Source organism: Centropristis striata, chromosome 8, assembly GCF_030273125.1.
Source record: "Centropristis striata isolate RG_2023a ecotype Rhode Island chromosome 8, C.striata_1.0, whole genome shotgun sequence".
In the NCBI taxonomy this organism is placed as follows: Eukaryota; Metazoa; Chordata; class Actinopteri; order Perciformes; family Serranidae; genus Centropristis; species Centropristis striata.
In genome coordinates this window covers 4,500,407-4,763,426 of record NC_081524.1, presented here as the reverse complement: position 1 = coordinate 4,763,426, position 263,020 = coordinate 4,500,407, and the positions used below count along the sequence as shown (strand labels likewise).

Sequence of the window (263,020 nt, the reverse complement as noted above, 5' to 3'; positions counted from 1 at the left end):
GGCTAAGTATTCAGCTAAGTAGCTTGCTAAGCTAACTGCTTAGCTAACTTCTTGGCTAAGTATTTAGCTAAGTAGCTTGCTAGGCTAATTATTTAGCAAACTTCTTGGCTAAGTAGTTAGCTTAGCAAGCTACTTAGCCAAGTAGTTAGCTATGTAATAATACAAAAACGTTTATCTTCATAAAGTATGAGAGGCAAAATGGAAATAACGATCTGTTGTTATCAAAAACAAGATTGGAATATTCAATCATAAAATAAGTTTATATCAAAAGATAAAGCACAGAAACACACAGCCAGCATTAAATAACATGGGGAATGAATGAGGGTCATTTTAGACCCATGTTGTGCATTAGAAGGATTAATTAAAATAAAATGAAAAATCTGACTGATAGCCAAGTTTGTGTGGAGAAAAAGGAGCCATGCATGTGATGTAAGGACAGACTGGAAGATGCTAAACAGAGACAGAAATGAATGCAGAGGAAGTTGACAAATTTGAACGAAAATCTCCTGGACTTCAGAGGTTTAATCAACAATCAAGAGTTAAACATCATATCTCCAAATCCACTGCTGTGAATGGAGCCATAAACTGAAATACTAAGTTATTCCATGTCACTGAAAGAGGTAATACACTGTCCCATTTACGCTCGGCTACAGGTGCTGTCTCTTTATCTTTTATATCTGAGACACTCGCTTGCATTAACAAAGCCTCATTGAGCAATAATGCTCTGTAATTAAATATGACTTTACATTTGGCCTTATCCATAAACACAGGCAACACGGAGCCACAAAAATAAAACACAACGGGGGACATAAATTGTTATTTTCAGTGGCGAGGCATTAACATTTTTGTAGCTTTGTGTGGATATTAAAACCAGTCTTGCACAACGGACGTCATCTGCCATAAATACTGAAAGCAAGACACACGTTTTAATCATGCACTTTATGGCTACAGTGTGCGCCTTTGTTTGCTGCTGCATATTTAGTGTGTAGCATTAGGTGATGTTAGTTTACTGGATGAAACAAAGGGAAACCCTGCCAAGATCTAGTGCACATACCAGAGCCAAAAGCAACTCTGAACAGACATGTATATAATACAATATCATCTAAAAGACAAAACATGAATAAATTAATAATTACTTAATGGCTGTTTCATCACCATTCATATCTATACAACAAACTATACAACGGTCTTTTTGTGTGTCTTTGTTTGTGTGTCTGTTTGGGTCTGGGTCTGTTCGTGTGTCTGTGTTTGTGTGTCTGTTTTTGTGTCTGTGTTCGTGTGTCTGTGTGTCTGTGTTCGTGTGTCTGTTTGTGTGTCTGTTTGTCTGTCTGTGTTTGTGTGTCTGTGTTTTTGTGTCTGTGTTCGTGTGTCTGTGTTTGTGTGTCTGTCTGTGTGTCTGTGTTCGTGTGTCTGTTTGTGTGTCTGTTTTTGTGTCTGTGTTTGTGTGTCTGTCTGTGTGTCTGTGTCTGTGTGTCTGTCTGTGTGTCTGTTTGTATGTCTGTTTGTGTGTCTGTGTTTGTGTGTCTGTGTTTGTTTGTTTGTGTGTCTGTTTGTGTGTCAGTGTTTGTGTGTCTGTAATTTTGTGTCTTTTTTAATTAGTTTGTATCTTTTTTAAGTAATTTTGTGTCTTTTTTTGTGGTAATTTTGTGTCTTTTTTGGTAATTCTGTGTCTTTTTTTGGTCATTTTGATACTGCCTCTAGCGGCCCCCAGGTAATTTGAGACCCCTGATCTAAACAGTGAAAGTTGTAATTCAATTATGGATATAAAATGAAGATAAAGGTGGTGTTACATTTCCGTTTTTTTTTTTTTGCAGTTGGCCCACATGATCCTGCCACTGCCAAGCAGCACCTTGGTCTTAGAGATCCAAAGCAGCTGTTGGTTCACTTAACCACCACATATTAGGTCAAACAAAGCACCCAGCCATCACTTGCAATCCCGCTTGAGGTGCCAGCAGCGAATGCCAAGTCTCTCCAACTGTCACTTCCTTATTTAATATTAATGAGCAGTTTACCGTACAAAAATCCATGCCACTATACGACTCAAAGTGTCAAATAGTTTTGAGCAGGAGATTTGTTTCCTTGGTGATGGTAGCCTCCGTTATATATTTTTTTCTCTCTTTTCTTTGACGTCCTGTTGGAGAGCGATGGAGGCAGGAACGTGACATGGCGGTTTTGGACTCCATCTGCAGGCTGCTCAAATTGGCCTTCACACTCCATAAACTTTCCCCCAGCCAGCCAGCCAGCCAGCCAGCCAGCCAGCCAGCAGACACCCTCTAGCACCTTCCCTGTGGACAGGCCATATAACCTCCTCTTATAGAAGAGAGCAGAGAGACTCTCCATCACTAAGGATTTTTCATGTTTTAAGGTGGCAAGAAGAGCAAAATAGATGCTTACATTTACTTCCTGGTATACTTCCTGTCAGCCATAGTATTGCAAAATTGCCCTCAGCCTCTTGTAGGAAAGAAAAGCCTCCATTAAACTTATCATCATGATCAAGTCATTATTTTTTTTTATTGTTTTATTTGGATCCTCATTAGCTGCAGCACAACTGCAGCTATTCTTCCTGGGGTCCAACATATAATATATACAACATTACATACTTGAACTTAAATTAAAACAAACTTAACCCTCTGGGGTCTGAGCCTATTTTTGACGTTTTTAAATACTTTGATTTTGCCCTTCATGTACCACATAAAAATATTGGGTATCCATTTTTTTATCTCCTATATCATGGGTCTCAAACTCGCGGCCAGTTGGTATCATTGTTTTCGGCACAACCTCACCTATATGACCTGATTATTATTTTTTTTTATTTTGACTTACTGGATCAACATTTTGAACACACAAAAAAAAAAAAAAAAATTACAAAAACACATAAAAACACACAAAAACGCTCCAAAACATATTTCGTTTTATTTTTTACAAAAAACACAAATAAAAACCCACAAAAAACTATAAAATTACAAAAACACATAAAAAAACACATAAAAACACACACAAAAACACATAAATTAATAGTAATAATTTCCATATGTATCCATTTAGGAGATGTTATTTCATCTTTACATTAATATCCATTACTTAAAGCTAGATGTTATATATGATTTAATACTATATAGCTGTGTTTATTATCATTACGTAGTAGTTAATATACATTTTATTTGAACAACGATGAACTTTCAGGTCACTTGTGTTTCAACTACTTTACTTTTAAGTAAATTGTACACACCTGGACTTCCTTACAGCAAAGGCATCTATTGTGTCATTAAATGTCTTCACACAAAACAGCATGTAAAAAAAGATTGCATAACGTTACCTTTATATTCGGACTTCTTCTCCTCCTCCTCCTTTCTTCTCTTTCGATACTGCGCACCGGAGAGCTTTGATGGACGTTTCATCTTGCAAGATTTATCAAAACATAACGTGTATGTAACTTGACGTGACCTGACCTCTGTGACAGCGGTCTGACCATCTAAAGGGGGACAAGGCAATGATCTATGACAGCGATCTGACCGTCTAAAGGGGGGCAAGGCAATGACCACATGTCACGTGACTTTTTTAACTTTCAAAACACTATCATGCTCAATAAAGAATATTTAAATGTTGCAAATGTGAACAAAGGTGTCAAATCTAACATATAAGAGGGTTCCATCCAGTTCTATCATTTTATACTAAATCTATTTGAGCTTGTCTCCAGTTTTACTTGGTATATCATCATCAAACTGAAACTGGCCTCATGGAGTTTACAGCCAGAACTTTAGAGGTAAATTTACAGTAGGGCTCCACGCTGCTTTGTTTTCTAGTCTGGATGTCATGAAGAAGTCATGATTTGGAGCTTTTGGAGACTCCAGAGGGTTAAGGAGGCAAGAAGAGCAAAAGACATGCTCACATTTACTTCCTGCTATACTTCCTGTCAGCCATAGAATTGCAAAACTGCCCTCACCCTCTAGTAGGAAAGGAAAGCCTCCATCACACTTATCATCACGATCAAGTCATTATTGTGAATAAGCCGAGCCGGGTAGCTGCTGTTAGCCAGTTCTGAAAATGTTCTCTGTGTAGAGGAGGCAAAAACAAACCCATCCACCCATAATGGTCAGGGTTAAGTCAAAGCGGACATGGTAAACATTGCTTTTTAAACGGTCTTGATGTTTTTTGTCAGAACCACTCTGTGTTTTTTAGCAAATTTTCAGGAGGTTTACATGCTGGATGCACTGGCAGCTTCCCAAGCGGAGGGATGGAAATGTAGGGATGGAGTTTGATAGAGAATAGCAAATCATGTGCTGGTGAACTTTCTGCCCCTCTGGAGCTGAATGAAGTCTGGTCCTGAGCCAACATCAAACAGCCTTGCTGTAGGCTGCGAGCAACCTTGGGATAAAACACTGACAGTATCTCCTCAGGTAGAAGCGAGCAAAGAGGTTTGGAGTTCCTGTTTGATGATGAGAGAGCTCTGCCTTACACAACAAATCCAAACCTTAAAAAAAACATACTCAGTGGCCGTAATATTAGATAAACCAGCCTGGATCACTTAGGTAAGTCCAAATGTTTTGTTCTAGATGCAATGCAACTCAAGATACTGACCCACATGCAGCAATGTGCTGATTCACCACAAGAGGGCGCTGTCCAGAGAAAGTTTATTATAGTTAGCGAAAAACTAACGAAATAACTAAAACTAGAATTGAAAAAAAATCTTCAAAAAGTTGCAAATTTACTAGATTAAAGTGGCAAATCTACAAGAAAAAAAGTTGCAGATTTAAAGTGGCAGATCTGCGCGAAAAAAAGTCGCAGATTTACGAGAAAAAAGTGGAAAAAAAGCAACTTTCTTCTCCCAGATTCACCACTTTAAATTTCGTAAATCTGCACATTTTTTTGTTGTAGATTTGCCGCTTTAATCTCGTAAACTTTTTTCTTAAAATATTATTTTCGTATGTTTTTTTTTACACATTCTGGCAGTATGTAATATCCTCCAATATTCTCTAGGGTTGAAATTTGGAATTTGCAAGTATTTCAATGAGTGCCCTATTAAGGGTCAACTGAAATAAAAATAAAAACTAGAGTAATTTGAAAAACGATAACTAACTGAAACTGTATTTTATAGTTAACGAAAAACTAACGAGAAACAGAAACTAGAATTGAAAAAACATCTTCCTTAACCCTTTATCGGGCAAAGAACTATATTTGGTAACTTCAGGTAATATTTTGAGAAAAGTTTCAAATTTACTAGATTAAAGTGGCAAATCTACAAGAAAATTTTTTGCAGATTTAGATATTTAAAGTGACAAATCTGTGCGTAAAAAGTTGCAGATTTACGAGAAAAAAGTGGGAAAAAAGCAACTTTTTTCTCCCAGATTCACCACTTTTCTTGTAGATTTGCCACTTTAATCTCGTAAACTTTTTTCTCAAAATATTATTTTCGTATGTTTTTTTTACACATTCTGGCAGTCTGTAATATTCTTTATCTTCTATTTTCTTCTAAATGGGGCCATTATTTACACAATTAACATCAAATTGTCTTGAAGATTTTTTTTACTAGTGATTGAGACCATAGTGTTGTCCTAAAAAAATGTTCTGAGGTAATAAATCGAGTGAGAAGTTTTCAAATTTTGCATTGAAATGAATGGACAGATTTTTTTTGCAGCCAAACTTAGCGCCCCCTGCTGGAATTTTCGGTAGAATGCAGCTTAAAGGCACTTCCTGGTTTGCCTCCCTGCTCAGACCCGGAGGTTGCCGCCTATAGAAAATGACTGAGACGTCTCGTTTCTGAACTGTCTCTTTCCAGTTTATCTCTATAGAAGCAGATATGGTTATAACACCTTCCATAAGCAAGAAAAGCAACAGCTGCTGCAGTTTTACCTCTTGTGCCCCCTGCTGGCTATTAGAAATATATAGCTCTGCAACTGGACGAAGCCGGCTTCTGAGAGCTCTGCATCTGTGACAATGATACAAAACTGTCCCCGTTTCATCTCAAACAGAATTCTTTCATGCATGGACTCAACAAGATGCTAGACGCTTTCAAAGGGAACTGGGCCTTTGAAGACTGGATAACATCGAGCGTTTTCTGAAGTAACTTCAGTGGCTCATTGGTGGCGTTAACATTTCATCCAGCTCGTCACAAAGGCGCTTTGCTGGCGTTTGAATCACTGTTTTGGAGCTGATATGTTTAGTCTTCTTGCAGCAGAAAACGCAACAATTTCTGGATGTGTTGGGACACACAATCTGGGTGGAAATCACTTCAAATCAGCAGCCTCGAACAAATCTGGTTATTTTCGGTGACAGTTGAGCAAAAATGAAAACAGAGTGTTATGATTTGTGAAGGCTTTGGAGTTTCTACTTCCATCTCGGGACAGACAATATCTACTCTCGTTTTTAGTGTAATTGTTAAATGTCATACCTTCCACCTCCATAGTTTGGTTTTTAATCTGGCAGCATTTCCCCCAATGCCTTTAAATATCAAAACAATACAATACAATACTTTTTATTTCATGTCTTATGCATGTGATTTTGCACAACATCTGAAACATCAATTTGTAAAGGAAATTAATACAAGTACATCTAAAAAAACGGGAAAAGTTCAATATTTTTTGTCAATTATTTCAGAAAGTCAAACTTTTATATTATATAGATTCATTACACAGAGTGAAATATTTCAAGCTTGCATTTCTTGTAATTTTGATGATTCTGGCTTACAGATAATAAAAACACAAAACTCAGTGTCTCAGAAAATTAGAATATTGTGAAAAAGTTGAATATTTTCAACGATATTCTATTTTGATGAGATGTACCTGTGTAAAAAAAGACACAAAATGACCAACAATAGATGTAAAAATGACCAAACAGATGCAAAAATGACCAAAAAAGAAACAAAAATGACCAAAAAGAGACATAAATTTACCAAAAGAGACACAAAATACCAACTGTGGACTCACACATTCAACTTTTTCACAATATTCTAATTTTCTGAGACACTGAGTTTTGTGTTTTCATTATCTCTAAGCCACAATCATCAAAATTAGAAGAAAAACAGGCTTGAAATATCTCTATGTAATGAATCTATATAATATCTGAGTTTCACTTTCTGAAATGACTCACAAAAAGTATTGACGATTTTGCATTTATCAATACACCACAGCTACAGCTGCCATCACATTGCTAAAATCACATTCTTGCATCCCTCCATCATCTCCACTGTTCCACTGAAGCTTAAGCTGCTTCTCTGGTTTAACCTAGCAACACTGAGGTTCAATGAGCTGTGTATTAATGAGCTGCCCTTTACACATTACTGTTGTAGCGTGATATTCTCCGTGTTCTTGTGGCCCCGCCTGTCAGCTTGAATGAGTCTTATCTTCCCTGACACCTCTGAGTGAACAAGGTGTTTTTGCCCTCCGTACTGCAGCGACTGCATGTGTTTTGTCTGCTGCAGAATTCTTGATAAGCTCTCCGGTGCCGGCACAAACCATCAGGTTACTTTAAACACGTAATCACTGCATGATAACGTGTTTGGTTTAACCCATTTAGGCCTAAAACGGCTGTAAAAATGCCTGTAAAACCTCTGGGCGATTTTGTGTCTTTTTTTAGTCATTTTGTGTCTTTTTCTAGTCATTTTGTGTCTTTTTGTGTCTTTTTTTGGTTATTTTGTGTATTTTTTTGGTCATGTTGTGTCTTTTTTTGGTCATTTTGTGTCTTCTTTTAGTCATGTTGTGTCTTTTTTTAGTCATGTTGTGTCTTTTTTTGGTCATTTTGTGTCTTTTTTTAGTCATGTGTCATTTTGTGTCTTTTTTTAGTCATTTTGTGTCTTTTTTGGTCATTTTGTGTCTTTTTTTGGTTATTTTGTGTCTTTTTGTGTCTTTTTTGGTCATTTTGTGTCTTTTTAGGTCATTTTGTGTCTTTTTTTAGTCATTTTGTATCTTTTTTGTGTCTTTTTTTTGTTCATTATGTGTCTTTTTCGGTCATTTTGTGTAATTTTTTGGTCTTTTTGTGTCTTTTTCGGTCATTTTGTCTCTCTTTTTTTAGTCATTTTGTGTCTTTTTTTGGTGATGATTTCAAAGTTCTGGAAAAGTCCCATGTTGCATTGCGACACTCCCACGTGTATTCTGATGCATTTCATTGGCCAAGAGACCGAAAATAGGAAAAAAACTACAAAAACTACAAAAACTACAAAACGACGTATCCACTTTCCCGGCATTAATGGTGGAATAACGCAACCTCACCCCTGGATTTAATGGTAGAAATGTGGTAATGCTTTCCCGCCTTAAATGGGTTAATAGCAACCTTTGTGGTACACACAAATGAAGAGGTAAATGAAGAGGTGTACCTAATAGAGTGGCCCAGAGCGCAGAATCTTCTTGACACAACACTCCACATTACATGTTCAAGGGTGTTATTTTATGTACACTGGAGAAAATAGTCTTTTATCCAGTTCTATATTTATATTCATGAAAAGCCTCCATTCCAGTCATTATCAGGGTCAAAGACAGAGAACAGAAAGAGCAAGTCACTAAGGCTTTGCATGGGCGATGTCTCTATCAGGCTATTTCACCTAAAGTCAAATGGATAATTCAACATGATGGTGCGAGGATAAAGCTGTGATACTGTCGTGTCAGTGATTTGCAATAAAAGAGTCGGGATGTGGAATAAACAATGGTTTCCTCTCATTTCGACACTCTGCCATATGGCGTCTCCCTGTACAAATATGATACATGTAATGCCAAGCTCATTATGGACGGTAGAATATGCATGAGTATTCCCTCTGTGCTACCACTTCATTAGAGAATTATGGCGCGCTGTAATTATACACTCATTAATTGTTTATCATTTTTAACGTTATTGGGATGGACAGTGCTGTCGGCCTTGTAATAGTCTTGTAATCCGGCTTCTTTGGAGCGCTGCCCACACATGAAAGTGAAAATATAAATAAAATATAATAAAGATCATGACGTTTGACTTGCATCACTTAAACCGTTTGATGCACAACACCTTCTAATGCACAACATGGGCCTAAAGCAGGGGTCTCAAACTCAAATTACCTGGGGGCCGCTGGAGGTAGTATCAAAATGACCAAAAAAAGTCACAAAATTATGAAAAAAAATACTCAAAATGACCAAAAAAGACAGAAATTCACTAAAAAAGATACAAAATGACCAAAAAAGACACAAAATGACCCAAAACAGACATAAAATGACTAAAAAAAGACACAAAATGACTAAAAAAGACGCTCAATTTAAAAAAAAGACACAAAATGACCAAAAAAAATACAGAGGATTACCAAAAAAGACCCAAAATGACTAAAAAGGACACAAAATGACTGAAAAAAAAAGACCCAAAATGACCAAGAAAGACACTAAATAAAAAAAAAAAGACCCAAAATTACCACAAAAAAAGACACAGAATTATTTAAAAAAGACACAAAATTGCCAAAAAAGTAATTAAAGGGACCTTCCACACACACCACGATAAAGTGCCATTCATATAAAACTCACATTAAACTTTCATATCAAGGTGGGGGCCACAAAATATTGTCACGAGGGCCGAGATTGGCCCGCGGGCCGCGAGTTTGAGACCCATGCTCTAAAGTGACCCGACTAAGTTTTTATATTCTATATATTTGCAATAAATTAATTTCATCATTCAGTATTGCAGGTTTTTCTTCAAATAACTTGTTTTTGATCATCATACATCCTAATTTTTTTTATTTATTTCTTACATTTTGAATAAAAACCCTGTTTTATTATTATTCTTCTAATGCACAAGGTCATTTTTGACCCATGTTGTGCATTAGAAGGTGTTTATATGTTGTCACCAATTTAAAACCTGACAAAGAAGACACAAATATTAACTTTCCTATTTTGTTAAATTGGTGTTTTTTTCCAATGCAAATTTTTATTTGGTGGCTCTAATAAGTCTCAAATGTTAAAATATGTGATTTTCCAATGTAATCTGGTGGTTCTAACAACTCTTTTACAGTTAAACCTTCAAAATAAGACAAACATAGTTACACATTTACTCAAACTCTTAATTTAGTGAATCACTTTTTGTATCACTACGCTTCTAATGCACAAGGTCCTTTTTGACCCATGTGTGTGTGTAAACTTGATGTATTAATACAAAAACTGTTTTTCTCCATAAAATATGAAAGGAAAAATGAATATAATGATCTGTTGTCATAAAAAACACATTTGATGAGACTCCCTCTTTGGCCTGTGGGCTAAATGAGGATTTAGATTTTATTTTTGGCAAGTGAAATGGCACAAAATGTTCGATAATTGTGATTGATTTTTGTACAATACACTGTACCTGGCTGAGGAGCTGGAGATATGCAGCTTTCATCTCTCAGCTCACTGTGGAACCTTTTCTGTTTCATTGCTACCTTGCAGAAATCAACTGCTGGCAGGAAATGCAGAAAATAACTGTTGTCGAGATGTTTTTTTTTTTTAGATATTGCTTTTTTTGTAAGCAGGGTTCTTGTGGAGTCTTAAAAGGCGTTCATTTCATTCATGTGAACATACAAGGTGTGCAAGGCTTGATATAAGGCTGCAAAAAGTGTTTTAATCCTGCCAAGATGGGAATCAAAGCAGTGGAATCCTACATGCAGAGAAAGAAAGGCAAAAAACGCCAGGAAACTTAAATAAACGCTGGATATTTCCTCGTTCTGTTCCACTCTTGTCTCTGCCAAAAGACAAAAAAAAGTCATTTTTACCAAAACCAACCAAAATTCTCCCTTGTTATTATAGTTGTTTGTGTCACAGTTCAGCTCTTTCTCCCAGTAATTCTCCTCCACCTGTCAGCCACTCCCTCCTCATCAGCCAGACTCTCTTCACCTGTTCACTCAGCTGCCTCTGATCACTAATCAAGCCACTATAAAGACTCCTTCCTCACACACTCACTGCCAGATAGTTCTCTGCTCTTCAGTGACAGACTTTCCACCGATTTTCCTCGGACTGGTTTCCTGTTGCCGACCCTGCCTGCCTCTGATCTACCCGTCTTGCCTGCCCTGCCAGTCGAACCAGCTTTGCTGCCGGAGACTTTGTTAAGAGACTTTGTTGTGACATTCAAGCTGTTCAACGTGCATATTGCTTGCATTGGTCTGGACCTGCCAAAGTTTACATTAAAAGCAATAACCTGGTTCCTGGTGTCCTGTGTGCTGCAATTGGGTCCATACACAACCCGTTAGTTTGTCCCTTCAACTTTGGTCACTACAACATTGGTCTTAAACTTAATTCCACAGCTGTAAGAAGAGATGATCAGTAAACATCACAGCTGATTTCACTGAGATGAAATTAGTGTAAAGCATAAAGGATCATGTGCTGCATCTTTATGCATGTAAAAGCAATCTTAATCCAATGCAGGAATGGCGGACTCCGCTACTAACAATGAAATCTACTAGATAGAAAAGTCATTATTAGTCAAGGAAATATTTGATTTCTGCAACGTTATTAGGGCTGTTTCTACTACCGGGCAATACCCGGCAAGTTCCTCCTGCAGCAGTCTCTCCCAGCTGCAGTCACAGAGCTGGCTAACAGTTAGCTCTGTAGCAGTACAGTGTGTATGTGCTAACAGGCTAACAGTTAGCTCTGTAGCAGTACAGTGTGTATGTGCTAACAGTTAGCTCTGTAGCAGTACAGTGTGTATGTGCTGCTGCAGGAGGTGTTCACTTAGCGATCTCTGTTTGTTTACAACAAGCACTGGACACTCTGTGCACAGTTAGTGATGCCGGTTAATTCACGATCACTATGTTTATGATCAGAGGAGAAACTGTGCATAATTAGCTATGCTGCTAAATTACCCAAAAAATACACAAAATTATTTTTTAAAAAGACACAAAATTACCAAAAAAGACACTTTCCATGCCCTCGTTTGTTATTCTCTGTGTCCTTCTGTTTGAAGGTGATAGTATATACCTTCATTCCTCTAGAAGAGTTTTTATTCAGCTGCATCCTTTCCAGCTACATATCCTCGCTTCCTGCAGGGAATTCAGTTTCCTGCTATGATGACATTGCCTATAATAAGGTTCAGTGCACACTGGTCCTCCTATCAAGCCAATCCTCTGCTGCAGCTTGGGCTCAGACCCGTCTCTCTCTCTCTCTGACCCAGTGAGTCCACGGCGTTGGGCATGGCGTGGCTCGGACATTCATTCACCCCCCAAATGGGTCGATGATGCACAGCCACCGGGGCTCCAGCACATCGCCCTGGGGTGTCAAGCAGAACATCACCCAACACAAGATGGCTATTTCTGGTAAGTGCAGACCATACACAGTGTTTGATTTCATAAAAATCTTAAAGATTATAACTTTAAAGTTGATTCCACAGAAGACACAAAATTACAAAAAAAGACACAAAATGACTGAAAAAACACAAAATTATAATTTTTTAAAAAGACACAAAATGACCCAAAAATACACAAAATATTTTTTTAAAAGACACAAAATGACCCAAAAATACACAAAATGACCAAAAAATACAGTTTTTTTAAAACAAAATGACCCAAAAAAGACACAAAATTATTTTTTTTAAAAGACACAAAATGACACAAAAAAGACACAAAATGACAGAAAAAAACCCTACATTACTTTTAAAAACACCCCCAAAACGACAAAAAAAAGACACAAAATGACCAAAAAATACACACAATTATTTGAAAAAGACTCAAAATTATTAAATTTAGACACAAAATTACCCAAAAAAGACACAATGACAGACAATCCTCTGCTGCAGCTCGGCTCAGACCCGTCTCTCTCTCTCTCTCTGACCCAGTGAGTCCACGGCGATGGGCATGGCGTGGCTCGGACATTCATTCACCCCCCAAATGGGTCGATGATGCACAGCCATGGGGTCTCCAGCACATCGCCCTGGGGTGTCAAGCAGAACATCACCCACTGACGGCCCCGTCAAGGGCGTCAGACAGAGCCCTGGTCTGGACACGAGCCATCAGAGGGAGGAAACCAGAACGAGTGTGTGTGCATGAGCGACAGAGCGAGGCGGTCTCCGTAATGGCAGAGACGCTGGAGGTCAGCTTTAGGTTGTCCTTTTCTCCCTCATACATGGTACCGCACAGTGAAATATGTGAAAATAAATCTGCAGGACATGATATCGAGGACTGTAAAGGTACTGCAAAGTTTAATGTCATTCATTTGCTCTGCTATTCACAACATGAGGAATGCTATGTAAAACCACTCTGGATAGATAAATAGTTGATGCTTCTACATTAGGCCGAGGCCCATTAACATTAAATCAAACATAGACATCATAAAAAAAAAAAAGAAAAGTCCCGTTTCTTAAAAGCCACTCTAACATAATTGGGCACCACCACATACAACTGCCTTTCAATGGAGTAATTATTTTCATTAAGATGTGTAGTTTATTTTCATAAAGGCTTAAAATAATCTATATTGGTTGACCTACTTCCAGATATTATCTCCATTATTGCAGCAGCATTCCAGGCCAAAATTTTGCATTGAAGTGAATGGCACGTCTAAAAAAAATCAGCGAAAAATAACAATAATTGGAGATTTTTAAACGTCTACTTCTCCGGCATAATTTCATCTAGAGACTCCATATAAACTTTAAACAGTAGACACAAGTCTTGTGTATCGGTGTATTAATCCACGTTTCGATAGGTCATATAGTTTTTTATCAATCCCTGTTCAATGACCATGATCATTTTTGGAGAAATTCTGAGATTATAATGGGTGTGTATTGCACGGAATGTTCGTGTCACAGTGTGTGACATCATCACCAGAGTGTAGAGGGAGAGAAGAAATTGTCAAAAAATAAATTAGAAAACTGCGCTCCAGGCCTCAAATTCCACTCTACAGAAATAATTTATACATAGAAACGTAGGAAAATTTGTCTTCTCCCTCACAATCCTCTGGTAAAGCTGTCAGAGTTATAGTTTGGGCGTAAGACGCACAGATGATCCACCAACACGCACCAACAGCCTCATTGGCTCCCATATTAAAAACGGGAAGATTCTGAAAAAGGGAGATGTCACAGTTTTTTTTAGATCGCTCTAACTTAGATTTTTCTTTAAAAAAAAATGTAGACGTTCAGAAAGAACTCAGGACGCTCAAAGTGAAGTCTGATCAATGATAGGTATTATGGTTTTGCCTGACACCAGTTTTGGTGTCAGTTAATTCTGTTGATTGCTCTGATTGCCTTTGATCTTTGATGTGATTACAGTTACAGATACATACACATGCACGTATGCGTGCACACTCCTCCAGATACACATGCTTCAAATACACACACACTTGTTCCACACACTTAAAATAGTCTATATTGGTTGACCTACTTCCAGAGATTATCTACATTATTGCAGCAGCAGCCCAGCTCAGTGTTTTTACACTGAACATATATAGCTAATCTTTAAAAGCATATGCTTAAAGTAGCTCAGAGTATTGTATCAGTCTTCCTAATTCCGTTTTATGTTCCATAAACCTCCTGGATTCTCTTTGTCTGTGTTACTTCACTCATTATTTGTTCTCTCCCTGTGTAATTCCTGCTTTGTCTCTCCTCGCTCATATCTTATTCCCAACTATACCTGTTTCATCACTTTGTTATTAACCCTTTGTTCTTCCTATAGCTCTCACATCTCTCTGGTTATTATCTTCAAATCACTCCCTCGTTCTCCTTCCCTTTTTCCCATTCTCACCCCATCTTTTTTATCATTTCGCCCCACTGCTCCTGCTCCTACCACCTCTCATGTCCTTTCACATCTCTCTCTCTCTTCATCTGGCTGCCTCCCATCCTCCCTCTCTCTCTTTTACATACTCCTGATGCGCTCCTGCTGGCCCCGGTCTGTCCGAAGGGATTAATTGATAGTGAGAGATAATAAATCTTCCCATTAGGCGCGAGGCCCCTGCCCATCGTTCATTATGCGCCCGCTGCTCCTTAACGCCACGGCCTGGGGTTTCCCTTTGCTTTTTTAACACGCACGTCTGCCATCCCAACGCCAGCAAGGTTAATCTCTGCCTATTGCTGTCGATTGGCTACCTCTGTCACGACGAACGCATTCATTCATTCATGCATAAACACACACGTGTGTATTCCTCTCACAGCAGCACAAAATGACTAAAATAAAGACACAAAATGACTGAAAAAACACTAAATTACTTTAAAAAAGACTCAAAATGACCCCAAAAAAGACCCAAAATGACCAAAAAATACACAGAATTACCAAAAAAGACCCAAAATGACAGAAAAAAACCCTAAATTACTTTAAAAAGACACAAAATGACCAAAAAATACGCAAAATTATTAAAAAAGACTCAAAATTACTTCTAAAAAGACACAGAATTACCAAAAAAGACCCAAAATAATTGTTTTTAAAAGATGCAAAATGACCAAAAAAAGACGTAGTGACTGTAGACAAGTCATTAATTTCAATGCAAAATTTTGGGCAGTTTTTCGTAAATTCGTAATCCGTAGAGAAAAGTAATAGCACACCAATCCCGATCAAACCGCACATTTTGATATATAATTTATAATTTGTAGCGGGACGAAATTCCATCCGGAAGAGGAAGAAGAAAAAATCCACAGTATAACAGTAGTGCTTGGTGCGATTGCCCCGTGGCCCTAATGAGTAGAATGTGCAAAAGGACAAGAATATTGTATAAATATTCAGGTGCACAGTGCAAAAATGAGGAAATACATGAGGAAATAGCTGCCTAGACTGGTAGCATGATGCAGGTCGGTACCTTACAAACAGGCTAATGCATGTGGCAGCTTTGTGTGCCGAAAACAAGAAATGGAGGAAGCTTTGAAGGCTGAACATCTGAGGATCTCTCAAAAAATGTGTCATGGTACAAAGACTGATATAGCAGTATTAAGCCTTTTTCCCATGTAATATCATTCAATAGTAAACAGGAAGAAAGCATGCCAGGAATTCAAAAGAGTATATGTTACATTTGTGTTCAACAGCTGCTGCAGAAGCTCAGGTTTATTATGTAAAACACAGAGTAATGCAACACTACAGTCTACTTAGCCAAGAATTTAGCTAAGTAGTTAGCTTAGCAAGCTACTAAGCTAAAAAATGGATACGAGTAATTTTTGATCCATGTTGTGCATTAGAAGAGTAGTGATACAAAAAGGGATTTTATTAAAAAATGAATAAAGGGAAACATAAAATTAGGATGTATGATGATCAAAAACAAACTAATTGTGGAAAACCTGCAATACTGAATGATGAAAATAATTTATTGCAAAAATATAGAACATAAAAACTGTTGGGTCACTTTAGACCATGTTGTGCATCAAAGGGTTAAAGTTATTTGCTACGCTGATACTGTCAACAACATGGTAACACAATCAATCAATCAATCAATCAATAAATAGCTCAACACGAGATATGAATAGTTTGTATTTTTTATTTAAAACTTCATATAACCCATACAGCAAACTGTACAATTGAATTATTCACAATGTGTTAAAAAGAAAATAATTCAATAGCTTTTCTATAATATTTTGTTGAATCTCCCCATGTTTTACTCAGATGTCGGTTATTCTAATGTTCTCTTAACACATACAGTTACTAGGAAAACAAAATTGTTTTTTTTCCCTTTGTTTTTTACAAAACCTTACAAAAACTATATTCATAGAAATTCTGCATGTCCACAAAGAAAACCCTGGTTGGCACCAACATATTCATCGTATTGTTTGAGAGGTTTTCTGCCAAATGATAGAAGCTGTGCAACTGAAAAGAAAGGTATACATAAAAAGGCATACCGTTGTGACTGCTGGAAAATCAAAAATCATATCACACACTGCTAATGGAACACAGGTTATGTAGCTTACATTTTGCATTACTTTTCTCTCACGTTTCATACAATTTTTGTGTAAAATGACATTATTATTCACATTAATTTATAAAAAAAGATGTATATATTCAGTAACCAAACTGACTGAATCAGCCAAATCAGAAACCCTGTTGTGATTCCAACTAATTTTGATTATGATGAAGTTTTCAATTATTTTTCACATATTACAGAGGTGAAATACAAGCAAACTTGAGTCTCTGAATCACCTGCATGGAAAGCTACAGTACACATGAGGGTTACAGTAATATCGTATAACCACGTATCTGCTTTAGACCAGGTCCTAATTGGGATTTCAAGAGCAAGTAAAGGTCCAGTTACACAAGATTTTCTCCCAAAAGAGTGTCCCCGAAACTCTTAAGGAAGCATAACATCTCCGTTTCATGTCCACTTTATAGAAATATATCAGCCACCATAAAAGAAGATTTACATACATTTTTTTCCCATCTGGATAGTAATCCGATATACCATAATATAATGCATTTCCATTAAATAAATAAACAAGGTTTGGGGCTGTGGAACTGGGGTAAAGTGAGGAAGTAGGTTAAAGTGACCTCTCTAATGAAATAAATAGCATCTATAACATATTTGACTGTGAACAGAATTCATTTATAACAGTATAAATTTAGCAAAATACATTTTCTCCTGCTGATCTTATCTACATACTCTACTTTGCAGAAGGGAATCAATAGACAATTATACAGTGAATCTCTACCAAACCAATGCTAAGTTTTACAGATTGGAGTTTCCTTGAATCATAGATAGTTACGTGTTATTTTTTTTTGTGTTTCATCGTTATCGACAACGTTAACCTCACAGAGGTTTGCTGTTCGTTTGGGTTCCCAGGTGACAGCAGCTCACAGACTCCTCGAATCTTCCTACGGCATGACGTTTTGCTGAAGATATACACTTATTCAATAGGCATTAAAAGTCAACATGACCACACAAAATCATAATCTCTTATAGCCTTTTTTTTTTTTCTTCTATTCACCACATTATCTTTCAGCATGTTCACACACACGACACGTATGGATTTACTCTGCCCGCACCAGGTAATTAAACAGAAAAAAAGCCTGTGACTTTCAAGTCTGAGATAACCTTCGAAACCCTCGCTCTGTTTTCATAACGCTCATAATGCAAAACAACCAGTTTTCAAACAAAAAGTATGGGCTGAAATAGCCTATGTGCCACCAGAAACTGAATTTTAATTATTTATATTTGAATTTGAATTGCCTGACTTGAATAATTGCATTAGAAAACTGAATTTGAATCACATAATTTGAATTTATTAGTTTGGAACTGTCACACAATTCAGATTCAGTTCGCAAAATTCAATTTCAGTTTTCTGCAACGAACATCCGGGTAGTTGAGGCAGAGCAATCGAGCTCAGATACACAGAGCGCCTCTTCGGCCAATCAGCACCTCAGTTTTCTTTTGTAACATTTGTTGCCACCCCGGTTGTCATGGCGACTCTTCGGCCAATCAGCACCATCGTTTTTTTTTTGTTGTAACATTTGTTGCCACCCGGTTGTCATGGCGCCTATTCGGCCAATCAGCACCATCGTTTTTTTTTTTTTTAACATTTGTTTCTACCCGGTTGTCATGGCGCCTCTTTGGCCAATCAGCACCTCAGTTTTCTTTTGTAACGTTTGTTGCCAACCCGGTTGCCATAGCGACTCTTCGGCCAATCAGCACACTGCACATCAATTTCTCTGCCTCAACTACCCGGATGTTCGTCGCAGAGAATTGAAATTTAATTTTGCAAACTGAAATTTAATTGTGAGAACTGAACTAAACCAAACTAATAAATTAAATTTCAAATTACAATTCAGATTCAGTTTTCCAATGCAATGATTAAAAGTGAACAATACAAATTCAAATTATGTGATTCAAAATTCAGTTTTTTAATGCAATTATTCAAGTTAAGCAATTCAAATTCAAATATAAATAATTCAAATTCAGTTTCTGGTAGCCCATATTTCAGCCCATAAAAAGCCTCTCGGTCACACCTGAAAAAAATGAAGTAACTGTTCAGAAATGTGTTCGTTGGACATTCAAAGGTCCTGTAGCCACACGAGTCCAGCACGTAGTTCGATTGATACGTAACAATTAAATGCAATCAAAAAAATGCACTTCAGTTCAAAGGTCACAGTCTCTTACCTTTTGTCTCTGTGACTTACAATTCTTTATTAAACGGAGATATAAACAGAAATTCCTGATCCAGTTCCTTTTTAAAACCCAGTCTGTACAGATATGTCTTTGTAAATACATATAAGTACAGACATGCTACTTTTTTTGTTTTTTTATCAAAGGTGAGCACAAACATTTGATTCATATAACTGCTCAATATTTCCATTATTATCTTTTTGGAAATTACACAGGACCAATGTACAGTCATGGAAAAATGATTAGACCACCCTTGCTTTCTTCAATTTCTTGTTCATTTTAATGCCTGGTACAACTAAAGGTACATTTGTTTGGACAAATATAACAATAACAACAAAAAATGCTCATACAAGTTTAATTTAAGAGCTGATATCTAGACATTTTCCATATTTTTTTTAATGATGATTTTGGTTATTATCAAGAAAACCATGGAAAATGTCTAGAGTATCAGAATATCAGCTCTTAAATTAAACTCTTTTGAGCTATTTTTGTTGTTATAATTATATTTGTCCAAACAAATGTACCTAAAATTAAAAATTAACAAGAAATTGAAGAGAACAATGGTCTAATATGCTTTTCCATGACTGTATATTTTGTTATATTATCAGGAAATCCATCAGTTTTTTTCTTATGATTCTAATGCAATGATTGTTTTACATTACAATGTTGATAACAGAACTTGAGGTTATTAATACAGTGCTACGACTTTGCCAATTACAATATACTTTGAATACATATATAACCCGGCATGGTTGGAAAAAACTGTTAGATCCTTTAATAATCCCATTTAATCCACTCCAATTGACTTTGCATTGAAGCTAAGTGAGCAGGACCTGGCCCACACTGTACTGTATCCACTTCTTTGGCAATCAATATTTTAACTGACTCAAATTTAATCATGTAACAAAAAAAAAATGCTGCTCTGCTTTAATGATTGATTGCTTGTGTGTTACACTATTTCACATGACAACAAACGTGTATTTTCTGCTGAACAGTTGGGTCTCTATGGGTTTCCAACAACAACAACACTGCAGATAAACCATGCTTTCAAAAGATCCCGTCTCCTATCCTGCAGCCTATGACTTAAAGATAACCATTGGAGCCTAGACAACATTGAGGTAACATTATTTTCTGCCATTAAAAAAGGCCATTCGGGAGCAAATTAGCAGGATAAAAGTGAGATAAGATCATAATTTGAACATGTGGAAAAACTGATCTCCCATGAAAACTGCTCTTCCTTGTCCTCCATGTATATCTTTCATTTATTGCCATTCTTAACAAAGCCTTTTTTTCTTGCTTCGGTCTATATTTTCCGATAAATTTCTCACCGATTCCTCGAACGACGTGTATTTTCTTGTGTTTTTTGTGTTGCGCACGTAAACATCAGACTTGAAACTGATTATTTGGGTACACTGTTTTCCCCCAGAACCTCTCCTTCAAATATTACTTCTTTTTTTTTTTACCTCTTGCGGTTTGAAATACAGTGGTGAACGTTGTCATACCTGTGTGGCTGATGCTGCCATTTTGAGTTGCCCGTGTTTTGTTAGTGTCCCCATGTCACTGTGGTTAATGGTGAATCTGGTGATGCCGTCGATGCCATTGTCTCTAGTCTCTGGCATCCCCCCCGACACGTTACTCAGGAGGTTCTTGCCCTGGGGGGAGCACATTGTCATGGGAACACGGGGGTCATCCCAGTGCTGCAGCTCATGTTGTCCTTTCCCGGGAGTCGTCGGTCGTTGTAGGCGTGCATGTTGATCACCGCATCCGTCTTCACCATGACCGGAGGCTGAGGCTTGTGTTTCACCCGCCTCTCGCAGGTGAACGACAGTCTGATCTCGTCCACCATGGCACTGCACAAAGACCTCTGGGCGAAAAGGGGAGGATGCGGGGAGGGGAGCGAGAAGGAGAAGAAGAAGAGGGGGAAAAGGGACGGGGGGGTAAATGCCTTAGCTTTAAATTGTTCTGACAGCAGAGAGTGTCGACAGTCTAAAGAGCACAACACGCATTACAACACAACATTCATGCTCGGGTGTGTGTGTGTGTGTGTGTGTGCGTCCGTGGCTGTCAGCAATGTCAAACCGCACCACCACCACAAACTGGGTGTGCATTGTAGAACCTGATAATGTTATAAATTCCAGATAATGTAATAACCACAATAATGTAATAAAAATCTGCATTTCAGTCCATTGAAAATGTAATAAAACCTGATAATGTAATAACTTCCTGATAATGGAATAAATTCCAGATAATGTAATAACCCCAATAATGTAATAAAAATCTGCACTTGAGTCCATTGAAAATGTAATAAAACCTGATAATGTAATAAATTCCTGATAATGTAAAAAATTCACGATAATGTAATAAAAATCTGCACTTAAGTGCATTGAAAATGTAATAAAACCTGATAATGTAATAAATTCCCGATAATGTAATAAAAATCTGCACTTGAGTCCATTGAAAATGTAATAAAACCTGATAATGTAATAACTTCCCGATAATGTAATAAAGTGCATTTCCCAATAATGTAATACAGTTTTTACCAATAATGTAATAAAGTATAACATTAGTGGAAGGTTATTACATTATCAGCTTAGCCTTCATTTCACAAGTCCTGATAATGTAATAATTTCCCAATATTGTAATAATTTAACAGCAGACCACCCTGTAGAACCTGATAATGTAATAAATTCCTGATAATGTAATAACCCCAATAATGTAATAAAAAAATCTGCACTTGAGTCCATTGAAAATGTAATAAAACCTGATAATGTAATAACTTCCCGATAATGTAATAAAGTGCATTTCCCAATAATGTAATACAGTTTTTACCAATAATGTAATAAAGTATAACATTAAGCACCTTTAGATTTCAAGAAGCTGTTGAATGCATTCGTGTTGTCATGGATACCTCGTTTGTGAAAAACGGATGAACGGGTCAAAAGTTAATAAACATTCAACTTTGACCTGTTGGTGGCGCTAGAGCTCTGGAGCTAGAGTTTATACACAGTATCACCACTTGAACCCAAGTAATGGGTGGTCTGCTGTTAAATTATTACAATATTGGGGAATTATTACATTATCAGGACTTGTGAAATGAAGGCTAACCTAACCTAAGTGTAATAACCTCCGTTAATGTTTTACTTTATTACATTATTGGTAAAAAGTGTATAACATTATTGGGAAATGCACTTTATTACATTATTGGGAAGTTATTACATTATCAGGTTTTATTACATTTTCAATGGACTCAAGTGCAGATTTTTATTACATTATCGGGAATTTATTACATTATCAGGTTCTACATGCACCACCACCACAAACCGGATGTCTGTTACCTTATCCTTAGTCTAACATGTAGCTTCTACTAAATAAAATGATGTTTTCTGGTTGAACATAGGGTCGGGCGATATGGCCCTAAAAGAATATCACGATATTTCAGGCTATTTATGCGATGAACAAATACTTAAAAATATATAGAAAATATGATTTCTTTAGTCTGTATAAATAAATAAAAATCTAAAATGTAGTGTGAAGTGCAAATCTCAACAGTTGCCAAATACAAAAAAATTAACTCTTGACTCTTGAGTATGGGCAAATAATAAAAATAACCATTTAGGGGTTTCGGGGGCATATTTTAATTCTTCTTGTAAGTTCTGTGGTGGATTCTGTTAACACACTGTGCTCTTATTTTGAAAGCTGTATCTGTTTAGTGACAGAGAGTAAGTAGCTTTTTGTGATTAAAACAACTTTAACCACTACATCAAGAAGTAGGAATGTTGCCAATATCATGATATGCATTTTTTTAACCATAAAAAAAATATACAGATATTATCGTGAACGATACGATGGGAACACCCCAAGTTGAACAGTTTTAAAACATGTAGTTTTAGCACAAAATGCAACACTTTAAAATTTACTAGAATACTTTATCATGTTAAAACAACCTAATTAAATTGCTGAATATAATACTCTGTTTAAAAATGATTTATTTCCTGAATAATTATTATTATGTTCATTTTCATATGATAAAGGTAATCTTTTAGGCAAAACCACTTCAACCTAACTTTGTTTTTTTATTGGTTCAGCACAATTAATTCATGTACTGCACTATTTTAAGAAGTAGTAACTCTTAATAATTCCATACAAGTTTAAATGGCCCAAGAAAGTTACGTTAGTATGTTACAATTACCCTTACAAATCTAGTTGGACTGAGCCCTGGTAATTAATTAACAGTAACGCAAATACATCATGTTGACCCAACAGATTTACATTTTGTTCACTCAACAAAACTGTTTCTCGCTGAATTAAAGCCTTTTATTTAGGTGGAAATGATTTCCATCATTGTATTTCCTTCTGGGAACAAGTTATTTTTCAGAGTGTAGCCTGCTCACTGTTCATTACTGCTGCTGTGTCAGAAAGAGTGAGCGAGTATACGGTGCATGAGCATGCGTGCAACTACTCACTTAGCATGACTCAAATTAGTGATTTACAACAGTAAAAGGGTTCGTGCTATTCTGACATCTCCAATGACTAATAATGGATTAATTCTCTCTGCTCCAATTTGCAATTATGCCTGTTAAAATAAGTAAATGTTGTGGTGTTATGGCCCAAGTACTCCTAGGGATTAGCCAAAGGCATGCAAATCCTTTTATAACGTGTTTGAACTAAATGCCATGAATAGAGCACGGCTTTGGTTTAGAGGCTATGTGGAATAAGTATCATAGCAAAATAGGCACGGTGAGCAAGTCTTTTTGCTAAAAAATTGAGAGTGAATTAAACAGAAATCCTTGCGGAGCATAATTAAATTAATGTTAGATTAATTTTCCATCCATCCAAAGCACAGAATCGTATTAAATTAAGGGGGAATAACACAGAATGCATGTGATTTATGGGGACATATACCTGCTCACGTTCTGCAGTCTTCCTCAGCTTGTAGATGAATTCAGCAATGGCCACGAAAACAGACAGCACCAGGCCAGATGCCAGCACAATGAATATACCACCCAAGTTCTGGATCCCCATGGGGCCCGTCTCGTGACGCTCTTCATCCAAGCAGCTGCTCCCACTCCACCACTTCTCCTTCAGCATGTGTAGGCGCCCATCCTCCAAGATGCTGAGGATCGCTATGGTGATTTTGTCCCTGTACGGGGAGCCTGGAAGCAACATAAGGCCTGTTTTTACTTTGGAAGAAACGCCAGCTGGATTCTGTGATAATAAGGTTCATAAACACGTTGTGGCATACTGTCTGACTGGTAGCTAAAAAAAAACACATCTTGTGCTGCTGCGTTGTCTAAAAAGCAATCCTTCATCCTTCAAAAAGGAAACACATAAAGCAGGGATGGGCTACTTAAATGCTGCAGGGGGCCACAATTTTTCATGGAAACTACCACAGGGCCACATATAGGAGCGTGCACTTAACCAGATATGATGAAACTGTAATTTTGAATATGTTTACAGTGCAGTAACTTAACATATTTCATGCTCAAATGCATGTACACTGCAAAAAAGGTGTGTCTAAAAACAAGATAAAAACTTTTTGTTTGGTATTTTTTTTGGTCCTTTTGTGTCTTTTTTTGGTCATTTTGTGTCATTTTGTGTCTATAGCGATAGTGAGAGCTGGAATTACACTTACAAAGCCTTTTCATTTTGAAAAGATGCAAAAAATGACCATTGCACTGGAAAAAAGGTGTGTCTAAAAACCAGATAAGATCTCGCTGCATGGACAGATAATTTACCTTGACAAGCTTTCTTAAATTAAGATTATAAAATCTAGAAATAAGCATGTTGAACACTTAAAATAAGAAATTAACTCTTAAAACAAGATACATTTTCTCACACTTCTAAATCTAAAGTATTTTTTTATCTTTGTAAGATACAAATTATTTGCAGTGCGCTCTGCATGGGTCAGACCAAAAAAAGTCACAAAAGACAATGAAATCACTAAAAAGACAAAAAAAGACGAAAGACGTAAAATCACAAGAAAGACATAAAAAGACAAAAAAATTACCAAACAAAAAAGACACAAAAAGACAAAAAAAGACACAAAAAGCTGTGCATCGCTGCTTGCAGCTATAATTTATCTTGTTTTAAGAGTTACTTTCTTATTTTAAGTGTTCAACATACTTATTTCTAGATTTAATAATCTTAATTTAAGAAATCTTGTCAAGTGAAATTATCTGTCCATGCAGCAAGATCATTTCCCTCAGATTTACTGTTTTTATCTGGTTTTTAGACACACCTTTTTTTGCAGTGCGAGGCTTTTATCCCTTAACATTCATAAATTATCTAACACTTCTAAATCTAAGTTTGTTTTATCTTAAGAACCAAATAATTTGCAGTGTATAACAGTATAAATAGGAACACAAAAGGTTTGAAGCAAATAAAAAATAACCACTTACTGTGGTTTCTTTTTATTTCAGTGCAAGAACAGCAGACCAACATTAATTGCAAGAAGTAATTTTGTGCATTTTTACACTGCACTTTGAAGATTTCATGCTCAATTGCATGTAGTTGCACAAAGTGAGGGCCACTTCAAGTGAGGGTGCGGGCCGTATGTGGCCCCCGGGCCTCCAGTTGCCCATCCCTGACATAAGGAATAAAAAACAGAGCTTGCTTCTTCCTCTACGTGCTGAATGTATTCATATCTTACCGAGGGGAGTGCCGATGCCGTAGCCTTTGCTGTCGATGAGCCCTCCCACCTGCGTCAGGTTACAGTTCCTCTTGGTGATGTAATCGATAGTTGTGGACTCCATAATGAGAGCATAGTCCGACTTCAGCACCCTCTGGATCCCATTCTCAATAGACTTCACCAGCGATGTGCTCGGCCTGCTGCTCATAAAGGCCCACATCTTCTCAAAAGTAGAAACCTTAGATTTCTGTAAGGGATGGAAATGAAAAGAGTGTGTTTTTTTTTTTTTTAGAAAAGTACCTTTGATCCTCATTTTAACAATCTCTTACCTACAGCAAGGGGAAACTATACAGTGCTATTACCACTAAAATAAAAAGGTTAAGCTTGAAAAAACACTTTTAAACACTGTAGCTGAAGGTGTTGAAGCTGAAAATACTGCTAACTGTGAAATCTTGCCGCTCCCTCTGTAGCCCTGATAATGTAGTGTAAATCCTTTGAAAATATACATGTAATATAAGAAATGAATGCATGATTGCATGACCTGGCACAAGGTAGGATTTCAGTTTTTATGGGAAAGGAAAAACTCATTAGACAAATCAGCCTAGCATTTCTGAAGCGGGTGCCCTGGTTGATACGATAACATGAGAATAGGAATCTGACCTCCCAAGTGTGCTCTGATATCAAAAGTGGAAACCTTAGATTTCTGTCAGGGATGGAAATGGAAAGAGTGTGTTTTTTTAAATAAAAAGTACCTTTGATCCTCATTTGAACAATCTCCCTTGCTGTAGGTAAGGGAAAAATATACTATAGTGCTATAACCACTAAAATAAAAAGGTTAAGCTTGAAAAAACACTTTCAAACACTGTAGCTGAAGGTATTGAAGCTGAAAATACTGCTAACTGTGAAATCTTACCAGTCCCTCTGTAGCCCTGATAACATTTTCCAATGAAGACAAGTAAAGGGTATAATAATACCCAATGCAGCAAGTGTGATGTCCGCCTCTGTTTTTTTTCAGAGGACAAGAACTGCTTCTGGGACTATCACTGCAGATAAATGTGAATGTGCACACAGACTTCATGTAAATAATGTAAATAAATGCCAAAGTTCAAAACTCTTCATAACAACATGACTGAGATTATTATTATTCATGTTATATACTGGTTTGGGAAAAGCAAAACCCTGCAAATGAATCCAATTAGTTCTGTATTGTTGTTCAGACAATGAGTGGAAATACAGGAGATTCTGCTCCCCAGGCAAAGAACTATATTTGTTAACTTCAGGTAATATTTTGAGAAAAAAGTTGCAAATTTATTAGATTAAAGTGGCAAATCTACAACAAAAATAGTTGCAGGTTTCAGAGATTTAAAGTGTCAAATCTGCGTGAAAAAAGTCACAGATTTACGAGAAAAAAGTGGGAAAAAGTTGCGGATTTATGAGAAAAAAGTGGGGGAAAAGCAACTTTTTTCTCCCAGGTTCAGCACTTTAAATCTCATAAATCTGCTAATTTTTTTCTCGTAGATTTGCCACTTTAATCTCATAAACTTTTTTTTTTTTTTACACATTCTGGCTGTATGTAATATCCTCTAATATTCTCTAGGGTTGAAATTTGGAATTTGCAAGTATTTCAATGAGTGTCCTATTAAGGGTTAAGTGGTGAATATGGGAGAAAAAAAGTAGATTTTTCCCACTTTTTTCTCGTAAATCTGCGACTTTATTCGCACAGATTTGCCACTTTAAATCTCTTAAATCTGCGACTTTTTTTCTTGTAGATTTGCCACTTTAAGCCAACTTTTTTCTTGAAATATTACCTGAAGTTACCAAATATAGTTCTTTGCCTGATAAAGGGTAAAGACCAATGTTGCAATATTACAACATTTCCATAAAAACGTACTAAAACATAACGTTTTTGAAAACACTTCATTTTCACCACCAAAGGCCTCCTACAACAACATCTGAATGGTTGAAATGTATTTATTTTTTAGCGTTTTTTTCTGTATTTGGGTTTTACAGGGTTAACACCTGTGGGGATTTTGCATAGAAAAGATGACACGTATAGTATTTGCTCACTTACAGCTTTTAAAAATACATATTCCAGCCGGTGACCAAATAGATTTATATGATTACTCCTACAGATCTCCATGGTCACAGGATTAAAGGACACTAAATTGAAGCTTTGCACACATCTCCTCTCATAAGTGCTACTGAAGCAGCAATAATAGAATGCCTCTCCATTAGTCTTGCATCAGGCTGTGTGGTATTTCATGCAATTTTATACGAGGTCACATTTATGCCATGTCTAATCCTAGATAATTACTGTCTAAAGACTATAAGCCATTTCAAATTGTGAAAGATGCTATTATAAGAAGCCCTCCATTATGTGTTACTACAGTAGAAGCACGGCTTCTTGAAACCGAGATATGATATTAAAACTTAAAAGTAAAAAAATTAGTATGTGGTGCCAGTGCTGCCAGCTTTGTTAGTAGATTTAGTGATTTTTTATTTTTATTTTATGTTCTTAGACTGGGTCGGGAAGGAGAATAGGGACCATATGGCAGCTTTTCACAGCTGAGGCTGGTTAGCGTTACAGCAGTGTGTAATTCAAAAAGATAAAGAAAGGTTCCCCGCGGATCCCTTATCTCTGCTAAGAGTGCAAAACAGCATGCTGTACAACCACCAATTTCCTCCAACCTTTTAACGGTAGGTGAAGGCTACTTTTCTTGGACGGAGTTGACTTGCTTATGTGCTGATGTGCCCTTCAATGTTCTTTACACAATGTGTAATTTACCAAACAGCAGCTCCTTGACGTGAGAACCTCCTGGCCAAAAGTGGCTGAAAACCTCTGATTGTGTTCCTGACGCAATGTAAATGGTAAATGGTAAATGGACTGCAATTATAGAGCGTTTATCCAAATGGCTTTACACTACAGACTGCACTCCTTCACCAATTCACCCATAAATTCATACTGGTGGCAACTGGGCGATTTCGAGCGTTCAAGCCATTGACGTATTGAGTTGTACAGTTGTTATGTTGGAGCACCTGGCCAGCCACTCAGTTTCCACACTGATTACAGATTACATGTTGACATTTAACTCTTGGTCTTGGACTATTCTTGGACTATTTTGTCCATTTTTGAAAACCTTTTCATGTCTTTTTTGTGTAATTTTTGTCTTTTTTTGGTCATTTTGAGTCTGTTGTTGTGTCTTTTTTTGTCATTTTGTTTCTTCTTTTAGTAATTTTGTGTTTTTTTTTGGTCATTTTGTGTCTGTTGTGTCTTTTTTTAGTTATTTTGTGTCTTTTTTGTCATTTTGTGTCTGTTGTGTCTTTTGTGGTCATTTTGTGTCTTTTTTTGTTGTAATTTTGTCTCTTTTTTGGTCATTTTTGTGTCATGAAGAAGTCATGCTCTGGCGCTTTCGTGGACTCCAGAGGGTTAATACATATCTGCATACAGTGTTTCCCCTAGCTTTACAGCTTTGGGGCGGGGGACAACATATTTTCCAACAGGCATGCCCCCCCGGGAGAAAATTGTGTATATTTTAAGTTCCCTCTGAAATTTTTTTTTCCATAAAAAGCCCAAATTTAGTGACCTCTCGCAGATTCTAATGCCACTATTCCATCATATACACTGATGTTATCATTGCATATTTTAATTAATTATTGTAAAGGAGAATAAAGGTTCTTGTGTGTTTTATTTAAGGCATCTTATTTTGACAGTCTTCTTGTCAATTCTGTGGTGGATTCTGTTAACATGCTGTGCTCTTATTTTGAAAGCAGCATGGCACAGTTTAGCCTTTTGTGATTAAAACAGCATCTCTAAATCATATGTTGTCTTGTGAATTTGTTCAGTAGAAGGTAGAATTATTTCAAGTTCAGTGCTCAACAAGGTGTCCATTATCAGGAATTAGTGGACAACGGGGAGGCCAGGAATGAACGCCTCCCCACAGTCCATTAGCTGCTGACTGGAGACACCTCAAAGGGCAGTAACCTGTTTATACCATGGTCACTTGTCAAAGGAAAAAAAAATAAAACCATTAAATTATATTTTCATGCTTTTTGTCACAAGCCACAACTCCTAGGTAACAAGAGAGGGTTTGACTAATGCCTGGAACAGTCATTACCATCCCATAAGGTTCTTGTGCAATGGAAACATTGTTTCCTACCCCAGTGAAAAGGACAAAACAGGAGATATTTCTAGTCCACTCAGCTATTAGTACCCTTTGGCTCAGCTATGAGCCAGAAAGCTAACATTATGCTAGCAAGATTTAAAGTCAAATAACATTGCATATGGTGGACAAACTGTAAATATAGTTTGACAGCATGTTAAACAAGCTGTAGCCAATCAGAACTAAGTATTCACCCAAAACGTGGTATAAACTGCATTATATTATCAATGTACATTCATGTAAAAATGTATTAGACCACCCTTTTTCTTAAATTTCTTGTTCATTGTAATGCCTGGTACAACTAAAGGTACATTTGTTTGGACAAATATAATGATAACAGCAAAAATAGCTGATAAGAGTTTAATTTAAGAGCTGATATCTAGACATTTTCCATCGTTTTCTGGATAACAACCAAAATCATTATTAAAAAAAAACATGGAAAATGTCTAAATATCAGCTCTTAAATTAAACTCTCATGAGCTATTGTTGTTGTTGTCATTATATTTGTCCAAACAAATACACCTTTAGTTGTACCAGGCATTAAAATGAACAAGAAATTGAAGAAAACAAAGGTGGTCTAATCATTTTTTCCATGACTCATATTATGTAAACAGTATAGAACAGTATAGTTGCAAGAAATGGCAAACCTATGAGAAATTGTAAAACCCTTCCGATGTCTTGTGAAAGTAGTGATCAAGTGAAAATAAAAATCTCCAGGCTAAATATTCATCACTAGTGTAGTTTTGCTGCAATAACAACAAAAATATGAACTAGTCTATCTACATCTGGCTTGTAGCTTAGCATCTGCTATCTGGTGACTAGTTATTTGAGCTGAAACTCATATTAGATTTGAGTAGAATCGAGAGGAAAAAACTGAAACATGAGTTTAGGACCAATTCCATCCGGGAACATACATCTGCAAAGCCTTTATCTGCTCGGCGGTCTCCTCAGCATTTATCATGCTTCTCTGCCTCATTGAATCGACATCATTAGGCCTTTCTGCAAGTGCATGGGGGAGCAGAGGGCACTTGAGCTATGCAACTCTGATGAGGTAATTAAACACCTGTTTCTCCTTCTATTTATGACGCTACAATCACAACCACCATTTATCAAAGCACACAAAATGGATCTAAAATAACTTTCTTTTGCGTGGCGATTCAGACGAGCGGAAGGTTGATTTCTTTTTCAAAGGGTCAACGAGTTGAGGTGGATCCAGGCATGCTAATTAGCATAACAGGACAATTTGTATTCATGTTATGCAATGGAAAAAGTAGGCAATTTTACCACCACTATTGTTCTAAACCTACAAGATATCAGCAAAATCCCTGAACCCAGTTACATAACCAAAGCTGGGGGATCCAGTACACACACCATTCAGCAGATTCAACAACCAGGCATACACTGTTTATGAGCTCCAATACAAATTTTTTTTTTTTTTTTTTTTTTGGGGGGAGGCATAAAACTAGGGCAGACAGATGCCCTGGAAGAATCAATTTTTTTTGCTTTCTTACTACTGAATGTCATAAACTTATGGACTGCCTTCAGTAGAAATGTGCAGTGTTTTCATTTTCTTACTCGGAGAAACAGTAACTCTGTTACATGTGTTATTCAGCACCACAGCACCAGCAGCAGCATCTAAAGCGAAGCTGAAAATAATAAAATAAAGTCAAAGACCCTGCAGGCACGCTGAAACTTCGGAATAAAAAAATCATTATGGAGGAACACATCAAACAGTGTAGAGAAGTGGAGAAGCTGAAGAATTTGCCTTTGCTGTGGGAATTAAGATCTAACTGGAAATATAAATATATATTTATATATAGATAGATTTTCTTTCCTTTGGAAACATAGGACGACTATATATCTTAAAAAGTTTTTTGACAAAGTCAACTTAAACTCAAGATTTAACATCTGAACTCATTTCTTAACACATACATTATTATTATTTTTCTATGTTTGTATTTTGCTGTTTCCACACAGAGTTTACATGTTGACATTTTAATAAATATCTGCATACAGTGTTTCCCCTACGTTTACAACATATACAACATATTTTCCCTCCCTCTGAGAATTTTTTTTTCCTATAAAAAGCCAAAATTTAGTGGCCTCTTGCAGATTCTAATGCCACTATTCCATTATATACACTGATCTTAATCATTGCATATTTTAATAAATTATTGTAGAGGAGAATAAAGGTTCTTGTATGTTTTATTTAAGGCATCTTATTTCGACAGTCTTCTTGTAAATTCTGTGGTGGATTCTGTTAACACATCCATGTGCTCTTATTTTGAAAGCCGCATGTGTTTAGTGACCATTAGGCACAGTTTAGCCTTTTGTGATTAAAACAGCTTTAATTGTCAGCTAATGCTAACCGAACAGCGTATGCAACAGTGTGTTTGGATCGGTTTGGATCACCTGGGATCGGCCCGGACAGGTTGGATGGTATTTAATTCTGTGCTCTATCTTTTGATATCAACTTATTTTATGATTTAATATTCCAAGTTTTCTTTAGATATCTTGTTTTTGATAACAACAGATCGTTATTTCCATTTTGCCTCTCATACTTTATGAAGAAAAAAAGTTTTTTACTACTACTACTACTTCTACTTAGCCAAGAAGTTAGCTAAGTAGTTAGCTTAGCAAGCTACTTAGCCAAGAAGTTAGCTAAGTAGTTAGCTTAGCAAGCTACTCAGCCAAGAAGTTAGCGAAGAAGTTAGCTTAGCAAGCTACTCAGCTAAAAAAGGATATGGGTCATTTTTCATAGAAGGGGAGTGAAACAAAAGGGATTTTATTGAAAATGAATAAAGGAAAACATAAAATTAGGATGTATGATGATCAAAAACAAACTAATTGAGGAAAACCTGGAATACTGAATTATGAAAATAATTTATTGTAAAGATATAGAACATAAAAACTGGGTCACTTTAGACCCATGTTGTGCATCAAAGGGTTAAATAAAAGGACAAGATGTATATAGGAAAGGTTACCTTAAATGATCTATGTTTTGATTTGGCGCTATATAGAAAATAAAATTAACTTAATCATCAAGGGGGGCGCCCCCCTAATATAACGGTAGGGGAAACACTGGCATAGCACCCTCAGTGATGTATCTACCTTGTATTCTTTTTATTTATTAAAAACCTATAATGATAAAAATAACAAGATGGCCGACTTCCTGTACGTTTGAGGGTATGGGTTCTTGAGACTTTTTGGTGCGTCTTGCCATGATACATGTATGTACCTAATTTCATGCTGATACGACATTACTGTGCGAGGGGCTGAATTTTCTTGACTTTCAAGGGGGCGCTAGTGAGTCATTTTGCAACGTCAATTCCCGCAAATACCAGAATACGAAATTTTCACGGGAGATTGACGTATATTCCAAATATGGGGCGTTTTTGAATATGATAAAGCCCCCAAAAAGGCAATTCATTACCCGGAAAAAAAATAAGAAGAAGAATAGACGGACCAATTACAATAGGGTCCTCGCACCGTTAGTGCTCGATCCCTAATTATAACTACTCTTAATTGTGCATGCTCTACCTTGAAGAAGGTCATGGTGGCTCCATCTTTGACCACTCCGTACTCGATCTTGGTCTGCTTAGCGATGTCGTCGGCTGAGACCACGGGCGAGTCCATCCTCTCCACGGTGAGGAAAGCTGCCAGGTTGGCCGTATAGGAGGATATGATGATGAGTGTGAAGAACCACCAGATCCCTCCGATGATCCTGGTCGACAGGGCTTTGGGCATCAGTTCTGAGCCTGCACGGAGCACAAAGTGAGAGACTATTAAGCAATTATCTCGGTGAAATTGTACCTGCCTACACTGTAACTGAATTAAACAAATGCAGAAACATGATCGCTTGCGTTTTTGTTAATTAGCCTGAAAATGTTTTTGGCAGCGGCGCTGGTGTTGATCAAGGCACTGTCAGCGAGGAAATGGAAACTGAAGCCAGGTTGGCAGTTTAGCCAAACTCTAAGCTAAGAATCCAGAATGGACAGATCAGATCAGTAAATAGTGCACTCCTAAAAAAAAAGTGTGTCTAAAAACAAGATAAAAACACTTAATCTGAGGGAAATTATCTTGCTGTATGGACAAGTAATTTCAATTGACAATATTTCTTAATTTAAGATTATTAGATCTAGTAATAAGCATGGCTTAACCATCCATTCATCCATTTTCCTCCGCTTATCTGGGGCCGGGTCGCGGGGGCAGCAGGATAAGCAGGGCATTCCAGACGTCCCTCAACCAGATATGATAAAACTGCAATTTTAAATATGTTTACAGCGCAGTAACTTAACATATTTCATGCTCAAATGCATGTACACTGCAAAAAAGGTGTGTCTAAAAACAAGATAAAAACACTAAATCTGAGGGAAATGATCTTGCTGCATGGACAGATAATTTCAATTGACAATATTTCTTCATTTAAGATTATTAGATCTAGAAATAAGCATGGCTGGCTCTACGTAGGGGCAAGGGGCCCCCTTAAATAAATGTCTTTCCCCCCTCAAATAAAAAATGTAGGAGTTGAGAAAGCATATTTTTAATTTTTTAATATACTCACAAAATATTATAATATACAATATAATAATAAATATAATAATAATATATAATATACATTACAATTTGACAAAATTATCTGCAGTAGCGGAAAATTCGCCTAAAAAGGGACACACGATACACAATTGTTGGTTGAAATCTGGAAGAAGGATGTTTTATTTTATTTTATTTTATTCATGTATTTTATTTTTATTTTTCAGTTTTTTTATCTTGGTAAGAAACAAATAATCATCAGGTCACTCTGCTCGGGCCAGTTCATCGCTGCTGGCAGCTTTAATTTATCTTGTTTTAAGAGTTAATTTCTTATTTCAAGTGTTCAACATGCTTATTTCTAGATTTAATAATCTTAATTTAAGAAATCTTGTCAAGGTAAATTATCTGTCCATGCAGCAAGATCATTTCCCTCAGATTTAGTGTTTTTATCTGGTTTTTAGACACACCTTTTTTGCAGTGTACTCAATGATAAAATAAATGTGTGAATTATAGTCAGTGAATAACACACAATGTGTCAAAGAGCTACTGCAATACATTGTATTGATTTTGCTAGTTTATATCTGATCTGACATCCCACATGCTTCGTTAATGCTGTTTTCATAGATCAACTTGTTTGCCAACTGGTTCATTAAAACTAATTTCAGACAAAGTCAATGAGTCAGTTATGAGAAAAGTCAACAGCAGAAGCTATTAATTATCAAATCCAATTTAGTAACTTTATGCTGGCAGTGTTGAAGCAGCATGTGGTGTTAAGTGTGTTACAGTGGTGGACAGTTGCCTAGCTGCAAATGTTTAATTTATACACAACAAGTCTTCCAAAACATAAATCCACAGGTCATTTGTTCAAACCATTAAATATAACCTACAATATTGTTTACTAAATTAACGTCCTTCCTGGTGACAGGACAAAAACACAAACAACCCCCATTCCAAAAACGCTGGGATGCCGTGCAAAATGTAAATAAAAAAGAATGCATCAAACTAAGAATTAGTGGATGTATTTACCAAAATTAAATGTTTTCTGTTTGAACACTGATTTCTTGTCTTTGAATTGTATTGTATTGCACTGGGTGTTGTTGTATATGAGCCATGTTTAAAACAAGATCAATTATCTAACACTTCTAAATCAAAAGTTTTTTTTTATCTTGGTAAGAAACAAATAATTTGCAGTGCACTCTGCTCGGGCCAGTTCATCAGAATCAGAAAAAAAATGTCTGTCACGACAGATAATCATCTTAAGAGTTAATTTCTTATTTTAGGTGTCCAACGTGCTTATTTCTAGATTAAATAATCTTAATTTAAGAAATCTTAAATCAAGTGAAATTATCTGTCCATGCAGCAATATCATTTGCCTCAGATTTAGTGTTTTTATCTTGTTTTTAGATGTCCCTTTTTTAGCAGTGGCAAATTAATCGCATTTTTGAGGCCTTTATCGTATTCAAAAACTCACCAAACTCAGAACAAAATTCAATCGTGACAAAAATTTACAACAATTTATGTTGGTCTGCTGTTCTTGCACTGAAATAAAAAGAAACCACAGTAAGTGGTTGTTTTTTATTTGCTTCAAACCTTTTGTATTCCTATTTATACTGTTTTACACTGCAAATTATTTGGTTCTTAAGATAAAACAAACTTAGATTTAGAAGTGTTGGATAATTTATCTTGTTTTAAGAGTTAATTTCTTATTTTAAGTGTTCAACATGCTTATTTCTAGATTTAATAATCTTAATTTAAGAAAATCTTGTCAAGTGAAATTATCTGTCCATGCAGCAAGATCATTTCCCTCAGATTTACTGTTTTTATCTTGTTTTTAGACTAAATACCTTTTTTGCAGTGTACATGCATTTGAGCATCCATCCATCCATCCATTTTCCTCCGCTTATCCGGGGCCGGGTCGCGGGGGCAGCTGGCTAAGTCACTATGTTAAGTTACTGCATTACATTATCGGGAAGTTATAAGAGATTTCAGATGCAAATTTAACTGAAAGCATCACTGTAATTTTTGCATTTATCTTTTGTAAAAAAATACTTTTTCTAACTGTTTAATGTACTAAACACCATATCTCTAACAAAAATATACTGTGATTTTTAATGGTAAAATCTTTGAGTTATGCAGCATTTATAAACTATTTTCTTGTCAATTATATGGCAAAACAGCGTTTCTTTTGATGGAAATTAAGCATTTAGTGTATTAATAAAAGAAAATTTTAAGAAAATCTTGTCAAGTGAAATTATCTGTCCATGCAGCAAGATCATTTCCCTCAGATTTAGTGTTTTATCTTGTTTTTAGACGTCCCTTTTTTAGCAGTGTAGCTCAGGGAGTTTGCCAGAAGTACACACTAATACATTTTGTAAACAAAGCATCCCAGTCTGTATGAAAAACAGCAAAAGAAAGATGAAGATACAGCACACAGGCAGAGTGACAGCAGCACACTTCAGCATCAGCCTTGACTTTGAGTGCTCCTCTGCTGAGTAATACTATGTTTACAATGGCTCACTGACTGGTGTTAAAGTTACTTTATATCTCATCTCTGACAACCTTTAAAATACCCTTGTGCCTTGTGCACTCTGTTCCTTTACTGAGAAGATTTATGAGGGCAATTCTAAAGAGTAACAAGCCCACAGAAAGGGGGGGCAGAGTGGTCAGCTCTTTAACCTCCTCTACCAAATTTGATTGGATTTGTCCTTTGTGGTTTGACAAAGACTACATGGTTAGAAACAAGGGAAGACAGCAGCATCCCTTAATTCACTACGACGACCACGACACAGAGCCAGATGCATTCTCTGGTTGCACTAAAAATGAAGTGAAGCAACGGGTAACTCAATTGAATTCCACACTATAAAGTGCTGTTGTCAGCAGGGAACGGTATATGGCACTGCATCAGAGCGCTAATAAATACAAAAAGCAGATCAGTCATATGGTGCCAGGGAAATAAAACGGTGTCAATATGCCGTACATTTCCTTGAGGAAGGACTCGTATCTTGTAAACCAAGGAAATATAAATGTTCTTTCAGGGAAGACGACACCGCTACTATTTCAGTAACCAAAACATCACATCTGTCTCACTGACTGCTGCACCGCTGCTTCACATGCACGCTGGATATAGTTGCACATTTACATATGATTACAAAACACCATGACTATAGGAAAAAGACATTTTTTAATTTTGTTGGACAAGGTTCAGGATTTTAGTTGTACACAAAAGTAAAAATCCGGTAACGCTTTATATTAAGGTCCTTGTAATAACCATTAATTAACTAGTAATTAGGCCCTTGTAAGTCCTTACACGATGCTCATTAACATTATTGTGTGTTTATAAGCTTATATAAGTGTTAATAATGGCATTACAAACACCCATGACCCACCCATTATGTCTCTGCCATGCCTTTATTAATCTTATTTTGTTTGCTTATTGATATTAAAATATACTTTATTGCTCATCTATTATAAGTTAACTATAAGTTAACTATGCTTTTTGCAACTACCGGATCTAAAGCGAGAACAATGCCTTATTACTGGTTAATTAATGGTTATTAAGGACCTTATTATAAAGCGTTACCAAAAATCCTTATTATGCAATGTTATCTGATAAAGAAGTCCTTCACTAAAGAACGCCAACAGGGAGTAATTGATATGCAAATAGCCATTCTGTATAAAGCCAAATATTAATTTTCGTATTTACAGAACTGCAACTATGCAGCCATGCACTCAATCACACTTGCAGACGACTGTCATATAATGCTGCTTTGAGACCTAACATCAATAAAAAAAATGTGTTTTGGAATGTATGAAAAGCTTTAAATGGATTTTAACCTTCAACTCCATCTACACATAAATTGTATTAAGATTTATCTAGTAAGGTGCAGACTAAGTCCAGTATTTGCTGCATTTAGTTAACACTATAACATTAAAAAGACAGCTTTCCTGTACAATAAGACTGTCCACCTCACAAATATAGCCCCGTGTGTAATTTGTACAGCAGCTTATTACGATCCATATTGATGTTAGTGGTTAACTTAGCGGCACCTTCTAGTGACCACAGTAGTAATTATTGTTAGTTTAAAAGCGAGAGTATACCATTAAGAATAAGAATGACGAGGTCCACTTAGGGCAGGAGGTGGTAAATGGCTCCAATACATAACTCTGTAACACGTGAAGCACTTTCAGTAGTAACGTCCATTTATTTTAATTGTTTAACAATCTTTTTCTAGGCTTAACCATGCCAAAGGCTTTATGCCTTTTCTTATTGTCAATTTGTCCATTTAAATATGTTTACAGTGCAATAACTAAATAACATTAGCATGCTGCCCCCGCGACCTGGCCCCAGATAAGCGGCGGAAAATGGATGGATGGATGGATGCTCAAATGCATGTACACTGCAAAAAAGGTGTTTAGTCTAAAAACAAGATAAAAACACTAAATCTGAGGGAAATGATCTTGCTGCATGGACAGATAATTTACCTTGACAAGATTTCTTAAGTAAGATTATTAAATCTAGAAATCATAACATGCATAACTCTGTAACACATGAAGCACTTTCAGTTGTAACGTCCATTTATTTTAATTGTTTAACAATCTTTTTCTAGGCTTAACCATGTACTTAGTGGCAGTGTATTTTACAGTGGAGTAATGTATTTAAAATAAAAATAAAAAACTGTAAAAAACTGTTTTGGCTGATATATGCATTTACTGTGTTTCATTGTTACTGAAACTGAATTAACTCATTTATAATTTTACGGTCTTTTACTGCCATGATTTAGCAGTTTTTCACCGTAAAATCTCCAGACATTTTTTTACAGTGCACCAACCTTTATGCCTTTTCTTATTGTCCATTTGTCACTTCACACAGCAGCAAAAGTACGTGTGAATTTAAATATGAAGGAGGCTAATTTAAGCTTTTACACATAGTAGGGGTCGTGCAAAACCTCCCCTCAGTCTCATTTGTTGTGATTAATAGAATCTTAATTTCTCAGGAGATGGTTCAAACGTGCTTTGACAAAAAAAAAAAAAACCTTCACTCAACGTCCACTTACTGGCTTCAAAAGGCTTCAGAGAGCTTATTTGTTAATTGCTATACTTGCAATTTAAAGATTCTCTTAGTTAAGTAGAAAAACTGCGCTGTTGCATTTTTAACTCGTCTTAGATTTGTCCTATAATTTATATATCAAGGTGACTTTCTGTTGCCAGTCTGTCTGTTTTAACAGTTTCTCTGCAATGCATAAATATTCTTAATTAACCAGCACTCTGGGAAACTATCGGTGTTTTCAAAATTAATGTTGACTGAGGTCAAATTTCAGCAGTGCGTTCATAGTCACTATGAACACGACAACAGTTATTTCTTAAGAGGAAACCATGAGGCAGTCTCTTTGACACGGCTTTGAATAAATAAACAGATCGTTTTTATCTAATGATGCTTTTTGAATTGTCAGTATGGGGCTGTTCTCTATGGATTCACTGGTGCATGGGGCTAAACGCGACGTCCTGGTTTTCTGGAGTGTTTCTCCCCACCAGCAGTGCCTCACCTTAACATGAGTGAATTACTCTTTCCCATGAGAATGATTACCTGCACTTAGCTCTCTCTCTGTGGATTCATCGCACAATAACAGCCATTTCAAAGCTTGAGGCTTTTACTTCTTGTTAATTGCTGTTAAATAATGACACTTGTGAATGGAAATGTTTACTCTATTGCAAGTAAATCTTGATTTGAATCTAAAGGAGGGGCGATGTCACAACTGCAGCTTCTTCACCGCAGACAAAGCGCCAGCACGGATTCATTTTTGCATAACGAATCACATAAGGAATACAGTATTTAAAGCTTTAAAGCAGGGATGGGCAACTTAAATATCCTTTATTTAACCAGGTAAAAAGTCTCGTTGAGATTAAAAAATCTCTTTTACAAGAGAGACCTGTAGATGATTCAGAAGCCATATGTTTTATTTAAACTGATTAGTGTTGTGATTGGATGTTACCATTAAAGAATTATACACAGATTAATAAATGCTGGAAGGGGCCACAATTTTTCATCGACACTACCACAGGGCCACATATAGGACCGTGCACTTCACCAGATATGATGAAACTGCAATTTTAAATATGTTTACAGTGCAGTAACTTAACATTAGCCTGCTGCCCCCGCGACCCGGCCCCGGATAAGCGGCGGAAAATGGATGGATGGATGCTCAAATGCATGTACACTGCAAAAAAGGTGTGTCTAAAAACACTAAATCTGAGGGAAATGATCTTGCTGCATGGACAGATAATTTCCCTTGACAAGATTTCTTAAATTAAGGTTATTAAATCTAGAAATCAGCATGTTGAACGCTAAAAAAATAAGAAATTAAAACAAGATCAATTATCTAACACTTCTAAATCTTAGTTTGTTTTATCTTAAGAACCAAATCATTTGCAGTGTATAACAGTATAAATAGGAATACAAAAGGTTTGAAGCAAATAAAAAATAACCACCTACTGTGGTTTCTTTTTATTTTAGTGCAAGAACAGCAGACCAACATTAATTGCAAGAAGTAATTTTGTGCATTTCTGCACTGCACTTTTAAAGATTTCATGCTCAAATGCATGTAGTTGCACTGAGGGCCACTTCAAGTGAGGCTGCAGGCCGTATGTGGCCCCCCGGGCCTCATGTTGCCCATCCCTGCTTTAAACCATGCATCTGGGTAGTATTTAAGAGTAGAAATATATTCATGAAATCAAGGAATGATGTCAGTGAGAATGAGCGAATTGGGAATAAGTCAAGGCATAAATCAAACAAACTTTCTAAAATTATTTTATGTGGGGAAACCAATTTACGGGAAATGATCAGACATATGTTTGTTGTGAGCAAGAGCCTACTGAGACCCCCAGGAAAGCATTTGAAGTACACAAAGTGTTTGCTTTTGCACCTCCTCATATTTTGCGTTCTTTGTCTTGTCTATGACACCTCCCTCCCACAGACAAGCTGCTAGATTTTTTTCTTCTCTCTCTCTCTCTCTCTCTCTTTTTTTTTTTTTGATCTCCTCAAACACGTCCATTTGCATTTTAAACATGTCAAGGAAATGGCTTCCGTCTCAGCTGCTGTCACTGTGTTTGGCAGACAAGCAGAGGATGTCTGTTTATGTGACACAGACAAAATATACCTCGCTGCAGATGCCACCGTGCAGCATGTGTTACGAGGTGCTGCAGCACAAATGGGTGTCACGGAAAGCCAGAATCAATCTGTCAGTTCTAAACTCAGACAAATTATGCGTTCGAGATCATTGCCAAGATGTTTTTGACGACACTTAATTTAAAAATCATGTAGAAATATGGAAAATATATGGAAATATGCATCATAAAGATAGATGGAGAACACATGAGGGTTGGTGTTAACTGCAGCTATCCCTATATGTGAGGATTTTTACTCAGGGAGCTATAAAAAAAAACTGATTAGCAGCAGCAGCTTCAGTTAACCCTTTGATGCACAACATGAGCCTAAAGTGATCCGACAGAGTTTTTATGTTCTATATCTTTGCAATAAATTAATTTCATCGTTCGGTATTCCAGGTTTTCCTTAATTAGTTTGTTTTTGATCATCATTCATCCTAATTTTAAGTTTTCCTTTATTCATTTTTTAATAAAATCCCTTTTTGTGTCACTACTCTTCTAATGCACAACAAGGGTAAAAAATGACCCATATCCATTTTTTGGCTAAGTAGCTTGCTAAGCTAACTGCTTAGCTAACTTTTTGGCTAAGTATGTAGCTAAGTAGCTTGCTAGCTACTTAGCTAACTTCTTGGCTAAGTAGCTTGCGAAGCTAACTACTTACCTAAATTCTTGGCTAAGTAGCTTACTAACTACTTCGCTAACTTCTTGGCTAAGTATTTAGCTAAGTAGCTTGCTAAGCTAACTACTTAGCTAACTTCTTGGCTAAGTATGTAGCTAAGTAGCTTGCTAACTACTTAGCTAACTTCTTGGCTAAGTAGCTTGCGAAGCTAACTACTTACCTAAATTCTTGGCTAAGTAGCTTACTAACTACTTCGCTAACTTCTTGGCTAAGTATTTAGCTAAGTAGCTTGCTAAGCTAACTACTTAGCTAACTTCTTGGCTAAGTATGTAGCTAAGTAGCTTGCTAACTACTTAGCTAACTTCTTGGCTAAGTAGCTTGCGAAGCTAACTACTTACCTAAATTCTTGGCTAAGTAGCTTACTAACTACTTCGCTAACTTCTTGGCTAAGTATTTAGCTAAGTAGCTTGCTAAGCTAACTACTTAGCTAACTTCTTGGCTAAGTATCTAGCTAAGTAGCTTGCTAAGCTGACTACTTATCTAACTTCTTGACTAAGTAGCTTACTAACTACTTCGCTAACTTCTTGGCTAAGTATTTAGCTAAGTAGCTTGCTAAGCTAACTACTTAGCTAACTTCTTGGCTAAGTATGTAGCTAAGTAGCTTGCTAGCTACTTAGCTAACTTCTTGGCTAAGTAGCTTGCGAAGCTAACTACTTACCTAAATTCTTGGCTAAGTAGCTTACTAACTACTTCGCTAACTTCTTGGCTAAGTATTTAGCTAAGTAGCTTGCTAAGCTAACTACTTAGCTAACTTCTTGGCTAAGTATGTAGCTAAGTAGCTTGCTAACTACTTAGCTAACTTCTTGGCTAAGTAGCTTGCGAAGCTAACTACTTACCTAAATTCTTGGCTAAGTAGCTTACTAACTACTTCGCTAACTTCTTGGCTAAGTATTTAGCTAAGTAGCTTGCTAAGCTAACTACTTAGCTAACTTCTTGGCTAAGTATGTAGCTAAGTAGCTTGCTAACTACTTAGCTAACTTCTTGGCTAAGTAGCTTGCGAAGCTAACTACTTACCTAAATTCTTGGCTAAGTAGCTTACTAACTACTTCGCTAACTTCTTGGCTAAGTATTTAGCTAAGTAGCTTGCTAAGCTAACTACTTAGCTAACTTCTTGGCTAAGTATCTAGCTAAGTAGCTTGCTAAGCTGACTACTTATCTAACTTCTTGACTAAGTATTTAGCTAAGTAGCTTGCTAAGCTAACAACTTAGCTAACTTCTTGGCTAAGTATTTAGCTAAGTAGCTTACTAAGCTAACTTCTTGGCTAAGTAGTTAGCTTAGCAAGCTACTAAGCCAAGTAGTTAGCTATGCAATAATACAAAACCTTTTTTTCTTCATAAAGTATGAGAGGCAAAATGGAAACAATAATCTGTTGTTATCAAAAATAAGATATTTAAAGAATACTTGCGATATTCATTCATAAAATAAGTTGATATCAAAAGATAGAGCACAGAAACACACAGCCAGCATTAAATAACATGAATGAGGCTCATTTTAGACCCGTGTTGTGCATTAGAAGGTGTTTAATATGTTGTGCAAAGGGTTAACTACTGTAAATATGAGAAACACTGGAGCTCAGGCATTGACAGACACTGTGAGTCATGATAGGAATTATAATAGGGAATTCTCCCCAGTTTAGTTTAATAATAAAGGCTACTAACTAGCTCATTTTGTTTCCATTCTCCCTCTCCTCTCCTCTCGTCTCCCTCCCGGCAGGCTGCTGCTCTGCCTGCACCGGCAAATTGGCAGAGCTGCTATGCAGTTTCACAAGAGTGCTGCCGAGCTTCTGTGCTTAATGAATTGCTGAATGTGTTTGCTATCCTTATGGGCAAAGATCCACTGCCGAGTCTCACTAAGCCTCCTTGATTTGTCTTGTTACATTGAGGTTAAGCATTTTATTACTCAAGTCTTTTTTTTTTTCTTCTTCCACAGTTCACTTCATTATGTTTTTTCGGCGCCTTCATTTACTTACCTTCCACTTTAAGAGACACCTAGCAAGTAAAAAAGCTATTTGTATCCCTTTGGTTTTTCCAGTCAAAAGGTAGAATTAAATCTGCAGTCCGGGAGGTTTAATGAAAAGATGAAATAGCTTCTTTTGTTCTGACTGGTTTCAGAATTAAATTGTAAAATCGGCATCAGAAAAGATCACAGTGATATTTAATTGGTAGGCTACTTGTTGGGTGGTTCTGACTGAGACATACATTTTTTTTAGTAAATATTAATACACTAAATACTTAATTTCCATCAAAAGAAATGCTGTTTTGCCATATAATTGACAAGAAAATAGTTTATAAATGCTGCATAACTCAAAGATTTTACCATTAAAATCACAGTATATTTTTGTTAGAGATATGGTGTTTAGTACATTTAACAGATAGAAAAAGTATTTTTTTTTAACAAAAGATAAATGCAAAAATTACAGTGATGCTTTCATTAAATTTGCATCTGAAATCTCTCATAACTTCCTGATAATCTAATGCAGTAACTTAACATAGTAACTTAGCCAGCTGCCCCCGCGACCCGGCCCCGGATAAGCGGCGGAAAATGGATAGATGGATGCTCAAATGCATGTACACTGCAAAAAAGGAGTGTCTAAAAACAAGATAAAAACACTAAATCTGAAGGAAATGATCTTGCTGCATGGACAGATAATTTAACTTGACAAGATTTCTTAAATTAAGATTGTTAAATATAGAAATAAGCATATAACAGTATAAATAGGAATACAAAAGGTTTGAAGCAAATAAAAAACAACCACGATTGAATCTGGTCTGCGATTGAATTTTGTTCTGAGTTTGGTGAGTTTTTGCATATGATAAAGGCCTCAAAAATGTGATTCATTTTCCATTATAATAATAATAGACGAACCAATTATGGTCCCTAAAAATACTGTTTTGGCTGATATCTACATTTACGGTGTTTCGTTGCTACTGAAACTGAATGAACTCATTTATAATTTTACGGTCTTTTACTGTCATGCTTTAGCAGTTTCTCATATGGATTCTTTAGAGTGGTTCAGGCTCTTACAGCGCTGAAACATGACAGCAGCCAGCTCTGACAGCTGGCATTTGTCAGACATGTTCCTCAACTTAGCCTTTCCGTCCCAACACTCAGAGAGCTCCTGAGCGGGGCCAGCGACTGCGTTATGGGGAAATAAATGCAGCAATGTTTTCCATCCTTACCTGACAATCTCTGACAAGTGCCTGGCACCTACTCTTCCCTTTTTAAACAGCAGGTAGGTGACAACAGCCTTCCTTTGTCATGTAAGGCTGAGCTCTGCAGTTGTTCTTGACAGGTAAATGTCTTATGAAACAGTCAGGGAATGGAAATCATGGAGCTTGTCAGTTAAAGAGGCAGAAAGTGGGAGCTGGCGGTGCACAGGAAGCAGCGGCTGGTGTGATCGTATTGTTTCTGACAGGGAAGAGGATGTGTGCGCCGCCATACCTTGTTGCATTAAGGAGCCGACTCCGAACCAGAAGCTGTTGAGGAGAGTGAAGTTGTTCTCCACCACGTCTGATCCGGGGTTACAGGGATGGGCGTCGTACCACTCGTACGGGCTGAACCTGGGAACGAGACAGGAAGTCATGGGGAAGCAGTTTTTAAAAAGTCTTTATCGGTTGTGAGATGAAAAAATGACAGAAGGATGAATTCCACAGTTTCTTCCTCGAGAGGAATCTCAAAAGTTGACTCGTATTAGCGTCAAGGTTATTATAGTTAACGAAAACTAACGGAATAACGAAAACTAGAATTGAAAAAACATTTTCGTTAACTGAAATAAAAATAAAAACGAGAGTTTTTAAAAAAACGATAACTAACTGAAACTGTATGGTTGTGTGGTTACAAAACTAACTAAAACTAACTATAATTATAGTGAAAATGTCCTCAGTTTTCTTTTTTGTCAACGTTTTTTTTGGGGGGAAGTAATTAGTAATTAGTAATTAGTAATGGGGAAGCAGTTTTTTTTTTAATCTTTATCGGTTGTGAGATGAAAAAATGACAGAAGGATGAATTCCACAGTTTCTTCCTCGAGAGGAATCTCAAACGTTGACTCGTATTAGCGTCAAGGTTATTATAGTTAACGAAAAAAAAACTCACGAAATAACGGAAACTAGAATTGAAAAAACATTTTCGTTAACTGAAATAAAAATAAAAACGAGTTTTTAAAAAAATGATAACTAACTGAAACTGTATTGTGTGGTTACAAAACTAACTAAAACTAACTATAATTATAGTGAAAATGTCCTCAGTTTTCATTTTTGTCAACGTTTTTTTTTGGGGGAAGTAATTAGTAATTAGTAATTAGTAATGGGGAAGCAGTTTTTTTTTTTAAATCTTTATCGGTTGTGAGATGAAAAAATGACAGAAGGATGAATTCCACAGTTTCTTCCTCGAGAGGAATCTCAAAAGTTGACTCGTATTGGCGTCAAGGTTATTATAGTTAACGAAAACTAACGAAATAACGAAAACTAGAATTGAAAACCATTTTCGTTAACTGAAATGAAAATAAAAACGAGAGTTTTTAAAAAAACGATAACTAACTGAAACTGTATTGTGTGGTTACAAAACTCACTAAAACTAACTATAATTATAGTGAAAATGTCCTCAGTTTTCGTTTTTGTCAGCGTTTTTTTTTTGGGGGAAGTAATTAGTAATTAGTAATTAGTAATGGGGAAGCAGTTTTTTTTAAATCTTTATCGGTTGTGAGATGAAAAAAGGACAGAAGGATGAATTCCACAGTTTCTTCCTCGAGAGGAATCTCAAACGTTGACTCGTATTAGCGTCAAGGTTATTATAGTTAACGAAAACTCACGAAATAACGAAAACTAGAATTGAAAAAACATTTTCGTTAACTGAAATAAAAATAAAAACGAGTTTTTAAAAAAACGATAACTAACTGAAACTGTATTGTGTGGTTACAAAACTAACTAAAGCAACTATAATTATAGTGAAAATGTCCTCAGTTTTCGTTTTTGTCAACGTTTTTTTTTTCATTCATAATTCAGTGTTTCTATTTGAACATGGAACATATGGTAAATATGTTTACTGAGACTGGGATGTCTACACTCCAACCAAAATTCAAAGAGTTAATAACCTTATTGGGGCTTAGATGGATAAACCAAAGGAAATAAAGGAAACATTTATTGTGACCTTATTGAATCTGGCACCCAACAAATACCCCATTACAAAAAAACTAAAACTAACACTAAAACTAATAAAAACTAAACTAAAACTAAGCATTTTCAAAAAATAAAAACTAAACTAAAACTAGAAAATTCAGTCTAAAAACTAATTAAAACTAACTGAATTTGAAGACAAAAATATAAAACAATATTAAAACTAAAACTACTGAAAAATCCAAAACTATTATAACCTTGATTAGCGTGAGAGGTATTCTGAGAGTTATTTTATAGTTCTGCCGGCAGTTTGCAATAGCAAAACTATAGTATTGATGACTGCAGAAGGGAAGCATCTCCTCAAAGCAGTAATTTTTTTGTGCCTAACAAACATGTACATCCAATGCAATGACAGTTGCTTTTATATCTCGCTACATTGCTACACTGAAAAAAACTGGAGTGACATTTCCTTAAAAAAAGCTCTGCATGTTTTTGCACACAGAAAGTGTTTGTAATCTTTACTCAGGCTGTTTCTAAGTAATATTTATTTAAAAGAACCACTTATTTTTTCTGAAAATACACAAGTAAATTACAGATTCACTGATGCCCCTCAATTACATTTAATGAAGCCAATGAACTGGTTTAGTGAATATTTCTTGGAACGTATTCAATTTACATACAAAACTCTGGACACATAATAACAAACAATCACTAAGTAATGCACCACATGATAAACTGCTATTTCAAAGTAAAAGCACTGAATTCGGATTTCTTTGTAGAATTTATATGGATGATTGAATAAATAATTACAGGGCCAAAAAATCTATTTTTTTCAGTGCAATTACAGTCAGAGCTTTTTGTGGTATGTTGGTAAAACCATAATTTAAACCACTGAGAGGAAAAATACACTCAAATGTTTTTGCAAAGCCTAGAAAAACATTTCTTTGCACCTATGAGACTGAAGCTAGGTTCCTGTGTTACTATGAGAGATCATAAGTACACATTTAGTGTTATCATGGCAGTTATTCCTGGACACTTGCAGGTTGCTGAACATTACAAACATAGTCAACGTGTCACACAGATGAAACATGTATGTCTCAGGTGTAGTCAAACTGGTCAAACTGGCCACAGCTTATATGGTCAGGTTGGATGGCCAGTGCCTGGTCAGCATACACTACTGGTCAAAAGTTTTAGAACACACCAACTTTTCCAGAATGTAATTGAAAATGATGCAGTTTAATGTCTCAGTGTACTCTGAAATGAATGCACATTTGAAACATTTAAATTCTTTATTGAGCATGATAGTGTTTTGAAAGTAAAAAAAAGATTCAAAATCACATTTTATGTTCGACTAAAGGACTAAAAAAAGACACAAAATGACCAAAAAAAGACACAAAAAGACACAAAATGACTTACAAAGACATGAAAAGAATTCAAAAATGGACAAAATAGCCCAAGACTCCATACAGTTAAGTTGTTAATCCATTTCTTGTTCCCTGAAAAAGGCCTACTTGTATAATTCTGAAATGTACATTATTTTTCAGTTTTGGTTAAGCTTACCTTTTTTTATTTACCTCTGGCAGTTCACCACTTACCTTTGTACCATTTCAAGCTGTTCATTTGACTTGAACTGCTTGAATTTCAATAAAAAACTGGAAAATTTGGTAAAACTTTTGACCGGTAGTGTATGTATCCAAGTGTGTCGAGTGTACGGATACCTGCTGTGGAGAATTACTAAGAAAAACTAAAATCGCTACACTGCGTTGGTCGCTATTTTATTGGTTTCCCATTGGGTGCTTGGAAAGCAGACAGCGTTCAGTAAGTTTATGAGAGGTTTTGAACTGAAAAACAGCTCTATGCTGCTGCAGGAAACAGCAATTGAGCAGTAAGTGTCAACCTGAACATTAAAGCCATGGGCCATAATCACAAAAACAATGTAGTGAAAGACATTAAAAAGCTCTGTAAAGCTAAAGGGGAAGTGCAGGAAGAAGAGTTGGGTGATAGTTTTCTGTGGGTTCATCACATAGACTGTATATAAAGAATGTCATGTCTTTAAAATATCCCCGAGGCGAGAGTTGGAGTCAGAGTAAAGAGTTTGCGCCCAAAACAGCCACGCTAGCCAATCAGATCACAGTGTGAGCTGTCAATCATGATGTTACACCCCCTTTTAATTGCATCAAATAACTAATTAAAACCAAAGTTAAACATTTTAGCATGATGGAAAACTACCTAACATGACAGAAACCATATTTGTGAAAAAATTCTTTAGATGTACTTTGAGTTTTAGGCCTATTTCCCATCCACTAACATGGAGGGGGCGGGGCTTCTGGCCTATACTGCAGCCAACCACTAGGGGGTGGTTAAGATGTTTTGGCTTCACTATTGGGGAGCTTTCAGGCTGCCATCTTTATATTTAGCCTTTGGTTCATCACTATGAGCAACAACTTTCAAGTTAAATAGTATTTTCATTTGTTGATCAATTAAAACATTGACTAGTCTAGTCTAACTGCAGTAACTATGCAAAGGAAAAAAACGTTTTTACGTTTTTTTTAATGTTTTTCAATTGGCCAGCCTAATGGGTTATAGTTAGGTAATTGATATGACACTTTTTCCTATTATGTAATATTTACGCTCAAAAATAATGATGGTTTAACTATAGTAACAGTAACTATAAGCTTGTTGTTTTCTTTCTGCTTTTGTATTTAGTTTTCAGAGTATTTAAGACTTAATATTATAAAGTAATGTTATATTTTAGTATTAATATAATTTTATCTCACTTTTTTTTTTACTTAATTGTGGCTATTATATAGGTAATAATTTCCCAATCAAATTTGGAGTTGGATTTTGTAGTTACTGCAATTTTTATATAAGAAGAAAGAAAGAAAGAAAGAAAGAAAGAAAGAAAGAAAGAAAGAAAGAAAGAAAGAAAGAAAGAAAGAAAGAAAGGTATGAGTATATTGTATGGAACAATTGTATGGTTTTGCCGTAATCCTGCAAAGCCTGCTGCCCCCGCGACCCGGCCCCGGATAAGCGGACGAGAATGGATGGATGGACTATCTAGATCATAATTTCCCTATAAAATTTGGAGTTGGATTTTGTAGTTACTGCAATTTTTATATTATTATTTCTCTGAATTAAAGCAAAAATTTTAAATCAAAAATTTTGTCACAAGATAAAACAGACACCGAGGAGTTCTAACCCATTTTTAGTTATCACTCAATTTCAACCAAATGTAGGCTTTGTAGGGCAGCCATGTAGGGAACAATGTAGTCAGCCAACCACCAGCTTCATATGTAAGTTTAACTGGTTTTATAAACCTAATCTACCATCAAATGTCACGTTAAAACATTTAAAAATCTCCTGGTTTAGCTTTACTTCAAAATCCCCCTCAACTATTTCTTATAAGCCTTGAAAGAAAGAAAGAAAGAAAGGTATGAGTATATTGTATGGAACAATTGTATGGTTTTGCCGTAATCCTGCAAAGCCTGCTGCCCCCGCGACCCGGCCCCGGATAAGCGGACGAGAATGGATGGATGGACTATCTAGATAATAATTTCCCTATCAAATTTGGAGTTGGATTTTGTAGTTACTGCAATTTTTACATCATTATTTCTCTGAATTAAAGCAAATGTAGGCTTTGTAGGGCAGCCATGTAGGGAACAATGTAGTCAGCCAACCACCAGCTTCATATGTAAGTTTAACTGGTTTTATAAACCTAATCTACCATCAAATGTCACGTTAAAACATTTAAAAATCTCCTGGTTTAGCTTTACTTCAAAATCCCCCTCAACTATTTCTTATAAGCCTTGTCCTAAAGGGGACCAACGAGGCACAGAAATCACATTTTTCAGAGGGTATAAAATGTCATGTTTGAGATTGTGAAGCATGAAGAGTCCTCTTAAAGTCACATGAAACTATAAAGCATGCATCCTTCCATACCTCTGCCATTTAGTTTGACATCTGCTGAAAATGCTGCACACCTTTTTATTGCACAAGCCATTTTCGGTGGCAGATTCTGAGATTAGATATGCTAAATGTCACTACTGTCCCCCTTTTTAAAATGTATTTATATAATGTGAAAAATCTTTTATTCTGGCTCTTTATTCTGCTTGCTCTACTGAGTTAAACTCTAGATAGTATCTCCCCGAAAATGTGGCATATCTGTTACTTTGATGAGATATAGCGGAGAGTACTAATGACAGGAAAAAAAGGCCCTTTTCTTCAAAAAACCAGATAAGTCGATGAAATGGTCCACAACACTGGAACCCACGATTCATTGAGTGCATATTTTCAGTTATGAGGGGCCTGATTTAGATTTCTCAAAAGAAATGTAATCAATATTGTTCAAAAGATAGCTACACTTCAATTTAATTACATGCTGCAAAAATATTTTCCGATTTGTCAGCAGTCTATTTTAATCAGACTCTGAAAAGGACTTAAGCACTTAACCATGAAATGGCCCGAAAATTGAGTTTTTCCTGCCATCATTCAAGTATTTGTCATTTTAATTCAGACATATGACTGATGGACAATAAGAGCCTCTGCCTATTTTTAGTGTGCATTAAAACAAAATATACTCACTAGTATTTCATATGATTTTCTTTTTATCCTGGAATCTGTGTATATTACCAGTCTCTTTATATTTCTGTTTGGGCTAAATTCATGTTTCTTTTTTGTTGTTGTTGTTGTTTGTTTGTTTGTTTGTCTGTTTTCGCCGTGTGGCTTTGTGCTGGTGTATTGTCGTTTTAATTGTTGTTGTTTTGGTTGTCCTTTATATTATTCTATGTATGTTATTTATGTTTATCCTGCTGCTCCCGCGACCCGGCCACAGATAAGCGGGTGAGAATGGAGAATGGATTACGTCTAATTTGTAAATATGTAAGTCTTTGTTGTCTAGAATTGTGTTTTAGTGTCTTGTTTTCATATTGTGGCTCCTAATAAGTAATCCACTGTTGTTTTTTGTTTATTCATTGTTTTTTGTTGTTGTTTGTTTGTTTGTCTGTTTTTGCCGTGTGGCTTTGTACTGGTGTATCGTAGTTTTCATTGTTGTTGTTGTTGTCCTTTATATTATTCTATGTATGTTATTTGTGTTTGCATTACATCTAATTTGTAAATATGTTTCTTAGTCTTTGTTGTCTAGAATTGTGTTTTATTGTCTTGTTTTCATATTGTGGCTCCTAATAAGTAATCCACTGTTCTTTTTTGATTATTCCTTATATATCTATATCTATATATCTATATCTATATCTCTATATATATATATATCTATATCTATATCTATATCTATATATATATATATATATATATTTATATATATATATATATATTTATATGGGTCAGTGACAAATAAGGGTTGGCAAGATGTAAAATGGTGTATCCACAAAAAAGGATAAATATTAAATACTTCATCCACCTACATTGTATTTAAGTGGACTTATACATATAATTACTTAATTTTAAAAAACATCAAATTAATTTTTTTTTTTTTTAGTATTTCTACATTTACACATTTTGTCAATATTGACCAGAACATATTCTAAATACAACCATTTTTTTCAAAAGTTTTGACAAATTCTGTAAAAATGTGTTATATACCATAATGTTATAATGCAATGTAAACATGGATTGTATTTTTTCTCATTTTAGTTCACGTTCATTTCCCTGTATATAATCAGATTTTTATGAGAAAAAATGACTGGTTACACCAACTGAACAGCAATATATATATATATATATATATATATATATATATATATACTCAGTAGTGTTTTCATCTCTGAGTGTTTCTCATCACATTCATGTGCTCTAATAACATTTGCAGTCATCAGAGAGGCCTTGGGCAGCTGCTGTGTGATAAATGTGTCTCTCCCTACCATTTCAATTAATTTCTTCAGTCTCATTTTGTTTTACTTTAATGTTAAATTGAAAGCCAGGGTCAAATAATGTGATAGTGAAGAAGCATGGGGGAGAAATACTATAGGAGAGGCTCTCTACGACACATGAACTGGACTTAAACAGGCTACAAATGAGGAAAAGAGCAACATCTTTTCTCTCTTTTTCTCTTTCTGAGTGCAATTTCTACAGACAGTAATTTCACAGACAATGTAGCAAGGGCTGATTCAATAGCAGCTGGTTCTCTGCTAATTCCTAAAAAGGCTGTGTCGGTAAGCAGAGCCATAAGCTTGCTTCAGACTGCGTGCTGAACAACCCTAGACAAAACTGTCTGCTAAACAACACTATTAGCTGTCGGCCAAGAGAACAGCCTACACAATCAGTAGAGGAGGTGATTTAAAAAACAGCCTGCTCTCCAAACACACAACAACAAAAAGCAAGAAATGATACTGCATTTGCATTTACTTCAGCCATGTGGAGCAATATATATACTGTGCTGTAATGTTTAAGTACTGCCAATCATGTACAGTTTACACCATTTACCATAATAACGCTGGAATATTTCCCTTATAGTGCCCTTTTATGTTATTTCATATGCAACATTTATGTTCAGTGGCAAGATTTGAATTCAAAAAGACACTCAGACTGCACATATTTGGCTATAAAAATATTGCTCACAGGCACATTTAAGTTGTTAGAAATGTATTGAAAAGGCTGTGTAGCTATTTATAGACATATAAGCAATATTCTTGGATTCACAAACTGTTTTAATGTCCGTTGCCTTTGTGCTTTTCTAAAAAGTTTTATTCCTCCAACAATGCAATTATAATTGCTTTTATATCTCGCTACATAATTAGAGTCAGAGCTTTTTGTGGTATGTTGGTAAAACCATAATTTAAACCACTGAGAGGAAAAATACACTAAAATGTTTGTGCAAAGAAACATATTTTGCACTTTTGAGATTGTAGCTAGGTTCCTGTGCTCCTATGAGAGATCATAAGTACACATTTAGTGTTAAAGTGTATCCACAAAAACCCTGTAAAGAATCATCGGTAACACTTTATATTAAGGTACATGTATTCAACATTAATTAGTTGCTTATTAGCAAGCAAATTAGTAACATATTGGCTCTTGATTAGTCATTATTAAGTAGTTATTAATGCCTTATTCTGCATGGCCTTATTATACAACTAATTAATGTTGAATACGTGTACCTTAATATTAAGTGTTACCAAAGTTTAGACTTTGTTTATACCTGTGTCTTTTGTTTGTATTTTGGGTACCTGCACTGTAAAACCCAACTTGTTGTTTCAACTTAAATATCTGAGTGTTGATGCTGCCAAAGAATTTTACATCGAGACAACAAAAACAATGGAATTAACTCAAATGAATCTTGAGATTTGACTCAATATTTTTAGTTAAAATGACTTTTCGCACAGATCTTTGTTGTATTGAAAAGGGAAAATTAGTTATGATAACAAACACGCAGCCTTGGGTTTTACAGTGTGGCAGCTTTATACTTTGTTAATTGAAATAAAATGAAAAATCTGACATAGCCAATAGATAGCCAAGCTTGTGTGGAGAAAAAGGAGCCATGCATGTGATGTAAGGACAGACTGAAAGATGCTAAACAGAGACAGAAATTAATGCAGAGGAAGTTGACAAATTTGAACCAAAATCTCCTGGACTTCAGAGGTTTAATGTAATATAAAGTGTTACCAAATCTTCTCATAATCTACACTCAGCATCTTCTATTTATCTATATTGCTTCAGATGTACTTCTCCAGGTTTTGAGTTATGGGTTGAATGACAGAGGTTAAATATATTCTGTCCTTATGTCCTCTTAAATCCTCCTGAGTCTCAAGATAATATAGGCTGATATACTAAAATAAAGGGCAGCATTTTTTCACAGCCACATAAGCATTACAGTATATTTTACATGTTATTTATGTCAGGCGATGGACTGAAACGTGCCTTTGGAAGCGAACCTTGCAGCATAATTACTGTGGTGCAGCAGAGCTTTTGAAATCCAAAGTGTTTTCTGCTTAATATTGTTGGTAATGCCTCGACACCTCTGTCCAGCATTTAAAATCACCTACTTGTGCTGAAGTAGCCCTCTTATTGTTCATCGCTGTCGGTTTTTATGCTCACACGATGCACTTTTAGCCGTGCAGCTTTTCAGCCATCTAGGCTGGCCTCCAAAAAAAAAAAAAAAAAAAATGCAACAATCTAAGATGATTTTGTACTTATGTGAAGCCACTCCAGAATTTGTTTGCTATTTCTGTGGAAAAATCACCTAAAGACCAGATATCTTTTTAGACAGGCATCTGGATGGCCACCATGCATTGTACATTTTATTTTACAATTTTTTATGTTTCATTGTGTTTTAATCGTGTTTTAATTGTCTCATGTTCCCCTGTCTTATTTTGTTCTTTTTATCTTTTGTAAAGCACTTTGTGAATGTATCTGTGAAAAGTGCTACATAAAAAAACCTTCCTTACTTCCTTCCTTATTTACTTCCTTCCTTCTTTACTTACATACTTACTTCCTTATTTCCTTCCTTCCTTCTTTACTTACTTACTTCATTCCTTATTTCCTTCCTTCCTTCCTCCCTTCCTTGCTTACTTACTTATTTCCTTCCTTCCTTCCTTATTTCCTTCCTTATGTCCTTCCTTCCTTCCTTCCTTCCTTACTTATTTACTTCCTTTCTTCCTTCCTTATTTACTTCTTTCCTTCCTTACTCACTTACTTACTCACTTATTTACTTCCTTGCTTCCTTCCATACTTATTTCCTTCCTTCTTTCCTTCCTTTTTTACTTCCTTCCTTCCTTGCTTACTTATTTCCTTCATTCCTTCCTTATTTACTTCCTTCCTTATTTACTTACTTTTTTACTTCCTTCCTTCCTTCCTTCCTTCGTTACTTATTTACTTCCTTCCTTCCTTACTTACTTATTTACATCCTCCCTCCCTCCCTTCCTTCCTTACTTACTTACTTATGCTGGTATTATATAGGATGCACTTTTAGCCGTGCAGCTTTTCAGCTATCTAGGCTGGCCTCCAAAGAAAAAAAAAAAAAAAAGAAAGCAACAATTTAAGATGATTTTGTGCTTGTGTGAAGCCACTCCAGAATGTGTTTGGTCTCACATCCAGCGAATGAGGATGGAGGAGTGCAGCTGTTTGCTCTCGAGCCCCAGAACTCCTTTCACTGGCCGCTTTTCTAGAACTTCCTCAAGCACCACTTTGCATGAGAAGCAGCAGGAAATACTCACAATGATGCTAACAGGATATTCATCATATTCATGACCAAAAAAAAAAAAACACACAAGTGAGATACTTCTCAGCCAATCAAACAGATAATCTCCATCCATAATAATTTCATGACTGCCAGGATTTTTTTTTCCTTTTTTTTTTAAATAAATGCAACCATCAACTATAAATAGCCTCTTCTGATGAAACCCCACATCAGGTGTGTGTATCTTTTCTCTTTCTAGTGCCGAATATGATCGTTAAGTTATCATTTTTTTTGCCTCGGCAAGTATTTCTTCTTTTTAAACGATCGTTCTAAAGTGGGTCGTTTAAAGCGGTGTTGCCAATTCCAAAGACATCACACAGGAAACAAGAAATTGCACACTGAATGGGACTTTGCAATTCAACTGAAGACATATATTTTTTCTATTCCTCCTCCCACTGCTGGGCTGCAGAGAGCCCATGCAGACATAACTGCCTTGATCACTACCCAGCAGCTAACGCAGTTTGAGAAACTGGCTGCTGTACTCGAATCTCAGCCGATTTCGATGATAACAGAGTAAATTACTATGTCTGACTGAAAGACCTTTAAAAGAAACATATGAAGGGCTGATAGGACAAACAGTGTGCAACCTGTGGACTTACTGGCAATAACAAAAAGGACACAGCTAACACAGAGGTAACTGTTGTGTTCATACAACAGTTCACCGTGCAGCATTTCCACCCAATGAAAGGAGATCTTGTGTCATGTTTCGGATCTTTTATGCAAAACCGTCAGACCTAACCCAACAGGAATCTGCTGGTTCTGGGAACCTACATGAGCTGAAAAGGCTCACTGTAGATCTGGATAATGATGCAGCCATGTTCTGCACACACTGCAAAAAAGGGCATCAAAAAACAAGATAAAACACTAAATCTGAGGGAAATGATCTTGCTGCATGGACAGATAATTTACCTTGACAAGATTTCTTGAATTGAGATTGTTAAATCTAGAAATAAGCATGTTGAATGCTTAAAATAAGAAATTAATAATCTTAATTTAAGAAATCTTCAAGTCAAGGTAAATTATCTGTCCATGCAGCAAGATCATTTCCCTCAGATTTAGTGTTTTATCTTGTTTTTAGACTAAACACCTTTTCTTGCAGTGTAGATCTGAATAATGATGCAGCCTTGTTCTGCATACTTCTTGTGGACTGTTATATTCTATGGCATCTTATCTGTTTTTTTAAAAATGTAAAAAAACATTTTCTTCCCTCTATAAATACTCCGTTTCTAGACCCTGAGGCTGAGTTTACCTCTTCCTGTGGCTGAAACACCTCTTCCCTCAGGATGCCTTCCTTCCTTCCTTCCTTACTTACTTACTTATTTACTTCCTTCCGTCCTTCCTTATTTATTTACTTCCTGCCTTCCTCCCTTCCTTACTTATTTACTTCCTTCCTTCCTTACTTCCTTCCTTCCTTCCTTCCTTACTTATTTACTTCCTTCCTTCCTTCTTTACTTCCTTCCTTCCTTACTTATTTACTTCCTTCCTTCCTTCCTTCCTTCCTTCTTTACTTCCTTCATTCCTTCCTTACTTATTTCCTTCCTTCCTTCCTTACTTATTTCCTTCCTTCCTTACTTACTTATTTCCTTCCTTCCTTCCTTCTTTACTTCCCTCCTTCCTTCCTTCATTCCTTACTTAGTTACTTCCTTCCTTCCTCCCTTCCTTCTTTACTTCCTTCCTTCCTTCCTTATTTCCTTCCTTCCTTCCTTCCTTCCTTCCTACCTTATTTACTTCCTTTCTTCCTCCCTTCCTTACTTATTTACTTCCTTCCTTCTTTACTTCCTTCCTTCCTTCCTTCATTCCTTACTTACTTACTTATTTACTTCCTTTCTTCCTCCCTTACTTATTTACTTCCTTCCTTCCTTCCTTCATTCCTTACTTACTTACTTATTCTTGTGAGAACTACTACACCTCTTAAACAAAGGTGAGAACTTACCTGGCGATAACAAAGAGGACACAGCTGACCCCGAGGTAGGCCAGCAGGATGTAGACCCAGATGTCGGGGGTCATGGGGTTGAGGAAGGAGAAGAAGCCGTTGTTGGTGGCGTTGGGCTTGCGGTACAGGATGCTGATGCCCATGCTCATGAAAGGCTTGGAGAAGTCGATGACCTTTTCACGCATGAACGTGATGGTGAGAGGAGCCACGGCCAGGTCTGCTCTCTGTAGCAGGGAAACAAAAACCAGAGAGAATTGTTGCTCAGATTCCTGTTTTCATATTGGCACAACACTTTGTTTGTTTCTGGCCCGTGTTGCTGTTGTTGAGGTCGTAATGTCTGTCTGCTGGTCCACTTCTGTAGTCTGGAGAGAAATGCTGTAAATACTTGGATATTTTGATCAGTCTACATCAGGGGTCTCAAACTTAAAAAAATTACCTGGGGGTCGCTGGGGGCAGTATCAAAATGACCAAAAAAGGACACAAAATTACTTAAAAAGACACAAAATGACAGAAAAAAACTAAATTACGTAAAAAAGACACAAAATGATTTTAAAAAAGACACAAAATTACAAAAAAAGACACAAAATGACAGAGAAAACGGTAAATTACTTTAAAAAGACACAAAATGATTTTAAAAAAGACACAAAATGACACAAAAAAGACACTGAATTACCAAAGACACAAAATTACTAAAAGACACAAAATGACCCTACTTCCTTCCTTCCTCCCTTATTTCCTTACTTATTTCCTTACTTACTTATTTACTTATTTCCTTCCTTCCTTCCTTCCTTCCTTCCTTATTTCCTTACTAACTTACTTACTTATTTCCTTACTTACTTACTTCCTTCCTTACTTATGTCCTTCCTTCCTTACTTCCTTACTTACTTACTAATTTCCTTACTTCCTTCCTTCCTTACTAATTTCCTTACTAACCTACTTACTTACTTATTTCCTTACTAACTTACATCCTTCCTTCCTTCCTTATTTACTTCCTTCCTTACTTCTTTCCTTACTTACTAATTTCCTTACTTACTTATGTCCTTACTTCCTTACTTACTAATTTCCTTCATTACTTATTTCCTTACTTCCTTACTTACTGATTTCCTTACTAACTTACTTAGGTATTCAGTTCCCAGAATATGAATCCTAATAACTTTGGTGATGTTTGCGGTACAGAGAAGTTGATATCCGTAACTCTGATTAAAATGTTTCAACAACTACTGAATAAATTACTGTGAAGTTTGGTAGAATCAGTCGTGCTTTCCTCAGGATTCATTTTATTAACTTGCTTAACTTTTCATTTAGCACTACCATCAGATTAAAATTCTAATTTGTCAAATGCTTGTTTGGACCAAATACCTGCAAAATGAATGGTATTCCCATCAGCCTCAGCTGTTCTATTAGTGCTAATTAGCAAATCCTAACAAGCAAAAATGAGATGGTGAAGATGGTAAAAATTCAAATTTGACCTTGTCTCACCACCCACCACCCACCATCTGCCTCTCCTGAATGGATTTTAAATTGTCTTTATTCCTGCCTCCTCTTCCTCACTTCCTCATTTCCTGCTGTCATAAATACTACGGCCACTAGGGGGCACCGTCTCACAATAAAGATCAATACGGGTTTTTAAAAGCTGCGAGTTATCTACCAATTACCGTGCATTATTTCAATATGTCGAAAAATATTCCTGAATTAATAATCAGTAAATGCTAGAGCCATCATCTTGACATAATGATATATAGGCATTATATTTCTAGAAACCAGCAAAGACTAAAAACTAGTGAAATTTTCTTGATACAGCTACAAAGATTTCCATCTGGCTGCTTGTTTTAAGGATGTGAAGAGGTCAAATTATGTCAAAGTTATGATTTCTTAGTTATGCTTGAAATAAGAAATTATTACTTTGAAATAGCAGTTTTAGACTTGTAAGTGTTGATGAAACAGCTTTGTAACTGTTGAAATTCTAGTTTCAAGCATGTATTTACTCAGTCTAGGTCATAAAATCTCAATAGAAAGCTGTAATATTATTATTATTTAGATAATTAATAAGCAAAACACTAAAAACAAGTGAAACAGTCAAACATTTTGTGTCTTTTTGGTCATTTTGTGTCTTTTTTTAAATATTTTTGTGTCTTTTTTTGGCATTTTGTGTCTTTTTTTATTAATTTTGTGTGTTTTTTTATCATTTTGTGTCTTTTTTAAAATATTTTTGTGTCTTTTTTTGTGATTTTGTGTCTTTTTTAGTCATTTTGTGTCTTGTAAGTGTTGATGAAACAGCTTTGTAACTGTTGATATTCTAGTTTCCAGCATGTATTTACTCAGTTTACGTCATACAATCTCAGTAAACAAGCTGTAATATCATTATTATTATTTAGATAATTAAGGACCAAAACACTTAAAACAAGTGAAACAGTCAAACATAAAAGATGCTGACTAAGAAGAACTATCTTATCAGACAAAAAATAAGCACATATCCTCTTAATCTAAGATATTTAATCTTACTTAGATTAGAATTTCCATTGTGAAATAAGTTTCTGTCTCTTTCATGATGCCTTTCAGAAAAACTAGAGACATCATTCTAATGTATAAGATGCAGTGTAATCTGTGGAGCCATTATCTGGTCCCAACAGAATGACATATTACACCGTATAGCGTTATGTAATGGACACGGCTGAGCATGACAGATAAGTTGCAATCACTATTATATGCGTATGACTGCATATTCAGAAGGTTACCATTTAAATTGGCGGCCCCCACAACTCCCCCTGCACCCCGGCTGGACAGGAGGTTAATGAAACCAGCTGCTCGGTTCACGCTCGGATACCTCTTTCCTCCAAGAAACGACACAACTCACAAAGGGAGGCTTTCTTTTCTGCCTCCACACTGAGCGGGGAGAGAGGAGCGGAGCGTGTTCATACAACAGTTCACCGTGCAGCATTTCCACTCAATAAAAGGAGATCTCGTGTCATGTTTCGGATCTTTTATGCAAAACCGTTAGACCTAACCCAACAGGAATCTGCTGGTTCCAGAAACCTTCACAAGCTGAAAAGGCTCACTGTAGATCTGGGTAATGATGCAGCCATGTTCTGCACACACTGCAAAAAAAAAAGGTGTCAAAAACAAGATAAAAACACTAAATCTGAGGGAAATGATCTTGCTGCTTGGACAGATAATTTCACTTGATTTAAGATTTCTTAAATTAAGATTGTTAAATCTAGAAATAAGCATGTTGAACGCTTAAAATAAGAAATTAACTCTTAAAACAAGATAAATTAAAGCTGCAAGCAGCGATGAACTGGCCCGAGCAGAGTGACCTGATGATTATTTGTTTCTTACCAGGATAAGAAAGACTTTTTGTGTCTTTTTTTTTGGTGTTTTTGTGTCTTTTTTGTTTGGTAATTCTTTTGTCTTTTTATGTCTTTTTTTGTGATTTAACGTCTTTTGTGTCTTTTTTGGTCTTTTTGTGTCTTCTTTTGGTCTTTTGTGTCTTTTTTTGGTCCTTTTGCATCTTTTTACATCTTCTTTTTGGTCACAAAATGACCAAAAAAGACAAAAAATGTACAAAAGACCTAAATTAAAGCTGCCAGCAGCAATGAACTGCCCCGAGCAGAGTGATGTGACAATTATTTGTTTCTTACCGAGACAAAAAAACCCTTTAGATTTAGAAGTGTTAGATAACTTATCTTGTTTTAAGAGTTAATTTCTTATTTTAAGTGTTCAACATGCTTATTTCTAGATTTAATAATCTTAATTTAAGAAATCTTGTCAAGGTAAATTACCTGTCCATGCAGCAAGATCATTTCCCTCAGATTTACTGTTTTATCTTGTTTTAAGACACACCTTTTTTGCAGTGCATGCTTCCTGTGCACTGTTATATTCTATGGCATCTTATCTGTCGTTTTTTTTAAAAAGTAAAAAAAAACATTTCCTTCCCTCTATAAATACTCCGTTTCTAGACCCTGAGGCTGAGTTTACCTCTTCCTGTGGCTTAAACACCTCTTCCCTCAGATTCTTGTGATAACTACTACACAGAAGTAAACAAAGGTCAGAAAGAAAACATTTCCACTTTGAAAGTGGCGCTGCGGATTATGTCCTCCTGTGGTCAGCACCGTGGTAGCTAAATACACGGTGGCCTCTGAAGAGACGGAGAGAAGGGGGAAAGCGATGCGTCCTGCAGCGCGTCTGCTGTCTCTCTTAAACTATTCAAATTTGTACATCACATACTGCTCCCTCTGTTCCCCGGCTGCCAACTGCAGCTTTAAACCAACCTGCCACTCAGCCGGAAGATCAAGCAGCATGTGATTGCAGACTTCCCTACGGTGGGCTAATATACATGCCACATGTCCTTGTTCTGCTTACTGCTTAGGCACACAGACTGGGCACAGGCGAGATAACCTGATAGTGGCCTGCTGCGTGCCACATGGCTCGCTGTTATCTGGGTCTGCAGATGGTGGGCTTAGTGGTGTTCTCCCTCCGGACCTCCTCCTCACCTGGCGATAGACTGGAGGATTCAGGAAGTTATGACGAACATGATCCACTGACTGTGCCTTAAACATACCTGAGTATTAGCACGGAGCGCTAATTCTTTGTTTTTGTGTAGCATAGGATATTAGTAGATGCTGCAGTGCCAAACATGCAGTAATTACATACTGCTAACAACCACACTGCAGAAAAGCTGTGTGTAAAAACAAGATAAAAACACTAAATCTGAGGGAAATGATCTATGTAATTTCATTTGACCAGATTTCTTAAATTAAGATTGTTAAATCTAGACATAAGCATGTTGCACGCTTGTAATGAGAAATTAACTCTTAAAACAAGACAATTCTCTAACACTACTACATTTTAATTTAGTGCTTTTGTCTTTTTTAGTCATTTTGTGACCAAAAGAAGATGCAAAAAAGACAGAAAATGACCAAAAAAAGACACAAAAAGACAAAAAAAAAAAAAGACACACAAGGACCAAAATCACTAAAAAGACATAAAATTACCAAACAAAAAAAGACACAAAAAGACAAAAAAAAGACACAAAAAGTTTTTCTTATCCTGGTAAGAAACTAATAATCATCAGGTCACTCTGCTCGGGCCAGTTCATCGCTGCTGGCAGCTTTAATTTATCTTGTTTCAAGAGTTAATTTTTTATTTTAAGTCTTCAACATGCTTATTTCTAGATTTAATAATCTTAATTTAAGAAATCTTGTCAAGGTAAATTATCTGTCCATGCAGCAAGATCATTTCCCTCAGATTTAGTGTTTTTATCTTGATTTTAGACACCTTTTTTGCAGTGCATCATGTCTGTAGCAGGAGCTAACAGCTGGTTAGCTTAGCTTAGCAGTTGCCAGGCAACTCCAAGAAGTTCCTGCTCTCAGCCAAGTAATTATCCAGGATATAACCCACTTAAAATGTCGATTTTGTTTTTTGCTGTGATTAAACAAACAGGGTTTTTTTGTTCATTAATGAGCTTCAGAGGTGCTGCTGGTTTTGTTACCTTTACACAGAGACATTTAGCCTGTTTTTGGATCTTTATGCTAAGTTAAGCTAATCAGCTGCTGAATCCAGCTTCAAATAAATTATATGGACATGAGAGATCAATCTTATTTATCAGAAAGAAAGCTTATGAGTGTATTTCCCAAAAATGTCAAGCTACACTGCAAAAAGACACCCCTCAAAAACAAGGAAAAAAAGTACAAAAATTAGGTGTATTTTGCCTGAAAATAGCTAAATTATCTGCCAATGGAACAAAAAAAAATTTGTCTTGTCGAGGCTTTCCAAAACAAGTAAAAATATCTAATCTTAATGAACCCAAAAATACCTTATAATTAGTGTATTCTAAGTAATACCAAGTGCATTTTTCTTGATTCTAATGAAATACACGTGACCTATTTTCTCAATATGTTGAAAAATATTCCTGAATTAATAATCAGTAAATGCTAGAGCCATCATCTTGACATAATGATATATAGGCATTATATTTCTAGAAACCAGCAAAGTCAGACTAAAAACTAGTGAACTTTTCTTGATACAGCTACAAAGATTTCCATCTGGCTGCTTGTTTTAAGGATGTGAAGAGGTCAAATTATGTCAAAGTCATGATTTCTTAGTTATGCTTGAAATAAGAAATGATTACTTTGAAATAGTAGTTTTAGACTTGTAAGTGTTGATGAAACAGCTTTGTAACTGTTGATATTCTAGTTTCCAGCATGTATTTACTCAGTCTAGGTCATATCTCAGTAACAAGCTGTAATATTATTATTATTTAGATAATTAAGGAGCAAAACACTTAAAACAAGTGAAACAGTCAGACATTTTGTGTCTCTTTTTAGTCATTTTGTGTATTTTTTTGGTCACTTTCTGTCATTTTGTGTCTGTTGTTTTGTCTTTTTTAGCTATTTTGTGTCTTTATTTTGGTCATTTTGTGTCTTGTAAGTCTTGTAGGTGTCTTGTAGGGCAGCTTTGTAACTTTTGATATTCTAGTTTCAAGCATGTATTTACTCAGTATAGGTCATAAAATCTCAGTAAATAAGCTGTAATATTATTATTATTATTTAGATAATTAAGGAGCAAAACACTTAAAACAAGTGAAACAGTCAAACATAAAAGATGCTGACTAAGAAGAACTATCTTATCAGACAAAAAATAAGCATATATCCCCTTAATCTAAGATATTTAACCTTACTTAGAGTTCAGTTTTTGCAGTGTATTCCTTCATTATCTGTTAAATCTCTAGGACTATGTAGCTTTGCATGCTGTGAAAATGTTTTACATCATGATGCAAACTTAGCAAAGCATGCCATTGAGCTGAATTGCAGGTTATGTCCTCTGTGTGGGCGGTGATATAGTTATGATTGAGCACAAGCCAGGAAGAGCCTGCAAAGCTGTCACTTACATTTATGGCACAATTATGTCAAGGTTGCCTAAAAGTTACAAGTGTATCGATGACATTCAGTGAGACGAACCGTCTTCCTTCAGCTGGATAAAGCCAGGAAGAGATCTAGGATCGGCATGTTTGTTTTTTTGTTTGTTTTTTAACGTCAGAACATAGAACAAAAAGTCTGGCTTCACAAATGAGAAAATAAATAGATATGAGACAAAGGGAAGTTAATTTTCTTTCTTTTTTTTTTGCTATTCGTATTTTAGTTCACATCAATATCTAAGTATAGTCTGGACCTGTAAGAACTTTACATTTTTAATTTAATTTAATTTATGTTTTATTTAATTTGCCATTTCTAAACTCCCACTGTCTTAAATTGAATGGTGTGTGATATGTGCCTCTTTTCTGTGTGTGTATGAGGACTCTATATTGCAAACAAAATCTACCTCTGCGTACAAATAAAGTAACTTGAACTTGAACTTTAATATGACCAATATAGGTGATCATGCTAATTTATGCTAATTAGCTCAATTACACAAATTGCCCAACATATGCAAATTACCATCTGGCAGTTTCTGCATGCTGGGAACCCATACTATATATTTCCATCGTAAAACTTTGGTGTACTCAACATTTCCGGGTCCACATTGGGGCAACCCATTGGAATGTGAGGTGATGTAAACTTCACTTTTTTTCCCAAAAAATCTGGGAAAAATGACATTCAACAAAAAGGTGCCCTAAAATTAGAAATCAATAAAACCGCAGTGCTTTTATTTTGAAGGCGATTTACGTATATCTGAGTTACCTAGGTAACCTTGTCAAAAACACGAATTGCTTTTTGCATATTAAATTACTGGTTTACTGCATAACATACGTCCTCTATATTGTTTTTGTGGTTTGAATGTATGTTAAGTAGCATTTATTAATTTATTTAAAATCGTAGCTCCATGAAATAAAATAAGACATTCCTTGGTCACCTTGTGAATCCACCATAAGAGCAATAACAAACATTAGCATTAGCACTTGAGCTAACAAGCACTTTTACTATAGTTAAGACAACAAATATAGCCACTATAGAAGCCTTTTACATACTTTACGTCAACTTTATATTAATTACCACGCACTCATTATTTACCGTTCGTTTTTCATTTAACCATTCCACCTGTTATTTCCGGTCACTACCTTTCAAAATAAAAGCACCCGTTTCACACTGGACGGCACGTTTTCAAAATAAAACCATCACCATATTATAAAACACCTAGAAAATGTACAAACATGAAAAACAAGCTATATAATACAAAAACACCTATAGGAACCTTGCTAAAGGTCATTTACAGTTGTGTTTAAAATAAATGTTAAAGTGCTATAATGATTGGAGTATTTACTACTTTTTACTGCTATATTTGATTTACTCCACACTAACAGTCTTATCACAACATGTATTCTTATCAGTAGCTGCTCAAAACCAGATAATTTACTGTATTTTATAAAGAGATTAAATTAATATTGAGCAGAATTAAGATCAGAATTTTGGTCATATGGCCCCTTGGGAACATTAATAGCCCACCCCTGCCTAAAATGAGCATGTGATGCTGCATAATACTGTAAAGATGCAAGCGAACACATCAGCAATCACCTTGCCGAGGCACCGTGGACAATCGCAGCTGTCTGTGACAAACTCAAAGCCTCAGCGGCCATGAAACAGCCTCACATCCAAGTGATGGTGGCAATTCTCTGCTGGCATTTCATAAGTGTCCCTGTCAGTGCTCTCGCTTTGTCCTCAGCCCCATCGGGTCAGCGCTGTACTCAGCTGAAAACTTGTAATAGCTTAAGTGGCATTTAGTGCAGGGAGTCGTATGGCAGGAGTCAATGGCTCGGTGCTGAAAGGGTTGGGAGAGGTGGGCTCCCACTGCAGCACTTTATTTCTCCATCCCAGCTTTTCTGCTGGATCCATGTTAATAACAATAACCTTGAGGGGAACAAATGGATTACTAAAGGCAGAGAATGCTGGCACCAAATACTGATTCATGACTCCATCGTTAAACAGCACATGGGCTCTTTGTGTTCGCCCGCTCTTTGGTTTAAAGCATGGGACTCAGACTCGCGGTTTGTGTCTTTTTTTAAATAATTTTGTGTCTTTTTTTTGTAATTTTTTTGTCTTTTTGGCCAGTTTGTGTCTTTTTGGCCAGTTCGTGTCTTTTTTTTTAGTAATTTTATGTTTTTTTGGCCAGTTTTGTGTCTTTTTTTGTTTATTATTTTGTGTCTTTTTGGTAATTGTGTGTCTTTTTTTTGGTAATTTTGTGTCTTTTTTGGTAATTTTGTGTCTTTTTTAGTAATTGTGTGTCTTTTTTGGTTATTTTGTGTCTTTTTGGCCAGTTTGTGTCTTTTTTCTGTCATTTTGTGTCTTTTTGTCATTTTGTGTCTTTTTTAAGTAACTCAGTGTCTTTTATTGGTCAGTTTGTGTCTTTTTTAGTAATTTAGATTTTTTCTGTTATTTTCTGTCCTTTTCATAGTAATTTTGCGTCTTTTTTTACAATGTATGTACTATCAGCACAGATCCACAGTATTGAGTCATATAGATGACATACTTTTCAGATGCCAACATTTACATATTAAACATGTTTTTTAAAACAGGTCTTTTGTAATGTTCAAAATTTGAGATAAAAGTCATAATTATGAGATTTAAGTTGAAATTATGCAATAAAAGTTGAAATGATGAGATAAAAAGTTGAATTTGTACAATTAAAAGTCATAATATTGAGGAAAAAAAGTCGTTATAAGATGGACATACTTTTCAGAGGCCAACATTTCCATATTGAACATCCTTTTTAAAATTGGTCTTTTGTAACATTAATTTTTTTTGAGACACTGAATTTTAGGTCTTCATTAAAATGTCAGCCATAATCATTATAATTAGAAGAAATGAAATAAATAAAGACATGAAATGTTTCATTCTGTGTGTAATGGATCTATATAATGTGTTATTTCCACTTTGTGAATTGAAGAACTGACATGAATAAACTTTTCTTTGATATTCTAATTCATTGAGATGCATATATATATATATATATATATATATATACCAGTCGGTAGTTCCATTTTCTAGAGAAATTAGCAGATATATACAGTTAAGAAGTTGCATTTAAACGTTTAAAAATGTACGTATATACTTTAGCCTTTTTTAGGTCTATTGCCTTTATAAATAGCAACAGAAGTGAAGATTATAATCTATATTGCTAGTTATTGCTTTTACTGCTCCTTATCGCATGGCCGAGGGTGCATGACGTCTTCTGTGTGGATTTTTAGCGGCTTCTATTTTGTGGTCGAGTGCTTTCCTTACCCCTGTCAGTATGGATAAGCTGATGGTGATTCAGCAGACCTGAAATATAAACTTTAACTCAAGCTCAAGAGATCTGACCCTGGAATGATATGAGAGGGCAGTTATACGGCTGCACAATCCCTGGAGTCAACCTCCAGCTACTGCATCTCCTTCACCCAGATAATAAAGTTTGGGCTGCATTTATTCCCACGAAAACTGCTACATGCACTGTGAAATGCCATTTTCTCCTATATCTATCTCATAGAAAACACTGTTTATGAAAAATATTGCATGCACTGTAACAAATTGCTGTAAGAAAACAGCCAAATTGTGACAGTAACATACTGTTTTTCATTAAAAAAAGGTATTATACTGAAGATTACAATGCATTCTGGGCAAAAGTTGTCGGTAGCTTGCCATTTCCCATAAAATATATGATATTGTTGTGTCATTTTGTGTCTTTTTTTGGTCATTTTGTGTCTTTTTTAGTCATTTTGTGTCTTCTTCTGTGTTTTTTTGGTCATTTTGTCTACTCATTTTGGTTCATTTTGTGTTTTTTTTATCGTCATTTGTGTCTTTTTTAGTCATTTTGTGTTTATTTTGGTAATTTTGTGTCTTTTGTTGAGTTTTTTTTTGTTATTTTGTGTCTTTTTTGTCATTTTGTGTCTTCTGTGTTTATACGGCTGCAGAATCCCTGGAGTCAACCTCCAGCTACTGCATCTCCTTCACCCAGATAATAAAGTTTGGGCTGCATTTATTCCCACGAAAACTGCTACATGCACTGTGAAATGCCATTTTCTTCTCTATCTATCTCATAGAAAACACTTTATGAAAAATATTGCATGCACTGTAACTAATTGCTGTAAGAAAACAGCCAAATTGTGACAGTAACATACTGTTTTTACATTAAAAAAGCTATTATACTGTAGATTACAATGCATTCTGGGCAAAATTTGTCGGTAGCTTGCCATTTCCCATGAAATATATGATATTTTTGTGTCATTTTGTGTCTTTTTTTTAGTTATTTTGTGTCTTTTTTAGTCATTTTGTGTCTTCTTCTGTGTTTTTTTGGTCATTTTGTCTACTCATTTTGTGTCTTTTTTGGTCATTTTGGTTCATTTTGTGTTTTTTTTATCGTCATTTGTGTCTTTTTTAGTCATTTTGTGTTTATTTTGGTAATTTTGTGTCTTTTGTTGAGTCTTTTTTTGTTATTTTGTGTCTTTTTTGTCATTTTGTGTCTTCTTCTGTGTTTATACGGCTGCAGAATCCCTGGAGTCAACCTCCAACTACTGCATCTCCTTCACCCAGATAATAAAGTTTGGGCTGCATTTATTCCCACGAAAACTGCTACATGCACTGTGAAATGCCATTTTCTCCTATATCTATCTCATAGAAAACACTGTTTATGAAAAATATTGCATGCACTGTAACAAATTGCTGTAAGAAAACAGACAAATTGTGACAGTAACATACTGTGTTTACATTAAAAAAAGGTATTATACTGTAGATTACAATGCATTCTGGGCAAAATTTGACGGTAGCTTGCCATTTCCCATAAAATATATGATATTTTTGTGTAATTTTGTGTCTTTTTTGGTCATTTTGTGTCTTTTTTTGGTCATTTTGTGTCTTTTTTTGGTCATCTTGTGTCTTTTTTAGTCATTTTGTGTCTTCTTCTGTGTTTTTTTAGTCATTTTGTGTTCTTCTTCTGTGTTTTTTTGGTCATTTTGTCTACTCATTTTGTGTCTTTTTTGGTCATGTTGTGTCAAACAGTGTTGAGCAAACTCAAATTAAACAAAAATCAACTTAAATTATTTAGTTTAATTGTCCAACTTAAAATTGTATTGAAGTTTGTTGCCTTGAAATTTTGAGTTCACCCAACTTTTCTTTTTTTTTACAGTGTAGTAGAACGCTGCCAGTATTTTACTGTTGATTTACAGGACAATAGTTTACAGTGTGCATGGATTGCATGCATGGTGTGCAGCGTATATAAAGAGATAGAGAAGGGAAAGTATATGGCCGCTGTCATAGTTGTTATCTGTTCAATTTGTATTCATAACTACTTTCTATTAACCTCTTAAAAACTCATTGCCCCCTCATTGTAATACAGACAGATAAGATGTATAACAGTTTACTGCAGCGGATCAGTGCCTTTACTTAAAAAAGGGTCACAGAGTTAGATAAGGTCTGAGGTAGAAAACAGGGGAAACAGTTGGTTTTAGCTGATAAAACACATGCAGTCACACTATCGGTTTATATACTGTAGCCTCATAAATCATAGTTGCATTACAGAATTACATAAAACTGCTTGATGGACATCTTTTTAACCCTCTGGAGTCTCCAAAAGCTCCAAAGCATGACTTCTTCATCACATCCAGACTAGAAGATTAGTTTGATGATGATATACCAAGTAAAACTGGAGACAAGCTCAAATATATTTAGTATCAAATGATAGAACTGGATGGAACCCTCTTATATGTTAGATTTGACACCTTTGTTCACATTGGCAACATTTAAAAAATTTTATTGAGCATGATAGTGTTTTGAAAGTAAAAAAAAGGTTCAAAATCAAATTTTATGTTGGACAAAAGGACTAAAAAAGATACAAAATGGAAAAAATGGAAAAAAAAGACACTAAATGACTAAAAAAAGACACAAAATGACAAAAAAAGATACAAAATGACCAAAAAAGATACAAAATGACTAAAAAAGACACAAAATGACAAAAAAAAAGAAACAAAATGACTAAAAAAAGACAAAATGACTAAAAAAAGAAACAAAATGACTAAAAAATGACTAAAAAAAGATACAAAATTACTAAAAAAAGACACAAAATGACAAAAAAGGAAACAAAATGACTAAAAAAGACACAAAATTACCAAAAAAAGACACAAAATGACTAAAAAAAGAAACAAAATGACTAAAAAATGACTAAAAAAAGATACACAATTACTAAAAAAAGACACAAAATGACAAAAAAGGAAACAAAATGACTAAAAAAGACACAAAATTACCAAAAAAAGACACAAAATGACTAAAAAAAGAAACAAAATGACTAAAAAAGACACAAAGTCACTAAACAAGACACAAAATGACTAAAAAAGACACAAAGTGACTAAAAAAAGATACAAAATGACCAAAAAAGACACAAAAAAGACACAAAAAAACATGAAAAGGACTCAAAAATGGACAAATTGCCCTATAAGACTCCAGAGAGTCAAGAGAAGAGGACTTGAGTTTATTAAAACGAGCAGTAAGCTTTCATTCATCTCTGTAGTTGATCAGTTTTTGTCACATGGGGAAGAGGAAGTGACAGGAATAGAGTGAAGGTGTGTCTCTATCTCTGGATGAATATGATCCACCAGGATGTGATTGACTCTGCATGTAACTGACGCTTCCCAGTGACAGACTGCTCTGTGCACCATGCAGCCTGTTTCCTCTCCGTGCAGCACAGAGCTGTGCAGAGCCAAAGGGCATTGTTTGGAAGGTGCTAAATGATGCAACAGGCCTTGTTAAACTTGATTTAGTCACAATAGATGATCACTTTAATCACGTTGTGATGCAAATGTTAATAGCGTGCTTAGCACACCATTTGTTTCTGTCATGGCAATTAATATTTGCTTCGACAGATTCACTGTTAGCTTGTAGCCAGCCCACATCCTCTCAGTCTGCTGATAGATGAGCAGAAAACACACAGAAACTACCACAGACTTTCCTTTAGCAGAGAGGAATATAATCACAGACAGTTTAACTCTGTGGAGTCTTTATGGGCTGTTTTGTCCATTTTTGAATCCTTTTACACTACTTAAAATGTGTTTAAATGCCATATTGGTATATATTTTTTTCTCCTATATGACCTGATAATAATTTACTTTTTATTCTGAGTTACTGGATTAAAACATTTTGAACCAAAAGAAACAAATAAAACCAACATAAATGTGATCTTGTGATTGTGTGTGATCCTGTCATCAACTCTGGTTTTTATTCTAGTGGGATTCTATTTTATTTGGGTCTTGTGTGTTTGGCGTAACAATTTTGGTCTTTGTGTGTCTTTTTTGGTAATTTTGTGTCTTTTTTGTGTCTTTTTTTTGGTCATTTTGTGTCTTTTTTAGTCATTTTGTGTCTTTTTTTGGTCATTTTGTGTCTTTTTTAGTAATTTTGTGTCTTTTTTTGTCATTTTGTGTCTTTTTTGGTCATTTTACGTCTTTTTTCGTTATTTTGTGTATTTTTTTGGTCATTTTGTGTCTTTTTTAGTCATTTTGTGTCTTTTTTTGTCATTTTGTGTCTTTTTTGGTAATTTTGTGTCTTTTTTGTGTCCTTTTTTTGGTCATTTTGTGTCTTTTTTGGTCATGTTGTGTCTTTTTTCGTTATTTTGTGTAATTTTTTAAGTCATTTTGTGTCTTTTTTTGGACATTTTGTGTCTTTTTTGGGTCATTTTGTGTCTTTTTTGGACATTTTGTGTCTTTTTTAGTCATTTTGTGTCTTCTTCTGTGTTTTTTTGGTTATTTTGTGTCTTTATTGGTCATGTTGTGTCTTTTTTTGGTCATTTTGTGTGTTTTTAGTCATTTTGTGTTTTTTATAGTCATTTTGTGTCTTCTGTGTTTTTTTGTTGTTGCTCATTTTGTCTACTCATTTTGTGTCTTTTTTAGTCCTTTAGTCCAACTTTAGATGAGCTTAAAATACACACATAAACTACCATAACCTTTCCAAATCTAATCGAAATCTAATCCACGACAGTTTTAAAGACGTTTTGGGGTAATTGAAGAAAGCGTGTGACCACGAGTGCCTGGAGACGTTGTGACTGTGCTGTGAGACAGCTGGTGACCTGCTGCTGTGACCCGCTGCTGCAGGAGCTAAAGTTCAAGTGCCTCAACAGCAAACATGTCTGTCCCGCCTGTCAAAGCCCCTGAAGAAAAGAAACAACAGTTCCAGGCCGAACCCACTCTGGATGTGCTGCTTATGCAAAGCAACCGCTTCTTGATTACATTGCATATGCTTCATCATCAGCCCTCGCTGTAATCTGATGTTAAACTTTATTACACTGCAAAAAAAGCTGTCTAAAAACCAGATAAAAACAGTAAATCTGAGGGAAATGATCTTGCTGCATGGACAGATAATTTACCTTGACTAGATTTCTTAAATTAAGATGTAAGCATGTTGAACACTTAAAATAAGAAATTATGTGCAGTTCATCGCTGCTTGCAGCTTTAATTTATCTTGTTTTAAGAGTTAATTTCTTATAAAAAGCATGTTTTTGTTTGGTAATTTTTGGTCTTTTGTGTCTTTTTTTTTTAATTTTACGTCTTTTGTGTCTTTTTTGTGTCTTTTTGGTCTTTTTGTGCCTTTTTTTGGTCATTTTGTGTCTTTTTGTGTCTTTTTTTGGCCATTTTGTGTCTTTTTCCATCTTCTTTTGGTCACAAAATGACCAAAAAAGACAAAAATGTAGAAAAGAGATAAATTAAAGCTGCAAGCAGCGATGAACTGGTCCGAGCAGAGTGACCTGATGATTATTTGGTTCTTATCAGGATAAAACAACTTTAGATTTAGAAGTGTTAGATGATTTATCTTGTTTTAAGAGTTAATGTCTTATTTTAAGCGTTCAACATGCTTATTTCTAGATTTAATAATCTAAATTTAATAAATCTTGTCAAAGTAAATTATCTGTCCATGCAGCAAGATCATTTCCCTCAGATTTAATGTTTTTATCTGGTTTTTAGACTAAACACCTTTTTTGCAGTGTAGTGGCTTCAATGTTGACAAGAAGGCAAATAAGCATATTTCCCAAAATGCCGCACTGTTCCTTTAAGGAACAATTCGAAGCAGTCGATATGGAACTTACATTTAATGTTTTATCTTGTTTTTAGACACAACTTTTTGCAGTGCAATGGTCATTTTTTTGCATCTTTTTCAAAATGAAAAGGCTTCGAAAGTGTAATATATTCCAGCTCTCACTATTTTTCAAGCTCATGCAAAATAAGTCACTTTTAAATCAACAACATCATTTTAAAATCAATAGTTAGTGTCAAATTATTGATGATGCACAGCGAGCGGGTGATTATTGTGAAAAGAGCCCCGACAGGCTGATGCATTTGTGAATCACGCCAACATATTCCATAAGAAGCGTATCTGCCCTGTTGTGCACAGAAGTGTCACATTCATTCCTCACCAGGGCTTTTATAAATGCATGTTGGACTGGAGAATCACAGCGTTTTATATTCCCTCTGCGTCTCCATAGCTAAAATTGCTCTCTCTCTTATCTCTGGTGACCGTTGCATCGTTCAGCAAAGTGTCTGAAATTTCTGCACTGAAACAAAATCTGCTCTATTTGCTCTTAGTGTTCATATATAAATGAAAGTGGTAAAAAAAAAATCATTATATTAGCATTATGATGATTGTAAAATGCATATACAGTCTGTATAGTGTGTGAATGTTAAGGGATAAAAGCCTCGCACTGCAAAAAAGGTGTTTAGTCTAAAAACCAGATAAAAACAGTAAATCTGAGGGAAATGATCTTGCTGCATGGACAGATAATTTACCTTGACAAGATTTCTTAAATTAAGATTATTAAATCTAGAAATAAGCATGTTGAACCTTTAAAATAAGAAATTAACTCTTAAAACAAGATAATTATCTAACACTTCTAAAGCTAAAGTTTTTTTTATCTTGGTAAGAAACAAATAATCATCAGGTCACTCTGCTCGGGCCAGTTCATCGCTGCTGGCAGCTTTAATTTACGTCTTTTGTACATTTTTTGTCTTTTCTGGTCATTTTTTGACCAAAAGAAGATGTAAAAAGACACAGAATGACCAAAAAAGACACAAAAAGACCAAAAAAAACCCCACAAAATGACACAAAAAAGGCATAAAGGACGTAAAATCACTAAACATAAAAAGACAAAAAATGACAAAACAAAAAAGACACAAAAAGACAAAAAAAACCACCAAAAAAGACACAAAAAGACAATAAAAAACACCAAAAAAGACACAAAACGTTTTTCTTATCCTGATAAGAAACAAATAATCATCAGGTCACTCTGCTAGGGTCAGTTCATCGCTACTGGCAGCTTTAATTTATCTGGTTTTAAGAGTTAATTTCTTATTTTAAGCATTCAACGTGCTTATTTCTAGATTTAACAATCTTAATTTAATAAATCTTGTCAACAGTTAAACATCAACAGGAAAATGACAAAAAAAGACACAAAATGACCAAAAAAAAAAGACACAAAATGACCAAAAAAAAAGACACAAAATGACCAAAAAAAAGACACAGAATTAAAAAAAAAAAAAGACACAAAATTACTAAAAAAATACAAAATGATTGGAAAATGTTTTTCTTATTTTAGCGTACAACATGCTTATTTCTAGATTTAATAAACTGAATTTAATAAATCTTGTCAAGGTAAAGTATCTGTCCATGCAGCAAGATCATTTCCCTCAGATTTAGAGTTTTTATCTCATTTTAAGACCACCTTTTCTGCAGTGTAGCGGCTTCAATCTTGCCAAGAAGGTAAATAAAAATAAGCACATTTCCCCAAAATGCTGCACTGTCCCTTTAAGAACCAATCACTCAGCAGGCGGTATGTAACTCACGTGCTCGATGAGCTCCCTGATCATGCCGTTCCACTGGCCCTTGTCGTCCTGGGAGCCGTATTTCCCATCAGGCACCAGGCGGATCTCGTAGGTGAAGCCCAGCACGTTGGCCAGCTCTTTGAGCAGGTCGATGCAGAATCCTTCGAAGCGGTCGTTCCCCACCAGCGCCTTGTCAGACTTCTTAAGCATGACGTATGGCTCCTCCTGCACGCCACCCAAAACATCAAATGAAAAGCAATGGTGAGGTCAGCGTTTTCAATTTGTCTCAGCACGTGCACTTAATTGAAGCAAAGTGATCTGAGCTGATGAGTCGCTGTTGCATTTAACAGGCAGTGACAGCAGATCCAAGTTCAGTTAGAGTTAGGATATGAGAGACGGAGAGAAGCTTTCTGCTACATGATGAAGGAGCTGATTTAACCCTTTGATGATAAACACCTTCTGATGCACAACATGGGTTAAAAATTACCCTCATTCATTTCACATGTTATTGCATGCTGGCTGTTTTTTTTAATTACAACAGATTTTTGTGTCTTTCTTTAAATGATTTTGTTTCTTTTTTTGGTAATTCTGTGTCTTTTTTAATAATTTTGTGTCTTTTCTTAAAAATAATTTTGTTTCTTTTTTTTGTTGGTAATTTTGTGTTTTTTTGTGTCATTTTGTGTCTTTTTTGTGTCTTTTCAATAATTTTGTGTCTTTTTAAAGTAATTTAGTGTTTTTTCAGTCATTTTGTGTTTTTTGTTGGCCATGTTGTGTCTTTTTTTTGTAATTTTGTTTCTTTTTGGTAATTCTGTGTCTTTTTTTGGTAATTTTGTGTATTTTTTTTGTCATTTTGTGTCTTTTATTAAATAATTGTGTGTCTTTTGTGTCATTTTTGGTAATTTTGTGTCTTTTTTGGTAATTTTGTGTCTTTTTAAAATAATTTTGTGTCTTTTTTGGTCATTTTGTAAGTAATTTAGTTTTTTCTGTCATTTTGTGTCTTTTTAAAAATAATAAGTTTGTGTCTTTTTTGGTCATTCTGTGTATTCTTTGGTCATTTAGAGTCTTTTTTGTCATTTAGTGTATTTTTTGTTATTTTGTGTCTTTTTGTGGTCATTTTGTGTCTTTTTTTTATAATTTTGTGTCTTTTTGGTCATTTTGTGTCTTTTTTTTGTAATTGTGTGTCTTTTTGGTCATTTTATGTCTTTTTTTTCGTAATTTTGTGTCTTTTTTTTTTGTAATTTTGTGTCTTTTTTTGACACTGCCTCCAGCGGCCCCCCCCCAGGTAATTTGAGTGTGAGACCCCTGCTATAGACCCATGTTGTGCATCAAAGTGTTACTTACTATAGCGGTATTAATGCACACAAAGGGCTTGTTTCTCTCCTCAGTGTGTCTGCTGTGTGTTGACCTATATATCTGGAGCTCAGGTCGCCTGGTTTTATGGTCAGGTAGCTGACACTCTTTACTGGCCTGTAATATCCTGCCTGGCTGCTCATAATTCGGCCTGTATAAAAGCTTGATTAGGAACAGAATGCCGCAGTGAAATGGAACATGGCCGCCTCGTCGCCTTCATCAATTGACACCAATCTCCAAGGGAGAGCAGCGGGCTGATGCCTGCAGAGACAACGGCTAACACACAATGGCTCATAAATGATTTCCTTTATTTAGTGCCGCTTACCATTTCCCCGCCAGATAAGCTTGCGTGTCCCGCTGTGCATTTCAAAAAAATATGTTGCTGCATTTATGCAAAGGCTGTAATACGATTTATCGCCTCCAATATCCAGATGTATCATTTACAAACTGAAGCCAGAAGCAGCGTAATTGATTCTCTAGTGAAGGTGACCCTTGCTTTGTGTTTTTTTTTTTTTTTTTTTTTTGTTGTTGTTGTTGTTCAGCTGGAGCTTGTGTGGCACTAAGTAAAAAGATATATTCAAAGTGGAGAAAATAGGCAGAGCACAGTGATCTTTATTCCCTCAGGGATTCGTTTTCACAGGAGGAAGTGGAGGTGATGAGGGGGGAAACAGGGCAGCAAGACAAATAAAGAGAATGTGAACATTGTGTAGTTAAATAAAAGCAATAAAAGTTTGTGTATGTTAAAAAAAAGATCATTATGACTGTACTGCACTTTCAAAATAAAATAAAAAGTAATTGGTAAAAAATGTAAATTAAAACAAACAAAAACACCTCAAAGTGTATTAACATGACTTTAATTTTTTTGCAGAGATTTTTCTAATTTAGCTTTGTGCATTTAGCATTTGTAATGCAGTCTTTTGTGTTTACTATATATATATATATATATATATATATATATATGTAATTTCTTGGTGTTTTTATCTGTGTTTTTTGTCATTTCTTTGTGTTTTTTTTGTGTTTTTTATGTGTGTTTTTTGTATTTTTATTATGTATTATGTATGTATATTATGTATTATGTACTGCACTTTCAAAATAAAGTAATTGGTAAAAAAAGGTTTTAAAAAAACACCTCGAAGTGTATTTACGTAAGTTTACTTTTTTTGCAGAGATTTTTCTAATTTAGCTTTAGCTTTATATATATATATATATGTGTGTGTGTGTGTGGGTTTTTTTGTAATTTTTGTGATTTTGTATTTTTATTATGTTTTTGGTGTGTTTCGAGTCTGTTTATATGTGTTTTTTGTAATTTTGTGTGTATTTTTGGTGTGCTTTTCATGTTTTATGTGTGATTTTGGAATTTTCGTGGGTTTTTTGTATTTTTATTATGTTTTGGTGTCTTTTGAGTGTGTTTGTAATTTTGTGTGTGTTTTTCTCTGTGTTTTTTGGAATTTTTTTGTGTGTTTTTTGTAATTTGTGTGTGTTTTTTGTATTTTTATGTTTCAAAATAAAAATAAAAGGTAATTGTGCACAAAGATGAGAAATATCATTGTCGTACAAAAATAACTGTTCTTGTTGGTGAGTCTCATTGTTTCACTCAATGTATTTGTATCTTCCAAATATACTTAAATGAGATTTTTAAATCAGGTAAAATAAAGATTTTGAATGCATAAATATAATCTTTGCAGTTTAATAATTTTAATAATAATAATTTAATAATTGCAGTAAATACGCCCCTCTGATTAAACACAGGCCCCCCACAGTAAAACTGGTCTAGAACCGCCACTGTTGTTGAGGTTAGTTGCCTGCAAAGAAATGTGTAAAACTAACACTATGCATGCTATAATTTATCCCCTTAATAACAAACTAACAAAACAAAAACGCAGGGAAAAACATACAGCAGATAATAAACATCTTTAATTGTTTGCTGTGAAACGATGAAGCCTCTCGGACATCACAATTAGGACGGCCTCTTTAATAAATAATACGTTATGAATAGTTGATGACAATGCGTTTAGAGAGCGAGAGCGCTTATAGCCACAAACTTTGCTCAAGTTGTCCAATTAACTTGATCAAAAAGTTTGCATGTTAAGAGGGGAAAAAAAGTCATTACCATCTGTTTCTAGCCTTCCAATCCTTGCTATTCCCCAAGGTTTGGACTCAAATCACAGTGTTTCTACCAGTGCTCGTCTCACAGGCGCAGCATGGGCGTGCATAAGCCGACGAGGAGGGAGGTGGGCGCTGCACGGAGACATTACGGGCAATGGAGTGCAAACAATTAATGTAAGGGGGAAAACACATTAAGAGCCTTAATCTCTTCAGCAAAGTTATCACTATAAAGCTGTCAGACGTCTTGTTCACGCATCGCTGGGATCAGTTTGATGCAATGTCATTACGCTAAGAGGGGAGATTGATATTAAAGTTGAAACTCTCTGCAGAGATTTCAACGTTTTCGGCAATTTTATCTTCTTTAACCCTCCGGAGGCCACGAGAGCAACGGAGCCACACTTCTTCATGACGTCACCACGTAGAAACGTTCAGCAGCATGAAGCCCTGTGTTTGTATGTGGTTTTTTTTTGTGATTTTGTGTGTGTTTTTGGTTTGTTTTTCATGTTTTATGTGTGTTTTTTGTAATTTCTTTGTGTTTTTTGTAATTTTTGTGTGTTTTTATTTTGTTTTTGGTGTGTTTTGAGTGTGTTTGTATGTGTTTTTTGTAATTGTGTGTGTTTTTGGTTTGTTTTTCATGTTTAATGTGTTTTATGTGTGTTTTTTGTAATTTCTTTGTGTTTTTTGTAATTTTTGTGTGTTTTTATTTTGTTTTTGGTGTGTTTTGAGTGTGTTTGTATGTGTTTTTTGTATTTGTGTGTGTGTATTTTTGGTTTGTTTTTCTTGTTTGATGTGTGTTTTTTGTAATTTTTGTGTTTTTATCTGTTTTTTTTGTAATTTCTGTTTTTCATGTTTTATGTATTTTATGTGTGTTTTTTGTAATTTTTTGGTGTTTTTTTGTCTTCAAAAATGTTAATGTAAGGGGGAAAACACATTAAGTGCCTTAATCTCTTCAGCAAAGTTATCACTATAAAGCTGTCAGACGTCTTGTTCACGCATCGCTGGGATCAGTTTGATGCAATGTCATTACGCTAAGAGGGGAGATTGATATTAAAGTTGAAACTCTCTGCAGAGATTTCAACGTTTTCGGCAATTTTATCTTCTTTAACCCTCCGGAGGCCACGAGAGCAACGGAGCAACACTTCTTCATGACGTCACCACGTAGAAACGTTCAGCAGCATGAAGCCCTGTGTTTGTATGTGTTTTTTTTGTAATTTTGTGTGTGTTTTTGGTTTGTTTTTCATGTTTTATGTGTGTTTTTGGTAATTTCTTTGTGTTTTTTGTAATTTTTGTGTGTTTTTATTTTGTTTTTGGTGTGTTTTGAGTGTGTTTGTATGTGTTTTTTTGTAATTTTGTGTGTTTTTGGTTTGTTTTTCATGTTTTATGTGTGTTTTTGGTAATTTCTTTGTGTTTTTTGTAATTTTTGTGTGTTTTTATTTTGTTTTTGGTGTGTTTTGAGTGTGTTTGTATGCGTTTTTTTTTGTAATTTTGTGTGTGTTTTTGGTTTGTTTTTCATGTTTAATGTGTATTATGTGTGTTTTTGGTAATTTCTTTGTGTTTTTTGTAATTTTTGTGTGTTTTTATTTTGTTTTTGGTGTGTTTTGAGTGTGTTTGTATGTGTTTTTTGTAATTGTGTGTGTGTGTTTTTGGTTTGTTTTTCTTGTTTTATGTGTGTTTTTTGTAATTTTTGTGTTTTTATCTGTTTTTTTTTGTAATTTCTGTTTTTCATGTTTTATGTATTTTATGTGTGTTTTTAGTAATTTTTTGGTGTTTTCGTGTGTTTTTTTGTCTTCAAAAATGTTAATGTAAGGGGGAAAACCCATTAAGTGCCTTAATCTCTTCAGCAAAGTTATCACTATAAAGCTGTCAGACGTCTTGTTCACGCATCGCTGGGATCAGTTTGATGCAATGTCATTACGCTAAGAGGGGAGATTGATATTAAAGTTGAAACTCTCTGCAGAGATTTCAACGTTTTCGGCAATTTTATCTTCTTTAACCCTCCGGAGGCCACGAGAGCAACGGAGCAACACTTCTTCATGACGTCACCAGAGAAACGTTCAGCAGCATGAAGCCCTGCTGGCAGCTGGACTCTACAGTTTGGGATTTTACACAAGTTTCCATATATATATATATAGATATATATATATAGATATATATATAATTTCTTTGTGTTTTTGTCTGTGTTTTTTGTCATTTCGTTGTGTTTTTTGTATTTTTATTATGTTTTGGTGTGTTTTGAGTGTGTTTGTATGTGTTTTTTTGTAATTGTGTGTGTGTTTTTGGTTTGTTTTTCATGTTTTATGTGTGTTTTTTGTGTTTTTATCTGTTTTTTTTTTGTAATTTCTTTGTGTGTTTTTTGTATTCTTATTATGTTTTACAAGTTTTGCTGGCAGCTGGAAAGATTTGGCTTTTACAGAAGTTTCCATGTGTAATTTAATGCATCGACCCTTTTTCAGCAAAGGTAAAAAGTGTACTAACATGATTTTACTTTTTTTGCAGAGATTTTTCTAGCTTTGCTTTGTGCATTTAGCATTTGTAATGCTATCTTTTGTGTTTACTGTTTATATATATATATAATTTCTTTGTGTTTCTATCTTTGTTTTTTGTAATTTTTGTGTGTTTTTTGTATTCTTATTATGTTTTTGGTGTGTTTTGAGTGTGTTTCTATGTGTTTTTTTGTAATTTTGTGTGTGTTTTTGTTTTGTTTTTCATGTTTAATGTGTTTTATGTGTGTTTTTTGTCATTTCTTTGTGTTTTTTGTAATTTTTGTGTGTTTTTATTTTGTTTTTGGTGTGTTTTGAGTGTGTTTGTATGTGTTTTTTGTAATTGTGTGTGTGTTTTTGGTTTGTTTTTCATGTTTTATGTGTGTTTTTTTGTAATTTTTTTGTTTGTGTTTTTATCTGTTTTTTTTGTAATTTCTTTGTGTGTTTTTTGTATTCTTATTATGTTTTACAAGTTTTACAACATTATCAGTTTAATTTCTTTGTGTTTTCATCAGTTTTTGGTGTGTTTTGAGTGTGTTTGTATGTGTTTTTTGTAATACTGTGTGTGTTTTTTGGTTTGTTTTTCATGTTTTATGTATTTTATGTGTGTTTTTTGTATTTTTTTGGTGTTTTCGTGTGTTTTTTTTGTCTTCAAAATGTTGATCCAGCAAGTCAAAATGAAAAAAATAACCAGGTCATATCAGTGAGGTTGTCTTGAAAACAATGATACCAACACGTCATGGTAAAAAACTTAAAGTGGTTTATATACAGGCAGAATGAAAATGAGTCAAAAACCGACAAAATAGCCTCAAACTCCAAAGGGTTAATAATGTGAATGCTTAGCCTTCTAAGGATTATTAAAAGAATCCAAAACATTTTCGGAAATTTACATCTCACATTTGAACTTGTTGGATAGAAACACATGTGCATTAACACCACTAACTCTAACTCCAACATAAAATCAGCCATTACTGCCACGTCCTAGTGCAGCAGTTCAACACTACTCCACTTAAATCCTTGTTCAGTTTCTCCTCTTTGAGACAGAATTAACATAGATGGCACCTGATAGGCATTAATTATGTCCCGCCTTGACCTCACTTGTCATAATTACAGCCTGGTGGTCCAATACAGGCGTAATGATAGTGTTTATCCTTGTAGCTTGTATATCTGTCCTGAAAAAAGTGCAGCAGGGGGGCGAGCACCTCCCTGATGGCTCCACAAAGAGCCCGACACCCATTGACAGTGTTAAGTATATATAACAGGGGATTTACAAATGAATGTGATGTGGAGCTGGGGGAGGGATCTGCTACTTCTCTCTATCTGCACATGTAATTATTGCATTCTCAGGAATAGTTCATTCTGTCTCCTTTCTTGTCTTTTTCCCCTGCAGGCCTTTCTCATTAAACATGCTCATGATGTGACTTTAAAATCTCATCTGAATCGCTAATAATGTTGTAAAACTTGTCATGCTTCCCATTCTCACACGGCATTCCTATACGCAGTTTATAGTGATGGATGCAGTTTCAGCATTTTAATCCTTTTAGTGTAAGCGTACACATTATTAACCCTTTGGAGTTTGGGGCTATTTTGTTGGTTTTGGACTCCTTTTCGTTCTGCCTGTATAAACCACTTTAAATTTTTTTACCAGGACATGTTGGTATCATTGTTTTCAGCACAAATTCATCTATATGACCTGGTTATTTTTTTTACATTTTGACTTACTGGATCAACATTTTGAACACAAAAAAACACACAAAAAACACAAAAAAATAATAAAAAAACACATAAAACATGAAAAACAAACCAAAAACACACACACAATTACAAAACACACATACAAACACACTCAAAACACACCAAAAACATAATAAAATTACAAAAAACTCACAAAATTTACAAAAAACACACATAAAAACCACAAAAAACACAAAGAAATTACAAAAAAAAACATACAAACACACCAAAAACATAATAAAAATACAAAAAAAACACATAAAAACCACAAAAAAACACACATAAATTACAAAAAACACATATAAAACATATTAAACATGAAAAACAAACCAAAAACACACACAAAATTACAAAAAACACATACAAACACACTCCAAAAACTGATGAAAACATACTAATAATGTTGTAAAACTTGTCATTGCTTCCCATTGCAGTTTCAGCATTTTAAACCTCTGAAGTCCAGGAGATTTTGGTTCAAATTTGTCAACTTCCTCTGCATTAACTTCTGTCTCTTTTTAGCATCTTCCAGTCTGTCCTTACATCACATGCATGGCTCCTTTTTCTCCACACAAACTTGGCTATCAGTCAGATTTTTCTTTTTTTTTCTTCTTCTTTTTTTAATTAAAAGTATAAAGCTGCCAGGAACCCAAAATCCAAACAAAAGACCCAGGTTTCTATGGAAACGTACCAATTTATACAGATAAAAACAGCATGAAAAATAATTAAAACAACTATAAAACATTCTTTTTGCATGCTTCATAGTTTTCATTGTAGAAAGGAAAATTCAAATTCTAAAATGGTCTAGAAACATAAATGTCACACTGTGTAAAAAGGCCCTATGATGCACTTCAACTGGCTTTCTCAGCTTGCCTACATATCATATATGAATAAAGTTATTACTGTACATAAAACATGCTCAGTGTATTTTCAATAAATAGATGGACTCCAGAAGGTTAAATCCCTTTTTTTGAACAATAAGACAAAAGCAAGAAGCTTCTTCTTCTGCTGCCGTTTAGCTGCAGTAACAAGCGTCTCTGGCTGTTATCAGCTGTAGCTGCCGAGCTAATTAACGCTAATATTGGATTCACGATGTGGTTGGAAGTGCTGTCTGACTTTTTAATGTTTCCAGCTGACTTGTTTCAAAACCAGAACTCTGTAAAAGGAATCTTATATGCACACGATTACTGGATGTGTCTTTTTACATTCAGAACTTCTATTGTAAGGAGGATTTCAAATAAAGCTTGAATGTTTGCTGTCATCAACACAACGCATTGTTACGTATAGCATTTTAGAGCTAGTTAGTCCTTTAACCCATTAAGGCCTAAAGCGCCTGTAAAAAAATGCCTGTAAAACCTCTGGGCGATTTTCAAATGACCCCCTAAAACCTGAAGTTTTTCTGGAAATTCAACACCTACTAAATAATCGATTTTTCAGCCTCTGTAGCAGATAAAAATGAAATTCAAAAAGTATTTGAGAGCTTATACCCGTGGCTTTCATATGAAGTTGAGTTTATTTGTCCAAACCTTCAATAAAGTTTTTTTAAAAAATCAACAAACTCAGCAAATGTTACATTTGACTGAATAAAAAATCCTGTGCATAATACTAATACATGCTCATTAGCAAGATGCTAACATGATATGACCACTGGAAGAACAAGTCATAGTTCTCATTGGCCTACTCTAATAAAAATAATAATAATTATCATAATAATAATAATAATAAATAATAATAATACATTTTATATCTTGCACTTTTCACAATCAATTAGCCTATTATTATTATTATTATTAATATTAATATATTATTAATAATATTATTATTATCTCCAGATGGCCACAAATCTGTCTGTTCTTCGGTGAAAATATGTCGTCTAAAAACATATTCCTCATCCATAAATGCCGGTCGATTGGTTCCGAGGGTTCAAAGTCCAGATCAGCAATAAAATCATCGGCGCTGTTTTCATCAGATCTCTTCCGTCACTTAGTTCTGAGCTCCTCCACTATAGTCGTCTTCCTCCATGATTTAAAGTTCTGGAAAAGTCAGATGTTGCATTGTGACACTCCCGCATGTATTCTGATCATGTTCTGATGCATTTCATTGGCCAAGAGACCGAAAATAGGTGGAAAAAAATACAAATACTACCAAATGACATATCCGCTGTCCCGGCTCTAATGGTAGAAATGCGGTAATGCTTTCCCGGCGTCAATGGGTTAAGTGTGAGGAAAAATGTAAGGTCAGACTCCTGTTTCAGTCTGATAAAACCCCCTGCTGCTGTACATCTTATTTCTTCTAAGCATGCTAGCACACGTTTAGATTCATGCATAAAATCCTGGAGCAGATTTTTTTGCAATTTCTCCCACTTCAGAGGCTGCAGCAGACTCTATAGAAAATATACTGATATCATATCAAACCAAAAGATCAAACGGATCCATTTGCAGTGGTGGAAGAAGTATTCAGATCTCTTACTTCAGTAAAAGTACTAATACCACACTGCAGAATTACTCTACTACAAGTAAAAGTCCTGCATTCAAAACTTACTGAAGTAAAAGTACAAAAGTATCAGCATCAAAATGTACCTGAAGTAACAAAAGTAGGAGTACTCGTTATGCAGAATGGACCCACTCAGATTGTTTTATATATTCCAAATATATTATTGATGCATTTATGTAAGCAGTGTTTTAATTGTCTCAAGGTTGGGCACATTTCAACTACTTAATATACTTTTACCAGGTTTAATTAAAAAAATAAAATATCTTTCATGTTAAATCTCGACCTGTAAAATAACTAAAGCTGGCAGCTAAATGTAGTCGAGTAGAAAGTACAATATTTTCCTCAAAATATAGTGAAGAAGAAGTATAAAGTCACATAAAATAGAAACACTCAAGTAAAGTACAAGTACCTCAAAATTGTACTTCTGTACAGTACTTGAGTAAATGTACTTAGTTACCCTCCACCACTGTTAATTTGCCATGATATCTTTTCAGGAATGGGGTGAAATAACGCACAAAACTTACGGCTATTTTAGCGAAATGGTGACTTACATATTCTCAAATTGTATTTTCCACTTTGGTAACATTTTACAATAACCATCATTTATAAATGACAAATAGATGGTTTCTTAATGTTTAATCATCATTTATAAAGCATATATAGGCCATTTAGAATGGTAAATACATAATTGATTAATGTTTAACTAACTAAATCATTTATAAATAGGTAATAGATGGTATATTAATGTAAGTTTATAGTTACTTTACCATTAACAAACAATTAAATTGTAATTAATACTATATTGTTATTGTTTTAATTGCACTCATTATAACATTTTTAACACCATAATAAGTATGTTAATGATATTGAAATGATTCATATACCTTTAGGAAATTGATTTAAATCATTTAAATATTAAATATGTATATAGCACTTTGTAAATGGTTAATAATTGGTTTATAAACCATCTATAAACATCACTAAGATCCATCAATCCATCCGTTCTTGTCCGCTTATCCGGGGCCGGGTCGCGGGGGCAGCAGACTAAGCAGGTATTGTAAAGTGTTACCTTCACTTTTTATGCTACAAGAAATAAAATCCTATGAGGTTTAACCAAAAAAAAGCTAGAAAAACTTCTATTTCAGAAAATGCAATTGTTCCTTGTGTTTAAACTTTAAATGCAAATGAAGAGCAGGACAGAGATATTTACTTCAGCCTCAACTCTTCTATAGTAGCTTCCCCACAGTAGGAAACACATAAGCTAGCTAGCCAGGCATGGTAATGGTTGCATCTTATATAAGAGCAGTTAAACTCACTGTTTAATCCATTCCTTACTCTTTTGCTCTGGTATCTTTTAAAGGACACTCCTGTGAATGCTGAGTGTTGTTCTTAGTAACGACCTGTGCTCACCGCTTCAGTATGTGGGGGATCCAGAGCTGGAGAGGCTCGCTGTTAGGGTTGTTACGCTATGATTGGACAATCTTTGTTTGGCAGCGGGGTGTAACACTTATAATGCTGAATCCAAATGTTAAAGCTGTGATTTTTGAACTGTGTTTGGATGTAACAAATGTTGCCATTCACCATAGAAAATGAATGTAAATTGACCACACTTTGTCTGAATTGCTGCAGCACATTTAGAATAAAACACGACTGATGCTGGAAAAGGTTGATTTTCAGTGTATTATCTGGATCAGGGATGGGCAAGTTAAATGCTGCAGGGGGCCACAGTTTATCATGGACACTACCACACACTGTAAACAAATAGACACAAAATAAACACATGGACACAAAATGACCAAAAAAAGACACAAAATGACCAAAAAAGACACAAAATGACCAAAAAAAAAAGACACAAAATGACAAAAAAGACTCAAAATGAACAAAAGAAACCCCACAAAATGACAAAAAAGACACAAAATGACCAAAAAAAGACACAAAATGACAAAAAAGACTCAAAATGGACAAAAAAAGAAGACACAAAATGAACAAAAAAAGACACAAAAACACACCAAAATTTTCCCCCCAATGTTACCCTATGGAGAGGCTAGAGTGATGACATCATCAAAAAAAGACACAAAATGAACATAAAAAAACACAAAATGACCAAAAACATGAAATCTTAAAAGTGAAGTGTAAAAATGCACAAAAATAGACTGAAATTAATTGCAATAAGTAATTTTGTGCATTTTTACTACACTGCACTGATGATGTCATCACTCTAGCCTATCCATAGGGTAAAACTGGGGGGACTTTTTGGCGTGTTTTTGTCTTTTTTTTTTTGTTCATTTTGTGTCTTTATTTTGTTCATTTTGTGTCATTTTGTGTCTATTTGTTTACAGTGCAGTAACGTAACATATTTTATGCTCAAATGCATGTATAACAGTATAAATAGGAATAAATAAAAAAAATAACCACTTATTGTGATTTCTTTTGTTTTCAGTGCAGAACAACATTAATTGCAAGAAGTAATTTTGTGCATTTTTACACAGCACATTTAAGATGTCATGCTCAAATGCATGTAGTTGTACTGAGGGCCACTTCAAGTGATCGTATGCGGGCCGTATGTGGCCCCCGGGCCTCCAGTTGTCCACCCCTGCTGTGGATAAAAACTGCAGAGACATAAAGAAAAGGACGACTCTCACACACAGGCGACCTACCAGGATGGTGGTGATGACGAGGGAGCGGTTGGCCAGGGAGTCGGTGATGTTCATCCCTTTTCGCTTCGGCACTTCAGTGATGTTAAGACCTCCCGACGCACTCCACTTCCCCACCTGCGGAAGATGAAAACGGTGTAGCTTTAAGTGTTCTGTGTGTGTCGGTGGGCTCTGACCCCAGCACACTCTCCCGCCAACCAGTCTCCCACATTAGTGCCGGGGTGAACACACCTCCGGCAGCATTAGATGATTGGCTGAGTCACCTTTGTATCAGTGGGCCAGGGTGTTCTGTGGTCAGGTGTCTTAAAAGGACGAAGCTAAGGACTTGATGATTTTAAAGTTGAAACAAGGGACTGAACAGATCATTCTGAAGAGGATAAAATCTATCTATGAAAGCAACCTGGTCTCCAGTGGTGGAAGAAGTATTCAGATCCTTTACTCAAGTAAAAGTACTAATACCACACTGTGAAATTACTCCACTACAAGTAAGAAAAAGTCCTGCATTCAAAACTTACTTAAGTAAAAGTACAAAAGTATCAGCATCAAAATGTACTTAAAGTATCAAAAGTAAAAGTATTCGCAATGCATAATGGATTCACTCAGATTGTCCAAATATATTATGGTATTATTATTTTTGATGCATTTATGTTAGCTTTGAATTTACTGTTGTCAACATAGGGCTCATTTTAACTACTTAATATACTTTTGTGTGGTTTAATAAATCTATTATGTTTTATGTTAAATCTCGACCTGAAAAGTAACTAAAGCTGGTAGCTAAATGTAGTGGAGTAAAAAGTACAATAGTTGCCTAAAAATGAAATGAAGTAGAAGTAAAAAGTAACATAAAATGGAAATACTTAAGTAAAGTACAAGTTCCTCAAAACTGTACTTAAGTACAGTACTTGAGTAAATGTACTTAGTTACTTTCCACCACTGCTGGTCTCACAGAAATCCGTGAAATAGCCACGGATTTGCTTAACTCAAAATCCGTGAAATAGCAACGGAATCACTCAAATTTCCGTGAAACTGACACGGATTTCGCTACAATGCAAGTTAATGCCAGTCATATCCCGTGGCTATTCCAACATACAAAGTGATTATGTACATTCACTGAGTGAATATTTAGAAAATAAAACATATATTTCTCGCTAGAAATGTGATCAAAATCCATTTTTATGCAGAAACTAAGTCGAAATATTGATTTTTTCACTAAAAATGAGAGAACTGTCCGCCATTTTTTTTGTTCTGACCGCTGGGACCTTGAAAGTCACGTGACTTGGAACAAACCAATAGGAACAAATATCCATGGAATAGCCACGGGATATGACTGTCATTAGCTTGCATTGTAGCGAAATCCGTGTCAGTTTCACGGAAATTTGAGTGATTCCGTGGCTATTCCACGGATTCCTGTGAGACCAGGTTCATAAAAGTGTGTGTGTGTGTGTGTGTGTGTGTGTGTGTGTGTGTGTTCTTGTACTTCCTACATAGTGAGGACCGGAAAACGTTTTTAACCAACAGAGTGAGGACATTTTTGCAAAGTGAGGACATTTTGGCCGGTCCTCACTTCTTTAAAGGCTTCTTCTTCTTCTAAGGGTTAAAGGTTACATGATAATGATAATTAACTGAGACTGTATTGTGTGGTTACAAAAATAACTAAAATTATAGTGAAAATGTCCTTCGTTTTCGTCTTTGTCAACTTTTTTCATACATAATGCAAAAGGCAAAATTTACTGTGACCTCTTTTAATCTCCCACCCAACAGATACCCCATTATAAAAACTACAACTAACACTAAAACTAATAAAAACTTAAACAAAAACTAAATTTTATATATATATATATACATATAATTTCGTTTTTATTTATTATATATATATATATATATATATATATATATATATACACAAAATGAATAAAGAAAGACACAAAATGACTTTAAAAAAGACACAAAATGAGTAAAAAAAAGACACAAAATGAGAAGACAGAATTACCAAAAAAAAAACCACAAAAGACACAAAATGACCAAAAAAGACACAGAATGAATAAAAAAAAACACAAAATGACTTTAAAAAAGACACAAAATGACCAAAAAAGACACAAAATGACTAAAAAAGACACAAAATGACCAAAAAAAACACAAAATGAATTAAAAAAAAAACACAAAATGACTTTAAAAAAGACACAAAATGACTAAAAACAGACACAAAATGACCAAAAAAGACACAAAAAATACATTTTTGATTCAAAAATGGACAAAACAGCCCAAGACTCCATAGAGTTAACAGACGTTTTCATGCTTTTTTTTTGTTGTGGTGCTGCTGTATGTCTTTAAATGGATCCACCTCAAGCACAAACCCCAGTGAATATTAAAAGCGGTGTCTGCCGTAATGGAGGGAAGCAGGAGGGATGGAGGAGGGATGGAGGAGGGATGGAGGAGGGATGGAGGAGGGTTGGAGGAGGGGTGGAGGAGGGGTGGGTTGGAGGGCTCGGCTTGCAAACAGAGATTGTTACCGACAGCCACAGGACTATTTGTGCTAATGATATGTTCCAGAGTGTGTCTCTACAATATGCAGAGCTTCTTGCCTGAGGGCTTCTCACATGCATAACTCCTTTTATTTGTTCAAATCTCTCGGCTTATCTCGCTGAGACTGCAAAGCAAAATTGCTATTACGGTGAAATCCAACTAGCAACCCCATGCTGCACCTGCATTCAGATTAACTGCACAAAAAACCCTTTTTTTAAAATAATGATCTGTTTGTTTTAGAGCTATTGTTTAGCCGTATATTTCTTTTTTTATACACGATTACACCACATCAGCAACTCACAACACAGATATATTAAATACTGTTTATGTGATAAATTATTGGTAACACTTTACAATAACTAACTAAGTGATGTTTATAGGTGGTTTATTAACCAATTATTAACCATTTACAAAGTGCTATATACATATTTAATCTTTAAGTGTTTTCAACCAGTTTCATAAAGGTTTATGAATCATTTCAAAATCATTAACATACTTAATATGGTGTTACAAATGTTATAATGAGTGCAACTAAAACTATTAATAAACTATTAATTATAATGTATTGGTTTTAGTTAGTTAAACATTAATATATTATGTATTTTCCATTCTAAATGGTCTAAATACGGTTTATAAATGCTGACTAAACATTAATAAACCATCTGTTTACCATTTATAAATGATGGTTATTGTAAAGTGTTACCAAATTATTATGATTTGTATAGTTATGCAAAAAGAATGAGGTGTGATAATCTTGTGTAGTGTTAATATACAAAGTGTATATTGGGTAATACATGGATGTACATTGAGATACATATATATATATATATATATATATATATATATATATATCTCAATGTATACAGTACAGGCCAAACGTTTGGACACATTCAATGCGTTTCCTTTATTTTCATGACTATTTACATTGTAGATTCATCAAAACTATGAATGAACACATGTGGAATTATGTACTTAACAAAAAAGTGTGAAATTTTTGGGCCATTTTGTGTCTTTTTTGGTCATTTTTTGTCTTTTGTGGTCAATTTGATTCTTTTTTTAATAGCTTGCTAAGCTAACTACTTAGCTAACTTCTTGGCTAAGTAGCTTACTAAACTAACTACTAAGCTAACTTCTTGGCTAAGTATTTAGCTTAGTAGCTTGCTAAGCTAACCATTTAGCTAACTTCTTGGCTGAGTAGTTAGTTTAGCAAGCTACTTAGCCAAGTAGTTAGCTATGTAAAAATAATAATAATTACCCATATCCATTTTTTTTAGCTAAGTAGCTTGCTAAGCTAACTACTTAGCTAACTTCTTGGCTGTGAAATAACTGAAAACATGTCTTGTATTTTAGATTCCTCAAAGTAACCCTTTGCTTACTAGAATATTAGACATGTTTTCAGTTATTTCACACTTTTTTGTTAAGTACATAATTCCACATGTGTTCATTAATAGTTTTGATGAATTTACAATGTAAATAGTCATGAAAATAAAGGAAACGCATTGAATGAGAAGGTGTGTCCAAACTTTTGGCCTGTACTGTATATATATATATCTTTAGTCCAACATAAAATGTGATTTTGAATCTTTTTTTAACTTTCAAAAACACTATCATGCTCAATAAAGAATTTTAAATGTTGCAAATGTGAACAAAGGTGTCAAATCTAACATATAAGAGGGTTCCATCCAGTTCTATCATTTGATACTAAATCTATTTGAGCTTGTCTCCAGTTTTACTTGGTATATCATCATCAAACTGAAACTGGCCTCATGGAGTTTACAGCCAGAACTTTAGAGGTAAATTTACAGTAGGGCTCCACGCTGCTTTGTTTTCTAGTCTGGATGGAGTCAACAAGTCTGGATTATTTGGAGCTTTTGGAGACTCCAGAGGGTTAAATGAATAGTGATGATTTGTAATTTTGTGTCTTTTTGGTCATTTTGTGTCTTTTTTTGGTCATTTTGTGTCTTTTTATTGTCATTTTGTCTCTTTTTAAGTCATTTTGTGTCTTATTTGGTCATTTTGTGTCTTTTTTTGGTCATTTTGTGTCTTTTTTTGTCATTTTGTGTCTTTTTTTAGTCATTTTGTGTCTTTTTTAAGTCATTTTGTGTCTTTTTTTGGTCATTTTGTGTCTTTTTTAGTCATTTTGTGTCTTTTTTTTAGTAATTTTGTGTCTTTTCTAGTCCCTTAGTCTAGGTAAATTTACAGTAGGGCTCCACGCTGCTTTGTTTTCTAGTCTGGATGGAGTCAACAAGTCTGGATTATTTGGAGCTTTTATTTTGGAGACTCCAGAGGGTTAATGTCCTCTCTGCCTGATCCAGAGAGGCATATGCTCTAATTTGAAAAGCACATTAGTTACAGCTTGTCACACCACCAAAGAGGACTCCAGGAGAGAGATTTAAAAATATCTGTGAATGCTTTCCGCTTTGCAAAATTCCTTCTAATTGTACCCAATTACAATTAACTCAATTCATTAAACATGATTAGGAAAAAGGCTTGATTCAAAAGTTATTTACCCATGCAGCCACATGGAGAGCGTTACATTTAGTTCACCCTCCTGAGCACGCTCCCAGAACATGCTCATAATTCCTACACAAGCTCAAACTTGGGCTAATATTCAATTACAATGGATTAGTTGAGAAAAGTCCACATCTTAACCGGCTCAAACAGTAAAAGCCGATTCCACGGATATACAAGAAGGGAAAAAAAAGAAGAAGAATCCTGCAATCCGCAGCACGCAGCTGGATCAGAGCTAACATGCTGCAGCGTGGGATTTATCAGAGAACGACAGTAACAGAGTCACAGGAAACACAGTGGAGGGAAACTGCAGAATTCAACTATATTTATCTGTATATCTCTATATGCAGCACAGAGGATGCATGTCCTGTATCTATGTTAACCCTTTGATGCACAACATGGGTCTAAAGTGACCCGATATGTATGAGTTTTTATGTTCTATATATTTGCAATAAATTATTTTCATCATTCAGTGTTCCAGGTTTTCCTCAATTAGTTTGTTTTTGATCATCACACATCCTAATTTTATGCTTTCCTTTATTCATTTTTTAATAAAATCCCTTTTTGTGTCACTACTCTTCTAATGCACAACATGGGTCAAAAATTACCCACATCCATTTTTTAGCTAAGTAGCTTGCTAAGCTAACTACTGAGCTAACTTCTTGGCTAAATAGCTTACTAAGCTAACTACAAAGCTAACTTCTTTTCTATCTGTCTTTTTTTGGTCATTTTGTGTCTTTGTTTGGTCATTTTGTTTCTTTTTTGGGCCATTTTGTGTCTTTTTTGGTCATTTTGTGTCTTTCGTGGTCAATTTGTGTCTTTCTTTGATCATTTTGTGTCATTTTGTGGTCAATTTGATTCTTTTTTTAATAGCTTGCTAAGCTAACTACTTAGCTAACTTCTTGGCTGAGTAGTTAGCTTAGTAGCTTGCTAAGCTAACTACTTAGCTAACTTCTTGGCTAAGTAGCTTGCTAAGCTAACTACTTAGCGAAATACTTAGCCAAGTAGTTAGCTATGTCATCATACAAAAACGTTTTTTCTTCATAAAGTATGAGAGGCAAAATGGAAATAATGATCTGTTGTTATCAAAAACAAGATATTTAAAGAATACTTGGAATATTCAATCATAAAATAAGTTGATATCAAAAGATAGAGCACAGAAACAAACAGCAAGCATTTAATAACATGGGACAACATGTTGCATGATGCATCAAAGGGTTAACTGCATTGTCCCTATCAAATAAAAAAATAAAATAAAAAGATGCTAATGTTGCATCAAATGCCTTTTGCAAGTGCTTCAACTAAATTGGCCGCACGCAGAACAAGATGCCAGAGAGAAGAAGAAGGATTTCAAAGCAGCACTATTACCAGCTCTATTCTTGAGCAGGAGGGTTACAAGCTGAAAAGCCCCTGCTATTATATAGTGTTGAGCCTTTAGGGAGTACTTGAGGAAGTCATAATGGGACTTATCCCTATTTGATGTATTCATAATGTATGAAAGCCCTCCAGTAGAGAAAAGCTGTTATAGTCCAGAGGGTACTTTGCCTTCCAGTATAATAAAATAACTTCTACATTACCAACCTTTTAGTTGTTTTTTTCTCCCTTTTTTGTAAAACATGTTTATACAGCTCATTACCACCAAACAGCATTTTGGGCATCACCTCAAATTATCATTAAGAGAGGCTGCAATTAACACCCTAATGTGTACCCTAATCCAATTTGCTTTATGATCCACTAACTTATGCTTATGTTGAAACAGCCAATTTGCTTCCTTGTTAGGAGGTAAATGATACTGTCAAATTTGCATTATCTGTTCCACACGAGGAGGGGAATCTGAAATGTATTTGCAGAATCAATAATCCCTTAAATCCTTCTTTTTTTAATGGTATGTTCGTGACAGAAGTTTGCACTTTTTTTCTGCACTGCAGTTGGTGACACATTGTTGTTTTTATTCCATCTCAGTAAAGAATACATTGAAGACAGTGGCGGTTCTAAACATATTCTTACCTATTTTTTCTTCAAACAATATTGCATTGTACACAAAATGTGTACCCAAAATGTGTAAAATGTGTAGTTAAATAAAAGCAATAAAAGTTTGTGTATATTTAAAAAAAAAAAAAGATCATTCTGACTGTACTGCACTTTCAAAATAAAATAAAAAGTAATTGGTAAAAAAGGTAAAAAAAAAAACACCTCGAAGTGTATTAACATGGTTTTACTTTTTTTTGCAGAGATTTTCCTAATTCAGCTTTGTGCATTTACCATTTGTAATGCAACCTTTTGTGTTTACTGTTTATCTGTCTTTTGTAATTTCTTTGTGTTTTTCTATGTTTTTTGTGTGTGTTTTTGTATTTTTATTATGTACTGCACTTTCAAAATAAAATAAAAAAGTAATTGTGCACAAAGATGAGAAATATCATTGTCGTACAAAAATAACTGTTCTTGTTGGTGAGTCTCATTATTTCAATCAATGTAATTGTATCTTCCAAATATACTTAAATGAGATTTTTAAATAAGGTAAAATAAAGGTTTTGAATGCTTAAATATCATCTTTGCAGTTTTTAAACATGCCCCTCTGATTAAACACAGTAAAACTGGTCTAGAACCGCCACTGATTGAAGACTAAAGTACCTTTTCCAGTCCGTCCTCCTTCAGACTGATGATGTCCAGGTCGAAGTCTGTGCGAAGTCCAGTTGTCTTGTTGAACGACAGTCTCCCCGTCAAACCATCCCAGTGGGACTGAAAGACAATTTATATTTATTTAGACACATTCAAACACATTCATGTAGTAAGTTTTGCATCACCAGCCCTGTTTTCGGTAATGCTGATTACTGTATCTTAGAGTCTTAACCCCTTAAAATCTAATGCAATCGCTACATTTTGGAGGATTAGAGCTGATTTCGGCATTTTGTTACATTGTTACAATATTGTATCAAACCTATTCTTTCCTACAAAGTCTAACTACAGTAACTACAGTAAAACTGAGAAAAACTGCTTTAAAGTTTTTTGACATTTTTTAACTGGCCAGCCTAGCCAGGTTATAGGTAGATAAGTGATATGACACTTATTTCTTCATGTATTGATGATGTAATTTTTATGCTAAAAAATCATGATGATTTATTTGACCTTTGACCCCAAAAATGTAGTTACTGCACTCTGGTTTTGCTGTAAAAGGTTCTAATATTACTGCAGAAACCAGAGTGCGTTAATTATAATGTTGTTGTCTTCTTTCAGCTTTTATATTTTGTTTTCAGTGAATAAACATTTTCAAATTGAATTTGTTGTAAGTGTATTTAAAAGTGTTTAACAACTCTATTCAAAGATGTGCAAATTTTAGACTTAATATTATAAAGAAATGTTATATTTTACTCTTAATATAATTTTATCTCACTTTTTTTTTTACTTCATCACTATCTAGATAATAATTTCCCTTTCAAATAAACTTATAATTTCTATTATTTTTATGTTTAAATTCATATATATATCCAAAGCAGACTGTGGTGAGTGCAATTACTACTTTGGTTTTGAGTTGGATTTTGTGCTTTTTATATAATTATTTCTCTGAAATAAAGCAAAATTGAAATCTAAAACTTTATCGATAAGATAAAACAGACTTACAGGTTCATTTTTCTTATAACTCAATTTCGACCAAAAATGTATTTACTGCAGTGAGACTTTTCTAGGGCAGTACTGTCCTAAACATTTATATACATAACTAATATTTGGCACACACAAAGAAATGAACAAATAAGCAAAGAGAAAATGTCTGTCAACAAAACACACACACACACACACCACAACACCCTCTATCTTCCAGCGAGCGTAAACTCACACCCACAGCCACAGATCAAAAGTACAAACACACCCGTACAGGCTGCATTTCCTTTTTTTAATTACATTTTACATCTCAACGCCTCCAACGCATTTTCCCTCCAGACTACCGAGTTAATTAACAACCATCTCCTTTTGCTTGATTCCCCACGAGGGGCAAAAACACATAACTGGCCCCTATTATGATTCCCTGATACCCGCCACCTCCACAGATGGGTTTATACAGACACAGCAGCCTGCATGACTCTTCTTCTACTGCTAATGGAGGTAGCTGCCTGTCACCACTCAACGCTCCTCACCTCTATCTGACTGTCATTGTTTGTTTTCTTGGCATTTGTGCAATTGTCGGGGAAATCTTTTTTATTTTTTAATTGTCATGCCCGGATTTATTTATGTTGTATTCATTTACTTCCTTTGTCTGTTGTGATCCCTCTCCATTTATTGGTCATTTAGTGTCATTTTTGGTCATTTTGTGTCTTTTTTTTGGTCATTTTGTGTCGTTTTTGGTAATTTTGTGTCTTTTTTTTGGTAATTTTGTGTCTTTTTTGGTCATTTTGTGTCCTTTTTTTGGGTCATTTTGTGTCGTTTTTGGTCATTTTGTGTCGTTTTTGCTCATTTTGTGTCGTTTTTGGTCATTTTGTGTCGTTTTTTGTCATTTTGTGTCGTTTTTGGTCATTTTGTTTCCTTCTTTTGGTCATTTTGTGTCTTTTTTTGGTCATTTTGTGTCATTTTTGGTCATTTTTTTCCTTCTTTTGGTCATTTTATGTCTTCTTTTGGTCATTTTGTGTCTTTTGTGGTCAATTTGTGTCGTTTTGGTCATTTTGTTTCCTTTTTTTGGTCATTTTGTGTCGTTTTTAGTCATTTTGTGTCTTTTTTTGGTTATTTTGTTTCTTTTTTGGGCCATTTTGTGTCTTTTCTTGTCATCTTCTGTCTTTTCTGGTCATTTTGTCTCTTGTTTGGTCAATTTGTGTCTTTTTCTGATCATTTTGTGGTCAATTTACGTCTTTTTTTGGTCATTTTACATCTTTTTTTGGTAATTTGTGTCTTTTTCTGGTCATTTTGTGTCTTTTTTTAGTCATTTTGTGTCTTTTTTCGGTCATTTTGTGTCTTTTTTTGGTCAATTTGTGGTCAATTTACGTCTTTTTTTGGTCATTTTGTGTCTTTTTGGATTGTTTTTTGTCATTTTGTGGTCAATTTGATTCTTTTTTTCTGTCATTTTGTGTCTTTTCTGAAAAATCCCAAAGTAGCAAATTATTATTTTACAAGGAGTCTAATGGAGGTAGCTATCTTTCAGCACTCACGGCTTCTTACCTGTATCTGACTGTCATTGTTTGTTTTCTTGGCATTTGTGCAATTGTCGGGGAAATCCTTTTTTTTTTTAAATTGTCATGCCCAGATTTATTTTACTTGTATTCATTTACTTCCTTTTGTCTGTTGTGATCTCTCCGCGAAAACAGGTTTTTAATTGTCTATCGGTGTCACATTCATTTAGTCACAGCCTGTGATGAAGGCACTAGATCTCTAATAAGTCTCGCTACAATAGAGTAATCAATCCTCGTGTGTCAAGCTGCAGCACTTTTCTGATATTTAAAATCCAAACTGTCACAACCCTGCAGGCTATAGCTCTCGCTTGTCTTCCTCGTCGCTTGCCAGGATTTGTTGTGAGAAGATCGAAGCTTCAAGGATAAATTTGTGGCACTCTCCTTTTTCAAAAACCCCCTCATACCTCATTCCATCTGGCCTATCGCCACCGAGGTGGGTGGCATGTTCAAACAGCTCTAATTCAGAGAGTGACATAAATGCCTCTGCCACATCACATCCGAAGGGCCAATTCGACCTTCAGAACATGTCAGACGGCTGTCTAGAAGAGAGAATAAATCAGCCCTGAGTAAGTGTTTTTATAACCAAACACTACAGTATGTGTGTATAAGGACAATGTAATAATATTTCATTGGCTTTAGCAGTGATCACTACGTAGCTTCTCTTCTCTTCATACTCCACCACACATACACTGGTTACAATTTATATTTAAATGTATTTACTTTAACCCTTTGATGCACAACATGGGTCTAAAGTGACCTGATATGTATGGGTTTTTATGTTCTATATCTTTGCATTGAATTATTTTCATCATTCAGTATTCCAGGTTTTCCTCAATTAGTTTGTTTTTTAACCTTCATACATCCTAATTTTATGTTTTCCTTTATTCATTTTTTAATAAAATCCCTTTTTCTGTCACTACTCTTCTAATGTACAACATGGGTCAAAAATAACCCATATCCATTTTTTAGTTAAGTAGCTTGCTAAGCTAACCATTTAGCTAACTTCTTATCTGTCTTCTTTGTAATTTTTTATGTCTTTTCTGGTCATTTTGTGTCTTTTTTTGGTCATTTTGTTTCCTTTTTTGGCCATTTTGTGTCTTTCTTGGTCATTTTGTGTCTTTTTGTGGTCAATTTGATTCTTTTTTTAAAAGCTTGCTAAGCTAACTACTAAACTAACTTCTTGGCTAAATATTTGGCTTAGTAGCTTGTTAAGCTAACCACTTAGCTAACTTCTTATCTGTCTTCTTTGTCATTTTTTATGTCTTTTCTGGTCATTTTGTGTCTTTTTTGGTCATTTTGTGTCATTTTTTGATTATTTTGTGTCTTTTTTGGTCATTTTGTTTCCGTTTTTGGCCATTTTGTGTCTTTTTTGGTCATTTTGTTTCCTTTTTTGGCCATTTTGTAGCTAACTTCTTGGCTAAGTATTTAGCTTAGTAGCTTGTTAAGCTAACCACTTAGCTAACTTCTTGGCTGAGTAGTTAGCTTAGTAGCTTGCAATCTACTTATGCCTACTTTTCAGTGCCTCACAATAGGAAATCAATAGGTACAAAAGCATTTCTGTTCAAAGGACCAACCGTCTGGAACCGTTTACCTATTGGTATTAGATCATCACAATCACTAATCTGTTTTAATCAAGTCCTATCCTCCTATTTTGAAACATCTTGCTCATGCTTTCATTAACTCTGTCACCATATTTCATCTAATATTTGTTCAAACTCTGGTTGGAATTTTGTCTAAGTGATTTTAGTATATGTCTGTCTTGTCTGTTTTTTATTTTATTTTATTGTCTTGTATTGTATTGTATTGTATTGTCTTGTTTCCTTTCATTGTATTGTGCTGAGTTCATAATAATCATAATAATGCTGCAGCTTGTTGGGAGATCTCACAATACTCGCTGTTGCAGCTGACACACTCACAAGACATTGTTTGCAGTGCATTGTAATGCTATCAGCCTGTGCATGGTGTTTGCACATTTGGCATACAAGCAGGAATTGTTGCTACAACTCGGACACAAACAACAGTAGTCATCGATGTCGTGCCAGTTGGGGATGTGGAGCTCAGAAACATCACATTTCAGAGCACAATGGTACATTTTACACCAGTTCTTGGTTCTTTAGGAGAATGGTTACAGTCAGTACAGTCCTGGGTGAAAGGAGAAAATCCAAAATGCACACTAAAGATTCAGTTATAACATAAAGACAACGTTTGGCAGCGTCTATGGCCATCGTCGGATATGATTTGAGAGGTCCCAACTGAAATCAGCTCTGAATCTGGTTTGCAAAAATCACATTTTATGTGTTATACCAGAGAGCCACAAAACAGATTTGGGCTGGTCTGAACAAGGTCTTTAAAGGCCTCTATAGACTCGAGACATCACTGTTTGTGTTCACCGAAAACACAAGCACTAGTTTTTAACAGGTCCCCCCCCTTTTTTAATTTTGTGTCCTTTTTTGGTCATTTTGTTTCCTTTTTTTGGTCATTTTGTGTCTTTTTTGGGCCATTTTGTGTCTTTTTTTGGTCATTTTATGTCCTTATTGATCAATTTGTGTCTTTTTTGATCATTTTGTTTCCTTTTTTTTGGTCATTTTGTGTCTTTTTTGATCATTTTGTGGTCAATTTGTGTCTTTTTTGGTCATTTTGTTTCCTTTTTTTTGGTAATTTTGCGTCTTTTTTGATCATTTTGTGGTCAATTTGTGTCTTTTTTGGTCATTTTGTTTCCTTTTTTTTGGTCATTTTGTGTCTTTTTTGGTCATTCTGTTTCTTTTTTGGGCCATTTTGTGTCCTTTAAGGTCAATTTGTGTCTTTTTTTAAAATCATTTTGTGTCATTTTGTGGTCAATTTGATTCTTTTTTGGGTAATTTTGTGTCTTTTCTGACAAATCCCAAAGTAGCAAGTTATTACTTTACAAGGAGTCTAACGGAGGTAGCTATCTTTCAGCACTCACGGCTTCTTACCTGTATCTGATTGTCATTGTTTGTTTTCTTGGCATTTGTGCAATTGTCGGGGAAACCCTTTTTTTTTTAAATTGCAATGCCCAGTTTTTAACAGGTCTGTGTGATAATCTGACCTCAAGAAAGTCCTGAAAACTCATGTAAAACCAGGAGGGTTTTTTATAAACATCTTATTTTACTCCTCCTATCTCTGCAGCTCAAGTTAAAATGCCAGGTCTCTGCCTTTTTACCAGTGGAGAGAAAAATATACTGGTGCCATTATGGAAGATTAGGCTTTGCTCTCTCAAGGACGCTGCCTGCTGATCAAGAAAATCCTTGGAAGGAGCCACAAGCAGCAGCAGCGGTGGCCGTTTCAAACCTCCCACTCAGACACACTTTATTCAACACTGATGCTCCGGGGGAAACAAACGCTTCTACTCTTTCTCCTTTTCAGCCCTAATTCTAATCCTGTAGAACAGTGAACTGGGATGCAGTTACCCCACACTTAGCTCCCCACATCCTGCTGCCCAGGACTGCAGGGGGAGTGGCTGCTGATATTACACCATGAGATCAGGGTCACCCTGGATTCTCTCCACTCAAGTGGATGGACCGCGTGAGCAGCCACACACACACACATGTTCACTCTTGAAGGGATCGTGCTACACTGTATAAAAAAAAATAAATAAATGTCCCAATATCCTTACAAAGTTTTGGAAGGGGGGGTTTAGAGGGTCTGAAAAAAGACACAAAATGACAAAAAAAAGACACAAAATGACAAAAAAAAGACGTAAAATGACAAAAAAAGACACAAAATGACCAAAAAAAGACACAACATTACCAAAAAAAGACACAAAATGACCAAAAAAAGAAACAAAATGACCAAAAAAAGAAACAAAATGACCAAAAAAAGACATAAAATGACCAAAAAAAGACACAAAAACACACAAAATGACAAAAAAGACGTAAAATTACCAAAAAAGACACAAAATTACCAAAGAAGGACGTAAAATGACAAAAAAGATGTAAAATTACCAAAAAAGACGTAAAATGACCAAAAAAGCACACCATGACCAGAAAAGGACACAGAATGACCAAAAAAGACGTAAAATGACCAAAAAAATACACAAAATTACAAAAAAGACGTAAAAAGACACTAAAAGACACAAAATGACCAAAAAAGGATGTAAAATGACGAAAAGACGTAAAATGACAAAAAAGACGTAAATTGACCAAAAAAAGACACAAAATGACCAAAAAAAAGGGCGTAAAATGACAAAAAAAGACGATGTTTCATACCATTCACATTTCTGTGCACTTTCAAAATAAAAGCACTGCGGTTATCATGATTTTTTTCAGGTAACCTCACGTGGGCCGTACAGGGACAGCCAGCGAGCCGGATGTGGCCCTGAACAGAAGTTGTCAGCCATTTTGTTAATGATAAGTGGATGACTTGAGGGAAGAGGTTAGCTCTGCCCTTATATGGACAGACCCCCATAGTCATCATTCTGATTGCTCTGTGGGTATAATATGCAAATGTGCTGGGCAGTTACCACAACGAGGTGTCCTAGTTAGAGGGCCAACCTGTGTATGTTGAAGAGCATAATGTATTCCTTCATTTGCACTACTGTACAGTTAGATCTGCATTTTTTATATAATCCATATCTGTATATACTGCATTTTTTAAATGTAATTAATTCCTGTATATATTGCACTATGATTCACTTAATTACTGCTTAAGTATCTGCATTTCGTTGCTTTGTACTTGTGACATGTGCAATGACAATAAAGTTGAATCTAATCTAATCTCATCTACAATGCAATATATTATAAGAGGAGTTCTTCCCATTTATTAACCACACCCAGAACAAAAACAAACACAAATGATTTTGTTGTTTGAACAAATCAAGATTCAAACAGTAGCATCTCTGCTCACCCTTAATCTGCCATTTTGCACGGGCTTGCAAAAAACACATAAAATTACCAAAAAAAAGACCTAAAAAATACACAAAATGACCAAAAATGACCAAAAAAGGACGTAAAATGACACGAAAAAAGATGAAAAATGACAAAAAAGACAGTTTTTTACCATTCGGATTTCTGTGCACCTTCAAAATAAAAGCACTGTGGTTGTAATGATTTTTTTCCAGGTAACCTGATTGCTCTGTGGGTATAATATGCCAATATCTTGGGTAGTTACCACAACGAGGTGTCCTAGTTAGAGGGCCAACCTGTGTAGAAGGTAGTAGATTATAAGAGGAGTTCTTCCCGTTTATTAACCACACCCAGAACAAAAACAAACACAAATGATTTTGTTGTTTGAACAAATCAAGACACAAACAGTAGCATCTCTGCTCACCCTTAATCTGCCATTTTGCACGGGCTTGTTTGTGTATTCTGAGGCACTGTCAGACTCTCATGTTAGATTAAATAAGAGCCGATTACACTAGTTGTGCTTTCAAAAGGTTACAGTACGTGCTTTCTGGAAAATAGGTTATGAATACAGGGAATTTATAAAGCTGACAACAACACTGCTTTGATGTGTCTATCAAGGCTGGGCTGGCTTTGTGTGTGGATATGATTGATTTGCTGGGTAAATATCCCAGTCCCAGATGACTACACGGTCCTAACTCCACTCCTCCTTCGCCACTCCATCACCCCACGCTCTAATATCAATAACACTTAAATCAAACAGCAGCAGGCCAAAGGTGTGCCATCACCTCTTTGATGAAGCTCATGAAGCGCCCTCCGAACCTCCAGGGTTTGTGGCGATGGCACTGCAGCGAGTTGACCGTCATCTGAGGAGCGTGCTGGTACGAGACGGACACAATGTGGACCGCGTCATAGGTCAGAGCCGCATCTGTCTGGAATAAGGGGTGAACATTAATTCAGCTGATGCCTGCGCAAAGACATAAACAGTTTGGTCACCATCAATCCAATGTTCACACTGGTAAGGAACGAAACAAAAACATGAGTTTAAGATAAATTCACATTGCAATATATGATACAAAATGACCAAAAAAATATGTAAAATGACCAAAAAAGACACAAAAAGACACAAAATAACCAAAAAAAGACGTAAAAATTACAAAAAAGACACAAATCACTGACAAAAAAAAGACACAAATGGACCAAAATAAGAGACAATAAAAGACACAGAATGACCAAAAAAGATGTAAATTGACCAAAAAAAGACACAAAATGACCAAAAATGACACAAAATTACCAAAAAAGACACAAAATGACCAAAAAAAGGAAACAATATGACCAAAAAAGACACAAAATGATCAAAAAAAGACACAAATTGACCAAAAAAGATGTAAATTGACCAAAAAAAGACACAAAATGACCAAAAAATCTGTCTGGAATAAGGGGTGAACATTAATTCAGCTGATGCCTGCACAAAGACATAAACAGTTTGGTCACCATTCATCCAATGTTCACACTGGTAATGAACGATATAAAAAAATTAGCTTAACATAAATTCACATTGCAATATATGTCACATCGGCATATATAGGGCTGGGTGATGTATCGAAATGGTAAAAACTACAATCATTATCTCACTTTTCCATTTATTTTAAACATAACATACATTGAAACCACAAAAACAATATGGAGCATGTATGTTATGCAGTAAACCAGCAATTTATTAGGTTAATGCAATGAAAAGGTTAATGAAAAATCACCCAAAAAGAAGATGTAAAATGACCAAAAAAATACACAAAATGACCAAAATAAGATGTAAAATGATGAAAAAAGACACAAAATGATCAAAAAAGACACAAATTGACCAAAAAAGAAACAAAATGACCAAAAAAGACGTAAAACGACCAAAAAAGACACAAAATGACCAAAAAAATACACAAAATGACCAAAAAAAAAGACTCAAAATGACCAAAAAAGACACAAAATGACAAAAAAAGACGTAAAATGTTGAATGTTTGAATAATCGTCAGATTAATCGACAATGAAAATAATCGTTAGTTGCAGCCCTAGTTCAAATATGCACTGTGATCCTTGCTCCAGGCAAGCTGCAGCTTTTATTTAAGATATTTTTTGTATTTAAATGTGCACTTTATGGAGCTTTTACATGTCTGTACCTTTAGAGAAAACTATCATTAGGATTTAATTGCTGTATTTTAGATATTTCAGTCATTTGTGTTTTGAGTTTGTGATCTGCTAATATTTTTGCATTTTGCACAACAAATCTTTTAAAAAGTTTATTCCAAAATAATGAAACTTATCATGAAAGGGAAAAGAAATAAAGTAAAACGTCTTTTGGCATTCTTGCCACATTATTTATTTATGTTAGATGATGAAGGGGGGTTATAAATTTGTAATATCAAATCAATGGGAATGGCAAATGATGATTCGTAGACATATGACTTATAAAAGATTCAAATAAATCAGCTCCCCCTTAGTTTGTGGATAAATAAAGTCAAATATTTACATGTGTTAGACCTATATCACAGTATGTAAATGGATGTCTGTTTATGGACACCTGCTACAATTACCATTTAATTCAGATTATACATATACTGACTGCTACACAATCTGTAGAAGCCTGAATTCTGCACCAGAGCAGCTTGAACAGCCTGTGCTGTAGGTATGCATTCAGCAAGAACTGGAAGTCCTCCATGAAGATCTTTTCTGTCGTGATGGCATAATTAATTTTCTGCAGATTTGTTGCTTGCACATTCATGCTATGAACACATTTGCTCCATCTCGTCCCCAAACGAGCCGTGTTGCGTTTTGTATCTAGACTGTGAGGGCCATTGGAGTGAGCTAAAGTTCATCTTCGATCATTTTCCTAGAAACACACTTAGACAGTGGTGCATTGTCCATTATAAACTATCCATTAGAAAAAGAATGGCTGTAAAGGGATGCACCTGTTCTGAAGAGATGTGAATGGAAAATGGCTGCGTGCAAAGGATAATTGGTGCGAAAGGGTGTTGATGCACAACATGGGTCTCATTCATTCCCATTCCATTGATATCAACTTATTTTATGATTGAATATTCCAAGTATTCTTTAAATATTTTGTTTTTGATAACAACAGATCATTATTTCCATTTTGCCTCTCATACTTTATGAAGAAAAAAAGTTTTTTGTATTATTACACAGCTAACTACTTGGCTAAGTGGCTTGCTAAGCTAACTACTTAGCCAAAAAGGTAGCTAAGTAGTTAGCTTAGCAAGCTACTTAGCTAAATACTTAGCCAAAAAGTTAGCAAGCTACTTAGCTAAAGAAAATGGATATGGGTAATTTTGAGTAAAATGACCAAAGAAAGACACAAATTGACCAAAAAACCCCCAATAAAGACTTAAAATGACAAAAAAAGACTTAAAATGATAAAAAAAAACACACAAAATTACCAAAAAAAGACGTTAAATGACAAAAAAAGACGTAAAATTACCAAAAAAGACAGAATGACAAAAAAAAGACACAAAATGACCAAAGAAAGGCGTAAAATGACCAAAAAGATGTAAAATGACCAAAAATAGACGTAAAAATGACAAAACAAAGCCTGTATTTTTTATCAATCGCATTTCTGTGCACCTTCAAAATAAAAGCACTGCAGTTGTAATGACTTCTGGACAGCCAGCGGGCCGCCTAATGCCCAGGTCTGATCTAGCGTCATCTTTTTGCCTCGATTATGGGAGAGAAAAGTAAACTTAATGGGTGTAATGCTAGACAGCTTGTCCGTTCTGAGACCCCTGCTGTACCTCTACTTTTCACCGAGCTGTTTTGTCCACACCGTGCTTACCTTTTTGTAACCTTGTAGCTTTTCGTCCTCTAAACTCTCTAATCAACAGGATGTTTTTTTCCTACGAGAATGATGAGGACATTGGAGTGCACAAAATCCCAGGACAATAGCAAGAGCCACTCAGTGTGGTAGTGAAGGCCACAGCACTTTTAACATCACTTCAAATATGCATCTTTGCCATTTAAGATTTAGCTGAACTGTAGCTGAACTCCACGCTCTTCAGTGTTTATATTCCATTTATGCCTAAACCACGGCCCGAAGAGTCTCTTTGTATACATCAGGACATGTACCCAAAAAAGTGGTTTTAGTAATTGTCAAGTAGTAATGATGTGTGGGTCCCAAACGAGCCAGTTCAAAGAGCCTGAAACAGGGGCAATGACAGGAATAATATAATATAATATAATATAATATAATATAATATAATATAATATAATATAATATAATATAATGGCACTTTAAATCTCTTAAATCTGCGACTTTTTTTCTTGTAGATTTGCCACTTTAATCTAGTAAATTTGCAACTTTTTTTTGGTCATTTTGTGTCTTTTTTAAGCAATTAAGGTTGTTTTTTCTGTCATTTTGTCTTTTTTGTCATTTTGTGTCTTTTTTGGTCATTTTGGGTCTTTTTTTAGTAATTTTGTGTCTTTTTTGGTCATTTTGGGTCTTTTTTAACCAATTAAAGTTTTTTTCTGTCATTTTGTGTCTTTTTTTTGGTCATTTTGTGTCTTTTTTTTGGTCATTTTGATACTGCCTCCAGCGACCCCCAGGTAATTTGAGTTTGAGACCCCTGAATTAAGGTGAATATGGGAGATTCTAGAAGATTTAAAGTGTTTGTAACACGGGTGTCACCATGGGTTCTTATGGGTTAAAGTTAAAAGCATTTCTTACCACGGGCAAAGATAAGATAAGACAGACAGACAGACAGACAGATAGATAGATGGATAGATAGGTGGCGTGTTATTGACATTTTTGTGACTGACTTTATATGGAACAACACAGAAGTAATAAAACATACCGTCATGATGCCTTCCAGCAGGCCTGAGTCAGGTTTGGGCGGTAACTGCCTCTCCATCGACCATTTCTCCACGATGGATGCGACCTGGGGATTATCCACGTTGAGGATGCGGAAGCCGGTCATGTTGACACCACAGAAGCGATACGGCTCCAGGTCAATAGCCATCAGGTCCTTTTTTTTGAGAGACGACAGTAATGAAAGATGGATTCTCATTTAGTCTGCCAGCACTGAGCATCCTTGTGTTAAGTATTTATCCTGGATGCTCGCTGCTCACATGAAAAGAGAATGACGCAGCTGTTGATTAAAGAGATGCTATAATAAGACCAAATACAGTGAAAGAAAGGAGAAACACAGTCAAATCAGGAGATTTAACCCTTTGATGCACAACATGAGTCAAAAATGACCCTCATTCATTCCCCATGTTATTTAATGCTGCTGTGTGTTTCTGTGCTCTATGTATTGATATCAACTTATTTTATGATTGAATATTCCAAGTATTCTTTAAATATCTTGTTTTTGATAACAACAGATCATTATTTCCATTTTGCCTCTCATACTTTATGAAGAAAAAACGTTTTTGTATTATTACATAGCAAACTACTTGTCTAAGTAGCTTGCTAAGCTAACTACTTAGCCAAGAAGTTAGCTAAGTAGTTAACTTAACAAGCTACTTAGCCAAGAAGTTAGCTAAGTAGTTAGCTTAACAAGCTACTTAGCCAAGAAGTTAGCTAAGTAGTTAGCTTAACAAGCTACTTAGCCAAGACGTTAGCTAAGTAGTTAGCTTAACAAGCTACTTCTTAGCCAAGAAGTTAGCTAAGTAGTTAGCTTAACAAGCTATTTAGCTAAAAAATGGATAAATATTTTTGACCCATGCTGTGCATTAGAAGAGCAGTGACACAAAAAGGGATTTAAAAAAAAAATAATAATAAATGAAAACATAAAATTAGGCTCTATGATGATCAAAAACAAACTAATTAAGGAAAACAGCTAAGTAGTTAGCTTAACAAGCTACTTAGCCAAGAAGTTAGCTAAGTAGTTAGCTTAACAAGCTACTTAGCCAAGAAGTTAGCTAAGTAGTTAGCTTAGCAAGCTACTTAGCAAAGAAGTTAGCTAAGTAGTTAGCTTAACAAGCTACTTAGCTAAAAAATGGATATATTTTTGACCCATGTTGTGAATTAGAAGAGTAGTGACACAAAAAGGGATTTAAAAAAAAAACGAATAAAGGAAAACATAAAATTAGGATGTATGATGATCAAAAACAAACTAATTGAGGAAAACCTGGAATACTGAATGATGAAAATAATTCATTGCAAAGATATAGAACATAAAAACTCATACATATCAGGTCACTTTAGACCCATGTTGTGCATCAAAGGGTTAATCACACTGTTTGGATACAGTGTCGGTGTAATAAATAAAATCTAAAAATGCTCTGGTGGCGGAGTCGCTTTTCTGCTGGTAAACCCTTTTAGGATTGACAAATTGTTATTGTTTTTGTGTCTACACAGTAATGAATTACACTGCATAAACTACAAGCTTGTAATATATTTTGTCTTTCTTAATCATGTTCATGTGAAAGGATCTTTTATAGGTGCAAAATTCTTATTTGGGAGATTAATTATTGTTAGTAGCACAGACAAATTAGAGAACAAGAAAAAACAAAACAGCAATTCCGTTGGATCGTATTAATAATTCAACACTTGCATTCCCTTGGCAAAAAAAAAAAAAAGCAATTCAATTTTAGCCGCTGTAATTTCTGGGGCAGCCATTGTAGCTGAAGTGTGAAGTCACATGTTGACACATGTCGTGCCGGAATAGGCCAGGGGGCTCGGAAAAGACATTTGGATGAACATAGATATTTCATTAGCACCCTGTGGGGTTAGTGCTGCAGGAACGAGAGCGTGTAAGACACTTACTAAAGAACACTCGCCGCCAGTCACTGGAATATTTCTCCTCTTTTATTTCTTTCCCACCAGAACGCAGTACAGTACTCTCTTTCATGAGCAGAGATCAAAGTAAATCACTGTTGTTCTATATGACATTCAGGAAAGTAGATCAGGTTATAAGTTTCCCATCTTTGAAGCTAAGAATACAAACTAACTGGGACAGAATTGTTTGTAAAAAAATATAATTCGTCTTTTGTGACATCCTCGTTTCTATTAGGGCATTTTGGGATGTCAGAAAAGTGACTTGTTCCAATTATAAGTTCACTTTCCGCACCGCACACGTCAATAACACAACATCAACATGATGCTGCATGCTGCAGCCTCACGCTGCACTGCAAAAACTGAGATCTAGTTAAGATTAAATATCTTGGAGCAGGGATGGGCAACTTAAATGCTGCAGGGGGCCACAATTTTCCATCGCCAGATATAGGACAGTGCACTTAACCAGATATGATGAAACTGCAATTTTAAATATGTTTACAGTGCAGTAACTTAACATATTTCATGCTCAAATGCATGTATAATTTTGTGCATTTCTACACTGCACTTTTAAGATTTCATGTTGTTGGTCATTTTGTGTCTTTTTTGGTCATTTTGTGGCCTTTTATGTTCATGTTGTGTCTTTTTTTAGATGATGTCATCACTCTAGCCTCTCCATAGGGTAACACTGGGGAGATTTTTTTGGCGTGTTTTTGTCTTTTTGTGTCTTTTTTTGTTCATTTTGTGTCTTTTTTTGTTCATATTGTATCTATTTTTGTTCATTTTGTGCAAAAAAAAGCAAGATAAAAACCAGATAAAAACACTAAATCTGAGGGAAATGATCTTGCTGCATGGACAGATAATTCACTTGACAAGATTTCTTAAATTAAGATTATATTACAGCTTGTTACTGAGATTTTATGAGTAAATACATGCTTGAAACTAGAATATCAAAAGTTACAAAGCTGTTTCATCAACACAAGTATAAAACTGCTATTTCAAAGTAATCATTTCTGATTTCAAGCATAACTAAGAAATCATAAGTTTGACATAATTTCACCTCTTCGCACCCTTAAAACAAGCAGCCAGATGGAAATCTTTGTAGCTGTATCAAGAAAAGTTCACTCGTTTTTAGTCTGTCTTTGCTGGTTTCTAGAAATATAATGCCTATATATCATTATGTCAAGATGATGGCTCTAGCATATACTGATTATTAATTCAGGAATATTTTTCATCATATTGAGAAAATAGGTCACGTGTATTTCATTAGAATCAAGAAAAATGCACTTGTTATTAGTTAGAATACACTAATTATAAGGTATTTTTGGGTTTATTAAGATTAGATATTTTTACTTGTTCTGGAAAGTCTTGACAAGACACATTTTCTTGTTCCATTGGCAGATAATTTAGCTATTTTAAGGCAAAATACTCCTAATTTTTGTACCTTTTTCCCTTGTTTTTGTGAGGTGGCTTTTTACAGTGTGAAATCTGTACCCGGAGAACATGCAGTACATATCTGAGTGCATGCAGAAGTGTTCTAGAGGTGGCGAAGATAACAAAGTTCTCAGCTTCAGGTTCTTCCAGATAGCTATGACAGACTCATTTTAAAGGACAAGGAAGTTATTACCCCCATACCACTGCTGTTGCCTTTTCACGCTCTAATAAGTCGGCATTTCCCTCACCTCACAAGATAAAACACAGACATCAGTGGATTCCATCGAGAGGAAATTGTATTGCCATGTATACCACGCAAGTATTCATCATTTTGGATCAAATAAAGCCGCCAGGTATAATCTCCTTAATGGTGTGTCTATCAATATGACAGCTTATTGCAGCATTAGATAGATACCGCGCTGATTCTATAAAGATATCCTTCCTTCATGGGCAAAAATATTGCTGGGAATCACTTTGAATAAAAGTTTTCAGGTTAAACTGTTATGCAGTGGCAGACTCAGACTGTTTAATGCAATAATCTTCATTCTTGATTATGATTAGCATTAAGTTACAAGGAGACCCAGATCAAAGTCATTAATAATATGGTACTGACAATTAAAACCAATGAACCGAACCATCTAGGGCATGGGTCTCAAACTCGCGGCCCGCGGGCCAATTGCGGCCCTCGTGACAATATTTTGTGGCCCCCACCTTGATATGAAAGTTTAATGTGAGTTTTATATGAATGGCACTTTACCGTGTTGTGTGTGGAAGGTCCCTTTAATTACTTTTTTTGGTAATTTTGTGTCTTTGTTTTGGTAATTTTGTGTCTTTTTTTGGGTCATTTTGGGCCTTTTTTGGTAATTTTGTGTCTTTGTTTTGGTAATTTTGTGTCTTTTTTTTGGGTCATTTTGGGTCTTTTTTGGTAATTTTGTGTCTTTTTTGGGTCATTTTATGTATTTTTTGTCATTTTGTGTCTTTTTAAAGCAATTTAATGTTTTTCAGTCATTTTGTGTCTAAAGGGGGGCAAGGCAATGATCTGTGACACTGATCTGACCGTCTAATGGGGGGCAAGGCAATGATCTGTCACACCAATCTGACTGTCTAAAGGGGGCAAGGCAATGACCACATGTCATGTGACTCAGCACGTTTCTTTTTTTATTAATATTTATAATTTTCAAGACAGAACACGAAGGGAGGGCGACAATGGGCAGTCCGCCACTGCTGTGATGCAAAAACAGAAACCAGTGGAAAAGCAACTTTTGCATCTTGATATTAATGCGGACATGCTCCACAATCATACAGAGAACAATGTCATTGCCCGGGCTGTCAAGTGTAAAAGATGACACATGTCACGCCTGGACCTTTTATGTCATATCGTATCATCACAACAGACTGGACGAGTCCGGAGAGACGGGCGGGGAGGGTGTGTGTGCACGGGAGGAGCAGAAACGGAGACGATAACAGAGAGTGAAAGGAACAGCACAGATCACGCTGGTATTCATTCCCATTCAGTCTGTTTGTCTCCAGATTGTCAGCGTCTCAGTGACGAGCAGCAGCGGCTCCCTGCTGCCTCGGCTTGTATTAGTCAGAGGAGATCAGTCCTCTGCAACTTAAAATGCTCAAGATGGGAACGGGAATGGAAACAAACCCAGGTTGCGTTAAACATATCTAATACTGAATAAAATCATGTTCAAGCAAAAAAACTATTCTGATTTTTAAAAGATCAGGCTGTTCCATCCATTTTCCTCCGCTTATCCGGGGGCCGGGTCGCGGGGGCAGGTGATATTTTTTATTGTCAACAAATCATGAAAAAGGCCAAAAAACAACATTTTAGACTCTCAAAATATTCTGAATTCTTTACTCCATCTGTGGCACTTGTTCATCCTGAAGACAAACACTCCAGTTGCCAGTTTATTTGGTACGCCCAGCTTAAACCAATTTTTCTCATTCTAGCTGAAAATTGTGTTGGTAATTAGTGTTTTTCCCTTCTAAAATCATACTCTGTGTGTACCTAAATCTTTTTATAATTTTTTTATCTTTATTCATTTAAGCAAAAATACCTAAAATGACCCATTCCAGCATCTCAAATGTCAATTTTTGCAGTTATTCTTAATCTTTTATATCAATAATAATAAAATTGTACTGGTAATTAGTGTTTTTCCCTTCTAAAATCATACTCTGTGTGTAGCTGCATCTATTTTATAATTTTCTCTTTATTATGCTTATTTCATTTGAGCAAAAATACCTAAAATGACCCATTCCAGCATCTCAAATGTCAATTTTTGCAGTTATTCTTAATCTTTTATATCAATAATAATAAAATTGTATTGGTAATTAGTGTTTTTTCCCTTCTAAAATCACTTTTTTGCTCATCTTGTGCTGTTAATTGTTCCCCACCACCCTCATTGATATGCATGGGGTGGACATAATAATAGAAACAACTGTCACAATACAACTGCAGCCTCCAAAATGACTCTTTTGTCAGTTGAATCCACAAAAACAAAACATTATCCATTTATTCATGAAGGTGGGGATCTGTGCTGTCACTTTTTTTTTTACATTTTAAAACATTTCTCTTTAGGAATATTCAGCATTCATAACTTTATATGGAGCTCACGGAGGAGCGATTTCGGTCGTTTTTTAAACTTGGACGCCACATTTACTTTTGAATCTCAAGCTGTTGTTTTTTTTAATGCTGCCACCTCAAAGACTTGTGTTGACTTCACTATAAAGCGGAGTGTTTACTACGGCGCACTGAAGACTCCATTATGCCTCCAGCTTGTCAAACAAAATTGATATTATGGACTCGATCCAAACCCCATTGGCAATTAGCCACTATTCATCAAAACCTCAAGCGTAAGGGGAGATGAGAACAAACGAGACTCTATTTGCATTAACAAGCATGGTACATTACCAGAGTGGTGAAGATATAGTGGTAATACTCTGTCATCATCCCCATGGTCTGCGCCTGGAAGGAGACGGAGACGGAGGATGGGGAAGAAGGAGGTGAATGAATGAACAGAGACAGGAGAGGAGAGAAAACGGTCATTTTATCATGTCGGGGCATTTTAGAATCAACAGAAGAAACAACAAAGAGATGCACAAGAAGACTTGATCAGTGAGGAGCAAACAGCCAGGTTTTAATGAGCACACTGACTAACATGCTGTTCATTTCATGCACTGTAAAAAAAAAAATTCTGTTGCTTTTGCAGGAAAAAACTAGCAGCTGTGGTTACCAGAATAATTCTGCATTAAAATACAGTATGGATGTAAATAACTTTACAGAACAACTTGTAAATTTTACATCCTAAAACTGTAAAAAGACACAAAATGTCCCAAAAAGACACTAAATGTCCATGAAAAGACACAAAATGACCAAAAAAGACACAAAATGTCCAAAAAAACCACACAAAATGACCAAAAAAGACAGAAAATGTAAAAAAAAAAGACAGAAAATGTAAAAAAACAAAAAGACAGAAAATGTCCAAAAAAGACACAAAATGACCATAAAAAGACACAAAATGTCCAAAAAAGACACAAAATATCCAAAACAACACACAAAATGACCAAAAAAGACAGAAAATGTAAAAAAAAAGACAGAAAATGTCCAAAAAAGACACAAAATGACCATAAAAAGACACAAAATGACCAAAAACAGACACAAAATGACCATAAAAAGACACAAAATGACCATAAAAAGACACAAAATATCCAAAACAACACACAAAATGACCAAAAAAGACAGAAAATGTAAAAAAAAAAAAAAAAGACAGAAAATGTCCAAAAAAAGACACAAAATGACCAAAAAAGACACAAAATGACCATAAAAAGACACTGTACTTGTACATTGTACTGTATTTTTTACGGAAATATTCTGGTAACCACAGCTGCCAGATTTTTTCTGTAAAAACAACATGACATTTTTTACAGTGTGGGCAAGCTTTGGCTATGGCGTGCTGGTATTTCTGCACCATATGTGGTCTACGAAATTACAAAATAATAACCGTACTTGACGTTTTTCTATGCATTTAAATGGTTTGCAATGGCTGGAGGCATGTGACGTGATTGGAGCAGAGAGGAGAGCCTTCAATCACCAGAGCTGGCTAATCTTTGCCTCATATTCCAACACTCCATCACTGCCACTTGTTTCACTCAATCTACATTCAAAGGCACCACATTCCCATGGCGGCTGTTCTTCCTGTTTAATTGTACCATCTGTTGTGGGAAAAAAAAAAAGCCAAGGTTATGTAAATAAGTTGCAATGTGGAGGCAAATTCACTTCTCCATCTATCAAGCCAAATACATGACATTGAAACTTTATGTCACGTTTTGTATTTCGAGCAGGAGTTTTTATTAATTAAATCATTTTTTCACTGCTGCAGGAAGGAATTTAAAATATGATGCCATGTAATTCTGTTGGGTCTCAGGAACAGGAAATATCAAGACGGTCTGGCTGCAGCCTTTCAAAATAAAAGCGAGCATACTGGAAGTACGTATTTTTCGTTCCCCGTGTTTATTTCTTGGGGCTTTATTTTATGTGTACATTGTGGAATTGTTTATGTGTATTGATGTGTTCAATATATATAATGTTAATATATATATATCTTTCCAGTTCAACTGGATGAGGTGAAAAAACACAAGAGGTCCGAAAGTTGATTTGAAGCCTTTCAAAATAAAAGCGAGCATACTGGAAGAACATATTTTTCTTTCCCAGTGTTTTTTTCTTGGGTCTTTATTTTATGTATACTTTTAATGTGTAAATATGTTTATGTGTAATTCAAAAAACAGTCCTAAACCCGATTCTTTCAAATTAATATAACTTTACAGGGCAATGAGGAAAACCGTCTTTTCACTGACCAACTGGTTCACTATGTTCCTGATTCTGATCAGTTTCGAGCCTTTCTTTCCAATGAGAATGTTTTATTTTATTTTAAGTGCTGTATACATTTCTGTTATGTTCTTGTGAATTTATTTTTGTCAGAGAATTACAACATAACGTTCTAGAGATTAAGACAGTTTGTGTTTCTTCGTATGACGAAAAGTTGTAGACTCTTTTTTTATTTTATTACTCTTTTATTTTGAAAGGCTTCAAATGACCTTCCGGACCTCACAGTGCAGGTCTATATATATATATATATATATATATATATATATATATATATATAATTATGTATGTGTAATATATTATAACTGTGGCTTTCAGAACTTGTAATGTGTATTTTTCACAATTTCAGTCATTTTGCAGAACAAACTATTAATCGATGAATTAAGAAAATAATAATCAGGTCTTAAAAAATAAAAGCATGCCTTGATTGCATCCCTTTATATTTATTAAATGATTCTTATGGATAACCAATCAGTTACAAGCTAATATACTGTACTGAGCAACATGTTTTTTATGCACATTTGGGCTCTAAAATGCACAGTGCTTGTGCAAAAAATTTGCCATACTTCTGTAACTAAAGATGGTGGATGTGGTATTCTTGTCATTACTTATAACCTGTTTTCCCTTTTTTTAGCAGCTGTAGTGTGTACTTTAGCGCCCTGATGGTTTGGTCGTGGTCGGGAACTGTCTGGAGCGTTTTCGCCCCAAAACCTTCTCTCACTTCTCCTCTCAAGAGGACACTGATTCCTCGGTGCGAGATGTGCCGACTGGCCACGAGCAAATAAATGTCAACTTAGATCTCAATAACTTGGGAGGACTGAGTTATTTAAATAACTGGGGAGGAGATGATGCATTTGGTAAACATGTTAACAGGAGCTGACAGCGCTCTGAATGGAGGGGAGGAGGAGGAGGAGGAGGAGGAGGAGGAGGAGGAGGAGGAGGAGGAGGAGGAGGAGGAGGAGGAGGAGGAGGAGGTCCAGCAGCCTGTTTCTGACATCTACAGAGCATTAAACCACCTCCTCAGTCTGTCTGAGCACCGCTGACAGCTCTTTGTTGGCTGAATATTGTTTAAATCAAAGCATGTTTTGGGAATTAAACATTTTGGATCTTTTGCTTGTTTGTGGGATGTTTATATAGAAGTCGAGTCAACAATTCATCCATGAAAAATGTTGGTAATTTTGAGCAAGATCAGAATTTATACATACAGTAAACATGAAAAAAAACTAAGTTTATGGGTTATTTTTGCAGTTATTTTTGTTATCTATACTCTAAATCATGGGTCTCAAACTCATAGCGAGTTTTATATGAATGGCACTTTACCGTGTTGTATGTGGAAGGTCCCTTTAATTCCTTTTTTTGGTAATTTTGTGTATTTTTTAATAATTGTGTGTCTTTCATAATAATTTTGTCGTTTTTAAATCATTTTGTGTCTTTTTTTAGTAATTTTGTGTCCTTTTTTGGTAATTTTGTTCTTTTTTAAGTAATTTAGGGTTTTTTTTCTGTCATTTTTGGTAATTTTGTGTCTTTATTTTGGTAATTTTGTGTCTTTTTTGTAATTTTGTGTATTTTTTAATAATTGTGTGTCTTTCATAATAATTTTGTTGTTTTTAAATAATTTTGTGTCTTTTTTGGTAATTCTGTGTCTTTTTTTGGTAATTTTGTGTCGTTTTTAAATCATTTCGTGTCTTTTTTTTTAGTAATTTTGTGTCCTTTTTTGGTCATTTTGTTCTTTTTTAAGTAATTTAGGTTTTTTTTCTGTCATTTTTTGTCTCTTTTTTCGGTCATTTTGTGTCTTTTTATGTAATTTTGTGTCTTTTTTTGGTCATTTTGTGTCTTTTGTGTCATGTTGTACGCTTGAAATAAGAAATTAACTCTTAAAACAAGATACGATGAACTGGCCCGAGCAGAGTGACCTGACAATTATTTGTTTCTTACCAAGATAAAAAAAAATTTAGATTTAGAAGTGTGAGATAATTTATCTTATTTTAAGAGTTAATTTCTTATTTTAAGCGTTCAACATGCTTATTTCTAGATTTCATAATCCATGCAGCAAGATCATTTCCCTCAGATTTACTGTTTTTATCTTGTTTTTAGACTAAACACCTTTTTTACAGTGTGGAAATGGACTCTTCCATTATATTCTAAAGTATTGAGATGCTCCTGTATAACGCAAAGCCAGCTGCAAAACTGAACACCAATGCAGTGCAGCTGGTTGTGGCTGTTTGACTTGAACTATTTGAAATTGACTTTTCCATCATATTCTAATGCATTGAGATGTTCCTGTATAGGCTAGTTGTAAAACTGAACAGCTATTTTTAAGCAAAAATACCCAAAAAGACCCATTCCAGCATCTCAAATGTCAATTTTTGCAGTTTTTCTTAATCTTTTACATCAATAAAGTGAATATTTTGTGGTTTGGAGCTGTTGGTTGTAGAAGAAAAGCTATTTTAATATATATAAATATATATTTATATATATACAATGCTATGCAGTGCAGCTGATATCAAACTATGACACGTTTGGCTGCATAAGATCTTACAGAAAAACACAAATATCAATTGGTCACTTTGAGATTAGATACCAAACATTGGCCTCTACTCTACTCGTCTCTCTCCTCAGTAGATGTGATCAGGCAGGTGGCACCAGTAGAAATCACACTCTCCCTGACAGCAGAGTTTCTCTGCTGCTTAATTATTACCGACACACCTTCTGCTGCTCCTCTCCTCCCAAGTTCTTGGCAAGTCAAAGCCTCCATATTTCCATCCAGAACACATGTGAAGCTGTGAATGCCAGGGACAGACAGCTGTGTGGAAGAGGACCACATGCTTCCTCTTGTTGGGCTCTGACACCACCAGAGTCTCTGCTAACCTGTTTGAGAATCTGTGCAGCCATGTGGTGACTGCAGTCGAAGATGATGCGAAACTCCCGGCTCCTCTTCATCTCTTTGAGGAGGGGTCTGGTGTCCTGTGAGTCCAGAGGAAGCTGGCGGATCTTTAGCCGAATGTTGTACCTGGACGGGGCCATTATCAGCTCCTGTAGTCTGATGAGACCTGAGGGGGAGAAACAGAGCAAATGAAGACGTGGGAAACAGTATAAAACATAGGGCTGCACGGTAATGGCCAAAAAAAGGACACAAATTGACCACAAAATGACAAAAAAATGAGCACAGAAAGACACAAATTGACCAAAAAAAGGAAACAAATGACCAAAAAAGACATAAAATGACCAAAAAAGACACAAAATTACCAAAAAAACGAAACAAATGACCAAAAAAGACACAAATTGACCACAAAATGATCTAAAAAAGACACAAAATTACCATGTATCATAATTGTTCATAATTGCTGGTAACTTTTATTGTTTTGCAATGATATTGGTGTATAACAATTCTCATTATAATGCATTATAATCACTGCGATTATTAATCATGATTATTCATCATGTTAGGGAAAACATCTGTATTTTCATTGCACTACTTGTAAACAAACAATAGGAACAGTTTTTAGTGTCCGGTGCTTGTTGTAAACAAACAGAGATCACTATGTGAACACCTCCTGCAGCAGCAGCACATACACACTGTACTGCTACAGAGCTAACTGTTAGCCTATTAGCAATTTGCAGAATGGACACTAAGGGGTTTACATCCCCTCCGGCTCTGCAGCTGGGAGAGACTGCTGCAGGAGGACTGTGCCACTTTGACTCGTTCTTACTCTTCTTGACGAGCCGCGGGGGCCGGAGGCTCGTTAAAAAGAGCTTCCGCCCCCGCGGCTCGTCAAGAAGAGTAAGAAGGAGTCTCCAATAACACCAGAAAAAGCCGCTGGATTTGTCGCCAGTCGCTTTTTTTGAAAAATAGTCGCTAAGGGGGTCTGAAAAGTCTCTAAATATAGCAACAAAGTTCCTAAGTTGGCAACACTGCTTCGCCGGCTTTTACAAATGGCGGGTGTTGTCGTGTTGTCGAGTACTACGTCACATCCTGCTTAGCGTTCTATCCAATCAGCATCTAGGCTTTTTTCAGGGGAGAAAAACGGCCCCGCCCCCTGGTGGTTGGAGGACTACTGGTGTAGAAAGTGCTTGATTAGATATACAGGAGAGACGCATTTTAAAATGGAAATATCGCCGACAATCAGGTTCATTTAATCGTAAATCAAAAACGTGATCACGATTAAAATTTGATTAATCGTGCAGCCCTAATCACACCTAAAAAATCAGTTCCTTTTTTATTTATTTATTATTTTTATTTATTTATTATTTATTTATTATTTATTGGTTTTTGTGGAATTAAGTACTTTGCACATGGGTACTACTGTATATTGGTGTTTACCTGTGCTGTCGTCGTATACGACAGTGGCTGTTTTCCACTTGAGGAACTGCACCAGGTCCAGGATAGCATAGCTTAGTGAAGAGTAATCTGGGTATAAATTGGCATAAAAGCTGTCCCTGTTGTCCATGGGGTGATGCTTCCACCGCACCTGGACGTGCGGCACCTCCAGCGCGTTGCAGATGGACTGAACAGCGTTCGACGATGAACTATGTGACGGCCCGAATATGGCGACCACACCTAAAGACAGCTGATCACAAGCTGGAGAGGAGCAAGAGAAGAACACTTGAGAATAAGGTATCACAGCCCGTTTAACCCTTTGATGCACAACGTGGTCTAAAGTGACCCGACTAAGTTTTTATATTCTATATCTTTGTAATAAATTAATTCAGTGTTGCAGGTTTTCCTCAAATAACTTGTTTTTGAGCATCATGCATCCTAATTTTTTGTTTTCATTTCTTAGTTTTTTGAATAAAAAAACCCTTTTTTATCATTAGGCTACGCTTCTAATGCACAAGGTGATTTTTGACCCATGTTGTGCATTAGAAGGTGTTTATATGTTGTCACCAATTTAAAACCTTACAAAGAAGACACAAATATTAACTAACTAAATTCATTTAACTAACTAAATTGGTGTTTTTTTCCAATGCAAATTATTATTTGGTGGCTCTAATAAGTCTCAAATGTTAAAATATGTGATTTTCCAATGTAATCTGGTGGTTCTAACAACTCTTTTACAGTTAAACCTTCAAAATAAGACAAACATAGTTACACATATACTCAAATTGTTAATTTAATGAATCACTTTTTGTATCACTACGCTTCTAATGCACAAGGTCATTTTTTTACCCATGTCTGTAAACTTGATGTAAAAATACAAAAACTATTTTTCTTCATAAAGTATGGAAGGAAAAATGGATATAATGATCTGTTGTAATAAAAAAAAAGATATTGAAACACACAGCCAGCATGAAATAACATGGGGAATGAATGCGGGTCATTTTTGACCCATGTTGTGCATTAGAAGGTGTTTTTTTATGTTGTGCATCAAAGGGTTAATCAGGAATCAATCATGATGCAGACATTTGGGTTTTTTTTCTTCGACCAACCAGATTTGTCTTCCTCACAATCCTTGAATAAACACAGAACGAGCCACTCACCTTTCCTCGACGCCTCAAAACTGTCGTAGATATTAATCCTCTGAATGTCATATGTTAATGTTGTGTTGGGTAACAAAGTCCTGTTTCTGTTTATGTTATTGACAGCAAATTTAAAGGCGAGCTCCTCGGCGCTGACGAGTGAAACGGGTCCATCTGTTTGTTCGAAAATCCCACCTGAGAAACAGAAGAAGAAGAGACGTAAGGCCCATGGCAGTCGGTCTCAAACATTATCACAAGCAGAGGAGGGAAAAAAACGCAGACATGATTCCAGGTAAGGCTAAATAGAGAATATATCGAGAGCCATCTGCACTTAGGACTAGCAGTGAATCAGAAAAGACACACAATTACCCAAATTGACCACAAAATGACACAAAATTATCAAAAAAGACACAAAATGACCAAAAAATTACACAAAATTAAGCAAAAAAGGCCTCAAATTGACCACAAAAAGACACAAATTGACCAAAAAAGACAAATTGACCACAAAATGATCTAAAAAAGATACAAAATGACGACAAAATACACAAAATGACCAAAAAAGACACAAAATGACCAAAAAAAGACACGAATTGACCAAAAAAGACACAAAATGACCACAAAATGATCTAAAAAAGATACAAAATGACCACAAAAGACACAAAATGACCACAAAATGATCTAAAAAAAGACACAAAATGACCAAAAAAGACACAAAATGACCACAAAATGATCTAAAAAAGACACAAAATGACCAAAAAAAGACACAAAATTACCAAAAAAAGACACAAAATGACCAAAAAGGACACAAAATGACCAAAAAAGACACGAATTGACCAAAAAAGACACAAAATGACCACAAAATGATCTAAAAAAGATACAAAATGACCACAAAAGACACAAAATGACCACAAAATGATCTAAAAAAAGACACAAAATGACCACAAAATGATCTAAAAAAGATACAAAATTACCAAAAAGACACAAAATGACCAAAAAAAGACAAAAAATGACCAAAAAGGACACAAAATGACCAAAAAAGACACAAAATGACCACAAAATGACCACAAAATGATCTAAAAAAGACACAAAATTACCAAAAAAGACAAAGTTACCAAAAAAAGGAAACAAAATGACCAGAAAAGACACAAAATGACTAAAAAAACACAGTCGATCTCAAACATAATCACAAGCAAAGGGAAAAAAAAGGCAGACACAATTCCAGGTATGAGGCTAAATAGAGAGAAATATCGAGAGCCATTTGCTCTTATAGGACTAGCAGCGAGGGGAGCAGTGCACATAACACGAGGTATTAAATTTGCTCAGCAAACATGGAGCAACCCTCTCCATTTTCAGCGAATGCTCAAAAAACCAATATCAGCTTTGAAGTCTAAAGCCATAATGGGTTTAAGGAGTGTGTGAGTAATGTGTGTCTGTCTGTCTGTTCCATCAGGGCAGCAGAATATCTCGTCTCTCCATTAACAAGTCCTTTTATTTCACCAGAATACCACGTTGGTGCAGCAGATAACTGGACACGGGCACTCTTCTTTTACATGAAATTCAAAGGGAAAGTATTTTTCCATTCTCCAAATGGGCTGCTCCAAACTTACAAAACATGTCTACGAGCACATCAAAGTACGAGAGTATCGCTGGTGTGTATTAGACCATCGCTGCCACACTACATCTTGTTTCTTATGACTCATCTTTCTTATCATATATTGGGCCTGCAGGGCAGAAAATAAAGCTCAATCTCCCAAAATAAAATGTGTGAATTCAATTTAGGTCACTTAGAGCAGAAGTTCTCAACCTTTTTGAGTTCAGATCAGACAAACTCAGTTGATACGATGAATTTTGGACAAAAAATGAAGCAGACAACAACTAAAACATCTCTCTGTCTGTGCATTTATATATATTTTTATATTTTATTGTTACTTTTAATTTAAGTCCTTTGCTGTAAGTTTAAAGGTCCATTCTGACCTCCTGAGTGTGTAACAGTCAGCTTCAAGCCAGAGACTCCTTGGAAAGTAACAACTTGATACTTTGGGATTTGTCAGAAAAGACACAAAATGACCCCAAAAAAGAATTAAATTGACGGCAAAATGACACAAAATGATCAAAAAAAGACACAAAATGACCAAAAAATGACTTAGAATTAAGCAAAAAAGGACTCGAATTGACCAAAAAATGACAAAGAATGACCACAAAAAGGCACAAACTGACCAAAAAAGACACAAACTGATCTAAAAAAGACAAAAAATGACCAAAAAAGACACAAATTGACCACAAAATGATCTATAAATTACACAAAATGACCAGAAAAGACACAAAATTACCAAAAAACACAAAATGACCAAGAAAAGATAAAAAATTACCAAAATAGACACAAAATGACCACAAAATGATCTAAAAAAGACACAAAATGAAACACAAAATTACCAAAAAAGACAAAATTACCAAGAAAAGACACAAAATGACTAAAAACTGACAAAAAGTGTGGACGCAGCTCCACACTTTGTTACTTGTTTCATGCCGCCATGTTGGCCGGTGAGAAAAGATGAATAGTGCCAGTGTCAATTTCAAGCCGTCAGAGTTCACTGTGCACTTTAATACCAATGACATTGAACGCACCATTGCAACACTTGATGGATTAAACAAAACAGACTCTTCTAAAGCTCCTGGTGCTGAAACGTTCCAGACCTGGACGATCCAGACTAAAACTACCTGTTCAACTTTCCCTCGTCCTACTCTGGAGAGTCTTTGAAAGCTTTCAAAAGCCTGGAGGGTTAGAAAGAATGAAATATGGATTTGCAATGTAAAATCAACTGAATGGAATTTTTCGCATATTGGGAAATGTACAATCTAATGTTTTTGGAGTTATTCCACACTAGGGACTCAAATATCTCGGCTTCTGTTGCTTCAGTTTGGACTTTTTTCAGTCTTTTGTCATGGAAGTGTAATACTTCCATTACATTTCTATTCAAACTTTGGGGGAAAACCACAAAACGACCAAAAAAAGGAAACAAAATGACCTAAAAAGACACAAATTGACCACAAAATGATCTAAAAAAGACACAAAATAACCAGAAAAGACACAAAATGACCAAAAAAGACACAAAATGACCCAAAAAAGACACAAATTGACCACAAAATGATCTAAAAAAGACACAAAATGACCAAAAAAAGACACAAAATGACAAAAAAAGACACAAAATGACAAAAAAAGACACAAAATGACAAAAGAAAGACACAAAATGACCACAAAATGATCTAAAAAAGACACAAAATGACCAAAAAAAGACACAAAATGACCAAAAAAGACACAAAATGACAAAAAAAGACACAAAATGACAAAAGAAAGACACAAAATGACCACAAAATGATCTAAAAAAGACACAAAATGACCAAAAAAAGACACAAAATTACCAAAAAAGACACAAAATGACAAAAAAATACATAAAATTAAGCAAAAAAGGACTCAAATTGACCACAAAATGACTAAAAATGATCTAAAAAAGACACAAAATGACCAAAAAAACACACAAAATGACCAAAAAAGACACAAAATGACAAAAAAGTACATCAAATTAAGCAAAAAAGGACTCTAATTGACCACAAAATGACTAAAATGATCTAAAAAAGACACAAAATGACCAAAAAAAGACACAAAATGACCAAAAAAGACACAAAATGACCAAAAAATACATAAAATTAAGCAAAAATGGACTCTAATTGACCACAAAATGACTAAAAATGAACAAAAAAAGACACAAAATGAACAAAAAAAGACACAAAATGACCAAAAAAGACACAAAATGACAAAAAAGACATAAAATTAAGCAAAAAAGGACACAAAATGACCAAACATTTCTATTCATACCAGTTTAACACCAAATTATCAAACATTTAATGTATGGAAATCAAGTTATTTTCATTAACGGAGGGTATTCAAAAGTCAGTCCTGTCCTCGGCATAACAACGTCGAAAACGTCAAAGTTCCAACATTCGTGTGTAATTTCTAAAGTAACAAACATTAATGTTCTGTCAGATAGAAGACAACAAAGTCCCTGCGTGTCTCCGCTGCAGCCTTTAAGAAGACAGTTAGACAGCTTCTCTCAGAGACGCCTGTAGGAACATCAGCTTATGGAGACACTGGCTCCTCCACCTCCACTCTCATCACATTATCCATTTCAATAACAAAGGAAAATGTCTCTGCCATCTTCCGTCAGCTCGGAAGAAAAAAAGTTCACTGTCATCAAAAGTTACAAACGTCTGTAGTTAAGCTAAACTTTTACGGCCATCATCTGAGCGTTAGAGACAACCTTTGAAACGTGTTTTCTTCTTCACAACATCTCTAAACACTAGATCACTGCAGCAGATGTCTTTAAAGTTATTTCTGCTGCCTGTTTATGCTGACTTTGAGTCAGATGTCTCTTTAGGATAACCTTTAGATATGCAACTTAGAAAAGACACAACAAAGGAGGAAGCAGCACATCATCTCTTTTAACCCTTTGATGCACAATATAAACATGACATAGAATTAAGCAAAAAAGGACTCGAATTGACCAAAAAATGACAAAAAATGACCACAAAAAGACACAAACTGACCAGAAAAGACACAAATTGACCACAAAATGATCTATAAATTACACAAAATGACCAGAAAAGACACAAAATGACCAAAAAAGACACAAAATTACCAAAAAAAGACACAAAATGACCAAAAAAGACACAAAATGTCTTTTTTAGGCAGTGTCTCCATAAGCTAATGTTCCTAAAAAGCACATCATCTCTTTTAACCCTTTGATGCACAATATAAAAAAACACCTTCTAATGCACAACATGGGTCCAAAATGACCCGCATTCATTCCTCATGTTATTTCATGCTGGCTGTGTGTTTGAATATCTTTTTTTATATATTACAACAGATCATTATATCCATTTTTCCTTTCATACTTTATGAAGAAAAATAGTTTTTGTATTATTACATCAAGTTTACACACATGGGTCAAAAATGACCTTGTGCATTAGAAGCGTAGTGATACAAAAAGTGATTCACTAAATTAACAATTTGAGTAAATGTGTAACTATGTTTGTCTTATTCTGAATGTTTAACTTTAAAAGAGTTGTTAGAACCACCAGATTACATTGGAAAATCACATAATTTAACATTTGAGACTTATTAGAGCCACCAAATAATAATTTCCATTGGAAAAACACCAATTTAACAACATAGGATAGTTAATATTTGTGTCTTCTTTGTCAGGTTTTAAAGCGGTGACAACATATAAACACCTTCTAATGCACAACATGGGTCATAAAATCACCTTGTACATTAGAAGTATAGTGATAAAAAAAGGGTTTTTATTCAAAAAGTAAGAAATTAAAACGAAAAAAATAGCATGTATGATGATCAAAAACAAGTTATTTGAGGAAAACCTGCAACACTGAATGATGAAATTAATGAATTGCAAAGATATAGAATATAAAAACTTGATCGGGTCTCTTTAGACTCATGTTGTGCATCAAAGACTTTAACTCTATTGTGCTTATGGCAGATTTCTGAAAAGGGCAAAGCAAATTATCCGCAGGATTTTCCTCCCGAGGAGCAGGTTTCCCCCTGTTTATTAAATTTGTTAAAGTGCTTCTGAGCAATGCACATTTGATCCTCTTAACAGTCAAATTACTATATACTCCAGCAATTACTTAATGTACTCTAATGAGATTTCCCCATGAAATGGAAGGATTCATTTATTTTAATGTGACGCATTCCACCGGGCGGTTTATGCATCACGTCCCCTCGCCATCCAGGGAGCTCGGAGTCATAAATAGCGAGATGAGCTCCGCTCTGCTCCGCCTCCAGCAGCAGAGATGTGTGAGTCAGTGATCCAGGCACCCAGGGTCTGTTCGGGGGCATCGGGGGGTCACAGGTGCTATATTTCCCAGCTCAAATCTCTGCAACCAGGTATTCTGTGGGATTAGTGAAATAAAACCCGGCTGGCAGGCGGTGGCGGTGTTTGTTTGCTGGGCCACGGGGAGAAATAATCCTCACAACAAACACAGAGCACACAAAAACACTCAAATAAGATAAATCACTTCATACTTTTCAAATCTCATTAGACCTAATTAAATTAAAGCCACTTTATTGATTTCCTTCCTGTGCCTTTTTTATAATATTATTATTATTATTATTATTATTATTATAGCAGCATGCTAGTGGAGAGGTGGAACTAAAAAAATGTCAAAAAACTGCTAAACCATGACAGAAAAAGATCGTAAAATGATAAATGGGTTAATTAAATAAGTAACAATGAAACACCGTAAATGTATATATCAGCCAAAACAGTATGTTTTTTTTTATACATAACTCCACTGCAAAAAAAAAAAAAACTGTGTTTGAAGCAAATAATATAGTGTAATATATATACAAGCCATCATTTTTGCATCTATTTTTGTAAAAAAAACTAACTTTTTCTCACTGTTAAATGTACTAAACACCATATCTCTAACAGAAATATATTGTAATATTTAATGGTAAAATCTTTAATTCATGCGGCATTTATAAAGTATTTTCTTGTCAGTTATATGGCAGAACAGTGTTTATTTTGATGTAAAAACTATTTTTTACGATAAAATATGGACTAAAATGGCAATCTTAAACAGGAAATAAACAGTGCTAATATCATTTTACCGTAATATTACAAAAAGTTGCACCGTATTTACGGTAAAGTTCTGGCAACCAGAGCTGCCGGGTTTTTTACCACAAGGTCATTTTTGACCCATGTTGTGCATTAGAAGGTGTTTATATGTTGTCACCACTTTAAAACCTGACAAAGAAGACATAAATATTAACTAACTTAATTAATTAAACTAACTAAATTGATATTTTTTTCCAATGGAAATTATTATTTGGTGGCTCTAATAAGTCTCAAATGTTAAAATATGTGATTTTACAATGTAATCTGGTGGTTCTAACAACTCTTTTAAAGTTAAACCTTCAAAATAAGACGTACAAAGTTACACATATAGGTCATTTTTGACCCATGTGTGTAAACTTGATGTAATAATACAAAAACTATTTTCCTCCATAAAGTATGAAAGGAAAAATGGATATAATGATCTGTTGTAATAAAAAAAAAAGATATTCAAACACACAGCCAGCATGAAATAACATGGGGAATGAATGTGGGGTCATTTTTGACCCATGTTGTGCATTAAAAGGTGTTTTATATGTTGTCATCAAAGGGTTAAAGCCTTAACGTACCAGAGCTCCCACAACTCCATCCAAAAAGGGAACAGCAGTTATATTTTTTTTAGCATCGCACAAGATTTACTCTAATGATGTAGAGATTGTAATATTATGGAACATGTTTACAAGTTCCCATTTAAACAACTCCACTGAATGTTCGTTATTGCAGAGTGGGCGCTTGCAAATTGAGATGCATGAATTTCAGATTGGTTCTTGTGAATCTCAGTCAAAAGGCTTCAAATTAGCATGTCTCCAATAGACAAGAACACAAAGGGCTTTAATTAGTCTCTAAGGTCCCACCACAATATATAAATCAGACACTAATTGCAGCTGTTTCCATAATTTGTCCTTTGAGTACTTTGTGGATCAGCTGCATTGAAAAGCCACAGATTGATATTATGTGGAAAAGAGGACGAATCCAATTCCACTTTAAAACTGCAGAAAGTGAAATCAGACCATTTAAACTTAATGGGAATATTAACCAACGGCAGGGAAAACTAGTAGAAGTAGTGTAAAGTCTTATTAACCCTTAATAGGGCTTCGTTGAAATAATTGCAAATTACATACTGCCAGAATGTGTAAAAGGGGGGAGGGGGATAATATTTTGAGAAAAAAGTCTACGAGATCAAAGTGGCAAATCTACGAGAAAAAATGTGCAGATTTATGAGATTTAAAGTGGTGAATCTGGGAGAAAAAAGTTGCTTTTCCCCCACTTTAAATCTCTTAAATCTGCAACTTTTTGTTCTTGTAGATTTGCCACTTTTGTCGAGTAAATTTGCCACTTTTTTCTCGAAATATTTCCTGAAGATACCAAGATACCAGGTCTAAAAACCAGATAAAAACAGTAAATCTGAGGGAAATGATCTTGCTGCATGGACAGATCATTTCACTTGACATGATTTCTTAAATTAAGATTATTAAATCTAGAAATAAGCATGTTGTACGATCATTTCCCTCAGATTTAGTGTTTTTATCTGGTTTTTAGACTAAACACCTTTTTTGCAGTGTACTTGCTCAGCTGAGCGCACAGAGACTAACAGCCGGCAGAGATGCAATGTAGATTCAGGCTGTTAAATCTAGAAATAAGCATGTTGAACACTTAAAATAAGAAATTTACTCTTAAAACAAGATAAATTATCTAACACTTCTAAATTGAAAGTTTTTTTTTTTTTTTATCTTGATAAGAAACAAATAATTGTCAGGTCACTCTACTCGGGCCAGTTCATCTTGTTTTAAGAGTTAATTTCTCATTTTAAGCGTTCAACATGCTTATTTCTAGATTTAATAATCTTAATTTAAGAAATCTCGTCAAGGTAAATTATCTGTCCATGCAGCAAGATCATTTCCCTCAGATTTAGTGTTTTATCTTGTTTTTAGACTAAACACCTTTTTTGCAGTTAACATCTGAATAATGATGCAGCCTTGTTCTGCATACTTCTTTTGGACTGTTATATTCTTTGGCATCTTATCTGTTTTAAAAAAAAATTAAAACAAAACAAAAAAACGTTTTCCTCCCTCTATAAATACTCAGTTTCTAGACCCTGAGGCTGTTCCTAACACGAGTTTACCTCTTCCTGTGGCTGAAACACCTCTTTTTGCAGTGTTTTATTATATATTATAACACATGTTACACTTTATTGTGGCAGATCTAGCAACACAAAGCAAAAGCATCAATAAATAATATATTGTGTAATGGCAGTTAACATGAAAAAACTACAAAGTAATGCCTTCCTGCAGATATTAAAGTGTTATATATATATATATATTGATACAGGAACAAAAACACCAGCAAGACATTGAAAAAACAAAACAGTTAAACTAGCAAAAAACGCTACCAAAGTGCCCATTACAAGAGCTAAAGTCTTATTATTTAAGCTAATAAATTATACATTAATAAAACATTTGGCCTGCATGTAAATGAAAGCCTTTGGTAATTTGTGGTGTGAATAAAAAATGAAGCAGTTTTTCTTCTTCCCAAGCAGAAGCTGTTGTGAGCGAGTGCAGAAAAGGTCTGCAAAGGCCCCGAGGAGCCGACAGAGACAAGCTGTGTCGAGTCAAAATCAGAGGTTTCACATTTCAGCGAGTACATGCCCTTGCAAAAATCCATGTTGTAGCATGAAAAGCCCCACATGTTGTGTTCCCGCAAACAACGTGGGCAAGTGCACAAGCATAAAGCCGTCTCTGCTGTTATGTAGTGGCACGCTGCCTGCCAGCCAGCTTAGCTTGGAATCATCTGGGTACCACGGAGGAAAAAAAACTTATTTTTAACGTCGACTGCAGCTTTTACTGACTGCAGACTTCAAAGAGAGCGATCTGAGTGACAGAATGACAGTCTGCCAAAACAAAGTGACATTAAAATAGAACCATGCCGGGGTTGCTTCTGCTATTTTTACCGGTTTGTTTGGCTTGATGACTTTTTCAACATTATGATAAAGTTATATATTATGTCGTTGAGAAGTGACACCGATAAGTTTTTGTTATATTTCACTTACTGATAGTTAGTTAGTCAGCCCATACCGACAACTGATAATTACTCGCTTCTCATGGGCCATAACGTACAAATACAATTTGTACTCGGATGACGCTGCGCTGCAAAAAAGGTGTTTTTTGTGTCTAAAAACCTGATAAAACACTAAATCTGAAGGAAACGATCTCGCTGCATGGACAGATAATTTCAAATGGCAAGATTTCTTAAATTAAGATTGTCAAATCTACAAATAAGCATTCAAAAGAAGAAAATGCGGTAACACTTTACAATAACTATCATTTATAGATGGTAAATAGACCATTTATAAATGGTAAACAGATAGTTTATTAATGTTTAATCATCATTTATAAACCGTATATAGGCCATTTAGAATGGTGAATAGAAAATGTAATAATGTTGAACTATAATTTATAAATGCCAAATAGATTACTTTACCATAAACAAGCATAATTATTAGTTTATTAATAGCTTTACACTCATTATAACATTTTTAACCAGATTAAGTATGTAAATGATTTCAAAATTATTCTTATACCTTTAAGAAATTGCTTGAAAACATTTAAAGATTAAATATGTATAGAATTTTGTAAATGGTTAATAATAATTGGTTTATAAACCATCTATAAACATCACTGAGATGGTTATTGTAAAGTGTTACCGAAAATGCAAACACTCTGGTGTATTGGCAAAAGTTAAAAGCCCTTTATTTCACATGGGTTGCATATAAAAAACACCAACGTGTGTCATCTTGCGCCTTCCTCAGGGTGTGTGGAGACAAGAGACAAAAAACACATGCAATTATAGAAATAAGCATGTTGCTTAAAATAAGAAATTAACTCTTAAAATTATGGCTTACATTTAATGAAGATCTAAAATTCAGTGTCTCAAAAAAAATTAATATGACTGAAGACCAATTTTAAAAAGTATGTTTAATATTGAAATGTTGGCCTCTGAAAAGTACGTCCATCTATATGACTTTTTATCTCAAAAATGATCACTTTTTTATCTTCAATTTCAACTTTTTATCTCATAATTTTGACTTTTTATCTCGTAATTATGACCTTTTATCTGATAATTATGACTTTTATCTTTAATTTCAACTTTTTTATCTTGTAATTTTGACTTTTTATCTGATAAATATCACTTTTTTATCTCATAATTTCAACTTTTTTATCTCATAATTTTGACTTTTTCATTTTGTAATTATGACTTTTTAATGTGATAAATATCACTTTTTTATCTCATAATTTCAACTTTTTTATCTCGTAATTTTCCTCCGCTTATTCGGGGCCGGGTCGCGGGGGCAGCATATTCTAATGTATTGAGATGCTCCTGTATACTGTGGATCCTTGCTGATAGTACACATTTTTTTTAAATATTGACTGAACTGAACTACCGAAAAGAGAAGTTTGAGTTGCGTTTGCTCAAATCCATTGTTGCTTTTTTTAAATAACATTTCTTCTTCCTGCTGAATGAAGCCGGCAGTGAATAAGTGATCCTGATCTCAGAGCTGCTGTGTGATAAAATGGGAGTCTGTTCGCTTTGTTGTTTTCCCAACTATGATTATTCATTCATTGAATTGCTTGGGCTTACATCCAAGATTGGAGAAGTCATATTTGTTTGCAATGTAATGTAAACACTGGTGCTTATGAGAATATGTTTGTTCCTGTCCTTAGAACAATCACACAACAACAACAACAACAACACAACCCAGAGATTGTCAGATTAACACCCATTGTCTAAGGGAATCAGAAAATTTGAATTTTGAGTTGAAATAAATCCCTTCCTGCTTAAACAACTTTTTTTTTCTGTGTGTGTGTGTGTGTGTGTGTGTGTGTGTTCTTGTACTTCCTACATAGTGAGGACCGGAATACGTTTTTAACCAACAGAGTGAGGACGTTTTTGCAAAGTGAGGACATTTCGGCTGGTCCTCACTTCTTTAAAGGCTTTTTTGAGATTTCAGACTTTGTTTTAAGGGTTAAAGGTTACATGATAATGATAATTAACTGAAACTGTATTGTGTGGTTGCAAAACTAACTTAAATTATAGTGAAAATGTCCTTTGTTTTCGTCTTTGTCAACTTTTTTCATACATAATGAAGATGGATCAGACAAAGGAAATAAAGGCAAAATTTACTGTGACCTCTTTTAATCTCCCACCCAACAAATACCCCATTACAAAAAACTACAACTAATAAAAACTAAACTAAAACTAAAGCATTTTGAAAAAAAAAAACTAAACTAAAACGAGCAAACTCACTCTAAAAACTAAATAACAGTAACTGAATTTGACAACAAAAATTCACGACAAAATTATAACAAAAACTAATATAATAATAATAATAATGATAATAAAATGAGTAAAAATAATACAAAAAAATAAAATAAAATAAATGATGAATTAATAAATAATAAAAATCCAACACTATTATAACTTTGCTAGAGAATTCACTGTTCCAATGCGGGCCCTCACAAAGATAGAAGTACAAGAATGTGTGTGTGTGTGTGTGTGTGTGTGTGTGTGGGTTCAAAACAAATGCAGTACCCATGATTTAAAAGCAAGACAAGGTCATTTTTTGGTATCTCCACTTTTCACTCCTGCAGTAAAACGGTGATACTCTGCCCTTGTTCAACATGAAATCTGTGCTGAAGAGAAACAAGATCGATGACCTTTGTGTTATTTTTTCTGCTAAGCAACAATCTGACCTTACTTGCTGTTAACAACCAGCTTCACAACAACACTGAATATTATTTCATTACCTCACTTCTCGTCCTAAACCAGCGTAACTCCATTTTAGTTGGTGGTGGTATTCAAATAAACTGTCATTAAGTGAAAATACAGTTAAAGAGAGTCAAAGTTATGAAACCAAACCGCTACATATCCTTTTTTCTATTTATATAACGTTATATATAACTTTAATGACACGTTGCCGTGGATACGCATTGTTCTGCTTCTCTCCTGATGACGGCTCGCCTTGTTAGTGACCTGTCAATCAAAGGTAGCCCCGCCCCCAAATCATACGATTCTTTATCTTCTATTTTCTTCTAAATGGGGCCATTATTACATGGGTCTCAAACTCGCGGCCCGCGGGCCAATTGCGGCCCTCGTCACGATATTTTGTGGCCCCCACCTTGATATGAAAGTTTAATGTGAGTTTTATATGAATGGCACTTTACTGTGTTGTGTGTGGAAGGTCCCTTTAATTACTTTTTTTGGTAATTTTGTGTTTTTTTTGGTAATTCTCTGCCTTTTTTAAATAATTTTGTGTCTTCTCGTAATTCTATGTATATTTTTGTCATTTTGTGTCTTTTTTGTCATTTTGTGTCTTTTTTTAAGTAATTTGATGTTTTTCAGTCATTTGGTGTCTTTTTTTTAATAATTTTGTGTCTTTTTTGGTAATTCTGTGTATATTTTGGGTCATTGTGTGTCTTTTTTGGTACTTCTGTGTATATTTTGGTCATTTTGTGTCTTTTTTTTAGTAATTCTGTGTTTCTTTTTTGGTCATTTTGATACTAATTTGAGTTTGAGACCCCTGCATTATTAGAACCATTAACATCAGATTGTCTTGAAGAAGATTTTTTACTCGCGATTGAGACCATAGTTTTGTCCTAAAATAAATTCTGAGGTAATAAATCAAGTTAGAAGTTTTCTCATTTTGCATTGAAATGAATGGACCCAAATGCTTCTGCAGCCAAACTTAGCGCCCCCTGCTGGAATTTCTGGTATAATGCAGCTCAAGGCACTTCCTGGTTTGCCTCCCTGCTCAGACCCGGAGGTTGCCGCCTGTTCGCAACTAACCCCTGAATGCAGCTGGTAATTGATGGACTACTGTAGGTGGATGGGTGGATGTAGTACATATTCATATTTTATTTATATTGCCTCCCATTGTATGATAAATTCAGCTTGTTAAAAACAAACTCCTCACTGCAAGACAGACCAAATGCAGAAGCCCAAACAATGAAACTTGCTCATTATGCTCTTGGATACATATGTGCTCGCCCACTGCATCTTTTAGTGTTGCTCTTTTGTACTTTTCTTTTCACTGGTGGGATTCCCAATCTCCTTGTGAATAGCTTCCTGTCTCCCTGGATGTGCAACAGCACTCAGTTACACAATGATGGCAGCAAACAATGACCAGCACAAAGCACACACACCAACCGCCATGAATGTTTGGAAATGCAGCCAATTCTGGGAAGAATATGTCCCCTCATAATTATGGGTAACAACACAACACTTGGGAATAACTGTTATACAATACTGGGACCGGGGGTGAACTTAGCCAATAATGCATTTTATACCACACATGGTACAAAAAAAAAAAAAAAAGAAAGAAGCCGAGCAGGATTCAGTTGCATTAAATCAATGATAAGTATCATGAGAGGAAATTAAGAGTGCTCGTTAATTAATGGTGTCTGGCAGCATGTTGGCTCATTAGTTAGCAAAGTCACCTCACAGCAAGAAGGTTGTGGGTTTGATCTTAGCTGTGGTTCTGCTCCCCATGTTCCCCCCCGCTGCTCCGGTTCTCCTCCCACAGTTCAAACACATGCAGGTCAGTTCTATCTGAGACTCTAACATTACCTGTAGATGTTGTGTATGTAAATGTTTGTTGACGTGTCAGCCCGGCAGTGAGTCAGCGAGCTGTTCGCCATGTTTCTATGTCTTTCTCCTAAAGCTCTAATCACCCTGTAGCCCTTACTATAAATAAGGGGGCGTAAATGACTGGATGATTAATTTCTCAAGTGAAAAGCCTGCAAACTAATGATATAAAAAATTCATGTGCATCTGAGTTGACACTCTGGGTTCTGAGCCAATTTTGGCCGTTTTTGAATACTTTTGGTATCCAATTTTTCTTCACCTACATGCAGTCCACGAAAGCGCCGGAGCATGACTTCTTCATGACATCAAAAAAAGACACAAAAATAACCACAAAAGACACAGAAGACACAAAATGACAAAAAAGAGACAACATGACCAAAAAAGACACAACAACAGACACAAAATGACCAAAAAAGACACAAAATAACTAAAAAAAGACACAACAACAGACACATAATGACCAAAAAAGACATGAAAAGGATTCAAAAATGGAAAAATAGTCCAAGACTCCATAGAGTTCACCTACTTTATCAACATATTGAGCCCAAAAGTCATTAAATCCGAGTAGAAAAATTATACTATTTACTACAATAAAAACCACAAATATGCTCAATGAACTGTTTTGGAACTTGAAAATGTAAAGATAGGATACAAATATGAACATATAAAAAGGTAGAATTTAAATATAATAAAACTATATCCAAAAAAGTCCCATAAAAACATGTATATTTATAGGCTTTTTTCCCTTGTTAGCTGCAACTGTTCAAAATAAACTATGTGCGAAATTACACAGAGAGCTACACAAACGCTCAAATATTTCTGTACTATCAAATTAAAACTATCATATCTTTTGTTTTACATGAGCTAGGAATGTCAAACAAAAACTGGGAGAAAGTTTAAAGTTTGTACTTTGGAGTGAAGTTGGTAGCAGCGCTCCATGTGACCTAGTTTTGTTGTTAAACGTCACGTGATCTGATCAGGACGCCACCATCACAGACCCCAGAGGGTTAAAACACCAATAGGTTTGCAAGTTGGGAAGGGTTGTTGGTTTTGTAAGTTTCTGTATTCCAATGAAAAACATATCCTCCAAATGACTCATTCACTATCCCTCTTCACTGTCTAGGGAGTTCTCTGTAGAGGACTATGAAGTGAGCTCATCAGCAAAATGTCAAAACACTGCCGGACACTTTTCTCTGCGCTGGTAAATATGTCATTGTTGTTGTACAGTTGAAACATGCCAGATCAATATTGGCTGGTGGACTGTCCATAATCTCATTAGTATGTTTAGTATTTACTAGTAGTCGACCGATACAGGTTCTTTAAGGCCGATGCCTATACCCATTATTTTGACATCAGTCTTAACCGATCCCTGATATGTGCTGCTGATTTTTTTGGGCCGATTCTTGAAGCCGATATTTCCTTTTCTCCCTCCATTTGCATGATAAAAATGACACAATGATAACAAATGTTACACAAGTCTCAATTTAAACAAAAAAAGAAACATTTATTAACAAAACAAACCAAACATATTAACAGTTGGATAGCAAACAATGTGCATGTTGTTCTAGGCCTGGAGGTGGTGGCGCCTCAGATGATCCACACATTTGTGTATGTACATATTTGATGTGTTTTTCTTTTTTCCGGTATCAGCAGCAGCCCACCAGAGAACGGCAGATGTTGCACTGAGCAAATATCGGCCCGATATATCGGTCAACCTCTATTTACATGCATTTTTGTTATAAATGTGTGGAAGTAACGTAATGTTAAAAGCCGTATACTATCTGTTCAGGGTTGGCAGATAGGTCAAACTACCAGTCGTTCAACCAGGAGACCTGATTATGTCCCATTGAAGGAATTTATATACAATAGTAGAGTTTGTCATGCCTAACCCTAATGTTAGGATAGTGGTTTTGGTGGCTAACCCTAATCACTTTACAGCAGCAACCTGCAATCAAGACGTTGGCTACAACAGTGGGTGTCACGTGTTGAAAATGGTGCTCGTCATATTGTAATATATGGAAAATATGTCATATTTCATATGATATCAAGTCAAGTCAAGTCAAGTCAAAGTTTATTTATAGAGCACATTTAAAAACAACCTCAGTTGACCAAAGTGCTGTACAGTCATTAAAATAGAATAAATCATACACAACTGGGTATAAATAAAAACAATAAAAAGAATAAAATACTAAAAACAATAGAATAAAATAGTAATAAAAGAGTTAGAGTTAGAGTTAGAGATACAAAAGACAAATAAAAGGGTAAAAAAGTAAAAAAGAAAGCCAAGGATTCTTGCCTAGCTGGGACTGAACGCCAAGGAGAATAAATAGGTTTTTAATAATGTTTATATAATATTATTATTATTAATAATAATAATAATAATAATAATAATAATAATAATAATAATAATAATAATAATAATGTCAAGCCAATCACCAAGCAAAAGTCTGATCCATACAAAAAAACTGCACGACCAATAAGCCTCTGTCTCAGTTAGCAAAGAGAAGAAGACAGTCAGGCATCAAACGGAGCAGTAGCATAACTGAAAAACTTTCCTTTTGCAGGGCCGCCGGATTTATATATCACTGATATAAAATCATTCTGTTTTTTACCACTCACCAAGTTGTGTGATATTGTATTTTAGCGTGATATATAACTGTGAGGAGAGAAGAGTGGTCCACGTGTTACAGTAATGTCTGTGGTTGGCTGCATCTTCCATCCAACACGTTGTATTTACTCACTTAATCAAAGTGTTAACTGCTGGATTATGAAGGTCTCCTGTGCTGATATTGTTTACACTGAAGGTGTGAACACTGATGGCTATGTGGTGACATGCTAATGTTTGCACACACACTATTTGCAAAATGCCAAAGCTGACTGTTAACACTGTAAAAGACTAATGAGTCCGCTGGAAGATTTACTAATTATAGTGTTGTTATATTTAACATTTGTTTTGTTGTTCTGACATGTTCTGGCTTTTTCCAGTACTATGTTTACAGACATAAGATTAAAAAGATATCAGGAGCAAAGGGAGGATATTCTTGAAGCAAATGAAGCTAATGTGTTTTTTCTTAAGAGGTTGTTTAGTTAAAAAGCCTTCTTAGAGGGTTTTTTGTAATGTCGGTGAATATTTTGCATTTGAGTTTCAACGATTACATGGGCTGTGTAATGGTTGGCATCTGCTGTTAAGTGTTTGTGTTCATTTTTAATGCATGAAAATGAACAGAAATAGAAGAATAAAAGCCTGCACTTAAGATTTAATAGCATCTTCATTATAGGCACAACCATTCTGGCCAATAATAACAATATAGTAAGCTCTTATTAATGCCTGTTTAATCCATTTTTTAAAAGTAATTATGCCTTAAGATCATCCATCCATCCATGCATCCACTTTCCTCTGCTTATCCGGGGCCGGGTCGCGGGGGCAGCAGGAAAGCAGTGCATTCCAGACGTCCCTCCCCCAGCCACAATGTCCAAAGTCACTACCAATAATAACTGATAATAACTGTACTGTTTTTTGATTTAAAATATGTGTAAACATTTTCTGATATCTGGAATGCCCTGCTCAGCCTGCTGCCCCCGCGACCCGGCCCAGGATAAGCGGAGGAAAATGGATGGACGGATGGATGGATGGATACTGATACTATATCAGCTACAGCACATCTTTTACTAGGGTTTCAAGATGCCACAGCCCCAAAAAAATACAAAATTTCCTGTTTTTTTGCCCAGTTTTGTTTCAAAATAAAAGCCCTGTGGGGTTTTCGACAGAATCCCTTGATTCAGCTTTTGTTCTGAAATAATTACAGGACTGTGTTGTGGAAAATGCAGTGAAATGCACAGCGCCACAGAGTATCGGCTTCTAATTTTGGTAATATGACATAAGAAATGATGACCTAACCCTGGATAAGCGGAGGAAAATGGATGGATGGATGGATGGATGGATGGATGGTAAATACAGTCAATATAATGTAGCAACTCGTTTTAACCAAAAGTCTTGTTTAATTAAACTGGGATCATTTTACTGGGCTGGTGGTGGAAAATCAAATTAGCTCTAACAAATGAACTTATATTAGCAGCTTGAACTGTCAGTGAGGAGATGGGTTGTGGGTTTTTCTTTTCTTACTCACAATATTGACTTTGAATTGATCACAGGAGCATTTTGAACCAGAGTTCTGGCATGAAAATACAAATGAATTGCAAACTCAACAAGGGAGGCTGAGCTGTTTCTTTCAGCTCCACAAGAACAAATTAATTTGACTAATTTATCATAAGGGATATCCCAAAAACGTTATCCATTTGTTTCCCCAGTATTTGAGTTTCTAGAGTATTGAGTATATAAACACATTTAACAGTTGTGTAACACTTTACAATAACCAACTAAGTGATGTTTATAGATGGTTTATAAAGCAATTATTAACCATTTACAAAGTGCTATATACATATTTAATCTTTAAATGTTTAAAACCAATTTCTTAAAGGTATATGAATCATTTCAATATCATTAACATACTTAATATGGGGTTCATTTTTTTATAATGAGTGCACATTAAACTATTAATAAACGATAATTTAATTGTTTGTTAATGTTAAAGTAACTATAAACTTACATTAATATACCATCTACTACTATTTGCCATTTATAGATTATTTAGTTAGTTAAACATTAATAAATGATGTATTTACCATTGTAAATGGCCTATATACGGTTTGTATGATGATTAAACATTAATAAACTATCTGATTACCATTTATAAATGATGGTTATTGTAAAGTGTTACCAACAGTTGTCTTAACTTTATCTTTGATAGATAGTTTGGGGTAGGTGTGATTACTCCAGTCCTCCACTATATCATGCTAGCCACCAAGCTAACGCTAGGTGGCTAGCATGATAACGATTCAACATTCAACACACTCATAAAGTTGTTTTTAGTATGATTTTGTGATCACAAAAAACAGTGCTAAGTTACCTACGGTTTTATTCGCCATGTAACGTTAGCTACAGTAGCTAAATTCGTAGTCCTCTCTTCTAAAACTACTGTCAATTAGCAAATTAGCATGACAATGTTAGATAATGTTACCCGACTACGTTTTTTTTTCTATATCTTTGCAATAAATTATTGTAATCATTCAGTATTCCAGGTTTTCCTCAATTAGTTTGTTTTTGATCATCATACATCCTAATTTTTTGTTTTCATTTCTTACTTTTTGAATAAAAACCCTTTTTGTATCACTACTACTGCTTCTAAAGCACAACACGGGTCAAAAATGTCATTATGGGGTATTGTGTGTATAATTTTAAGAAAAAAATTAATTAAATCAATTTTGGAATAAGGCTGTAACATAACAAAATGTGGAAAAAGCGCTGTGAATACCTTCTAGATTAAAATTATTGTTAAATATGTTAAATATATGTGTGTTTGGAGCATCTTACTGTGAAAGTCACAATTTGAAACAAATTACTATCATTATAGTATCAGGTCATTTAATTTTAAATCAAATTTGGATGAATGAGTCATTTCTGACTCATGTGTGTCAAATTGATGTAATAATACAACTAAAAAACTATTTTTCTTCATTATGTATGAAAGGAAAAACGGATATAATGATCGGTTGTAATAAAAAAAAAGATATTCAAAGAGTACTTGGACTATTCAATCATAAAATAAATTGATTTAAAAAGATAAAGCAAAGAAACACACAGCAAGCATGAAATAACATGGGGAATGAATGACCCATGTTATTTAATGCATCAAAGGGTTAATTAAACGTGATGCAAAATAATGTGATAAAACCTTCATACTAAAAGCTGTGCTGTTGAGTTGCCTCTTAGCGAAATACTGAGTAAATTTAAGTTCTCTTATAAGCGCGTGTTTAGGGCTTTTATTGTGAAAGGTAGGAACGTAAAGAGTGGAGCTGTGAATGTGCTGCTGTTTCGCTTCAGAGACTTTTCTTTATTAACCTCATAAGTATAGTAAATAATTTATTTTGCATACTTGAACATGGAATATATCAAACATCTGGATTAGCTATAAATCTGGTTGACATGTATGCCAAATGCACGCATAGGCATATCTAGCTTAAATCTCCCAGTGTGAACAAGTGGCAGATTTAAATGACAAATTGTGCTCTCATACGTATAAAAAGCTTACTTCCAATTGCAATATTCAACACTTGAAAAAACAGGAAACCAACCAAAGTGAATTACAACAGATTATTATTGACATTAACATTGTGAAGACCATTGCGCTACAACAGATATAACCAGCGTTATCTATTTGAATTCTAGAGCAATAAACATCAGGTAAAATATTTCCCTGTAGATTTATCACCCTGGGGAATAAAACCCTATATATATATTTATTCATGGTGCAACACTTGCAGCGGGTTAACATGCACATAGACAGTATTTCTTCGTGGAGCGTACTGGAGATAAAGCTTGCCTCAGTGACTTGTCGCACACACACACACATACACACACATTCTTGTACTTCTATCTTTGTGAGGACCCTCATTGTAATAGTGAATTCCCTTGGAAGGTTATAATAGTTTTGGATTTTTCAGTAGTTTTAGTTTTAATTTCGTTGTGAATTTTTTTTTTCGATTTCAGTTAGTTTTAATGTGTTTTTAGAGTGAGTTTGTTAGTTTTAGTTTAGTATTTATTTTTTGAAAATGCTTAGTTTTAGTTTAGTCTTTATTAAAACGGCCGAAATGTCCTCACTTTGCAAAAATGTCCTCACTCTGTTGGTTAAAAATGCGTCTTGGTCCTCACTATGTAGGAAGTACAAGAACACACACACACACGCACACACACACACACACACACACACACACACATTCTTGTACTTCTATCTTTGTGAGGACCCTCATTGTAATAGTGAATTCCCTTGCAAGGATATAATAGTTTGGGATTTTTCATCAGTTTTAGTTTTAATTTTGTTGTGAATTTTTGTTTTCAATTTCATTTAGTTTTAATGAGTTTTTAGAGTGTGTTTGCTAGTTTTAGTTTCATTTTTTTTTTTAAATGCTTTAGTTTTTATTCGTTTTAGTGTTAATTTTTGTTTTTTGTAATGGGGTATTTGTTGGGTGGGAGATTAAAAGAGGTCACAGTAAATTTTGCCTTTGTTTCCTTTGCCTTATCCATCTTCATTATGTATGAGAAAAGTTGACAAAGACGAAAACGAAGGACATTTTCACTATAATTTTAGTTAGTTTTGTAACCACACAATTCAGTTTCAGTTAATTATCATTATCATGTAACCTTTAACCCTTAAAACAAAGTCTGAAATCTCAAAAAAGCCTTTAAAGAAGTGAGGACCTCACTTTGCAAAAATGTCCTCACTCTGGTTAAAAATGTATTCTGGTCCTCACTATGTAGGAAGTACAAGAACACACACACACAAACACACACACACAAACACACACACACACACACGCTGTCTCTGCAAAGCCGACTTGAATTAGAGCTTCCATTTGTCACTCAGACTGATTCATGCAGTCTTCATTGTTGTCTTAATGATGTATTTAACTTACTATTTGTTACTACCAATAACGTGGCAAATAATTGTTTTCACAAATACCCTGCCTCAACATAATACATTATGTAAATTGTGCGCTTATATTTCTTACAGTGACAGGCTGCACACACCGTAAATGTAAATGTGTTTTTCTTATGTTTCTTTAACTTATTTCTAATCATGAAGGCATTGGTGCATCCTCAACTAGTTCCACTGTATTATAGAATGCAAAGCATAGAGATTGTTATCGTAATTGATAGCAGCAGGGATACGATGGAAGGGACAGATGATTCAGGTTCAGGACCACTTAACATCAATTGTTTGTCCAACAAAAGTGTCCTTGAGCCACGCAGACAGCCGTGAAGCTTGACGGTCAGGACAATGAGTGTGTGTGTGCATCTTGAGACCTCTTGGTTTTTATGTTAAACAGGTTAGAGCAGCCACAGAGCCCAGCTGAGCAGACAGTGACATTATGTTTGTTTTTTCGTTCGTTTTTTAACATTTTCGAGCTGGACGTCTTTAATGCCTTGCTTAGCCTGCTGCCCCCGCGACCCGGCCCTGGATAAGCGGAGGAAAATGGATGGACGGATGGATGGATGGTGGATGGATGGATGATGGATGTATGATGGATGGATAGGTGGATGGATGGATGGTGGATGGAAAATGGATGGATGGATGATGGATGGATGATGGATGGATGGATGGATGGATGGATGGATGGATGGATGGTGGATGGGTGGGTGGGTGGGTGGATGGATGGATGGATGGATGGATGGATGGATGGATGGATGGATGGAAGGATGGTGGATGGGTGGGTGGGTGGGAGGATGGATGGATGGATGGATGGATGGATGGATGGATGGATGGTGGATGGATGGATGGATGGATGGATGGATGGATGGATGGATGGTGGATGGGTGGATGGATGGATGGATGGTTGGATGGATGGATGGATGGTGGATGGGTGGATGGGTGGATGGATGGTGGATGGGTGGATGGTGGATGGATGGTGGATGGATGGATGGATGGTGGATGGTGGATGGATGGTGGATGGGTGGATGGTGGATGGTGGATGGATGGATGGATGGTGGATGGTGGATGGATGGATGGATGGGTGGATGGATGGATGGATGGATACTGATACTATATCAGCTACAGCACATCTTTTACTAGAGTTTCAAGATGCCACAGCAAAAAAAAAAAGTTTATTTTTCAATACAAAATTTCCTGTTTTTTCGCCCGGTTTTGTTTCAAAATAAAAGCCCTGTGGGGTTTTCGACAGAATCCCTTGATTCAGCTTTTGTTCTGAAATAATTACAGGACTGTGTTGTGGAAAATGCAGTAAAACGCACAGCTCCACAGAGTATCTGCTTCTAATTTTGGAAATATGACATAAGAAATGATACATGCTATTATTGTAACAGCAGCACAGCAGCAGAAACGCTGTCTCTGTGGACACACCTCCGGTGCAAACCCCATCAGTTCAACAGGCAGCCGTCACGCGAGTCATTTTACAAACATAATAATGCATAAAGAGGACAGAAATGTCACCATTAGAAAACAGTTATTCCTGAAATCACAATATAATTCCTTCAAAATGTGAAGTGACGACGTTTTAAGCGTGACAGCATTTAGACAAATGTTTCACGTGTGTGTGTACAGCTTCAACCGATCTTAATGTATTATCATATAAATTGAATTTGAGCGTCTAATGTTTGAGTCCATAATGAGAAAGGCTGTTTTAATTATGTTATTCCTCTCTCTAACTCACTGTCCACATTGAACCTCCATCCGGCTCTATCATAGCCGAGAGGCATTCTTATTTATTTGATACGATTAGTAGTACTCATGCAGCCCTATAATGTTGTGATATCTCCTCTGTCAGAGGACTGTCAGGTAACAACACATTTGTAAAATCTAATTTTATGCTCAAGTGGTTCTGCTTCTGCAATTTATCGCAGCTATCGCTCACCCTCTCGCTCCTGCTCGCTTTCCCTCTCTCCAGTCTCCACCCTCTCTTCCCAGCTTAGTGAGGTGTTTTGATCTCATTATCATTCCCAAACATTCACACCGGATAATCTGTCAGGGCGGGAGCCTGTGCTCTGCACCGTACAGGGCACCCCGGTCATGATTAGGTGTGTCGGGGCGTGCTTGAAATGAAAAAATCCCCCTTTTTTTTTTCCGCCCTTAAACCAAACTAGAAGTAATGGGTATATCTTTCTCCCCGCGTGCTATAAAATAAAAACTCGGCCGTGTCAATTAGATGCTTTAGCAAAGAGAAACTGCCTCGTACTGTACGAGAACAATTGTGGGACAACCCGGCGAGGACACAGAATTGATTAGGCAAAGTGAGCAGCGGGGCTCGGCTGCCCTTTTACAAACCACAAATCTCTTTCCAGAAACAGTGCACAATGCACAGAGAACCTCCATTAGACAATCCTGCTGCACAATGCACCATACAAACAGCCACCTCCCCCGTCTGTGGCCTATTGTTACCGCCGAGGTAAAAACCCTCGCCGTGCCAAATCCTCACCTCGCCGCCAGTTCAATCAAAGGCTGTGCCAGGAATACGGGGAGCGAGACAATGGGAACTAATGCCAGGTGAGCCGTGCCAGGCTACCTGTGTCCATCACCGTCCCTGCTCCGACACCTTTCTTTGTCCACATATGGTGGCGGAAAATATGCAGACCTGCAGCCTTGGCACTTTGTCATAGTGGGACACAAAGGTGGCCAACAGCAGGGAAAGAAAAAAAAAAAAAAGCTCCACACTGTGCACAAACAACACCTCTGGAAGGAGCGCCTTCAATAATGCATGTGTGTGTGTTTATGAAGTGGACTTACATGGAGATAAATACAGGATACAGTTAAATATTGTATCCTTGGCAACATTTGTCAATAAGCGATTTCATGGTGACCCCAAACGGGCAACATGATCTCACAGAAATCCGTGAAATAGCCACGGATTTCGCTTAACTCAAAATCCGTGGAATAGCCACGGAATCGCTCAAATTTCTGTGAAACTGACACGGATTTCGCTACAATGCAAGTTAATGACAGTCATATCCCGTGGCTATTCCAACATACAAAGTGATTATGTACATTCACTGAGTGAAGATTTAGAAAATAAAACATATATTTCTCGCTAGAAATGTGATCAAAATCCATTTTTATGCAGAAACTAAGTCAAAATATTGATTTTTCACTAAAAATGAGAGAACTGTCCGCCATGTTTTTTGTTCTGACCGCTGGGACCTTGAAAGTCACGTGACTTGGAACAAACCAATAGCCACGGGATATGACTGTCATTAACTTGCATTGTAGCAAAATCCGTGTCAGTTTCACGGAAATTTGAGCGATTCCGTGGCTATTCCACGGATTTAGAGTTAAGCAAAATCCGTGGCTATTTCACGGATTTCAGTGAGACCAGGTTGCAAACGGGCTTTCTCACCAGCTACACTGTAAAAAATATTAGTAGAAATTACATTAAAACACTGTCAAATTGCATCAGGTTGTAAAATTAAACATTGTACATCACCGTAGTAGACACTTTTAATTACCGTAAATCAAAGAATAGCATAAAACTTTGAATTTTAATGTCATAAACTGTAGAAAACACACAGTTTTGCAGTAAATATAAAATGATCATGTACAATTTATGGAGAAATGCCATGATGACACAATTACCCTAAAAGTAATGGGATTTTTCTGTAAAAAATTACAGCTTTTGCTGATATTTACATTTACATACGCTCACTGTTTTTTTTACGGTAAAGTTCTGGCAACTACAACTGCCGGTATTTTACCGTAAATGAAACAGATTTTTTTTACAGTGTATGCTTTGGCTGCCTCCTCTTAGTCTGGTTTGAAAATACAAGTAACACTTTACAATAACCAACTAAGTGATGTTTATGGATGGTTTATAAACCAATTATTAACTATTTACAAAGTGCTATACATATTTAATCATTAAATGTTTTCAACCAATTTCTTAAAGTTATATGAATCATTTCAAAATCATTAACATACTTAATATGGTGTTAAAAATGTTAACATGAGTGCACCTAAAACTATTAATGAACTATTAATTATAATTAATTGGTTTCTTAATGGTAAAGTAACTATAAACTTACATTAATATACCATCTATTTGTCATTTATATATGATTTAGTTAGTTAAACATTAATACATGATGTATTTTCCATTCTAAATGGCCTATATACGGTTTATAAATGATGATTAATGAATCTGTTTACCATTTATAAATGATGGTTATTGTAAAGTGTTACCAAAATACATTACACATGCAAATATTATACTCGTCAAAGAGCAATAAAATGCCTCGAAACCTATGTGATACAAATTAAATGCACATTTTCTTTTGTGATATACTGTATATTTCCACCTCACAAATTTCTGACTTGGATTTATCGTTAAAATTGGGCTTATTGTCTTTTTTTTCCCTTTCTGTTTCTGCCCTTTTTTTTGGATATATTAATTACATTTTATTATTTCATATTCATTTAATTTGACTTATTTTATTAATTATTTGTTTCGGCCTTGTGAGGAGTGGGTGGGTGGGATTGATTTGTTGTTTAATGTTACTGTTCTGTAACTTGAAAAATCTATAAATAAAGTGCTTAAAAAATGGGCTTATTAACTTATAATAATGTCTTTAATGCCACAACAATATGATATTGTGCCTAGTGCTTGTTCAACTGTTGGCCACATATACCCTGTTTCTCTCTCTCAACATGCCCTAAATATTGTCAGTCCATTGTAAAAAATGTTTGTAGAAATTACAGTAAAAAGCTGTCAAATTGCATGAGAAATAGGGCGTAAAATTGAAAATTGCATATCACCGTAGTAGACACTTTTAATTACCGTAAAGCAAGGGATAGTACAAAACTTTTGAAAAACTGTACTTTTCTACTCTTTTAAACTGTTGTTATTAAAGGAGAAATACCATATTGTCACAAGGACACATTTACCCTAAAAAAATGGGACTTTTCAGTCTAAATAACATTTAAATTTACAGTGGAAAACCCACTCACTGTAATTTTTACAGTGAAGTTCTGGCAACCACAGCTGCTGGTATTTTAATGTAAATTAAACAGACTATTTTTTTTTACAGTGTAGGATTCATCCATGCATGAAAACTGCAGAACTCCTTAATTTTTTCAGTAAAAATAACCCTAATTGACCTTGTAACAGTCAACTTTTAAATGGTAATTCAACATGTGGTGCAGAAACCTGCCGGCTCTTTACTGCATGTGCAGAAACTTTCCAGCACTTGTGGTCACAATAGAAGCGGTGTCACATCGGGTGTTTTTCATCAGCTATGAAAAGAAAACTGTCAGTCAAATCATTATGCATGACATAACTGTATTTTATGCAACAAGCTGATAACAATATAACAGCATGAAAGAAAAATGACAGACCACGCTTAGATTTGAAAGGCAAATTACAGGATATTTTTAGAAACTGGCATAAGAGAAGTGTTTTTTTTTTATAGTTATTCAATAAAAATTGACTGAGGGCTTCCCCATAGTCTTTAAAAATAAACACAATTTGAATTATGAAACATTTTGTATGACATTTTATCCCATTTTAACCACCATGAAGCTGATATTATACAAACTATAGTTTTTGCAGGACAGTTGAGAATTGTTTGTTTAACCCTCTGGAGTCTCCAAAATAAAAGCTCCAAATAATCCAGACTTGTTGACTCCATCCAGACTAGAAAACAAAGCAGCGTGGAGCCCTACTGTAAATTTACCTCTAAAGTTCTGGCTGTAAACTCCATGAGGCCAGTTTCAGTTTGATGATGATATACCAAGTAAAACTGGAGACAAGCTCAAATAGATTTAGTATCAAATGATAGAACTGGATGGAACCCTCTTATATGTTAGATTTGACACCTTTGTTCACATTTGCAACATTTCAAAGTCTTTATAGAGCATGATAGTGTTTTGAAAGTAAAAAGAAGATTCAAAATCACATTTTATGTTGGACTAAAGGACTAAAAGAAGACACAAAATGACTAAAAGAAGACACAAAATTACCAAAAAAGAAACAAATGAGGAGACAAAATGACCAAAAAACACAGAAGACACAAAATGACCAAAAAAAGACACAAAATTACTAAAAAAAAGACACAAAATGACCAAAAAACAAAACAAATGAGGAGACAAAATGACCAAAAAAAACACAGAAGAAGACACAAAATGACTAAAAAAAAACACAAAATGACCAAAAAAGAAACAAATGAGGAGACAAAATGACCAAAAAACACAGAAGACACAAAATGACAAAAAAACACAAAAAGACCAAAAAAGAAACAAATGAGGAGACAAAATGACCAAAAAACACAGAAGACACAAAATGACCAAAAAAAGACACAAAATTACTAAAAAAAAGACACAAAATGACCAAAAAACAAAACAAATGAGGAGACAAAATGTCCCCCCAAAAAAACACAGAAGAAGACACAAAATTACCAAAAAAAGACACAAAATGACTAAAAAACAAAACAAATGAGGAGACAAAATGACCCAAAAAAAAAAACACAGAAGAAGACACAAAATGACAAAAAAAAGACACAAAATGACTAAAAAAAGACACAAAATGACCAAAAAAGAAACAAGTGGGGAGACAAAATGACCAAAAAACACAGAAGAAGACACAAAATTACAAAAAAAACCCCGACACAAATAGACACAAAAAAGACACAAAACGACCAAAGAAGACACAAAATTACTTCCAAAGACACAAAATTCAAAAATGCACAAAACAGCCCCAGACTCCGTAGAGTTAAGATTGGTCTGAAAGTACAGGTTGTCATCCATAAACACACGGCTACGTTCCTTCTCCCAGTCAGACCCCCCGAGTGGTTTCTCCCTCTGCCAGGCGAGCAAAACACAGTGATTTCTCTGAGGATCTCAGCTGCAGCGGAGTAAAGGCCGTGTTCACAGAGACAACAGCACAGTGTGCACAAATGTATTCTTCATTCCAATAAGACCACAGTGTTGACGCAGCAGGGGTGCCACCACAGAGGGCTTTGGCAAAAAAAAGAGAAACGTGCAGGCTTGTTGGACAACAGAGACGAACCCGGCTCCACTTTTTCCGGCAGCGTGTTGAGGCTGAATTGGCCAATCAAGCAGCACACAGTATACCTGGTGATGCTGGCGATGGAAGATGACATAATTCACTGAGGTAACTGCAGAGAGTTGTAACATCTTCCTCACTGCATCAAGGTGTGTTCGGACCAAATACGAGGCTATTTTTTAATGCCGTGCCGTTACATTTGTCAACACAAAGCTGCAGAGACATGCATTTTTCGGCAGGCACCATAAACATGTCGAGGCGAATTTAAGTGTTTCGACTGGATACATTTGCATGATGCTGTGTTGCAAAAGCCTATCAGGGTTTAAATCAGAATTTGAAATGGTGGACTGTCTGTGGGCACCTGGAGGTCTCGACTCAATATCAGACAGATAAAGAAAAAAACAGAGGAGTTGGAGAAACGTGAGCTAAGCCGTAGGACTATGGATAAGATAAGATAAGATAAGATAAGATAAGATAAGATAAGATAAAACTTTATTGATCCCTTGGGATGGCTCCCTCAGGGAAATTGAGTTTCCAGCAGCAAACAGGTTAAAAAGCACACAGTATCAAAAGTAAAAAAAAGTAAAAGAACAATTTATATACCATAAATATGAGGTGTATGGGTTTTTACTATGGTTAGTTCTGAAAAAGCCTTGTCTCCTAAATGGTAGATGGACTGCACTTATATAGCGATTTTATCCAAAGTTCTTTACACTACAGACTGACTCGTTCACCCGTTCACCCACACATTCATACTGGTGGCAGAGGCGACCCTAAACGGTGCCACCTGCCACCATTGGGAATTCATTCACAATCCGATGAACGCAGCATCAGGAGCAATTTGGGGTTCAGTATCTTGCTCAAGGATACTTCGACATGTAGGCTGCCATGGTCAGGGATCGAACCACCAACCCTTCGATCGGCAACCCTCCGATCGGCAACTCTTCAATCGGCAACTCTCTGATCGGCAACACATTGCTGAAGTTATTTGTCTCTTCTAACATGTTGTTAACATATATCTCTGTTAGAAGAGACAAATAACTTCAGCAATGTGTTACAGTTAGACAATAACACATAAAAACCCAGTGTAAATTGACCGTAAAGGCAATACAATTATTTATAACATGAGCAATAATCTTTTGGCCTCCATTTTTGTTTTGCTTACATCATGCTAGGCACTGTACAAACAGTTAGGAGCCAAAATTAGAAGAACCAATCAGGAAGGAGCATGATTAAAAAAAGGACACCGCAGCGTTCAACCCTCCGATCGGCAACCCTCCGATCTGTAACCCTCCGACCGGCAACCCTCCGATCTGCAACCCTCCGACTGGCAACCCTCCAGTCTGCAACCCGCCGATCTGCAACCCTCCAATCTGCAACCCGCCGATCGACAACCCTCCGACCTGCAACCTGCCAATCGACAACCTTTCTATCGGCAACCCTCCAATTGGCAACCCTCCAATCGGCAACACTCCGACCTGCAACCCTCCGATCTGCAACCCTCTGACCGGCAACCCTCCAATCTGCAACCCGCCGATCGACAACCCTCCGACCTGCAACCTGCCGATCGACAACCCTCCGATCGGCAACCCTCCAATTGGCAACCCTCCAATCTGTAACCCTCCGACCTGCAACCCTCTGACCGGCAACCCTCCAATCTGCAACCCGCCGATCGACAACCCTCCGACCTGCAACCTGCCGATTGACAACCCTCCAATCGGCAACCCACCGATCTGCAACCCGCCGATCGGCAACCCTCCGATCTGCAACCCGCCGATCTACAACCCTCCGATCTGCAACCCTCCAATTGGCAACCCTCCGATCTGCAACCCGCCGATCTACAACCCTCCGAACTGCAACCCTCCCATCGGCAACCCGCCGATCGGCAACCCGCTCTACCTACTGAGCCACAGCCGCCCCGTTTTGGCTTCTAATAAACCTCCAGCTTCATGGATTTACTTCTACTTGTGTTTGTTAGAGCTGATCTTTGCCTGAACACCTTGTTGCAATCTGTTCCATCTGTTTGATGTCTTTGTGTGTCGTTAAAAACAGTTGCAGGTACTAGAAAAAGATAGAAAGTTACCGAACGCTTTGAAGAACTTTGTCCTTCCACTCTTTCATTACTGTATGTTACATTTTATGTTAGGATCAATATACGGTGAGGAGTGTCAGTGAGACAGATTGCACTGAAGGCTGCAGTATAATAGCCTTCCTCCTCAAGGCTTCACCGTAGAGTTTTATGACCATAGTCTTTGTGGTGGGTCACTCGGGGGCTCCAGGCCTTCATTTTCATTAGAAGCACTTTAGAAGGGTCTTTTAATTTTACTGTCACAGACCTGTTGCAGACCAATTGACTCATCCCGAGGGTTAAAGCGCCACAGTTGGATGTATAGTCTCTAAAGTGGAAGGTTAGATAACTACTCTGGGTCACAAAAAATTGTGCAGTGTAATTGACATTGATTTTACAACTAAAGGTGCAATTAATATCAAGGCCTGTGTTTATCCCTGCAAGCTGCTTCAAAGTCCACACTAAAATGGAAAGGCATTGTTTAATTTAGGCCACCTTATCACGCCGCAGTTTTGACAACCACTTAGTTGCTTTAATGCTTAACATAATTAGAACAAGAGTTTGACTTCAGCTACATATAAAACTCTTTGACAGAGCTATTATCGTCCCCCATCCCCCCACAGAAATGAGTGTCTTTTGCCAGGGGCATAATGAAAACAGGACGTAAGTATCTTTTTATGATCTCTTGTGTTTGTTTGGTAAAAGGCAGTAAACATCTCAGACGGGTTTTTATTGTATGTTCAACTGCAAGACAGAAAAAACGGTAACACTTTATATTAAGGGACACATATTCAGCATTAATTAACTGCTTATTAACATGCAAATAAGTAACATATTGGCTCTTAATTCGTCATTATTAAGTAGTTATTAATGCCTTATTCTGCATGACCTTATTATACAACTACAACTACAAATACTATGGAGTCTTGTAGGGCTATTTTGTCCATTTTTTAATGTCTTTTCGTGTCTCTGTAAGTCATTTTGTGTCTTTTTTTTTAGGCATTTTGTGTCTTTTTTTGTCATTTAGTGTCTTTTTGTGTCTTTTCTTAGTCATTTGGTTTCTTTTTTGTCATTTTGTGTCTTTTTTTAGTCATTTTGATTTTTTTTTTGTCTTTTTGTGTCTTTTTTTAGTCATTTTGTGTCTTTTTTTTATCATTTTGTGTCTTTTTTAATCCTTTAGTCCAACATAAAATATTATACAAAATATATTTGACCTTGTCTCCAGTTTTACTTGGTATATCATCATCAAACTGAAACTTAAAAAAAAACAACTAAGAGCCAATAAGGTACCAATTTGCATGCTTAAAAGCAACACAATAATGTTATTCTTAGGTTTCTTTTTTTTGACAAAGGAAAGTAAAAAAACATCTCCTATTACGAATAATATTCAGATTAGACAAAATGAACCTGCTAGAAGCAACACAATAATGTTGAATACGTGTACCTAATATAAAGTGTTACCAAAAAAACCCAAATAGATCTTGAATTCATCCCCAATAACGACAAAAAGGCAGGTGTTTCTATATTTCTAACAAACCTGATTAACATCAAAAATTAAAAATCCAGCTGAACTAGAGTAAAATAAGGGCCGAGGGGTTGACGAGGGTCTGAAGACAAGAGTCACCCTGTTTCTCAAAGTCATTGCAGGCGCGGCTAAATATAAATCTGCCCCACTTATTATTGGACGGACCACACATGCAAAGTTAATGTAGACAAATGAGGGGGAGGTGCGGGTCAGATCAGCTGGGACACCTCCGGCTAGTTTCTGGGACAGGAAGCACTCAGATGGAAATTCAGCGTTCACATCCTCTGGAACAAGACCAATCTCAACACATCTGAATTGGAGCCCCCGGCGCTCATTTCTAGCCACATTCTCAGACTTTTCTGGTGGTATGAGGAGGGAGATTATTCCCCTCGGGGCACGTAGAAGAGCCATGTACTCAGGAGGATTAGCAGAGAGCGGCGGGGCCGTGAATGAGAGGGAGCAGTCAACCGAGGGACATTAACTGATACCTTCTGAACCAATTCTGACATTTAGAGAGTCTGAATTTACAGGTGGACTTTTTCTTTTTAAGACACTGCGGTGAAATACACTACTGGTCAAAAGTTTTAGAACACACCAACTTTTCCAGAATTTAATTGAAAATGATGCAGTTTAATGTCTCAGTGTACTCTGAAATTAATGCTCATTTGCAACATTTAAAATTCTTTATTGAGCATGATAGTGTTTTGAAAGTAACAAAAAGATTCAAAATCACATTTTATGTTGGACTAAAGGATTAAAAAAAGACACAAAATGACCAAAAAAGACACAAAATGACCAAAAAAGACACAAAATGACCCAAAAAAAAAGACAAAATGACCAAAAAAAGACACAAAATGACAAAAAAAGACACCAAAAGACACAAAATGACCAAAAAAAAGACACAAAATGACCAAAAAAAGACACCAAAAGACACAAAATGACCAAAAAAAGACACAAAATGACACAAAATGACAAAAAAAGACACCAAAAGACACAAAATGACTAAAAAAGACACAAAATGACTAAAAAAAGACACAAAATGACTTACAAAGACATGAAAAAAATTCAAAAATGGACAAAATAGCCCAAGACTCCATAGAGTTAAGTTGTTAACCCATTTCTTGTTCCCTGAAAAAGGCCTACTTGTATAATTCTGAAATGTACATTATTTTTCAGTTTTGGTTAAGCTTACCTTTTTTTATTTACCTCTGGCAGTTCACCACTTACCTTTGGACCCTTTCAAGCTGTTCATTTGACTTGAACTGCTTGATTTTCAATAAAAAACTGGAAAAGTTGGGGTGTTCTAAAACTTTTGACCGGTAGTGTATATCATATTATATCCTTTAAATCAGGACTAAAAACACGATTGTTTACTGCAGCGTACTCTTAACTTTTTAACTACGCAATGTTTGACTTGTGCTTTTTATTATTTTATCTCTTTTCTTATCCTGCTGTATCTTATTTGTATTTTTATTTCTATTTCCCTGTTTTAATTGACTGTTTTTACTGTTTTCAATTGTGTCTTGCTGTTTTTAATGTTTATGTAAAGCACTTTGAATTACCTTGTGTTGAATTGTGCTACAAATAAACTTGCTTTGCCTTGCCCTTGCCATACTAAAAAGTCCAAGACTACACCAGCTCAAAAAAGATACCGTGGAAACGGAGATAAGGAGCTAATCTGATCATTTCCATGTTTTCTGGAACTGTCAAATTATTCAAAGGTATATTGTGTTGAGATTTAGGGTTGTCAAAAGTATCGATACTCAAAAAAGTATCGATACTAAAACGTTTTATCCGGATACGATACTCATTTTCAAAAGTATCGAGTATCTGAAGCTTGTTATCATAGTTGCAGTTTCTTTTTGCACAACTGTTTTTATTATAAATGTTTAACCTGTGGTTCTGTTCATTTTTTTTTTTTTTTAATTATTAATTTAAACAAAACACAACATAAGTCACCAATGGACAACACCGTTAAAAAAAGAAAAAAAAAAAGAAAGAAAAAGAACGACAACCACAAAATCACAAAACCAACCTAAATAAATAAATAAAACAACAATAATAAATAAGAACTTTAACACATTAAATAACATTAAAACTAGACACAAACAGACATCAAACATAATTACCACATAAAACATACAGTATATCAGTAAACTTAATAACCTAAGATAAAATATTCTGTTCTGTTCATTTCTACATGTTGCATTTTTCTTGTTAATAAAAACATTTCTGTTAAATTTTGGGGTCTTTTTTTTATCTTTGTGGTATTGAAAATGGTATCGAGTATCGAATATTTTCCTGAGTATCGGTATCGAGTTGAACATTTTAGTATCGTGACAACCCTAGTGAGATTCATCATCATGTGCAGAATGTGTTCTCACTTGTTTTCCCCTTTTTATTTGAAACTGTGTATCTCTGTAGCATAATACTAGACGGTTTTAGTAATGGAGACAACAAACTGCTTTATATTCTTTTAGCAGCAAGCAAAAAGGCAAGAAACGAGGACTGGATCAACGTGATACAATAAAAATCTACGGAATGGAAAAAGTGACTTTTCAACTGAAATTGCAAAGAAGGACTTATTTTACAAAACTCGGTCAAAATGGACAGAATATGTCAAGCCTATAAGATCTGCTTTGTGCTGTATAAAATGTTAAAAATCCCTCAAAAAAAGTGAATAAAAAAAAAAAAAAAATCCAAGACTGCAAAATAAATATGCTTAATGCTGAGCTTCAAAGCTCATCCCCTCATGACTGTATGTAAATGGACATGTTTGACTGCTCTGATGTGATTGACAGGCTACACGGAGCCTCTCTTGTAAACACGGCCAGTCATGAAGTCTCATGAAACGGAGAAGAAACATCTATATTTAAATCACACACACATACAAGGACTGCTTTTTTTTTCTTTCTCTTTATGATCTCTATTTCAAACCCTGCTTGATGCACAACATGGTCTAAAGTGACCCGACTGAGTTTTTATATTCTATATCTTTGCAATAAATTAATTTCATCATTCAGTATTGCAGGTTTTCCTCAAATAACTTAAATCAAGGGATTCTGTCGAAAACCCCCACGGGGCTTTTATTTTGAAACAAACCCTGGTGAAAAAACAGGATATTTTGTATTGAAAAATAAACATTTCTTTTGGCTGTGGCATCTTGAAACTCTGGTAAAAGATGTGCTGTAGCTGATATAGTATCAGTATGAAAATGTTTAACCCTTTGATGCACAACGTGGTCTAAAGTGACCCGACTGAGTTTTTATATTCTATATCTTTGCAATAAATTAATTTCATCATTCAGTATTGCAGGTTTTCCTCAAATAACTTGTTTTTGATCATCATACATGCTAATTTTTTGTTTTCATTTCTTACTTTTTGAATAAAACCCCTTTTTTCAGCCAAAATCAGATTTTTAGCCCATCCAGATTGGAACTGGATGGCTCTTTTGAAGTCTGAACAGTCACAAATCACATGAAATCAGATTTTTGCAAACCGGATCGAAACCACCTTCGGGAGGTAGTTTCAGATCGCATTTGGACAGATGCGTCTCAGACGCCGTTACGACGTCAGACGCTCTGACGCCGTTACTATGGCAACCTGTCAGATCAGTCAATAATGTGGCCCAGTCTGAACAGAGCCATATCCGATTTTGACACTCGCTAAAAACAGTGTGGACAGTCAGCCCTAAAAATCGGATTTGAGTAGGAATCTGATTTGAATCAGATTCGCCTGCAGTCTGAACGCGGCCTAATGCACAAGGTCATTTTTGACCCATGTTGTGCATTAGAAGGTGTTTATATGTTGTCACCACTTTAAATTAATAAAAAATTGGTGTTTTTCCAATGGAAATGATTATTTGGTGGCTCTAATAAGTCTCAAATGTTAAAATATGTGATTTTCCAATGTAATCTGGTGGTTCTAACAACTCTTTTAAAGTTAAACCTTCAAAATAAGACAAACAAAGTTACACATATACTCACATTGTTAATTTAGTGCATCACTTAAAAAAACATATTCAAACACACAGCCAGCATGAAATAACATGGGTAATGAATGCAGGTCATTTTTGACCCATGTTGTGCATTAGAAGGTGTTTATAAGTTGTCACCACTTTAAAACCTGACAAAGAAGACACAAATATTAATTAACTAAATTAATTAAACTAACTAAATTGGTGTTTTTTCCAATGGAAATTATTATTTGGTGGCTCTAATAAGTCTCAAATGTTAAAATATGTGATTTTCCAATGTAATCTGGTGGTTCTAACAACTCTTTTAAAGTTAAACCTTCAAAATAAGACAAACACAGTTACAAATATACTATCCTCAAACACACAGCCAGCATGAAATAACATGGGGAATGAATGCAGGTCATTTTGACCCATGTTGTGCATTAGAAGCTGTTTATATGTTGGGCATCAAAGGGTTAAATCAACTCATTGATCCACGGCTTGCAGACCCCTCACAGTTTTCCTGGGGATGATAAGGCAAAAAACTAAAGAGTGAGATTGTGTGAGAAAGCTGTTACGTTGACGTCGTGTCCTGAACGAGAGCCATTTATTCTCCGAGTGGAGAACAAAATGCGCGGAGCTTATATTTGAGTTCTTTTTCAAACATGGCTTGACTATTGTAGGTTTATAATAAAAGCTGCCTGTTTTATCACAGAGCACAAGCATTATTCCTGAGCACTTTGCACCGTCTTTTCAAAGCCGATTAGAGCACGGAGAAGGAGGCCAGCTCATCCTTTGCAAAGGCAGGATATTTACATTTCACCGCCATGTGCAGTGAATTTTAATTCTGCCCGTTACAATTTAACACGCCGGCTTCCGAGTAGTTTCACACATGAGCGCTTAATGGCTTCATTAACATCCTGAGGGACTTTCCTCATTACCTGATCTGGTCAACTCTGACAGGTGCAGCGAGTCTCATCACTGATCTTTGTTCGCGGTGCCAAGTTCCCCTCGCACCATCGATCGCGGAGAAATCGAAATCAAAGAAACACATGTGAGTCAAAAAGCCAAAGCTTGAAAAAGAAACGTCAGTCAGCGGCATAAGGGGAATAATTCTAATGAGATCAGTGCCCTTGACAAAAATATACGGCCCAAAGTTAAATGTCTAAATTATTCCTGTATTGCCTCTCTGAGTATCTTTGGACGCAGACCAAGAACACCATTAGACCATTTTAAACAAACCCATTAAGTTTGTTTCATTACACAGCCACTGATAAAGTCCGAAGGCAGCGCTGTGGAAAAAGGTTACGATTTTTTATTTGTTTTCTCTATTAAATACACCCAAAACATTTGATTGTCGGCTGTATGTGTCCTTGAAAATAAAATGAAAAAAGCTGCAAAACATTGCTTATAGTCTTCTGGCATCACATGCATTAATCTATACTTCATGAAAACCATTTTAACTGAATAATTCAACATTTTTAATAAAACATTACGTATCAAATTCCAGCCTGAAGGTCACTGAAGGTGATGGTTCAGAAAAAATCTTTTTTTATGAATTAATCTATGATTCTATGGATGATGCACTGGAAAAAGTGCAAAAATAGTGACATTTACCTAAAAAAAAAAGGAGCTAGGTATGTTTTTCCACACAGAAAGTGTTTGTAATCTTCACTCAGACTGTTTCTAAGTAATATTTATTTAATAGAACCACAATTTTTATGAAAATACACAAGTAAATTGAAGATTCACTGATGTCCCTCAATTTCATTTTCCTTGGAAATATCATCTAATTAAGCCAATGAACTGGTTTAGTGAATATTACTTGGAACGAATGATTCAATTTAAAACTGAGGACACATAAAAAACTGATATTTCAAAGTAAAAGCACTGAATTCATATCTCTTTGTCGAATTTATATAGATGATTGAAATAATAATTACAGGGCCAAAAAAAACTTTTTTTTCAGTGTGTATAATTTTTTTGTGTGGATTGCGATAAAAAAAACACCCCACAATAAGTTGATAATGGTGAATTTACATTTTTTAATTAGTCATAATTCAGTAGTTATTAATGCCTTATTCTGCATGGCCTTGTTATACAACCAGTAAGACATTAACTAAGAGTTTTCCCTCAACAACCTCAGAATTATTGATTATTAGTAGTAAGTAAGGGATAGACTACAATCGTTCTTTTGTTGCTTTCTGTCCCTTCTGCTCTACAGAGTTGGTAAAAGGACAATTGTTTACTCTGCACCTTATGCTGGAATATGATACAGAAAGACTGGAAACTAACTGACTTCTTTGAGCACTTTTAAATCCAAACTAAGAGTTATTGAGGCTAATTTCACAACATGCACTTGTTTCTCATAACATGTTTAAGGTCTGTGTCTTATGTAAATATGTAACTGTATTTAGTGTTTGCTGCCTCTTCGACAGGGCTCCTTTGAAAAAGAGGTTCTTAATCTCAATGGGATATTCCCTGTTCAATAAAGGTAAAATATATATATATTTTTAAATACACTGGTAGACTAACATTGGCTCAAAGTGAGCCACTTTGTAGAGTAATGATTAACATTACAATCTACCAATCCTCATCCAATCATCCAAAAGGAGCCACCAGTCACATCAAAGGTCTGGAGAAGGTGTTTGCTATTCGCCTTTTCGATGGTTTCATTCACTGCTATGTTGAGATTATAAAGTCCATACGAAGTAAAGCATATTAAGATCATAACTCATATACAACAACTTCCTTCCTTACTACTAATAAGCAATAATTCTGAGGTTATTGAGGGAAAACTCTTAGTTAATATCTTCCTGGTTGTATAATAAGGCCATGCAGAATAAGGCATTAATAACTACTTAATAATGACTCATTAAGAGCCAATATGTTACTTATTTGCATGCTAATAAGCAGCTAATTAATGCTGAATATGTGTTCCCTAATATAAAGTGTTACCCCTGTGTTTTGCTGCATTAAACTACACACAGTACACAATAAGAGACATAGCAACTAAAGGAGGTTTTGTCTACGTGATGGCAGTTAAGCTTTTTAAAATAACTTGTCAAACTGTCATCACTCATGCTGTCATTCAACCCTGACGATATTTTGTGGCCCCCACCTTGATATGAAAGTTTAATGTGAGTTTTATATGAATGGCACTTTACCGTGTTGTGCGTGGAAGGTCCCTTTAATTACTTTCTTTTGGTAATTTTGTGTCTTTTTTTTTGTAATTTTGTGTCTTTTTTAAATAATTTTGTTTCGTTTTTAGTAATTCTGTGTCTTTTTTTGGTCATTTTGTTTCTTTTTTAAGTAATTCAGTTTTTTTCTGTCATTTTGTGTCTTTTTTGGTCACTTTGTGTCTTTTTTGGATCATTTTGTATCTTTTTAAAATAATTTTGTGTCTTTTTTGGTAATTTTGCTTCTTTTTTAAGTAATTTACCTATCTAATAAGCAATAATTCTGAGGTTACTGAGGTAAAACTCTTAGTTAATGTCTTACTGGTTGTATAATAAGACCATGCAGAATAAGGCATTAATAACTACTTAATAAAGACTAATTAAGAGCCAATATGTTACTTATTTGCATGCTAATAAGCAGCTAAGTAATGTTGAATATGTGTTCCCTGATATAAAGTGTTACCGATTATTCTTTTGTCCATCATTCTCAAAGTGAACTCACATGGTGTTATTTGAAGGTGACCCCAGGAAACGGCTGCAGAGACGTCTCTAACAGCAGCACACTGTCTTCTTCTTCTTCTACAACTTGTTTTCTCACATCACTTCCTCCACACTCGCCCTCCCAGTGATGGTCACACACGCTGCACAGCATAAATTGTCTCCACTGTTGGCTTTGATCCCTGACATGGACATGGCGTCCCGCTAAAGCGTCTCCGTGTGGAGCACTGACAATCAGCCAGCACTTTGTTGTTGAGAGAACACGTAACATGTGTGCACCTTGTGAATCGCCTATAAGACAGACTGTGCATCATGTCTGATCACTCAGCTGAGAAACACAGAGGAAGTACTGACCTGTCTGGAATAATGATTTACAATCACACTTCAGACAATGTGGAGAAACTGTATGTGGAGTAAATCTACTGAGATATAAATAGAGCAGGGGTAGGCAGTGTCAAAATGACCAAAAAAGACACAAAATTACTAATAAAAAGACACAAAATGACTGAAAAAAGACACAAAATGACTGAAAAAACTCGAAATTACTTTAAAAAAAGACAAAAAATTACCAAAATAAGACACGAAATTACTAAAAAAGACACAAAATGACCAAAAAAGGACACAAAATGACCAAAAAAGACACAAAATGACTAAAACAGACACAAAATGACCAAAAAAGACACAAAATTACAAAAAAAGACACAAATGACCAAAAAAAGACACACAATTACCCCAAAAAAGACACAAAATTAGAAAAAAAATTGCACAAAAAATACACAAAATGACCAAAAAAGACACAAAATGACTAAAACAGACACAAAATGACCAAAAAAGACACAAAATGACCAAAAAATTACACAAAATTACTAAAAAAACACAAAATTATTTTAAAAAAGACACAAAATTACTTAAACAAAGACATAAAATTACCAAAAAAAGACACAGAATTACCAAAAAAAGTAATTAAAGGGACAACATGTTAAAGTGCCAGTCATATAAAACTCGCATTAAACTTTCATATCAAGGTGGGGGCCACAAAACATCGTCACCAGGGCCGCAATTGGCCCGCGGGCCACGAGTTTGAGACCCGTGATATAAATAGAGGATGCTGTTGTTTACAGGGCATCAAACGTTTGTTGAGTCGTTCAAATCTCTGTCGCTCCAACTGAACAAGGTCAAGTAAAACGATCAGTTATGACAGTCTGAAACTGCAGGAGCTGTAAATATTCTCTCATCATTTCTTTTTTTTGGACGTGATAACTTTTAATAAAGCGAGCCCCACACTGTGATTTTTATTTTCAAATGAAGCCTTCTATTATTGCCTTCTTGACCTTGTTTAAGTGCTCACTTAAGGCTGTCTGTCATTTCTCATCATGATGTTTTCACGTGCGAGCCAGTCAATTTATTTTGGAAAAGCTGTGTAAGATGAGGAAATTTGATATTAATAGGGTTGCAACAAATAATTATTAGGGCCCGAACAGGACGACCTGCCAGGTCCCTCTTGTGTTTCATTTGGCTATTTATTATTTTTATTTTTCCCAAATGATCGCATTTTTCACTACCTGATCATACCCTAAACTTTAAATATAAGTCACACATTTATAATCTATTGTCATCCTGAATTTCCACCACTAGGTGGCGCGATAATAAAGGAAAGTGTGTTTTGGCTAATAACTCCCATATACTTTATCGCACATTCAAAAATCTTATGTCCACGCTTTACCTGAATTGTGCTGAATCTCGTGATTTAGGCCACGCCCATTTACGATATAGGCCACGCCCGTTTCTGCAAGTTCCGCAAATTTGCGAAAATGTTGCAAAACCTACTTTTTCGAACTCCTCCTTGGCAATTTCATCGTGATGCACCAAACGTTGCACACAGCATCTATGGACCCTCCTAACAAAAAAGTTGTTAAAAGAATTTTGATATTCTAAAGAATACTCAAGTTATTAAATAACAACTTCCTGCAGATTTTGTTCAAAACAGGAAGTGTTGCATATCTCCACATTGGTGAGTCTCAATGACATGAAACTCAGGTTACTACTTCCCCATGAGCCCTTGAGGCTCTGTGCAAAATTTTGGGTGATGACCACTAGGTGGCGCTCTTTAAATTGAAGTATTTTATATCTCCACATCGGTTGGTCGGATTAACACCAAACTTGGTATACTTATTGTCAATGCCCTCCTGAGGATAACTCTTGAAGATTTTATTGATCGGCCCCTAGGTGGCGCTCTGGCGGCAGTTTAATTTAATATTTGGCACCGTGGCCACACCATAACACTTAAGGCAATGAAATTCATAGGGGTGGTATATATCTTTGTTTATCTTTTAATGGCAGACAAAGTGTAGTGAATAATACATTAGCCAGATAAAAGGAAGCAGAATTTTCTTGGATCATTTTATTTTTGACATTATATCAGGCGGTTATGGTTGTGGTAAAGTAAAGAGAAAAAGAAAAGAATAAACCAGACAGAACAAAGAAAGCTGATGACTCAACCTTGGTCACTTATTTAACAGATTGAGACAATTTCAGGGTTTGAAAGGACTCCAAATGGATCCTGATTTGGCCCTTTTTTCTGGCTAGACAGCGGCTATCAGCACCATTGTATTACAGTTATTATTGCTGCGTACCTACAAACACACATTACCAGTGCATCCTGCAAACAGCTGCATTCAAAAAAGAAAAAAAGAATAAAAAATAACTTGGATCTTTCTTTCACTTGCTTCCAAAACAATTATTATATAGTATTTGGTGGCAGATCAAAATCTTTCCAACAGAACGGTAAAAGTTGTGGTGGTGCTAATGGAAACGCTACTGTTTTTGTCCACAGGGGGTGCCAAAATCAACACCAAGTTAAAGTTTCTTATAGTTCCTTTAATCATTCTATCGATTGTCAAAACAGTTGCAAATGGGTGAATTGGCTTATTCTAGTTCTAGATGTTATATTGGGAATATTTGATGCTTGAAATATAATAATAAAAATTAACCCCATTCAAAAACATGTAGCCTACATACAATCATGTAAAAGAAACATGATTAGACAAACCTTGTTTTCTTCAATTTCTTGTTCATTTTAATGTGGTACAACTGAAGGTAAAGGGTTTTGGTTATTATCAATAAAAAACAAGGAAAATGTCTACATATCAGCTCTTAAATTAAACTCTTATGAGCTATTTTATGTTGTAATCATAACATCAATCAAATCAAATCATATCAAATAGCCTTTATTGTCGTTATATAGTCAACTATACAACAATTGAAAGCGCCACTGGTGCATAAATATGACAATCATAACACAAAACAGTAGTATAAAAGTATAAAAATAAATAAATGACTACTGAAAATGCTTTAATTTATAGATGAGGTAGATTGTATGTTTTGCACATATAAATTGTATTGCACATGTCTGTTTTATTGCACATTTTAATTAATTTATCCTGTGTGGGTGTTGAGAATTCTGAATTTTGTCCAAAAAAATGTACTTTTAGTTGTACCAGGCTTTAAAATGAACAAGAAATGAAAGAACAAGGGTGGTCTAATCATTTTTTCCATGACTGTACACATCTTTAATATACATAATGACTCCATTGCCCAATATTATTGACAGTTATTGGCTGATTATTAATCTTATATGTGATGTGATGCTCTATTCTAGGTTAACTTGTGTTTTCAACCCACTTAGAGGGCAAACTGTGTTACCAAAGTGCCTTTTTACTACAAAATCAGGTACTTATCAGATCATTTTTTAACATGAATTTGCTTCACAAGGCCAAACAAGACATCATAAAATCATCATCCCACCCACTGCAGAGTAATGTATGCTACCTGAGCGCATGGCATTTTAATGTGTGGTACAACTAAAGGTAAAGGATTTTGGTTATTATCAATAAAAAAAAACAAGGAAAATGTCTCGATATCAGCTCTTAAATTAAACTCTTATGAGCTATTTTTGTTGTTATCATTATATTTGTCCAAACAAATGTACCTTTAGTTGTACCAGGCATTAAAATGAACAAGACATTGAAGAAAAAAATTGGTCTAATAATTTTTTTCCATGACTGTACACATCTTGAACATAAATAATGACTCCATTGCTCAATATTATTGAGAGTTATTGGCTGATTATTAATCTTAGATGTGATGTGATGCTCTATTCTAGGTTAACTTGTGTTTTCAACCCACTTAGAGGGCAAACTGTGTTACCAAAGTGCCATTTTACTACAAAATCAGGTACTTATCAGGTAATCGGTAGCTCTGAGTTGGTTATTTAACATGAATTTGCTTCACAAGGCCATACGAGACATCATAAAATCATCATCCCACCCACTGCAGAGTAATGTATGCTACCTGAGTGCATGGCATTTTAATGTGTGGTACAACTAAAGGTAAAGGATTTTGGTTATTATCAATAAAAAAAATCAAGGAAAATGTCTCGATATCAGCTCTTAAATTAAACTCTTATGAGCTATTTTTGTTGTTATCATTATATTTGTCCAAACAAATGTACCTTTAGCTGTACAAGGCATTATAATGAACAGGAAATTGAAGGGTGGTCTAATCATTTTTTCCATGACTCTACCCATCTTTAACATACATAATGACTCCATTGCTCAGTATTATTGACAGTTATTGGCTGATTATTAATCTTAGATGTGATGTGATGCTCTATTCTAGGTTCACTTGTGTTTTCAACCCACTTAGAGGGCAAACTGTGTTACCAAAGTGCCTTTTTACTACAAAATCAGGTACTTATCAGGTAATCGGTAGCTCTGAGTTGGTTATTTAACATGAATTTGCTTCACAAGGCCATACGAGACATCATAAAATCATCATCCCACCCACTGCAGAGTAATGTATGCTACCTGAGCCCGTGGCATTTTCCTGCGCCAAATGAAAAAGGCAAGAAATCTCAAATGAAGTGAAAAAGGACTGAGGCAAATCCATACCTCATACTAACCTCGCCTTCTTGTGCAGTCAAGTCTCAGTGCTTTTATCTGGCAGGCCTAATACTATTGATGGGCTGTTGAAAAAGAATAGAAAATCCCCTTGCTACAACGGCATTTTGGCTGCTTAGCATTTGTGGGAATACACAGTAGGAGCATTATGGGAGCAGATTATTTATTTTGAATGAGAGGCAATTCGATACCTTGGCTCCAATGGGAGAAGGTAAAATGTGTTCCTGGTGCAAAACAAGCGGCCGAGCGGAGACTTTGAGAAATCCGTCGGGGGAGAAGAGCGACCGAGGTGCTGAATTGAATAATAACAAAAAACGACAAAGCCAACAAACTCTAAAACCTCAGAGCTGACAAGTTCATTACCCGCCGAAACCACCTGGCTAACAGCTTTCCTTATGAGGCTGTTACTAATAAAAGGTTTTTCAAAAAAATAAATAAATAACTGCAAATGCTGCAATTTCTGCCCACAATGCTGGTGGCCTGGTGTCAAACCGAGGTCACGTTTTTAATCCCATATTTCCTCTTTCTCACACTCAAGCTTTTCTATAGCTGCGGTTACTTATCAGACCAAGTATGTTTTTCTTCCATTATTTAGCTGCAGAGGCTGCAGCTTGTCCAGTTCATACAAAATGCATTTTGATGAATACGGATGAGAGCTAAGTCGAGATGTTTTTAATGATTTAGCAGATTAGATAGAATAAGAAATAGAGACGCTCCTGACTGGCAGCATGAGGATAGATTTCCAAATGCACAAAACACATATATAGGAGATAACACAGCAGATAAAGGTCTCCTAAACATGACTTTGATATACATCAATATGCAACAGCCAATCAAATGTCATGCAGCAGAAATTTTGTGCAGACATATTGAGGAAACGTTATTAAGTAAAGTAACGACCAAGCTACTGAACATATTATTGACATAGTCTATACTGTGTATATATATGTGTGTGTGTGTGTGTGTGTGTGTGATATATACACTGTATAAAAAATGTTTAATGGTAAAAATCCAGCAGCTGTGGTTGCCAGAACTGTACTGTAATAAATACGGTGCAACTTTTCACTGTTGATTTCACATTTAAGATTGTCATTTTATTTCATATTTTACTGTAAAAGCAAAAACTTTTTCCATCGAAAGAAACACTGTTCTGCCATACAATTGACATGAAAATACTATGATTTTACCATTAAATATTACAGTGTAGCGCTAAGAAGGATGTGATGTAGTACTCGACGCCACAACAACACGCGACATTTGTAAGTCGCGAAGCAGTGTTGCCAATTTAGCAACTTTGTTGCTATATTTAGAGACTTTTCAGACCCCCGTAGCGACTATTTTTCAAAAAAAGCGACTGGAGACAAATCCAGCGACTTTTTCTGGTGTTATTGGAGACTTTTGGAGACTCTCTTCTTAACGAGCTGCAGTCTGCAAATTGCTAACAGGCTAACAGTTAGCTCTGTAGCAGTACAGTGTGTATGTACTAACAGGCTAACAGTTAGCTCTGTAGCAGTACAGTGTGTATTTGCTAACAGGCTAACAGTTAGCTCTGTAGCAATACAGTGTGTATGTGCTAACAGGCTAACAGTTAGCTCTGTAGCAGTACAGTGTGTATGTGCTAACATGCTAACAGTTAGCTCTGTAGCAGTACAGTTTGTATGTGCTAACAGGCTAACAGTTAGCTCTGTAGCAGTACAGTGTGTGTGTGCTAACAGGCTAACAGTTAGCTCTGTAGCAGTACAGTGTGTATGTGCTAACAGGCTAACAGTTAGCTCTGTAGCAGTACTGTGTGTATGTGCTAACAGGCTAACAGTTAGCTCTGTAGCAGTACAGTGTGTATGTGCTAACAGGCTAACAGTTAGCTCTGTAGCAGTACAGTGTGTATGTGCTAACAGGCTAACAGTTAGCTCTGTAGCAGTACAGTGTGTATGTGCTAACAGGCTAACAGTTAGCGCTGTAGCAGTACAGTGTGTATGTGCTAACAGGCTAACAGTTAGCGCTGTAGCAGTACAGTGTGCATGTGCTGCTGCTGCAGAAGGTGTTCACTTAGCGATCTCTGTTTGTTTACAACAAGTTTAAAAGTAGTGCAATAAAAATACAGATGTTTTCCCTAACATGATGAATAACCGTGATTAATAATCGTGATTACAATATTGATCAAAATAATTGCAATTATCATTTTGGCCATAATCGTGCAGCCCTACTTACATCTTCCATACATTTGTTGGTACTTTTCAATGTTTTTCCGCCCCACAGCCTCCAACTGTCAGTCAGCTGGAATCAAAGTGCTTTTGCTGCTTAAACCTACACGCCAGACTCCAGATTCAAACCCCAGTCGCTGGAATCAAAGTCTTGGCTTGGTGCAGCCAACATGATTGTAGTTGCCAGTGAACATCATCCAGGCACAATTACGTTTCACCTCAAAGCATGTTGAGCGAAACACATTAGTAGTACATAATCGTAATTTTTATGGGGGAGGATTGTACTGAGGGACGTTGGCGAAATACTGTTGCAATGTTGAGTATTTATTGCCAACACCATTGGAACTTGGTGGGACCCTGCCCTGTAGCCTGCAACACACACACACACACACAGAGGTGCAATTGTTTTCTTCTCCCAATCTAACTGAGTATAATAAAGGCCATATGCCAGGAGGCAGCTTCTAAACACGCCTGGCCAATCTCAAGGGTTCTAGTGGGATCAAGAGACCGAAGCAAGCGTAACGCCTGGCCTGAAGAGAGCCAGCAGTGTGCCGGGAGAGAGTCTCACACAGAGACACAACTTTTTTAATCATTTTGTGTCTTTTTTAGTAATTTTGGGTCATTTTTCTGGTCTTTTTGTTTCTTTTTTTAATAATTTTGTGTCTTGTTTGGGACATTTTGTGTCTTTTTAAAATAATTGTGTCTTTTTTTGGTCATTTTGTGTCTTTTTAAAATAATTTTGTGTCTTTTTTTGGTCATTTCGTGTCCTTTTAAACAAAAATCTGTGTCTCTTTTGATAATTCTGTGTATTTTTCTGTCATTTTGTGTCTTTTTTTTTGTCATTTTGTGTCTTTTTTAAGTAATTTAGTGTTTTTTTTCAGTCATTTTGTGTCTTTTTTTGTAATTTTGCATCTTTTTTTGTAATTTTGTGTCTTTTTTGGGTAGTTTTGTGTCCTTTTTAAATAATATGTGTCTTTTTTTGGGTAATTTTGTGTCTTTTTTTAAATAATTGTGTGTCTTTTTTGATAATTCTGTGTATGTTTTTGGTCATTTTTTTCTTTTTTAAAATAATTTTGTCTTTTTTTTAAATAATTTTGTGTCATTCTTGGTAATTCTGTGTATTTTTTTTGGTTATTTTGTTTCTTTTTTTAAAATAATTTTTGTGGCATTTTCGGTAATTCTGTGTATTTTTCTGTCATTTTGTGTCTTATTTAATAATTTTGTGTCTTTTTTGAAAATGTTGTATATTTTTCTGTCATTTTGAGTCTTTTTTGTCATTTTGTGTCTTTTTTAAATAATTTTGTGTCTTTTTGGTCATTTTGTGTCTTTTTTGGTCATTTTGTGTCTTTTTTTGGTCATTCTGTGTCTCATTTTTGTCATTTTGTGTCTTTTTTTTTGCCATTTTGTGTCTTTTTTTTTGCCATTTTGTGTCTTGGTGGAGAGAAGTGCAATTGTTTTCTTCTCCCAATCTAACTGAGTATAATAAAGGCCATATGCCAGGAGGCAGCTTCTAAACACGCCTGGCCAATCTCAAGGGTTCTAGTGGGATCAAGAGACCGAAGCAAGCGTAACGCCTGGCCGAAGAGAGCCAGCAGTGTGCCGGGAGAGAGTCTCACACAGAGACACAACTTTTTTAATCATTTTGTGTCTTCTTTAGTAATTTTGGGTCATTTTGGGGTCATTTGTGTCTATTTTAAACATAATTTTGTGTCTTTTTTGGTAATTCTGTGTCTTTTTCTGGTCTTTTTGTTTCTTTTTTTAATAATTTTGTGTCTTGTTTGGGACATTTTGTGTCTTTTTTAAAAATAATTTTGTGTCTTTTTTGATAATTCTGTGTATTTTTCTGTCATTTTTTCTTTTTTTAATAGTTTTGTGTCTTTTTTTGATAATTCTGTGCATTTTTCTGTCATTTGTCCGTCTTTTTTTGTCATTTTGTGTCTTTTGTTAATAATTTTGTGTCTTTTTGGTCATTTTGTGTCTTTTTAAACAAAAATGTGTGTGTTTTTTGATAATTCTGTGTATTTTTCTGTCATTTTGTGTCTTTTTTGTCATTTTGTGTCTTTTTTAAGTAATTTAGTGTTTTTTCAGTCATTTTGTGTCTCTTTTGGTAATTTTGTGTCTTTTTTTTAATAATTTTGTGTCTTTTTTGATAATTCTGTGTATGTTTTTGGTCATTTTTTTTCTTTTTTTAAATAATTTAGTCTTTTTTTAAATAATTTTGTGTCATTCTTGGTAATTCTGTGTATTTTTTTGGTTATTTTGTTTATTTTTTAAAAATAATTTTGTGTCATTTTTGGTAATTCTGTGTATTTTTCTGTCATTTTGTGTCTTTTTTAAATAATTTTGTGTCTTTTTTGGTCATTTTGTATATTTTTCTGTCATTTTGTGTCTTTTTTGTCATTTTGTGTCTTTTTTAATAATTTTGTGTCTCATTTTTGTTATTTTGTGTCTTTTTTTTGCCAGTTTGTGTCTTTTTTTTGCCATTTTATGTCTTGGTGGAGAGAAGTGCAATTGTTTTCTTCTCCCAATCTAACTGAGTATAATAAAGGCCATATGCCAGGAGGCAGCTTCTAAACACGCCTGGCCAATCTCAAGGGTTCTAGTGGGATCAAGAGACCGAAGCAAGCGTAGCGCCTGGCCTGAAGAGAGCCAGCAGTGTGCCGGGAGAGAGTCTCACACAGAGACACAACCGTGATACACTTGCTTCCTGGAGGATTTTCACAGCGCACTAGTTTAGTAACAGTCACTCCAACGGCAGTACTGGCAGAGTGGAAGCAGAGATACAGTAAAGCCAGTGAGTGGATGGAGTCAAGGACCTATTTTGTCATTCAAAGAGGAGAGGGCCTGAAGCACTAAGGTGTCTGAAGGAACTTAAACATGAACTGCTCTACCTTGTCCATAATATCCTGTTACAGCTTTTTTTCTGACAGGGCATGCATGCAGGCTGCAGAAAATCAAGTTGTACAGCTGCATAGAACTGTTGTGCTTCACTGACTCCACATCTCAAACATCAAGGAGATTCACTGTCAACTTTAAAGGACTCTGCACTACAGTGGCGGTTCTACACAGGGGCCTACAGGGGCCCCTGTGTAGAAGCCTTTGGCCCCTGCTGTGGCAAATTAATAATAATAATCATAATGATCAATTTAGAGCAATGAACAATGGAACAATTCTAACCTTTTTTTTTGTTCAAACAATATCTCATTGTACACAAAAGGAACCCAGAATGTTACATTGTATAATAGTTTAACTCTCTGGAGTCTTAAAGGGCTATTTTGTCTATTTTTTAATACTTTTCATGTCTTTATGTGTCTTTTTTGGTCATTTTGTAGTAATTCTGTCTTCTCATTTTGTGTCTTTTTTACATCATTTTGTGTCTTTTTTGGTAATTCTGTGTCTGTTGTTGTGTCTTTTTCAGTCATTTTGTGTCTTTTTATGTCATTTTTATATATTCTGTGGGTTTTTTTTTTAGTAATTCTGTTTTCTCATTTTGTGTCTTTTTTGGTAATTTTGTGTCTTTTTTGAGTCATTTTTTGGTAATTTTGTGTCTTTTTTGAGTCATTTTGTGTCTTGTTTGGTCATTTTGTGTCTTTTTTTAATCCCTTTCATGTCTTTATGTGTCTTTGTAAGTAATTTTGTGTCTTTTTTGGTTATTTTGTGTCTTTTTATGTCATTTTTATGTATTCTGTGGGTTTTTTTTTAGTAATTCTGTTTTCTCATTTTGTGTCTTTTTTGGTAATTTTGTGTCTTTTTTGAGTCATTTTGTGTCTTTTTTGGTCATTTTGTGTCTTTTTTGGTCATTTTGTGTCTTTTTATGTCACTTTTATGTATTATGTGGGTTATTTTTTTTTTGCTAATTCTGTTTTCTCATTTTGTGTCTTTTTATGAGTCTCATTATTTAAATCAATGTTTTTGTATCTTCCAAATATACTTAAATGAGATGTTTAAATAAGCTAAAATGAAGATTTTGAATGCTTAAATATCATCTTTGCCATTTTTTTGAATGTGCTAACGTGGCCCTCTGATTAAACACTGGCCCCTCCTCGGCCCCCACAGTAAAACTGGTCTAGAACCTGCAGAAAATCAAGTCGTACAGCTGCATATAACTGTTGTGCATCACTGCCTCCAGATCTGAAACATCAAGGGAGATTCACTGTCAACTTTTAAAGGACACTGCACTAAATCATGTGGAGTGTCTGGAGGAATCAGGAAGGAACGGTTGGTGAGTCATTACATGTGATGCGTAATGTTTCAGGCACTGTCATAATCCGTTAACAGACTTAATTAAAAAGCTGAGTGACTCTGCAATCATAACTCAGTGTAGTGGCGAAGCCCCGTCCCCTGTTTGTTGATCTAACCTGGATTCAGACGGGGACAGTCAGTGGGAATCAAGTCATCACTTGGTAATGCCCTGGTGAACGTGCAGCGTGCCACCGCTGACTCATGAAATATGTTTCTCCGATCACAGGTTACATCCACGCCATCAATCTTCAAGATTAATTTGGCTTGGGAGATGAGTTATTCAATAATTCATTGTGTAATATTTGCCTGCAAATTAATCCTTATTCGATGTGACAAGGAGAATTAAATGATTGCTTACCAGGTAATTTGGACATAATTATTCTTCTTCTTTCGATCTATGGTCGACTCTGCAGGATCTACAGCGTGGGTTTCAAACTTGCGGCCCGCGGGCCAATTGCGGCCCTCGTGGTGATATTTTGTGGCCCCCACCTTGATATGAAAGTTTAATGTGAGTTTTATATGAATGGCACTTTACCGTGTTGTGTGTGGAAGGTCCCTTTAATTGCTTTTTTTGGTAATTTTGTGTTTCTTTTAATAATTTTGTGTCTTTTTAAAATAATTTTATGTCTTTTTTGGTAATTCTGTGTCTTTTTTAAAAATGTTGTGTCTTTTTTTATTAACTTTGTGTCTTTTTTGGGTAAATTTGTGTCTTTTTTTGGTAATTCTATGTCTTTTTTAATAATTTTGTGTCTTTTTAAAATCATTTGGTGTCTTTTTTTAGTAATTTTGTGTCTTTTTTAGTAATTTTTTGTCTTTTTTGGTCATTTTGTGTCTTTCTTGGGTCATTTTGTCTTTTAAAAAAATAATTTTGTGTCATTTTTGGTAATTCTGTCTTTTTTGCTCATTTTGTGTCTTTTTTTTAATCATTTTGTGTCTTTTTTGATAATTCTGTGTATTTTTCTGTCATTTTGTGTCTTTTTTTTTGCTCATTTTGTCTTTAAGTGATCTACTTTTTTGTCATTTTGTGTCTTTTTTTAGTCATTTTGTGTCTTTTTTTGTTCATTTCGATACTGCCTCCAGTTCCTTCCAGGTGTTGTTGTTGAGACAAAGAACCAGTCTGTATGTTTTTCCCAAAAGATGAAAACAGCTAAGTTTAGACTCGAGCATATGGAAATGATGCATGTGCTCTAGATGTTCTTCATCTCCCAGGAAGAGATTTATGATTGGTATGTCATGCAGGATATTATGTTTTTGCCATGAGTCCTGATAAAAAACCTTGTGCTGCTGTTCTATCTATTCCTGCAAGTTCATTTTACTTAAATCTACACGGGAAGGACACGTTTAGCTTCTTCCACTTCAAACCTTCAGAGATACAAAGCAATTAAGCTTGCTCAGCACCCACCTCGCTCTCCTTCTGGTGACCCACATTTAGCCTTGATATCCGCCGTGAACTTACCGCCTGAAATTTGACACCAGCAGCAGATTTTATTTGCCTTTGAGAGTATTCATGCAAAACAAAATTAAGACGGTGAAAACGCTCCGGTCAGCAGTTTACCCCACACTTAAAGAGAGTGGATATTCATTACATGTTGAGCATTGTTGTACAAATCAAAGAGCAATTTATTTATGAGGCATAACTGGAGATGAGTTGGCTCGTAATCCTTCCAGGTCTTTTTTAAACCAAACATCCAGATCCTCGAGACAGACAGTAATAAAAACTAGAAAATTTCCTCTGGGGAAATTGTGAAAGGGCCACGGGGGCTACTGCCGGTGTGTGTACACTATGATGAGATTCTTCAGAGATTTCAAACAATTAATACTAGTAATGTTATGATACTATATAATATACAAGGAGCACACCTACAACAAGCATTCCTCTTCAAGTATTTATTTATACAGCAACCTATGCCCTTTAACCTCAAAATGTGTGTGTGTGTTTGAAGCATTTGCATCTAGAGGAGTGTGCGCGCTTATGCGCGTGTGTGTGCATGTATCTGTAACTGTAATCACATCAAAGGATCAAAGGCAATCAGATCAGAGCAATCAACAGAATTAACTGCCACCAACTGCCAATGGCCCGGAACAGTGACAGCAGCCAGAGGTGGACAGACTGGAATTTCTGGCCTCGAACAGAAAGCATTTTTGGCAAAACCATAATACCTATCATTGATCCGACTTCACTTTGAACGTCCTGAGTTCTTCCTGAACGTCTACATATGTTTGTTTTTTTTTAAGAAAAATGAAAAAATAGCTTTGTTAGAGCGATCTAAAAAAAACTGTTACATCTCCCTTTTTCAGAAATCTTCCTGCGTTTTTAATATGGGAGCCAATGAGGCTGTTGGTGGTGTTGGTGGATCATCTGTGCGTCCTACGCCCAAACTATAACTCTGACAGCTTTACCAGAGGATTGTGAGGGAGAAGACTAATTTTCCTACGTTTCTATGTATAAATTATTTCTGTAGAGTGGAATTTGTGGCCTGGAGCGCAGTTTTCAAATGTATTTTTTGACAGTTTTTTCTCTCCCTCTACACTCTGGCGATGATGTCACACACTGTGACACGAACATTCCGTGCAATACACACCCATTATAATCTCAGAATTTCTCCAAAAATGATCATGGCCATTGAACAGGGATTGATAAAAAACTATATGACCTATCGAAACGTGGATTAATACACCGATACACAAGACTTGTGTCTACTGTTTAAAGTTTGAATGGAGTCTCTAGGTGAAATTATGCCGGAGAAGTAGACGTTTGAAAATCTCCAATTATTGTTCTTTTTTGCTAATTTTTTTCCGGCCGTCCCATTCACTTCAATGCAGTTTTTTGTGACTTACGCTACGAAAAATTCGTATTCCGTAGAGAAAAGTAATAGCACACGGATCCCGATCAAACCGCACATTTTGATATATAATTTGTCCTGCAGCTCTTCAAGTTGTAGGACTAGTAGCGGGATGAAATTGCGTCCGGAAGAGAAAGAAGAAAAAATCCACAGTATAATAATAGTGCTCGGTGTGATTGCCCCGTGGCCCTAATAAAAACTATTTTACAGTGAAGTAGCTGCGGTACTTGTGAATTCAATACAAACTGAAGGTCAACTTGATTAAGAGTAAAGTTGGACAGGAATTAATTCATGTGAAACTGTTAACTCCACAGTGAACTCTAATTATACGAGTCTACAGAATGGAAACAGCAGCACTTCAGTGACCTCAAAGGCAGTTTTTCATTCACTGCTTTTTCCAATACACTTGAACGACAGAGAGAGTTATTGCACCGGGTCGCTACAATTACTGTTGAACAACAAACCTTTACTTTGACATTTTAAAAGTACACCACTGGAAAAGGAAGAATAGATGGATTTATTAACTTAAATTAAATGGAATCCAGGGACAACTGGCCACAGTCCGAGTTAAAATAACCTCTTTTTCTGTCTCTCTTTGTTGTCTGTCTCTGTATATGCTACATTTTGTGGCCCCCACCTTGATATGAAAGTTTAATGTGAGTTTTATATGAATGACACTTTACCGTGTTGTGTGTGGAAGGTCCCTTTAATTACTTTTTTGGTAATTTTGTGTCTTTTTTTGGTAATTGTGTCTTTTTTTGGTAATTGTGTCTTTTTTTAATAATTGTGTTTCTTTTTTAATAATTTTGTGTCTTTTTTGGTAATTTTGTGTCTTTTTTTAATGATTGTGTGTCTTTTTTAAATAACTGTGTGTCTTTTTAAATAATTGTGTGTCTTTTTAAATAATTGTGTGTCTTTTTTAATCATTTTGTGTCTTTTTTAATCATTTTGTTTCTTTTTTTAGTAATTTTGTGTCTTTCTTTGGTCATTTTGTGTCTTTTTTTAATAATTGTGTTTCTTCTTTAATAATTTTGTGTCTTTCTTTGGTCATTTTGTGTCTTTTTTAATGATTGTGTGTCTTTTTTAATAATTTTGTGTCTTTTTTAATGATTGTGTGTCTTTCTTAAATAATTGTGTGTCTTTTTAAATAATTTTGTGTCTTTTTTTAATAATTTTGTTTCTTTTTTAGTCATTTTGTGTCTTTCTTTGGTCGTTTTGTGTCTTTTTTAATAATTGTGTGTCTTTTTTAATAATTTTGTGTCTTTTTTAACAATGTCGTGTCTTTTTTGGTAAATTTATGTCTTTTTTTAAAATCATTTTGTGTCTTTTTTGGGTCAGTTTGTGTCTTTAAAAAAATAATCCCCAGTTTTTTTTCTTTTCTACAAACGGCCAACAGATTAGGAACAAAAAAAAAGCATGATATCAGAAACACTTGGAGGGATACAGCCGTCTCTGCACAGGAACAAGTCTATCCTTTTTACTCACACCTGCTGTCTACCTGTCAAAAGCCTCCACTGTACTGCTGGCTCCCCTCACTAGTGGAGCCCGTCCACAGTAGCAGCCCCCCTACTGTCTGTCTGTCAGATGCCAGCCTCAGACATAGTGCACCACTGCGCTGGAGTCTCCCGAGCTAACTGTCACTTATTTTTTCCTGTGCTTCTCTTGAGGAAAAGAAGCAAAAAAAAGCACCGAAACACACTCGGGGAGGAGAGATATGGCCGAAGCTGTCAGCCAGGGCTAAAAATCATTAAGGCATACACATGTTGGGAGGCTGTAACATTAGTATTGTCAGTGATGCTGCTACAGTCTGCTGCAGGGCAGAATCTGGAGGCAGAAGCACTGTTATCCCTCATATCTTATATGTAATTTATATAGAAAGTAGGATTTAATACAGGGACGGGCAACTTAAATGGTGCACAATTTTTCATGGACACTACCACAGGGCCACATATAGGAGCGTGCACTTAAGATACAAAAGGTAAATACAAAAGGTTTGAAGCAAATAAAAAATGTTTTTGGTCATTTTGTGTCTTTTTATGTTCATTTTGTGTCTTTTTTTGGTCATTTTGTGTCTTTTTATGTTCATTTTGTGTCTTTTTTGATGATGTCATCACTCTAGCCTCTCCATAGGGTAACATTGGGGGGCTTTTATTGCTCATTTTGTGCCTTTTTTGTTCATTTCGTTTCTTTTTTTTGTTCATTTCGTTTCTTTTTTTTGTTCATTTTGTGCCTTTTTTTTGTTCATTTTGTGTCTTTTTTTGGTCATTTTGTGTCTTTTTATGTTCATTTTGTGTCTTTTTTTGATGATGTCATCACTCTAGCCTCTGCATAGGGTAACATTGGGGGGCTTTTATTGCTCATTTTGTGCCTTTTTTTGTTCATTTTGTTTCTTTTTTTGTTCATTTTGTGCCTTTTTTTGTTCATTTTGTTTCTTTTTTTGGTCGTTTTGTGTCTTTTTATGTTCATTTTGTGTCTTTTTTGATGATGTCATCACTCTAGTCTCTCCATAGGGTAACATTGGGGGGCTTTTATTGCTCATTTTGTGCCTTTTTTTGTTCATTTTGTGTCTTTTTTTGTTCATTTTGTGCCTTTTCTTTGTTCATTTTGTGTCTTTTTTTTTGTTCATTTTGTGCAGTTGCCCATCCCTGATTTAATATTTTCAAAGGAAAGCTGCTCTTTTCTCAAGACACTGAATATTAAAATCCTAACTTTGATTATCCCATTAAATTTTGTTATACTGAATCTGCACAAATCCATATTTTTAATGAATCCACTTATGTGAAATGTAACACTTATTCTGATTAGGGGTGTAAGAAATATCAACATGCCTCAGTATCATAATAGTTTATGTAAATTTGTGTTGTTGTTGTGTTACAGGGAGTGTAATTTTTATTCATTTTCTTACTTTCTGAATAAAAACCCTTTTTTTAATCACTACTTAATGCACAAGGTCATTTTTGACCCATGTTGTGCATTAGAATTTAAAACCTGACAAAGAAGACACAAATATTAACGATCATATTTTGTTAAATTGGTGTTTTTTCAATGGAAATTATTATTTGGAGGCTCTAATAAATCTCAAATGTTAAAATATTTGATTTTCCAATGTTACCTGGTGGTTCTAACAACTCTTTTAAAGTTAAACCTTCAAAATAAGACAAACATAGTTACACAGCCAGCATGAAATAAAATGGGAAATGAATGATTCATTCAAAATTCTCTTCATTTAGAATTACATACACATAAAGATTATATTTAATGTGATCAAAATAAGTAGATTCTATCTCAAACATTTTTTATATTAAAGTTACTTAAACAACTGCCTCAAAATCAAGGACGTGTTTTTATTCAATACATTTTATCAAATATATTAAGTAAATGAAATGACTACAGAATAATTTGTAAAGCCTAAAAACACAACTCTATTGGATGTTAAAGACAAAGAACTGTGTGCTCACGTATCTGTCAGTGCTGTTTACAGCCAGACACAAAAAAATCAATTAAAGCAGTTGTAATAAATACCTACGTAGCCAGGTATCTAAGGTGCTGCCATGATATAATGAAACCTCTTGAGGTTCCTGGCTCACTAACTCAAGGTTTTTCTGTGAGAAAATATAATGTGTCCTTCTGTAAAAACCTCCTTAGGACAAATGTCAGGTGTGCTCAGGGAGTCAATATGTGGAATACTCTCACTATAACAGACCTAGCATCAATATAAAGCAATTGTTAAATAGGAATCACACATGTAGTCATGGAAGATCAATTATTTTATTAAACAAATCTGCAAATCTGACTGGCTGGAACTAAATTTTCACTTTTTTCTTGAAAAAATTGATCATTTTTTATTTTTTTGTGTGACCAGGGTTCAGCACTACCTTGTTTTGGTTGCTGAAACTGAAAATATGCCTTATATTTTGAGTAATAAATATACTATGTAGTTATATGTCAGCTAAATCATGAAAATGTGACAAAAAAAAAAAGCTTTATTACTGTAAAGCACCAAAATTATTTATCTGATACCTTAATGAGTCCACCTTTAATTCCTAGTATAAAAAAATATGTATAATATAAAGTATGAATATAATAATAAAATAATACTTAAATACAGTATTTAAATATCTCTAAAATGTATTTATTATTTGGTGCACCTTTTGCTGTTTGCTGTCCCTATTTTTTTCATACTGCATGTAAATAGTGAAGCCAAGAATTGGTTGCCAATAAAATAAAATTGTTGCCAATTGTAACCTGGCAACCGTTACTGTGGTTACCTGGACTCAGTTTGCTGTTGATTGAGTAAATCGACTAATACATGTGCTTATTGCCTAAACACTTCAAAATCTAATTTAAAGAGCATGTCTTCACATGATATAGGGATGAAAACGGGTGTGTGAAATGACAGTAGGTGGTTATTGTTGATGTTTTATTTATTTAAATGTATTAGTACTATTTTTCTTTTTTTGTGTTTGTTGTTGTTTGTTTGTTTGTTTGTTCATTGTTGTCTCATTGTGACTACATTACTATGTGTTATACATACATATATAAATATTATTGTTGTTAAATATATGAATATAGTAAATTAACATAGGGAGAAGGGATTTAATAAGTTTTGACTCCTTTTGAACACAAATAAGTGTTGAGTCTTGTTGTTGTTTCATTTTGTGTTGTTGTCTTGTATTTATTGTTGTTCGTTTCTTTTTAATTGTTCATCTTTTATGTCGTGTTCAAATAAATTCTCAATCAATCAATCAATCATTATGGAAGTAATTCTTAATCTTTTTCATGAAACAATTGTGTCAAAATGAATTCCAAGTTTTAATTATAACTTTGTGTAAATGTACCTTTAGTTGTATCAGCCATTAAAATAAACAATAAACTGAAGAAAACAAGGGTGGTCTAATCATTTTTGATCATTTTTACATCTATTTTTGGTCATTTGTGTCTTTTTTGATCATTTTTACATCTATAGTCATGAAAACAGTCTTGATAATATCCAAAATCATTATCAATAAAACCATGTTAAATGTCTAGATATCAGCTCTTAAATTAAACTCTTATCAGCTATTTTTGTTGTTATCATTATATTTGTCCAAACAGATGTACCTTTTTGTCATTTTACGTCTTTTTTTCATGAAACAATTGTGTCAAAATGAATTTCAAGTTTTAATTATAACTTTGTGTGTATGCATGTTAATAATGGTAATAACAAGTTTATAAACTACATTACTATGTGTTATACATACAATACATAGATATAAATATTATTGTTGTTATATAACTGAATATAGTAAATTAAATTAGTTATTAATTGTTGTTTCATTTTGTGTTGTCTTGTATTTATTGTTGTCCATTTGTTTTTAATTGTTCATCTTTTATGTTGTGTTCAAATAAATTCTCAATCAATCAATCAATCAATCATTATGGAAGTAATTCTTAATCTTTTTCATGAAACAATTGTGTCAAAATGTATTCCGAGTTTTAATTATAACTGTGTAAATGTACCTTTAGTTGTATCAGGCATTAAAATAAACAATAAACTGAAGAAAACAAGGGTGGTCTAATCATTTTTGATCATTTTTACATCTACAGTCATGGAAACAGTCTTGATAATATCCAATATCATTATCAATAAAACCATGTTAAATGTCTAGATATCAGCTCTTAAATTAAACTCTTATCAGCTATTTTTGTTGTTATCATTATATTTGTCCAAACAGATGTACCTTTTTGTCATTTTATGTCTTTTTTCATGAAACAATTGTGTCAAAATGAATTCCAAGTTTTAATTATAACTTTGTGTGTATGCATGTTAAGTTTGCTTTGCATATGTAGAATAGTTTGCTGTATAATCTATCGTGCAACAAACCTTTTTGTCATTTTACGTCTTTTTTGGTCTATTTGTTTCTCTTTTGGCCATTTTACATGTATTTTTTGGTCAATTTGTGTCTTTTTTTGGGTCATTTTACGTCTATTTTGCTCAATTTGTGTCTTTATGTTTTTGCATTAACCTAATAAATTGCTGGTTTACTGCATAACATACATGCTCTATGTTGTTTTTGGGGTTTCAATGTATGTTATGTTTAAAATAAATGGAAAAGAGAGTCTTTTTGGTTTATTTTGTGTCTTCTTTGAATCACTGTGTCTTTTTTTAGTAATTTTGTGTCTTTTTTAGTAATTTTGTGTCTTTTTTTTTGTGCATCAACTGTTCTACGCACCTTTTATCTACCCTTTTTTCATGAAACAATTGTGTCAAAATGAATTCCAAGTTTTGATTATAACTTTGTGTGTATGCATGTTAAGTTTGCTTTGCATATGTAGAATAGTTTGCTGTATGATCTATCGTGCAACAAAGATAATAGCAAGTTGAAGTGATATATACAGTTAGATTGTATAAATTATATGTTGATTGTAATTCAATGATTGTAAATATTGCTTTCTTTTATTGTTATTAGTTTTTCTTTTCTTTTAAAATGAATGACAGAATTATAATAATTTATTGTAAATATTGCTTTCCTTATCTTGTTATCTTTATTTCTGATGCTTGCTTTGGCAATATATACATTGTTATGTCATGCCAATAAAGCCAATTGAATTATACAAATAAATACTTAGTGCTCTGGTTTTCAGCCCAGATAACTGAGTCCTTCTCCATCCCTCCTGTGCTTTCTCCCCTCCTGCCGACCACTTGAGGTGCTGCTTTTGTTGTACATGATATTGGGCGAGTACAGCCCTGCCGAGTTAATCTGTTTTCTGCATCAGTGACTTGCAACAAGTCCACTCTCTTTTTCATTAAGTGACTGAGCGATCCTGGAGGCTGAGCGGTGCAGAGAGCAGAGCTGCTGTCACAACGCCCCGCCCAGCCGTCACACACATTAGCAGGCGCCCATTTTGAGAAAAAATAACAAATAACAGCAGCTTCGCTTTACATTCGTTGCCACACAATCACAAACCAACCTGGTCTCACAGGAATCCGTGGAATAGACACGGATTCGCTTAACCCTTAATAGGGCACTCATTGAAATACTTGCAAATTCCAAATTTCAACCCTAGAGAATATTGGAGGATATTACATACAGCCAGAATGCATAAATGTGAAAAAAGTTGCTTTTTTCTCGTAAATCTGCAACTTTTTTCCACGCAGATTTGCCACTTTAAATCCCTTACATCTGCGACCTTTTTTCTTGTAGATCTGCCACTTTAATAGGGTAAATTTGCAACTTTTTTCTCAAAATATTTTTATTTTTTATTTTGGATATCCGCTGAAGTTACTAAATTCGGTTCTTCGCCCGATAAAGGGTTAACTCAAAATCCGTGGAATAGCCACGGAATCACTCAAATTTCCGTGAAACTGACACGGATTTCGCTACAATGCAAGTTAATGACAGTCATATCCCGTGGCTATTCCAACACACAAAGTGATTATGTACATTCACTGAGTGAATATTTAGAAAATAAAACATATATTTCTCGCTAGAAATGTGATCAAAATCCATTTTTATGCAGAAACTAAGTCAAAATATTGATACTGTCCGCCATGTTTTTTGTTCTGACCGCCGAGACCTTGAAAGTCACGTGACTTGGAACAAACCAATAGGAAAAAATATAAATGGAATAGCCACGGGATATGACTGTCATTAACCCATAAGAACCCACGTGACACGGGTGTCACAAACATTTTAAATGTTCTAGTAATGTTCATGTATGTTTTCTCAAGTACATAAGTGTGTTGTTAAGTGTTCTACAGCTACAGTAGCCTGTTGAGAATCCATCAAATGAGGCAGTGTTATATATATTTTGTTACTTAAAACAAATCTAATCACTATTCATGTCACAAGTTTCATATATGTTGTGGAGATGCAAAGAAAAAGGCAAATTTGTGTTTTTGTAAGCAGAAAAGTTGTCTAGTTTTTTCATTCAAAAATAAGAAATATCATAAACATAGATTCCATAAACGCCCAATGTAACATTTATGTCTCATTACAGATCTTTGACATTTAGGGGTAGTATTTTTTTTTAAAAACATCATAAATGTGTTCTATGTGGTCCACTTGGTCTGTGGTAGATCCCCCATAAATTTAATTTAAGGATTACTGGGTCTGGGTTCTTATGGGTTAACTTGCATTGTAGCAAAATCCGTGTCAGTTTCACGGAAATTTGAGTGATTCCGTGGCTATTCCACGGATTTTGAGTTAAGCGAATCCGTGGCTATTCCACGGATCCCTCTGAAACCAGGTTCTCACAAACATCATCACATAAACACATCCACCTCCTTGGTATCTTTGCAACAAGTATAACTTTCCAGCACAAGAATCCAGTCTGAATCTTTTACAAAAACAGAAAAAATATCATATCAGATGGATTATCCTGAGGCGAAAGTATTTGGCAATCTGTTTGTGTTTGGATTTTTTTTTCCCTTCCCTCCTTTTCTCGGTTAGAAAACTATTGTTTACAGCTTCTTTGCTTCCACAAGCAAGAGGAGAGAACAGGAGGGATCAGCCTCCCCGGCCACGAGGTGCCACCATCTCCTCTCCTCCATCTGTCTGCCCACTCTTCCGGGGGCTAATTATCCTAATCCCTTGAATCCAGAATGTAGGCTGGTGGCATGCGCCTCAGTCCCAGGACGCTAGCGTTTTGCCTCCCAGTTAAAATGTGGAAATTAATTACCGCCTGCCCTGCTGCCAGTGGGAGGAGGAAGAGGAGAGGCAACCGCAGGAAGGCCTAGCTGTCCCTGGCAGGTGTGGGAGGGTCCCGGGGACTCTCTCCTGAGGGCCCGATGTTGGGGCCACGACTGCAGCTCAGTTTGTTGAACGCTGTGTGGAACCACTGGGGTCCTATTAGGCATTTGAGAACTGTAGGCCACCATACTGTTGGCTCCACCGAGCTCCGTATAAAAAGGTTTAACCCAGCAGTTTCTTATGCCGTGCAGAACATACGTATCCACGGCAACGTGTCAATAAAGTTATATATATATATAACGTTATTTAGGTATAAAAAAGGACCTTTAGCGGTTATATTCAAGACAATCTGATGTTAATAGTGTAAATAATGGCTCCATTTAGAAGAAAATAGAAGATAAAGAATCGTATGATTTGGGGCGGGGCTACCTTTGATTGACAGGTCACTAACAAGGCGAGCCGTCATCAGGAGAGAAGCAGAACAATGCGTATCCACGGCAACGAGTCAACAAAGTATATAACGTTATATAGATATAAAAAAGGACGTTTAGCAGTTTGGTCTCATAACTTTGACCCTTTCACTGTATTTCCACTTAATGACAGTTTATTTGAACGTTTTGTTCAGTAAAAATGTCTTGTTCAGTGTTTGGTTGGACTAACAGACACTCCAAGGAGTCGCTGCTCAGTTTTCTGAGGTCAGTAACGAACATTTAGTTTTAGTTTTTTGCCAAAACTAACATCCCAGTTAATGCTCCAGTTAATGCTAACATGAATTAGCATTAGCTTCTCTCAGTCAGGTTGAGGTGTAGAGAGGCTGTAGTCAGTGATCAGATCCCTCTCCTCCTCCACAGTCCAAATATGGTCTGCTTCCTGTCTCAAATACTGGCATCATTTCAGGCAGTTCCTTTTCAAGGCCAGTACTTGCGTTAATGAGAGCAAGCCCCCCCTCCTGCAAAAAAAACAAAAACTAAATGTTTGTTACTGACCTCAGAAAACTGAGCAGCGACTCCTTGGAGTGTCTGTTAGTCCAACCAAACGCTGAACAAGACATTTTTACTGAACAAAACGTTCAAATAAACTGTCATTAAGTGAAAATACAGTGGAAGGGTCAAAGTTATGAGACCAAACCGCTTACATATATAACGTTACATATAACTTTATTGGTACGTTGCCGTGGATACGCATTGTTCTGCTTCTCTCCTGATGACGGCTCGCCTTGTTAGTGACCTGTCAATCAAAGGTAGCCCCGCCCCAAATCATACGATTCTTTATCTTCTATTTTCTTCTAAATGGGGCCATTATTTACATTATTAACATCAGATTGTCTTGAATATTTTTTACTAGTGATTGAGACCATAGTGTTGTCCTGAAAAAAATGTTCTGAGGTAATAAATCAAGTGATAAGTTTTCTCATTTTTCAATGAAATGAATGGACCAAAATGCTTCTGCAGCCAAACTTAGCACCCCCTGCTGGAATTTTTGGTAGAATGCAGCTTAAGGCACTTCCTGGTTTGCCTCCCTGCTCAGACCCGGAGGTTGCCGCCTGGCCCAAACCTGGCCCAACTTTTGTTCAATTTTAACATCATTGTCTTTGATCAATTTCAGGGACTAGATCCATTTTTTCCCTGCTACTTTAACGTTTACTGCATCTTCAGTCGGAGCGTGTAACACCTTAAGCAGTTTAATCAGGTGTGACTGTACCATGAGGCATGGAAACAGTATGGCTTAGTCTTTTGTTTGAAGAATGACAAATGGGGAACTAATAGGGATGCAGAACAAACCGAGCCGAACAGAAAAGTCTTATTTACCATCAGGGTGACAGACAGACGAGAACGGCTTCATTTTACAGTTCAGGAGAAACGTCATCCATTGTGTTTTTGCCATTACGGAGAGAAACATAATAACTGATGTATGCCGTATGTTTTCACCATTTTCTTAACACAGTTGAGTGAATGAAAAAATAACCTGCAAGATATGTGAAAGCTTGCACTCTATTCCAAAACACCCACATGGCCAAATGACACAGACACACTCAGTCACGCTTCCACTTTGCCAAGGGAAGCGGGGTGAAAAATACCACTATTAAAACGAAATTCATAGTTGAGAAATTACAGTTTTTGGCACCCACGAAATCACACTTTTCTATTTTTCTCAGGGGGGCTTGCTCTCATTAACGCAAGTACTGGCCTTGAAAATGAACTGCCTGAAATGATGCCAGTATTCGAGACTTTCTTTTTTTTATGAATTCCCAATCTATACTTCTTGGTCCAACAGAGGGAGCCACACAGTTCTGTTGGCATTTGATGCACTATTCTGCCCTACTTCTTAGCCTCACGCCTGTGGACATATCAGAATCTCACAGTTCAGATCAGACAAACTCAGTTGATACAACGAATTTTGGACAAATAATGAAGCAGACAACAAGTAAAACATCTCTCTGTCTGTGCATTTATATATTTTTTTTATGTTTTATTGTTAGTCCTTTGCTATCAGTTTAAAGGTCCATTCTGACCTCCTGAGTGTGTAACAGTCAGCTTCAAGCCAGAGACTCCTTGGAGAGTAACAACTTGATACTTTGGGATTTGTCAGAAAAGACACAAAATTACCCAAAAAAGAATTAAATTGATGGCAAAATGACACAAATTGACAAAAAAAGACCCAAAATGACCAAAAAAAGACACAAAATGACCAAAAAAAAATACAAAATGACCAAAAAAGAAACAAAATTACCAAAAAAGACAAAAAAAATGACCAAAAAAATTAAACAAAATGACCAAAAAAATACACAAAATGACCAAACAAGACACAAAATGACCAAAAAAAGACACAAAATGACCAAAAAAAAGACACAAAATGACCAAAAAAAGACACAAAATGTTCCAAAAAAGACACAAAATGACCAAAAAAACTAAAGCACATTAACACATGAACATGTTCTATTCTGTGTTTTTTTCTATTGTTGTTTTCATTTATTCTACCTCAGTATTTTATATTCTACTGTATTTTATTGTACTTAAATACCGGACTGCTGTGACAACCGAATTTCCCTTCAGGGGATTCATAAAGTAATCTATCCATCTATATCTATCATGGCTTTTTGCATGCTGTTGGGGCCCTATGTTGTGCAGAATGTGCCCTTTTTATTTTTTCACCCTTCAAACAGTCTGAGTCCTCCACTGATCAGATGAAAAAGTAATAAAAAGGAGCGTTTTCTCACATGAACACAATCAGCCCTTGATCACAGAAACCACCCTCACAGCTCTGGCCAAATACAAAACCAGCATGTTGTTGCTCCGGATCCCCGAGGATCCCGTTTGCCCCAAATTTCACAAATGGGCCGACACCGCAGGTCAGAAAATTTCAACCTAATGAGTCTTGTGGGCAATCTAAGTAAAGCCGTCATTCTCTGTATTTAGATCAAAGTTGTAATTCTGGAGATTTCTATCACGGTCCATTTGGCGACAACAGATAAAATACTAACCTTGAGAGATAATAAAATATCTGGCAGTGTGTCGTCTGCTAGAAATACTTGAAAAGATAAGACAGTTGTCTGTGCTAATAAAGTAGCCATGCAGGCTGATATACAGGCAGGAAAAAAATATTAGACCACCCTCCTTGTTTTCTCTTTGCTTTCTTGTTCATTTTAATGCCTGGTACATCTAAAGGTACATTTGTTTGGACAAGTATAAGCTATTTTTGTTGTTATCATGATAAGAGTTTAATTTAGGAGCTGATATCTAGACATTTTCAATGGTTTTCTTCATAATGATTTTGGTTTTTATCAAGAAAACCATGGAATATGTCCAGATATCAGCTCTTAAATTAAACTCTTATCATGATAACAACAAAAATAGCTTATACTTGTCCAAATAAATGTACCTTTAGTTGTATCAGGCATTAAAATGAACAATAAACTGAAGAAAACAAGGGTGGTCTAATCATTTTTGGTCATTTTGTGCCTTTTTGATCATTTTTACATCTATTTTTGGTCATTTGTGTCTTTTTTGATCATTTTTACATCTACAGTCATGGAAACAGTCTTGATAATATCCAAAATCATTATCAATAAAACCATGTTAAATGTCTATATCTGATATCAGCTCTTAAATTAAACTCTTATCAGCTATTTTTGTTATCATTATATTTGTCCAAAACAGATGTACCTTTTTGTCATTTTACGTCTTTTTTGGTCTATTTGTTTCTCTTTTGGCCATTTTACGTCTATTTTGCTCAATTTGTGTCTTTATGTTTTTGCATTAACCTAATAAATTGCTGGTTTACTGCATAACATACAAGCTCTATGTTGTTTTTGTGGTTTCAATGTATGTTATGTTTAAAATAAATGGAAAAGAGAGTCTTTTTGGCTTATTTTGGGTGTTTTATTTAGTAATTGTGTGTCTTTTTTTGGGCCATTTTGTGTTTTTTTGGGGTAATTTTGTGTCTTTTTAAAAAAATTGTGTCTTTTTTGGTAATTCTGTCTTATTTTAGTAATTTTGTGTCTTTTTTAGTAATTTTTTGTGTCTTTTTTTGTAATTTTGTGTTTTTTTGTGCATAAACTGTTCTACGCACCTTTTATCTCCCCTTGAACAAAGACTGTCCCTCACACCATTCCTCAAAAAAAAAAAAAAAAAGATGTATAATGATGGCGGGTTAATGTCAATCCCTTTTCATAACTGTCGAAAAAGACGTGTATTATTATAAATCCTTGTAAATTACATGTGCAATTCAGGACGTCAACTGCCACCCAATGCCCCCTCAGTACAAAAACATATAAAAAATAATAATTTCCCTCCACCTGGACACCTGGGAGGGACAATATAAAGCATGTCGGGGTGCAGCTCATGATTGATTCAGCACATAGGTGCACACATGCTTCTATTGTTGTTGAGAACCCTTTTCCAGCCTCTCCACATTTTTTTGCAGCCTTGTGTGTGAGATTGTCAGGAAGAACATTTTATTTGACGCAATACGTGTCTGACCTGTGTGCAAGGTAGGTAATGGGGGTCATCAGTGAGCAGGTTGCTACGGAGATAATCAAATACCCGGAGGTGCAGGGAGAGTGTGCAGTGTCAGTGGTATCATGCTCCTTCCTGCCCAGACAATGTTCTCTTCCTGAAGCTAAAACAATCCATGCTGTGCCTACACTGCTCATTTGCTGATATGCTTCAGAACTCCAGTTCAGCCAGATTTCTTACAGAAATAAATGTGTTGATGGATGCACCATTATTATTTTCCTGTAAAAAAAAAAAAAAAAAAGTAGAGGAAAAAGCTGCTGGACAGCTGAAATCACAGTCAATCACATTTTATGTTGGACTAAAGGACTAAAAAAGACACAAAATGACCAAAAAAAGACACAAGAAATATTAAAAAAGACACAAAATGACCAAAAAAAGACACAAAATGACCAGAAAAAGACACAAAATTACAAAAAAAAAACACAAAAAGACACAAAATGACAAAAAAGACACAAGAAATACTCAAAAAGACACAAAATGAGCAAAAAAAGACACAAAATGACCAAAAAAAAGACACAAAATTACAAAAAAAAAGACACAAAATGACAAAAAAAAAGACACAAAATGACTAAAATACACACAAAAAAATACTCAAAAAGACACAAAATGACTGCCCTGCTCCTTCCTGAAGCTAAGACAATCCATGCTGTGCCTACACTGCTTATTTGCTGATATGCTTCAGAACTCCGGTTCAGCCAGATTTCTTACAGAAATAAATGTGTTGATGGATGCACCATTATTATTTTCCTTTAAAAAAAAAAAAAAAAGCAGAGGAAAAAGCTGCTGGACAGCTGAAATCACAGTCCTCCATGCCAGACATATCATAATCCTACGTTAGCGTTTTTATAGTCAATAGGAATTGTCATTCATGTCCAGGAAACAAAGATCACAGCATCTGTCGGACGGTTTCTGGCTACTGGAGTCGGGTCCGTCTGTTCTGGTGTACAAGCTGAAACAGGTGTGATTTTATGCAAATAAGCTGAACAGGCATTTGTCATTATGTTGGGCAATAGTGGTGCTATAAACAGCAGCATTACTAGTAAAACATTAACAACATTAACTAACAGAGCCAGACATACGCTGGACTGCCAAGAGAAACACCAGCACTTTGAGAAACTAGAAAGGTAAAGTTCATGTGTTTTATGGGGTGAAGAGGCGAGACACGGTAGAGTTAGTCTCTAAGAAAAACTGCGCCAATATGAGCCGAAAAACTCTGTATCCCTATGTTCCAAACAGGCGGCAACCTCCTGGTATGAGCAGGGAGGCAAACCAGGAAGTGCCTTAAGCTGCATTCTACTAAAAATTCCAGCAGGGGGCGCTGACGGCAGCTGCAAAAGCATTTATGTCCATTCATTTCAATACAAAATGAGAAAAATTGTCACTTGACTTATTATCTCAGAACATTTTTTTAGGACAACACTATGGTCTCAATCACTAGTAAAAAATCTTCTTCAAGACAATTTGATGTTAATTGTTTTAAAAAATGGCCCCATTTAGAAGAAAATAGAAGATAAAGAATCGTATGATTTGGGGCGGGGCTACCTTTGATTGACAGGTCACTAACAAGGCGAGCCGTCATCAGGAGAGAAGCAGAACAATGCGTATCCACGGCAATGTGCCAATAAAGTTATATATAACGTTATATAGATATAAAAAAGGACGTTTAGCGGTTTGGTCTCATAACTTTGACCCTTTCACTGTATTTTCACTTAATTACTTTTTTTTTTGTTGCTAGCGAAAATTAACTTAGCAGGTAATGCTAACATGAATTAGCTGGCTGTCCCTGTCCTGCCCATGTGAGGTTACCAGGAAGAAATCATTACAACCGCAGTGCTTTTATTTTGAAGGTGCATAGAAATGCGAGTGAAAAAAAACACTGTCTTTTTTTGGTCGATTTGTGTCTTTTTTGGTCATTTTATGTCTTTTTTGATCAATTTGTGTCTTTTTTTGGTCATTTTACATCTCTTTTGGTCATTTTGTGTCATATTTTTTGGCTCATTTTGTGAAAATGAACGTCCCAGTTAATGCTAACATGAATTAGCAGCGACTTCTCCCAGTCAGGTGTAGAGAGGCTGTAGTCAGTGATCAGATCCTGAGAGAAGTACCTAAATCTTCAGCTTCCTAGATGCTTATCTTTATTTACCAGGTTTAGTGTCTAGTGGGTTTTTAATGGATGCCTGGCGCTGAGAGAAGGAAGACTGGGCTGTACAGTAAACCAGCTGGCCGTAAAGGTAAATCAATGAGCTGTAGGAGGAACTAAAATTAGCTAATTTGAAAGAGCTCAGCCTTGTGACCAACCACTTTCACGTAAAAAAATATTGATTAATGGAGCTTTAACAGAGATGAAAGACGGTTACAGTTCTAATTAGGCTTTGGCAATGTTTCTGTGGCAAAAAAAGAACAACCTAGGCATGCTTCAAGCAATAAAATATAAAATACAATAAAAAATAAAGTGTCTAAAGAAGGAGTAAGTATTAAGGAGTAGAATTCCAGTGCAGAATAAATATGAATATGCAGTATAAAAATGTTGGTGCTGTGAAAGAAATAAGGTGCAATGAACAGTGTGCATAAAAAAACATCTGTTATTGTACTATCATGTCTTCTTGTATTTCATATATTTTGCCTATGGCAGTGAAGGTAAATAACATTTAACTCTATGGAGTCCATGTGCTGTTTGTCCATTTTTGAATCTTTTTCATGTCTTTTTGTGTCTTTATAAGTTATTTTGTGTCTTTTTTGGTCATTTGTGTCTTTTATGTGTCTGTTATTATGTCTGTTGTTGTGTCTGTTGTTTCTTTTTTAGTTATTTTGTGTCTTTAATGGTCATTTTGTGTCTTTTCTAGTTATTTTGTGTCTTTTTTTGTCATTTTGTGTCTTCTGTGGGGTTTTTTTTGTTATTCTGTCTTCTCATTTTGTGTCTTTTTTGGTCATTTGTGTCTGTTCTTATGTCTGTTGTTGTGTCTGTTGTTTCTTTTCTAGTTATTTTGTGTCTTTTTTGTCATTTTGTGTCTTCTGTGGGTTTTTTTTTTGTTATTCTGTCTTCTCATTTTGTGTCTTTTTTGGTCATTTGTGTCTGTTGTTGTGTCTGTTGTTGTGTCTGTTGTTTCTTTTTTAGTTATTTTGTGTCTTTATTGGTCATTTTGTGTCTTTTCTAGTTATTTTGTGCCTTTTTTGTCATTTTGTGTCTTCTGTGGGGTTTTTTTTGTTATTCTGTCTTCTCCTTTTGTGTCTTTTTTGGTCATTTGTGTCTTTTCTAGTTATTTTGTGTCTTTTCTAGTTATTTTGTGTCTTTTTTTTTTGTCATTTTGTGTCTTCTGCAGGTTTTTTTTGTTATTCTGTCTTCTCCTTTTGTGTCTTTTTTGGTCATTTTCTGTCTTTTTTTAGTCATTTTGTGTCTATTTGTGTCTTTTTTTTAGTCTGGAGGGTTAAAGTGGCTGAGATCAGCTCATTTTCTCCATATTATAAGACAGGATAAGCAACCGTGTGACAGGGAATGGCCGAGAGTGTGCAGGCTTTTATTCCAACCAAACGCTACGCGGGGCGATTCCACTGATTAGCATGGCTTCTAGCTGACAGAAGGAACTAATTAGTGTAATCACCTGCTGTACCACGGCACATGGTTTCCCATCGCTGCTTTTAAGCGAAGCAACTTTGTTTCCCCCTGAAATAGTGCTAGCTAAGTTGATTACAGCGTCTAATGACCTTGATAGTGTGATGAGTGGGCCTGTGTGCCTTCATGGCTTTTAGCATACTGCTGGAATCTTAACAGTGCACTTGACTTCCAGAGATGTGATCCCACCTTCACATATCCTCATTAGGAACCCTTTGCTGATCATTAGTGCCTTAAGTGCCTTTAATTGATAGTCATCTCTCACAGATGACTTTCCCATCATTTGCTGACTATCCCCTGCACTTGTTAGCCTTACCATTCCCCACTCCAACACCTTTCACCCCCGACTCGATTTGCACAGTGATGCATTGAAACGTCGCCGATCGTTCTTTGGAAATCAAAGCATCTCCTGCTGGGTGAAGCTTTTTAACCCTCTGGGGCCTATGATGATGGCGTCCCGATCAGATCATGTGACATTTATAAAAAAAAAAACAGGTCACACTGTAAAAAAAAGATAAACAACAGCTACTCAATAAAAATGAGGCAACAGATTGCATGCAATATCATTAATTAAATCTAACTACGTTACAAGTTCAGTTAATAACAACTCAACAGGAAGTGTTAAGTCTTGAAGAGGTTCATTAGGCCTACTGATATACTTTTTTTACACTGTGATGTTGGTGTGACACCTCTGATGAAGGCTACAGAGGCAAGGTAGCCGAAACTTGTCAGGTACAAGAAACTATTTTGCTATATTGGCCTTGTATAGAGAAACAGTGTAAAAAAAAAGGAAGTGTTAAGTGTCAATTAAAAACAGACTAATTCTATTGTGTTGGATTCATTCAAAATTCTCTTGGTTTAAAATTACATACACATAAAGATTATATTTAATGTGATCAAAATAAGTAGACTCTATCTCAAACATTTTTTATATTAAAGTTACTTAAACAACTGTCTCAAAATCAATTTTGAAAAATAATTTTCCCATGATGCAGCACATGATGCCTTTTTGGTCATTTTGTGTCTTTATTGGTCATTTTGTGTCTTTTTGGTCATTTTGTGTCTTTTTTTAGTCCTTTTGTCTTTTTTGGTCATTTTGTGTCTTTTTTGGTCATTTTGTGTCATTTTTAGTCATTTTGTGTCTTTTTTAGTCATTTTGTGTCTTTTTTGGTCATTTTGTGTCTTTTTATGTCTTTTTTTGGTCATTTTTTGTGTCTTTTCAATTATATTAAGTGTCACTTTGTTGCCTTATTTTTTTTAAGTAGACAATGGTCCAATTTTTTTTGAGTGTATGTATTCAATGCTTTTTATTTTAGCCATAAACTGTACCATGTTCATGAGAATCACCCTCCTGTGCTGCATCTACACCCAGCAGGTCGTTTGTTTTACCATTTTGAAGAATCATTTTCCCATGATGCAGCACATGATGCCTTTTTGCTCATTTTGTATCTTTTTTTGGTCATTTGGTGTCTTTTTTTGGTCATTTTGTGACTTTTTTTAGTCATTTTGTGTCTTTTTTGGTCATTTTGTGTCTTTTTATGTCTTTTTTTGGTCATTTTTTGTGTCTTTTCAATTATATTAAGTGTCACTTTGTTGCCTTATTTTTGTGTGTTATTTTTTTTTTGAGTGTATGTATTCAATGCGTTTTATTTTAGCCATAAACTGTACCATGTTCATGAGAATCACCCTCCTGTGCTGCATCTACACCCAGCAGGTCGTTTGTTTTACCATTTTGAAGAATCATTTTCCCATGATGCAGCACATGATGCCTGTGATGGTGCGTATCGTTTTGAAGGTGAGTCAAATGAGATGATGCCTCACAGAGTGAGTGACAGATGACACTAGTTGACTGCTACAGTGGCAGCCCTCATTACTTTTTCTCACTTTCTCCTTGTTAACCTTTCCCCGACCACAGACATCTATCTTTCTCCGTCTCTGCTGTCCATGTCGACATCATCTGTTGCTTCCTTCCATCCATCTTCCGGTATATATCTTTGCCAAGCTGTAACTGTAATCTACATCAGTGACGTAAATCATTTGTGCTGCTTCACAAATTACTGACTCTTACAGCACCAGTCTCTCTACTAGAGGTATGCAGGGACGTCAATATCTGTATCTGGCCTCATTTTAACCCATTTAGGCCTAAAACGCCTGTAAAACCTGTAAAAGCCTGAAAATCTTCCTACTAAATAATAGACTTTTCAGCCTCTGTAGCAGATAGAAATGAAATTCAATTTGAGAGCTGATAGCTGTTATATGTTAAAGTCCCATGTTGCATTGCGACACTCCCACATGTATTCTCATTTTGTGTCTTTTTTTTGTCATTTTGAGTCCTTTTTGGTCATTTTGAGTCCTTTTTGGTCATTTTGTGTCTTTTTTGGTCATTTTGTGTCTTTTTTTAAAGTAATTTTGTGTCTTTTTTGGTCATTTTGTGTCTTTTTTGGTCATTTTGTGTCTTCTGTGGGTTTTTTTCGTTATTCTTGTTATTTTTTAGCTTATTGCTGTTATATGTTAAAGTCCCATGTTGCATTGCGACACTCCCACATGTATTCTCATTTTGTGTCTCTTTTGTCATTTTGAGTCCTTTTTGGTCATTTTGTGTCTTTTTTTAAAGTAATTTAGTGTCTTTTTTGGTCATTTTGTGTCTTTTTTTGTCATTTTGTGTCTTCTGTGTTTTTTTTTGTTATTCTGTCTTCTCATTTTGTGTCTTTTTTTGTCATTTTGAGTCCTTTTTGGTCATTTTGAGTCTGTTTTGGTCATTTTGTGTCTTTTTTGGTCATTTTGTCTTTTTTTGTCATTTTGTGTCTTTTTTGGTCATTTTGTGTCTTTTTTTGGTCATTTTGTGTCTTTTTTTGGTGATGATTTCAAAGTTCTGGAAAAGTCCCATGTTGCATTGCGACACTCCCACATGTATTCTGATGCATTTAATTGGCCAAGAGACCGAAAATAGGTGGAAAAAAACTACAAATACTGCAAAATGACGTATCCGTTTTCCCAGCTTTAATGGTAGAATAACACAACAGCGCCCCAACAGGTTTTAATGGTAGAAATGCGCTAATGCTTTCCCGCCTTAAATGGATTAACCAACAACAATCTGTCTCTGTATATGAAGTCAGGTAGAAGACCAGACCTTTCCCTGACCACAGACATCTATCTTTCTCCGTCTCCACTGTCGACATCATCTGTTGCTTCCTTCCATCCATCTTCCGGTATATATCTTTGCCAAGCTGTAACTGTAATCTACATCAGTGACGTAAATCATTTGTGCTGCTTCGCAAATTACTGACTCTTACAGCACCAGTCTCTCTATTAGAGGTACGCAGGGACGCCATTATCTGTATCTGGCCTCATTTTAACCAGTAAAATGAAAACAAGTAGTCACACTGCAAAAACTGAAATCTAAGTAGGATGAAATATCTTAGATCAAGGGGATATATGTATATATTTTTTGTCTGACAAGATAGTTCTTTTATTTTAGACTGTTTCACTTGTTTGATATAAAGATTCCACGGCTTTTTTCAGGAATTTGAAGAAAAATACTCTCTCAAATCTTTGTAGCTGTATCAAGAAAAGTTCACTAATTTTAGTCTGACTTTGCTGCTTTCAAGAAATATAATGCCTATGTGTGCAAGATGATGGCTCGAGCATTTACTTATTATTAATTCAACATTGAGAAACATTGAGAAAATAGGTCACGTGTATTTCATTAGAATCAAGAAAAACGCACTTGTCATTAGTTAGAATACACTAATTATAAGATATTTTTACTTGTTTTGGAAAGCCCTGACAAGCCAAATTTTCTTGTTCCATTGGCAGATAATTAAAAAAAAAATTAGCCTGGGTATACCCGTAATGCCTTGCGCGCTCGATTTCATTTCGAACTGCGAATGGGCCTGGAAACGATGGCCGTTTATTAGCCCTGTTTTTAGGGATCCAATCACAGAACGGGGAGGGACGGCGAGACGTACTACTCAGCAGACGGACGCTTGTAGTTTTGTAGTTTTCTTACAGATCCAACATGGCTGCAGCTGACGCGAAACTCTCTTTGGCTCTAGCTGTAGACAGTGTTCTAGATAGTTCAGTGCCAAAGCCTTTATTTTAAAAGAAGAACAACGTTTGACCTTACACTCCTGTTTCACCGCGAAAAAGGATGTCTTTGCCTTGCTTGCGACAGGATTTGTCCAAAGCCTAATCTACCAACTAGCCCCGCTACCGCTCGCTGCTGTAACCACGGTGATCTGGTGAGCCGCCCAGCAGCTCGTCTAGTGACCATAAAATCAGTGGATGTGTGTGGCTGAATGACATGAGGGGGAATAAGGCGTAAAATAATCTTGCAAAAAGTGAGAACTGGAGAAGCAGAGCAGCAAGCAACACACACACAGACACACACACACACACACACACACACCAACACTGCCGGTAGACTGTGAGCTGAAACTACGGAGCAGCCAGAGTCAGAACATGCTGCAGAAAAACGTTGCAGAAGCAGAATTGAGTATTTTAGTCTCAAAGTAGAGATGGGCTAGTCTGGCTATGTAAACATCAATTTCTGTTGCTTTACATACGTCATCTGGTATAACTGATACGATTGGCTAAGAGCTACCTACAGACGATTTTGATAGACAATCGTAGCGCCCAATAAACGGCTCCGGAGGATCGTAAACCACACCTCCTCTACGAAAAAATGAATGGCTGGTTTCCAGACTAATCACAAATGAGATTAGTCTGGAAACCAGCCATTCATTTTGGCGTTAGGCTACAAAAAAATAATAATTTTTGTTTTCTTCCACATTCTCATCCTGTTTCTTTTTTTTTTTTTTATCATTTCAAGAAACATTATGGCTGCCACATAGATATATCAATGATACAAGCAACTTCAGATGGAAGAAAATATCTGCATTCTTGCCATTATTTGTGCTTTTTTCCAATAACGTATAGTGATCTGGGCACACTTCACACTTACAACATGAAGATACATTGTAACCTTAAGCGGTATAAAATGCATGAAGGCAAATCCCTTCAGGGATATATAGCGATTATACTGAAGCCTCTCTCAATATAAACGATTCTCTTTGATTGATGCAATGGGCATCTTCAACAGCCTCTAATGTTCCATAATAGACACATCTGCTGAGCTCTAACAGGTGACATTTTAAACAAAGCACACCTGTAGTACGTCCCCACTAGAGAGTCCAAGAATAGATGCTGCAGTAAAACATTCCTCCTTTTAGAGACATTTTTATTCTCCAAGTACCGTTTTCATGACCTAACATTATTGCCAAAGACTTACACTGATTTACTTAATATTGAATGCTTATACAATATTCAGAGTATTTTATGTGAGAGAACGAGTAATACATTTGCTCCTAATGCATACAGGAGACTTCATTAACATTCGCCATGACGACCTCATCTGCTATTCAGAGGATCTTTATTTAGTCATTTTGTGTCTTTTTTTTGTCATTTTGTGTCTTTTTTGGTCATTTTGTGTCATTATTTTAGTTATTTTGTGTCTTTTCTAGTCATTTTGTGTCTTTTTTGGTCATTTTGTGTCTTTGTTTAGTCATTTTGTGTCTTTTTTGGTAATTTTGTGTCTTCTTTTAGTCATTTTGTGTCTGTTTTTAGTCATTTTGTGTCTTCTTTTAGTCATTTTGTGTCTTTTTAAAGTAATTTAGTTTTTTTCTGTCATTTTGTGTCTTAATTTGTAATTCTGTTTCCGTTTTTTGGTCATTTTGTGTTTTTTTTTTATCATTTTGTGTCTTTGTTTAGTCATTTTGTGTCTTTTTTGGTAATTTTGTGTCTTCTTTTAGTCATTTTGTGTCTGTTTTTAGTCATTTTGTGTCTTCTTTTAGTCATTTTGTGTCTTTTTAAAGTAATTTAGTTTTTTTCTGTCATTTTGTGTCTTAATGATAATTCTGTTTCCGTTTTTTGGTCATTTTGTGTCTTTTTTTAATCATTTTGTGTCTTTGTTGGTAATTCTGTGTCTTCTTTTGATCATTTTTTGTCTTTTTGAAATCCTGCAGAAATATTCAAAATCTCATTTTGAGACGTGTCTGCACTCTTGTTTTATCTCTTCACAAATGAGTGATCCGACATCCCGCACCAGCCTTTTTTTCTTTTTTTTCTCCAGCAGCAGGAATTTGGCAGCCAGTGTCTGACCTCCAGGCACGCTAACAGGCTAACGATACGCTAATGTGTCCCATTACGCCCGATTTGCCAGGAGGGGATTCTTTTTGTTGAGCATCATGCTGCTGGTGGATTTCAGATGGGCACTGTATAATGATGCGCGCCTTTCTTCCTGCCTCATAAAAGATACAAGGAGTAGTCCTGCTGAGAGTCATTAGGAGGGCCATTTACACTGTGCTTTTCTTATTCACACACTTTTTTTTTGTGGTCTTTGCAGAGAGCCACGAGGCTATATACGCGGATATCATGGAAATGAAACACGAGCCGCTCCACTTTGTCTGAAAGCACTTCCTGTGAAAGAAACAGCTGTTCGGCGCCCACCATCGCTACCAAAACCAGTGTTGGAGGTTAATGCTTTCAAAGTAACCAAATGGAAAAATAAATAATGAAACAAACAAAAAAAAAAGGTATTTGTGCGCCAGGGTTGAGGGGGAGAAAAATTGCGGTTTGGCTTGCATTTTGCAGAGCATGAAACACAAATTAGCATGGTGTGATGCAAGCGAGTGGGGGAAATCACATAGCATTTTCTGCCTCCTCTCTCCGGCCGTACTATTACCATTCCATCGACAAATTGAATCCAAGGCTAATTTGCATTGCATCACTGTATAACCTCTTATTTATTCATTGCTTTTCTCTCCCCTACATACTATTAAATCTAATAATTCTTTTTGCAGTACAGCGGCCGCCACAAACTGAAGACCGGAGTAATTCCATGCTTCCCAGTGCGTGCTTCCCGATGAAAAGAACAAGTCAGATGAAAATCTCCCACATGGTTATTAACTCCATAGTATTCATCTCGGACCCAATTTTCCGATCATTTTCCATCATCCTGATTGATTTTGACTAAAATTCCGACACCTGTTTTGCTATAAAAGTGCTTGTCTGGGCCTGGGCGTTGATAAAGTCTTCTTGTGTCTTTATTTGGTCATTTTGTGTCTTTTTTTGGTCATTTTGTGTCTTTTTTTCAATCATTTTGTGTCTCTTTTGGTCATTTTGTGGATTTTTTTTAGTCATTTTGTGTCTAATTTTGGTCATTTTCTGTCTTTTTGGTCATTTTCTGTCTTTTTTTAGTCATTTTCTGTCTTTTAATGTCTTTTTTTGTCATTTTGTGTCTCTTTTGGTCATTTTGTGTCTTTTTTGTCATTTTCTGTCTTTTTGGTCATTTTCTGTCTTTTTTTGTCATTTTCTGTCTTTTTTTGGTCATTTTCTGTCTTTTTTTGGTGATGATTTCAAAGTTCTGGAAAAGTCCCATGTTGCATTGCGACACTCCGAAGTGTATTCTGATGAATACTGAAAATACTACAAAAGGATCATTTTTCATCATCCTGGTTGATTTTGACTAAAATCCTGACTCCTGTTTTGCTATAAAAGTGCTTGTCTGGGCCTGGGCGGTGATAAAATCTCCTATCAAAGTTGATGTATTTTCTTGTATCACATCAACAAATTAAAGTATATATTTATATAATACCATTTTATGGAGAATCAATTGAGAAATTGCCAAAAAGCTAAAATAACCAGACAGGGATGTCTGTATTTGTCTCCCGTTAGAGGTGATCCAGGTCCAACTGGTAGGAGGCCCCGGGGAAGACCCAGAACACGGTGGAGGGATTATATCTGTCTCCTGGCCTGGGAACGCCTCGGGGTCCCCCAGGAGGAGCTGGACGTTGTGGCTGGGGAGAGGGACGTCTGGAATGCCCTGCTTAACCTGCTGCCCCCGCGACCCGGCCCCGGATAAGCGGACGAGAATAGATGGATGGATGGATAGTTGCGACCCTACAAAATATTGTCTATACATCACTCTTTCATAATAAATATATGCTTTGAGTATAGATCATAGGTCTCAAACTCGCGGCCCATGGGCCAATTGCGGCCAATTTTATGGGCCCCAACTTCATATGAAAGTTTAATGTGAGTTTTATATGAATGGCACTTTGCTGGTTTGTGTGTGGAAGGTCCCTTTAATTACTTTTGTTGGTAATTTTGTGTCTTTTTTTAGTAATTTTGTGTCTTTTTTTAGTAATTTTGTGTCTTTTTTGGGTCATTTTGTGTCTTTTTTTAAAATAATTTTGTGTCTTTGTTGGTAATTCTGTGTATTTTTAGTCATTTTGTGTCTTTTTTCAGTAATTTTGTGTCTTTTTTGGGTCATTTTGTGTCTTTTTAAATTAATTTAGTTTTTTCTGTCATTTTGTGTCTTTTTTGGTCATTTTGATACTGCCTCCAGCGGCCCCCAGGTAATTTGAGTTTGAGACCCCTGCTCTATATAGATACATCACTCTTTCATAATAAATATATGCTTTGAGTACAGATAGGGAAATTGCATGAAGTTAAAAAAAATGACTCACTTATGCTTTATGAAGCTAAGCTGCCAAAGGATGCTAGTAATTAAAATTTAATACCTCATTTGAAGATTCCTTTTGATTCTGTTGGAGCAGAGTGTTGGTAAGAAGCCCTGTGCAGTCCCTCTGACGGGTAATTACTCCATTACAGTGATACATCTCAAATCTGTCCACTGTTTACTCTGTGCTTGCCCTCTCACATTAGGCTGTCTGCTATGCTTGACAAGAAAATTATGAAAGAGGCTGGGCCGGCCCGCACTGAGGTGTATGTGTCTTTGTGTGTGTAGGAGAGAGAGGAAGTGTGTGTGTGTGTGTGTGTGTGTGTGTGTGTGTGTGTGTGTGTGTGTGTGGTGATGCTATTAAATGGGCCTGCAATATTTGCCACTACAGAACCAATCAAGTTCTTATAATGGATGACTTGTCTCATATCCATTCTTGCCTGATGTGAGAATACAGCCTGGGAAAACACAAATGTCTTATCTGAGGGAGGGAGTGTGTGTGTGTGTGTGTGTGTGTGTGTGTGTGTGTGTGTGTGTGGGAAAGGAGGGAGGGAGGGAGGAGAAAGATGAATGGAGCAGACAAAAGGACGGCTAATGGTCATGGTAATGCTGTGTGTAAAGTGCGTTTTAAGTGGAGTCTTTTAAATAATTTTGTGTCTTTTTTGGTAATTCTGTTTCTTTTTTTGGTCATTTTGTGTCCTTTTTTCAAAAGAAAGGTATTGTTTTTTTCAGTCATTTTGTGTCTTTTTTTGGTCATTTTGTGTCTTTTTTTCAGTCATTTTGTGTCTTATTTGGTCATTTTGTGTCTTTTTTTAGTTATTTTGTATCTTTTTTGGTCATTTTGTGTCTTTTTTTAGTCATTTTGTATCTTTTTTGGTCATTTTGTGTCTTTTTTTGGTAATTTTGATACTGCCTCCAGTGGTCATGCTGTGTGTAAAATGTGTTTTAAGTGGAATCTTTTAAATAATTTTGTGTCTTTGTTGGTAATTCTGTGTATTTTTGGTCATTTTGTGTCTTTTTTGGTCATTCTGTTTCTTTTTTTGGTAATTTTGTGTCTTTTTTGGTGATTTTGTGTCTTTTTTAATGGCTGGGAAATCACATATGTCTTATCTGAGTGAGGGAGTGTGTGTTTGTTTGTGTGTGTGTGTGTGTGTGTTTGTGTGTGTGTGTGTAAGGAGGAAGATGAATGGAGCAGACAAAAGGACGGCTAATGCTAACGGTCATGCTGTGTGTAAAGTGTGTTTTAAGTGGAGTATTTTGGGCAGGTTTCACTTCACATCAACACTCTCTATGATCAATGCTGATCATGAACTCGGTAAGAAATTTACAGACACCCTTTTTCAATTAAACACTGTCAAAGAGCATGACAACCATGAGGTGATATGAGAGCGAATGCAATGCATACTCCTTTGTTAATTAAGCAGAAAGTAGAGTGAAGAGCACTATCACTTCCCTCTTGAACAAACTTTGTGCTGATTACATTTGCAGATACACTGACATCACACTGGCAGAAATTTAATTGAAGGTCATTGCTCAGAATTGTGTGTTAGGTGCAAGGCTGAAAAGTAATTACACTTTAACAATAAATATATTCAAGTAATAGTGTTTACACTCTGCTGGATCTGTGCAGACTGACAAAGACCCACGAGTGCTTAAACAGAGAGGCGGAAAAAGTAGGACTCGGCTTTAAAAAAAGATGTTGAATCACAACAAGTTAATAACCAGCAGCCACAATGCTGACTTCCTGCTCCTGAATCAAATTCACTGCAACGTCGTCCATTTTTTCATGACCTGAAGTGAGCACGCATATCTCAAGCCTCGGGACAAGTTAATCACAATGCCCACATGCCAACAGCAACGCATATTGATTCCCACATTCCTCGTGGCTCCGCAGAGTTTATGAATTTAAAGTGTTGTCTGGGAAACACTAGGTAGAGCGATGCTGTACGTGCATCAACACTGACCTTTTGCCTTGGAAGAGGCAAGGCCATAATGCACACAATCACCACCGGGGACCGCTTTACTGTTCAGCATGCATGTGGCTCAACGCCTGGAGATTAGGTTGTTGGTCAATCGGGGGTTCGCAACCAGGAGGTCACTGCTGCAGCCTGGAGGAGCTCTCATGCTGCAGAAACCATAATAAACGCGCCCTTGGGCAAGGCATTTAACAAACATGAGATACTTAGTGATAGTGAGCTTTTATTGGTGTTTTAATAGCATGGAAAACATTGATTCAAGTAGTAATTTTGGAGTTATGCACCCTCTGGGCTCTGAGCCTATTTTGGCCGTTTTTGAATACTTTTGATTTTGCCCTTCATGTACCACATTAAAAATGTTTTCTATACCCATATTTGGTGTCCATTTTAACTTTAACCTGCTTAATCAACATGTTGAGTTGAAAAGTTATACTATTTACGACAATAAAAACCACAAATATACTCAATGAACTGTTTTGGAACTTGAAAATGGAAACAAAGGATATAGATATGAACATATAACAAGATAAACATTTAAATATAATAAAACTGTATACAAAAAAGTCCCATAAAAACATGTATATGTATAGGCTTTTTTCCTTGTTAGGTGCAACTCTTCAAAAACAAATTATGTGCAAAATTACACAGAGAGCTACACCAACGCTCGAATATTTCTGTACTATCTAATTAAAACTATCATATCTTTGGTTTTACAAGAGCTAGGAATGTCAAACAAAAGCTGGGAGAAAGTTTAAAGTCTGTACTTTGGAGTGAAGTTGATAGCAACAATCCATGTGACCTAGTTTTATTGTTAAATGTCACATGATCTGATCAGGACGCCACCATCATAGACCCCAGAGGGTTAATTTTATGTGCATGAGTGTGATAGCTGCACAATAGAAATCCACTGGGTGCACCTGGCTTTTAAAGGCAATGTGAGATGACACTGATTGGTTTAATTCATGTAAGACCCTAAACACACCTCTGATTAATTAAAAGAAATCATAATAAATCTTTTTTACCCCTTGTCCCTGACTTTGTGCTCAGATTATGCACCTTTTAACTAGCAAAAGTGGAGCTGGATATGCCGTTAATGCACTTACACCACGCACTTTAGCCCGTGTGCATTGCAATATATAATTTAAATACGGCCCTGAGCCTTTAATAGTATTAAATTGTTAAGACGCTGTTAATTATTTGCAACCCCCTCCTACATTGCTTCTTATTTGCTTCTTTCTGTAATGTCAGTGTGCATAAGCAACTGTTTGTGCTTTAAACATCGCAGCAGCTTTATCATGATTTGGCCTTTGATTTTCAGCTGCGTCTCGATGCTCCAGTTAAGTGATCTGAGCGTGCAGCGCTGACAGACTCTCTGTCAAAATGCTGATTTTTCTGAGAGAGAATACGGAATTATATGTCTTCGCGGGCACAAACATGCTCACAGGCACCTTGCCGCAGCTTGTCAACAAAATGACATGCCTTACTTTGAACTGAGGTGAGGGTACTGTATCTGTCTCCAGCAGTTGACACATTACCAGGAAGGTGTGCAGCTTTGCAAGGTATTACATATTATTCAGCCCATGAAGGAGGAATATAGTGAGGGTGGACGTTGGAGGCAACAGTAGTGTTTCATCCTGTTCCATCAGGAGGTGATGGAAACCTTCCATCATCTTTTGCCACACTGAAAATACTGTGTACTTGAAGGTACATGTCGTTACATTTCAAGAATCAGGACTGGCTATCATATATTTATATCAGTCCAGGCAATAACGTCATCCAGCACTGCAAAAAAAGGGTGTAAAAACAAGATAGAAACACTAAATCTGAGGGAAATGATCTTGCTGCATCTTTTTACATCTTCTTTTGGTCACAAAATGACCAAAAAAGACAAAAATAAGTACAAAAGAGATAAATTAAAAGCTGCAAGCAGCGATGAACTGGCCCGAGCAGAGTGACCTGCAAATTATTTTTTTCTTACTAGGAGAAGAAAAACTTTTTGTGTCGTTTTTTTGTGATTTTACGTCTTTTGTGTCTTTTTTTGGTCATTTTGTGTCTTTTTACATCTTCTTTTGGTCACAAAATGACCAAAAAGACAAAAAATGTACAAAAGAGATAAATTAAAGCTGCAAGCAGGGCTCCCTTGAAAAAGATGTTCTTAATCTCAACGGGATATTCCCTGGTTAAATAAAGGTTAAATAAACAAAATAAGCAATGAACTGGCCCAAGCAGAGTGCACTGCAAATTATTTGTTCTTACCAAGATAAAAAAAAACTTTAGATTTAGAAGTGTTCGATAATTGATCTTGTTTTAAGAGTTAATCTCTTATTTTAAGCGTTCAACATGCTTATTTCTAGATTTACCAATCTTAATTTTAAGAACTCTTAATCTCAAGTGAAATTATCTGTCCATGCAGCAAGATCATTTCCCTCAGATTTACTGTTTTTATCTTATTTTTAGACACACCTTTTCTGCAGTGAGCATGTTACCAAGCTTGGTGACACCTCTCACTGCAGCTGTTTCACTTTCTAGCTGATTCCTGATTGTTTTTGGAATTGTGTTTGAGCACCAAAAGAAACCAAAATATGCTGAAAGAAAACGCCGCATTTATTTTGAGCTTTCAATTTCTGCTATCACACCGAGTGCCTTCTATTGCCCATCAACAGTCAGGCAGCATGTCTTCAAGAAGCAGACTGACGGTTTTCACATATGCTCTGTTCAGAGCTGTAATGAGGCCTGATACATGTTGAGCATATGTTAATGCAAACAGGGTGCTTACTGTGACAGCCTCTTGTAGCCTTAGTCATCACTGTTAGTGCCTGGTAACTCTTCAGTACATATAGGATCCATCTCTATAGGAGGAATGCTGGATGCACAGTGGGCTGATTTGATGACGTGCGTGCAGCATTTGCCACCTACTGCAGGTTGAAATTATGTTACCAAAGGAAGCAACTAGGGCTTAGCAATTCATCAATATTTCATTCATATATTCATGTAAGACTGGATATTATCTTTATTTTTGGATATCATATAAAGGTTATTGGTTTTAAAGACTGCAGTGATGAAAATTTCTGAACTTTGTATGATTGCAGTCTTAGGGCTGTTTCCACTACCGGGCAATACCCGGGATGAGGCGGGTCTCACTCACCGAAACGCCCCTAATTTGAATACGAGCTGTCTGGAGCGGACTTTTGGTGGGACTTTTTTTGTCCCTGTAGAAGAGCAGGGTCTTTTTTCTCCCCTGAAAAAAGCCTGGTTACTGATTGGATAGAGCAGGATGTGACGTAGTACTCGACGCCACAACAACACGCGCCATTTGTAAAAGCCAACGAAGCAGTGTTGCCAACTTAGCGACTTTTCGGCTCTTCTTAACAAGCTGCGGGGGCCGGCGGCTCATTAAGAGGAGTAAAAGCGAGTCGAGGAAGCACATTCCTCCTGCAGCAGTCTCTCCCAGCTGCACAGAGCCGGAGGGGATGTTAACCCCTTCGCGTTCAGTCTGCAAATTGATAATAGGCTAACAGTTAGCTCTGTAGTAGTACAGTGTGTATGTGCTGCTGCTGCAGGAGGTGTTCACTTAGCGATCTCTGTTTGTTTACAACAAGCACCGGACACTCTGTGCACAGTTAGCGATGCCGGTTAATTCACCATCACTATGTTTATGATCAGTGGAGACACTACGCATAATTAGCCATGCTGGTTTGTTTATGATCAGCTACTGACTTTGTGCACAGTTAGCGACAGCGGCCACAGTCGTGTCTCCCGTGTTTAATCTGTCACTATGATCTAAAACCATACGTTGACGAGGGTCTCTAAATCCCTCTGGGGATCTTTTTGTAATGGAGACATGCACAGTGAGCGACTTTTGAGAGGGCGTGGCCAGAGACTTTCCTGGTGGCCACTCTTCCCCCTAAAGACAACGCGGCTCTTATTCACCAACAAGACCAGAAGTGATGTTGACCCTTGTTGATGTGATGAGGCTCTGTAAACACTGCTCTTCTGTCTCAGCACTGGATAAAAGCCATCCATTGCTCGACTTATTGGTGTTTGCAGGAAGTTTACCTCATTCCCTTTGGTCAACTCTTAATGTCAAATGTTGCCCTCAATTTCTTCGACTGTTCAAACAGAAAAAGCAGCGGCTTGGATTTATCAACAGTCATGATAAACGTAGACCTCTTAACCTCATTGTGCACAAAACACATGAACATGTATCCGTCTCTGTCATTCTAAGACTTCATTGAAGAAAAATCCAAAACGGAAGTTGTACAAAAGATCGTTAGTTTGTGCAGCGAGAGAGGAAATGTTCCAGTTGTCATCAGAATCATCAGGGACCCTGAGATCACAAAGGTGTGCTCTGATGCTTCCCCTGCCAATTAAATAACACATACAGTGTTCAGATGTGCCACAAAGGGCTATAGGCATGAAGACGGAAACAAAATCAAACAAAAAGCTGTTAAATTGATCCCCATGCATGCTGCTGGTGACCTAAATCATTTGACTAATACAAAGACAATAGAAAACGTTAAAGTTCCACATCCAGTTTGTGCAAAATACTATACTACCCCTTACTATATCTTCATTATCTTTCTGTTGCATGCTCAGACACCCAAGCAGAGCTGATATATAAACCAACATGTCATTTCTACCCTGGTTACAGCACTCTTCAGGGACCCTTGACAAAGCCAATATTTCCTCTGAGGCTTCCCTTTCGAACACCTTGACTCATTTCTTGACTGAACAAATGTGTAATGTTACGACAAGGCACTCATCTGCTACAGCCCCTCCACTTCTCATGTAAATGCTTGTGCTGAATGTGATGGTGGGTTTACTTTTCAATACGAGTCTCCTCCGGCACAGTAAAGTCTATCACCCTGTACAAGGCTGACACTGAGTCCTATTTCATTCTGAGAGCTGTTACACTATAATCTCTATCAAGGAAACACAAAGTCATAAGTCATGTTTTATGCTTCAAGTCTAGTAAACATGCAGCAGGTGAAATCACTGAAACTATAATAGGTGGATAAAGTTCCATTGTAGGTAGATTAAACAGTGTCAGACTGAGAAAAAGCCGGTGCAAAAGTGAGCTATGGAAACAGTTTTTACTTAAGTTTAAGTAAATAACAACAAACAAAATAGTGGAACTACAAAACCTTTCCACTGGGGTGCCTCAAGGATCAGTTCTAGGCCCCCTTCTCTTCTAAATTTACACCACCTCACTTGGCATAATTATCCGCAATCATGGCTTCTAATACCATCGTTATGCCGATGATACCCAGCTGTTCCTTTCCACAGTCTTTTCCTGACCGATGTCACGACCTAAAAGCACTTGCGTCCTAATGGACTCGAACCTAACCCACGGCTCTTACTCTTGCTATGTTTCTTGACTTCATCCTTGCTTGTGTTGTATTAACTCTCATTTGTACGTCGCTTTGGATAAAAGCGTCTGCTAAATGACATTGTAGAATTGTAGAAAACACACCAACAAACTAGTGAGTGATTGAGCCAAAGCTTGACAACAGGAAAAAGGCTCTTTGGTGAGTAAAAAGTCCAGACATAATAAAGCCTGTGGCGACAGTCACCACTTCTTTGGTAGAAAACAAGATAAAAGCTGGCGTGCAGTTAAATGCAATTGCACACAACACAGACAGCAGGCAAGTTACACTTTTTTTAGTAATTGTGTGTCTTTTTTGGGTAATTTTGTGTCTTTTTTTAATAATTGTGTGCCTTTATTAATAATTTTGTTTCTTTTTTAATAATGTGTCGTTTTTAGTAATGTTGTATCTTTTTTAAATAATTTTGTCTTTCTTTGGTAATTTTGTGTCTTTTTTAATAATTTTGTGTCTTTTTTTGGTAATTTTGTGTCTTTTTAAAATAATTTTGTGTCTTTTTTTAATCATTTTGTGTCTTTTTTGGTCATTCTGTGTCTTTTTTTTTGGTCATTTTGTGTCTTTTTTTGGTCATTTTGTGTCTTTTTAAAATAATTTTGTGTCTTTTTTTTATCTTTTTGATACTGCCTCCAGCGGCAAAACAAACTAGACCAAACAAACTAGTGAGTGATTGAGCCAAAGCTTGACAACAGGAAAAAGGCTCTTTGGTGAGTAAAAAGTCCAGACATAATAAAGCTTGTGGCGACAGTCACCACTTCTTTGGTAGAAAACAAGATAAAAGCTGGCGTGCAGTTAAATGCAATTGCACACAACACAGACAGCAGGCAAGTTATTACTTTTTTTACTGTGTCTTTTTTGGGTAATTTTGTGTCTTTTTTTTAATAATTGTGTGTCTTTTTTTAAATAATTGTGTGTCTTTATTAATAATTTGGTTTCTTTTTTTAATAATGTTGTGTCTTGTTTAGAAATAATTTTGTCTTTTTTAGTAATTTTGTGTGTTTCTTTGGTCATTTTGTGTCTTTTTTTGGTCATTTTGTGTCTTTTTAAAATAATTTTGTGTCTTTTTTTAATCATTTTGTGTCTTTTTTGGTCATTCTGTGTATTTTTTTAGTAATTTTGTGTCTTTTTTTGTTCATTTTGTGTCTTTTTAAAATAATTTTGTGTCTTTTTTTGGTCTTTTTGATACTGCCTCCAGCGGCAAAACAAACTAGACCAAACAAACTAGTGAGTGATTTAGCCAAAGCTTGAAAACAGGAAAAAGGCTCTTTGGTGTGTAAAAAGTCCAGACATAATAAAGCCTGTGGCGACAGTCACCACTTCTTTGGTAGAAAATAAGATAAAAGCTGGCGTGCAGTTAAATGCAATTGCACACAACACAGACAGCAGGCAAGTTATTACTTTTTTTACTGTGTCTTTTTTGGGTAATTTTGTGTCTATTTTTTAATAATTGTGTGTCTTTTTTTTAAATAATTGTGTGTCTTTATTAATAATTTGTTTCTTTTTTTAATAATGTTGTGTCTTGTTTAGAAATGTTGTATCTTTCTTAAATAATTTTGTCTTTTTTAGTAATTTTGTGTCTTTCTTTGGTCATTTTGTGTCTTTTTTTGGTCATTTTGTGTCTTTTTAAAATAATTTTGTGTCTTTTTTTAATCATTTTGTGTCTTTTTTGGTCATTCTGTGTATTTTTTTAAGTAATTTTGTGTCTTTTTTTGGTCATTCTGTGTATTTTTTTTAGTAATTTTGTGTCTTTTTTTTTGGTCTTTTTGATACTGCCTCCAGCGGCAAAACAAACTAGACCAAACAAACTAGTGAGTGATTTAGCCAAAGCTTGAAAACAGGAAAAAGGCTCTTTGGTGTGTAAAAAGTCCAGACATAATAAAGCCTGTGGCGACAGTCACCACTTCTTTGGTAGAAAACAAGATAAAAGCTGGCGTGCAGTTAAATGCAATTGCACACATCACAGACAGCGGGCGAGTTATTCTACACAACACGGAGCTCGTCTTCTACATTTGAAGTTTTACTCCGTAGGTGCCGTGTATGCCTCAAACGGAGAGATGGCTTCTCGGAGCCAAAACAGCAGAAAGATGTCATTTTCATGTGTCTTGGTTGAGTGAGAAGCAGCTGCTGAGCTGAGTGGCTGCAGGTCATCTCATCTATCTGCCGAGTGGAAAAAAAAGCCTTCCAGTTACGTGTGGACATGTCTGACCTGCTGGGACTTTTACCACAGGCTGCTGGAAGAAGGGCTGCTGCTCTGACACAAGACAGAAGTGTCTTTCCATTCCAGGCTTTTGCATCAGAAGACATTAGAAAAACACTATGGATGTACTATGACTCAAACGTAACATGACATTGATGGATCTGGGGGTAAATGCCTCCCTGTGTGCCTGGATGCTGCACTTCCTGGCTCCCAGAACTCCCTTGGTCACGTTGGGCAGTCACACTTTCAAACCCTTCATCCCTGACATCATCTTCATCACCCCTCCCCTGCAAGGTTGTTCACTTAGTTGTTCCCCTGCTGTACTTCCTGTACGGTCAGCTTCAACTACAGCATCAAGTTTGTGCATGACACAGTGGTGATAGGCTGGACATTGAATTGAATGGGAATTTAACTTGAATAATTGCACTAAAAACCTGGATTTGAATTACACAATTTGAATTTGTATTGTTCAATTTGCTCTGCCTCAACTACATCGTCGCAGAAAATTGAAAAAAAATAATTTTGCGAATTGAATTTGAATTGTGAGAACTGAATGTTCAGTTCCAAACTAATAAATTAAATTTCAAATCATAATTCAGATTCATGATTCATATTGAACAATACAAATATAAATAATGTGATTCAAATTCAGTTTTTTAATGCAATTATTCAAGTTAATCAATTCATATGAGCAATCGAGCGCTGAAAACGGAGGTGCTGATTCGCCGAAGAGTCGATATGGCAACCGGATGGCAACAAATGTTACAAAAGAAAACGGAGGTGCTGATTGGCCGAAGAGGCGCTATGGCAACCAGGTGGCAACAAATGTTACAAAAGAAAACGGAGGTGCTGATTGGCCGAAGAGGCGCTATGGCAACCGGGTGGCAACAAATGTTACAAATGCAAACGGAGGTGCTGATTGGCCGAAGAGTCGATATGGCAACCGGGTGGCAACAAATGTTACAAATGAAAACGGAGGTGCTGATTTGCTGAAAAGGCGCTCTGTGTATCTGAGCTCGATTGCTCTGCCTCAACTACCAGGATGTTCTTCGCAGAAAATTGAAATTGAATGTTGGAAACTGAATTTGAATTGTGAAACTGAATATTCAGTTCCAAACGAATTAATTTACAATACAATAACAATACAAATTCAAATTATGTGATTCAAATTCAGTTTTCTAATGCTATTATTCAAGTTAATCAATTAAAATTCAGATATAAACAATTCAAATTCAGTTTCTGGTGGCACATATTTCAGCCCATAGGACACAAACAATGAGGAGGTGATTGGCCAAACAGTCGCTATGGCAACCGGGTGGCAACAAATGTTACAAAAGAAGACGGAGGTGCTGATTGGCCGAACAGGCGCTCTGTGTATCTGAGCTCGATTGCTCTACCTCAAATACCCGGATGTTCGTCTGAAAATTGAAATTCAATTGAAATTGAATTTTGGGAACCGTATTTGAATTGTGAAACTGAATATTCAGTTCCAAACTAATTAATTTACAATACAATAACAATACAAATTCAAATTGTGTGATTCAAATTCAGTTTTCTTATGCAATTATTCAAGTTAAGCAATTCGAATTCAGTTTCTGGTGGCACATATTTCAGCCCATAGGACACAAATGATGTGGAGAAAGCTGCTTAGAAGACACTAAGGCACTGTGGTTCAGGTCAGCAGCCTCTTACTAAAGGTGAAGAAGTGTAAGGGGCTGGTTGTGGATTGTTGGTGGAAGCAGCAGAGGAACTTTACACTCCTGAGAATCCGAACTGCGCATTTCAGAAAGTAGTATCTTGGCTGAGCATACCATCGGATCTCCACTCGTCACTCTGCAGGACTTATATAGACTAACCCAGCTTCTACACTCAGGCACCACGAGTCGATCACAGAGAGACTCAGGAAAATCTCCTTCCCTCAGGTCCTCTGTGTGTCTTTCAGCTTCAGGCAGAATATCCTCTGTGAATGTCGTGCACTGCTCTGAACATTTGCATTTATGCACTTGTACAAAATGTTCTTGTCTACATGTTTACATGATATTTCTGTCACACACTGCAAAAAAAGGCTGTCTTAAAACCAGATAAAAACACTAAATCTGAGGGAAATGATCTCGCTGCATGGACAGATAATTTACCTTGACAAGATTTCTTAAATTAAGATTATTAAATCTAGAAATAAGCATGATGAATGCTTAAAATAAGAAATTAACTCTTAAAACAAGATAAATTAAAGCTGCAAGCAGCGATGAACTGGCCCGAGCAGAGTGACCTGATGATTATTTGTTTCTTACCAAGATAAAAAAAACTTTAGAGTTAGAAGTGTTAGATAATTATCTTGTTTTAAGAGTTAATTTCTTATTTTAAGCATTCATCATGCTTATTTCTAGATTTAATAATCTTAATTTAAGAAATCTTGTCAAGGTAAATTATCTGTCCATGCAGCAAGATCATTTCCCTCAGATTTAGTGTTTTTATCTGGTTTTTAGACACACCTTTTTTGCAGTGCAGTAATCATTTACAAATCATAGATTTCAGTTTAAGTATAGTAAGTGACAATATAAGTCGACTCTTTAACTGATAGTTCACTAGATTTATTTAAACCGTAGCTCCATGAAAATAACAATAAGACATTCTTTGGTCACCTTGTGAATCCACCATAAGAGCAATAACAAACATTAGCATTAGCACTTGAGCTAGCAAGCACTTTTACTATAGTTAAGACAACAAATATAGCCACTAATATATATGACAGAAGAAAATAAACTTTAACAAACCTTGTGTCCTGTTAGCCACTATAGAAGCCTTTTGATACTTTATGTCAACTTTATATTAATTACGACATACTCGTTATTATTTACGTTCGTTTTTCATTTTACCGTTCCACCTGTTATTTCCTGTCACTACCTTTCAAAATAAAAGCACCCGTTTCACACTGGATGGCACCTTTTCAAAATAAAAGCATCAGAACATTTTTTTTTAGTCATTTTGTGTCTTTTTTGGTAATTTTGTGTCTTTTTTTAGTAATGGGTGTGTTTTTGGTAACTTTGTATCTTTTTTGGTAATTCTGTGTCTTTTTTTGGTCATTTTGTTTCTTATTTAAGTAATTTAGTTATTTTTTGTCATTTAGTGTCTTTTTTTGGAATTTTGTGTCTTTTGTTGGTCATTTTGTGTCTTTTTTTAGTCATTTTGTGTCTTTTGTTGGTCATTTTGTGTCTTTTTTTAGTAATGTGTCTTTTTTTGGTAACTTTGTATCTTTTTTGGTAATTCTGTGTCTTTTTTTTTGGTCATTTTGTTGCTTATTTAAGTAATTTAGTTATTTTTTGTCATTTAGTGTCTTTTTTTGTAATTTTGTGTCTTTTGTTGGTCATTTTGTGTCTTTTTTTAGTCATTTTGTGTCCTTTTTTGGGTCATTTTGTGTCTTTTTAAAGTAATTTAGTTATTTTTCTATAATTGTATGTCTTTTTTAGTCATTCTTATTTTGATCCCAATGGCATGGGCACAAGTATTTAAGAAACTTTCAGAAATCCAAGAGTCCCCAGAGGCTGATGCCAGGACATAAAAATAATTAAGACAGTAAATGATTTGATGAGTTCCACACCTTGGGCATTTCACCCACAGAAGCTATATGAATCAATAACCCTGGGCCAGGGCCCACAGAGTTCTCCCTTCTGACTGCTTTAACTTTCAATCATGTCTACTGACTGAATGATTATAAATGCCACGATGGCAATTCTTTTCCAATTGCCTTACTAAAAAAAGACATTACAGCGGGCCCATTTTCAGCTGCTGGTACTGGCAGACAGAGAGGGAGACGGAGGAAAGAAGAACATCTTGACATTAATGTTGTCCCGCTACTGTGCAGCCGCCAATTCACTCCAACGTAGCATCCATACAATTCAACATCTATGATTTTAACAAGGAATACCTTTTACCAGCCTCTGTAATGGACCTTTTCCATTTATTGTCAATGTGAGATCATTTTTCTCTCAAAGAGAGTTTTAACCCTCTATGGTACACATTATGATGCCAGTTAGGAAAAAATGTTTGAAGTGTTTTTTTGTTTTAAAATAGACTAAATATACATAATCTGAAGAAATTTTATAATTCTTTTTTTTGGGGGGGGGGGTTGTTGTTGTTACTGGAAGAAGTGGAATTGTTATGTAATGTAAATTTGTGTCTTTTTTTTTGGTAATTTTTAGTCTTTTTTTTGGTAATTTTGTGTCTTTTTTGGTCATTTTGTGTCTTTTTCTCATAATTGTATGTCTTTTTTGGTAATTTTGTGTCTTTTTAAGTAATTCTGTGTCTTTTTTTGGTAATTTTGTGTATTCTTCTAATAACTGTATGTCTTTTTTAGTCATTTTGTGTCTTTTTCTAATAATTGTATGTCTTTTTTTGGTAATTTTGTGTAGGTTTCTAATAATTGTAAGTCTTTTTTTAGTAATTGTGTCTTTTTTTGGTCATTTTGTGTCTTTTTCTAATAATTGTATGTCTTTTTTAGTAATTTTTGTGTCTTTTTCTAATAATTGTAAGTCTTTTTAGTAATTTTTGTGTCTTTTTCTAATAATTGTCAGTCTTTTTTAGTAATTTTGTGTCTTTTTCATAATAATCGAATGTCTTTTTAGTAATTTTGTGTCTTTTTCTAATAATTGTCAGTCTTTTTCTAATAATTGTATGTCTTTTTTAGTCATTTTTGTGTCTTTTTCTAATAATTGTCAGTCTTTTTTAGTAATTTTGTGTCTTTTTTTGGCAATTTTGTGTCTTTTTCATAATAATCGTTTGTCTTTTTTAGTAATTTTGTGTCTTTTTTTGGTCATTTTGTGTCTTTTTCATAATAATTGTATGTCTTTTTCAGTAATTTAGTGCCTTTTTTTGCTCATTTTGACCAGCTCGAGCATCGCATTGCACGTTCTCTGACACCAAGACGAGATGGCAGAACGCCGGACACTGCAGCAGCAGAATGGGGGACAATTATGAAGCACTGTGCAATCAAGGGGGTCCCTGACAGGCTGAGCAGGGTCTGATGAGCCAGTGTGTCACTTGTGCGCTCCGGGGCTCCACAGCTAATCAACCACCAAGGAGGGGCTTGAGGGGCGTGATCACTCAAGCCCCTCCATCGCCTTTCCACGCGGGGAGGAAAGCAATCACCAGCCCATTTCCATGTGCAGTTATTTCCAACCCCCCACCTCCCGACTCTCAAATCAAGGTGCACAGATGACCGGGGAAGCACTGGGTGGAGGCTGAAGGTGGCTGGTGGGTGCAATCAAACCGAGTCAGAAGAAAAAAAGGAACAAAACTTTTGGATCTGCGAGCGGTTTATTCAAGCCGTTTAATATATTTAAATAATCATAAATGGATTGGAAACATGAGGGGAACAGATTGAATGAGGCTCAATTGCTATCCAACCAGCAGCTCATGAGATTCCTGTGATTGGGCCGGCAAATTGAAATGTAAGTCTTGTAATGCAGTGCGATGAGGAGACAGAGGGGGTAGGGGTCAGGAAAGGTGAGGGAAGGGAGTTCTCATTTTACCCCGACGACGGATTAGCACAATGAGCTCATGTTAGCAGAGTCACATCTTCTGTCTTGGAAGAAAAGAGGAAGAGCGAGTGAATGAAACCCAAACAAAAGCTTATCTTTTACCCTCTCAAAAGGACATGACTTCAAATATATGCTTATTTCTTTTCTTTTTTTTTCTTCCGAGGAAAGGACGAAGGGTAATAGGAGGAGATGAGAAACAGGGAAAAAGAGCTTCCCTGTCCTATCACCGTGACACATTTAATGTGAAACAAAAGTGGATTAATAAACAGACGAAGCTCCGCAGCTTGATAGTTTCCTCAGACTTCACAGATGCATCACAGCGCATAATTCAGGCGTCTCAAACTGGCGGCCCGCGGGCCAATTGTGGCCCTCGTGAGGATATTTTGTGGCCCCCACCTTGATATGAAAGTTTAATGTGAGTTTTATATGAATGGCACTTTACCGTGTTGTGTGTGGAAGGTCCCTTTAATTACTTTTTTGATAATTTTGTGTCTGTTTTTTGGTAATTTTGTGTCTTTTTTTTTGGTAATTTTGTGTCTTTTTTGGTTATTTTATGTCTTTTTTAAATACATTTGTATCTTTTTTATAATTGTGTGTCTTTTTTAATAATTGTGTTTTTTCTGTAATTTTGTGACTTTTTTAATAATTGTGTGTCTTTTTTGGTAATTTTGTGTCTTTTTAAAATAATTTTGTCTTTTTTAGTAATTTTGTGTCTTTTTTTGTCATTTCGTGTCTTTTTTGTGTCTTTTTAAAAATAATAATTTTGTGTCTTTTTTGGTAATTCTGTGTATTTTTTGCTAATTTTGTCTCTTTTTAAACTAATTCTGTCTTTTTTTTAGTTTTTTTCTGTCATTTTGTGTCTTTTTTTAAAATAATTTTGTGGGTTTTTTTGGTAATTCTGTATATTTGTTTGGTCATTTTGTGTCTTTTTTTGGTAATTTTGTGTCCTTTCTTGGTCATTTTGTGTCCCTTTTTTGATAATTTCACCACTACCTCCTCGTGTCCTCTGTTTTTAAGTCCGCCAGTGGCTGGAGAGACTCCCTTCACTAATAGGCTTCACTAAAGCTCCTCCTGTCATCTCCTACTGTCCTCCAGTGCTTAGGCAGAATATTGACAAAGAAAGTGAGGTATCTGATCTGTCTGGGCTCCAGCCAACCATCATTACAGCCTGGAAATCCAACTCACAAACCCTGCTGATTGTCCCCGGCCTCCTGACGGCCCTGATAGTGTGCAGAGTAAGATCATATTCCTCCCTTTTTAAAATCTCTCCTTCTTGTGTGGACAGATCTTTGATTTTCCACCATGCTGGCTCCAAGAGACATTATGCACATCCAACAAAGGAGGAAGATGAATTCTTACAACATGATACTTTCTTTTGAGTCTTTGTGCTTGAATCTGTATCAAAATGAATGTCTACCTTACCGGCTACAACTAAATAAATATCTTTGTTTGGAAGGCCCTGCTTAGCCTGCTGCCCCCGCGACCCGGCCCCGGATAAACGGAGGATGGATGGATTGATTGACTTTCCTCTTGGACTGCAACTAATGATAATTTTGATCACTGATCTTAATAACAAAATACAGAATCAACCATTTTGTCTACACTGTAAAAAAAAAATGTTGTTTTTACGGTTAAAAAAAACCCAGCAGCTGTGGTTGCCAGAACTTTACCATAATAAATACGATAGAACTTTTTTTAATATTACAGTAAAAAGATTATATTAGCACTGTTGATTTCATGTTTAAGATTGCCATTTTATTCCATTTTTTACCGTATAAATAAGGTTTTTCCATCACAAGAAATGCTGTTTTGCCTGAAACGCTGCTTTTTGTGTCTGTTTTTGGTCATTTTGTGTCATTTCTTGGTCATTTTGTATTTTTTTTGTCATTTTGTGTCTTTTTTTAGTCATGTTCTGTCTTTTTGTGTCTGTTTTTGGTCATTTTGTGTCTTTTTTGGTCTTTTTGTATCTGATTTTAGTCATTTTGTGTCTTTTTGTGGGTTTTTTTAGTCATTTTGTGTCTTTTTTTAGTCATTTTGTATCTGTTTTTAGTCATTTTGTATCTGTTTTTAGTCATTTTGTATCTTTTTGTGTCTTTTTTTGGTCATTTTGTGTCTTTTTTTGGTGATGATTTCAAAGTTCTGGAAAAGTCCCATGTTGCATTGCGACACTCCCGCGTGTATTCTGATGCATTTCATTGGCCAAGAGACCGAAAATAGGTGGAAAAAACTACAAATACTACAAAAGGACATATCCACTTTCCCGCCTTTAATGGTAGAATAACTCAACAGCGCCCCCGGATTTAATGGTAGAAATGCGATAATGCTTTCCCGCCTTAAATGGATTAATGTTCTGTCAATCAATTAATCAGCCAGTTGTTTCACCCCTAGATTATTTTTCAATAAATTGGTTATTTAATTTACAAATGCTGAAATAAACGTGAAATGTCAGTTGCAAAATGATATGAATGATAATATGAATGCCACTGTAGTATTTTTACTGAAAAAAAGAGGACATTTTCTGTTGATTGAGTCATCATCAGCTGTTTACTTCTATGTTAAATTGCTTCATTAAGTGATATCTGTGTTTTACAATAGCACAGTGCTACAATAGGAACGGTCCCCACCACATTTGAAGTAATTACCCTCTGGCAGACAGCCGATCCATATGTGAGCAGTGCAGAGGGAGGCTGAGCAGGACATTAACTGAGCATTAATTCTGTGATGCCAGCGTGATGCCAATTATTTTAAATGTGGTCAATGTTCTGATGGTTATAAATTTCTCCAAGTACCAATCAGCCTAACAAAAGCTCCTTGGTGCAAATGGAAAATTGTCTCTAAAAGGAAAAAAGACTAAAGCAAAAGGCACAAAGAGCAATTTGGCTGTGAAAATGAAACCCAAAAGAAATGTTTTCACTGTAGGTAAATTGGATCGGAAAGGAAATTAGCATCAGATGGATGGATGGATGGATATTATATATATTATAGATGGATATATTATACTGAAGGCAGGTATATTAAAAATAATAGTAGTATATCACAGTATATAGTAATAATAGTAATGGCAGCAACAGTATATAATAATAATAATATAATATGTAATAATAAATAGTAACAATATGATAAAATAAAAATAAATCAAATAATTATAAATAAAATAAAATAATATAATAAATAAAATAATATGATATAGAATAATAATAATAATAATAATAATAACAATAATAATAAGGCCGGTAAGGCAGGTATAATAAAAATAATAATAGTATATCACAGTATATTGTAATAATAGTAATGGCAGCAACAGTATATAATAATAATAATAATAATAATAATAATAGTACAGTATATAATAATATATAATATAATATGTAATTATAAATAGTAACAATATGATAAAATAAAAATAAATCAAATAATTATAAATAAAATAAAATAATATAATAAATAAAATAATAAGATTTAGAATAATAATAATAATAATAACAATAATAATAAGGCCAGTAAGGCCGGTATAATAAAAATAATAGTAGTATATCACAGTATATAGTAATAATAGTAATGGCAGCAACAGTATATAATAATAATAATAATAATAATAGTACAGTATATAATAATATATAATATAATATGTAATAATAAATAGTAACAATATGATAAAATAAAAATAAATAAAATAATTATAAATAAAATAAAAAAATATAATAAATAAAATAATAAGATATAGAATAATAATAACAATAATAATAATAATAAGGCCGGTATAATAAAAATAATAGTAGTATATCACAGTATATAGTAATAATAGTAATGGCAGCAACAGTATATATAATAATAATAATAATAATAATAATAATAATAATAATAATAATAATAAGAATACTAGTAGTAGTAATAATATTAATAACATGGCAATGTGTCATGCGTAGATTTAGTGCATAGATTTAGTGAATTTCAGTAATGTTGATTCTGAGTTAGATGAATTATAGAGTTTTATTGCAGAAGGAAGGAAGGACTTCCTGTCTGGTTCCTGGCAGCAGCAGCAGGTTGAATGAGTCTGAAGCTGCTCTGCATATTAGTACTTGAGGAGTCAGAGATGGAACAGCTTCATCTGCATTTGCCACCATTAGGAACCTTGCTACCACTTACATACAGTTTCTGACATTTGTAATTGACCTTTTAAGACATTTAGAATATTGACATTTCTAAACTGTGTTGCACTCAACATGGTCTTAATAGATCTGTAAGTCTAGACGTATAATTACAGTGAAAAGCTCATTTACTCGTCCATATTTTGACCCACAGAAGACTTTGTTTTTGCATTTTTGCTTGACCTAAAATCACACTTTGCATATATTATATTAAGAGAGGTTTTCCAAATCCCCACATATCCTGCTGCAGTTAATACTGTAGTAGATTAGAGTAGAGTACATTGTAAATGTGTTTTTAAAGGGCAACATATTATATAAATGTTAATGCTTTATTGCATTTTCTGACTATTATGGAGGACAAGAAGGACATGCATTGTTTGTTTAACCGATGCAAATAATCAGCCTAATACACTGCAGATGTCTCATTAAATCTGCATATGATTATTGCAGCATTACTTTAATTGATCCTTTTCATCAAACCAGATAATACTCGCTGATTGCAGACTATTTCGGCACGGGGGAAATTTTGTGGTATTTTGTTCAGCAATTAGGAGTATAGCTCGTATAGTTTGCCCGGTTTTATTCAGAAATTAGCCTGCTTTCACAGAATTCTCTCTCCTTTATGCCACTTTATGAGGGGGAAAATACAACTCTGGATGTGAAGAAGAGGGGATAACATGATGCAGTTTCATGCAGTTTTTTCTCTCTAGATTCATGCATTTTCTTTTATTTCCAGTTAACATGGTGACTACTAAGGAGGAAAAGGAAAAAGGGACGCAGGTTTAATACTAACATTCATAAAACATGACTTGGGTACAAAAAAACAATATATTAAGCAATTAATCAATCAGATAGATTCTAATTTATGGTTAAAAACATTACACTTGTGTGCTGTGAGCTATTTTTAATTCCAAATTATATAATAATTAACATATGGAACCAATTACGTTGAAGCTTGGTGTGGTGACAGTATAAATCTGTGTCTTTTTTGGGTCATTTTGTGTCTTTTTTGGGTCATTTTGTGTCTTTTTTGGGTCATTTTGCGTCTTTTTTAAAATAATTTTGTGTCATCTTCGGTCATTTTGTGTCTTTTTTTGGTCATTTTTTTCCCTTATTAAGCAACTTACTTTTTTCTGTCGTTTTGTGTCTTTTTTCTGTCGTTTTGTGTCTTTTTTCTGTCGTTTTGTGTCTTTTTTTGGTCATTTTGATACTGCCTGATCTATGATTCAGTGAAAATCTCCCTCTTTTAGTATATAAGTAATATATTAAAACATTAAAATTGTGTGCTGTGAGCTATTTTAAATTCCAAATTATATAATAATTAACATATGGAACCAATTATGTTGAAGCTTGGTGTGGTGACAGTGTAAAAAAAAAATAACAGCAGCAAAAACACACCAGATTGATGACAGCACTTGAGGCTGGAAAACATGATTTTGGAACAAAACAATCAGACACCTAATTTCCCATTAGCTCTCTATGATGGAGAATTGATTTGACCAGGAAAAAAAAATTACATGATAGACGCTATAACCTCCACCAATCACGTTCGACTCCAGCATCTACGTGAGCCGCGGTTACTATGACAGCCATCTCTAATCCTCAAAGCTCATCTGAGGTGGTGGAAACCCCGCAGGACAGTGGAGTTACCTCCTTCTCTGGCTTTACATTAAAGGCCCTAATTCATACAAGCATCACTAATAGCTTTACTAAAATGTACCGCCAGCCTCAAACCGCCCACAAGCTCCTCTTTTTTTCTTTTCTCCCTGCCAATGGTAATCTCCGTCTTGTTCCATATATCTTTTTTTTATTATTTTAATATTTAATTGGTCGGATTTACGTGATCTTTTTTTTCTTTTTTGGTCATTTTGAGTCTTTTTTTGGTCATTTTGTGTCTTTTTTTTTTTAAATAATTTTGTTTCTTTATAATTAATTTAGTTTTTTTCTGTCATTTTGTGTCTTTTTTGGTCATTTTGTGTCTTTTTTGGGTGATTTTGGTCATTTTGTGACATGGCTCACATATATATATATATATATATATATATACATATATATATATATATATATATGTATATATAACACAATGAAAATAAATAGGCAAAGAAAGCAAGAAGCACTCACGCGAGAGAGAGGGAAGAGGAAAGAAAAAGATGAAATAAATAAATGGAAATAAATAAAATAAATAAATAAAAAAGATAAAAAAATTATAATAAATTAAAAGATAAAAAAATAATTAAATAAATGAAAAATATTTTTTTTAATTAAAAGATAAAATAAAATAAATAAATAAATAAAAAAGATAATAAAAAAAAGATAAAATAAAATAAATAAACGATATATAATATATGAACACCATTGTCATGGTGTGTTGTTTTATGTTGTGTTGATTATGTGTATGATCTTGCACTGTCAAAAGTCAGAAAAACATGACGTGGGTACAAAAAGAACAATATATTAAGCAATTAATCAATAAGATTAATTCATGGTTAAAAACATTACAATTGTGTTCTGTGAGCCATTTTTGATTCCAAATGATATCAAGCTATTTTATATGCTGATGTCTCCCGTCCCCTTGCTCCATATATCTGAGGTTGGTCACATGCAGACAAGCTGTCTTCGGATGAGTCACTGGGGGAACATTTTGCGGTTAACCACGCTGGTCTCCGGGGGCGACCCGGACGCTAGATCGGCAGCCGGTAAAACATTGGCTGAGACAGGAGAGACCATCCCAGATTGTCTTGCCTCGCCTGCACACACAGCAGAGTGCTGAGTGAAATCTTCTGGGTATTGGCTGTGTTAACTAAATTGACATTGGCTTTCAACCTCCTGGCTATCCATCAGCGGAGGGATGAGCACCGAGGTTACCGAGGTAACCCCCGAGTCTTATGCACTTTCTGCGGTAACCTCCAGTTTGCTACCGCCGGGATAAAAAGAGACGGGGAGCAGGGGAGAGGGGGAAAAAAAGATGTTTGAGGTACACTCAAAAAAATAACACTGCATATCACTTTTTAACTATGCAATGTTTGACTTGTGCTTTTTATTATTTTATCAATTTTTTTTATCCTGCTGTATCTTATTTTATCTTATTTGTATTTTTATTTCCATTTCCCTGTTTTAATTGACTGTTTTTACTGTTTTCAATTGTGTCTTGCTGTTTTTAATGTTTATGTAAAGCACTTTGAATCACCTTGTGTTGAATTGTGCTATACAAATAAACTGGCCTTGCCTTTACTTAATTCAATCAGTGCAACATTTTTACGCTTAAAAATATTGAGCTGATTTGAAAGCTCTCAAATCGGTCAAACAAAACATGAGTAATGAGTATTTTCATTCAGTACGTCTGAATGAATTGACTTATTGGCTTGATTACCACATAAATTGAGTAAATGTAACTGAAATATTATGATAACTATATGAAAAACCTGAGTAGAAATCACTAAACAAACTGAGTAAATATAATTGAAAACATTTGTAGAATATAACTGCAAATTTGCTTATGATTAACTGAAAAAAAATGTGTTGTACTGACTGATTTTACACTTATTGTACACATATTATTACAAATATTTAAACCATGTAATCTGTGAGTCAAATATTAATTTATTTTGAAGAAGTAAACTTAATTTATATATGGATATTTAACACAAAGATTCCTGTTGGAGTTCTACTAATGAATTTTGATGTAGTCAACTCAAATTTTATTTAGTATGCATACAGTGTAAAAAAAAGAAAAGTTGGGTGAACTCAAAATTTCAAGGCAACAAACTTCGATAAAATTTAAAGTTGGACAGTTAAACTAAATATTTTAAGTTTTGTTTTTGAGTTTGCTCAACTCTGAATTCAGATTTTTGTCAACTCAACTGTAAGTTTTACTAACTTATAATTTAACATTGTAATAACTTTTAATCCTTACTTCTGCTAACTTCTGCAATGTGCTGAATTGGCACGATTGTAACGCCGCTATGAAATGTCAGCTAATGTTGCGACCACAATTTTGAGTTAGCATTGATACGCTAATGGCTACTCTTGTAGCTGTAACAAGCAGCGCCGCTAGTATCAGTTAGCCGCTAGTGTCAGTTAGCCGCTAGCGTCAGTTAGCCGCTAGCTTTCGCTAATGACCGACAATGAGACTTCAAGTGCAACTCGGAAAATTGGCTTTCCCGCATTTCACAACAAAGAAATAAGAGTTAGCAGAACTATTGTCCCTTGTTGTGAACCCCAACTTAAAGATATAAGTAACAACAACTCACCAACTTGTTTTTGAGCAGACAACTGGCTTCCTTTGTTGTGTTACATTAATACCCTAAATGTCAATAATTTATATTTCCAAGTTTTACCAACATAAATCAGTGTTTTAGGCCAAAAAATACAAGTCTGCTTTTTTGCAGCGTACCTTTATATTACTGTCACATTTACAGGCTCCTTGAATCATTTCTTAGAGTGTAGAATATGTGGAGGAGAGGATCTCTGTTTCCCCCCCTGATATTTTTGGTGATAGTCATTCATTTGTAGTGGTTTTGGCCTGAAGAGGTTTGTCTTATCTGTTCCTTCTCTTTCTCTCTGGGGGGAAAATAGAGGGTGAGTCTTCTGGAGCCTTACTCTCTCACAGTTGATTAGTAACTCCTGCTCTAGCCCTACGCTCCAGGGATCCTATGCCAGCTTCCCTTATACATCCCCTTGTCATGCACATACTCACACTTCCTCTCTCCTAAACACACAGCCATGCACACACACACACACACACACACACACACACACACACAACCACGGAAACACAGAAACACACACATCCCCCCCTGCAGTCATGGAACAGCAATTTGAGGAAATCACACAACCAAGACCTGACATTTATAACAATAGAGCTTGATTAAAAGGGCAGAATGAAACAGTGTCATCCTCCGTTCATTGTCCTTAGCCCAAGTTAAATAGGATTTAAACCTGTGCATTGCGGCTGATACCTCCACTGTCAATTCCCGATTGCTTCAAAGCAAAGAGGGGAAAAAAAGAAAAGGTCTTGTTATTGTAATGCAGGTGCGTAACAGTGTGTAGCCGAGGTGTCAGAGGTGGCCAAGTTTACACAGAGCGTCCAGGAATAGATAAGGATGACGTGGAAAAGGGAAAGCAAAGCTGTGAGAATGCTCCGGTGAATGCCGTGGTTGGTGTTTGAAAGGCACAGGGATGAAGCTTAGTTTTATCTGGCTCGGGGCAACACACAATAGGCGCCAGCATTGCAACGTGGCGGGTTTTAAAATTGGGATCAAAAGGTTCAAGCTAATTAACAAGCTAAATAAGAGTCCCCTTGCTTCGTCTATGTAACCACCCTCGCTCTTCCTCCCCCTCCTCTCCCTCCTCCTCCTCACGTCTGCTCTGCTGCAGTACGCCCGTGCATGCTACTGTGTGTGTGTGTGTGTGTGTGTGTGTGTGTTTGTGTGCGTTTTGCACAAATATACAGTGTGCAGGGTTCTTGAGGGTGCTTGAAATCCTTGAAAATGCTTGAATTTTGTATTTTCAAGGTTTAAAAAGTGCTTCGATTATGGATAAAGTGCTTGTAAATGCTTGAAATTCTTACTGTATTTATCTTGCAATCCGACTATATCCATCTATAGACTATATATAATCACATGTTCAATGTAAAAAATAACGAGTAGCCTATCTGAAATGAAGACCGTTCCTCCTAAAAGTGTAATACCATCTCTTTTTTCTGTCATTTTGTGTCTTTTTTGGTCATTTTGTGTCTTTTTGGTCATTTACAGTCTTTTTTTAGTCATTTTCAGTCTTTTTTTTTGGTCATTTTGTATCTTTTTTAAAGTCTTTTTGTGTCTTTTTTTGGTCATTTTGTGTCTTTTTTTGGTGATGATTTCAAAGTTCTGGAAAAGTCCCATGTTGCATTGCGACACTCCCACATGTATTCTGATGCATTTCATTGGCCAAGAGACCGAAAATAGGTGGAAAAAACTACAAATACTACAAAACTTTCCTGGCTTTAATGGTAGAATAACACAACATCACCCCTGGCTTTAATGGTTGAAATGCGGTAATGCTTTCCCGCCTTAAATGGGTTAATGACAAGCCTAGAAGTAAACAACAACGAGTTCTGAAAAGCTACAGAAGTGTCTAGATGTGAAACAGGATATCTCAAATTCTGAGAAAATAAAAACAACAAATTATCAGCATGGCTTAATACCATCAAAGGCAACCAAAAAAAAAGCAGAATATTTCTAATTTGGTTGAAACAAGCCTTTAAACATCTTCAAAGAGCTCTACATGAAAACATCCATCAGAAACAACAGCCTGATTGATTTGGTCCACAATCTGCCTGAGTCCCCACGCAGGCCCCTGAGGGACTCCATGTCATTATAGCAGGACGTGTGCTTTTTGGATTTGACAGTGTTTTGAAATTCATGGCATGTCAATGTTGGCTATTTCCCTGTGAATGTTTCTGTACCAAGGCAATGAATCAAATTTCATGCTCGAGCCATTTGTCTTTATTATGTGCCCTTGTCCTTTCTGTTTGACTCTGCCATCTCAGCCCTCCTCGGGGCTCTGCTGCAAAAAGTCCAATAACATCAAAACAGTTTGAACAAAAGCTTGATCGCGGGGCATTTTGCTCTCAGGGTCATGCGAGCGGTATAACATAGTTAATTAGAAAGATCTTGTTGGAGGTAATTTGGTGATTATTTTTTTTTACATTTCAGCATGGGGAGCAATTTGTCTTCACTTTAGTAGACACACTCAGGGTTCGTACGCTTTAGCAGGGGTCTCGTTCAAGCATTTTTCAAGGCGTTTTAAGGTGAATTTTTAAGCTTTTCCAGTATCTTACACAACAAATTGCATGTTTTAGATGAGTACTTACATACTAAAAGGGGGAGATTTCACTTATCCATACCAACAGCGGTGGTATTGCACTTTTAGGAGTACTAAACTATGACTAAAAAAAGACACAAAATGACAGAAAAAAAACGTAATTACTTAAAAAAGAAACAAAAGGGCCGAAAAAAGAAACAAAATGACCAAAAAAAGGCACAACATTACTAAAAAAAGGACACAGAATGACCAAAAAAGACACAGAATTACTATAAAAGACACAAAATTATTTTTAAAAGACACAAAGTCACCCAAAAAAGACACAAAATAACAGAAAAAAGACACAAAATGACAGAAAAAAACTAAATTGCTTAAAAAAAAACAAAATAACCAAAACAAGACACAGAATTATTTTTAAAAAAAGACACAAAATGACCCAAAAAAGACTTCACAGGTTTTACAGGCGTTTTAGGCCTAAATGGGTTAAGTTATTTCATATATGAGTCAAACGATAAGGTTTATGACCTATGACTCCCTGTGCTGTAAAAAATATACAAAATGAAATCATAGCTTATGAAAGTCTACGGCCTGGTGCCTTAACCTCTAAATTTTCCCAATTCCAAGTCTAGTTTTCAGTTTCCCTCGCTAAACAGATATTTTTTCACAGTGTAATTAACATAAACTGACCCTATAAGCTCCTTTTCCACCCTCAAACGGTTACAAATGGCAACCAACGATATATATCGCCTGCAAAATAATATCAACCGTCTGCATGACAGCAGAGTGAAATCCTCTTGAATGAAAAAGATGAAATGTATAGCCATAAGGAACTCTGCACCGTCTTAATTTCAATAGGCATCAGAAGCATATGCTTGCAGCAGACCTTTCACTGCAGAGCACCCACTTTGTAGTACGATATGAAAACACCATCTGGTGTGTTAGCGGCGGCTAGGCTAAGCTAGCTGGGGCGAGATGGGGCCCTGCTGTGTCACAGGATTATCTTACTGGTTGGTAGATCCGCTCTATTAGCCTCTAGTGGCTCGGATTATTGGATGATCATTATAATGTGTGACTGAACAAGGAGCTAAGTAGCTGCACTTTCTTGATGCAGTTAAGTCTTGTTAGCGTTGGTGATCAGACACATTACGGCAGCTGTCTCAAACTCAAATTACCTGCTGGAGGCAGTATCAAAATGACCAAAAAAAGACACAAAATTAAAACAAAAAAGAGACAAAATGACAGAAAAAAACTAAATTACTTAGGAAGGACTCAAAATGACCAAAAAAGACACAAAATGACTAAAAAAAGACACAAAATGACCAAAAAGATACAGAATTGTCTTTTATAAGTGATTGAGTTTTTTTCTGTAATTTTGTGTCTTTTTTTTGTAATTTTGTGTCTTTTTTTGGTACAAAAAATACAAATACAAAAAAAAAAAAAAAAAAGACACAAAATTACTAAATAAAAGACACAAAATTACCAAAAAAGACACCGAATTACAAAAAGGACACAAAATCATTAAAAAAGACACAAAATTATTTAAAAAAAAGACACAAAATTATTAAAAAAAGACACAAAATTACCAAAAAAAGTAATTAAAGGGACCTTCCACACACAACACGGTAAAGTGTCATTCATATAAAACTCACATTAAACTTTCATATCAAGGTGGGGGCCACAAAATATCGTCACGAGGGCCGCAATTGGCCCGCGGGCCGCGAGTTTGAGACCCATCTTTTACACCGTGTCTGAGACATAAACACACTGTTTATTTACTTGAACTTTTGGAGTCCCACAGTGCGTTTTAATACATGTCGACTGGCTTTAGTGACGTGAAAAAACGGGCTCGGAAAAAAAGACTAGAGCGCGCCTGGAGCACATATTTGTTTGTGGAAGTAGAATGTTCCTTTCTAATGCGTCTAAACAGGATCACAGGCGAGCAGAGAAGACGGCACGCTCAGAGACGGGCCCTCTGCTCAACAAAACGAACATCTGCCGTTTCTCATCAGCGAGATTGAAGCTAATGACGAGCCGCGAGTGTGCTGACAGAGAGAATGGGATTGGATTGTGTACAAGAGGCCCAGAGAGACCAGACATATGTTTTGGAAAATGTTGTGGATAGAGTATAGCTTTATATAGTGTGTGTCCATGTGTGTGTGTGTGTGTGTGGATGGTAAGATCAGTGGCGGTTCTAGACCAGATTTACTGTGGGGGCCAAGGAGGGGCCAGTGTTTAATCAGAGGGCCACATTTAAAAACTGCAAAGATGATATTTAAGCATTCAAAATCTTTATTTTGGCTTATTTAAACATCATCATCATCACATCATTTAAGTATGTTTGGTATATTTGGTAAGTATATAGGGCTATTTTGTCCATTTTTTAATCCTTTTCATGTCTTTTACGTGTCTTTGTAAGTCATTTTGTGTTTTTTTTGGTCATTTTGTGTCTTTTTTGTCATTTTTATGTATTGAATTTTATGAATTTTGGTAATTCAGTTTTCTCATTTTGTGTCTTTTTTGGTAATTTTGTGTCTTTTTTTGGTCTTCTTTGTTTTTATGTCTGGATGTGATGAAGAAGTCATGCTTTGGCGCTTTTGGAGACTCCAGAGGGTTAATTGTGCAATAAAATATTGTGTACATATATATATATATATATATATATATATATATATATATAAAAAGATCATTCTGACTGTACTGCAATTTCAAAATAAAAGAAAGTGATTGTACACAAAAATGAGAAATGTCATTGTCATACAAAAAAAAAAACTAATATTGTTGGTGAGCCTCATTATTTAAATCGATGTATTTATATCTTCCAAATATACTTAAATGAGATGTTTAAATTAGCTAAAATAAAGATTTTGAATGCTTAAATATCATCTTTGCCATTTTGTAATGTGCTAATGTCCCTCTGATTAAACACTGGCCCCTCCTCGGCCCCCACAGTAAAACTGGTCTAGAACCGCCACTGGGTATAAGATCCAGATGCCTGAGAGTGGCAGAGGCAGAAAATAGGCCCCTGCTATTTTTATTTTTTTATTTTTTTTGCAGTTCATTTATCCAAGCGTGTTTATACAAGTGGATGAAGGGGAGTGTGTAAGCGCAGGTAAAACAACCGTTGTATTCCTCCCCCTTCAATCTCTGCTTTCGCTAACAGATAATGGAATTACACATCAAAGCAGCTTCTCCCTGTATCCAATTCTTCTGTGACCTCTACCAGCCTTTGTTCATATTCACCACGACAACTCCCCATCCTCTAGCCTCCACCAGCAGGCTTCTCCCTGCTTCCTCTCCCTCCGTCTAGGGAGAGATTAAATTTAGATGAAAATGAAATATTCATTTCCACTCAGCAACTGATGGCCGTCTTAATTTGATACAACTTTTGATGCAACATCTCTTCATTGTTCTTCGTTGTTGAAATGAGGGTTGTCAAAAGTATCGATGCTTTTTGGAGTATAGACCAATGACCAAACAGTTAATACTAGTAATGTTATGATACTATATAATACACAAGGAGGACACCTACAACAAGCATTCCTTTTCAAGTATTTATTTATACAGCAAACTATGACCTTTAACCTCAAAATGTGTGTGTGTGTGTGTGTGTGTGTGTGTGTGTGTATCTGGAGGAGTGTGCGCGCTTATGCGCATGTGTGTGTGTATCTGTAACTGTAATCACATCAAAGTTCAAAGGCAATCAGAGCAATCAACAGAATTAACTGCCACCTGAATGTTCCGGAACAGTGATAGCGGCCAGAGGTGGACAGACTGGAATTTCTGGCCTCGAACAGAAAGCATTTTGGCAAAACCATAATACCTATCATTGATCCGACTTCACTTTGAGCATCCTGATCCGACTTCACTTTGAGCGTCCTGAGTTCTTCCTGAACGTCTACATATGTTTGTTTTTTTTAAGAAAAATAAAAAATAGCTTTGTTAGAGCGATCTAAAAAAACTGTTACATCTCCCTTTTTCAGAAATCTTCCTGCGTTTTTAATATGGGACCCAATGAGGCTGTTGGTGGTGTTGGTGGCGCATCTGTGCATCCTACGCCCAAACTATAACTCTGACAGCTTTACCAGAGGATTGTGAGTGAGAAGACAAATTTTCCTACGTATCTATGTATAAATTATTTCTGTAGAGTGGAATTTGCGGCCTGGAGCGCAGTTTTCAAATTTATTTTTTGACAATGTTTTCTCTCCCTCTACACTCTGGTGATGATGTCACACACTGTGACACGAACATTCCGTGCAATACACACCCATTATAATCTCAGAATTTCTCCAAAAATGATCATGGTCATTGAACAGGGATTGATAAAAAACTATATGACCTATCGAAACGTGGATTAATACACCGATACACAAGACTTGTGTCTACTGTTTAAAGTTTAAATGTTGTCTCTAGGTGAAATTATGTCGGAGAAGTAGACGTTTAAAAATCTCCAATTATTGTTCTTTTTCGCTAATTTTTTTGGCTGTTCCATTCACTTCAATGCAAAATTTTGGGCAGGTTGGGCAAATTCGTATTCTGTAGAGAAAAGTAACAGCACACCGATCCCGATCAAATCGCACGTTTTGATATATAATTTGTCCTGCAACTCTTCAAGTTGTAGGACTAGTAGCGGGACGAAATTGCGTCCACAAGAAGAAGAAGAAGAAATCCACAGTATAACAGTAGTGCTCGGGGCTTACATTTTCAATGGACTCAAGTGCAGATTTTTATTGCATTATCTGGGTTATTACATTATCAGAGTGTTTAGTTTATTTAGAAGGATCCCCATTAGCTCGACCCCTATAAAGTGGAGCTACTTTTAGTGGGGTCCACATTTAAAACATACATAAATAAAATTAAAAATATAAGGGTCAATGACGTGATCTAACCCATTGCCATAAAAATCTGATTATACACAGGAAAATAAATGTGAGCTAAAATGAGAAAAAAAAATACAATCCACGTTTACATTTTTTTTTAACGCCCTCCTCCTCTTCCTCCTACTTTGCCAACCGAACCATCCTCCTGTGGGTAATCCTCAATACAAGCAGCCCCTTTTTGGGTTTGACTTTGTTAAAAGCAGAATTGCAAAGTACCATTACAGCTTTTTTCGCGCTCTCTTGAAATATGTCTGAGTCATTTCAGATGAGACATTTGCACAAACCCCGGCGAGGAGGATCTCGGGGAGCATGCGAGTGGAGAGAGAGCACTCTCTGTAGCTCGCTTGAAGAGTTAATCACATGAAAACTTCTCAGTCTCTCGCCGCCGCCGCCGCCGCCGCTGCTGCTGCTGGTGCGGGGATAAAGACAAGCCTCTGAAGTGGCTCTGTGTTTGCAGACTTCAGCCAAAGTGGTGACCACAAACCCAATTTATCCCACTGAAGCTTACGAGTGGTCACACTGCATACAGCTTCAAGTGGCGCCACATTTGTCAGCTTACATTTAAATGTTCGGCCTGTTTCACACACAATAATTAAGTCTGCAGTCATGGCTGCCCAAAGCATTTTAGGCAGGCTGAATGAAAAATGCATAGGACCAGGTGTTGTCGGGGGCAGAGCGGGAGCTAAGGAAATTAAATCAACATGAAATCATGAGGGAGATTGATTAACTGGCACTGATTAAGTGCTTTAAGTATTAGGTAGATAAAGTAATTGATTATTCAATAAATCCCAGTCAGGCAGTGAATAACCTCACCGAGAGAGAAAAGAGACAACAAATGATTAATTAGTTTCATCAGTCTGCACATGAAAGAAACCGTGTATAATAATGTGTCATTACTATGTGCTTTAACAATGTATATGCAGGCTGTGAATGCATTTTCATTTCTAAATTAGGCAATCTGATGGAGAAGAGAGCAATTCGTGTAAGGGAATTAATAAACTGTGCAGTTAAAGTGCTGTGCTGCTCGCTGGCTTTACAGAACAGAAAGCAACTGAATCATCAGCGTGCTGCTTTTATTTCCATATTGGCAAAACATAGGAATTATCTGCACTTGCATGCTACCTTCTGGGAGAAAAATTACATCCTCCAGCACTTTCCTCGTTATTGTAACATTGCATTATCCAGCGAAATGATTCCTGAACGAGATGAGAGGTTGCAAAACATATCAGGAGAGGGGAAAAAAACGACGGTGGGAGACTAAAAAGAGGCACAGCGTGTAAGTGGACAAATACAGGAGGAGCAGTTCTTTTATTCTCTTCCGACAAATAGAAGCTGCAGAACGAGACGGAGCGACCATCTGGCCTCAACTTAGAGCCGTGCACTGTAAAAGCACTAAAATCAATGGCAACAACTCTACCTTGGATGCCCACCATTACCCAGATGGTGTACTTGGAGAACTGCACAGGCCACCTAACCAAGTGCAGACACAGCACAGACAGAGAGCGCGCGCTCAAATACCACCGCCCACCTCCATGGTTTTCACTGGTTTGTTTGTGTTTGTAACCAGTGCTGGTGAGGAGCGACGTTGGCCACCGTGCAGCGACTATAAGAGAGCCCTCTGTTGGTTTTAGCAGGGCGGTTGGGACACACACACACTTTGCACACCAAGTACCAAATTACCAACCAAAAAAAAAAGGAGGGACAAAAAGGTCCTCTGCACACACACTCAAAAAAGCGCTCATCCCTAAACAAAAGCAACAGACTGTGACTAACATCCTCTCAGAAAATAATACAGTATGGCTGCAATAACACACATATTGCATATTTTATGTCCACCCTGGAGCTTATCTGCTATTAAAAGAGATAAAGATGAAATTTTGTGCGTGTAATTATATCAAATATTATGTCTTGCTGTTTTCACCAGGCCTATTTTTTTTTAGTTAACAAAATAAAATAGGTCCAAAAAATCATATTAAGAACCTTTTGATTTTTTTTTCTTTTTTGGCATTGAGGCAAATTCAGCAACCTTCTCTTGCATGTCCTTTTTCTCAGCTTGTCAAAATGCAATCTTAGGAACACACACACACACACACACACACACACACACACACACACACACACTGAAAACAAACTGCTCCTGCACGGCGAGGCAATGATAGATTCTATAAAAAGCAATAGTGCGACTGTAGCACATTTCAAGGTAAATTTGTCTCAGCACTTTGACATTTTTTAAAAACAAAGCCTGTCAAGTCTATTTCAGGTCTTCATTTGAGCTGCTGCCACAGTCAAAGAGGGAAAAAAGAGAGCGGGGGGTGGTGGAGAAAATGTCCCTTTGACCAAACGATTTCAGTTCAGATCAGTAGAAAGAGAGCTTTAAGGATTTATGCAGTTTCTGAGACATCACCAAAGTCCAAACAGAGCGATGTCAGAGGAGTCATGGCTCCTCAGAGTGCAGCAGTCAATCACAGGGACATCCAGGGCCTCAGCATTGTTCCACAGACTTTATTCTCTCCAGTCTCTCTTTTTTTGCAATTGAATCAAATATACAGAAAGTGACAGCATTCACTCAAGTTCACTGAGCTGTAAAAATGCTGCTGTACTTCCTCCTGTTAAGGTCTGCTAACTCAGTGACCACCCACTCTGTGAGTCTGACAGGAATTGTAATACAAAATCAGAGTGTGTTGCAGGCGATTATTGCACATATGTCATACAGGAGACAAGTGGTTCTGGAAAGGCCATTTACCCCCAGTTAGAGTCTTGGAATATAGAATAGGCAATTTTGCAACATTCAGCCCACTTTCTGCCATCATTTATACCTCAAAGACCAAAAAAAAAAAAGCTCCATTCCATTAGGATGCTCACTGCCCTGCTGCACCCCGGCTGTTGTAGTGGTATGTTAATGTGGGCCAATGCCATTTTGAGTAATTGTCCTGCATGGCGCTCAGCCAAATGTCAAAAACGATTTGCCTTGTGACAAAAACCGTATTGATCTTCATTCTGCTCCTGTCTCTTGGCGGCGCAAAATGTTTCATCGCATCGCCAGCCTCCGAATGACAATTCTCACATTGTTCCTCAGTGAGTGATTGGGGAAAAGACAACGCCAGCACAAACACTGCTGCTGCTTCTTCTTCTTCTTGTGTGCCACATGTGTGTAAAAAAGATCAGGATTTAAGCGTGCAATGCAACTGTTTAGTATAAAAGTGTAGTTTATGATAAGATGTGAGATAAGATCAGATCAAACTTTCCTTTATCTCTGCAGAATCCATGCATGACATGGAAACTTTCTTAATGTGATATACTGTAGCTTTTAATTTACCAGACTGTCCTTTAAAAGCTAAAACTTACTCCCAGAAGGCATGGCAATGAGCCTGAATTTAGCTGGTGACTCAACATGCTGGCTGCAGAAAATGGAACAGACAAAGCAGAGTGCATAGAGGTCACACTAACCCACAATATTTCATCATGGCATGGTCTCTGAGTGGAGAAGGCACCCTCTATTTTACAATGCAGTCGGGTGCAATATTGCACTTGCTCTCTTGTTGCTGCAAGTAAAAAATACAAAAATGCACACACGACCCGACTGGGGCGAACGGTAAATGAAATGGACTGCTCATTTACTCCAAAAACTGCCCGCTGCACGCTGAGAAGGCGCGGAGGAAATGAGCGTAAAAAGGAGCAACTTTCAAGGTTAAGACACAATGCATGTGTGTGTGTGTGTGTGCGCCCGTGTGTGTGTGTGTGTGTGTGTGTGTGCGTTAATGCAAATATGCATAACTTACCTATTCGAATAACATGAGGCATCCCGTTAGAGTAGTGAATCCAAAAGAGACATGCAATCAGCGATGTCCAGTATTCCCAAATCGCACTCCGGGGAGACAGCCAAGTATTTCGCATGGTTGTAAAGTCGCGGGATCCACTTTTTTAAAATTCCAAAGACGGCTCAGAAATGCTCATCAAAACTGAATTCGACGGAGCATATGTGGGTTTGGGTGTCTGCGACAAATTTGCGCTCATTGTACTTGGTGCAACATTCTCTCAGGGTCTCTCTTCTTTTTTTTTTCTGTGACTCGCAAGTCTGAGAGCGGCTCGATCAGGATGAAGCCCCCCAGTCCCTTTACAGGCGGATCACTGATACACCTGCGAACGCAGGCTGCTACAATTAGCCTGCAGGAGTCTCTGTATCCCCTCCTACCGCCGATGCTATCAGTCTACTGGCAAGTAGCACAGCAACAGCCGAGCCGGACTCCCGCACCGCTGTGGAGGAGGAAGAAACTGCGCCTGCGGAACTTTGGGTCGCCTCGAACGATTCTGTCTGTCGCCCCGAAAAGACAAACAGGCAGAAAGGCGCGTCACGCAACGAGTGCTGAGGAATATGAACGCACTTATTGCAGTTTAATCACTCCAGTCAGCTCGCTCCAGTCATGAGAAGTGTTCATGTAGCACAGAGGGACTTTGTGAAGGTGGAGAAAGCTGCTCCGCGACGCGACGCTCCTCTCTCCAGTTGCGCACGGCACGGTGAAGAAACGTCCAAAATCTGCCCAAAATGGCTCTTTGTTACACAGTGTTCATTTAAAAAAAATCTTCTAGTTTGTGCAGGATGCAAAGGGAGTGCAGAAAGCCGTGCATCTGCGTGCGTCTGACGACCGACCCTCCTTCCACGGTGCCACTAGAGGCACGCGTCGTTACGCATACTTGTCAACTATGTCCAAGAAGTATTTTATGGAGGTGAGAGGGATCCGAATAACGGACCCGGTTCTCTACTTTTCCACTTGTTGTATACGATATGATATCCGTTAATTTATCCACATTTCATATAAGGAAATGTAGGATTCTGTGTGTCTTCTCTGGGTTTTTTTTTCCTTCTTGTTTACTGCGTCGAGATGGAAATTGCTTCTTTTTTTTTTATTCGCCTCAAGCAAGAATAGAGGAAACCCCCGTCTGCCTCCAGCACTGTGAATGGGATGAATTATTTGCATGAGGAGAAATAAGTGTCAGCTCAGGATTGGGCCATTGACAAAGCAGGCTTCTTATCGCTGTTATGTGAGACATTGTGTCTGTGTCAATGACTACATTAAACTCCTGTAACTGCTTGCTGCCTATCTGGCTTTTCCATTTCTCATAGCTTTACAAAGAGCCGTCAAATACAAGCTGCAGGTTACATATACAGTCACACAGAAAGGGCTGCAGCTGGAGCCTCTCTCTCCACTGCAGTGGAGGAAAAGCCCGGCTCTTAAAGTGTTGAATTACCAGTTTATGGTACAGATTTCACTAAGTGTATTATATATTTTGCCTAAAACTGAAAAGTGAAACTTGTAGCATCATCAAAAGGCTGAAACTAACTTTGGAAAGATGAAAGCTGCACCCTCTAGGATTCAAAACTCTTTTTAAAAGAAAATACTTGGTTACTTAGTCATGTTTTGAATTAATATTTTAAATATGCAGATAGATAGATAGATAGATAGATAGATAGATAGATAGATAGATAGATAGATGGATAGATAGATAGATAGATAGATAGATAGATAGATAGATAGATAGATAGATAGATAGATAGATAGATAAGTGATAATCATGTTGATAATTGGTCATTTATGGAGTAAAAATGTCAAACATTCACTAATTTGGGCTTTTTTTGAGTGATGTTTTGCTGCTTTTCTCGGTTTTCTCGGTTTTTCTTTTATGTTAGTGGAACAAAACAAGAAATCTGAAGTTGTAACCGTGTCGTAATAGTCACTTATCACAATTTTCTGCTTTTTTAACATATTTTTTAATTAACAAAATTATAGATTAATTACCAAAATAAGAGACACATATGAAAATGCGATTAAAAGCTAGTTCAAGTTAGCCAAACTAATGTATTTAGATAGATAGATAGATAGATAGATAGATAGATAGATCACATTGGCACAATCATCTCATGGAAAGAGGTGAAAAATATGTTTTTCCAACATTATGGGCGACTGTGTATTTATTTTACTCACTTTTATTTCTTTATTTTTTTTGCCCTAACCTTAGAGAAGTAGTTTTGTAGCCTAAACATAATGAAACTGCTGCTTTTTAAGTCCAATCCCCACGTTGGCCACGTTTTTAGAAACATTTTCTCCACATTTTCTTACACATTAGGTCTATTTTTGTCACGTTTAGTGAACCTTTTTTTTTTGCATATACAGCTGTTTATCTCACACAAATATACACAAAAATACACTCTGTATGTGTATTAACAGCATCTACATTCATAGATAGATAGATAGATAGATAGATAGATAGATAGATAGATAGATGCATTTATAGTAATAATAATGCATTTTATTTCTATATAACTTTTCAAAACTGTTATAAAGGGATTTTCTAAAACAAAAATGGCAGACAAACAATGATAGAATAAATACAAAATACTAAGTTATACAACATTGAATAAAGGAGATACATATGAGAAAAAGTAATAGATAGATAGATAGATAGATAGATAGATAGATAGATAGATAAATAGATAGATAGATAGATGGATAGATGGATAGATAGATAGATAGATAGATAGATAGATAGATAGATAGATAGATAGAAAGATAGATATTTCCTGTAAAATGTAAACCCATTTGAAATCACAAGCAATGATAATAATGGTAGACATTTTCATATTTTATTCTCCTAATAAACCAACACCACAAATTGCTTTTTCCCCCTTTTTTTTTTTTTTTTTTTTTTTTTAACGTTAATGATTTACCGTTTTTAAGCATATTCTGAAAAATGCACTGCTACATTTCTTTGTGCTTAATAGAACACTGTTGATGAGATAGTGCTGCGGCTCATTGGTTTTATTTTTCTGTTTGGAATGGGGGAGAGGAATAAACTGTGCATCAGGGGGCATGCAAGCAGGAACAAGCCAGACTGACTGCCACTGCATATTCATGTCTCCCACAGCAGATTTATCGCCTCTTGGCACAATGTAAGGACTATCAACGTGAGTTATGTGGCCCGGCTCTCGCATTATCGAGATTCATTGACTTGCTGCTCTTTCAAATACAAAATGTACACAGCTCTAGCAAACAAGACATTCTGGGTCTGTGGGTGCCCTCTATAGAGAGATGGAGGTCTGTGCTCTCAATCACCTGGGCTGATAACTGGAGGAGTCAGAGCCCGGAGCAGAGAGGTTCCCACGGAGACACAAGGAGAGGAAACGGGGGAAAGCATGAGGTGTATGTAGTTGGATTTATATGGGCTGAAATATGTGCCACCAGAAAGTGAATTTGAATTGTTTATATTTGAATTTTTGAATTGCTTAACTTGAATAATTGCATTAAAAAACTGAGTTTGAATCACATCATTTGAATTTGTATTGTTCAATTTGAATCATTGCATTAAAAAAACTGAATCTGAATTGTAATTTGAAAGTGAATTTATTCGTTTGGAACTGAACATTCAGTTCTCACGATTCAAATTCAGTTTGCAAAATTCAAATTCAGTTTGCAAAATTCAAATTCAGTTAACAAAATTCAATTTCAATTTTCTGCGAAGAACATCCGGGTAGTTGAGGCAGAGCAATCGAGCTCAGATACACAGAGCACCTCTTCAGCCAATCAGCACCTCCGTTTTCTTTTGTAACATTTGTTGCCACGCGGTTGCCACTCGCCACGAAACGGAGGAAGAATTTAGACTGGCTTGACCATGGATTGGCCGAAAAGGCGCTATGGCAACCAGGTAGCAACAAATGTTACAAAAGAAAACGGAGGTGCTGATTGGCCGAAGAGGCGCTCTGTGTATCTGAGCTCGATTGCTCTGCCTCAACTACCCGGATGTTCTTCGCAGAAAATTGGAATGAATCTGAATTGTAATTTGAAATCGAATTTATTAGTTTGGAACTGAACATTCAGTTCTCACAATTCAAATTCAGTTCGCAAAATTCAAGCTATTTGAGGCAGAGCAATCGAGCGCAGATACACTGATTGCCTCTTCGGCCAATCAGCACCTCCGTTTTCTTTTGTAACATTTGTTGCTACCTGGTTGCCATAGAGCCTCTTCGGCCAATCAGCAACCCCGGTTTCTTTTGTAACATTTGTTGCCACAAAAACATAGGAAGAATTTAGACGGGCTTGACGGTAAACGGAGGTGCTGATTGGCCGAAGAGGCGATCTGTGTATCTGAGCTCGATTGCTCTGCCTCAACTACCCGGATGTTAGTCGTAGAAAATTGAAATTAAATTTTGCGAACTGAATTTGAATTGTGAGAACTGAATTTTCAGTTCCAAACTAATAAATTAAATTCCAAATTACAATTCAGATTCAGTTTTTCAATGCAATGATTCAAATCGAACAATACAAATTCAAATTATGTGATTCAAATTCAGTTTTTTTAATGGAATTATTCAAGTGGCCCATATTTCAGCATCCATAGATTTGTGCGTTTGGATTAGCTGTTGAAGCTAACAGGATTTGAGTTGTTTGTGTTTCTGACAGCAGTTGGCATTAAATGTTTATGTAGCCGTCAGTTCTGTGTCCGCGTCTCTCCGTCATTATGAGAAGTGCCACATAGTGTCTCCTGCCATTACAAGAGCTCCTGGAGGAGAAATGCACTGTGGCAGTGGGAGGGAGGGACACCAGGAGGATTATTAGAGGAGACCAGAGCAGAGCTGGTGTCACACACACACACACACACACACACACACACACACACACACACATCCACATCCACCTCCTTCATGTTACCTCCAACACACACTCAGAGTACTCCGCAGGTCATTCATCCCAGCTGCCTTAAGACTGTACAACCTCAACGTGTTGGAGTTTTCTTTCTTTCTTTTCTTCTTTCTTTTATTGTTTTACTATTTTATTGTTTTCATTGTTTTTATTGTTTTTATTGTTTTTATTTATAACTAATTGTGTATGGTTTTATCCTATTTTAATAACTGTACAGCACTTTGGTCAACTGAGGTTGTTTTTAAATGTGCTCTATAAATAAACTTTGACTTGACTTGACTTTGACTTTTCTGCACACTTTGCATTTAATTTTCACTCTGCTCATTTCTTCACTTAATTTGCACTAAGTTGTATATAGTATATTGTATATTGTTAAATGTCTTTTTCTATTAGATTGTTTAATTTTTATTTTTTTTTATCTTTTTATCTAAAAGGGAAATAATTTGGTAACACTTTACAATAACCAACTAAAATAATGTTTATAGATGGTTTATAAACCAATTATTAACATTAACAAAGTGACATACATTAACATACATATTTAATCTTAAAAAAATGTCAACCAATTTCTTAAAGTTATATGAATCATTTCAAAAATCATTAATATACTTAATATGGTGTTAAAAATGTTAAAATGAGTACAACTAAAACCATTAATTAACTATTAATTATAATTTAATTGTTTGTTAATGGTAAATTAACTATCAACTTACATTAATATACCATCTATTTGCCATTTATATATGATTTAGTTAGTTAAACATTAATAAATGATGTATTTACCATTCTAAATGGCCTATATATGGTTTATAAATGATGATTAAACATTAATAAACTATCTGTTTACCATTTATAAATGATGGTTATTGTAAAGTGTTACCAATAATTTTGTGTGAATTTTATGAATCTAATCTAATCTAATCTAATCTAATCTAATCTAATCTAATCTAATCTAATCTAATCTAATCTAATCTAAAAGTACTCATATAAATTGTGTTGAAATAAAAGTCAATGTCCTGTATTCTAAGAAGGAATCACAGAAGGATATGGGATGTGCCTTTGATGAAGATCAGTGGGATACTATATGTCAGAATGTTTTTCCTCACTGTCCTGTAATAAAATGACTGAATTAAATTATAAATTCATGCACAGGACGAACCTTCCCCCGCCCTGCCTCAGCAAAATGTTTCCTAACTCGTCCCCCAGATGTCATCGTTGTAAAACAGGTAAAGGGTCAATTATGCATGTTTTTTTTGGGAATGCAGAAAATTAAAACATTTCTGGAAGGCGGTACATGACGTAACTGAACTGTTAAGGTTGTTACACCAACAGGTAACTCTTTGGTACAGAACTGAACAAGACATTGAACACACCACGCAGGAAGAAGATTATCATTATGTCCTTTATAGCAAATAAATGCAACCAAATGTTACTGTTAGAGCCATTTTGTACATTGTAGAGAAGCTGATAAATAATTCAGATTTGTATTTCATAAGTTTATAGTTCTTTATTGAGGTTGTAGGAATGCCTATTGGTTCGTAGGAATTGCACTCTTCTTATTGGCTGAGATGTGTGTAACGTCATAATTGCTTACTTTGTTTTAATTAGGATTATGGAGACGAGGAGAGCACACTAGTTTTTGACCATGCTTATAATTATTATTATTTTTTGGATTGCTGCAGTTTATTGTTTGTAATGCTCAAACGAAAGGTTTTCAATAAACCATAAGAAAGAAACTGTGGGATTTTTTCGGCTTAAGACACGCATCAACTACATCCTCACGCTCCATAATTGAAGTGTGCGTTTTAAGTAAAACTAGACGGAGCCACACTAACAGTTACCATTACAGCAACATCTGTATCTGGATCACATTTAACACAAATGTCCACTTGGACTCAATGATAATCTGATTACATTTATAAGGTCAAAAGTTAATTCAAAGGGAAAGCTTTTTGCCATGACACAAGAATTCATCTGCAACAGAATTTCATACAAATGTCTGATAGGATAAAAGCATGAATTGATGCTTTTTATGCAAAAAGATCAACTTCACATCACCTCCATCACATCACATTATATATAATGTATAAATACATTATTCAACAGCATAATTCAGGGACAGAAGGGGAGATTGAGACCATATTTCACATTTGAAGATGTGTGTGAAGCATCCAGTTTTTAGAATTTGTAGCTTCTTTGCAGAAGCACCCGTATTCAAAGCATTGTCTAGTGTCATGGCTAAATATATTGGACAGAAATTAATACTAACTGCAATTTGATTGAGTCCATGAAACCACCAGCACATCACTTTTTCATGACATGAAGACATAAAAATGAAGCAACGTCGAGTCTCTCCATCAGCTTCCCTCTAAATTTCTGGCTCGAAACTCCATGCCAGATTTTTTTGGGATTATATTCGGCCAAATAAAACCAGAGATAATGTCAAATTTATTTAGTATCAAATGATAGAACTGGATGTAACCCTCTCATATGTTATATTTGCAATCTTTGTTCACATTTGCAACATTTAAAATTCTTTATTGATCATGACAGTGTTTTGAAAGTAAAAAAAAAAGATTCAAAATCACATTTTATGTTGGACTAAAGGACTAAAAAAGACACAAAATGACTAAAAAAAGACACAAAATGACCAAAAAAGACAAAAAGACACAAAATGACAAAAAAAAAGACACAAAATGACCAAAAAGAGACAGAAAAAGACACAAAATGACCAAAAAAGACACAAAATGAGAAGACAGAATGACCAAAAAGAAGACACAAAATGACAATAAAGACACAAAATAGCTAAAAAAAGACACAAAATTACTAAAAAAAAGGCATAAAATGACCAAAAAGACACAAAAAGGACTTACAAAGACACAAAAATATGCAAAATGACCAAAGAAGACACAAAAAGACACAAAATGACTAAAAAAAGACACAAAAAGATGCAAAATAACCCAAAAGAGACACAAAATGGCTAAAAAAAGACACAAAAGATGCAAAATAACCCAAAAAAGACACAAAATGGCTAAAAAAAGACACAAAAGATGCAAAATAACCCAAAAAAGACACAAAAAGGCTAAAAAAAAGACACAAAATGACCAAAAAAAGACACAAAATAACTAAAAAAGACACAACAACAGACACAAAATTACCAAAAGAGACACAAAAAGACACAAAATTACCACAAAAAGACACAAAAGACACTAAATGACCAAAAAAGACACAAAAAGACTTACAAAGACACGATAGGGATTTAAAAAATGGACAAATAGCCCTATAAGACTCCATAGAGTTAAATAAAACTATTTGTAAAATAATTGCATAGAAATGTCTCTTTGTTGGAACTGATAACAACACATATACTTCTAAAACATATCCCCATGTAAGGGTCATTATAATAAGAATGTTGATATCCCATTGATACAAAAAGATGATAACACTTGTTATGTTATGTTAATGTTGTAAAATGCTGTGATTTCTGTGCAAGGCCGTGTAAAAGCAAGAAGAAACACAAAAGTATAGTTTTGAAAGTAAAAAAAGATGCAAAATCACATTTTATGTTGGACTAAAGGACTACAAAAGACACAAAATGACCAAAAAAGACACAAAATGACTAAGAAAAGACACAAAATGACCAAAAAAGACACAAAATGACACAAAATGACCAAAAAAACGACACAAAATGATTAGAAAAAGACATAAAATAAAAAAAAAAACACAAAAAGACACAAAATAAAGGACTTACAAAGACACGAAAAGACACGAAAGGGATTAAAAAATGGACAAAATACCCCTATAAGACTCTATAGAGTTAAATAAAACTATTACATTTCTAAAACATATCCCCATGTAAGGGTTATTATAATAAGAATGTTGATATCCCATTGATACAAAAAGATGATAACACTTTGGTAAATGTTGTAAAATGTTCTGTGATTTCTGTGCAAGGCCGTGTAAAAGCAAGAAGAAACACAAAAGTATAGTTTTGAAAGTAAAAAGAGATGCAAAATCACATTTTATGTTGGACTAAAGGACTACAAAAGACACAAAATGACCAAAAAAGACACAAAATGACTAAGAAAAGACACAAAATGACCAAAAAAAAAACACAAAATGACTAAGAAAAGACACAAAATGACCAAAAAAGACACAAAATGACACAAAATTACCCCAAAAAAATGACACAAAATGACTAGAAAAAGACATAAAATTACAAAAAAAAGACACAAAAAGACACAAAATAAAGGACTTACAAAGACACGAAAAGACACGAAAGGGATTAAAAAATGGACAAAATAGCCCTATAAGACTCCATAGAGTTAAATAAAACTATTACATTTCTAAAACATATCCCCATGTAAGGGTTATTATAATAAGAATGTTGATATCCCATTGATACAAAAAGATGATAACACTTTGGTAAATGTTGTAAAATGTTCTGTAATTTCTGTGCAAGGCCGTGTAAAAGCAAGAAGAAACACAAAAGTATAGTTTTGAAAGTAAAAAGAGATGCAAAATCACATTTTATGTTGGACTAAAGGACTACAAAAGACACAAAATGACCAAAAAAGACACAAAATGACTAAGAAAAGACACAAAATGACCAAAAAAAAACACAAAATGACTAAGAAAAGACACAAAATTACCAAAAAAACGACACAAAATGACTAGAAAAAGACACAAAAAGACAAAAAAAAGACATAAAATGACTAAAAAAAGACACAAAATAACAAAAAAAAAGACACAAAATGACCAAAAAAGACACAAAATGACCAAAAAAAGACACCAAAAAGACATGAAAAGACATGAAAGGGATTAAAAAATGAACAAAATAGCCCTATAAGACTCTATAGAGTTAAATAAAACTATTACATTTCTAAAACATATCCCCATGTAAGGGTTATCATTATAATAAAAACGTTGATATCCCATTGATACAAAAAGATGATAACACTTTGGTAAATGTTGTAAAATGTTCTGTGATTTCTGTGCAAGGCCGTGTAAAAGCGAGAAGAAACACAAAAGTATAAAAGTGAGTGTGAAGGGCACGGAGTCCATTGTGAGAATATCAAACTGTCTGCCGAAAATAATTCAGCCACGTCTCTACTTTGAGCAAATTAAAAAGTAATTTAAGTTGACACTTTTTAAGCAGGTCACACATCCATACACGGCAGCAGCAGCACAGACGGCTCTGTTTTTTATTTTTTTTTTTCTCTTTTTTCTCTCCTGTGAAAATGATTGCTGTTGCATTTACAACCGGAGCGCCGATCAATGTCTCGTCTGGCAAGTTGGTCATAACTAATAGCTCCAGAAACATCAAGTCTCCATTGTGGAGATGGACACATTGACAAGAGGTGTACTTAGTTGACTGGATTGATCGGCACATTTGTTTAGCTTTTTTTTTTTGGGATTGTGAAAGAGGAGAAAGAAGAGGACAATCTACCTATGATTGGCTGGAGAAGATGCACAATCCACGATGCGAGATTGTCCATAATTATTTGGCAAAAATTGCCGCGCTTCGATTGAGCCTCAAACATGAATCATGTGAAACATTTTCCCCCATTGATTTTGCTTTTCTTCTTCAAGAGAAACATAAAGAACTCCAGTCACCAGACTGAACATAATGCTGCAGATCGAACATCTCCCCTCAACAATGGCTCAATAGGAACTCATTTCTAACTCTTTGCTTATAAATTAGGTGCCTTTTTTTTTTTTTTTTAAGGCTTTTGATTGGATTCACTTTTTCTTTTTTTTTTTCTTTTTTTGGGTGGTGAAGCTTTTGCTTTGTTAAAAGAAAAGATAATTGTTTCATCAAAAGAAAGGCCACTGAGTCGGTTTTTCAAACTACGAGGGGTTTTTATTGATCTCTTCAGAAGAAGAAAAGACAGAGACGGATCAAAAAACAAAAACAGGTTTGAAGGCAGAGAAGCTCCGTGTTTGGGAAGAAATATTTCATATTTTGGTTTCATTGTGAGCGGCAGACATGTCTTTTTATTTAGCATATAGGTCCTGTGTCTTTAAAGAATTATAAATATTCCAAATATAGCCAGCTGTTCTCAACCTCGGGGTCCCGGCCCCAATTGGGGTCTTGAGATGATTTCTGGGGGTCGCCAAATCATTTTGGAAGTCAGCTCTGTCTCCACTGTGTTAAAGTGTTCATGTGTTAATGTGTTTTAGTCTTTTTGGTCATTTGATGTCTTTTTGTGGTCATTTTGTGTTTGTGTGTTTTTTTTTAATCATTTTGTGTCTTTTTTGGGTAATTTTGTGGGGTTTTTTTGGTCATTTTGTGTCTTTTTTTTGGTCATTTTGCATCTTTTTTGGTCATTTTGTGTCTTTTTTTAGTCATTTAATGTCTCTTTTTGTCATTTTGTGTCTTTTTGCTAATTTTGTGTCTTTTTTGTGATTTTTTTTGGTCATTTTGTTTCCTTTTTAATGTCATTTTGTGTCATTTTTTGTCATTTTGTTTCTTTTTTGGGCCATTTTGTGTCTGTTTGGTAATTTTGTGTCTTTTTTGTCATTTTGTGTCTTTTTTGATCATTTTGTGGGTCAATTTGATTCTTTTCTGGACCATTTTGTGTCTTTTTTTATTCATTTTGTGGGTCAATTTGATTCTTTTCTGGACCATTTTGTGTCTTTTTTGATCATTTTGTGGGTCAATTTGATTCTTTTTTGGGTCATTTTGTGTCTTTTCTGACAAATCCCAAAGTAGCAAGTTATTACTTTACAAGGAGTCTCTGGCTTGAAGCTGACTGTTAGGTTGAGAACTACTGCCCTATGCAACAAGATGCAGCGTCATATTGCTGCTACGACGGCGTTTGTGGCGACTCCATTACATCATGTCTACAATGCCCATGCAGCTTTTGTGTGCAGACAGATAATTAAATGTCGATTTACCCTCTTCAGCTGTACTGGGGCAATATAGCTGCTTTGCTGACAGATTGAACACTTGCTACAGCCTCACGCTCTTATGATTCAATGTTCGTGTGTTGGTCATTTAATGTCTTTTTTTGGTCATTTTGTGTTTTTTTTTTATCCTTTTGTGTCTTTTTTGGTCATTTTGTGTCTTTTTTTTAATCATTTCTTAGCCATTTTGTGTCTTTTTTTGGTCATTTTGTGTCTTTTTTGGTCATTTTGTTTCTTTTTTTAGTCATTTTGTGTCTTTTTTTGGTAACTTTGTTTCTTTATTGGACCATTTTGTGTCTTTTTTTGGTAATTTTGTGGGGTTTTTTTTAGTCATTTTGTGTCTTTTTTTGGTAATTTTGTGTCTTTTTTGGTAATTTTGTTTCTTTTTTTAGTCATTTTGTGTCTTTTTTGGTCATTTTGTGTCTTTTTTTATCATTTCTTAGCCATTTTGTGTCTTTTTTTGTCATTTTGTGTCTTTTTTGGTCATTTTGTTTCTTTTTTTAGTCATTTTGTGTCTTTTTTTGGTCATTTTGTTTCTTTATTGGGCCATTTTGTGTCTTTTTTTGGTCATTTTGTGTCTTTTTTTATCATTTCTTAGCCATTTTGTGTCTTTTTTGGTCATTTTGTTTCTTTTTTTAGTCATTTTGTGTCTTTTTTTGGTCATTTTGTTTCTTTATTGGGCCATTTTGTGTCTTTTTTTGGTCATTTTGTTTCTTTATTGGGTAATTTTGTGTCTTTTTTTGATCATTTTGTGTCCTTTTTTGATCATTTTGTGTCTTTCTTTTTGTGTCGCGACTCAAAAAGGTAGAGAACTACTGCCCTATGCAACAAGATGCAGCGTCATATTGCTGCTACGACGGGGTTTGTGGCGACTCCATTACATCATGTCTACAATGCCCATGCAGCTTTTGTGTGCAGACAGATAATTAAATGTCGATTTACCCTCTTCAGCTGTACTGGGGCAATATAGCTGCTTTGCTGACAGATTGAACACTTGCTACAGCCTCACGCTCTTATGATTCAAGGCAAGGTGCCATGTGCAGACAAGGTTATGAGGAATTGGCCCAATTCTGGCGCTGATTGCAACGTTTACTGGGGCTCCATACTGCCGTGGCTCGGAGTTAGAGACTGCTCAAGATGTATGTGCTGCTGCTGACGTATGTAGCGGCGGTGTGTTGGGGAGAGGGGAGACAATCACAACCCTGATCAGTCATCCAGACAGTCTGTGAGATGGGAAATGACTGCTAGCGGGGTTCAGCCACTGGTTATAGATGAGAAAGGCACCGGGTAATAATAGATTCCTGACCCAACCTGATTTATCAATTGAATTATTACTGTTATCTTCTATATCATCCCCGTCATCTGTCTCCAATAACTACTGAATGCCAGCTCAAAATCGAGCAGCAGTTTGTACGCTTATATTAAAAAAACATCTCAGCAACAGTTTCATGACCTTTAAATCAACACGTCGTCTATATTTGGAGTTTAAGTGAATAGATGTTTCTGAGAAAAAGAAAAAAAATACAAGATGAATGTCACTGTTATAGCAGGCGGTAACCTCCTGGTCTGAGCAGGGAGGCAAACCAGGAAGTGGCTCAAACTGCATTCTAATGAAAATTACAGCAGGGGGCGCTAAGTTTGGCTGCAGAAGCTTTTTGGTCCATTCATTTCAATGCAAAATGAGAAAACTTCTCACTTTGATTTATTACCTCAGAATTTTTTTTCAGGACAACACTATGGTCTCAATCACTAGTAAAAACATATTTCAAGACAATTTGATGTTAATAGTGTAAATAATGGCCCCATTTAGAAGAAAATAGAAGATAAAGAATCGTATGATTTGGGGCGGGGCTACCTTTGATTGACAGGTCACTAACAAGGCGAGCCGTCATCAGGAGAGAAGCAGAACAATGCGTATCCACGGCAACGTGTCAATAAAGTTATATATAACGTAAAATAGATATAAAAAAGGACGTTTAGCGGTTTGGTCTCACAACTTTGACCCTTTCACTGTATTTTCACTTAATGACAGTTTATTTGAACGTTTTGTTCATTAAATGTCTTGTTCAGCGTTTGGTTGGACTAACAGACACTCCAAGGAGTCGCTGATCAGTTTTCTGAGGTCAGTAACAAACATTTTGTTTTTGTTTGTTGCCAAAACTAACATCCAGTTAATGCTCCAGTTAATGCTAACATGAATTAGCAGCAGCTTCTCTCAGTCAGGTTGAGGTGTAGAGAGGCTGTAGTCAGTGATCAGATCCCTCTCCTCCTCCACAGTCCAAATATGGTCTGCTTCCTGTTTTGGAAACAAGATGGCAACGAGTGTAACGATGAACTTGATGCTTCCAACAGGCCACAAACCAACGGGTGACGTCACGGTCACTACGTCCATTATTTATATACAGTTTTTGTGCGTAATAAGTTGCACCTCCTGGCTCACAAATAAGTGGGTCATCTTAAATTATAGTGCATTACTTTTCACTGGTATAGTTATGAATTAAACAGTCTCCATTTATCAATTTACAGCTGTATTTTATTTCAGGACTAAATGTGGAAAGCTTCTGAATGCTATTCCACACAACTAACTTCCACTGACTGCTCAGACAAAAAAAGCAAATATGTATAGAAAGAAAAATCCCTTCAATCTAAGAAACCAACATATCCAATGTGACAATAAATATGCAAATGAAATGACAAAAACAACATCCAGGCTGGACTCCAGTCTGCTGACAGACGAGTGTAGGTCAGGCCCAGTGATGCATACTGTGCATGCAGGGTCAAGTATAATCACAGAAGGATTCCAGAGGAAAATAATCACAATCACTCCTTGATTGCACTCTATAGGTTCTTCAACAGAGTGTTCAAGTGTGACTTTAATTCCCCAGTTCACCTCCTTGACCCGGCAGCCTGTTGAACGTCAAGAACCAGCAGTCAGTGAGAGCTGAACGGCTGCTTTGTTGTTGAAGACGGGCTCATATAAAGATGTGTAGAACCATGGCATTCATCTTGTGTTTTTATTTCTTTTTCTCAGAAATTATTATTCCAGGGGTCTCAAACTCAAATGACCCGGGGGCCGCTGGAGGCAGTATCGAAAGGAGCAACAAAAGACACAAAATTACTAAAAAAAAAGAGACACAAAATGACGGGGAAAAAAGCTAAATTGGTTTAAAAAAGACACAAAATGACCAAAAAAAGACACAAAACTACTAAAAAAGACACAAAATGATAGAAAAAAAAGCTAAATTACATGAAAAAGACACAAAATGACCAAAAAAGACACAAACTTACTAAAAAAAGACACAAAATGACCAAAAAAGACACAAACTTACTAAAAAAAGACACAAAATGACCAAAAAAGACACAAACTTACTAAAAAGAGACACAAAATGACCAAAAAAGACACAAACTTACTAAAAAGAGACACAAAATGACCAAAAAAGACACAAACTTACTAAAAAAAGACACAAAATGACCAAAAAAGACACAAACTTAATAAAAAAAGACACAAAATGACCAAAAAGACACAAACTTACTAAAAAAAGACACAAAATGACTAAAAAAAGACACAAAATGACAGAAAAAAAAGCTAAATTACATAAAAAAAGACACAAAGTGACCAAAAAGACACAAACTTACTAAAAAAAGACACAAAATGACTAAAAAAAAGACACAAAATGACAAAAAAGACACAAACTTACTAAAAAGAGACACAAAATGACCAAAAAAGACACAAACTTACTAAAAAGAGACACAAAATGACCAAAAAAGACACAAACTTACTAAAAAAAGACACAAAATGGCCAAAAAGACACAAACTTATTAAAAAAAGACACAAAATGACTAAAAAAAGACACAAAATGACTAAAAAAAGACACAAAATGACAGAAAAAAAAGCTAAATTACATAAAAAAAGACACAAAGTGACCAAAAAGACACAAACTTACTAAAAAAAGACACAAAATGACTAAAAAAAGACACAAAATGACAAAAAAGATAGACACATAGACTGTATATAAATAATGGACGTAGTCACCGTGTCCAACCAAACGCTGAACAAGACATTTTTACTAAACAAAACGTTCAAATAAACTGTCATTAAGTGAAAATACAGTGAAAGGGTCAAAGTTATGAGACCAAACCGCTAAACGTCCTCTTTTCTATCTATATAACGTTATATACAACTTTATTGACACGTTGCCGTGGATACGCATTGTTCTGCTTCTCTCCTGATGACGGCTCGCCTTGTTAGTGACCTGTCAATCAAAGGTAGCCCCGCCCCAAATCATACGATTCTTTATCTTCTATTTTCTTCTAAATGGGGCCATTATTAGAACTATTGACATCAAACTGTCTTGAAGAATATTTTTACTAGTGATTGAGACCATAGTGTTGTTGTTGTTGAATATTCGGTAGAATGCAGCTTAAGGCACTTCCTGGTTTGCTGACAAACACTCACACATGTGAGTATCTTTGAGTAGTAGGAGGAAGTCTGCAGTTGTTTTTTTAATATACAGAGGAAGAATGAGGGATTACTGTAACACTTGTCAAGATTAAAATGGCATCAAACCCTGATGTCACAGAGAAATGGGATGTTTCTTTATTACTGAACAAAGCTGAATGCACAGTGATGCTGATTTTCTCCCTGAGACGTGTGACTGTGCTGAGATTCATGCAAAGAATCAGGTTTGGGAGTTTGCAGAAATGGGTGTAATTTTGTGTCTTTTTTTTGTAATTTTGTATATTTTTGGGTCATTTTGTGTCTTATTTAAGTAATTTAGTGGGGGTTTTTTTCAGTCATTTTGTGTCTTTTTTGTCATTTTGTACTTTTTTAAAGTAATTTAGTATTTTTTTTCATTCATTTTATGTCTTTTTTGTCATTTTGTGTCTTTTTTGGTATTTTTTTGTCTTTATTTGGTCATTTTGTATCTTTTTTAAGTCAGTTTCCTTTTTTGTGTCTTTTTTTTGTGAATTCACAGTTGTGCAGATTTTCTTTCTGAGACGTGTGAGGTCTGGAAGTTTGCAGAAATGTGTGTAATTTTGTGTCTTTTTTAGTCATTTTGTGTCATTTTTTTGTAATTTTTTGTCTTTTTTAAGTGATTTAGTTTTTTTCTGTCATTTTGTGTCTTTTTTTAATGAATGCACAATGATGCAGATTTTCTCCCTGAGACGTGTGACTGTGCTGAGCTTCATGCAAAAAAATCAGATCTGGAAGTTTGCAGAAATGTGTGCAAAAACATAATTACGAGGTTTCTGGTTGAGAACCATAGAAAGGCCATTAACGAAAAGCCTCCTTAAAGTGTGTGTCCTTACTATCAGTGAGGGAAAGGGAGCAGCGGTGACAGCCACGCTACCATTAGTGTGTTTTTTGGTAATTTTGTCTATTTTTTAAAAGTAATTTTGTGTCTTTTTTTAGTTATTTTGAGTCTTTTTTGGTAATTTTATGTATTGTTCTTGTGTCTTTTTTGTCATTTTGTGTCTTTTTTTTTTAGTAATTTTCTGTCTTTTTTAGTACTTTTGGGTCATTTTGTGTGTTCTTTGCTCATTTTGTGTCTTTTTTAAAAGTAAAAAGTGTTTTTTTCAGTAATTTTGCGTCTTTTTTGTCATTTTGTGTCTTTTTTCTAGTAAATGCACAGTGATTTTCTCTGATTTTTTCTGACTGTGCTGAGCTTCATGCAAAGAACCGAGTCTGGAAGTTTTGCAGAAATGTGTGCAAAAACATAATTACGGGGTTTGTGGTTTAGAACCATAGAAAGGCCATCAACGAGAAGCCTCCTTAAAGTGTGTTTACCAGTTCATTCAGTGCTTCAAAGTGAGGCGGAGTGAGAGGCCGCTATCATGACATGCCTTGCAAATACTCCAGCAGCCAATAGCCACGAGGCTTTTTATTCAGAGGTTATCTCCTCTCTCCACTCACTTCTATCAGAGAGGAAGGAGCCGTGGTGACAGCCACGCTGCCATTAGACGCTACGTCGGCTAATATTGCGCAGGCAGTTGAACAGGGCAGCCTTTGTTGTTGTTTACACAGCATTTGCCCATCATTAGGCTTGGCAAGGCTGGCTGCCTACTCCTTTTATATTAATTAAAATGAATATACAGTAAAGACTGCACGTGTGGCTCCCAGCCAGAATTTTGAAGTAAGACTCAATTAACCTCAATGACCCTGTCTCACACAAAACAATGAGAAATTAATTATATCCAGCATCCAACCCAGACAAGCTTAGTGGCTTCAAAACTACATTATAAATAGTTTGGAATGCATTTCCACCTTGTTTTTGTTTGCGTCTGCCAAATCAATGGCCCATTAAAAAAAATCTGCAGAGGCATAAAAACGGATATGATGAAAGCGCAGGTGTCTGCAGAGCATGGCGCCGTGAGAATCAGCAGTTTGTGTATATGATTATATATTGTGTATATGATTAGCCTCTCGTGGGCTTTTCAGTGATTCTACTTTAATGTGAGACAGACACAAGCTTGTCAAATGGGTTGAAACAATAGTGAACAAGATAGAAATGTTCTTGTGTGATGAGAGGGAATGTCAGTTATGCTGCGTTTGAACTTTGTTATTGTTGTTTGTAGGGTTTGGTAATATATTAATATTAATATTAATATTGATGTTTCCTTCAGAATTGATTTTAAGGTCCTTTTATTGGTTTATAAAGCTCTTAATGACCTCAAGACCTAATTATTTAGTCTAGCTTTTAACTGGGTTTTATTTATTTATTTATTCATTCATTCATTCATTCATTCATTCATTCATTCATTCATTCATTCATTCATTCATTCATTCATTCATTCATTCATTTATTTATTTATTTATTTATTTATTTATTTATTTATTTATTCATTCATTCATTCATTTATTTATTTATTTATTTATTTATTTATTTATTTATTTATTTATTTATTTATTCATTCATTCATTCATTTATTTATTGATTTATTTATTTATTTACTTATTGTCTTTTATTGGTTTATAAAGCTCTAAATGGCATCAAGACCTAATTATTTATTTATTTATTTATTTATTTATTTATTTATTTATTTACTTATTGTCTTTTATTGGTTTATAAAGCTCTTAATGACCTCAATACCTAATTATTTAGTCTAGCTTTCATCTGAGTTTTATTTATTTATTTATTTATTTATTTATTGTCTTTATAAAGCTCTTAATGACCTCAAGACCTAATTATTTAGTCTGAGTTTTATCTATTTATTCATTTACTGTCTTTTATTGGTTCAGTCTGAATTTGAATAGAGATTTATTTTTCTTTATTTTTGTATAGTTTATACTTTATTATATACTTTAATTATTTTTTAGGATGTAATGATAATAATACTTATTATTGTTATTGTGTGAAGCACATCTCAATTGTATAAAAAATGTGTTATACAAATAGCAATATGCAATTTTTTAACATATTACATTAGATTACCCAAATCATGTGACATATTCTGCTCTGGATTATTACATTACTATTTGTAATTACATGCCAGAAACACGGTGTGGCAGATTCATTTATCTCACACGCTCAGATTGTTCTATAATAATAATAATAATAATAATAATAATAATAATAATAATTCACCTGCTGCCCCCGCGACCCAGCCCCGGTATAAGCGGAGTAAAATGGATGGATGGAATAATAATAATTATATTAATACATTTTATTAATTTATTAATATTTTCTAATGCACTTTACATTATACAATAATCTCAAAGTGATACAGAAAATACAGTCAATCAATAGAACATTAAGTTTTTTTTTAAAAAGGTGGGTTTTCAAACCAAGTTTTTAAAACATGGCAGTAGTCTGTAATGCCATCAGGGGGTCTGGGAGGTCAGGGTGCTGCAGAGCTGAAAGCCCGACCCCCCGGGGTGGAGAGCTGAGTCCTGGGGGGTTTAAGGAGGTGCAGGAGGAGCAGAGGGAGCAGGATGCTGACTGAGGGGTGAGGAGGTCCTCGGGTAGCTGGTGAGGAGGGGGAGTTCTGAGGATGGGAGTGATGTGTAGTGGTCCATTTTTTTGTGCAAATAACAGCAAATAAAACAAACCGGTAGTTATTTCCATAATCCAGCTGACAAACAGACAAAACAAACAGTCAGAAACACAATGAAGCAATCCCTAAAGTGTCACCATACTAAAATGTTCAACTCGATACCGATACTCAGGAAAATATTCGATACTCGATACCACAAGGATAAAAACAAAGACCCGAAAATTTAACATTTCATATTTTTATTAACAAGAAAAATTCAACATGTGAAAATGAACAGAACCACAGGTTAAATATTTATAATACAAAACAGTTGTGCAAAAAGAAACTGCAACTATGATAACAAGCTTCAGGTCTGAGGTAGTGCAAAAAATAAATAAATACAATAAACAATAACAATTAGAACAATATTTTGAGGTTGTATGCTGTTTCACTGTAATTTCTACAAACATTTTTTACAGTGTACAAAAAAGCAATTTCTTATTTAGCCGTAGCACCATGAAGCCATATTGGTTTCACATGCCTTTGTTTTGAAATACAGCCACCGAAATGTTTACTTCCACCCTAGTTCAATGCAAGTCAATGGGATTTTATTTTTGGAAAATTACGTTTGAACTATATAGGGTTTTTCACGATACTAAAATGTTCAACTCGATACCGATACTCAGGAAAATATTCAATACTCGATACCATTTTCAATACCAGAAGGATAAAAACAAAGAACCCAAAATTTAACAGAAATATTTTTATTAACAAGAAAAATGCAACATGTGAAAATGAACAGAACCACAGGTTAAATATTTATAATAAAAACAGTTGTGCAAAAAGAAACTGCAACTATGATAACAAGCTTCAGGTCTGAGGTAGTGCAGAAAATAAATAAATACAATAAAAAATAACAATTAGAACAATATTTTGGGCTGTGTGTGTTGCTGTTTGGTTGCAGGTCGACTTTTGGATCGATACTTTTTAAAATGAGTATCGTATCCGGATACAACGTTTTAGTATCGATACTTTTTTGGGTATCAATACTTTTGACAACCCTACCCTAAAGTAATCTATTTTTTAAGGTAGTAACTGTATTCAGAATACCACTGATTTGAACTGTAACAGAGTACAGATACTCATATTTTGTATTTTCAGTATGTGATCCTGTTACTGGTGTTCTGTGACTCTCCAAACCTGCATTCATGCCGCAAAGCAAAGGACACACAGGATGCATCACTGTGTGTGTGTGTGTGTGTGTGTGTGTGTGTGTGTGTGTGTTCTTGTACTTCCTACATAGTGAGGACCAGAACACGTTTTTAACGTTTTATGCACACTGTTCATTGCACCTTATTTGTTTCATAGCACCAACATTTTTATACTGTATATTCATATTTATTCTGCACTGGAATTCTATTCTACTCCTTAATACATACTCCTTCTTTAGACACTTTATTTTTTATTGTATTTTATTGTATTTTTATATTTTATTGCTTGAAGTACGCCTAGGTTGTTCTTTTTATTTAATTGTGTTGTTATTGTCTCTGTGTGTAATGCTGCTGCTGTAATGCTGCTCTATCTAACCAACAGAGTGAGGACATTTTTGCAAAGTGAGGACATTTCGGCCGGTCCTCACTTCTTTAAAGGCTTTTTTGAGATTTCAGACTTTGTTTTAAGGGTTAAAGGTTACATGATAATAATAATTAACTGAAACTGTATTGTGTGGTTACAAAACTAACTAAAATTATAGTGAAAATGTCCTTCGTTTTCATCTTTGTTAACTATTTTCATACATAATGAAAATGGATCAGAAAAAGGAAATAAAGGCAAAATTTACTGTGACCTCTTTTAATCTCCCACCCAACAAATACCCCATTACAAAACACTACAACTAATAAAAACTAAACTAAAACTAAAGCATTTAAAAAAAATAAAAAATAAACAAAAACTAGCAAACTCACGCTAGAAACTCATTAAAACTAACTGAATTTGAAAACAAAAGTTCACATCGAAATTAAAACTAAAACTGATGAAAAATACAAAACTATTATAACCTTGCAAGGGAATTCACTGTTCCAATGAGGGGCCTCACAAAGATAGAAGGACAAGAATGTGTGTGTGTGCACGTGTGCGTGTGTTCTTGTACTTCCTACATGTGAGGACCGGAACACGTTTTTTAACCAACAGAGTGAGGACGTTTTTGTGAAGTGAGGACATTTTTTGAGAGTTCAGACTTTGTTTTAGGGTTAAAGGTTACAATCAGGTTTATGTAAAGGTAACCATGTATTAGTGTTAGGGAATAGGGAACAAGGTTATTATAGTTAAGGAAAATGAAACGAAATAACAAAAACTAGAGTTGAAAAAACATTTTTGTTAACTGAAATAAAAAAAATAAATAAAAATGATATAAAATATAACCTTGCAAGGGAATTCACTGTTACAATGAGGGTCCTCACAAAGATAGAAGTACAAGAATGTGTGTGTGTGCCTTGCATGTGTGTGTAGGTGTGTGTGTGTGCAGGTGTTAAGATCCAGACACCCTGTGAAAGAAAGTGTATCACTAATTTGAAGCGTGTTTGAGTTTTGTGCACAATACAGTGATCTGCAGACTTTCATGTTATCACATTGGCAGTTATGAGTAATTGCACCCTGCAGCACTGCCTTCCCCTGGACAACTTTTAATTATGTTACAAAGTGCACACGCTCTCCTGCATTAATGTCTCCGCTGGAGTCTTGAACGATTACATTCACTCATGGTGTTGTACAACGACTGGCTTCCCTAAATCAGGAAAACATGTTTATTAAAGGGAGATAAACTCACACTGTGGTGTTTGTTCGGCTGATTGAGGGATATCCTTTGTGTTATTTAGGATAAGGGATTTAAAATGAAATGTGTTGCAAAGACATGGAATGCATATATATAGAACAGGGGTCTGAAACTCACATTACCAGGGGGCCGCTGGAGGCAGTATTAAGAAAAGACACAAAATGACTAAAAAAGACACGAAATGACTGAAAAAAACTGAATTACTTAAAAATGACAGAATTACCAAAAAAAGACACTAAATTATTTTAAAAAAGACACAAAATGACCAAAAAAACACACAAAATTAGTAAAAACAACACAACGTTATGACAATAAGACACAAAATTAGAAAAAATACACAAAATAACTAAGAAAAGACACAAAATTGCCAAAAAAGACACAGAATTACCAAAAAAAGACACAGAATTACAAAAAAAAGACACAGAATTACCAAAAACCCCCACAAAATTACCAAAAAAAGAAACTGAATTACCAAAAAAGACACAAAATTACCTAAGAAAGACACAAAATTACTGAAAAGACACAAAATTACCAAAAAAACCAACAAAATTACCAAAAAAAGACACTGAATTCCCCAAAAAGACACACAATTACCAAAAAAAGACACACAATTACTAAGAAAATACACAAAATGACGGATAAGAACTAAATTACTTAAAAAAGACACAAAATTATTACAAGACACAAAATTACCAAAAAAAGGACACAGATTTACCAAAAAAGAAACAAAATTATTTAAAAAAGAAACCGAATTACCAAAAAAGACACAAAATTACCTAAGAAAGACACAAAATTACTGAAAAAAGACACAAAATTACCAAAAAAAAACAACAAAATTACCAAAAAAAGACACTGAATTCCCAAAAAAGACACACAATTACCAAAAAAAGATACACAATTACTAAGAAAATACACAAAATGACGGATAAGAACTAAATTACTTAAAAAAGACACAAAATTATTACAAGAAGACACAAAATTACCAAAAAAAGGACACAGATTTACCAAAAAAGACACAAAATTATTAAAAAAAACCCCCACAAAATTACCCCCCAAAAAAAGACACAAAATTACCCAAAAAAGTAATTAAAGGGACCTTCCACACACAACACGGTAAAGTGCCATTTATATAAAACTCACATTAAACTTTCATATCAAGGTGGGGGCCACAAAATATTGTCACGAGGACCGCAATTGGCCCGCGGGCCACGAGTTTGAGACCCTGATGTAGAAGCCGAGAGGCAGCAGGATATATATATATATATATATATATATATATATATTTATATATATAAATATATATATATATATATATATATATATATATATATATATATATATATATATATATATATATATACATATATATATATATATATATATATATCCTGTGTCGTGGGAATTCTGGTCAATTGCACTAAGTTAGTGGGTGAGCTGGCCAAGAACAAAGCACTCAATACTCTGTTCAGCACAATTTATTAGTACATTCGTATTCCATACACCGCAAAATCACGAATGACTCTTTCACAATACAACAAAGTCCCGTACACCGCTCAACTTATAACTGTTGCAGTTCCCAGCATTGATTCTTTAATAAGCCTCAATGTGGCCCTATCTTCCTGCCCTATGCATCACATCAGGACAGAGCCCACTGGTCAACACGTTCCCCTCTCTCATGGTGTTATCATGGCTAAGTTCACAGAGTCAGTTCCCACAATGCCTTGTGTCTTGAATACCAAGTAGGTCGCCGCCTACTTCATGTCCCACCATGCAGGAAAACCCAAATTTCCTTCACACTTCCCCCCTTTTGACTAACATATGTGTAGTCAACTACAAACTAGAAATTTGGTTGCAGGCCAAGGGGGAACTGTATCACTGATTGTTAACTTAGTTACACCATGATTGAGTGGGAAGAGGACAACAATGCAACAGTAATTTTAATAGGTGCATGTGAGATTCAGAAACAGTGAGAAAAAGCATGGTGATGTTTCAAAATAAACAATGTAAACAATTAAAGTTGAAAATGGTGTACAGGTAAACATTCTAAAAAGTCAATAAAAAAAGTCAATAAAACATTCTTTAAAAAGTCAATAAAACATTCTTTAAAAAAGTCAATGAAACATTCTAAAAATGACAATGTAAGCTTAAAACTCAAAACGGCGATATATACAGCATGGCCACCCAGTACAATGTTTTGCTTTGCTTGTTTTACTGAGTGGTATAAGGTGTCTAGGGGTGTTACCATATCATCGTTTTTGGTATTTTATTGTGACCCCAGGACTCCCCCTCTCTGAAACTTGGGAGTGGGTCAGTAGGTGGCCATTAGTCCATTCCTTGGCCTGTGGGTCAGCCTGCCAATGTCCTTGTTGTTGTGCATTTGGCCAGTCTCTTGCTAAGTAGACAGGCCGTTGTGCTTCGTGAATCCATGTCACCTTGTGACATCTCTTGCTACCTCTGAACAGTCCACATATCAGGTGTAGTTTTCCCTGAACAGTCCTGAAGTCTCTGGTGTTAGACCTGTAGTGTCCAACCAGCTGCAGCAAGGCCTTTGAGAACTCCTTGGATAGATCTGGAAGGTCAGGCTTTGCGTGTCTCTCCTCTGGGCTCCATGGCGTGAAAGCAGACGCTGGCTGGCCTCCATGGTCCTGTCCCTGAATCAAATAATCCTTTTGATGTGTCGATTGGCCACCCTGCAGTGTCGATGGAGTCTCAATCCTCGGCGTTGATGGCTGGTGGCAGGGGCAGTGGCCAGACACGGGGGAAGTCACAGGCAGATCCCTCTTTGCATCACTGCAAGTATCCACTGCTGGTGCAGAAGGTGGAGATGTGTTGAGTCCATCTCCTTGTTTGAGGAGGGTAACTGGTTCTGGCACACCCATCACCCTTGGGTTGTGGACAAGCTGGCTGTGACGTGGTGGTGGGGGTTCT

General features: G+C 35.6%; 1 protein-coding gene and 1 long non-coding RNA gene across 2 annotated transcripts; both read right to left on the bottom strand.

Annotated features, from left to right (window-relative positions):
- Positions 1-19,891: 19,891 nt before the first annotated feature.
- Positions 19,892-239,057, bottom strand: grik3 (glutamate ionotropic receptor kainate type subunit 3). Its single transcript, XM_059339180.1, has 16 exons — positions 237,466-239,057; positions 122,555-122,728; positions 121,398-121,655; positions 119,945-120,126; positions 115,106-115,159; positions 108,830-109,000; positions 104,765-104,908; positions 96,596-96,703; positions 88,934-89,047; positions 76,138-76,341; positions 58,359-58,582; positions 45,572-45,690; positions 33,297-33,514; positions 25,618-25,843; positions 23,871-24,121; positions 19,892-20,830 (listed from the first exon to the last, which is right to left on the bottom strand). Exons 1-16 carry the CDS (start codon positions 237,578-237,580, stop codon positions 20,465-20,467), a joined length of 2,928 nt encoding a protein of 975 aa, XP_059195163.1. The 5' UTR covers positions 237,581-239,057; the 3' UTR covers positions 19,892-20,464.
- Positions 180,039-184,547, bottom strand: LOC131976249 (uncharacterized). The gene is made up of 2 exons (XR_009394784.1): positions 182,812-184,547; positions 180,039-182,668 (listed from the first exon to the last, which is right to left on the bottom strand). It is a non-coding gene; the product is annotated as an uncharacterized LOC131976249 (long non-coding RNA).
- Positions 239,058-263,020: the final 23,963 nt, after the last annotated feature.

Coding starts and splice junctions, on each gene's coding strand:
- grik3 (XM_059339180.1), bottom strand. CDS start 237,580: ATGCGAAATACTTGGCTGTCTCCCCGGAGTGCGATTTGGGAATACTGG. Junction 89,048..96,595: donor AGGAGGACGGACTGGAAAAG/GTACTTTAGTCT, acceptor CATCTTCCGCAG/GTGGGGAAGTGGAGTGCGTC. Junction 25,844..33,296: donor CCACCATGACCTTCTTCAAG/GTAGAGCATGCA, acceptor CATCCCTTACAG/AAATCTAAGGTTTCTACTTT.